Source organism: Nicotiana sylvestris, chromosome 3, assembly GCF_000393655.2.
Source record: "Nicotiana sylvestris chromosome 3, ASM39365v2, whole genome shotgun sequence".
Lineage (NCBI taxonomy): Eukaryota > Viridiplantae > Streptophyta > Magnoliopsida > Solanales > Solanaceae > Nicotiana > Nicotiana sylvestris.
This window is the reverse complement of record NC_091059.1, coordinates 136,939,378-137,227,735: the sequence shown is the minus strand read 5'-3', so window position 1 is coordinate 137,227,735 and position 288,358 is coordinate 136,939,378. Positions and strand designations below refer to the sequence as shown.

The 288,358-nt window shown below is 38.8% G+C and overlaps 5 protein-coding genes, 1 long non-coding RNA gene and 1 other non-coding gene across 7 annotated transcripts; 3 read left to right on the top strand and 4 right to left on the bottom strand.

Annotated features, from left to right (window-relative positions):
• Positions 1-108,640: 108,640 nt before the first annotated feature.
• LOC138888071 (uncharacterized) lies at positions 108,641-191,269 on the bottom strand. The gene is made up of 3 exons (XM_070169873.1): positions 190,396-191,269; positions 189,422-189,931; positions 108,641-108,861 (listed from the first exon to the last, which is right to left on the bottom strand). The coding sequence occupies exons 1-3, from the start codon at positions 191,267-191,269 to the stop codon at positions 108,641-108,643; spliced, it is 1,605 nt and encodes a 534-aa protein (XP_070025974.1).
• Positions 191,270-201,154: 9,885 nt separating this feature from the next.
• On the top strand, positions 201,155-201,971 carry LOC138888070 (uncharacterized). The gene is made up of 2 exons (XM_070169872.1): positions 201,155-201,641; positions 201,697-201,971. Exons 1-2 carry the CDS (start codon positions 201,155-201,157, stop codon positions 201,969-201,971), a joined length of 762 nt encoding a protein of 253 aa, XP_070025973.1.
• Positions 201,972-219,575: 17,604 nt separating this feature from the next.
• Positions 219,576-237,166, top strand: LOC104227223 (protein DETOXIFICATION 35-like). The gene is made up of 8 exons (XM_070169871.1): positions 219,576-219,624; positions 220,301-220,593; positions 221,113-221,738; positions 222,676-222,732; positions 222,887-223,125; positions 223,307-223,424; positions 224,650-224,737; positions 237,071-237,166. The coding sequence occupies exons 1-8, from the start codon at positions 219,576-219,578 to the stop codon at positions 237,164-237,166; spliced, it is 1,566 nt and encodes a 521-aa protein (XP_070025972.1).
• LOC138888897 (small nucleolar RNA R71) lies at positions 226,721-226,827 on the bottom strand. The gene has a single exon (XR_011406464.1). It is a non-coding gene; the product is annotated as a small nucleolar RNA R71 (small nucleolar RNA).
• Positions 237,167-238,900: 1,734 nt separating the features above from the next.
• LOC104224321 (uncharacterized) lies at positions 238,901-242,735 on the bottom strand. Its single transcript, XR_710324.2, has 4 exons — positions 242,629-242,735; positions 242,397-242,533; positions 239,690-239,755; positions 238,901-239,251 (listed from the first exon to the last, which is right to left on the bottom strand). It is a non-coding gene; the product is annotated as an uncharacterized lncRNA (long non-coding RNA).
• A 3,933-nt stretch (positions 242,736-246,668) lies between these two features.
• LOC104225277 (protein DETOXIFICATION 35-like) lies at positions 246,669-249,858 on the top strand. The gene is made up of 7 exons (XM_009777046.2): positions 246,669-247,119; positions 247,670-248,295; positions 248,505-248,561; positions 248,639-248,877; positions 248,977-249,095; positions 249,210-249,296; positions 249,640-249,858. Exons 1-7 carry the CDS (start codon positions 246,835-246,837, stop codon positions 249,748-249,750), a joined length of 1,524 nt encoding a protein of 507 aa, XP_009775348.1. The 5' UTR covers positions 246,669-246,834; the 3' UTR covers positions 249,751-249,858.
• Positions 249,859-267,900: 18,042 nt separating this feature from the next.
• LOC138888069 (uncharacterized mitochondrial protein AtMg00860-like) lies at positions 267,901-269,267 on the bottom strand. The gene is made up of 2 exons (XM_070169870.1): positions 268,983-269,267; positions 267,901-268,110 (listed from the first exon to the last, which is right to left on the bottom strand). The coding sequence occupies exons 1-2, from the start codon at positions 269,265-269,267 to the stop codon at positions 267,901-267,903; spliced, it is 495 nt and encodes a 164-aa protein (XP_070025971.1).
• Between the last annotated feature and the right edge of the window lie 19,091 nt (positions 269,268-288,358).

Genomic DNA, 288,358 nt, shown 5'->3' with positions numbered 1-288,358 from the left:
TTTTACATTTTTTCCCCAAGTTTTCATAGGGGTACCATGATACATCTGCGACATCATGGTACCAGGGGGTTGGTGGTTGGAATGGATGATAGATCAAGCTTAAAGTTTTGGCATAAATATTTCTTCATCAAAACGGAGCACTATGTATCGGACCCTATTGGATTTCCAAAGAAGTGGAATCACAACTGTAGGTGTCACTGGTGTACGCCGGTTGTTTACTTTCATTCTTTCTAATTTTTATTTACCTGTGGTTTTTTTGCGCAGTTGAAAGACTGCACCCTTTCCTGTCATCGGCATTGAGGATTGGGTAGCTCGCATGTTGTGGGGAGGTACCCTAGGTCCTAAGGGATATGTCAAGTTGGGGGATCTGTACGATTTGCTGAGAGGGGTGCGTCGTCTGCTATTGGAAGGGGTGGAGTTGTGCATGCCGAGGATGACGGTTCAGGTTCGGACGTCGATCCCGAAGATGTGCGAGCTTTCTTGGAGCGAAATACTCGTGTGGAAGTGAGGACGGAGGGTCATGACCACCACATAGTCATCCTTGTGGATTATGACTTGTTGGCAAATTCCGAGCAGGCCGCATCGGCCCTTGCCCCTTTATACGCTGCTTCCGAAAATGTAGCGCTTAAGGCGATGAGTGATGCAGAGCTATCGTGGAGTATTTTCGACATGGCTTTGCGGGTAAGTGTTTTTCCTTCTTCTTTTTGTTTTTGAATTTGTTTCTATACCTGATCTATTTAAGCTAGCTTTATTTCCTCTGCATGTTAGACCCTCATCATGGAGATCGAGCGCGATCGAAGGGATAGGCGGAAGACTGCCGTTTTTGGAAAAATGGCCTCTAAATATAAGGAGTACCGCACCAAACATCATGCATTGGCCTATCTCTTTACTCAGGACAACGATTTTCAGCTGTTCCGTGACGATCTCAAGCAGAAGGTGAAATAGTTGGCGCAAAATGTCGAAGAGCTGAAAGACCGGGACGAAGACCTAATGAAGGCCATTTCTCGATGCAGTGAACTTGAGGCGTCTCTTAAGGCCAAGGAAGATGAATTTGAGATGAACAATGGGGTGATAGCTGAGAACGCCGACCTTCAAGCGCGGATGGCCACCTTAGCTGTTAAGCTTGGCAAAAGGGCGGCGGAGGCTGTCGACCTGAGGGGCGAGCTGAGTGTTAAGGATGATGATTGGCTCGTGCTAAAAGGGATAGGGCGACTACCATCTCTAAGGTAGCAGCTTTGGAAGATGCCCTTCGTGTTTGTAGATCTGAACGGGACAATGAGATGGAGACGTCCGCGCTCAAGGTAGCAAGATTTGAGGAACGTATCCAAGATCTGGAGGCAGAGTTGTCCGTGTTGAATGAGCAAGTTATTTCTTTGAAGGCGGAGGATGTGCGACGGCAGTCGCAACCCTCTACATCTCATGCTTCGGTTGATCCTGTTGTGCCGTAGGAATTATATGAGATGTGGGTCCACAACGAGGCTCAACTGGACGTGTACAAGTCCCTTCATGCCAATGGGAAGGTTTCTGAGGTAGAAGTTTGGGATGTGCGTGTTAAAGCACGTGCAGCTTGTGAGGCTTATGGTTACGATCCCGGTACGCCTGATAGTAACGATATTGATGATGATGATGCGGACAGGCTCACCTCTGATTCTTCACATAATTAGGAGAATGCCACGGGGGATGACATGGCGTAGGATTTTGTTGTATTCATTTTTTGCTTCGCTGTTTTTGTGAGGGCATACTTGAGTCCGTTGTAAGAAAAACTTTTGTAATATATCTAGTTGTAATGTACTGATTACTTTTTGTTGTATACCTCTAAATTGTTATTTTTGTTTGTTGTGAGGGGGTCCCTTTCTTTCAGCCTCGTGTGATGTTTTGTTGTAGACAACCGTAGATCTTAGTAACAAACAAGGTCGTATAAAGTAATTTGGGCGACATCGAATGTCACGTAATTCGAATGACATCAAAGATTAAACAATTAGGGCGACGGTCCTCGGCCGTAGGGGTGTTATTTCCACTTGCTCAAAATGTTAAACCGTTGTAATTCGAGCAAGGTCGAATATTAAATGATTCGAGTGAGGTCAAATTTTTCATTTGACGATGGCCTTTGGTTGTAGGGGTGTTATTTCGAGTTGGTCGAAATGTTAACCCGTTGTAATTCAAGTGAGGTTGAATATTAAATGATTCGAGCGAGGTAGAATTCTCGTTTGGCGATGGACTTTGGCTGTAGGGGTGTTATTTTGAGTTGGTTGAAATGTTAACCCGTTGTAATTCGAGCGAGGTTGAATAATAAATGATTCGAGCAAGGTTGAATTCTCGTTTTGTAATGGCCTTTGGTTGTAGGGGTGTTATTTCGAGTTGGTTGAAATGTTAACCCGTTGTAATTCGAGCGAGGTCGAATATTAAATGATTCGAGTGAGGTCGAATTCTCATTTAGGGATGGCCTTTGGCCGTAGGGGTGTTATTTCAAGTTGGTCAAAATGTTAACCATTTGTAATTTGAGCGAGGTCGAATGTTATATTGTAAAAGAACGATAGAGAGTAAAATGTTTCTTTATTTCATTTGCTGGAGTATTTTACATTACATTATATATATATATATATTGGTGTTTCTCTGTATCCAGTCCCTTCATTATTCGGCCAAGAGAGTGCGTCGGTAGGCGGGGTGATGAATTATACTTTGAATTTCGAGGCATCCCCCTCATCGCCTTGTTAAAAACCTCCCCAAGAAAACCCGATTGGGACAAAACCCGGGTGAGGGAAAAAAAGTACGACTTGAGGGGCACTTGTGTTTTGGCTTTGAGAACATAGTCCCTGACTTCGAGTGGTTGTATTTTGGCCTTCTTGTTGTAGCACCTTTCCGTTTGTTGTTTATGGGCTACCATCCTTACATTAGCCATATCTCTTCATTCTTCTACTTCGTCGAGGTATTATTTTTTGTTCTCATCATTGTTTGTTCCATTTTCATTGGAGCATCTCGGGCTAGGTTCTCCGACCTCGACGAGTATAACGACGTCAGTCCCGTAGACTAATGAATATGGCGTTTCGCCTGTGCTTGTTTTTGGCGTGGTGTGGTAAGCCCATAATACCTCTAGTAGAAGTTCTAGCCATAGCCCTTTGGCGTCCTCAAGCTTATTCTTTAGGATATTCAATATTATTTTGTTGGAGGATTCGTCTTGACCGTTACCAACGGGATGGTATGGCGTGGAGAGTATTTGCTTGATGCACCATTTCTTGAAGAACTCGGTTGTCTTTTTTCTGGTAAACTGAGGTCCACTATCGCAACTGATTTCTTTGGGGATGTCGAAGCGGCATATGATGTTTTTCCATATGAATGCGATGACTTCCTGTTCGCATATTTGGGCGAACGCACCTGCTTCCACCCATTTAGAAAAGTAGTCAGTTAAAACTAAAAGGAAACGTGTCTTACCTCGCCTGCTAGGAGGGGCCAGACAATGTCCATTCCCTATTTGATGATTGACCATGGTGAAGTGATGGAGTGAATGAGTTCTCCCACTTGGTGTATCATGGGTGCATACTTTTGGCACTGCTCGTATCTTTTGACATAATCCGTGGCTTCCTTTTTAATGGTGGGTCAGTAGTAGCCTGCCCGAATGAGGCATCTGATAAGGGCTCAGTTGCCTGTATGGTCACTGCAGTGTACCTCATGTACTTCTTCGAGCACGCGTCTTGTTTGGTTTGGCCTAGGAACTTTGCTAAGGGGCCGCTGAACGTTCTTTTATAAAGGTCATGATTTATAAGGCTGTACCTGGCCGCCTGCATTTGGAGCCTTTTGGCTTCCTTTTTGTGTTGTGGGAGTGTTCCCTCCTACAAATATGTCATGATGCGGTTGCGCTAATCCTAAGTTAGGTTTATAGATTGTACCTCAATTTGGTCTATTGACAAGTGGAGGAGGGTGACCACGTTCTACTTGGTGATATTTTTGGTTGTTGTTGCCAGTTTGGCAAGGCCATCCGCTTCGACATATTGCGCCTGGGGTATCTGGTCGAGTCGCATTCATCGAATTTGGTAGTAGCTTATGGATTTCTTCCTGGTATTTTTGTAACCTTTGCTCCTTGATTTGGAAAGTCCTAGTAACTTGGTTAACGACGAGTTGTGAGTTGCATTTGAGGACGACTCGTAGTGCACCATATTTGAGGGCCAGTTTCAATCCTGCAATTACGACCTCATACTCGGCCTCATTATTAGTCATTTAGGGACACCGTATGGATTGGCGAATCCCTTCGCCTGTTGGGACTTCAAGTACGAGTCCCTATCCAGACCCCGACACAATAGATGTGTCGTCGGTGTAGAGAACCCAGAGGTCAGGTTGCCCAGGGGAGGTGCGAAGCGCTTCCTGCTCGACCTCGGACAATATTTCTGCATTGAAGTCGGCGACGAAGTCGGCGAACACCTGCGACTTTATCACAGTTTGTGGCTTGTTTGTTATATCATGCTCGCTCAATTCTATGGCCCATTTGGCCAATCTTTTCAATAGTTCAGGTTTATGCAGGATGCTTCTGAGGGGGAAAGTCGTCACCACTGATATGGGTTGGCATTGAAAATATGGTCTAAGCTTCCGTAAAGATATGACCAATGCTAGAGCCAATTTTTCGAGGTGGAGATACCTCGTTTCGGCGTCAACCAAGGTCTTGCTGATATAATAAATTGGAGATTGCGTACCTTTGTTTTCGCGGACCAAAACTGCACTTACCGCGACTTTTGAGACGGCTAGGTAGATTAGGAGGCGTTAGCCGGGATCTACCTTCACTACTAGTGGCGGCGAGGACAAGTATGCTTTTAGTTTTCTCAGGTCATCGATGCAATCTGAATTCCATTGGAGCCCGTTGTCTTTCTTCAGCACATTAAAAAATTTATGGCATCTGTCGGATGACCGCGAGATGAACCTCGACAGGGCGGCTATTCGGCTTGTCAGTTTTTGTACCTATTTTTTGCTAGTTAATATTTCGGGTATTCCTTCGATAGCCTTGATATGGTCTGGATTGACTTCGATGCCTCTTTGTGATACCAAGAAACCGAGGAATTTTGCCTGAGGTTACGCTGAAGGCGCATTTTTTGGGATTGAGTTTCATTTTGTATCGTCTTAATATGCCGAATGCCTTTGTAAGGTGGTCAATGTTGTCCTCTTTCCTTTTGGATTTGACCAACATGTCGTCGATATAAACCTCCATCTTTTTGCTGAGTTGGTCTTTAAGCATTTTGGTGACTAACCTTTGATACGTGGCCCCCGCATTCTTTAGCCCGAATGGCATGACTTTGTAACAATACGTTCCCTGATGGGTGATGAAAGTGATTTTCTCCTGGTCTTCCTCCTCCATGAGGATTTGGTTGTAACCCGAGTAGGCATCCAAAAAGCTCAGCAGTTCGTGCCCTGTTGTTGCGTCGATGAGTTGGTTGATGTGAGGCAGTGGGAAAGAGTCTTTTGGGCATGCCTTGTTCAGGTTTGTGAAGTCAACGCATATCCGCCATTTCCCATATTTCTTCTTTTCCATGACCACATTCGCGACCCATTGGGGATATTTTGATTCTCGGATGGAACCGTTAGCGAGCAGCTTATCAACTTCAACGCTGACGGCCTCGTTTATTGCGGCATTGAACTTTCTCCTTATTTGCCACACCGGTGGATAGAACGGGTCGACATTCAGCTTATGCATAGCGATGTCTTTCGAAATGCCTGGCATATCTGAATGGGATAAGTCAAATAGGTCGGCATTGTCAGTTAAGAATTTATGAAATATACCTAGTTCCGAGAGGTTGCGTCCGATATAGGCCTTTTTTGTGCCGTCATTGTTGTCTAATTGGACGAGATCGAGGTCTTCTATTATTGACTTAATGGCTTCCACGATGTCAGGATCCTTGATAACATCTGTCTGTGCGTCGGATTTGGTTTCCAACATTGCTAATTGCTATGCTTCTGTGTTCGTCTTCTTTAGTTATTGGGTGTGTGTGCAATCTTGAGCGATGCGATAACATTCTTGCGTAGTGCGTTATTCGCCTCAGATGCTGAATATTTCCCATGGGGTAGGGAACTTGATATGGCCCTCATGGCGTGTATCCATGACCGCCCTATGATGGTGTTGTAGCCCGTGTCATGGTCCATGATATGAAACGTTGTTTCTAAGGTAACTCATCCGGCTAGAAGGAGTAGCATTATTTCTTCAGAAGTTCGCTCGACTGCATTATTAAAACCCGTTAGTGTTATGCAACGTGGTATTATCTTATCTTCGAGCCTCATCTGTGCGAGGACCCGAGGGTGGATAATACACGCGCCGCTTCCGTCATCCACCATTATTCTTTTCACATCAGTATCTGAAATACGTAAAGTAATAACAAGAACATTGTAATAAGGGAAAGACAAACAGTCGGTATCTGACTTATCGAAGACGATACTATCTTCAAGGTCATCATACCCTTCGTAAGTGATCCACTTCTTAAGTTTGTGATAATAGGCTATATAGTTGTTATTTACACCATAATTGCCCATGCTTTGTTGTTGTTTTATAATGTAAGTTCCCAATAAAATGCTTTAATCAATGCTATTTGGTTTAGCAGGGAATATAAGATGTAAGGAAGCAACATGAAGTGTTTAGAGGCAATAACGTGAAGAAAACACCCACTCAAGAAGTACCCAAACACAAAAGAGCAAAAAGAGAAGGAACGCGGAGACAAAAAGGCCCAGCACACGCATCGCGGTCCGCGCCGCGGTTGGAGGCAGTGTTCTCCGCGGTTGACGCCGCAGCCGCGGCGACATGTTCACAGCCCAGAAATTTAAGGGGCCAAAGTGTCAATTCGGGAAAACTTTTGTAAAACCCTTATAAGATGTAGGAAACTCGCCCAAGAAAGAGGAGAGCTTATTTTGAGATTATTTTGGCAAGAAGAACAAGTGTGAGAGATCACCCAAAACATCATAGTTCTTATTCTCTTCTATTTTTCTTGCGATTTTCCATTATGAATATTTTCGTAGTTTATTCTTACGTTGTCATGAGTAGCTAAATACTTTAATCTAAGGTTTTGGTGAAACCCGTTGGGGATGACTTGGTTGTTATATTAATATAGTTTGAATTGGTTGTTAATCTCTATTTATTCATCTACGTTTTGATTGTGGTTAGTTGAAAGGGCCCTCAATTATCTGTTCCTATTTATTATGTATCTTTTTGAGAGAGAGTGCATATTTAGGTAGTTGTTTGAACAACATCACTCCCGGAGTATAGACGAGAGTCATAATCGAGGGTTTAGAGATTGGATTAGAGATAACAATACCTCGGGTGCAATCTAAAAGAACGGTAATGTGAATTTAGCTAGTGTAACTTGAGAGAGTGCGTCTAGTAAATTATCATAATTGCTTGAGAGAGATTTATGATAGCCGGAGAGTTCTTGATTGATAGAGACAACTAAGGCATTGCTATAAGAAACGTACAGCCAAGGAAATCACCAACGGGGGAAACCATTACCTTAGACCTTATTCCAACTGTTTACACATCAAGCATAGTTAATTTTCAGCTGTTAATTATTTTTAGACTTTAGTTGTTAGAAATAGAATCAATTGTGAATTACAAAGTTTGGGGAAAATTGATTCTGTGAATTTAGTAAATCAGTCAAAAGTAATTGATAGGTTAATTCTCTGTGGTTCGACTCTGGGCAGAATTACTCAGATTATATTTGCTACGTCCGTGTGTGTCTTTGTATAAGGCATAGTTTGGCGTTATCAGTTTGTGTGTAGTGGTGAATTTCACATGGTTGATTGCTGCCCCGTTGCCTCCACCGATGATCATTTGGATAGTGTGAGCGGGAGAGGGGGGCTTTGGAGGTCCCCGGGGTTGTTCGCGTCTACGAGCAAAGTTGGCTCGCCCTCGGTCGCTCATTAGTTCCCTCAGGTGTCCCTGGTTCAGCATCCTCACTACCTCCTGCCGCAGACCTATGCAGTCTTCGGTCTTGTGACACCGCTCCTGGTGAAATTCGCAAAAGGCATTCGACTTTCGAGTACTTGGATCGGATTTCATCTTTTGTGGCCATTGTACCTTTGTGCCGAGCTTTTCTAGTGCGTACACTATTTCTGAAGGGGAAACACAAAAATTGTGAGTAGATAAGAGTGGAGGCATACCTTTTTCGTTTCGCGGAGTCCCTATGTAACGTGGCAGACCATCCGTGTGTCAAGGTGGTGGTGGGATGGTTGTTCTGATGTAGGGCTGATATCTTTCACGGCCGAGGCGGACTGTCGTTACCTTGATTCTGCTTGAACTGACGTCAACCGTTAGATTGGACTGTTGAGGTCGTCCTCGTCGGCTCTTACCTCGGCGCAGTAGGCATTGTGAATTTCTTCCTAGGTGGTAGGAGGGTATTTCATGAGTCTGCTCAGTAGAATTGTTTGAACAAATAAATGCTAAACTAATTAGTAACAAATTAATGGAGTGAATCTCAGTTGAACCCAATAATCTCTAGACCAAATGGAACGATATTTTGATATAATGAGAATAATATGGGAGTGTGAAGTGGTAAGCTCAATGCGTTATGATCGGCGAAATATATAATATCCTAAAAGTGCAATAAATGTAAGAAATGATAAGAGTTATAGTATAAAGGGATTGTCACTCAATGATTGTGTGATTGTGCACCTCCTCTTTCTGATGATACGAAATGGTATGCATCAGATATGAATGTGGAATCTTCAGATTTATGGATGAAAGTTAAACAACATGTGCTTGAATAAATCCAATAAGACAATTCTTTTGTATATTCTCTCTCTTTTACAATGTATTTTCCCTCTTTTTCATATGGCAACCCTCTTTTCTTTATTAACTCTTCCTATTTATAAGGGATATTTTCCCAAAAAACCCTAAAAAATACAACACAAAGATTATCCCAAAGGCATATTCTTTGTCTCTTTCTAAGTTTAAACTATCGTTACCATCTCATTTCGGCTGACCACTGTTGGTCGTCGTCCTTCGTCACAACGACCATCAATCGTTGTGTTGTGATGACCTCGTTCCGTGTCTTGCTTATCTGCTGTCATGATTGCCAAATTTGAACCCATACAATAGGCTTGCCGGATTAACCCGAAATTGTCATATCAAACGAAGAAGTATGTAATACTTGATAACCAAATTTTTTTTGCCGTTAGGAAATGATAATGTAATCACATCGTCTTGTAAGTTGAACATCAATAAATGAATTTACTTAACCACTAATAACATTAACACAAAGAAGATTACATTTTCTTTCTTATGTACCCATAATAGCGTCGTGGTGTTGGACCACATTTAGTCATCAATCAACTTTAGATAATTACATTTAAATTGTTCTTTTAAGAAGAAGATAGAAAAGGACAAGGAATAAACGTATTTCCATGTTTTTTACTTAGAGAGAACAAATCAAACTAGACAAATTAAAAGTATTTCTTTTTTTCGTTTTGAGCGATTTTATATATATATATATATATAGACCTTTGATTCCCCACCAGTCAACACTATATACGAAAGGGGATTTCGATATATTAATGGATGGTGTGTCGTCGAGAAAGATACAGAAATCCCTTCACACGTTAGAGATGGTTTATTAGCTAGTGCAACGGAAAAAATTCATCTTAACACTCTAGATTTAGATTAAGTTAAATAAATATATTACATAGACTGTTGCTAATACCAAGAAGCTCAAATTTTCCCTCTTGGTTATAACTACTATATGTAAAATCAAATAAAGACCACTACTTTATGCCTTCGTGTGCTAGTAATGTTCACCATTGCCTTTCTTAGAACCAAAAAGGAAAGTCATTTGAAACATAACCCTCTTCTTATAGACGTGAAACCCATGTTTGATACTCCTTTTAACTTTCTTTTTGGGTAGAGTAAACAACAACCACCATATCTACATTAGAAAAATTTATCATGAATTTATTAGTTTTATATTGGCTGTCAATCTACCGCAATCCTTCTACTTTAATTGAGATAGATTTATATATATATATATATATATATATATATATATAGAACTAAAGTGTATAATATTTTGACTTTTGCAAGAACTTTTAACTTACTTTTTATTCTAATGCTTTCCAATCTCCATCAAATATTCTAAAGACCCACATCGTTCATGGTAGGCATTGGGCATATGTGCCACTTGTCCCCTGCCTAACTCCACAACAACCTTGGTCCAACATGAATTTCACACTAATTAGCTTATTTACCTAACACTTTCAATTCCTATTTTTTTAACTTATTTTTGTTACTAATAAATAACAGTTCAGTAAATAGTTCGCGGAGGAGATTTGGCTACCAAGTATATCGCCTTAGAAAAAAAATGTTGATGTAACAGAGTTTTGTTGCTTTTTTAATAAACTTGGAAATTACCCCGTAAATTAAATATCTTTAATAGTTCCATCTTTATTTTCTTTCACCACATCTGCCTACTTTTACATATATTAAAAATCCCCTGCTAATTAGTCCATTGAGTTGTTATAAAATTTGGCTATTTCCAAGATATTAGCCAAATTTAATTTCTTAATTACCTTGCCAATCAGTAATTAAGTCAGTTTCTAATGGGACGAACGAAGTGCTAATTAGAATTTGACAGTCTACGTGTAACCAAATGTGGACCCTTGTTTGTTGAAAAGGTTCTTTAAAACGTCTACGGAAAAAGAAAAAACGAAAAAAAAACCACATCAGACAGCTAAAAGGGGGTGAAAGGGTGATATTCACGCGCGATGAGAAGCGAGTGTAATACGGAACAGAACCAAAATACGATGAACGCCACAAAAAGAGCACACTTTCTGAAGTTGTCTTAATATAGTGAGAGAGTGGACAGGTAACCGAAGCCCCACCTAATTGTATTCATCGAACGGTTTATATCACGCCATCTTCAATCTAACGATAGATGCATTGAAGTCAGCTACGACAAGGCATCCTTAAAAGAAAAAGGAAAAAAAAAAGATTAATCCAGAGACCAGGAGACTATAAAACGACAAAAAAAAAAATACACTAAATAATACTCCCTCTGTTCCAATTCATGTGAACCTGTTTGACTAGGCATGAAATTTAAGAAAAAATAAAAAAAAATGGAATTTGTGGTTCTAAACAAGTCAAAAAAAAAACCCAGAGTATTTGTGTGGTTATAAAAGCTTGTCATTAAGGGTAAATTTGTAAGTTTAAGTTAAATTGTTACCAAATTTAGAAAAGGGTCATTCTTTTTTGAACGGACCAAAAAAAAATAGGTTTACATAAAATAAAACATAAAGAGTACTACTTACTCCATTAATTGATGGTAGTTAATTACTCTATTTGTATACCATGCCCTTTACAATTTTAAATTTTAAAAAATAATCTTTTTAGATCTCTTAAATTTCAGTAAAAATAGATCTGAAATAGTAGATGAATATAGTTAATCAATTACAGGCCTATTGTATTAGTAAAAATTAGACTCGCCATGTGGGTCTATTAAATGGCAACACGTGTCAGTAAAGTTTGAAGAAAAGTGAAGAATGACATGTAAAGATGATATGTGAAACACCTCCGGGACCGAACATACTCGTACCGTTCTTGTTAGCCTCGGAACTGATCATCATGAAATAGTCCGGATTAGGTGCGGGAGAATATCTCATAATTACAAATGAGGAAGGAATCAATTAATTCCGGATTATATGGGATTTACCATCAATACACCATCAGTTACAAATCAATTTATTAATAAATGCAATAAATAATTGTAACGGTCAGAACAAGGCAATCAATTATAAGATTGACTCAACAGGCACGAGATTGACCCATTAATTACGGAATCAACTCATCAATTATGGAATTAACTCATCAATTACGGAATTAACTCATAATTTACGGAATTTCAGGATTTACACAACTGTTACAAGTCTTCCAAAGTAATGGATGGATTGAGTAAATGCTCATAATTGACCCATAATTCAAGGAGAATGGTTACTTAGATTTAGCCCTATAAATAGGCATACTTTTACCACCATCAGGGGAATCTAATTTTTTTCTCTACAACTCTATACATTGTAATTCATAGCATCTTGCTCCCAAGTTAGCCATAGTTCGGCCCTTCAAGCTCTGTTCGGTTCATTATCCTATTAAGGATCATTCAATAAGAATTCTTTCTTCTCTGCTTTATTTTTATTATATTATCTGTCATTGAATTTATTTTTCACTTCTCTATCACGTTGTATTAACGAAATTTTGTATCTTTCGAATTGAATCGGTTGCTTGTGGCCCGTCATATAAAATTATTGTTTTGACCTTGAAAACTATTTTTTGGGTTAAACAATTTGGTTCCGTTACCGGGAAGCAAATTTGCTATTCATCCAAAGATAGTAATAATTTTTGTTAATATTCGCTTGTTTTCTGTTTAAACCTTCATCATGACCGAAATTTACCAATCAACATAGTTGAGGACAACCAAGTTGGAGATGGCTTTACCATGAAAAATAAAAAGGGAAGAATAGCCATGATAATGATATGTAAGCAACAAGCAGAGAAAAATAAAGAATGTACATCGATATATTGGTACCGCAACTATCAGTACCAGAACTGATTATAATGAATCTGTACGAAACAATTCCAGAACAGGAGGTTCAGATACACCAGGTAATTTTAATTTGCAAAATTTAGTTCTAACCTTACAGAAACAGATCAAGGAACAGAATGAGCGGATAGAACACCTCCGGGAATTCCTATCTATCCTGCGAGAATGATATGCATAACCGTTGCAGCACCGGAATTTAAATAGAAGAAAACACGGTAAGTTGAATTGACACTAATAAGATGTCCAAAAACAGGTTCGAAAACCAAACTGAGGTGATTTCGGATCCGATTGAAGGAGTCAGAAGAATAACACCGGACCTTCCCGGAACTGAGGAGTAAAATTTACATTTGATATAATACAAAGCTTCAAATAGAGGAAGACACATTCATTCAATTGAAAGTCAAAAACAAGTCCGGAGATCAAGCGAATGTGATTCTTGGGTGATCTGAATCTAAACATAAAAATCTAAAAATAAGTCCGAGCAAAAGAGATACGAGATTTTCTTCACGGGCTGGAAAAGTTCCGGATCTACCCGAACATGTAAGGAATTACCTTGCTAAATTGTAAAATTTCATAGGAGAAGAATGAAGATTAGGAGGAACATGGGTAAAACACCCACGAGATAACATACAAATATATCACACCTAACAACTGAAAAAGAAGAGATAGCTGCGGGACGGAATAGACTACGAGGAAGGAAGGTTCATTAATAACCTTGGACAATTATGCAAATATTTTCGGAAGCAATCATTGAATCGAAGACATCAGAAGCCATGAGGTCAAATGTTGTTGAACTAGAAATTATCATTAACTTCCCAAATAAGAAGGATTACGTTGGTCGAGACTCGACACCAAATTTAAAGGTAAGTTGATTAAACTTTTACATGCTAATAAAAATTGCTTTGCTTGCCTCCATGCTAATATAGCAGGTGTACCACCGGAGGTAAAGGTGTATATGCTCAATAATGACCCGCAGTATAATCCGGTCAAGTAAAAGAAGAAACTAGAGTCAAATAATAAAAGATAAAGTTACAGAACTTCAAAAGATCAGTTTAGTCCGAAAAGTCGAATCATTTGAACTTGCTAGCTAACAATGACGCATTATTACTTTCAAAATTCCGAGGAGAAAGATGATTGCCGATACACCATATTATCTCGGATGTCTCGGTAAATACAATTTTAATTCAAGAAGATAAAGGTACACATTCTCCTATCTATATTTTCATTACGCAATATTTTGTATAAACATGAACTGTTAGGAAGGCTAGCTAAATGAGTAGTTGAAGTAAGTGAATATGATATTATTTATCAGCCACGTACGACTATAAAATCACAAATTTAGCAAATTTCATCATTAATCTTAGCTCGAACATATTACTTGAACATGTTATTTCTGGGATAATTCTTTGGATCTGGACCTTCTTCACTTAGGTCCACAAGTACGAAACTTTCCAAGTTAGGGACAATACTTAATGCCTATCAGAGAAAGTAGTTAGATAATTCAAAAAAGTTATTTTATTACTAACAAAAAGCCGACTATGAAGCATATGTTGCATAGCTTGAATTAGCCGGGGGACTCAGAGTAAAAATATTCATTTAATGATTGATCAAATCCAAGAAAACTATGCAGCCCAAGAAAATCGAGTCGAATTTGCTAGTCTCGGATCTACTGCTGATATCACTGACTCATAAAGCAACTCCGGGCACTTATTGAGAAATATCATTTCCGGATCAAACAATATCGGGATCAAGCCATCCCTTATTTAGGCGAACCCTGATAATGAAAATGAGGTAAGCTTGACTAATTTAATTTGGAATTGGCATAATATTCATTTATTACCTGTAGAATGAGACTTTACCCAAAGACAAGCATGCTCTCGATAACTTTGAGTACGTCTCATCCTCTACTGCCTTGTTGAAGGAGAATTATATTTGAGAATATTCAAGGATCCAAAAGTTAAAATGCCACATGGGCCAAACAAATAAAATATATGATGCGAGATATTTATAAATAAAGTAGTGAAAATTACTCCGGTAATAAGGCTTTAAATCGATAACTCATCAAAGTCAGTGTGAATAGCTCAAATCAAGATATGGAACGATCCTCGACAACATTTTGGAACCTTCGTAGTTCCCTTCCAGAGTACCAAATTTTTGATAAAAAGAGCTCTAGTACCGTCCTTATGTTGGAACTAGACCATTTGAAAGTCCATCAATATCAAAACTAACTATCCTACTGGGGACTATTAAACTGCAGACTGTCAAATTTTGATTCAAGTGTTTGAGTTCTCATACCTCAAAACTCAAACTCTAGGGAGATTATTTATATTTGAAGATTAGTCAATTTGACCTGACATTATAAGAAATGATACAAACAATTGATTGCCTTGGGAGATAGAATTCCTAAGAGTATACCGACATTATTTATCTTCTCACCTCAGTTAGTTGTATTACTCATATCAAGCATAAACACTTCAAACAGTGTTGAATGAGTTCTTCAAAAATACATATACTACACGTACACAAAAAGGATCAAGAACTCCATGTCAGAGTCAAGATTCTCACGATAAAAAACGAGAGTTTTACATCTAAGTCAAGATAAATGTATGCAAATAAGCCACTAGAATAAAGTTCACTTTGAACAATCACGTAACTTATATTCGGTCCAACAACGACCATTCAAGTTAAATATATAAGCCTTTCTTAATGGCTAATTGTATTATGACTCAGATTGATTATCCCGTAAATATAAATAAAAATCTCAAATATTATTTCGGACATGTGTCCTTCTCTACTTGGAAGTATGTTCATATACTCCAATTTGGATTCAAAATCCAATCAGATTAAATGTCTCTTCAAGAAAAATCTACTAAGGCATATATATTTATTTGGGATCAATATCCCATCAAACTCAATGTCTTACCGAGATCAATACTCTCGTAAATCTTAATGGGGTCAATACTCTTGTAAATCCTACCGGGATTAATATTCTCTCAGACTAAAAGTCTACTCGGATCAATCGATCCTATTTTACGCCTGAATGAAAAGGAGATGTCCTCTTCATAGCGTTTAAAGTATATAAAAGGGCCATCTTTTATATAAAAGTTAGACACCCAAAGGTGCAACATTAAGACATCGCACATATAACGATGCATCCAAATATATATTTTAATTCTAAAAGACTAAGTATGAGCACTCAAATAATTTTTTAAAGTGCCAAAAAAATTTGTACTCGGATAAATTCCCTAAAATGCCAAATAATGATATTAGACCCAAAAGACACAAGGAACACTGTATTATTTCCGGTCTAGGTTACAACCCTTCTGATGAAATAAAAGGGTTAAGCAGTCATCATCTAAAATATATACCTTCGAGTCTCGTATGTTTTTTCTTTTCAGGAAATGGACCACATGGAAGGAATAATCAAATGCTCGAGATTTCATACTTCAAAGCTCTAACACTTGGGGGACTATATATATGAAAGGCAAAGAAGACTAGAAAAATCAGAATTCAAGTCAAGCCTAAGGTCTACCCAATAAATCGAAAGTTAAGAGCAAAGTTACGAGCCAAAAACACAAGCCTGTTTCAAAAACCTATGAAGAATACACTCATGGATGTAAACTTCAAAATCTTACGAATGTTTAGATTAAAAGCAATATTTAATCATGGGTTGCAAGATATACCCTTGAATTTTTTACAAATCTGTTGTAAAGAAAACAGTTACGAAAGACTTATAGATGATACTTAAATACATGTAAACTATTATATAAGTCGAAAGATAGAATGATACAAAAATTTCCTCAAAGTTGTTCAAAGAAACATGTGTGTTCCTATTTCTTCTTTCTTATGTTTACACCATTATGAGTTGAGAGGTCTTCTTCATTAAGTGTCATTCATAAAAGGGCCCTCTTTTATAATTCGTGCTTATTCAAAAAAGTCATGAAGCATTGAAGCATTTTTTATGCAAAGTTAAAGGGTGAAACAAAAACCCAAACATTAAAATAGGCAGAAAATAAAGCCGAAATTTATATATCAAACTTTGCAAACATAAGGCAAAGATTTGTCTTCAAACCCCGAAACAAGACAGGGGTAAACCAACAGATTATTGACGTAAGGAATATAAGCGGTGGAGTTACCATTTGAATCTCTAAGTTCTGCACTCTTTTTTCCATCGTCCGGTTTTTGTCCCTATTGGATTTTTCTGGCAAGATTTTTAATGAGGCAGAGGCAAGGATGAAAAGGATAAAATCTTCCACTTTCCGGTCACATCATAGTGAGTAACCGAAAAGTGGGGGGATTATCTGTATTAGTAAAAATTACACTCGCCATGTGGGTCCATTAAATGGCGACACGTGTCAGTAAAGTTTAAAGAAAAGTGAAGAATGACATGTAAAGATGATATGTGAAATACCCTCGGGACCGAACATACTCGTACCGTGCCTATTAGCCTCGGAACTGATCATCATGAAATAGCCCGGATCAGGTGCGGAAGAATATCTCATAATTACAAATGAGGAAGGAATCAATTAATCCCGGATTATATGGGATTTACCATCATTACACCATCAATTACAAATCAATTATTAATAAATGCAATAAATGATTGTAACGGTCAGAACAAGGCAATCAATTACGAGATTGACTCAACATGCACGAGATTGATTCAACAGGCACGAGATTGACTCATTAGTTACGGAATTAACTCATCAGTTGTGGAATTAACTCATCAATTACGGAATTAACTCATCAGTTATGGAATTCCAGCATTTACACAACTGTTACAAGTCTTCCAAAAGTAATGGATGGATTGAGTAAATACTCATAATGGACCCATAATTCAAGGAAAATGGTTACTTAGATTTAGCCCTATAAATAGACATACTTTTACCACTATCAGGGGAATCTAATTTTCTTCTCTACAATTCTATACATTGTAATTCATAGCATCTTGCTCCCAAGTTAGCCATAATTCGGCCCTTCAAGCTCTGTTCGGCTCGTTATCCTATTAAGGATCATTCAATAAGAATTCTTTCTTCTCTGTTTTATTTTTATTATATTATCTGTCATTGAATTTATTTCTCACTTCTCTATCACATTGTATTAAAAAAATTTTATATCTTTCGGATTGAATCAGTTGTTTGCGGCCCGTCACATAAAATTATTGCTTTGACCTTAAAAAACTATTTTTTGGGTTAAACACCTATAACTAGGGAATTCAAAATGTTACAGCTCCAATTAGCAGTTGCCGAGAAACAAGATAACTGTAACTTAACTATATGTTTGTAAACATGAGATTTTTACGTGTATGTTCTACATTATAAACTTATTTATTCTCTTAGAGAAATCACATAATTACATTTTCATATACAACACTAACGACCAGTAAAATCTCATAAGTGGGGTCTGAGAAGGGTAGTATACACACAGACCTTACCTCTATCAAAAAAAATTATAACATATATATATATATATATATATATATATATATATATATATATATATATATATATATACATACAATTTTTCCATTTTTTCTCTCTCTCCTTCGTTCCCCATTCTAGATTTTCAAATGTAGCAAGGTTTACATTATTTTGCTGGAAGCTTAAAATTAAATAAGGTCTAAAATTTGATATTAATGGAGTTTAAAGCAGAGCAGTTAATAGAGCGTTTTATCATATGGTCTGGTTTGGGTGACATTGAAGTAACAATTCTCGAAGTAATGAAAGACTCATGTATAATTTCAATTAAACTGAAATTTAAAACTAAAAACTAAATGAGACCGTTAAGACATGAGCTTAAACTCCACTAACAGCCATTAAAAAAGCTTCTCAACTTTGAATTCGAAATTAAATTTTATGAAATAATTATTTGTTTGGGTTGAGTGTTATTATAAATGATTGAAAAGATCCTTTGGAGTATATTTTCAATTTAATATTGTCCAAATTTTGTTAGGAAAAATCACTTATACCATTGCGTCATTTTATTCTGTTTTTTCAGTTAATTTGCCATGGTTTATTTACTCTATACATTGAGTGGTATCTAGGCCGCTAAAAGAGATGAGGGGGTTGGTTTAACTGTTCCTATTTGCCTTTCCTCACATTTTTCCTGTACTTAAAAAATTAAATGAATCATTTCCACTTAGTCGGAAAATTTTCTGAAAACATGGATATATTAGTAGAAGTCCATAAGTTTAAAAAAGAAAAAAAAAGGATATCAGAGTGAGTTACGTAAATGAAATGAATGAAGAGTTGAAAGCAAGCGTATGCTTTAGGCGGCTTTTAATATTCGTAGAAGCTTTGATCTATAAAGATATATAGTTAGGTCCAACCGAACACATCCATTATCAAAGGTTCCTTTAATTTGTGTTCGAGACCTTTGGAATATCTTTCTAGTTTTTGTATATGTACAAAAATGATTATTATATCCTTTTCTTGATAAATCGGGCTGGACGAAAAGATATTTATGTGTGCAATTTAAGCAATACACTTACTCTTCAAGAAATTGTGACTAAAATTGTGACTAAATATTTATATTTAGCGTGTAAAGTTTGATAAAGAAACATTGAAACCTTTTTGCTACTGCCAACGGTCATATTCGCCGACTTCTCAAATCTCGCCGCCGACGAGCTTCTGTCAGAAATCGGTTTGCTTCTTCTCCTAATCTTTGCTATTTATTTTAGTCTTTTTCCTTTTCTTCCATTTCTTATTTTCTCCTTCATACTGCTTCGTGAATTAAACTAACACTTACTCTAATTGTTTTAAGAAATTTGTTATTACTCATTCTTTGATTTGGTGTTTTCAAGAGTTTAGTCGTCGTTACCGGATATTGCCGAAAACCTCGCCGGAGAATAATAAGCAAAATCTCCGTGCTTCTGGCCACAACAGTTTCGTAAATTCTTTGTCGTTTATCCTATGCTTTTGTTGGGTTTCAAAATATTTAAGCTTAAGTCTCGGTAACTTGTTATACTTCCACTTAGCCAATCTATTTTGGCATTTTCCACATAAAACTATTATTCTTGGCTCTTGCTGCTGTTGACCTAATTTCCAGACACCACTCAATTGAGCTACGCCCTTGGTTTTTCATCTTCTGGGTTTAAATTTGCTGAAAAGCTTTGCTCAATTAGATCTCGTTTTCAAGTGACCTGTGGAGCTCGCTGATCTAGGTCCATCGTTTCTTTCTCATGCTTGGTCTCCACGATAAAAGCCAGATCTGACCATTATTGGTCCGAAGAATTCTAACTCATTCTCTATTAGTTACTTTCGGGGCTACACCAGTGGTAGCGGTGACGGCCCTTTTTGGTTTTTGGGTTGTGGTAATTTTCTGTATTTTTAGGGAAATTCTCGAAGTTGTTGGAGACAAGTTGGGCGCACGAGAACTAGCAAAGGAGAGCAACATGGACGAGCGTCAGCAAAGGGCGGTGGGAAGCGGTGCGTGAGCTTGCAAGTACATCGAGTAGTGCAAATCAACACAGGTTTGGTTCTCGGGAATTGGTACCTCCCGTTCTACTGTTTCCCTTTTGGTGTTAGCTAAATTGATGTTACTTTAGTTCACAATAGTTAAATCATTCAACTAGTGTACTGGTAGTCACTTGTTTCCTTCTAGTTTGATTCGTTGTCCGTTGTGCTCTAGCGAGTCTTCTTTAGATTTTTCGTAGGTGTAGTGGTTGCAGTCTGGGATGATAGATTAAAGGCATGTCCTCGGGTGGGGCAGAGTGTGGGGCAAAGGGTGGGGCCGGGGTCAGGGTGTGGGTCGGGAGGCAGGGGAGGTAAAGGGGGCATGGGAGCCTATAGGTTGAGAATAGGGTCATGGAATATAGGTTCAATAACGAGTAAGTCTATAGAGTTGGCGAAGATCCTTCAGAAGAGGAAGATTAATATAGTGTGTGTCCAGGAGACTAGGTGGGTCGGATTGAGGATGAAAAACATGGATGGGTATAAGTTGTGGTACTCTGGAGTCGTGAGGGGTAAGAATGGAGTGGGTATCCTGGTAAATAGCCATCTTAGAGAGTCGGTGGTAGAGGTCACGCGTGTGAATGATAGATTAATGACTATTAAATTGGTGGTGGGTGAGTGTACTTTAAATGTCGTTAGCGCGTACGCGCCGCAAGTAGGCTTAGATGAGGAGATTAAAAGGCTCTTTTGGGAGGGGTTTGATGACATCGTTCGTAGTATTCCGCCTTCCGAGAGGTTATTCATAGGAGGGGATTTCAATGGTCATATTGGGTCGCCTGTAGGTGGTTATACTAAGGTTCATGGCGGCTTTGGTTTCGGGGAACGGAATGGAGGGGGCACTTCGCTACTGGATTTTGCCAAGGCATTTGATCTAGTGATTGCGAACTCAAGTTTTCCGAAGCAGGAGGAGAATTTGGTTACTTACCAAAGTTCGGTGGCGAAGACTCAGATTGACTATCTCCTCCTCAGGAGATGCGACAGAAGGTTGTGCGAGGATTGCAAAGTTATCCCACGTGAGACCCTTGCAACGCAACATAGGCTTTTGGTGATGGACATTAGTATTATGATAAGGAGGAAGCAGAGGTCAGTACGAGGCCGCCCGAGGATTAGGTGGGCCGCCTTGACTAAGGATAAAGCTCAGGAGTTGGAAGGAAGGTTGTCGGCAATGGGAGCTTGGAGAAGTAGTGGGGACACAAACACTATGTGGTCGACGACGGCGGACTATATAAGGAAGGCGGCAAGAGAGGTGTTAGGGATATCTTCGGGCCGCACCGGTGGCCACAAATGAGACTGGTGGTGGAATGCAGTTGTCCAAGGTAAAGTGGAAGCGAAGAAGGTGGCTTACCTGCGGTTAGTAGGGAGTACTGGCGAGGAGGAGAAGAGAGCGAACATTGCGAGATATAAGGTAGCTAGGAAGGAGGCGAAGATGGCAGTGACTGAGGCTAAGACGTCAACTTTTGCTCATTTATATGAGGAATTAGGGAACAAAGGCAGGGAGAAGAAGTTACTCCGACTTGCTAAGGTGAGAGAGAGGACGGCTCGGGATCTGGACCAAGTAAGGTGCATAAAAGATGATGACGGCAAAGTTTTGATGGGGGATAACCAGATTAAGAGGAGATGGCAGACCTACTTTCATAAACTTCTAAATGAGGAAGGGGATCAGGATATTGTACTAGGTGAATTGAGGAATACCGACAACCCCCATGAATTAAGTGATTGTAGGTACATTGAGGTCGGTGAGGTCATGAAGGCAATGCATAAGATGAGAACGGGCAGAGCTATCGGGCCAGATGAAATTCCGGTTGAACTTTGGAGGTGTGTGGGTAGAGCATGCTTGGAATGGCTTACTAGGTTGTTTAATGTTATATTCAAGACTAATAAGATGCCTGAAGAGTGGAGGTGGAGTACAATGGTTCCGTTGTATAAGAACAAAGGCGATATCCAGAGTTGTAACAACTATAGGGGTATCAAATTACTAAGTCATACCATGAAAGTCTGGGAGAGAGTGGTAAAAATGAGAGTGCGAAGGACGGTGTCTATTTTAGACAACTAGTTCGGGTTCATGCCGGGGCGATCTACCACAAAATCTATCCACTTTATTAGGAGGATGGTGGAACAATATAGGGATAAGAAAAAGGATCTCCACATGGTGTTTATCGATCTAGAGAAAGCGTACGATAGGGTTCCTAGGGAGGTCTTATGGATATGCTTAGAGGCTAAAGGGGTCCCGGTTGCCTACATTAGGGTGATTAAGGACATGTATGATGGAGCTAAGACTCGGGTTAGGACAGCAGGAGGCGACTCCGAGCATTTTCCGGTTGTTACGGGGTTACACCAAGGGTCTGCGTTCAGCCCTTTCCTATTTTCCCTGGTGATGGATTCCATAACGCATCATATTCAAGGGAAGGTGCCATGGTGTATGCTATTTGCTGATGATATAGTCCTAATTGATGAGACACGACGCAGCGTCAGCGAGAGGCTAGAGGTTTGGATACATGCCCTTGAGTCAAAAGGTTTCAGGTTGAGCAGGACGAAGACGGAATACCTCAAGTGCAAATTTGGGGACGAGCCGACGGAAGCGGGAGTGGAAGTGAGGCTTGATTCTCAAGTCATCCCTAGGAAGGGTAGTTTCAAGTACCTTAGGTCAATTATTCAGGGGATTGGAGAGATCGACGAGGATGTCACACACCGTATAGGGGAGGGGTGGATGAAATAGAGGTTAGCGACGGGAGTCCTATGTGACAAGAAAATGCCACCGTTACTAAAAGATAAATTTTATAGAGCAGTGGTTAGGCATCCATGTTGTATGGGATCGAGTGTTGGTCGGTTAAGAACTCACACATCCAGAAGATGAAAGTTGCAGAGATGAGGATGTTGAGGTGGATATGCCGGCATACAATGAGGGATAAGATTAGGAATGAAGATATTCGAGAGAAGGTGGGTGTGGCCTCCATGGAGGACAAGATGCGGGAAGCAAGACTCAGATGGTTCGGGCACATTCAGAGGAGGAACACTGATGCACCGGTGAGGAGGTGTGAGCGACTGGCTGTGGTGGGTACGAGGAAAGGTAGAGGGAGACCTAAGAAGTATTGGAGAGAGGTGATCAGGCAGGACATGGCGCGACTTAGGGTTACTGAGGACATGGCCCTTAACAGGGAATTGTGGAGGTCGAGTATTAAGGTTGTAGGTTAGGGGGAAATTGTGAATATTTCTACTGTGCACTAGAGTGAGACTAGCCAGTTAGGAGTTAGTCTTAAGATGCTACTAATCAACTACTGATAATGGGCTTTATCTGTTGGTTATTAGTATACTTTACATCTTTCTCGTATTTCTTATATTGCTGTTATTTTGTTATTTTATGGTATTTTATGTTATGTTATGGATTTTATGTTATTTTATTATGAGTATATTGATAGTACTAATATAGCGTCTCTTGTTGCTTTCTTGAGCCAGGGGTCTCCTGGAAACAACCTCTCTGCCCCTCGGGGTAAAGGTAAGGTCTGCGTACATATTACCCTCCCCAGACCCCACTTGTGGGATTATACTGGGTTGTTGTTGTTGTTGATTGCTTCTTAAGGCATTCAACTTTGGACTAAAACGAACAAGAAAATAAAGTTCTAAAATGTCGAAAGTTCGAACAAAGATTTGTTTGAATAAATATGAAGTTCATTCTTAAATTTGACGGCCAAAGTTTTTAAGTGCTATTGAATTCTTTTATAGTTTCATTTAAGATGAACACAGAATTTTACAGGGAAAAATATGTTCATATTAAATGCTCGCATATAAAGCGACACATGGAGTCGAAGGTAGAAGGCAATCAGGTCCGAAGGCAACAATCTCGTTTGTTCCCGAAGTGAATGATGTTCATAAAGGCGAAATAAATATCTGTCACCCGGTAACATTTAATGGAGAATATTTTATAGCATTAAGTACATAATCTGTTATAGAGAATATGGCATTCACTGTCTACCGTTACACATTCTTTAATAGCCCTCATAATTGTCATTTAAGAGCGGCTTTATCCTAGGATCTTGTTACTTGGTACAACTATAAATAGTGAGCTCAACATCCATTGTAAGTGGGGAGTTTTCTCAACAAAAAAAAACTTATGCTATACATTGTTCAAAGCTTAATAATATTTTATCTACTTATTAATATCGTTAATGCTGCATCCGGAAGCTCTGCTCCTGGAAAAAAGATTCCTGCTATCTTATCTTGATTTCAACGCTAAGTTTTACATTCTTGTTTAATGTATTTATCATTTTTGGGATCAAATCGATTTACTTATCTATAAACCACGTATAAATTTAAATGTACCATTTTACGGATAAACAGTTTGACGCTCACCGTGGGGCTTAGACAGTTGTGTAATTGAGTTGATCATTGCATCTATTACTAACTTGTTTGATTCATTGTTCTTAGAAAAAATCATAGAAAATAGTAGATAACGATGTCAACATCGCACACAATGTTGAGGTCCAAGTAAATCAGCCTCGACATGAAGATTCGATCAGTGATACCCGCAACGAGTGGGATAAGGCCACACCGGTCCATCGCAGGCAATATTCGCGACATGTTCGAGAGACAACTCCTGATGATGCTAAAGACGAGTATATCGCTGAAATAGTAAGGATCCTGAGGGGGCAACAAAAAGACATTATGGGTCATCTCTCATGACAGGATCAGGTCATGGCAGAGTTGACGCATGCGTTGTCGGGTGCTTCCAACAACGCGAATGGATGAGGTCCAGTTCCTCCTGGTGCTCCCATAAACCAAACAATATAGAGGGTCGATAACAACACCCCGATGGGCGAAGTTGGCTTCGACAGGGCCAGGGGAAACAGTAGCAGATCCGGGAACAACAATGAAAATTGATCCCTTTAAAACCGAACTTATATGGTTTATGAGGGAAATAAACCACGAATGTATCAATTTCCGAGCGCACCACCAGTATTGAAAGAATCAAACTCAAAGAAATACACTCAGTTGATGTCCAAACCAAGCGCGACACCAGAATTGATCCTGAAGCGGTTCAAAGTGCTAGAAGTGTCGAAGTATGATGGGACTTCGGATCCTCAAGAATACATCACCACCTACACAACGGCGGTAAAGGGGAACGATTTAGCTCCATACGAGATTGAGTCAGTTTTACTGAAGAAATTCGGGGAGACCCTCACGAATGGGGCCTTAACATGGTATTCACTCCTATTCGAGCACTCAATAGATTTCTTCGAGATGCTCACAAATTCTTTTATCAAAGCCCATGTCGGGGCTAGAAAGGTACATGCTCTAAAGGCCGACATATTCAGGATCGCACAAGAAGAGTCTGAATTGTTGCGGGAGTTCATGACTAGATTCCAGAAAGAAATGATGTTGCTGCTGACCGTACCGGACGGATGGGCAGCTGAAGCATTTACTAAAGGGTTGAATTCGAGAAGTTCCGACGCTTCTCGGAAATTGAAAGAAAGTTTGCTTGAGTTCCATGCAAGAACGTGGGCAGACGTTCACAACCAGTACGAGTCGAAGATTAGAATTGAGGATGATCAGTTTGGTTTCCCGACATCAACCAAGGGTCGGGACCAGGAAAAGAATAGATTCGCTACCGATAGGAGAGCTGATCGCGATCGGAATAACGGATCACTGCAGGACAATGAGATATTGGGTTCCCGGGACTCCTCCTACCTTAGGCTTACCGAATACAACTTCAACTTCAGCGTGGTAGAGCTAGTATCGGCTATGAGTAACATTAAGGAAGCACGGTTCCTGAAGCAATGAGATTTGATCCCAGTCAAAGGGATCCTAATTTGTAGTGCGAATACCATAGGACCAACTACCACCGAATAGGAGACTGCCGGCAATTATGCTAGTAGGTGGAGGTATTGCTGAAAAATGACCATCTTAGAGAATTCTTAAGCGATTGGGCTTAAAACAACTACGGTTGCAATCGTGATAATGCGGAACCCTCAAAAGCAGGAGAAGAACCTCCTCGTATGACAATCAATATAATTTTTTTTGGGGGGGGGAGGGGGGACGAGATTAATAGTGTGACAATTTTAGCTACGAAAAAGACGCAGGTATTAATAACCCATAGTAAAAGACTCCGGGAAGTCATTGAGGATGATATTACTTTCACGGAGGAAGATACAGATAGACTACTATTGCCGCACAACGATGCCTTGGTAATTTCTCTAAATTTTTTAGATTTTAAAATCAAATGTTTTTTGGTGGACCCAGGAAGTTAAGCCAATATTATCCAGTAGAGAGTGCCGGAGCAAGCCATGTTGATCGGAAGTATCATTCTAGCCACAAAACTCCTCGCCGGGTTCAATTTGGCAAGTGTGACAACCCAAGCTGAGATCCTACTGCCCATAAATGTCGATGGGGTGATGAAGGAGATCCTTTTCAAGGTAGTAGACGTCGATATGGGCTACAATATTATCCTGGGGAGACCATGGTTCCACGAGGTGAAGGCTATTCTGTCAACATATTATCAATTACTGAAGTTCCTAGCGCCCGAGGGAATTAAACAAATAAGAGGATATCAACCGGTAGCAAGGGAAATGAATGCAATCTCAGTTTCCAGTAGCAAAGGGAAGGAGCAGCAACATAGCAATTACAGGAACCAGCGCCTGCTCCCGGATCGAGCAAAGTCAACCAGAGGGAGGGATCATCGGAATCCTATCAGGTACCAAGATATTTCCAGGTACCAGAAGAACCAGATGTAACAAAGTCCACAGTGGAAAAACTTGAGCAAGTCGCATTGTTCGAAAAATTCTTGAAGAGGAAGTTCCACTTGGGGACAGGACTAAACCCCAAGCTCAGGTCAGGATTTATAGAATTTCTTAAATTTAACGTTGACTATTTTGTTTGGTCACATGCGGATATGACAAATATCCCGTCGGAAGTGGCTGTGCACAAACTGAGCCTAGATCCTAACACCTCGTTGGTGAGGCAGAAAAAATGCCTTATTGCCGAGGTCAGAAACAAATTCGTCAAAGAAGAGGCAACTCATTTGCTTGATATCGGTTCAATCCAAGAGGTAAAATATCCTTACTAGCTAGATGATGTAGTAGTCATTCCAAAGAAGAAGAATAAATTTTGCATGTGCATAAACTATAAGGACCTAAATAAGGTGTGCCCCAAAGACTTATTCCCATTGCCAAACATTGATCAAATGATCGATACGATGGCAGGGCACGAGTTAATGAGTTTCCTCAATTCTTACTCTGGGTACAATCAAATCAAGATGAACCCAGAGGATCAGGAAAAAACTACATTCATAACGAACTTTGACACATATTATTATAATGTGATTCCTTTCTGGCTAAAGAACGTCGAAGTCACCTATCAACAGCTCGTAAACAAAATATTTGAGAAACAAATAGGGAAAATCATGGAAGTTTACATAGATGATATGCTGGTTAAGTCTTTGAAAGCAGGTGATCATCTCAAACACTTGCAAGAAACCTTTGACATCCTAAGAAAGCACAACATGAAGCTTAACCCCGAGAAGTGTGCATTCGGATTCAGCTCTGGTAAGTTTTTGGGAATCTTGGTGTCGCAAAGGGGGATCAGAGTTAACACCGGTAAAATGAAAGTCATCGAAGACATCCCTGACCAACTATCAAGTGTGAAAGAGGTTCAAAGGTTGACAGAACGACTGGTTGCTTTAACCAGATTCATTTCCCGGTCCTCAGAAAAATTCCATCACTTCTTTTCACTTCTCAAAAAGAAGAAACACTTTGAATGGACTCCAGAATGTCAACATGCTTTGAAGGATTTGAAAAGGTATTTATCGAGTCTTCCACTACTTTCAAAACTAAAGGAAGGCGAACAACTACTGATCTACTTAGCGGTTTCAGAGGTAGCAGTAAGTGACGTTTTGGTCAATGAGCATGAAGGTACGCAGTCTCCTATCTATTATGTTAGTAAAATTTTACCAGGAGCAGAAACTTTCTATCCACATCTGGAAAAATTGACCTTAACTCTTGTAGTCGCCACTCGAAAACTTAGGCCTTATTTCCAATGTCATCTGATAGCCATGGTGATCACAACTTTTCCCCTGCGAAATATCCTTCATAAACCTGAACTTTCAGGCAGGTTGGCTAAGTGGGCAGTCGAAATGAGTGAATTTGATATAGAATATAAATATAGGAATGCGATTAAGTCACAAGTTTTGGCTGACTTTGTGGCCGATTTTAGTCCGGGACTGTTACCTTTGGCTACCAAAGAAGAAATGATGGTGTCAGAATCGACATCAGGAGTTTGGACTTTGTTTACGGATGGGGTTTCTAAAATAAAAGGTTCCAGGCTCGGCGTATTGCTAATCACACCCTCGGGGGAAATCCTAAGGCAGGCCAAAAGAATCGTTCCTCTGACTAACAATGAAGCAGATTATGAACCTTTGATTGTAGTATTCGAGTTGGCTCGGGTACTGGACTTTGTGGTCGTAAGAATAAAATGCGACTCCTAATTGGTAGTAAATTAGGTCTATGAGATCTTTAAAGCCAAAGAGGAACGCATGTAATAATACGTAATGAAAGTCTAGGCTCTGTTCTCACGGTTCAGAGAATGGTCAATTACCCACATGCCAAGAGTAGAAAATGCACAGGCAGACACACTAGCCAATCTGGGGTCGTCCACGGAAATGAAAGGATCAGACTCCGGTACAGTTGTGCAGCTTGTGCATTTGGTATTAGACGTAGACAGATATTACTAAGTAAAAGTGACCAATTTGGTCTGGGACTTGAGAAAGGAGATCATTAACTATCTTGAGCACGAAAAACTGCTTGAAGATCTCAAGGCATCTTGGGCGCTGTGCACTAAAGCAGCTCGATACAGCTTCAAGGGAGGTAAATTGTATAGAAGATCTTTTCAAGGCCCGTTGGCCCGATGTTTGGGAGCTTCTAAAGCTAACTATGTCATGAAAGAAGTCTATGAAGGGATCTATGGAAATCACTCGAGCGCGAATTCCTTAGTGTTAAAGCTAATTAGAGCAGCTTACTACTGGCCTCGGATGGACAAGACGCCAAGGCTTATGATCAGAAATGTGATAAATGTTGGTGCCACGTGCCATTGGTACATCGACATGCAGAGCTTCTACACTCAGTTTTATCGCCCTGGCCATTCATGAAGTGGGGGATGGATATAGTCAGTCTGCTGCCGTCGGCCCCCGGTAAGGTAAGATTTCTTTTGATTTTAACTGACTACTTGGGTTGAAGCATTTCCTTACCAGAAAATCAGCGAGCGCGAAGTGGTAGATATTTTGTGGGAGAATATAATTTGTAGATTCTTGATACCAAAAGAGATAGCCTGCGACAACGGGCCATAATTTATAGGTGCAAAGGTCACAAAATTCCTTGAAGACTTGAAAATCAAAAGAATTACATCATCACCCTATCATCCGAGCACAAACGGTCAAGGAGAATTAACAAATGAGGTAATTATTCAAAATCGCAAAAAGAGATTGGAAGTATCCAAAAGAAGATAGCTCAAAGAGCTGCCAGAAGTGTTATGGGCGTATCGAACAATGACCAAATCAAGTAGGGGAGACTCCTTTCTTTCTTGTATACGGAGCATAACTTTGATCCCGATGGAAGTAGGAGAACCTACCCTAAGATACTTTCGAGTGAATGAAGAAACAAACAATGAAGCATTATTGGTCAAATTGGAGATGCTTGATGAACGCATGGACTTGGCGCATATAAGGATGGCAGCCCAAAAACAGAGAACAGAAAGATATTACAATCAAAGAGCCAACTTTCATTATTTCAAAGTAGGAGATTTGGTTTTAAGGAAAGTAATTTAGAACACCCGGGAACTCAATACAAGAAAGCTAGGTCCAACATGGGAGGGACCGTACTGGGTTTAAACTATCACCGGGATAGGGTCATATGAATTGGAAAATCAAGACAGAGTAAAGTTCTCGAGCAACTAGAATGTGTCACGCCTCAAAAGATACTATTGCTGATGAGTACTGCCTATACTGAAAGTATGTGCTGCACTCTTTTTCCTTTCACCTCATTTTTGTCCCAATCGGGTTTTTCTAGAAAGGTTTTAAACGAGACAAAAACGGAAAGCATACTACGAAGGAAGCTTCCTCAGCAGAAATAAGACCTTTAAATGAAAAGGCATGCAATTAACGAGCCACTATGAAACAGTTAGATAGTTTTTTGCTCGGTAGCAAAGTTCCTACCGGGAAGTAAAGTTTGCTATCGGGCTAAAGGTTACCCGACCACTCACGAGTGAAATATACTAGGGGATTTTTAGATGATCTTTGGCTCAATAGCAAATTTTCTAAGGGGAAGTGAAGCTTGCTATCGAACTAAAGGTTATCCAACCATTCACTAGTGGAATCTTCAAAGGAACAAGACTTCTAGTGTTCAAATTTGCATTATTCGCATTCGAACACTATGGGGAGAGAGGAATGATATGAGAATATGATAACACTGATTGACACATCGACCAGGACTATGAAATCCGGAAACAAAGTTGTATCATCGGGACCGGGGACTACGCGGTCAGTCCCGTAGAAACAAGTTATACAAGTTATCCACAAGTAATGGCAATTTCTTTTTTAACAAAACGAATGCTAATGTACTTTTGAAATTGGAAAGAATAAATTAAAGTCCTTTTATTTTTATCTTGTTTCTTGTCCAAACGATGAATTAATTTTATCATTTGAAAGTTAAATAAGTACTTCAAATGTTAGTGCCGTAATGAACTGGATATGTCTCCTTCAAGAGTATCGTAAACATAAGAGGGCTCTCTCTTATGAAAACCTCATGGTAAAGGGTTGATTTTGAAAGAACTTATATCCGAAATTCAAATGCTATCGGAAAAAATACACTCGAAGCCTCGCATAACTCGACGAAAAAAAGTAAAACTTTCACAATACTTAAACAAAAAGTACGTAAAGAGAAAAACTTGTGAAATACTTAAATGAAAAAATACTTCTATATACAACAAATGTGCCAAGCAGCATGGGTACAAAAGTATGGAAAGGAAAAGAAAAGTAAAAAAAAAGCAAAAGCTAAGCTACTGCATCCCCAGAAGCCGGAGGAAGAGAAGCATCTACACCCCTAGGAGAAGTAGGCGGATCCGCCGTCGGCTTAAGATATTGGCCTTCAACATCTTGGCCTTCACCATCATCCCCTTCAGGTTCTTCTTTAGTTCCCGAGAACTCGGAACCAGAACTAGAAGAGTTAGTAGCATCAGATTGGACCGGGAGACCCCTTCGGGCAGTTGACTCTAGTTTACGGGCCTTGGCGATTTCAGCATCAAAGTCACAGATGCTCGCTTTGGTCTTTTCCAAGGTTTTTCTTTTCATGATGTACATAGAATATGTTTTTTCAACAATGAGGAAAGTCGTTCGGCGCTGAAGTTCTTCTTTAAGACGGTCAACCTCGGTCGAAAGGTTATCCCACTGAGATCTAGCAGCCTAGAGGCTGACATCAAGGCCACGGATAATGGAGTTAAAAAATTTATTATGCTACATGACTCTATTATGCTTCTCCTCCAACAGGGCACACTTCTCTTCGACAATAATAACATCTTCAGCTTTGGAGTTCAAGGTTGCCGCTAAGTTATACAATCTTTGAATAGAGGCAACCTCGCGATCGGATACATCAAGAATGACATTCTGGACCTTGACCCACTTTGCTTTAGCTTCTTTAAACTATACCCTTAACAGTGCGGCCTCCTGGCCAAGGGTCGCTACCGCTTGCTCGCTTTGCTGCAACCGAGCCTCCAATTCAGCAACCTCAGAAGCTTGTGCTTCCAGTACCAGGAGGCGAGCACCATTTTGATCCCGCTAGTCCAATAATTATTCCGCTGGGAGGTGAGTTTTCCCTTGTCAAGGATCAACCTCGGAAAGCCCTCGAAAGTAAGGAAGTTAGCCTACAAAATAGAAGTACAAACTAAAATCCCTATCATAACAAAAATAGAAGAAATAACAAAGACAAAGATTGTACCACTATTGTGTTATGCATGGCATTGTTCAACAAACACTCTCCTAAGAGAGATTATACTTTATTTCTATACTTTTCTAAAGCAAGAGGCTTCAGATAATTAGCAAGTTCCATTGGAGGGACAATAGATAGCATCCGGTAGAAACCGAGAGGGAAACACTCATCCTCCTCTGAGGATCTTCAGAGGGGGGCAGAATAATTATGCCCCAAATTTCCATGAACTGGGGACTGGGGAAGAGGGACATCCTAATCTTGGATGACTGCAACCAGTGGAGATGATGTAACAGTTGCTGGTGGTGAAGGCAAAGTTGGCGAAGAAGGAGATAAAGTTGATGGAATTGTAGATTGAGAAGCAGTTGTGGCAAAAGAAGTGCTAGTTGTTTGTTGCTCATCAACCGAAGACATGAGAGACTCAGTACCTAGCCTCACGGTACTTGGAATAGCGATTGGTACTCGGAAGCGAGAGTTAGCATCTTCAGCTATATCATATTCCCCCAGAGCATAGGGACCTCATCCTCGGTTGGTGTAACAAGCTCAATAGATTGAGCATTCTGTTGAGCTCATGAAGGTTGTCGTCTTCTATGTAGAGAAGCCTCCTCATCACCGGCTCCTCCATCATCATCAATCACTATAGTGTCTATGGCTAGCTCGGTCACAGTGCTCATCACCACAACGTTCACGGATGGCTCAGGCATAGTGCTCTTCGCCTTTTTATTTTTGCCCTCGGCCGTGGAGGGACGTCGCCTTTTTTGTTGCTTGTTCTCCGGTCGGGGACTCTGAGAAGAAGCACTTGAACCAGAAGCAGGCTAGGTGAATCTTGTTAGGGTTAAAGCCTCCTTCAATAACATCACCGCATCAGCTGGATCAACCAAAACGTCCTCCTCGGGGACAGTAACAAAGCCTTGCGGAAGGCCTGAATTCAGAAGTTAACCAATTTTCCTGTACGAAAGGTAAAAACAAGATAAGTTCAACATATTATGATTTTTGGCCTTCTACCCATATTTAAGGGCCAATTCTTTCCATTTGTGGGTCTCGGACGTAGTGACATCCAAAATCTTCTGGACCCACTAGTCCAAACCTTCAATCTTGGTGGTGTTGAGTCCCTTTTTCTCTAGAAAGCGGGTTTTGACATGTGACAACTCTTTTAAATGGGTATTAAAAGGGTAGAGTCACCATATAATGATTTTTTAGGTGCGTTAGGGCACCTTTTTGCAAATATCTCTATTTTAACTAGTCAACATCACCCAGGATTGGGTAAGGGCTCAAATTACCTCAAAGAGAAGGTGTTAGGCACTCTTCGAGGTCCACAACTGCGATTTCCAGCCAAAGTTTAAATTATGTGGATTGGATAATTAAGCCAGGTGATTAAATAAGCAAAGAAAGATGTAGAAGTTGAAAGGTCCATTATAACATAAGAATTAACTATATGGCTAATTGATATAAGTCTTAAAAAACTCATGAGGAGTACAATTGTGTTGATCAATGACTAATGACTAAATGCGAATAATAAGCATATAAAGAAAAGGGGTCATAAGTTTTTTAGCCTAAAGGATCACCACGTGCAACATAAATAATACTTCGCAACTCCCTTGATGTAGGGGTTGCTCATATTATTCAGCGAGAAAAGACTATCATCTCCTGCTACCCAATTACTATGTTGAAGTTGTTACTTAAAGATGCTCTAATTCAATTCTAAACTGTATCCTATGTGCGCACTACCCGTCCCATGTCTATGGTCCAGGAGGCTTTGGATCCACTATTAGGTAGTTATAGACTTTACTTAAGTTTCTCAAAATGGTAAAACTAATCGCACATTCAAAACAAATAGGACATCACATAATAGCAATGAGTGGCTCATGTTAGCCTCTACACGTAACAGCAAAGGCACGCAAACAAATTTCAGGTTACGCAATAGACAATTTCAAAATTAAGACATGTCTGAGTTGTTAAATCCTATAGGCATGGTTCCTATGTGATTCTGATTTCTGGTATTATACAGGCAGTACTATAGCTTTTAGGCAGATTAAAACGTTACAAGTCCTATATGCATGATTTCTAATCGTTTGCGCAATAATGTATTAAAACGATCCCAGAATTCCCAATTACCAGTGCTGATTTTATAGAAAGTGTCCTATAGGCAGGGTTTCTAATAATCTCATAGTGAGGCAGTGAAGTTGCTTGAAAACACATTATTAGAAGCATCGATAAACGGTTTTTTATGCGAATGATAACATGTTATAAGCAGGATTTCTAGCAATTGACAATTAGACTTAATTTTAACATCCTATCCCTATAGGCATGTTATCTAAGGGAGACAGTATAAAAATAACAGAAAGCAGTTGATCAATATTAAAACCTTATAGTCATAATATCTAGGTTAGCAAAGGCATTGTATTATTGTATCATATAGGCATGCTTATCTAAAGCGTTGAGCAGTAGACATGGAAACAAATGTAGCAACATATTTTGACAAGTTGAGTGAAGTGTGTGCGTGATTCCCATAGGCATGACTTCTACTAGTGTGTAGAAATGGAGCATGTCAAACACATAACAAACAAGGCATGTAGACCATATAGGCATGTTTTCTACCCCTTTTATGCAAAAACAGAATATGCTCATTTCCCCAATTTCACTTACTCCCCAATTGTTTGTTTACAAATTATTACAGGCCCAGATAATGAGTACAAGTATAAATATTACACAAAGAAATATCTGCGAGCCTACGAACAGGCCCAACGAAAGTAACCCGGCACTGACTAGGACTTCCCACAACCAGTAGGCCCAAATCCCAAACTTAGCATAACAATAGAGTATGCCTGAATCCGTCACCCAGGTCCAACAATATGTATGACCCAATACCAGGCCCAAGATGCATGACTTACTTAACCTAAGTGATACCCGACTTAACCATACAAGTAATAACTATTCAGGGAAGTAATTAAGAAGCTCTGAAGGCCACACACTTAGTTTTTAAGGCTGTAACTAATAGCCGTTCTAAGGAATGTATATAGACAAGATCATATGGAGTTTTGGAAAGTAACAAGGCATACATAAGGTGGGCTCATGCTAGGTTTCAAAGTGACAGGATTGAACATCATAAGCTAGCAAACTACTTCAAATGGAGTTTCAAAGCAAAGCATAGTCCAGAATTAGCCCAAAAGTCCTAAGACAGTTAACATGAGAATCTAGCAAAGTCATAGATAGGAACAAGTGAATGACAGTTTTTACATGAAGGTTTTTAACATAAGAGCCTAATGAGCATGTGGTTACAAACTTTTATACACTAGTGGGCAATGTTTACAACAGTAGGCATACCTGTCACTTAGTCGAACATGAGACTTAACATATTGAGTATCAATCAGAGTTCAAAGGTTCAAAAACAATACTAGAAATCATGATAGGTGAAAATATATCAACTCCGGATTAACAGGATATGTAGACACTAGGTCTTAATCACATATAGTAGAAGGGGCTAGATATTGAATCTCGTTCTAAAGGTCTTAGGAAATATTAAAGAGCACTGGATTGAACAAATCAGGGAGCACACGTTAAGTAGAAAGAAAGCATGTTTGGCTAATCAACATGATCAAGAAATAACTCTATGTAAGCATTAAGTTATACATGAATGATTTAATAGGAATTAGAACATATTCTGGGCATAAATTGGTTTATCACAAGAATCCAGGGTAGAGTAAAAGATAAACTCAGGATAAACAACAGATGTAAGCATTTAGACACACACAAACACACCAAGCTAGACATGCTTAAGAACGTTAGAATCAGGGTTGGAATTTAGGCTAGTTCAAGTGCTAGAAAAAATATAGAACTACGAGAATAACTTCAGAGCAAATAGGGATGCAAACAGAGATGACATAGTAACATATTGATTCACAAAGGTTTCAATGACATAGATATACAGAGCTGAACATAAACGAATAAAGAATGAAATTGCAAAGGCCAAAGACATTTATCAGTTACAAATGGACAAGTAAGTAAGAAGAACAATTTTTAGCAGTACTTTAATTGTCAGTAGAAAAAGAGCAGCAGAACCCCCAAAACGCTAATGTGTCAGAGTTTTCAAGGGTTTCAAATGAACCCTAGGCAGTGCTTGCACTGAGAAAGAACACAATCGAATTCGAATGGTCTTGGCTTTCAGCAAGCCAATGTCTCGAGTTTCAGAGTATAATAAGTGAGAATGAGAGAATAACGTAGTGATTAAGGTCCGTTTAAAGGGAATTGGGGGGGGGGAGTTATATAGTGTTGAATCAGGCGGTAAACAAGGAAAGAAATCAAGCAAACAAAAACAAGAAAGAGTAAAATATCACATGCAATCAGTAGAGTAATCGGAAAGGAAAGAAATCAAATTCCAAACCCTAGTTAGGGTTCGATACTCAAAATCGGCCTAGTGGTGTGAAGAATCGGGCTTTCTTCATGTATATGGTTGAAATATTGTCCAAATCTCCAAGGTTGAGGTCGATTCCAGTCCGATAGAGAGATGGTACTTGCCAAAATTGGACAATCACCTAAGTAATAATATAAATGTGTGACCAGTGAAACACAGATATGGCAAGCAAATAATGGTGGAATCACATTATCAACGGGATTAGGATAGGAATTTAAGAGAGACAGCTGCTAGGGTTCCTTTAGAGAGAGGGGGAGAGTTGAGAGTGTTTTGGGGTGGCTGAAGTGGGGAATGGGTCTTTAGGGTTTGGATTTGGGGATATAAGGAGAGATGGAGATATATTATAGGACGTTGATCATTGAAGATCAACGCCCGGGATCGAATAAGAAATAGGCAAGTAAAATGCAACGGGTCGCGACCAAATTTTAAAAGGTGTCGTTTCGTTGGGCTGCTTAAGAGTGAAGCGGAGTTGGCCAAAGGTTTTGGGCCTGATTTTGGTCCAGAATTAGCATTGTATTGGGCTATAAATTAAATATGCAAAATTATTTTTAAAAATAATTTATAAAAGAGACTAATAAATAATAAAAATAACACTTATGCGGTAAAATGATTTAGAATACTAGCTTGACATTATAAAAATATGAAAATGCTATTTTAGTATAAATAATGCAATAAAATATAATTATGCATAGAATATAGGCTATTATTACAAAATTATGTAAATAACTCAAAAAAAATACAAATATAATTATATGAAATGAAGTAAAAATATTATGAAAATATATGTGGATGTAAATAATAAATTCGAATGATTAAGTTATCACAAAATAATTTGAAGGGGTAATTAATAAATATTCAAGTAATTTAAATGCAAGAAAATTAATTTTTAAAGCTTTAAAAAATTATGAAAAATTATAGAAAATACTTATATGACTCTTCTAAATTGGTGATGATGCAGGAATGATATTTTCAAGTATATATGACATTTATAAAAATATGAGGACAAAATTGGGTATCAACAGGTGGTGTCCACCGAGTTGCTGAGATAGTGAAAGAAGAAGGATCAATACTAGCACGAGGCAATCTTTGACTAGAAGGAAAAACAGACGATAAACTTACGTGTGCGGTTCTATGATTTAGAAAAAGATGGAGCCGAGGCCGGGATGATGTTATTGGTGGCGACTACAATGAACCGCTCCATCCACCCATGATTGTTGTCATTGTCCATGCTGGTTAGCATAGCATGGTGACCATGTTTGTTGAAATTTATCATTCCCCCATGGAAAATCTTAGGGGAATAAAGGTTCATCAGTCGAGCCAGGGATAGCTCTTCTCTTGTCTCCTGGCATTGACGTCGAAGACAAGTAACACTCTGCCACACAGAAGGGCTTACCTGTGCCAAGCTGACTTGGTAATGGAGGCAAAACTCCAAGTTAACAGAGTCAAGCCCCCAGCTCAATAAGAACGGGCTCGAAGTGAAAGGGTACGTATAAACATACGCAAAACCTATCTTGTAGAAGGTTACCCGCTCTGCCAAGTCAGGAGCGATGATGTTCAAATCTTGACAACCACAGTATTCCTTCATAGCTGGGATACTAGAAGGACAGATGGAAGAGGGATATACGCCAATAACCCATGTACGGGGGTTAGGAAAAGGGTACTTCTCTTCGAAGTCCTTAGTTGTAGTAAGCTTTCTGGGAATGATGGTGCTCACCGTGGGAGGAGCAGCATCATCAATACTTTTTTGTTCTTTGAAGCACTAGAATGTTTGGAAGAGGAGGCCATTGTTATTAGAAGAGAATAAGGGTTGTTTCTCTGAAGAAGAAGATTAGAGGAAGTGGAAAAGACATGTGAGTTGAGTAAAGAGAGTTTCAAAAATTATGAAATATAAAAGGAGAAGGTTGATGAATATAAGTAAAGGAATAGATGGCTAAAATCATGTTCATAATTACGTCGATAACCGGCAAAAGTGTTGCTAAATCATTGGATGATGCGTGTTCGGGGCATTAAATGCAGAGAGACATGCGTCTAATCAACCATCAAAAGCTTTTTAGAGGGTGTCACAGAATTTCCCGCCAAGAAAGGTATCTTTACCAACTTTTCGGTGATACAAGGATATGCCACCGAAAATCAGGGGGACCATCTGTATAGGATAAAATATGTTCATATTAAATGCTCGTATAATAAAATGACACGTAGAGCCGAAGGTAGAAGGTAATTAGGTATGAAGGCAACAATCTCGTTTGTTTCCAAAGGGAATGGTCAATGATGTTCATAAAGGAGAAATAAATGTCTATCACCCGGTAGTATTTAATGGATAATATTCTATAGCATTAAACATGTAATCCATTACAAAGAATATAACATCTACTGCCTACTGTTATACATTCTTCAATGGCCCTCATAATTGTCATTTAAGAGGGGCTTGATCCTAGGACCTTGTTCTCTAGGTACAACCATAATAGTGAGCTCAACATCCATTGTAAGGGGGGGATTTTCTGAAAGAACATGTTATACTCTATTCGAAGCTCAATAATATTTTATCTTCTTGCTTATTAATATCGTTATTGCTGCCTCCGGAAGCTCTGCTCCCGAAAACAAGATTCCTGTTGTCTCATCTTGATTTCAACACTAAGTTTTACATTCTTGTTTAATTTATTTATCATTTTTGGGATCAAATCGATTTACTTGTCTATAAACCACGTATAAATTCAACTATACCGTTTTGCGGGTAAACAGTAATAAAGTCATACAATCAGTCGCACAATATAACATAAAGGAAAGATAAGCATGAAATGTAGGAAGCGAAGCTCTACGAATATGCTTGATAACATTGGACATAGATATATATATGATGAAAAACGATCAACACAATCTTGTCATAGCATTTTCGGCCTTACTTATATTGTGAATCCGTTTCTGTTTAGGTTGCACGTTGATCTTTTTGGATCGGATCACAATTTGAACCATAAATAATCTCCATTGTATAGGCTAAAATCTACCCTAAGGACATTTAGTGTTATACAACATTAAGGGAAGAGTCTGATCGATGTCGACCAGGAAGCAGAATTACTCATGGCCGAGATGTCAACCATGATTGAGGTGGAGCGTTATGTAAAGAACAATAACGGCTAGTGTTTGAAATAGGATATTACCGCACTTGCACTATTAGGGTTTGGTAGGGATATGTCTTGCATAAAATAGAAAAAGAGATAAGGGGATGGGGGATGTAATATTCACTTGATAAAAATACTTTTCAGAACAAGATTTTCTCTCTAGCAAAGATACAAACTTTACATTTAGATCAATATTCTTACTTATATTATTCCATACTTTTCCATCAGATCCGAGAATAGTTCGAACATTTTAGGATTTGTCTGTCATTCATCATTGTCAGGAGGAACAATCATCCATCTCATTCATTATTGGGTGAATCATTCCCTCAATTTAGTTAAATGCCATTTATTGTTATTTGTTGCTAGTTACTCCTCCATTATTGTTCATACATTTTAATTTGGAGCATTAAATGCGTGTTATTTTCAATCTCCCACTGACTCTTTCTTACATCATCCGGGCTTTTAAGACCTATATCTAGAGATATTATCATTAACTAAGGTTAGCTCTTCATTACATAAAATATAATAGTTTAACCGAAAGTTTATAATATATAGGTCAAACACCCATGGTGAAAAAGTCTTGGATAGATTAATGAGTAATTTGAAAGAAATGAAACTAGGTAAAAATAAAACTTAAAGGAAAAATAGTTAATGATGAGAGAACGATTCTCAAGAGTCAAGACAATAATTGAACTCTACTTTTAAGACAGGCAATTCTGAGTACTTGAAAGTTACCATTCAAATTGTAAACTTTTGATTTTGACCAGTGGATTGTCTCTGCAAAGACAATCTTGCAAAATTTAAATAAATCATTACAAGTAATTGATACTATAAACCTTGTTGCATTATGTGCTCAATGTTTGCTCTAAATTAAGATGCTTTAAAAACTAAATATTTAAATGATGAACTCCATCGAACAGCTATAACGAAACTATTAAGGTGAGCTCACAGATTTGTGTATCAAACGTAAGAGTTTCAATAAATGTGGGGCAAAAGTATGAAGTTTATGGGTATCTTTCCACTAAGCTCATACATCGTTGTTGGTTTCTGGTATCTTCTTACTTGTTGTATTTGTAAATTATAATTTTGGAGAAAAGAAAGTTAGCATATAAACGTAAATATAATCGAAACAGTAAATTATTCGAGCCCACTGAATTCACAGTGGTTCCTTGAGGAATTTAATCCCCTCCTAGTACCCAAGGTTATGGATTATTTCCTCTCAGGATAGAACGAATTACACACTGGTGTAGCGGTACTTCAAACCCCATTGTTTCAGCGAACACAAAGTTTGACAGCAAATCACACTTACGGTTGCTTTGTTTATAGTTTAAAACAATGCACAACGAAGGAGGAGAATTCAGAAGTCGAATGGAATTTCTGAGAGGAAGGAATGCAATGTATAGCCAACGTTGAGTTCTTTCTGAAGAGGATATCAACAACTGTGTAAACTGAAGAGGAACGATTTCTTTCTGTGTCTTCAACAAGCTGCATGCACCATCTATTTATAGTGCAGTTAGCTGCTAAACACGGACCCGCTGCCATTCATTTAGTGGAGCACTTGGCCATGGTGGACGGAGCACCAGGCTACTAACTAATGGAGCAATCACTTGCTATTATGGAGCAAGCATTTGGAAATGGAGGGAGACGTATTAGCTTGCTGGAACAAATCCACGAATTGGAACATATCCGTTACAAACACAGATAATATTATGTTAATATTTACTATTAACAAATAAATTTGGTCCAAAAAATTAATCAATCAATCGATCATTTGACCAAATCCGAATCCGAAGCCGAAGCCGAAGCCGTAGCCATAGCCGAAGCCGAAACCGTAGCCGTAGCCGTAGCCGAGCGGGCGACAACGATGACGGTGTGAGGCTTGCCTTCTTCTTAACTCTTTAAGAGCTACAAGAAGAGCAATTGTATATATACCCACCAAAATCATTTTCCTCTTCCAATATGGGATAATGTTTCAAGAGAGGAAAACTTAAAATTTACTCAAAAATTTCATTTTCCCTCCATTTCCCATTCACCCTCTTTTTAAGACTTTTCCATCTTAAATTCTTCAACAATCCCCCACATGAATGGGGAATGGCTATATCACGGAAGTATGCATGAAAAACTTGTGTGATTTACAAGTAAGGATTAATTGCATCTGGATAAGTAGGTTTCCCTTTGAACTTTCCGTAGTGAACTTATGTCGGATATACTCAGTCAATCGGTAGATTTGATATCTTTGAACCGTCGAACTTTAGTGTATACCTAGACAACCATATGTCACACAATCAACCCTTAACCATCTTTTGGTTCTCATTGTTGTGTTCGTTTCAGCCATGAACACCGCCTGGTTTCGTAAGTGCGTAGAGAATTAGCCTTACAAAATTCTCATTGAAGCGGCTTCCACTTCACACTTGCATAGGTGATTCCTAAACGTGTAATCCTTTAGATTGACACTATTTTATAAATACCACATCAAACTTAGGTAATCATTAAAGAACGTGTAAAGTTCTATCCTTGTTACTGAACATTGTCTTCATCACGAGAAGGGACCAAAGATTTTACTTTGACAATGTTGAACCGGTCAATTACAACTTTGACAGTATACAAGACCGTGGTTCAACATTGTCAAAGTAAAATCTTTGGTCCCTTCTCGTGATGAAGACAATGTTCAGTAACAAGGATAGAACTTTACACGTTCTTTAATGATTACCTAAGTTTGATGTGGTATTTATAAAATAGTGTCAATCTAAAGGATTACACGTTTAGGAATCACCTATGCAAGTGTGAAGTGGAAGCCGCTTCAATGAGAATTTTGTAAGGCTAATTCTCTACGCACTTACGAAACCAGGCGGTGTTCATGGCTGAAACGAACACAACAATGAGAACCAAAAGATGGTTAAGGGTTGATTGTGTGACATATGGTTGTCTAGGTATACACTAAAGTTCGACGGTTCAAAGATATCAAATCTACCGATTGACTGAGTATATCCGACATATGTTCACTATGGAAAGTTCAAAGGGAAACCTACTTATCCAGATGCAATTAATCCTTACTTGAAAATCACAGCTTTCATCTATGATCATTCTTGTTACAACCATTCCCATTCATGTGGGGGATTGTTGGACTTTAAGCATTGGGATTCAAAGACTTTACGTATTGGGCTTTAAAGTCTAAGAGTGTGAATTGGGAAATGGTGGAAAATAAAATGGAGGGAAATGAAAATTTGAATCAAGTGAGCTTTTGCCATGAACTTTGTACCACATTGGTGAAAGACAACTACACTTGTGTATATAAATATAGGATCACTTCTTAGAGCTCTTAAAAGGAGTTGAAGAGAATGAACCCTCGCGCCGTCGTCGTCGCTAGCTCGGCTCTACTTCGGCTTTGGATTTGGATTTGTCAAATGATCGATCGATAAGATTATTTTTGGACAAAATTTACTTAATTAATTATTTAGTAATTAATTAAATGTCACAGTTCATTAACGGAATTAAGCTGCCTTTGCTGAACGTTGATTTTCCTCCTGAACAGACACATTTTCCTGAACAGACATCACACCTTTTCCGATAATTGCCTATAAATTTTGAGGCATGGCTTCTTTTTCCATACACTGAAAAATATATAAAACTTCCTTCCTTCTGAAAATCCTGCATTTTTTTCCGCAGAATCTCTTCTAAATTCGTAATTGTGATTTTGCTCCTTTCTTTGAGTTCGTTGGTATCCTGCAGTTTGTATTGCCACTGTTGCAGGAAGGTTTATTTCGTTTCATCCTGGGAGGATTTAATCCATTACCTTGGCAACGTGTGAGAGGGTTAAAATTCCTTAAGGACGCACAAGCAAATTGTGGACTCGAAATATTTTTTTATAGTTTACTGTTTTTACAGTTTTTTTTCCTAACAGTCTTTCTAATTTTGTGTTTTAACACAGTAGCGATCACAAATTACACATATTTTTATTAAATACAAAAATATAAATATACATATTATTTAGATATAAAAATTAAACTACCTATTTTAATAGAAACATTTAGGTTTAGGTTTTGACACACAAGAAGAGGACATTAACATTCTTCGTCCGGAGATTTGCACCTTTTACTTAAAATATTGACACAATTTAATTTTGATCTTTATGAAAATGGCTAAGCAGAATTAGCATTTAACTATTTAAAAATTAAATGTGCTTCAAATGCTCTGGTTTCTAGGAAAACTAATTAGGAAACGACATATCCACTCACGACAATAAGGCACAAGTAGAACCGGATCCATGATATAATTTTTTAGGTTCAATTTTAAGGTTCTTACTATACAAACTATTGTCTTTCTAAAATTTGTGTTAATATCTATTACTTTGCTATAATTTTAACACATAAATTTATGTTATGTATCGAAAGTTATGAGTTCAATTAAATTTGGTATTATAAGCTATGACCATGTTTCGTCCTATCGCCATTTGTGCCCAACTTCCATTCGTGTGAAACAACAAAGTTTTATTCATGAGTGCGGTGCGGCAGAGTGGAGCAACCGCGGCACATAGTTATCTACTCATATATCAAAAGGATTAAAGTAGAATCCACAAATTATTGAGGGATATATATTTTTTTCTTCCTTTTTTCCTATTACAAATTCGGTTACTCGTACTTTGCTTTGCTCCCCCTATAACATTTTCTTCTTATTTCTCCTTCAGTATTCAAATGCCAACATCTTTTTACATGCAATTTCAATTCACATAATTTAGATTCACATATTTATATATTGTATACTGTCAAAACCGGGCTTACCTTTTTGTATGAATAATCGAGACCGGAACATGATAGGCCAAGGTTCAACCTCGGGTTATATCGAACCATGGTGCAAGGTTAGATTGTCGAGCTCGTGACCCAGAGACTGATCAAGATCGAGATCGACCAAGATCGAGACCGAGCAAGATAGATATCAAGCGATATCGAGGGAAGCTTACCAAGCCAAATAACGGAGAGCCGAAATATCCGCAATCGGGAGAGGATCACGGCGAAAATTCCGACACGTATCAAGAAGAGGCCGATTAAGTAGCTAATCATGAGATTTCTTACCTCATATAGAATTGCATCAAGAGTAGGACTCCTATACTATATAAAGGGGTCTGATCATTTGTAAAAGACATCATATTCACGCAATACAAAGCAATATACTATCATTTTCTAGCTTTCATTATCTTGTTATTCTGTTTATAAGCCAGTTGAAACATCTTTTGGTTCAAGGGTGACTGAACTCGAGGGCCAAGGTTATTCAATTTGTGTGGTTTGCATTTACTCTTTTATTGTCAATTTCAATACTAATTTATTCTTCTTAATTTGTACCAAATTATATCACGTGTCCTTAAAAGCATGTATAAATTTAATTATTATCCGATTTTAGGGTAAACAGTTTGGCGCCCACCGTGGGGCTAAGAATAATAGTGATTACCTCGTACAAACTTTCGTGACAAACACTATTTTACACTTGTTCTTTGAAGTATCTTTGATTACACGACTAAAAAGTGTCGAACTCTCAGTCAGCACCCCAACACATTTACAATGATTTTGGCCACCACGGCGGAAATGATAACATAGCACTAGGGAACGATGTACCCCCGGTTGGCCTTGATGGAGTCCCGACTGTAGATCCAATCGACGTTAGTTCACATATAGCCATCAACAAAAATTTGGTCGTCGATCCCGAAAGCAACATCAGTGGGGATGCTCGATTAGCCGTTCAAAGAACACGTGGCGGTGAAGATGGCGGGATTAGCCTACGGGTGATCTTCAAAATTTTGCAAGCTCAGCAGGCAGCAATAGCCTAGCTCCAAAACAAGAATCACACGCCGAGTAGGATCGAGCATGAGTCATCCCAGGAAGTTATAATAGGGCCGAATCGGTTTCAATAAAATCGAGAGAGAAAGAGTCGGATCCCGCCGATCATGAAGATGCTCGAAAAAATAACAAAGCGAATTGAGTCGTGGAAAAAGAAGATCGAGGAAAATGACCAAAAGGTGAAAACTTATAACTCCAGGGTCAATCGAATCCGGGGGCACCATCAATATTGAAAGGACTGAATTCCAAAAAATCCGTACAGAAACCTTTTCCCCCGAGCACGACTCTAAAGCCAATCCCCAAGAAGTTCTGCATGCCCGAGATTTCTAAATATAATGAAATTACCGATCCAAATGAGCACATCACCTGTTACACGTGTGCTATAAAAAACCCTATCAAAGGGAGCTATGATATGGTACCATAATTTATCACCTAATTCTATTGACTCGTTTGCTATGCTTGCAGATTCTTTCATAAAGGCACATGCCGGGGCCATCAAGGTCGAAACTAGAAAGTCGGACCTTTTCAAGGTATGGCAGAAGGACAACGAAATGCTTAGGGAATATGTATCTCGATTCCAAATGGAACAGATGGACTTGCCATCAGTCGCTGATGATTGGGCTGTTCAAGCTTTCACTCAAGGGCTCAACGTTCGAAGCTCAATGGCTTCACAATAATTGAAGTAGAATTTGATAGAATACCCGGCTGTTACTTGGGACGATGTATATAATCGGTATCAATCAAAGATCAGGGTTGAGGACGATCAACTTGGGGCTCCTTCAAAGTCTGTTTATCCCATCAAACCCGTAGATAGAATCAAGAGGGATATTGACCGAGAATCAAGATCTAATAGAGATCTATATCAGCTGTATAATGGAGATCGTAGAAGCAGCGGATCTATGCAAAATTCTCCACAAAATGAAAGGAGAAATGATCGAGGTCAGAGCTCTCGAGGAGAAAGAGCTATTGGACCCAAAGAGGCACCACGATTGTCAGAGTATAACTTTAATATTGATGCGGCTGCCATCGTATCGGCTATCGGGCGCATCAAAGAAACCAAGTGGACTTGACCTTTGCAACTAATCCAACACAAAGAGATCCCAACCAAATATGCAAATATCATGGCACACATGGCCACAGGACGGAGGATTGTCGACAATTGAGGGAAAAAGTTGTCTGGTTGTTCAACAACGACCACCTTCAAGAATTTATGAGTCACCGAGCTAAGAATTACTTCAGAAACAGGGACTCCAACAAACAAAATGAACAAGAAGAACCCCAACACGTCATCCATATGATCATCGAAGCGGTCGATGTTCCTCAAGGTCCGATAATAAAACGCACCAAAGTGTCAATCACAAAGGCAAAACGGACTTGTTACCTACTAGAAGGGACTCCAACAACGAGGATGCATAAGGAATCATGCAGCCCAATAATGATGCACTAGCAATTTATGCTTATGATTAAAACTCGAGTTAAATGTGTGCTAATTGATCCAGTAGCTCGGCCAACATTATTTGATCAAGGGTCATAGAATAACTCGGCCTATAGGACCAGATCGCACCTCGACCTGAGTGCTAAACGAATTCAACATGGCTTGCAAAACTACTAAGGGAGAAATAACATCGTCGGTAAATATAGTTGGTACCACCCAGAAGACCAAGTTTTATGTAATTTATGCTTATGATTAAAACTCGAGTTAAATGTGTGCTAATTGATCCAGTAGCTCGGTCAACATTATTTGATCAAGGGTTATAGAATAACTCGGCCTATAGGACCAGATCGCACCTCGACCCGAGTGCTAAACGAATTCAACATGGCTTGCAAAACTACTAAGGGAGAAATAACATCGTCGGTAAATATAGTTGGTACCACCCAGAAGACCAAGTTTTATGTAATCGAGGTGGACATGAGATACAATGCCTTGTTCGGAAGACCATGGATCCACAACATGAGGGCCATACCTTCGACCCTTTACCAGGAACTAAAATTTCCAACACCAGAGGGGATAAAGATGGTTTACAGGGAACAACCAGCCGCAAAGGAGATGTTTGGCGTCGATGAAGTAATTCCAATATCAAAACTCTCATCAACAAAGGACTCAGGTTCGAAAGCGAAATAGGAAACCAAATAGCAATCATCGATGCTAGCCTCGACCCGATCAGACAACCAAGGGATTAACTAAGACGAAGATTACGGGGTTCCTCGATCATTTATAGCTCCCGATGATTCCGATGCTACCAAATCAATGGTCGAAGAGATGAAGCAGATCGTTTTGATTGAACATCTACTCGATCGAAAGATATATCTGGGCACGGGGTTAAATCCCGAGCTCAGGAAAAGACTCATTCAATTTCTTAAAGCTAATATGATTATTTTGCTTATCCCATCTCGATATGAGAGGGATCCCACTGGAGATCACTGCTCACAAGCTAAGCTTGGACCCGAAATTTCATCCGGTAAAGAAAAAAAGGAGACCCCAGTCCGAGATCAAGCATGCCTTTATCAAGGACGAGGTAACTAAACTCCTTAAAATAGGGTCCATCTGGGAGGTCAAATACCTGGAATGGTTAGCAAACGTAGTAGTAGTTCCTAGAAAGGGGAACAAACTGAGAATGTGTATGGATTATAAAAATTTAAATAAGGCATGCCCCAAAGATTATTTCCCTTTGCCTAATATCGATTGCATGATCGATGCCACGACTGTCCATAAGATTCTCAGTTTTCTCGATGCCTATTCCGGGTACAACCAAATAGGGATGAACCCAGGTGACCAAGAAAAAACCTCTTTCATCACTAAGTATGGCATATACTGCTATAATTTAATGCCACTTGGATTAAAAAATATCAGTGCCATTTACCAATGACTAGTAAACCGAATAATCGAAGAACAAATAGGAAAAACCATGGAAGTTTATATTGACGATATGTTAGTTAAGTCTCTGCGAGTAGAGGACCATTTAAAACATTTGCAGGAAATCTTCAGTACATTAAAGAAATACAACATGAAGCTGAATCCAAAAAAATGTGCGTTCGGGGTCGGGTCCGGTAAATTTCTCGGATTCATGGTATCTAACTGAGGGATCGAGATCAACCCCGATAAGATCAAAGCTATTGAGGATATCACGGTAGTGGATAATGTGAAGGTTGTACAAAGGCTAACGGGGTGGATTGTAGCCCTTGGGCGATTCATCTAGAGGTCGTTTGATAAAAGCTATCGATTTTTCTCGTTGCTGAAAAAGAAAAACAACTTCACATGGACCCCAGAATGCCAACGGGCCTTAGAAGACCTTAAGTGATACTTATCGAGCCCACCATTATTTCACATGCCTAGGGCAGACGCACGACTATACTTGTATTTAGTAGTATCTGAAATAGAGATAAGTGGAGTCCTAGTCTGGAAAGAACAAGATACGCAATTTCCGATTTATTATGCTAGTAGGACCTTAGGTGAGGTCGAAACTAGATATCTCACCTAGAAAATTGGCACTCGCCTTGCTAAGTGCCTCTAGAAAACTTGAACCATATTTTCAGTGCCATCCTCTATGTGGTGTGACAACCTACCATTTACGAAATATAATGCATAAAACTGAATTCTCGGGGTGATTGGCCAAATGGGCCGTGGAAATCAGTGGGTACGATATCAAATATCAACCCCGAACAACCATTAAATCCCAAATTTTGGCCGATTTCGTAGCCGACTTTATGCGGCCCTAATACCCGAAGTCGAAAGAGAGTTGTTGGTAAACTGGGGAACATCTTCAGGAATCTAGACCCTCTTTACAGACGGTGCCTCAAACGTAAAGGGGTCCGAACTTTGCATCGTTCTGAAGCCATCCACAGGAAATATAGTTAGACAATATATTATAACTATAAAATTGACTAACAACGAGGCAGATTATGAGGCCATGATTGCAGGTCTCGAACTGGCCAAAGGCTTAGGGACAGAGGTGATCGAAGCTAAGTGTGACCCTCTCCTTGTAGTAAACCAAGTTAACAGAACATTCGAAGTCAGAGAAGAATGAATGCAAAGATATCTAGACAAGTTATAGGTAGCATTACATCGGTTCCAAGAGTGGACTTTACAGCACGTGCCTCGAGATCAAAATAGTAAGACCGATGCCCTTGCGAACTTAGGATCATTGGTCGAAGACGACGAGCTCAACTCGAGGGCGGTTGTACGACTCATGATATTGGTAGTACAGGAAGTTTACGCCGAAATAAACTCCACAAGATTAACTTGGGATTGGAGAAATAAATACATAGAGTATTTGAAGACTGGGAAACTTCCCTCAAATCCAAAGGAATCGAGGGCCCTGCGTACAAAGGCAGCCCAATTTAGCTTGTCTGAGGATGGAACCTTGCTTAGGAGAATGTTCGATGGCTTGCTAGTAATATGTCTGGGATCGGGAGATACCGAGTACGTTTTGAGGGAAGTCCACGAAGGCACCTACGGGAATCACTCAGGCGCTAAATCATTGGTTTGAAAGGTAATCAAAGCTGTCTATTACTGGATCGAGATGGAAAAATATGTGAAGGAGTTCGAGCAAAAATGTGATAAGTGCCAAAGCCATGCTCCAATGATTCATCAACCCGAGGAGCTGCTTCATTCGGTTTTATTGTCGTGGCCGTTCATGAAGAAGGGCGTTGGCTGGTCAATCTTAGAGATCTTATCGGCCGGCAAACCGGAGACGGACGACCTGGTCCCGGCCTTACTAGCACTAGAGGTGTACTAATCAATGAACCCACGAAACCAACTTTCTTTTCTGACAAAATAAACCAGGCCTAAGCGGTCAATGTACATTAGGCCATGTGCAACAAACAAAGTACAAGGATAGCACTGTACCCTCAAAGTCCTCAATCTTTGGCACATCTGGATCGGGATTGGCAGAAACTCACTCGGTCTGCGCGTCTATTGGGGCACCATACTTACTTTTTTCTTTATGATATAAAGAGTGCACGGAACTTCATAAAGAGTGAATAGAATTCACTCTATACCCATATCCCTGGAACAACTGTAAAAATAAACTCCATCTTAGTCTACCCGACTTTGACTTTGACTTGAAAGATTAAGTTTTCCCCTCTGTTATTCAAAAGTCAGGACCTGTTAGGGAATCTATTCTAGACCCGACATCATCATCGGCCCTCTTCCATCGGCACCAGGTAAAGATCAATTTGTCTTATTTATGATTGGCTATTTCTCTAAGTGGGTTGAAACACAGGCATACGAGAAGGTCAGGGAGAAGGAAGTCATCAACTTCATTTGGGACCACATCATATGTCGGTCTGGGATACCATCCGAAATTGCATGTGACAATGGAAAATAGTTTATCGATAGTAAAGTGACCAAATTTCTCGAAGACCATAAGATCAAAAGGATCTTGTCAACACCTTATCACCCTAGTAGGAACGGACAAGCCGAATCGACCAACAAAACAATAATCCAAAACCTTAAGAAAAGGTTGACTGACGCCAAGGTAAAATGGAAAGAGATCCTGCCCAAAGTTCTTTGGGCATATTGCATAACTTCGAAGTCCGGTACTATGGCTACCCCGTTCTCATTGGCTTATGGCGTCGAAGCTCTAATACCAGTCGAAGTCGGGGAGCCGAGTATCATATTTCGATATGCAACAAAGGAATCGAATGACGAGGCCATGAATACAAGTCTGGTGCCATTGGATGAAGGGCGTTAAGCTGCCCTTGTTCGATTGGCCGCCCAAAAGCAACAGATCAAAAAAAGTTACAATCGAAGGGCCAACCTTCAATACTTTAATGTCGAAGACTTAGTACTAAGGAAGGTCACATTAAATACCCAGAATCCAAACGAAGGGAATATGGGTCCGAACTGGGAAGGGCCATACCAGATTCTCGAGATTAGGGCTGTTCATTTGGATCGAATATTCGAAATCCGAACCAATCCATTCAATTTCGGATTTTGGATTGGATCGGATTTCGAATTGTGTTTATTAAAATTTTGGATTTCGGATCGGATTCGGATTGGTATATTTTAATCTGATCCGATCCAAAATCCGAAATTATTAGGCATTATATAAATATTACACTTTAATTTTGGATAGTCAGTTCTTCCTTTACATCTTCCTCCAAGTTATTACCTTTACAATTGCTAGATATAGCTATATTGGCACCATAGTACTCTCATAATTGCATAAACAAGATTTTTTTAATGTATTGCCTCTTTTACAAAGAAAATATATATATATTAGTTTGCAACTTTGAGGCATAATAATACGATCCGAAATCCGATCCGATCCAAACTTTAAAATCTGATCCGATCAGATCTGATATAATTCGGATCGGATTCGGATTGCATTTTCTAGAATCTGAAATCCGAAATGTACTAAGTCCAATCCGATCCGATCCGTGCACAGCCCTACTCGAAATCACAGGGAAAGGGTCCTATAAGCTCGGAATGATAAACGGAGAACAACTGCCGAACAATTGGAATGTAACTCATCTTAAACGAGATTACTGCTAAGGTACGACCCCATTTCATTTCTTTCTATTTTTGGGATAACACGTGCAGGTGGTCGACGAGGAGCGGCACAAAATTTTTAGGTCTGAAAGCACGAGTTGCACTCTTTTTACCTTGAACCATTTTTGTCCCAATTGGGTTTTTCGACAAGGTTTTTAACGAGGCAACAGTGGATCGTGCTAACTTAAAATCAGAGTCCGATCACGTATCGGTGTCGAAGACAGCACTAACATTATTTGAGGTTCCTCTACAATCAACCTCGAATATTGGAGGACATTACCCTTGGATATCAACCTTTTGCAAGGAAATTACTTTATAATAGAAGGGTCTCAATAGGTAAGATTTACTGTAAGGGCCAAACGGTCAAACGAACCATGCCCACATAGGTTGTTGGAGCCTTGGCATAAAACATGTACGCATGTGTAACTATTTCTTCACAAGAATAAAGAGAAGTACTTTCCTTGCAATTATCTTATGACTTAGAAAAATTTCCACTTTACAATTTCGTACTTTCGACCTCTTAAGGAAACGAGTTCAGGGGCCGGTTATAACCAGAGTTCGGATGATCACTCCCACACTCGGGGACTACCGTCCGAAAAACAAACTCGAACAGATTGAACTATTAATCATCGGGGCATAAGACCTCTTAGGCAACCCCGAATTTGAAAGGCCACAATCATACCCACACGAGGACTGTTATCTTAGGCAAGCCTAGATAACTCGGGAAAGCAAGCTCACTGGGATACACTCGAATTAAAGGCTACAGCCTCATTAACATGATTTAGAGACGTCTGAGAACAGTAATAAAAATAGGCCTTCAAAATTTTCATAACCGGTTTTAAAGGCTACCCTCGGCAAACTAGGGTTTGAGTTACTTACTTTAGGAGAAGGTTCCCCGTAACCCCAAACCTCCAAGATGACCCAAAAATAAAAATAATGTAAAGGCAGGGTTGTTCGAGCTTACATAGCCTAAGCTATTTTATGCTAAGGCATTCCGACCTTTGTGAATACAATTAATCAAGCAAAGGAAAAAGAAAGCCTTGTATATATTTACACAATAGTCTTTTACAGAGGCCAAAATGTCTTAATTCCAAAAAACAATTACAATGGCCGAAACGGCCTAAAAAGATGAAAAAGAAAGGCAAAAAGTATAAAGGTCTAAGTAGCCTGATCTTCATCGGAGGCGACATCTCCGCCGTCAGGATCTTTCCCGCCTTCAGACTCGCTTAAACTCTCCGAGTCTTCCTCGGGAAAGGCCAGTTTCGAGCCCTGGCTTCTTCTACTTTGACGTTCTCGAGTTAAGCCTGCATATCGAAGCCTTGAGCATGGACTCCTTCGAGGGCTTACCTTAGATCTTGCACTTTGCATGATCCACCATGATTTTGTCCTGCGCCTGGATGGCCTCGACGTCGATCTTATATTAGGCCACTTTAGCATCAGCTTTGGTGTTGGCCACGGCCAACTCAGATTTGACCGTATCTAGCTCATTGGCCAAGTTCACCTTATCAGAATTAGCCAAGTCCAATTGGGACTGAAGCTCTTTCATTTTCTTGACCTACACTGAGGCCTTCTCTCTTGCAGCAAAGTTGGATCTCGATCGACTCCAGTTATGCTTGGGCAGCTTCCCTTTTCGAGGCTAAGATGTCCATATTTTTCTTAAACCCCTAAACCTCAGCTCAAATTGTATCTACTTGTTTCTGAAGCTCCCCGATCTGTTATTGGATCGTTAATTATTATCTCCAATTCATCTTCACTATCATGAAGCACTCGGAATACCTTCTCGGCCATCTCGGCATGCTCATCCCAAGTAGTTACTAAATCGTCCTGACGCTTCTCAGCTTATATGTGTCACTTTTCTCAGTGAGGTCCTGGACCTCGTCCTTGTGGTGAGTTAATTCCTCCCGGTATCGGAGGAAAGCCTCATGATGCAGCATCGAAGCCTACGAACATAAGGGAAGACGTTATGGTTATTTACTACTTTAATAGTTAGAATATACTAAAAGAAAAAGACCCGCAAACTTACCTGATTTAATGCTTGTTGAGCTTCATTGAAAAGGTAGGGGGTTCAACCTCGTCCATCACTCCCTGATCTTCTTTGTTCACCAAGCACCAAACGTAACTAGCGACCCCCATAGGGCAGAGAAAACCCGGGCATCCTCCGGGATAGAAAAAGCTATTGACCGTCTTCGGTCAGGATTAACACTTGGGGCTGGGAATTGATCCACCAATTTTGGGCTCAATGAAGACCCGGTGGCACCCGATGATTGCTCATTCCACGGCCAGAAGGTCACCGAGCCCGATGATGTCTTTTGAAGCAGCAAACTCAATTCCATCCAAGAAGCCATGGATATCAATCGCCTCCTGAGGCTCCTCGTAAGAATGACTTTCGAACATACTGGCCTCATAAATCATGGCATCCGAAATCTGAGGAGACCCACTGATGTCGATCGCTCCAAGTTTGTCTCTCGGGGCACTTCCTGTAGCTCGAGAACCAACGCCCCGGTCTCTCTCTCAACCCCCTAGCTTAGGGCAGAATGGGCTCAACCCTTTCTGGATCGAAAGCTTCAAGCAGAGTTTCCTCACCGGCCTCCTCATTTTAGGATGTTTCAACTTCAACGCTCGTCGGTTCAAGGACTTCTTGTACCGTGACACTAGCCCGCATACGCGACACCATTTTGGATTTGTCTTCTTCTTCTTCTTCTGCCTCGAACTCATCCCTTAGTCGATGGACTGAGTTCGAAGGTAGAGCACCGAAACTTCCCCTAGGTTTGCACGACTTCTTCTTCGGTTTCTTCTTTTTCGAGCTAGCGGAACTCAGAGCCCCTTTTCGTTTCTTCTCTTTGGCCTGCTTCGGAGCAGGTGATTGGGAAAGGACTTCTTCGCCACGAGATGGGGGCTTCATTTCAACATCAATTCCGAGGCCTATAAAGGAAAAAATATGAGTAATCTCTAGAAGAAGCCCGAACGATAACCGTTCTAAGAAAGAAACTTACCATGATTGCGAGCCTCCCATCGGCCCTTTAATAACTCCATCCAAGCACGCTGAGAGTATGGTCTCTCTGATACCAGGCCCTTGACCCATTGCGTGAGATTTGAAACTATGTCGGGCACCTGGACCATAGCTGCAACACCAAGGACACCGATAAGGAAGAAGATAAGAGGAGGAACAACAAGATTAAACATTCAAGGCAAAGTACTACTTACGATTTATGTTCCATTTCTCAGGAAATGGTATGTCTTCGGCGGGGATCAAGTCTGAAGTCTTTATTCGACCAAATGGGCCCATCCAACCTCGGTCCCAAGCCTCTTCTATGCTTGAGAACAGGGCCTTGCTGGCCCAACGAGCAAGGACTGTAAAGGCGCATAAGGTGATCGAGGGTGAAGGGACATCCCTCGATTTCGCTTACAAAAAATCGGATGAGATCACTATTCTCCAAAAGGAATGATGGATTTGGCCAAGGGTCACGTCGTACTCTTGAAGAAGGCGACAATAATAGGGTCTAAGGGATCCAACGTTAAGGGGTAGGTGTAAATACTTAGAAAACCCTCCACGTAGGTAATGATCGACTCCTCGAGCGAAGGTACCACAACATGTTTATAGACCTAGTGGCAATCCTCTTTAACATTGGGAAGGATATCATCAGTTATCGTGTATATGTACCTCGAGACCGGTTCACATCGACCCAGTACTAAGGAGGTTGTTTCAATATTAAAATCGGTGAAAGTAGGGCATCCTCCCAAAATGAAATCCTCAAGGGATATTTTGCTGTAGCTCCGTTGCCGGCAGGACGTGATGAAGAGGCGGCCCCCTTTGAGGTATAATTTTAGAAGTTTTTGCCATTATAGAGCAAAAAAAAAGGGAATTAGGATGGTATGCGGTTATCTAAAAGTTCAAGAAAATTGGGTACAAGAATTGTAAAGTAAAGAGATTTTTGAAGAGAAGCAAGAATGGGAGAAGCTTTGAACGTAAATTCTGAATAGAGGAAGGTTATAGTACTTATAGCTTGCCGGTGATGGTTCGGAACTCATGATGGCCTACTAGCAACTGACAGGCATTTAATACTTTGGTAACTGTACCGACGGGACGTTTCGAGTTGTTGCTTACGTCATCATCGGGTGTATCAGTGACGATCGTTGCTTACATCATGGCCCATCGTGACGGAGCTCGAAAATACATATCGTTTCTTGTCATCTTCTCTCCGAGAAACCAGGGGACTATTTGTATACGGTCAAAACCGAAACTTGCCCTTTTGTATGACTAATCGAGACTAGAACATGATAGACCAAAGTTCAACCTCGTGTTATATCGAACCATGGTACAAGGTTAGATTGTCGAGCTCGTGACCCAGAGACCGATCAAGATAGAGACCGAGCAAGATAGAGATCAAGCGAGATCGAGGGAAGCTTACCAAACCAAATAACGGAGAGCCAAAATATCCCCAATCGAGCGAGGATCACGGCACATATCAAGAAGAGGCCGATTAACTTGCTAATCTTGAGATTTCTTACCTCATATAGAATTGTATCAAGAGTAGGACTCTCCTACTATATAAAGGGGGTCTGATCATTTGTAAAAGACATCATTATCACGCAATACAAAGCAATATACTGTCATTTTCTAGTTTTCATTATCTTGGTTTTCTGTTCATAAGCCAGTTAGAACATCTTTTGGTTCAAGGGTGACTGAACTCGAGGGCGAGGGCTAGTCAATTTGTGTGGTTTGCATTTACTCTTTTATCGTCAATTTCAATACTAATTTATTTTTCTTAATTTGTATCAAGTTATATCACGTGTCCTTAAACCGCGTATAAATTTAATTATTATCCGATTTTTGGGTAAACATATATCATTTTTATCGTACTTTGCTTTCCATCCCTATAACATCTTTTACTTGTGAGAAGATATTTTTTATGCCATCATGTAATACAATATACAAGACTGGGCCGACGTTGTGAACGCACACTATAACCTGAACTTAACCTAGAAAAAAGGTATTGGTGATATAAATAATATTAACGAATACCAAAACCAATGGTCGACTAAAATCTGTGCACAAAGAACCAACTTGATTTTCTTCGTGATATTTTAAGGAAATTAATTAATTACATTAGGAACGTCAAACAGTTCTGTAATTAAAAAGAAAATGACAGCAGCAGTCGATCCTAACGAGATTTTCCTTCTTCTTGATTTTAGATTGACCAAGATATTAAACTAATGATCATGCTTTTTTCCAGGAAGAAACCATTTTTGCGTACAAACTAGTGAACATGCTGGTTTAAGTTATATAATATTGACAAATGACGGCCCAACTTTTCTGCAATCTGCACTATCACGTTATTATATTTACAATTAATTTCAGGTTGTTATCAGTCTGTAGTAGTAAACGTATGTTGATTATGTAAAAAATAAGATATGTAGCATGATATAACTGATTAAATTATGCTAAAATGGTAAGCAAAAACTTATAATGTTGTCACAGTATATATAATTAAACTCTGTACGTAATGGTCATGCATTTTTGGTTGTTATGATAGTTCGGTGGTGCTCGCGCTTCACTTAATCAAGCTATCATCGTGTACACATTATTTAGACTTATTAATTAAATGTTTGTAGGGCGAAAATCTGTAGTAAAGTGGGAATAAGAGAACTATCATTTGACATGGTTTACCATAGTTATGTTATTCTTGGTCTTGAAATTGACCAACCCCAGAGGTTTGTGACATATATTTACATTGAGAGAGTTGGAAAAGTGTTATGAGTAGGACCAGAATATAAGATTTTGTAATTGTGGAAGAAGGTTCTTGGATACTTCTTGAGTACAATAATATATTTTATTAGTTTCAAAGGAAAATGACCAACTTTTTCACTAAACTATGTTTTTTGTTCCGTTTCTTGCCCAAGACTGCTCTCGTTGATAGGAAAGAAGTTAAAAACTTTCCTTCCGACTATCGTTGCTTCAGCTCGTATGACAAAAATGATATATTTTTCTCTTGATTTATTCGAAATGGGATCATTTTGTTCATTTTACCTCAATTCAGGGGCAAAATTAATATTTTTTCCATTTTGCTATAAATGTCAAAATTTGAGATACACTTGACATTCATTGGCAAAGTTTCAGGGAGTTAAACGATAAATGAGATGGACAAACTGGGTGGGGTGTGGGGGGTGTGGAGGGGGGTGTACGTTATGACGATCAGAGTTTGCGCTAATGATCAGAGTTTACTTAACGAAGGTTACGACTTATAACGAAAAATAGTTTGAGTCAAAACCTAACTATTACTGTACATCACAATTCTCAAGAGGGGTTTTAACCTTTGTTTTCATAAATTCAATGAAGGTAAACCGAATTGGCATAATATTGCTTAAGGCAAGCTTTTAATATTGCTGAAGCTTTGGTCCAAAGAGTTTGGTGGCTAAAATTATTTAGTTAGGTCAAATGGATCCCTTGAACATATAATGAAAGGATCCATTATTTTGTATGTGAGTAAACACAAAAGATTTATTAGTTTATTTCTTAGTTGCTCGTTAGATATGTCAAAAAGAGCTATGATAAGGTATCACAACTTACCTCCTAATTCTATTGACTCATTTGCTATGCTTGCAGATTCTTTCATGAAAGCACACGTCAGGGTTATCAAGGTCGAGACCAGGAATCTGACATTTTCAAAGTAAAATAGAAGGATAATGAGATGCTCAGAGAGTTCATGTCCCGGTTTCAAATGAAACGGATGGAGCTGCCACCGGTCGCTGATGATTGGGTTGTTCAGGCTTTCACCCAAGGACTCAACATTCGGAGCTCGTTGGCTTCACAATAGTTGAAACAAAACCTGAAAGAATATCCGACTATTACTTGGGTTGATGTCTATAACCGATATCAATCAAAAATTAGGGTCAAAGATGATCAGCTTGGGGCCCCTTCCAGGTCCGTGTACCATGTCAGAACCATCGACAAAGTCAAGAGAGACATCGACCGCGAACCGAGATCAAACAAGGATCGGTATCAGTCGTACAATGGAGACTGAAGAAGTAGTGGGTCCGGGTGGAACTCTATGCGAAATGAAAAGAGAAGGGATCGAGGTCACAACAACTGGGGACTCATGAGCAAAAACAACTTTGACAGGCCCGTTGGTCCTAAAGAAGCTCTAAGATTATCGGAGTACAACTTCAACGTTGATGCCGTCCCTATCGTATCTGCCATCGGACACATCAAAGATACAAAATGGCCTAGACCTTTACAGTCTGATCCAGCCCAAAAGATCCCAACCTAATGTGAAAATATCATGGCACTCATGGCCACAAAACAGAAGACTGCTGACAATTAAGAAAGGAGGTGGCTCGGCTGTTCAATAACAGGCATCCCCGAGAATTCCTGCGTGATCAGGCCAAGAACCACTTCAGGAACAATGACTCTAATAAGCAGACCGAGCAGGAAGAGCCTTAGCACGTCATCAACATAATCATCGATGGAATCGATATTCCCTAGGGTCCGATGCTAAAATGCACCAAAGTATCCATCACAAGGCAAAAATGGACTCGAAATTACGTATCGGAAGGAACCTTGTCTTTCAATGATGAAGACGTTGAGGGGATCGTGCAACCATACAACGATGCACTGGTAATATCGGTACTCGTAAATAAATCTCTAATTAAGCGTGTGCTAATTGATCCAGGTGGCTCAGCTAACATCATCAGATCAAGGGTCGTGGAACAACTCGGCCTACAAGATCAAATCGTACCTACGGTCCGGGTCCTAAGAGCGTTCAACATGGCATGCGAGACCACTAAAGGGGAGATAATATTACTAGTGAACATCGTGGGAACCGTAAAAGAAGTCAAGTTCTATGTAACCAAATGGGATATGAGATAAAACCTGTTCGGGAGGACATGGATTCACATCATGAGAGCAATACCCGCGATGTTGCACCAGGTGCTGAAATTCCCAACACCCGGAGGAGTCAAAATAGTTTATGGGGAACAACCGACCGCCAAGGAAATGTTTGGGGTCAATGAAGTGATCCCGATATCTGCACTCACAACATCGGAGGATCCGAATCGGATGGTCAAAGACGGTGCCAAATAGAAATCATCGATACCAGCCTCGACAAAGTCTGGGGAACAAGGGGTAGATGAGGACAACGACTACAGAGTCCCCAGATATTTCATAGCCCTCAGTAATTCCGATGCTACAAAATCAATAGTCGAGGAACTAGAACAAGTCGTACTAACCGAACACTTACTCGATTGAAAGATAAACCTGGGCGCGGGGTTCAACCCCAAGCTCAGGAAAAAACTCATTCAATTTCTTATAGCTAAGGAAGATTGCTTTGCTTGGTCCCACCTTGATATGACAGGGATCCCATCGGAAATAACCACTCAGAAGTTAAGCCTGGACCCGAAATTCCACCCGGTCAAGCAGAAGAGGAGACCCTAGTCCGAGGTCAAACATACTTTCATCAAGGACGAGGTATGTAAACTCCTTAAAATGGGGTCCATTCAGGAGGTTAAATACCTGGATTGGTCAGCAATCGTAGTGTTAGTCCCTAAAAAAGGGAATAAATTAAGAATGTGTGTAGACTATAAGGATTTGAATAAGGCATGCCCCAAGGACTTCTTCCGTTTTCCCAACATTGATCGCATGATCGATGCCACGACCGGCCACAAGATCCTCAATTTTCTCGATGCCTACTCCGGGTACAACCAAATACGGATGAACCCAGGTGATCAGGAATAAACCTCCTTCATCACTTAGTATGATACATACTGCTATAACGTGATGCCATTCAGATTAAAAAATACCGGTGCCACTTATCAACGCCTAGTAAACTTGATGTTCAAGGAATAAATAGGAAAATCAATGGAGGTGTACATTGACGATATGATGGTTAAGTTCCTGCGAGCAGAGGACCATTTAAAACATTTGCAGGAAACTTTTAGCATATTGAAGAAGTACAATATGAAGCTGAACCCGGACAAATATGGGTTTAGGGTCGGATCAGGTAAATTCCTCGGATTCATTTTATCCAATCGGGTAATTGAGATCAACCCCGATAAAATTAAAGCCATCGAGCATATCACGGTTGTAGACAATGTGAAGGCCGTGCAAAGATTAATCGGACGCATAGCTGCCCTGGGCGATTCATCTTATGGTCCTCCGATAAGAGCCACAGATACTTCTCACTACTGAAGAATAAGAATGACTTCTCATGGACCCTGGAGTGCCAACGGGACTTGGAGGAACTCAAGCGATATCTAACGAGCCCACCGCTGCTTCAGTTTCCAAAGCTAGACGAACAACTATACTTGTACTTGGCAGTATCAGAGATAGCAGTAAGTGGAGTCCTGGTCCGAGAAGAGCAAGGTACGCAATTTCCAATTTACTATGTTAGCAAGACTCTAAGTGAGGCTGAAACTAGGTACCCTCACCTAGAAAAATTGGCGCTCGCTTTGCTAAGCGCCTCTAGAAAACTGAAACCATATTTTCAATGTCATCATATATGTGTTCTGAATACTTACCCATTGCGAAATATAATGCATAAACCCGAGCTCTTGGGACGATTGGCCAAATGGGCCATGGAGATCAGCGGGTACAATTTTAAATATCGACCGCGAATCACCATTAAATCTCAAATTTTGGCAAACTTCGTGGCCCGACTTTATGCCAGCCCTAATACCCGAGGTTGAAAGAGAGTTGTTGGTGAACTCAGGAACATTTTTGGGGATCTGGACACTCTTTACGGATGGTGCCTCAAAAGCAAAAGGGTCCGGACTTGGCATCGTATTGAAGCCACCAACATGCAATGTAGTTAGACAATCTATTAGGACTGTGAAATTGACTAACAACGAGGCCGAATATGAGGCCATGATTGCAGGTCTCGAACTAGCCAAAAGGTTGGGGGCGGAGGTGATCGAAGCTAAGTGCGACTCCTTCCTCGTGGTGAACCAAGTTAATGAGACATTCCAAGTCAGAGAAGAATGAATGCAAAGGTACCTGGATAAGTTGTAGGCAATATTATATCGGTTAAAGAAGTGGACTTTGCAACACGTACCTCGAGATCAAAATAGTGAGGCTGATGCCCTTGCTAACTTAGGATTGTCAGTCGAGGATGACGAGTTCAGCTTGGGGGCTATCGTACATCTCATGAGATCGCTAGTGAAAGATGGCCATGCCGAGATAAACTCAATGATCCTAACTTGGGACTGGAGAAACAAATATATAGAATATTTAAAGACCAAAAATTTGCCCTCGGATCCAAAAGAATCGAGGGCCCTGTGTACGAAGGTGGCCCAATTTAGTGTGTGTGAAGACGAAACCCTGTTCAGAAGAACATTCGATGGCCCGCTCACGATATGTCTAGGACCAGGAGATACCGAGTACATTCTGAGGAAAATTCACGAAGGCACCTATGGAAATCATTCAAGCACTGAATCATTGGTTGGAAAAATAGTCAGAGCTAGCTACTATTGGATTGATATGGAAAAGGACATGAAGGAGTTCGTACAAAAATGTGATAAATGTCAAAGATTACTTCTGGGAGCTGTTGCATTCGGTTTTTTCACAATGGCCATTCATGAAGTGGTGAATGAACATTGTTGGGGCCCTTCCATGAGCACCCAGTAAGGCTTAATTTATATTGTTTATGACTGGCTATTTCTCTTAAGTGCGTAGAAGCCCAGGAATACGAGAAGGTTAGGGAGAAGGAAGTCATCGATTTCATTTGGGAAAATGTCATATGACGATTCAGAATGCCAGCCGATATCATGTGCGACAACCGGAAACAATTCATCAGCAGCAAAGTAGGCAAGTTCCTTGAAGACCATAAGATCAAAATGATCCTACTAACACCCTATCACTCTAGTAGAGATAGATAAGCAAAATCGACCAACAAAACCATACTTTTCAAAACCTCAAAAAGAGGTTAACCGACACCAAAGGAAAATGGAAGAAAATCTTGCCCAAAGTCTTATGGGCATACCGTACAACATCAAGGTCCAGTACCGGGACCACCCCATTCTCCCTGGTTTACAGTGTTGAAGCTCTAATACTGGTAAACGTCGGAGAACCAAGTCTCAGGTTCCGATATGCAACTAAGTAATCAAACGACAAGGAGATGAATACGAGCATGGAGCTATTATACGAAATGCATGAAGCAGCCCTTGTCCGGTTGGCCACCCAAAAACAACGAATCGAGAGATATTATAACCGAAGGGCCAACCTTCGACACTTCAATATCGGGGACTTATTAAGGAAGGTCATACTAAGCACCCGAAACCCGAACAAAGGGAAGTTGGGGCCGAACTGGGAAGGACCATATCAAATTATCGAGATCACCGAAAAGGGATAGTACAAACTCGGAGTAATGAATGGTGAACGACTACCGAACAACTAGAATGTAAATCACTTGAAGCGACATTGCTGCTAAGGTACAACCCCATTCATTTCTTTTACTTATTTACATTTTGAACTAACACTTGCAGGCAACCGTCAAAGAATGATACAATATTTAGGCCTGAAGCACGTGTTGCACTCTTTTTCCCTTGAACCAATTTTGTCCTAAATGGGTTTTCCGGCAAGGTTTTTAATTAGGCAACAGTAAATCATGCTAACTTAGAATTGAAGCCCAGTTATAAACCGGTATCGAAGATCACGATAGCAGTATTCGAGGCCTCTCTACGATCGGCCCCAAACACTGGGGGCATTACCCTCGGATAACGACTTTAGGAAAGAAAGAAACTTTGTGATTGATTGGGTCTCGACTTGATCGATAGGTTTTACTATAAGGGCCAAACGGTCAAATGAACTGTGCCCGCATAGATTGCTCGAGCCTTGGCACAAAGCTTTTATACATGTGTAACTATTACGCACTAGAATAAAAGGAAGTCTCTATCTTGCGGATAAATATCTTGTCCCTTAAAAAAATTTCTTTTTTTTCTTAACGAATTTCCTACACCCAATACCTTAAAGGTATCAAGCCCAAGGTTCGCCTTAATCCAAGTTCAAATGATCACTCCCACTCGGGGACTGCCGTCCAAAGACAAGCTCGGACGGCTCGAGCTATCAAAGCCCGGGGGCACAAGACCTATTAGGCAACGCCCGAACCTTAAAGGCTATGGCCTTCCCCATTCGGGGACTTTTATTTTAGGCAAGCCCAGATAAGTTAGGATAACAAGCCCATTAGATAACACCTGAACTAAAAAAGCTACAACCATATTAAGATGGCTCGGAGACGTCCAAGACCCGTAACAAAAAACAAGGCCTTCAGAATTTCTTTACCGGTTCTAAAGGCTACACTCAGCAAACTATAATCTAAAAAATTATAAGTACTTTGGGGAATAGTTTGTCACGACCCAAACTAATGGGCCGTGATGGGCACCCGGTACCTTACTCAACCGAGTACCAATATAATGTATCTTTCGTATCACACTATCATAGGTAAATGAAACGGAAAGGCTGCTGTGAGATAACTAGAATGAAACATGAGGGAACACTTGAGATAGGATGACCCAACATGCAATACAAACTTATACATATGACATACGGGCCTATAAGGCCAATATGATCATTTGTAAGCTCAAAACATAGGCCTACAAGGCCATACAAGTATCCGTATACATGACATTTATCTATAAGGCTCTAAGAGTACATAAGTATCATAAAGGTTGGGACAGGACCCCGCCATACCAATCAATACATGTCCTAATCATACTGACCAAATAAGCAACTCTAGAGCAAATGGAGCACACAAACACCTTCCGCTGAGCTGATAGCCTACTTGGAGGACTCTTAACCTTTCTATCGGGACATGCGGGCATGAAACGCAATGTCCCCAGGCAAAAGGGACATCGGTACAAATAATGTACCGAGTATGTAAGAAATGAAAATCAATAAACAATAGACATGAGAGAAAAATGGAGTAAAAGACTCAACATGTAAGTTTGAATAACTCTGTAAATTATTAATATTTATAATGCCATGCATATGTGTAAAATGTCATACCATGTATAAGTACATGCGTACATAATATTATCAAGCCTCTGAGGGCTTCCCATTCAAATCATCTCGGCCACTGTGGACAAAATCATCAACGTATACCAACTGATCAGGTAGTGGTGCGTATATAACGCCATAACTTTTTTGCATATCCCATATACATAATATACATATATATGCATATATAATGCCATCTGGTCATGGGTCAATGTAAATGAATGCAATACATGAGAAGTACGTCAATAAAATCTCTCGGAATGTCATAAGACCATTATGCCTTTGATTAATATCATGAAATAAACTTTATCAACTTACGTATTTTCTGAGACCCATGAATAGATGATAGAATAGTAGGATACATGAGGAATCGAGAACATAGGCACCTCTAGTATTTCTATGAATAGAGTCATTTATGAAAGTTGTGAATTTGCTCGTTTCGTTTGTATCGTATAGATCATGCCAAAAGGAAAGAAGGGATAGCCTTAACATACCTGAGCCGATTCTCTTGAAAATCCCTCTAACACACGTCAATTGTGACAAAACACGTAATGGCGGATCGAAGTAGGAGAAAATTCGTATGTTATTGGTGAGAAAGATTGTATCGTACTCCCTTGAATTGCAAGTCACGTTGCTATTACATAATTTAAAATTGTGTTGCTGCTACATACATAGACATCACGTTAGCACAAATTCAAAAATGAAATTATATGATTTCATAGTCATTCTCTTTGTGGCTCTTCCTCCATCATGTTAATATCAATCCAAAAATGAAGGTCTTTATCCTAGTGGTGTGAGCCCCACACTTTTGATGACTTGGCAATAAAGTCCTCTAATTGTTCCTGTTGATACCCAATTTTTTCCTATATATTTTTAATATGCATAAATACTTTCAAGCGTGTGCTTGGCTACTCCAGTGTGATTTCGAGCAAAATCATGTTGTATCTGTTACGATCCTTGGGATTCTAGAGAAGTTCTTTCATCTCTTTATAGGTTTCTTCTGAAACCCTAATTTCTTCTTGTGTCTCTTAGATATGTACAGATCCAAGATGATTTGAGTTTATTTCTTTAATGTTTTACACTATCCTTGGAACTCTTTTGCAAGAATCATTGATTTCAAGTGTTTTTCACCTTCTTCTAAAAATTAGGGTTTCGGAACTTCTTTTAAAATGTTGTTTAACTGATTTTTTGTGTTTAAACTTCTATTTCTTGCATATTTTTGACTGATTCTATGATTTTACTACCTCTTCAACTCATCTATATTGAAAGCCCTAATTTTCTAGGTTTCTTCGTTTGGTTCTGTGTATTAGCATGACTGATTGTTTCTTGTTTGAGTTTCTTTGACTATCTTGCCTTGAATATGTTTCTACTGCGTTTTTAGCCTAACTTATATCACTTCTATGTGCTTGTGTCCATCTTGACTGTTCCAGACTTGCTTTTTTCTATTAGTGCTATTTAACCTTCGTGTTTGTTATGTCTGGTTGTTCTTATCTTACTCTATCTATATGCTGAACACTGAATCATGACTTTCTCTTTGATTGATTCTGGATTCCCTATTTCATGGTTTGATTGGAAGACCTTCCTTTAAACCTTCAATTCCTACTCTTTCTATTCAAATTGATTGATTTGCTTACCTTGTCCGCATTAGTATTTTATTCCTACTGATTATCTCCTTAATTAGAGTTTTCTGGACTTAGCACTAATTGTTTACCCTATACTTACTGAATTTGAAATCTTTCCTTATTGGTTATACATTGATTTCTTTCCTTATTTGTTACTTGTTCTTACCGTTTGAACTAATTCCCTTAACTTATGGGAATACTTGTACTGATTTTGCTCTAATTGGTTGTGAGTTCCATAATTACTATACTATTGTGATTCTTGCCTTATTTTACCTAGTTTCGAACTACTATATATACCTACTTTCTGATTGACACAAACACGAACACATTGGTTCAAAAACTCTCTCTTTCACACTAAAAGCTTTCTGCTCTCTTTTGTGTTACTTACTACTGTCTAAAGTCAGCTAGCTACAAGCCAAGGCTAACTACTGGTTTCTCTTTCACTTTGTGCTTACTATCCCCTTAATGGTATGTTCTAATTTTAATTCAAGTGCCAAAACAATATGCTCCTCTTATTACTTCAATTTGTCATGTTTCTAATATGCTTCTATCTATGTTTTCGTTGTTCAACCTGCAATTAACATGTATACTTCACTGTCTTCTTTGTTTCATGCTATATACCCCTTAGGATCCCCCTTCTAGTATGACCCAATGTGACTATGTTTCTCTGATCCCTAGCATGCACCTTCCTATATGAAGTAATTGGCTATCCTAAGCCTATTGATTCTGTATTAACTCTACAGTTCATGTTATACTTTAAAAGCCTTGACCCCTTTTAAGGCTCCTCTGATTCTGTACCTATGCATCTGTGCTTACTATGTGCCTTATGCTTACCCCAAATCCCCATTACCCCTAAGTAGATGTACGCACCTGTTTGACTTCATGCATTGAAGTGTTGATGAACCTCTTTCTGGTTCTGTATTTGGTTTGACTAATTGTTAGTCACCTTACCTTTTTAAACTATCTTATTTAGTAACTCCCTATGTGTTTTCTTACAAAACTATTTCAAGCAAATCTCTTTTCAACACTGTTTTCCCACTAAAATCTTTCAAACTGTGTCAAGCACTCTCACTCTACTCCTAAGTCACTAGGTTCTGACCCCTCCAGTATGTGTACTGTCTTGGGATCCTCTTTAGAACCCTCTGAACTCTAGCATACAGAGGCTGGCCCTTCCACACTGCACTTACTCATTTAGTTACAAAGTTTGGGTGTGAGAACTGCCTGGGATCCTTGAGATCCTTAGGGAACTCTGACGCACCTAGACAATGATATTGTCTATGAAATTGGCATTTGAGGCTATTTGAGGTCTTTGGAAATCACTTGGGCCTGTTTCAGGCTCCCTATAATGTAACTTCTTCTTTTCTTTCTATCTATTTATGTAATTCATTCATCTGGTTTGTAATAACTTGTAAATAAATATTGGGGTGACTAGTGAAAAAGGGGTGGGTAGTTACATATTTGTGGGGTAGTTTGGTAGAAACCATGCCCATAGGATGTTATATTTGCTATGTCTGCCTTACCATGTTAGAAATCATGCATATAGGTTTCAAGTGGTTCCAATAATAGAATCATGTTTATAAGTCTTAAAATCAACTTACAAGTAGATATTATACCTATAGGATATGGTCCAGTTCAACTTCCGTTATAACAAGTGTTTACATGTGTTTTGCATTTGTTATCATGCCTACAAGTTTCTAACATCAGCTCTTAAACAATTAGATTTCATGCTTGTAGGAAACAACATTAGAAACTCTGCCTAGATCTAAAATCAGTTTAGTTTAAATAAGTTAATCTAGTTCATGATTAGTTTACTTCAAAACTGGTCTAATCAGTGGTTTGTTTTCCCTGAAATGAATTCTTTCAAAAACTGCCCTAATCTATCACTAGACATCATGCCTATAGGAACTCAAGAGTTTGTTTTAAAATATGCCCACTGTTTTACTATATCAAACGTAGTATGATGCTCTTAGGATGCCACTATCCAGCGTTTAGGCAAGCCTATAGGGTAAGTTTAAATTCTGCAACTTAGAAACTGTTTCTGCTACTTAATGTTGTTCTGGTTTTAACAAGCTTAAAATCAGTAGGCAAACAGATAAGGCCATCACTTCTAGGTTACTAAAACAAAAACTGCATATCTCATGTGTTCTGATATTCACCTGGACATCATGTCTTAGGATACTGTTTAACAATATTGTCCTTATTTGTGTTTGAATCGTGCTGCTTACATGCATTATATGTGGAGGTAAACTTGAGCCTATAATTGCTTCTCTTCTGCCTTATGTGCTAAAGTCCTATTTGTTCTTGCCTGTCGCCTTAGAATTTTCTCCTTTTAAGCACCTTAGGGGTCATCTAGAACTGCCTAGATTTAGAGGTCCTAAAATATCTCCAGGGCCACAAGGAAGGGACGGGTAGTGCACGCATAGGCATCGTCAAGTTTACTAGCATGCTTTAGGCTATGACCACGGGGTGGGAAGGGTAAATATGGGATATGATGACTACGCGCTAATGTCACGTTTAGCCCCTCATTGAGGAGTGTTTACCGGTCATTGTGTGGGGTGATCATGCAGGCTAACCAACTTAGGACCCCTCCTTTCCCAAATCCCTTCTGTTTAAAACTTTGTTTTATATACAACTTGTTCAAAACCTTTGTCTTATTATTTGAGTTATACAATGTCCAACATGCTTTACTTGCAAATTATTTGATTCAACTATTTATTTGTTAATGGACTAATTCGTGAATATAAGTTCGGTCGGGACCCACCATTGTGGATCGAAAGGGGTGCCTAACACCTTCCCCTCAAGGTTATTTCGAGCCCTTACCCTAATCTTTGGTAATGCAAACTAGTCTAAGAGTTAATAGCTCTAGGTGCCCTAACACACCATAATCCATTAGGTGGCGACTCTTCAAATACCCAATTCCCAAAAGGAAATGGGTTATTACCCCTATGAATGTCGAAACCCGAACTTTCTCCGCAAAGGAAAAAAGGGGGTGCGACAGTGCCATCTTCCCATATGATTCAAGAGTCACATAGTTAGGCTTTAATCAAGTCCCCTTGGCTGCCACGTAAAAAGTTCCTTAGGCTTATCCAAGATTATCATTAATTATCCACTAATCTCTTGATTAACTTGTTAATCTTCCATCGACCAATAATTAACTAATTACTCACATAATTAAGAATTATCTCAAATTACTTAAAATACTACTTACTTTTAACACACTTTATACACCTTACTATCATGGTCATGTGGTACCTTGTATGGTACTAGTCCATAAATACCAGGTATTATAGCTCGGACCGTATTTTATCCCAAAATGTCAAACTTTGACGAAACTCATATTCTTCGATTTTCTTACCCTCTCACCTTCACGAATTTACTTATCACTTGTTTGGCATAGCGTAATACTTATAATCCCATAATAATCTCATTCTCGAACTTATGTCGATTAACTTACAACGAAACTTTAGCGTACGTAAATGCGGAATGTAACATCTCATTTTCGAGCTTATATCAATTTACTTATGGAGTACTTCCACGTATGAAAACAAAGGGTGTAACATCATTCCCCCCTTTGGAACATTCATCGTCGAATGTTGACGGATGCATTTATCATTTTCATAACCTATGTCTTCCGAATACTTTAGTACTCTTTTTGCCATCTAGGCAACTGTTGCTACCTTCTATCATGCAGCTTGTACGACTCTAACCTTGTAGGTGCGCCTATGTGACTCTTCTTTCCTTTTTCCTCTAGTTTTTATCCAATATCTATGTGTCGCTTTGTAAACATATACAGCGCTTGAGAAGATATCCCTATGGGCATCTCTAGGTATACTGAAGTTCTTTGCTTGGTACTTTTTTGAGCTTACAAATATTGCTATATCTTGTTTCATAGACCCAGTTATTTATCCATATGACTTTACTGCATCTAGATAGGTCATACTATACCATAACTCTTACTTCGATTTATCGTTGCTGAGGTTTGCTACCAAACTCCAGGTTACTCTCATTGCTTATCCTATATGTATAAATCTAAGTCGTTAATGCTTCTTCATTATTGTTCATCTTAAGAATGATGGCCTATTCTCATCTTATACTTTGTAACTTTTATCCATCTATTGTTGATTCACCTCAATGTTGATATATAATCTACCACTTGATAGCTTGACCTCTTATGTAACACTGCCGCTAGGGCTCACGTCTCATCGGGGAACATCTGAAATGATTAGACTGATCCACCTAGGGGCGATACTATACTCAATAAATATATTTCATAGCATCCCAATGTGATTCACGTTACGTGGGTATTTTAATCCCGTAAAATTCATAAATCCCTTATTTTTTTTCAAATCATTACTCAATCGACGGCCCAAACGTCACCCTTTATCCATTACAGTTACACCATTATTCTACTATCACGACAGCATTCCATCTTTTCTAAATGCTACTTATGATGAGTAACTCCATTGAGTTCATTCAGACTATACTGAGCTTTCTATAACTAAGAGAAACCATCAGCTCTCTTATTTTCATGGGCTTAATCCTGAGGACTTATCCATTCTCGTCACCTTCTCACTCTCCCTTTCTTATCCTTACTCCCATCTTCCTAAAACCATGTTGCTTTACATACTTTAGCTTGCGACCTACACATATCTATTTATACTACTCGCAACCTTCCTTCAACTTGCTTGCACCATAGAATTCCTTGTGTTATTTTGGAACATCAAGCGAGACATCGCATCGTCTCTAACTCTTCTTTACTCTCTTAACTAGATCGCTCGATACCTAGAAACCATAGGCTAGAAGACATGCCACTGACACCGCCGCTATCATTCCTGGATACTGAATCCTCACGCTTTTAGCTTTTTATCCGAAGTATGGACTATTCACAACCTTCTGTACTTGAGTATCTTTTACGTTTTTTCACATTTACCTTACTTACCTTAAAATTTCACATCATATCTTCTATCTCTTTCATAACCTCCCTTCCACATAGGTATGATTTATATCCACAACTTGAAGCTCTATTATGATACTTGCACCTCTGGTGCATACACAATTCGGTCTTCTTACGAGGCGGGTACTCTTCTAACTAGCTTTATCATAGAGCCGTCATAAAATATGGCTGTTGTACTATTTCTCTTGTACCTCTGATATTAAGAGTGATTCTACAATGTTCTCAATCACGATGTCTATAATTTTTTTGGTCTAATAATCAGACTCCTAATTTACTTCGTTGATGTAACTCCTTACATTCCTCATCCTTATGATCAACCTTTATGTAGGCTTAAGCTATCTTTCGATCTGTGGCTCATGTTATTAGTTATTACTTTAGCCTTCTATGGGCGCTATTGAATATCCATGATACAATCTTCTAAAAATTCAATCATTTGTCTATGACTTGGACTCAATTCTTTCCTTTTAACTTATACCGCAGTCTTCTATGGCTGTATGAATGTTAATATATTCTGCATGGATAACACTCCAAAATTTTAAGTGCGTTCATAACGTAACTAACTCTAGATCATTGATGGAATACTTCCTTTCGTTCCTTCTCAACTTTCTTTAAATGTAAGCAATTACTTTCCCTGGTCGTTCTGCCATTTGTTGCATGAATACTTGGCTTATCTTAGTGCCCACACATAGTGGAATTCCATACAACCCATATGATCTTGAATATCACCTTTTGATTTCTTTCTTCTTCTCATTCATTAGCCGCGATAGGTGTCACTTTCTTATGGAGTGCATACAATGTTGTTATGGGAATATTATTACACGACCATTTTCTCTTTAGGTCACTGTGTTTAGGTTAAAGCCTTCTTCCTTATTTCCTCAGCTAGTCTTTCATTGTAGTACTTAGGGAGGACCCTCTGACTCTTGTAAAGCTGCGAGCTTATTACATCGTATTTCCGATAGAATTTTTGATGTTCGTACTCACCTATAATTATCCTTAGTTACTTACCTCCACACTCATGTGCTCATACAGTTGCTTCTGAACTAAAGTTTTGACTGTATTCCCAATGGGATTCTCTCTTATTTCCATAACACTCATACGGTACCTTTAACTACCCAAACTCCTATCTGAATATTTCCCAAGGATTACAATATCATAACTGGGAGACTGAATTCACTATGTTGGGGTTCACTATGTTTATCTCGCACGATCTGCTGATTTTTCTGTATCCTCTTGTCTAGCCATAACTAGGCTCTTCCTGAATCAACTACTAACTAATTATTGGCCCATTCTCATATCAATATTTTGCGTAATATTTCTTGGCTTATTTCCTTTGTCTTAACTTATGTCTCACACTGGCTCCTTATCTATCAATAAAATCTCGGGCAGGAACCCATACTTCCTATCCTTGACGTCATGTTTACATAATGTTCTGGAATCGTAACATATCTGTAGGATTTAAATAAGTGCAATATCATCCCTTTCTCATTTTTATCGCATTCTTCCTTTATCATTCCATAGTTACTAGAGCCACTTAATTCTAACTTAATGCCACATCACTCCATATTCCCCCATTTAGGGGAATACTAAGATTTAGTACTACGACGATCTTCCTATAGATGTTTTATCTCTTCATCCTTGGCATCTTTTCACATTATCGATGACCTTTACTCGCCTTGCAGTAATCCTTCTGTACCAAGGATAAAAAAATTCCTTACTCACGAGGGTGACACTTAGTGTAACTGGCACATATAGTTCTTTAAGCTTAACTTTGCTCACATTGCTACTTTAGGGAAGCGTCTTCCTGAATGACCTTTAAAGGTTATTCTTCTGTCGTCAATTCTATTATTACCGGAACACAATATCTAAAATTCTCATGATGCCGATTATTATCAAATCACTCAGTCCCTAATTCATGTTTAATTTATCTTGTTCTCCAGCCTATACTGATTTCCAATACACTGGGGTCTAACTTTTCCTTCTAGTAATCACGTTAAAGTCACGAATTTATTTTTCGAAATGAGGATATGACGTTATGGCCTATACTCTTTTGTTGTCTCAAGGCCTGCCACCTCTCGTATTTTCCTTACCTTGACTATAAACTCTACAATACTGTCATTTTTTTATCTACCATTATTATCCATGTATTAGATCTTATTCACGATGCTTGATTAACTCTCATCTTATTTCTCTGCTAACATTTTTGTCTATCAGTTTATTCTGAAAATTTCAACAAGACATTCTTTTTCTTTTAGCTTCCCTTACTCCATCCACTGGCTCTTTAGGTTGCCTAACATTCTCTATCTATTAGGGACGGGAGCCACACTAAGGTAATATTTATCCCTTCTAGTCTTCTAGCGCCTATCTTTGTAATTTTTTTTGAACATTCTAGTATTCATATCTAGCTATACTATTCTAGAGTGTACCATCTGTGTGTCTCACAAGAAGATCTATTAGCACATTTGCAATATTCTTCGAAAGTGTTAACTAACTTAAACAATCTATCCATCATTTTGGGTTACTCTAACTCCAACCGGATCCTGATATCCCGTCCTTCTCTTAAACTACACCTGTTAGCCCCCATAAGGCATAACTAAAATGGGTGTGATCAATTGTACATACCTCTGTTACTATTGAAAGTAACTCAAAAGTTTATGTCTCTCTTCTTGAATGGTAAATAATGATAATCTTCACTAGCTGGGTACCTCGTACCCTTTTTCACCTTACTTCTTTTACTTGTTGAAACTTGTGTCTACCTCCTAATTCTCTCGTTGCTTTTTTACTATAAGGATGGGTAGATATTTATGCCTTAAGGCTCCTTATCAAGAAGCTTACACGTCTTAGTACACACATGATCTGCTGGAGACCTTATATTTACTCATCATAAGCATGATGCAAATCGAGTTCCTCTGACTCAATTCTTCCACAACCACATTCAATCTGTTACCAACCATCTTTCTAGATGTAGGGATCATCGTATTATGAATAAGATAAAGTTTAGGAAATTGAGTTCTTATAACTGAGTTCTACCACACGATCTAGAGTAAGAAGAAATAGTGACAGTCCTAAATGTCATGTAGTCTCCTGCCTATAAGTGTGGTGCACAACACACTCATAAACATGACTCTACTAGACACGGCTTATAGACTTCCTAGGATAGAACTGCTCCCATACCACTTTTTTCATAATCCAAACCAATGGGTCACGACGGGCACCCAGTACCTTACTCAACCGAGTACCAACATAAAGTATCTTTCGTATCACACTATCATAGGTGAATAAAACAGAAAGTTTGTAGTGAGATAACTAGAATGAAACATGATGGAACGCTCAACATAGGACGACTCAACATATAATACAAACTTATACATATGACATACGGGCCTATAAGGCCAACATGATTATTTGTAAACTCAAAACATATGCGAAATTGAGCTCGCCTACGGCATGGTAGGTCAGGCTCGGAATATGGCAATAAAGGATTAAAGATTGATTCCAAGTCCCACTGGGCTAAAACGCTGGGTCAGAACGCTTGCCTTCAAGAATATTGAGGGAACATTATTAGCATAGCCAACAGAAGACCGAGATATCCGTGACCGGTCGGATATTACGGTGGGAATCTCGGCACTTATCAATAAGGAACCAGCAATCATCAAATCAAGAGATTTTTTTACCTTTTATAGTATTGTACCTAAAGTAAGGCTCCTCTACTATATAAAAGGGGTATGATAATTCATTTAGCACATGATAACACGCATTCCAAAGTAATTCATTATTATTCTCTCTTTAAGCTCTTATTCTTCTATATCTTGATACCGATCGAATTGCATCCAGTTTGAGTGTGACTAACCTCCCAAGACTGTAATTGTTCAATTCATGTGGTTTTAATTTCCTTTATCATTGTTTATTTTAGTTGCAACTTAATTTATCGCTTTGTGTCAAGTTAATCTGCATATTCTTAAAACCACTTACAAATTTAATTGTTATCTGATTTTGAGGGTAAACAATAATGTTGTCACTGTATATATAATTTATCTATGTACGTAATAGTCATGCATTTTTTTGGTTATTATGATAGTTTGGAGGTACTCGCGCATCACTTAATCAAGCTATTGTATGGGTCAAAATTTGACCACAGTGGTCGACCAAGCTGGGACCTCGCCTAAGTGACGAAATGGCGGGAAGCACCGCGATCCAACCTCAGTCCAATCATCGACAGTGTATGTCAAGTAAGAACGGTACTCGAATAACGACGAAAAGATCGTCACGTGAGAATACGTTGGTCAAAGAATACAGTAAAGTTCCAAGAACTATATATAGAAGGAGGATTCTCGGAAAAGGGAGCAGGACTTTTCCTCTTACAATTTTCAACTGATATTTCTTTCTTCCTATAAAAGATAGGATTGTAACATCAAGAAAGAGAGAATACTCTTTTTATTCATTATTTCGCTATACATTTTTAGATCTGAAGATTGATTATGCTTGGCTAAGATTTTCCTCTTTTCATTATTAATTGGTTTAGTTAAAAGGTTCTAACACTTTTTGGTCAAATAGCTATCATCGTACACACATTAATTAGACTTATTAGTTACATGTTTGTAGGGCGAAAATCTATAGTAAAGTGGGAATAAGAGAACTATCATTTGACATGGTTTACCAGAGTTATGTTATTCTTGGTCTTGAAATTGACCAACCCCAGAGGTTTGTGACATATATTTACATCGAGAGAGTTGGAAAAGTGTTATGAGTAGGACCAGAATATAAGATTTTGTAATTGTGGAAGAAGGTTCTTGGATACTTCTTGAGTACAATAATATATTTTGTTAGTTTCAAAGGAAAATTACCAACTTTTTCTCTGAACTATTTGTCTTTTGTTCCGTTTTTTGCCCAAGAGTGCTCTCGTTGTTAGGCAAGAAGTTAAAAAAATTCCTCATACTAACGTTGCTTCAGTTCGTATGGACAAATGATATATTTTGCTCTTGATTTATTCGAACTGGGATAATTTTGGTCATTTCACCTATAGTTCACTGGCAAAACTAATATTTTTCCATTTTGCTATAAATGTCAAAATTTGAGATAAACTGGCTTACAACGAAAAATAGTTTGAGTCAAAACCTAACAATTACTGTATATCTCAATTCTCAAGAGAGGGTTTAACCTTTGTTTTCATAAATTCAATGAAGGTAGACCGCATTGGCATATGCTTGAGGCAAGCTTTAAATATTGCTGAAGCTTTGGTCTAAAGAGTTTGGTGGCTAAAATTATTTAGTTAGGTCCAATGGATCCCTTAAATATATAATGAAAGGATCTATGATTTTGCGTTTGAGTAAACACAAAATATTTATTAATTTATTTCTAAATGGCTCCTTAAATTATTTAATTTTGGACTAAGATATGTTATCTTAACAAGAAAAAGTGTACTAATATCATATCCAAATTCTGCACAACTGTTTACAGAAAAGAAAAAAAAAATGAAACTCCTTTGGAATTTTCCTAAAGATGTAAATTTCTCTTTATTAAAGAGTTTTGTGGCTGGATACTGGGTATCTTTAAATAATTTAGATAGGTCCAACCGAACCCCTTCACTATATAAAGATTCCATTAATTAATTTGTGATGGAGAGCTATGCAATTTCGTTCTAAAATTTTTGTCTAGACAGATAATCTTGATAGTATTTCTTTTCTTAATAGCTCATCGGTTTTCACTTTAATGTTGGGCTAATTTTATTAATTAACTTGAAAAAGGTTTACTATATGACATATTCAAATACTGAAGAATATTTATATAAGAAATCATTAAGATGCTGATTCATTTTCTGTAGTTGGTTGAATCTTTTCCTTGAAGATGAATAATGAATGGCTTTTTCATTTCTATTGACAAAAGCCTTCCCTATAAGTTTAACTTGTTTCTCGTTATATATAACGCCGTCAACTCTCAGAGTAAATTAAGATAAACAAAAAATTAAAAAATGGGTGGAACTCAACATAGTGCTTTAAAACCTAACGAAATTATTAAGGTGATGGATTTTGGTATCTAAGTGAAAAGTTTAAGTACCACGAGGGATCTAGTGGATGGACGTGATCTTTCGTCCTTAATCAGAGAAATTGTATTTAAGTATTTCTTTCAAACTTTTTATACCTTCCGTTTCAGTATAGATGATGTAGTTTGACTTGAGATAAAGTATAAGATTTTTTTTTTTTTTTTTGCAACATATGATCCTAAAAGCTTAAGGGCAAAAACTTTGTGGGGCTATGCATTTATCTAGCTATAAAGCTTTCTCATTAAGGATAAAGTGAGAAAAAAAAAAGGTTAAATGTGATTACCCAAAAGGTCATCACTTGTTTTAAAAATAAATTCTGTGTTCCGAGGCCTTAAAAACCTCTTTCTGCCTCACCTCGATTTGCGTGCGCAATCCGGACTTGTAGCCGGAAAGCCATTATGTGAAAATCTGTGAAAAATAATGAATTTTACCTTTAAAATGAGTTTAAGTTGACTTCAGTAAATATTTTGGGTAAACGGACCCAGACCCGTGATTTGACGGTCCCGGAGGATCCGTAGGGAAATATGAGGTTGCACAGTCGCTCGTTCCCGGAGGGTCATGACAAATCAGTCCATGAGGTTTGATGTTTCTGAGCCGAGCCGCATGTTAGCTTGCACAGTCGCTCGTTCTTCTTTATTGGAGCGTATCCGAGATCGGCAGTATGATAATCCTCATTTGTGTGTCCTTAGAGACATGGTGCAGCACGGAGGTGCCAAGCAGGTTACCTTAGGAGATGATGGAGTCCTGAGATTGCAGGATCGAGTTTGTGTGCCTAATGTGGATGGACTCTGAGAGTTGATTTTAGAGGAGGCCAATAGTTCCCGATACTCTATTCATCCGGGCACCGCGAAGATGTACCAGGATTTGCAGTAACATTATTGGTGGAGGAGGATGAAGAAGGATATCGTTGCGTATGTGGCTCGGTATTTGAATTGTCAGCAGGTTAAGTACGAGCATTAAAGACCTGGTGATTTGTTTCAGAGGATTGAGCTTCGCGAGTGGAAGTGAGAGCGGATCACTATGGATTTCGTTATTGAACTCCCACAGACTCGGAGGAAGTTCGACGTAGTGTGGGTCATTGTTGATAGGCTGACCAAGTCAGCGCATTTCATTCCTGTGGCAGTCTCCTATTCATCCGAGAGATTAGCTGAGATCTATATCCGGGAGATTGTTCGTCTTCATGGTGTGCCCGTGTCTATCATTTCGGACCGAGGTACGCAGTTTACCTCATGTTTCTAGAGGGCAGTTCAGCGAGAGTTGGGCACACAGGTTGAGTTGAGCGTAGCGTTTCATCCTTAGACGGACGGGCATTCCGAGCGGACTATTCAGATTTTGGAGGACATGCTCCGAGCTTGTGTCATTGACTTTGGAGGCTCGTGGGATCAATTTTTGCCTTTAGCAGAGTTTGCCTACAACAACACCTACCAGTCGAGTATCCATATGGCTCCTTATGAGGCTTTGTATGGTAGGCGGTGTCGGTCGCCGGTTGGATGGTTTGAGCCGGGAGAGGCTCGGTTGTTGGGTACGGATCTGGTTCAGGATGCTTTGGACAAGGTCAGGATTATTCAGGATAGGCTTTGTATAGCTCAGTCCAAGCAAAAGAGTTATGCCGACCGAAAGATTCGCGATTTGGCTTTCATGGTCGGTGAACGGGTATTGCTTCGAGTGTCACCTATGAAGAGCGTGATCGATGAGATTTGGGAATAAGGGAAAGCTTAGCCCTAGGTTCATTGGCCCGTTTGAGATTCTTGATCGAGTGGGAAATGTGGCTTATAGACTTGCGTTGCTGCCCAGCTTATCAGCCATGCATCCAGTGTTTCATGTGTCCATGCTTCAGAAATATTACGGCGATCCATCTCGCGTGTTAGATTTCAGCATTGTCCAGTTGGACAAGGACTTGTCTTACGAGGAGGAGTCGATAGTTATTCTAGACTGGCAGGTTCGTCGGTTGAGATTGAAGAGTTTTACTTCTGTTCGTGTTCAGTGGAGAGGTCAGCCTGCTGAGGCATCGACCTGGGAGTCCGAGTCCGATATGCCGAGCCGTTATCCCAATCTTTTTCCCGACTCAGGTACTTCCTTCTTATGTTCGTTTGAGGACGAACGATTATTTTAGAGGTGGAGAATGTGATAACCCAAAAGGTCATCACTTGTTTTAAAAATAAATTCTGTGTTCCGAGGCCTTAAAAACCTCTTTCTATCTCAACTCGATTTGCATGCGCAGTTCGGGCGCGTAGCCGGAAAGCCATTAAGTGAAAATCTGTGAAAAATGATGAATTTTGCCTTTAAAATAATTTTAAGTTGATTTCGGTCAATATTTTGGGTAAACGAATCCTGACCCGTGATTTGACGGTCCCGGAGGGTCCGTAGGAAAATATGAGACTTGGGCGTATGTCCGGAATTGAATTTCGAGGTCCCAAGCCCGAGAAATGAATTTTTAAAGAAAATTATTTTCTAGAATTATTTATGAGTTTTAGAAATGAAACGTGTTCAAAAATTGATGGTATCGGGCCCATATTTTAATTCCGGAGACCGGTACAGGTCTTATATGTGATTTAAGATGAGTTTGCAAAATTTGGTAAGAAAGAAAGACGTTTGAGGTGATTCGGACCCGTAGTTGTGAAAATTGATACTTTGAAAGTTTTGAGATTTTTCTTAGATTTCTATGCTAAATTCGTTGTTTAAGCGGTTATTTTGGCGATTTGATCGCACGGATAAGTTCACATGATGTTTTTGAGTTAGTATACTTGTTTGGTTTGGAACCCCGAGGGCTCGGGTGAGTTTCGGATGGGTTTCAGATGGTTTGAACTTAGGAAAAATTGCAGGTTTTTGTTGTCTCAGTGCATAGAGGTTTTGTTCTTCGCGTTCGTGTGGTTCCACTCGCGAAGGCGTAAGGCAATTTCTTCAGGTGCCAGTTTACTCTTCGCGAACGCGGAGCTTGACGCGAACGTGAGGTTTTGGGGGGAGTACCCTTTGCGAATGCATCCAGGCACTCGCAAACGCGTCCAGGTACTCGCGAACGCGTAAGGCTAATGGCCTTGGGGGAGGGGTTCACATTTGTTCTACGCGAACGCGGCCATGTGACCGCGAACGCAAAGTCTCTAGGAGTTGAAGCTCCGCGAACGCGAACGCGCAGGTCATGTAGGCCTAATCCATCGCAAATGTGACAGGCCTATTGCGAACGCGATGAAGACCTGCCCAGTGATTTTTAAATAGTAACAGAACACTCGGAATAAACCAAAATTTCATAACTCCTTCTTCCAAACTCCAAATTGGGCGATTTTTGAAAGAGAACTTCACCACAAATCCATAGGTATGTAATCTTAGATTCATTTTCTTCAATTTTCGTTAATACCCATTAGATTTCTAGGCCTAAATCATGTTCTTAAGGGTAGGAAATTAGGGATTTGGGTAGAGTTAGGGCTTTTTGTATAATTGGAATTTAGACCTCGTTTTGGGGTCGGATTTTGGAACTAATTACGTATTCGGTCTCGCGGGTGAATGGTGGTCGGATTTTGGTCCGAACCTCGTATTTTGACCATGCGAGCCCGGGGTCGACTTTTGACTTTTTGGGAAGAATGATAGGAAATTTATATTTAAGCATTGGAATTGGATTGTTTAGCGTTTATTGATGTTATTAAGTCGATTATGTCTAGTTACAATCGATTTGGAGCCAAATTCAAAAGGAAAAGCGGTGTTTGAGGTTTGAGTTGTCCGTGAGAGTTCGAGGTAAGTGTTTGGTATAACCTTAGCTTCAAAATATTTGTTTTGATATTATTGATCCCTTGTCGGGACCCTTTTTGATTGGTGTTGATAAGAGAAATGGGAGCGGGTTGCACGCCTGTAACGGTAATATGTGAAATGGGAGCGGGTTGCACGCCTGCAACAATAATATTTGAAATGGGAGCGGGTTGTACGCCTGCAACGGTAATATGTAAAATGGGAGTTGGTTGCACGCCTGCAATGGTAATATGTGAAATGGGAGCGGGTTGCACGCCGGCAACGGTAATATGTGAAATGGGAGCGTGTTGCACGCCTGCAACGGTATCATATGAAATGGTATCGGGTTGCACACCTGCAATGATATTGCATGTGTAGTTGTTATTCTTATTTCCTTATCTCTGCTGGTAATTGATTTATAGCATTCCTTACATTTCTCTACTGTTGTTATCTGTTGATCTCTGCAACATGTTTCCCCTGCCCAATTTTAATTATAATTATCTGCTTCTATTTCCGCTGTATATGAATTAACTGTACAAGTTATTTGGTAGTCTGGTCCTAGCCTCATCACTACTTCGCCGAGATTAGGCTAGGCACTTACCAGCACATGGGGTCGGTTGTGCTGATACTACACTCTGCACTGTGTGCAGATACTGATACCAGAGCATTTGGACCGTAGTGAGAGTAATGTCTTCAGTCCACACAAGCGACCCGAGGTAGTCCTGCAGACGTCAGCGGGCCTTGGCGTCTCCTCCTATCCTTTCTCTTGCTGTTTTTATCTATTCAGAGACAGACTTTGTATTTCATTCAGATCTTGTTTGTAGTATTCTTAGACAGTCTGTGAAGCTGTGACTCCAGTTCTGGGTAGTCTTGTTTAAACAGTTGTATTGGATACACTCAGTAGTTTTATTGTTTAATGTTTTACTCTGCTTATTGTAAATTCCGTTGTCTACATGTTTTTGCTTCATAAATGTCAAAGGATATAAAATGGGTAAAAAAAAAGTAATTTGTTCAAACAATCGGCTTGCCTAGCTCACATTATTAGGCGCCATCACGACTCCCGAAGGTGGAAAATCCGGATCGTGACATTAAAATTAAATATTTTTAAATATTAAAATATGTTATTTTTTTAACAAACTAATAAATATGTCATTTAAATTAAAACGGAGTGAATAATGCTCATTTCCCTAATACTCTTATTTCTTCTCCCCTTTGAAGTTTGAAGGTAGTCGGCATTAGCTGTCATCCTCTCAAGTGTCAAGGCTCATCGCCTTAGTATATTTTCGTTTTTGTTTTTTTCCTTCTGTTAAGATGTCAATTTACGACATTATCCCACCCCTTTCCCACTTTATACTTTAACGCTCTCAATAGGGTGAAAATCATTTGCAATCCTTAACTTTGGTTTAAAAATCAAACTCCTCCCTCTATTTTGAACAATTATCATTCTCCCCTTTATTTCTCAATTGAATTTTTAAAATACTTATTTTAAACTCTATATTATCAGTATTTATTTCTTATGTATTTTATTTTTTACCTTTTTAGTATCATGATATTTTTCTTTTTTCTAATATCTATGCTATGAACTTACATATGTAATGGCAAACATTTATGTTAATAATAAAAAAAAAATGATAATCAAGCATATAATTCATTGATGTTGAATAATAAAAAGGATAAGCAAAATAAAAATAAAAATAAAATAATTTTCTTTTATCAATAATTGTATACCTCGATTGAATTATTTGGGCCAACTCGTTACCAATGGGATCAGGAGTACTTCCAGCAAGAAATATATCGAAGAGTTAGTGCTGGGCTAGCAGAAAATAACAGTTTATCGGAAGCCTGGTCTAAAATTCCTGAAAAAATAGCTTTTTATGATTACATCGGCAATAGTCCGACAAAAAGGGGATCATTCAGAGCGGGCTCAATGGATAACAAAGATGGAATAGGTTCATAACAATCAAATTTCAAATAGTTGTTTACATAATCAAGAATAAAAAATGGTGAAAACCTTATAAATATACCCTCAATGCAAGTAACATAAAATTTTATAATTATTAAAAGTAAAGGCAGATTTAATAACAAACTCCTAAAGGATTATCTATTTATCACTGAGAAATTGTAACTTAAATATATACTTAATACGTATTATATTGTGAAGGATACCGAGTAATTCCTTGGGAGCTGGTATGTCTTTTCAGTTCTGGTATGGGGAAGTTAGACCGATCAAATGTGACAAATAATATAAAGGATATTCTACTTATAATTTAAAAATTTACATTATAATTTATAATAAGGTATAATATGATTTAAATTATAGGAAAATCATAAAAATAGCATGTAAGATAAAAAAATTAAAATAAAAGAGTGTTCACATAGAGGAGGAAATTGGAAAATGACAAGGGCAAAATAGACATTGTGTAGGATAAAGTGGGGTGAATGATAATTGTTCAAAGTTAAGGGGGAAATTTGATTTTTAAACCAAAATTAAGGGGTGTAAATGATTTTGACCCCTCTCAATATGTGTTAGCTTAAGCACTTAAACTATACATTAATTACATTAAGACATTGTTATTAATCTGAAGTAGCTTCCTCTCTGGTTTTCAATGTTAACAAGCAAACTTTCGCACTGTTAAACAACTTTTGTTTTTTCTGTTTCCCATTTTGACTTTTTTTTATTTATTGTCAACAAGTGTTCAACTAAGTTCAGAATTTTTAGATACTGATCAGAGTTCGTTCACTCAGTACAATTGTTTTAATTTTTGTCTTACACATTGCAACTGCCACATTTTGCTTTATTAAGACCGAAAGGAAGTAGGCATTAGACAGTAGACATATATTTCAACCATTATTACATATGTTCTGTTAGATTACACTATCAGTAGAGTAGATGTGTCCTTTGGTATCGCTAGATTCTCATGATCTTCGTCCACATGCACTGCACGTGCCCTAACTTTGCTCACTATGCTCTGACATCAATATGATGTCGTTTTCAGCTCTTCTTGAGAGTTCAGAACCAAAGTGCGGTCTTTTTAGACTCAAACGACTAAAATATATGAAGAAATAACTGACTATCATTTTATATAACGCGGTTATTCACTGCGCTATACTTTAACGGCACATTTGTCCAATGAAAGATTTAGAGGTGTATCATCATAGATGGAAATGAGTGTTGAATTTATGCCACAACCAATGAAACGATTTGAGAAATATAGGAAGCGAGCATAATAACATACATTTTTGCAGTATTGCAGCGAGCGAAATAGTTTTGAGGTTCGCACTGATCTGCATCATAATCGCGGGATTAATATACACACCGTCAATGAATCCAGAAGATGATGCTCCTGTGAAAAATGGTCAATCTACCACTTTCCATGCTCAGATTCCATGAACTATTTTCAACATACAGGTTTTGCGGCAACGAGGTACGTTGATAAAGAATATAGTGTTGCTGCATACTTAAACACCTATAGTGGACAGTTGCAGCCAGTGGGTACTGACCATTATTAGCCGCCGGTACCAATTAAAATGGTGTGCAACAAGGATTATGTGCATCAATGGCAAGTCCAAAAGAGAACGCAAATACGGAACAAAATGGATGTTGATGATATTGTGTATGCGCATAAATGTGGCATATGTTTCCAAACAGGACACGACCGCTGTAAATGTGCTTCAGCTGGGTTGGGAAGCTGTGGTAATTCAACTTCAAGTGGCAGTTCATCCAGTGTGCCCATTATCAAGGATAATTGCAGTGTTTTATTGTAGTATTTTTGTTGTACTAATTTTCTGTAAATATTCAGTTTGCAAAATTTCTGAAATAAAATTATGTTTCCAACGGGGTTAAATTTAATTGATATTTAACAATAAAGATTCAATACAACAATTTAACATACACCTCAAGAAATAAATAACATTTTTTATTCGTCATTATCATCACTGTCTAGCACTATTTCATTGTCACTATCTTCATCTTCTTCGTCAACATCTTGTATGCATCCTTCCGAACCGAGGGCATCATAATCTAGGCACTAATTGATACACATTTCTCGTATTTCATCGTTATCATCAACAAAACAACTTGCTTAATTTCTACAATAATATGGGACTCCTACGTCCAACATATGTGGTAGAAACTTAGGTAGTCCCTCCTACTCGATAACGATTGGGAAAACAGGATAATCATTATCTCTATGCAATTTTTTATTTTCTAATAAATCCCAATACTGATCCTCCATTCCTTCCAGGTAGTTAAGATCATGCAGTGCCTTTTTCATCTCTAAAATCTCCTTCATCAAATGTCGATTCACTTCTGGTTCATCTTTGTGTGTGTTTGTTTGGAAGGTTACAGACAGTGCTTGTGGTACAATAAGTCCATGCCAATGACATAGTACATCATAATCACATCGTTTTGAGTAAAGGGTAACCCATTGTAGTTTTTTGCCTCAGATTCGCATACCTTCCGACTTTGTAGAATGTGTTTTGCTCTCAATAATGTGCCCTGCAACTTTGAGATCAGTGTGTATATTGATAGGCTTATTTTCCAAGGAACATAGAACACCATACCACTTGTCATCAACCAATCAATATAGCAACCTAGCATATTTTTTTCAAGGTAGGGATCGATTGTGTTATGACGTGTCCCATGTGGATCTGTTGAACTACCTTTACCTTTTTGCCTCTTCTTAAACCACTTATTCAATGTTAGTGGCATTTCTAAAATGGATGTTGTAATGGTTCTTCAAATGGTCTTTGAATACTGATCTCTTGGTTCAACTTAAGAAGAACTAAATTGCATAAACTTGTATATTAAACGTAGCGCGTCAAACCAATATGCGTTATGTGTATTGTCATGTCGACCTGAAAAAGTTGCCGACCTGAAAAGTTGCACCCACTTGTACCCTAAAGAATCATTATCACACATAATATAGTGCGTCACCAATCTGCGTTATGTGTATTGTCGTGTCGACCTGAAAAAGTTGCCGACTTGGAAAAGTTATCAATTTGAAAAGTTGCACCCACTTGTACCCTAACATAACGCGTCACCAATATGCATTATGTAATTTAAAATCACTCTTAGTTGCCACGCCTACCACATCTACCACGTTCAGGCTTTACTGGTGGCACATGATGGTAGTCCTCGGGTGGCACATAATCAACCTCGTATCCTAAGTACCCATCTTCTCGGGCATGTCTCAATGTGTCGGCAGTAAGATCAATAACTCACGGCCAAACACGTGCAAAGCTGCCGCTCCCTCACTTGTATGATGCAGCATCTCCAGTCCCAACTGGTAGAACTGGTGTAATAAAATAGCATGCATAACATATAAGATATTAATTACGGAAGGATAATATAACGTTATAAGTAAGTATAACAAATAACATACTAGTGCCACATACCTCTCGACATATGGAATGTACTAACCACCAGCGCGATGAATAGGATTACCGACAAGAAGTCGGGTAATGCTGTGATACCAACCCATGTACTCATGCTCGCCCTCCATATGGTTAGGTGGAGGGTATGGCGGAATCAGGCCATACCTCTAGTCCCAAACCTCAATCTGGGCCTCTAGCCAGTCTAAGTATGTCCGGTCAACCTTGAAATGATCATCCCGCTGGTAATGTATCCTGTGCGAAGTGGGCGGAATAGGTAAAACCTATGGGAGACCAAACTGGCGAAGGACTCGCTCGGTGGCATGATGCTCGACTATATCGAGACATATCTATAGGACGGAAGAGCTTCACGTAGCTCGGTCGCGGGAGCAATAATCTGGCAAACCAGCTATGAGCACGTCGTTGTATGGCCTCCATACAAACTATTTATTAAACGTAAGAATCGTGAGTAAGCGTAACACATATAGCGCCAGGACAAGTAAACTTAAGTATATATATACCTGCATGCCTTCAAATAAATCCAACAAATCCCTGTAATAAGAGAGATGATGTCGAGCCTCGACCTCGCGGGCGTAGCCTCGCCTATCAACCCACATCCAAGCTAAAGGGTACAGTAGAGGTGGTTCATCTAGAGCTATCGGTGGAAGAGATGGTTGGAACTATAGGAACCACTCATAGGCCCAAACCTAATATAGATTGTGGACATAAAATTTAAGGCATATTTTACTATATACGTTACAATCATAAAAAGAATTGACTATGTTTTCATCTGAAACAGCGGTAAAAATCTGGCAACGTCTCTTTGGGTGCCCATGCATGCCCGACACATCTACCTATATAGGTAACCTAGAACAGCTGCACCTCAGCTGTAACCAGATAAATCATGTAGCCGCTCCAAATGATGTATAAATCACAAACTGACTAGGTTTCCCAAAGTGTTCGGGAATAGTATACCACCAAACACCAGCAGCAACAATAACAATCTCGTGTGCCGGTCAATATCCTATGGCGGTGAATCATTTGTAATATATGCATCCATCGCCACTAAATGCTGTCGAACGGGCGTCAGCTGCAATCGACTGGCCCCATTCAGTGCAGTCAGCTCTGCTGACTGGAAATCAGTGAGCCGCTGCAACATATGAAGATAATCCACTCCCGTATAGTCTCTAAGACCATGCAGGTAAGCTACAGATATACCATCAATAGGCAGCCTGAAAAGAACCTCCGCATCCTGAAGCGTGATGGTAGCCTCGTCGATGGGTAGATGAAATGTGTGCGTCTCCGGTCGCATCGCTCTATCATAACCGCCCAGTCAATCTGCAATTGGTCGACCTCTATGATCCTATAGAAACTTGTACCCTAAAGGCGTCTAACTATACGGGGATGAAGTGGGTGGTCCCTAATAAACTCCCACATATCATCTATATGTCTGGGGAGGAATGTATGGAACAGACACTGCCCATCCCAAATGTGTGAAGACCTATGATTGCCCTATAGCAATAGTAGCTCCCGAGATGCAGGTCCAGGATGAACAAGGGGAACCTTGTCATGACCCCAATTTTCCTCCATAGGATGTCGTGACGGTATCTAATCTCTAAGACTAGGTAAGCTTAACAAGTATGCAAAATAACTAAAACATTAAGCTAAACTCAAAACATTAATAGCTGTAATAAATAAAATCTGCAACTTAGATTATAAACAACTCACAAAACCCAGTAGATACAAGTCACAAGCTCTAAAGAGAAATACTAAATATCTCTATACATCAGAGTCTAATGAGGATAAGGAAACAACATAATAAAGATAAAGGGGGACTCCAAGGTCTGCGGATGTTGGCAGATATACCTTGAAGTCTCCACATAAGAGGGTGTTCTCTAAGGGAGCGAGGGTGTTCTCTAAGATTTATTTGAGATATGGGTATCACCAGTTGAAGATTCAGGACTCGGATATTCTTAAGACAGCATTCAGGACCCGTTATTTGAGTTCCTTGTAATTTTTGGGCTGACCAATGCCCCAACAACATTCATGTATCTGATGAAGAGTGTATTTCTGCCTTATCTCGACTAGTTTGTCATAGTATTCATTGATGATATCCTGGTATACTCATCTAGGAAGAGCATGCCGAGTATTTGAGTATTGTGTTGTAGTGGTTGAGGGAGAAGAAGCTTTATGACAAGTTCTCCAAGTGTGAGTTTTGGCTCAATTCAGTGGCATTCTTGGGGCACAAGTGTCCAGTGGGGGGATTAAGGTGGATCCAAAGAAAATAGAGGCAGTTCAGAGTTGGCCTAGACCGTCCTCAGCTACGGAGATTTGGAGCTTTCTTGGGTTGGCCAGCTATTATCATCGCTTCGTGCAGGGTTTCTCCTCTATTGCATTTCCCTTGACCAAATTGACCAAAAGGGTGCTTATTTCAGGTGGTCGGATGAGTGTGAGGAGAGCTTTCAGAAACTCAAGTTTTCCTTGACCACAGCTCTAGTTCTAGTTCTGCCTTCAGCTTCTGGTTCTTATACAGTTTATTGTGATGCTTCTCATATTAGTATCAGATGTGTATTGATGCAGGAGGGTAGAGTGATTGTTTATGCTTCACACCAGTTGAAGCCTCATGAGAAGAACTAACCTATTCATGATTTAGAGTTGGCTGCCATTGTTCATGCATTGAAGATTTGGAGGCACTATCTCTATGGTGTGTCTTGTGAGGTATTTACAGATCATCGGAGCCTCCAGCACTTGTTCAAATAGAAGGATCTAAATTTGAGGCAGCGAAGATGGTTGGAGCTGCAAAGAACTATGATATTACTATTTTGTATCATCTCGGGAAGGCCAATGTGGTGACGATGCCTTGAGTAGAAAGGCAGTAAGTATGGGTAGTCTTACATTCATTCATGTTAAAGAGATACCACTTGCAGTCGATGTTCAGTCCTTGGCCCACCAGTTTGTGAGATTAAATATTTCGGAGCCCAGTCGGGTTCTAGCTTGTGTGGTTTCTTGGTCTTTCTTATTTGATCACATTAGAGAGTGCCAGTATGATGACGATCCTCATTTGCTTGTTCTCAAGGACAAGGTTTAACACAGTGATGTCAGAGATGTTACTATTGGAGATGATGGGGTGTTAAGGATACAGGTCCGGATATGTGTGCCCAATGTAGATAGGTTACGTGAGTTGATTCTTGAAGAGGCCCATAGCTCACGTTATTCTATTCATCTGAGTGCCGCGAAGATGTACCAGGACTTGAGGCAGCACTATTGGTGGAGGAGGATGAAGAAGGATATAGTGAGGTTTGTAGCTTGGTGTCTTAACTGTCAGTAGGTAAAGTATGAGCATCAGAGACCGAGCAAATTGCTTCAGAGGATAAAGATTCCATAGTGGAAATGGGAGCGGATCACCATGGATTTCGTAGTTGGGCTCCCATAGACTTCGAGGAAGTTCGATGCTATTTGGGTAATTGTGGATCGACTGACCAAGTCTGCTACACTTCATTCCAGTTGGTACTACTTATTCTTCGAAGCAGTTGACTGAGATTTACATTCGAGAGATTATTCGCCTTCACGACGTGCCAGTCTTCATCATTTCAGATCGGGGCACGTAGTTTAAATTGCAGTTTTGGAGAGTTGTCCATTGAGAGTTGGGCACCTAGGTTGAGTTGAGTACAACATTTCATCCTCAGATGGATGGATAGTCCGAGCGCACTATTTAGATATTGGAGGACATGCTACATACTTGTGTCATCGATTTTGGGGGTTTATGGGATCCATTTTTGCTGCTCGTGGAGTTTGCCTACAACAACAATTACCAGTCGAGCATTTATATGGCTCTGTATGAGGCTTTATATGGGAGGCAGGATAGATCTCCATTGGGTTGGTTTGATTCGGGTGAGGTTAGGCTATTGGGTACTGACTTGGTTCAGGATGCTTAGGACAAGGTTAAATTAATTCAAGATCGGCTTGACACGGCGCAGTTTAGACAAGAGCTATGCCGACAGAAAGCTCCGTGATGTTGATTACATGGGTGGGGAGAAGGATATGCTGAAGGTTTCACCTATGAAGAGTGTTATGAGGTTCGAGAAGAAGGGCAAGTTGAGCCCTCGATTTATTAGGCCGTTTGAGGTACTTCAGAGGATTGGAGAGGTGGCTTACAATCTTTCCTTGCCACCAGTTTGTCAAGTGTGCATCCAGTATTTCATGTCTCTATACTCCGGAAGTATGTCGGCGATACATCTCATGTTTTGGATTTCATGACGATTCAATTAGATGGTGATATGACTTATGATGTGGAGTCGGTGGCCATTTTGGATCGGTAGGTTTGAAAGTTAAGGTCAAAGGATATAGCTTCAGTGAAGGTGCAGCGGAGAGGTCAGCCAGACGAGGAGGCTACTTTGGAGATCGAGTGGGAGATGCGGAGTAGATATCCACACCTATTTGAGACTCCAAGTATGTTTCTAGACACGTTCGAGGACGAATTTGTTTAAGAGGAGAAGGATGTAGCGACCCGGCCAATCGTTTTGCAAGTTGTAGCCGCGTTACCTTATTTACTACTCATTTTGTGCTTTACAGTTGTTATATGACTTCCCGGGTTAGTCGGTTCAGGTCCGGAAGGATTTCGGAATGAATTGAGACACTTAGTCTTATAATTGAAGGCATAGGTTGAAAAAGTTGACCAGATGTTGACTTATATGTAAATGACTCCGGAATGGTGTTTTGATGGTTTTGTTAGCTCTGCTGGGTGATTTTGGACATAGGAGCGTGTCCGGATTGTAATTTGGAAGTCCGTAGTTGAATTAGGCTTGAAATGACGAAAATTAGATTTTTGGGAAATTTGACCGGGAGTGGACTTTTTGATATCGGGGTTGGATTTTGATTTCAGAAATTAGAGTAGGTCCGTGGTGTCATTTGTGATTTGTGTACAATATTTGGGCTCAATCGGACGTGATTTGATAGGTTTCGACGTCATTTGTAGAAATTTGGAATTTTAAAGTTCATTAGGCTTGAATCTATGCACGATTCATGTATTGATGTTGTTTGAGGTGATTTGAGGGTTTGACTAAGTTCGTATGATGTTTTGGAACTTCATGGTATGTTTGGATGAGGTCCCGGGGGCCTCGGGTGAGTTCGAATTGTTGCGGATCATTTTTTGGACTTAGCATGTTGGCTGAAGACTGCTGGTGTTTGCTGTTCTGGTTTCATCTTATGCTTTCGGGAGAAAGCTCTCGCATTCGCGAAGTGCATCTGGAGGCTGAGGAAGAATTGTTCTTCACGTTCGCGAAGAGGAGGACGCGTTCGCGAAGGTTTGGGCAGAGAGTGCATTGCGAATGCGAGATGGGTAATGTGTTAGCGAAGAAGAGAAGAGGCAGCTGGGGACCCCATGCAAATCAGCTAGGGACCCCATGCAAATAGTCTACGCGTTCGTGGGGGGAGGTTGCGTTCGTGGTGTGAGGGGTCAGCGAAGCTTCGAGTTTGCGAGTGATAGAAAGTGTTCATGTAGAAGAGTTTTGGTCAGAAGCAATGTTGTGCTTCGCGAATGCGAGGATGTTTCCGCATTCGCGAAGAAGGCGTACCTGGGCAGAATATAAGTTTAAAAAATGAGGATTTTGAGTTCAAAACACAAAATTGATTTGGGATCTTGGTAAAAGGCGATTTTTGGAAGGATTTACATGTGGGTGTTTGGGGTAAGTGATTCGTATCTAGTTTTGATTGATTTCCATGATTATGCCTTTGATTCTACCATTAAATTTGTGATTTGGGGTGAAAATTGGGAAAAATGAAGAAGAGTTCTTAGGCTAGATTTTTGAGGTTTTGAATAGGATTTTGATATTAGATTTGATTAAATTTGGTATGGTTAGACTCGTGGTTAAATGGGCTTTCGGGTTTTGTGACTTTTATCGGATTTTCAGATGTGGGCCCGGTGGCCAGCTTGGAGCCGATTTCGGATTTTTGAGTTATAACTTCATTATTTCTTGTAGAATTGATTATTTAGCCCGTATTGATTGTATTGTACTATTTGTGGCTAGATTCGGGATTTGGAGGCCGATTTGCGAGGCAAAGGTGTGTTGGAGTCGAGTTTTGCACAGATTAAGGTAAGTAACACTTCTAAACTTAGCTCTGAGGGTTCGAAACCTCGAATTATGTGTTATGTGATTGATGTTGAGGTGATGCACATGCCAAGTGATAGGCATGCGGGCGTGCACCGAGAAATGTGACCTAGCCGATTCCATGGTACTGTATAGTGGATTTATCTTGTTGATATCCGTGTTTCCATTATATGATAAGATAATTAAGCTATCAATCATGCTAGAGATCATGTTTAGGTTATATGCTGGCACTGCATGGACCCATAGTTGTCGTTTCTTTCTATTGACTTATTGATTTTATTGATATTTTGTACTCCGTCATATTCATTTCATATCATATCTCAATCTCTGTTGTTATTTATTGATATATTATATCATCATGTTCGTGCTAGTTTCATGACATTGTGAGCCCGTGAGAGAGACTAGAAAGATTGATGACTGAGTGAGGCCGATGGCCTGATTATGAGTGCATTTATGGGATCGGGCTATACGCCGCAACAGTTTTACTGATTTACGATAGTGCTTGGGCTGAAGGAGCCCCTCCGGAGTTTGCACACACCTCAGTGAGCGTGGTTGATTATATTGAGAGATGGATCTTCCTTGTACATGGATCTTGTCCGAAGCATATATACCTAGGTATGGATCTTTCCCACGGCTGGATTGGCCCTACTTAGTACTGAGTGACTGATGGTCAGTTGATGTATATATATATTCCGGGATGGATCTTCCCTAGGCCGGATTGGCCATATACAGTACTGAGTGATTAAGCATTTTGAGAGTGTGAGCATATGAGACTGTCAGCACGGTGCATTAAATAAAGCATGTGCATTGGCATGTAGAAGTAGAGGAGTTATATTCTTCATATCATTCAGATTTGAAATATCTTACTGTATTGAGTTTAACTGTTGAATTTGGAAGCATGCCTACGTTTTTGCACTGTTATTTCTATATTAAACTATACCGGTTGAGTTTGTCACTACTTTCTGTCCAAAGGTTGGATTTTTTACTTATCGAGTTAGTTATACTCACGCTACACCCTGCACCCGTATGTAGATCTAGGTGCTTCCGATCACGACGACTGGTAAGTGTGGAGTCAGGATCATGGGAGACTATCGAGGTAGTTGCATGGCATTCACAGACCTTGACTCTCCTTCATTATCTTTACTTATATTTCAGCTTTACTCTTTAGACATTGTATTACACTATCTTCCGTTGTAGATGCTCATGTAGTCAGTGACACCTTGATTTTGGGAGAGATTTTATATTGAGTTGCGAATTTTATTCTGTTTTTAAAAGGTTTTACTTAAATGCTTCCGCATTTTCAAAGCTTTTATTGTGTTAAAATGTTTGAGTAATTGGCTTGCCTAGTTCCACGATAGGCGCCATCACGACGGTTTGGTTTTGGATCGTGACAATATTCAAGACATATTTATTGAGAATATTGCTTAATTGGCAAAAACCGAAAGACTAAAGCTACACAAAAAATGGAGGTACATGGGTGTGAGGGAAAAGGAGGTACGATATTTTGAGATTCATGTACAAATATATTTTTTCTTTTCACCTAATAATTGTATAAACATGGTTGACTACATAAAAAATGGATGTGATCATTGAACCAATGTACCTAAATGCTTGTCCCCTTCATCTTGGCACTAGTATTGGTATTTGGAATTTAGAAACTATATGTGTGAATGAGGAATAAAGAAAACTAGTTGCTATAGTATGACCTTTTTAACAAATTATATATCTAGACATGCTTCAATTTATAAGATTTCTTTTATGAGCTTTTCTTTGGGCTAAAAACGTTTCTACTAGTTTTGGTTGGGTTTTTACCTTGTACTCGTTCTACTTCTCAAAAATTATTTTTTTGAGTTAAATAAGACAATATGGTGACTAATTGGACAAATAACAAAGCAATTCATGAAGGGAAAAAGACACTATATAGCGCGCGCGCACACACACACATATATATATATATATAAATTATTTAAATTTTATACACTTTTTTTGCTACAAAATTTAAATAGTTTCTTGTGCGGCTAAAAGTAATAATACCCCATTCATAAAAGAAAGGCCCGAGGCTTACATAAGCGCAAATGTGCACTTGGGTCTCTTTCAACAAAATGCCCCTAATTTTAGAAGAGAGTAGAGGAACTCATGACATAGATCTATTAGTTCAGGATCTTTACATAAATAGCCGATCGAATTCATTGTTTACTTTTTCTAAAGTCTAAGAGAGAAGAAAGTCCATAATCTCTTACTTTAATTTATGTAATCCTGTTTAACTAGACACATAGTATAAGAGAAAAAAACTTTTAAAATTAGTGGTCTGAAACATATCATAATATTTTTGTGACTATAAGATTTTTAAAACTTGTAGTTTTAAACATATCCAAGAAATGGATAACGATTGAATTTGTAAGTGATTTTAAGGATATGCAGATTATCTTGACATAAAGAGATAAATTAAGTTGCAATTTAAATAAATAATGATAAAGTAAATTCAAACCACCCAGACCTCACTAGTGGAATTTTACTGGGTATGTTGCTGTTGAAAGTAAATTCAAACCACATGAATTGAACAGTTACAGTTTTGGGAGGTCAGTCACACTCGAACTGGATACACTTCGATCGGTATCAAGATACATAAGAATAGAGCTTAAAGAGAGAAATAATAATGTATTGCTTTGAATTGTGTGTTACCCTGTGCTACCATACCCTTAGAAAGTGACAACGGATGACTTCCATTACTAAATGGAAGAACTTTTCAAACTAATATTCTTGTACGAGTCCACAATGACTACACGAGACGAACCTTGGTTTGGTGAATTCAAGTTGGACTTAGGCAATAAAACCAAAGTTCCACTACAACAAAGGAAAGAGATAGATCACATCTTGGCCAAATGTCAATCCTCCTAGTTTGAAAGAGAAAAAGAGTGGAGATGTGCGAAAATAGATCACATTAGGAGGTATGCGACTTGGATGACAAAAGAGGGCTAGAGCGTGGGTCAGGGTCAGATATGGAGGGTCCTTTAGACTTTTCTAGAAATGGCCGAACACTAAAAATAGGTGGAAAACTAGCTTAAGCTGGTTGTACTTTTAAGTTCGTTCAATTCACACAGGCAGGGTGAGTGCACAGGTTCGCAACTGGACTCTTCTCTGACTAGAAGAGTTGCGCTAAGACTCTGAAGCGAAGGGAGGTGGTCCGGAGCGTTGCCTATACGGCTATATAGCGTCTGCGTTGTTTTGGTACCATAGTCACTTTGATGATGAAAGAGGTGAAAGAAGCTCTGGAAATAGAGAACCAAACCCCTTCCTGATCCATTCATTTATGCAAGCAGGGATGATCCAGAGCGTTGCCCCCTCATATTTGAGGTTTTCCCTCGTGTTTTTAAACGTGATCTATTTAACTGATTAACTGTGAACTACGTGGGACTTGATTCTTCTTATTTATTTATTTTTGAAAAGAGAAGGTATGTAGGCAGCTCTCCTAAAAAAGAGTGAAGTTCTGCCTACATTTGAATGAGTTCTGGCATCTTACTTTACTAGTTTCATTTTCGTATGATAGTCACCCCTTTCTTGGTAAAGTAGATTGATCAGCTTCTTTCTTTGGTACTGCTGCCATACCATAAAGAAGTCCAATAGCTGCGCTTACTTCTTCCTTCAACCCTGAAAAGCATTTTAGAACTACTATTTTTATTTTTGAAACTACATACTTTCTTGGAATAAGAAAGCCTGAATGTGACTTAACTACTTTTTGTTCATTTTTTCTAGTATGTAATTATCAGACCCCCTTTATATAGTAGAGGAGTTCTACTTTAGGAATAATTCTATAAAAGGTAAAGAAACCTCTTTATTTGCTGATTGCTAGTTCCATATTGATAAGTGTCGAGATTTCCGCTGTGATATCCGACGGGTCACAAATATTTTGGTCTTCTGTTGGCTATGCTAACAATGTTGCTTCGAGCTCATTCTAAGCTAGGATCAATTTTGGGATCATGGTCTAGATATTCTCGAAGGAAGACATGCTTACCCCAGGTTCTAGCTCAGTTGGACTTGGGGTCGACCTTCAGTCCTTTATTGCCATGTTCTGAGCCTGACCTACCACGCCTTAAGCGATCTCGATTCAATAGTATACAGATAGTTCCCTCATTATTTGGAGAGTAGATGAAAAGAAATGATATGAGCTTCCGATTCTTACTTCGATACCCCGCGACAGAAACGACAAAATAAAGGAAACGTCTCGTCAGCCAAGTCTTAATGACATTAAATGCTTGTTAGTTGCCGATCGACCACTCTAGATGTGAACCGTCGTTGAAAAACTATAAATATCCCCTCTTTTGTTCATTCAAACTTTACGTCCAAACCTTCTGTCCTCGTACCTTAGAGATCTTAATAATCTCTAGCACTTATATCCCGGTTATTTGAGATCTTTTACAAGAACTTTTATTCGTCTTCATCCCAAACCATCAAGCGTACTCCTTTAAAGACCATTTCGCGTACTGCTGTCGAGGAACCAGTATCGGAACCCCCATTGAAAATGTTCGTCCCTGAAGGATGCTCAGTATCTGCCGATTTCAAGGTTGAAAAACCTTCCTACGTAGAAGGCCGTTGTAAGGAGGTCTCGAGATACATATGCTCGATCACTAAAGAGGTTATCCCTATGGTCAAAAAAGATTGCAATTGGGTTGACAAGCACATGGTGGTTCCCGGACTCGATGAAGATATCACCACCCAGATTGAGGGATAGTTAAATGTTTACATTTATCCCTTTACATTTGGCCCATTGGATCCGGTCATCATCGACTTCTGCAAAAGATACGAGGTATCCTCGGTCAATTTCACCCTTTATTCTAGAGGATCATGATCCTTCTTTGGTTCTTTGTGAGAAAGATCGATGGATGCTCGTTTACCGTCGACCACCTCATGCACCTATATAGTCCTAGAATCTTTCAGAGGGACTAATCAAGCTCACACGTTAGGCTAGTAAATCCCTGTTCTCGAGTATTGATAAAGATCGAGATCGAGGCTGGCTGGGCCATTTTGTCCGAGTGAGGACCTCGGACTTGATCCCAACTGAGCGCATGTCGTTCCCCGAGAAGTGGAATATATCACGTAAGTAAAATTTCATTTTCAAAATTTCATTTTACGCTTTTTTCCTTCCTTCTTAACGGTGTTTTGTAGTGGTGCAACTATCGCTCGGTCCGGAATGCAGCCCCTCGACTCAAGGAATTGGTTGAGGGCATCGTGTTACAAAGGCTATATTCTGAGCTCTTATGGCGCGAACTTTCAAAGGGTCGGTGGAAGGCTGGTTCTATGGTGAGATTCCTTTCCCGAGTAAGTAATATTTGGTTTCCTCTTGTATCGGTAAGTTCTCACTTGTTTCATTTCCTTTTGCAGGTTTATCTAAGGACGTTGTCGCGCCCCCTTTTTCTCGTGAAATCGGATTTCGACATTTTGAAAACTCCTTTTGAGAGAGTAGGGAAAAGGAATTGGTTGTTAAAGTCACCAACTAACGGATTAAGGTGTGTTAGGGCACCTATAGCAAATAACTCAGATTATACTAGTTTGCATCACCAGAGATCGGGTTAGGGCTCGAATTACCCTGAGGGGAAGGTGTTAGGCACCCCTCGAGGTCCACAATGGTGGGTCCCAGCAGAACTTAAATTATGCGAATTAGTTTGAGGAAGCAAATAAACTATTTAATAAGGATGGGGGTCCTAAATATTTTAACCTATAGGATCACCCCGTGCAACATAAATAATATTTCGTAACTCCCTCAAGACGGGGGTGTTACTCATATTATTCAGCGGGCACAGACTATCATCTCCTGCTACCTGATTACTATCTTTGAGTTTTTACCTAAAGCGCTCTAGTTGATTCTAACTCATATCCTATACGTGCACTACCCGTCCCTTACCTAAGGTCCTGGAAGCATTGGGACCTCTATTTAGGAAAGCTCTAGACTAGGCCTAAGGTTCTCAAAATTGTAAAATACTAGGGGACAAGCAAAACAATTAGGACTTTTTAAATAAAGATAGATATGGGCTCACGTTAACCTCCGCATGTAGACAACAAATGCACGTAACTGATTTAGCAGGATTTATTAATCTTGAAGTCCTATGAGCATAATATCTATGTGATGAACATGCGAGCAGTAGTATGCAGAGACAATTCTTAATGCGAGTGTTAGAGCTTATGTATATTTGCCTACTGATTTTAATTTAGTATAACATCTAGGCATTTCAACAATAAATCACAATCATAAGTACAGAATTATTGTTAAACCCTATAGGCATGTTATCTAAGTGGTAGACAGTGATAATCGAATTCCGAATAAGTTAATAGAATGTTATAGGCATGACTTCTACGAATGTGCTGATTGTTACCATATAGGCATGATTTCTAGGTTTGAACTAGTTTTAATCCTATAGACATAATTTCTATCATTAAGCTGACTTTTATCCTATAGGTATGATTTCTTGCATTGAACTGATTTTATTCTTATAGGCATGATTTCTAGCATTGAGCTAATTTTAATCCTACAGGCACGATTTCTAGAATTGAGCAATATATGAGTAGGAATTTATACACATTGAGCCAGAAAATAATTAAGCCAAATATTGATCCTATAGGCATGATTGCTAACATATATTTATTGGACAGATTGATATGCCTAAAGACAGGATTCTCAGCAAATCATAACGTCAATCCTATAGGCAGGATCTCTAGTATGTAAACATAACATAGCATGATATGAAACATCACAAATGAGATCCTATAGGCAGGATTTCTACCCGATTTAGCAATTATTTAATATTATAAAATATAAAAAGTTACTTTTTGCATAAATATAGTGATTATAAGTATATACGGGCTATTATTGCAAAATATATAATTTTAGCCTAAAGATGCAAATATAATTATAATAAATGCATAAAAAGTATTTAAGGCTTGATATGGATATAAATAATGAAGTTAGATGATAAAATCATCATAACAATTATTTGTGATGCAATTAATGATTATTTATACAATAAAATATGGGAATAAATTGATTAAAAATCTTTAAAAATTATGAAACAATTAGAAAAAATACTTGATGATGCTCATGCACTATTTTGAAAGTATATATGCATATTTGAAATATATGAGGGAAAAATTAGGTATCAACAAACATCACATTGAAGCCTCCATCTGGTGGCGAGAACTGCCCCGCCGAGTCCCCTACTCTGAGATCGGGTGATGAGAAGAAAAGGAAAAAGGCTCCAGATTCTTCGAACTCGGAAAAGAAGAAACCAAGGAGAAGGTTGGTGCGCAAATCCAAAAAATCACTAGCGCCCGAGCGCCATCTTCGAACTCATTCTACCGGATGAGGGACGAGTCCAAAGAAGAAGGAGAAGCATCTGATCTGGTGGCATGCGAGCCGTCGCAGCTCGAGGAGCAAGGGGCTTCCAACCTAGAGAGGCGAGGCTGATTTACCTCAAGCTAGGGAGGCCGACGAGGAGGCTATGGCCGAGGCTTCCCGGGATGTGGGCAATGCCCCAAAGGATGCACTCGGTGTGATAGACATCACTGAGTCACCTTCGTTTACTGAGTACATGTATAACGAGGCTCAGACGGTGAAAGAACGTCCCAACGAGGGGGCCCAAGGAGCAGATGACCTATTCCGCAGCTTTTTGATAGCGTGGATTCTACCGCCATGGAGGACGTCACCGGATTGGGTGACTTTAAGGTGCCGAGGAAGAGTTCATCTTTGGAAACAAGCGGGCCTTCGTCAAGCCTGTAACTAATCAATTGGTTCCCAGCTCCGAGTGTGGATCCTGACCGAAAGCGATCGATCATCATCTCCATTCCGGAGGATGCCTGGGTCCTCTCTTCCCCCGTAGGGGTGGGTAGTTACCTTCGGTGTCTGGTGACCAAGGAAGACCAAGCCAAGATGAACAAGGTTGACGTGCTCTGCCTATTCAACAAAGCACAACATGCGCTAAACTGTGTAACTTCAAATACCTCTTCATGACTTTTAATTTGTATTTAGACTAATTTATAGATAATCAAAACATTTTTATTTGTGTCTGTAGGCCTAGGTGCTTCATCATGAGACTTTTTTCCGATATCAGGATGAACTAAACCATCTTGAGGCCAAGGTTCGAGGGCTTACTGAGAAGAGGGATACTTACAAATTTCTCAGCGAGCAACTCGAAGGGGAGACTAAGAGCCTCCTAGTTGAGCTAGAGGTGGCTCGAAAGGAGCATGCCGACCGGGTCGAGCAGGTAAAAATATTTGAGGTTAGTGATGATGAGCTAGACTCAGTGACTAATGGCCATAATTTGCAGGTCCAATAGAAGATCGATCGGATCGACCAGCTCTGAGTTGAGATGGATGTTGTCAAGGCCGAGACAGACGAATGGAGAGGCATGATGGAGCGCCTGGCCTCAGAAAGGAGACTGCTTGGGCGCATCTGACTTCGGCTGAGGTCCATCTTCGAGCAACAAATAAAAGGCCGAGGTGCAGGCCAAAAAGGTTGAGGATCTCTAGTCTCTAAGTTTGGCTGTCTCTGATCGAGAAACTCTGGCCAATGAGCTTGAAATGGCCAAGTAGGTGGCCGTAGTGGTTAAAGCCGATGTCGACGAGATTGTGGCCCAATATAAGGCCGATTCCAAGGCGTCTTGGGATTGAACGAAGGATATGGTCAAGCACGCGAAGCGGCAATCCTGAAGGGAGGACCTCAAGGAAATGCATGCTCGGGGCTTCGACTTTTCGGCCGAAATTGAGAGTGATAAGGGGCTTGAAGCCGAGGCCAAGAAGTTGGATTATCCGGAGGATGGAGAAGACTCCAAGGGTTCGAGCGGATCAGAGGGTGGAGAAGACTCCAAAGACCCAGGCGACGAGGCGGGCTCCGGTGAAGACCAGGCCGTTTAAGTGCCTTGTACATTTTTTTTGTTTTTTGTATTTTTGTTACACATGTGTACAAGCTTTGTTCCAAGGCTTGAGCAGTCTATGCTGGCATGGTTAATTTGACTGTTTTTCTCTTACAGTAAATCCTATTGATCGAGCCAAGACCATTCAATCACAAAGTTTCTTTCCTTGCTAAAGTCATTATACGAGGGTAATGCCCTTAGTGTTCGGGGCCGATCGTAGAGAGGCCTCGAATACTGTTGTTGTGATCTTCGATACTGGTTCTTAATCATCCTTCAATTTTAAGTTAGAACGATTTACTGTTGTCTCATTAAAAACCTTGCTGGAAAACCCATTTGGGACAAAACCGGTTCAAGGGAAAAAGAGTGCAACGCATGCTTTCAGGCCTAAAAATTGTATCGTTCCTTGAGTTATTTCGAAATGCAAATAGGTAAAAAGAATGAATGGGGTCATACCTTATAGTAGTATCGCTTCAAGTGCTTTACATTCCAGTTGTTTGGTGGTCGTTCACCGTTCATTGCTCCGAGTTTGTACAATCTCTTTTCGATGATCTCAATAATTTGATATGGTCCTTCTTAGTTCGGCCCTAGATTCCCTTTGTTCGGGTTCCGAGTGCTTAGTGTGACCTTCCTTAATACTAAGTCCCTGACATTGAAGTGTCGAAGGTTGGCCCTTCGGTTATAATGTCTCTCGATCCACTATTTTTGGGCGACCAATTAGACGAGGGCGGCTTCATGACTTTCATATAATAGCTCCAGGTTCGTATTCATGGCCTCGTCATTTGATTCCTTAGTTGCATATTGGAACCTGAGAATTGGTTCTCCCACTTCGACCGATACTAGAGCTTCAGCACTGTAAACTAGTGAGAATAGGGTGGACCCGGTACTGGACTTTGAGGTCGTACGGTATGCCCATAAGACTTAGGGTAGGATTTCCTTCCAGTTTCCTTTGGTGTCGGTTAACCTCTTTTTGAGGTTTTGGAGTATGGTTTTGTTAGTCGATTCTGCTTGTCCATTCCTACTAGGGTGATAGGGTGTTGATAGGATCCTTTTGATCTTATGGTTTTCGAGAGACTTCCTTAATTTCTTGCCGATAAATTGTTTCTCGTTGTCACACACAATCTCGACCGGCATTCCGAACCGGCATATGATGTGATCCCAAATGAAATCGATGACTTCCTTTTCCCTGACCTTATCATATGCCTGGGATTCCACCCACTTAGAAAAATAGTCAGTCATAAACAATAAAAATTGAGCCTTACTGGGTGCCCATGGAAGGGTCCAACGATGTGCATTCCTAACTTCATGAATGGCCATGATGACAAAATCTTATGCAGCAGCTCCCCGAGTTAATGAATAATTGGAGCATGTCTTTGACATTCATCATATTTCTGTACGAACTCCTTCACGTCCTTTTCCAAATCGATCCAGTAGTAGCTGGCTCTAATTATTTTCTGAACCAATGATTTGGCGCCTGATTGATTTCCACAGGTTCCCCTCATATGTACTCGGTATCTCTTGGTCCTATACATATCGCGAGTGGGCCATAAAATGTTCTTTTGAACTGGGTTCCGTCTTCGGACAAACTAAATCGGGTTGCCTTTGTACGCAGGGCCCTCGATTCTTTTAGATCCAAGGGCAATTTTCTGGTCTCTAGTCCCAAGTTAGGCTCGTTGAGTATATCTTGGCGTGGACTTCTTCCACTACCAATCTCATGAGTTGTACGACTGCCCCCGAGTTGAACTCGTCGTCCTCGACCAACGATCCTAAGTTAGCAAGGGCATCGACTTCACTATTTTGATCTCGAGGTAGGTGTTGTAAAGTTCACTCCTTAAACCGATGTAATGTTACCTGCAACTTATCCAGGTACCTTTGCATTCGTTCTTCTCTGATCTCGAACGTCCTATTAACTTGGTTCACCATGAGGAGGGAGTCGCACTTAGCTTTGATCACCTCCGCCCTTAAGCTTTTGGCTAGTTCGATACCTGCAATCATGGCCTCATATTCGGCCTTGTTGTTAGTCAATTTCACAGTCCTAATTGATTGCCTAACCGTATTACCTGTTGGCGGATTCAATATGATGTCAAGTCCGGACCTTTTTGCATTTGAGGCACCGTCCGTAAAGAGTGTCTAGATCCCCGAAGGCGTCCTCGAGTTCACCAACAACTCTCTTTTGACCTCGGGTATTAGGGCTGACATAAAGTCAGCCATGAAGTCTGCTAAAATTTGAGATTTAATGGCAGTCCGGGGTCGATATTCAATATCGTACCCACTAATATCCACGACCTATTTTGGCCAATCATCCCGAGAGCTTGGGTTTATGCATTATAATTCGCAATGGGCAAGTAGCCATACCACATATAGGATGACATTGAAAATATGGTTTCATCTTTCTAGAGGCGCTTAACAAAGCGAGCGCCAATTTTTCCAGGTGAGGGTACCTAGTTTCGGCCTCACCTAGAGTCCTACTAACATAGTAAATTGGAAATTGTGTACCTTGATCTTCCCGGACCAGGACTCCACTTACCGCTATCTTTGATACTACAAAGTACATGTATAGTTGTTCATCTATCTTAGGCGTGTGAAGCAGCGGTAGCCTCGATAGATATCGCTTGAGCTCCTCCGAGGCCTGCTGGCACTCCGGGTTCCATGAGAAGTTATTCTTCTTCTTCAGTAGTGAGAAGAATCGGTGGTTCTTATCGGAGGGCCTCGAAATGAATTGCCCAGGGCGGCTATGTGTCCAGGTAATCTTTGCATGACCATCATGTTGTCCACAACTATGATATCTTTGATGGCTTTGATCTTGTCGGGGTTGATCTCAATTCCCTGGTTGGATACCTTAAATTCGAGGAATCTACCTTATCCGCCTTCAAATGTACATTTCTTTGGGTTCGGTTTTCATATTGTACTTCTTCAATATGTTGAAAGTTTCCTACAAATGTTTTAAATAATCCTCTACTTGCAGGGACTTAACCAACACATCATCAATGTAAACCGCCATTGATTTCCCTATTTGTTCCTCAAAAATCTGGTTTACTAGGCATTGATAAGTGGCACCGACATTTTTTAATCCGAATGGCATCACGTTATAGCAGTATGTGCCATACTTAGTGATGAAGGAGGTATTTTCCTGATCACTCGGGTTCATCCGTATTGGTTGTACCCGGAGTCGGTGTCGAGAAAATTGAGGATGTCATGGTTGGTCATGGCATCGATCATGCGATCGATGTTGGGCAAAGGGAAGGAGTCCTTGGGAGATGCCTTATTCAAATCCTTATAGTCTACACACATTCTTAATTTATTCCTTTTTTAGGGACTACCACTACGTCTTCTAACAAATTCGGGCATTTAACCTTCCGAATGGACCCTATTTTAAGGAGTTTAGATACATTATCCTTGGTAAAAGCATGTTTGACCTCGGACTAGGGTATCCTCTTCTACTTGACTGGGTGGAACTTCAGGTCCAGGCTTAGCTTGTGAGTGGTTACTTCTGGCAGGATCTCTGTCATATCAAGGTGGGACCAATCGAAGCAATCTTTATTAGATATAAGGAGTTGAATAAGTTTTTCCTGAGCACAGGGCTTAACCCCGTGCCCAGGTATACCTTTCGATCGGGCAAGTGTTTGGTTAGTACGAAATGTTCCAGTTCCCTGACCGTTGATTTTGTAGCGTTGGAATCGTCAGGGGCTATGAAATATCTGGGGACTCTGTAGTCGGCATCTTTGTCTACCCCTCGTTCCTCCGACCCTGTCGAGACTGGTATCGGTGATTGCTATTTGGCCTCGCCTTTGACCATCTGATTCAGATCCTTCGATGTTGAGATTATGGATGCGGGATCCACTTCATAGACTGCGAACATCTCCTTGGCGGCTGGTTATTCCACATAAATTGTTTTGACTCCTCCGGGTGTTGGGAATTTCAGCACTTGATGCAGCGTCAAGGATATTGCTCTCATGTTTTGAATCCATGGCCTCTAGAGTAGAGAGTTGTATCTCATATCCCCTTCGATTACATAGAACTTGTCTTCCTGTACGGTTCTGTCGACATTCACCAATAATGTTATCTCCCTTTAAATGTCTTGCATTCCATGTTGAACCCGTTCAAGACTCGGACTGTAGGCACAATCTGATCTTGTAGGCCGAATTGTTCCACGACCCTTGATCTGATGATGTTGGCTAAGCTACCTGGATCAATTAACACACGCTTAATTCGAGATTTATTTATGAGTACCGATATTACCACTGCATCGTTTTGGGGTTGCACGATCCCCTCAACATCTTCGTCGTTGAGAAGACAAGGTTACTTCCGGTACGTAATCCTGGGTCCATTTTCCCTTGTAATGGATACTTTCGCGTGTTTCAGCATCGGACCCTGGGAATGTCGATTCAACCGATGATCATGTTGATGACGTGATGAGGCTCTTCCTTCTTGGTCTGTTAACTAGATTCCCTGTTCCTGAAGTGTTTCTTGGCCCGATCACTCAAGAATTCTTGTAGATGTCCGCAGTTGAACAATCAGGCCACTTCTTCGCTTAATTGTTAGTAGTCTTCTGTTCTATGGCCATGAGTATCGTGATATTTGCACATTAGGTTAGGATCCCTTTGGGCTAGATCGGACTGTAAAGGTCTAGGCCATTTGGTATCTTTGATGTGTTCAATGGCAGATACGATAGCGGCAGCAGTGACGTTGAAGTTGTACTCCGATAATCTTGAACATTCTTTAGGCCCGACGGACCTGCCGAAGCTGTTTTTGCTCATGAGTCCCCCTAGTTTCTCTGACCTCAATCACTTCTCCTTTCATTTTGCATAGAGTTCCACCCGGACCCACTTCTTCTTCGGTCTCCATTGTACGATTGATACTGATCCCTGTTTGATCTCGGTTCACGATCGATATCTTTTTTGACTCTGTCGCTAGTTCTGACGGGTTACACGAACCTGGAAGGGGCCCCAAGATGATCATCTCCTACCCTGATTTTTGATTGATATTAGTTATGGACATCGGCTAAGATGGCAGCCACGGAGGCTAAGACTACGACTTTTGCTCGTCTATATGAGGAACTGGAGAACAAAGGTGAGGAGAAGAAGTTATTCCAGCTGGCTAAGATGAGAGAGAGTAGGGCTCGGGATCTGGACCAAGTGAGGTGCATAAAAGATGATGACGGCAAAGTTTTGATGGGGGATGACCAGATTAAGAGGAGGTGCCAAACCTACTTTCACAAACTTTTAAATGAAAAAGGGGATCAGGATATTGTACAAAGTGAATTGAGGAATGCCGATATCCCCCATGAATTAAGTTATTTTAGGGACATTGAGGTCGAGGAAGTCATGGAGGTGATGCGTAAGATGAGAAGGGGCAGAGCTACCGGGCCAGACGAAATTCTGGTTGAACTTTGGAGGTGTGTGGGTAGAGCTGGCTTGGAATGGCTTACTGGGTTATTTAATGTTATATTCAAGACAAATAGGATTCCTGAAGAGTGGAGGTGGAGTACAATGGTTCCGTTGTATAAGAACAAAGGCGATATCCAGAGCTGTACCAACTATAGGGGTATCAAATTACTGAGTCATACCATGAAAGTTTGGGAGATAGTGGTAGAAATGAGAGTATGAATGACGATTTCTATTTCAGACAACCAGTTTGGGTTCATGCCGGGGCGTTCTACCACAAAAGCTATCCACCTTATTAGAAGGATGGTGGAATAGTACAGGGATAGGAAGAAGGATCTCCACATGGTGTTTATTAATCTGAAGAAAACGTACAACAAGTGTTCCTAGGGAGGTCCTATGGAACAACTTGGAGGCTAAAGGGGTTCCGGTTGCCTACACTAGGGTGATTAAAGACATATATGATGGAGCTAAGACTCGGGTTAGGAGGAAACTCCGAGCATTTTTCGGTTGTTACAGGGTTACACCAAGGGTCTGCGTTCAGCCCATTCCTATTATCCTTGGTGATGGATGCACTAATTCATCATATTCAAGGGGAGGTTCCATGGTGTATGCTATTTGCTGATGACATAGTTTTGACTGATGAGACACGAGGCGGCGTCAATAAAAGGCTGGAGGTTTGGAGGCATGCCCTTGAATCTAAAGGTTTAAAGTTGAGCAGGACGAAGACGGAATACCTTGAGTGCAAATTTGGGGTCGAGCCGACGAAAGCGGGAGTGGGCGTGAGGCTTGACTCCCACGTCATTCCTAAGAGGGGTAGTTTCAAGTACCTTGGGTTGGTTATTTAGGGGATCGGGGAGATCGACGAGGATGTCACACACCGTATAGGGGTGGGGTGGATGAAGTGGAGGTTAGCGTCTGGAGTCTTGTATAACAAGAAAGTGCCACCATTACTAAAAGGTAAGTTTTATAGAGTAGTGGTTAGGCATGCCATGTTGTATGGGACTGAATGTTGGCCGGTTATAAACTCACACATCTAGAAGATGAAAGTAGCAGAGATGAGGATGTTGAGGTGGATGTGCGGGCATACAAGGATGGATAAGATTAGGAATGAAGATATTCGAGAGAAGGTGGGTGTGGCCCCAATGGAGGACAAGATGCGGGAAGCAAGACTCAGATAGTTCGGGCACATTCAGAGGAGAAGCATTGATGCACCGGTGAGGAGATGTGAGCAACTGGCTGTGGTGGGAACCAAGAGAGGTAGAGGGCAACCCAAGAAGTATTGGGGATAGGTGATCAGGCAGGACATGGTGCAACTTAGGATTACTGAAGACATGGCTCTTGACAGGGAATTGTGGAGGTCGAGCATTAAAGTTGTAGGTTATAAAGAAGTTGTGAATATTTCTATGGCGCACTAGAGTGAGACTAGCCAGTTAGGATTTAGTTTTAAGATGCTTGTGGTTATCTACTAATGTAGGGCTTTATCTGCTGATTATTATTGTACTTTCCATATATTTCGTATTTTTTATATTGCTGTTATTTTATTTTGATTCCATTGATGGTACTAATATATCGTCTCTTGTCGCCTTCTTGAGCCGAGGGTCTCGTGGAAATAGTCTCTTTGCCCCTCGGGGTAGGGGTAAGGTCTGCATACATATTACCCTCCCCAGACCCCCCTTGTGGGATTACACTGGGCCGTTGTTGTTGTTATTGTATTAGTTATGGACATCGACCGAAGTGATGGTTGGATATTCTACCAGGTTTTATTTCAACTGCTGTGAGGCCAACGAGCTACGAATGTTGAGTCCTTGGGTGAAAGCCTGAACGACCCAATCATCAGCGACCTTTGGTAGTTCCATCCGTTCCATTTGAAACCAGGACACGAACTCTCTGAGAATCTCATTATCCTTATATTTTACTTTGAAAAGGTCTGACTTCCTGGTCTCAACCTTGATAGCCCCGGCGTGTTCTTTCACGAAAGAATCTGCAAGCATAGCAAATGAGTCAATAGAATTAGGAGGTAAGTTGTGATACCATATCATAGCTCATTTTGACATGGACTCTCCGAACTTCTTCAATAGGACAGACTCGATCTCATCATCCTCCAAGTCGTTCCCTTTGATGGCACATGTATAGGAGGTAACATGCTCGTTTGGGCCGGCCGTTCCGTTGTAATTAGGAATCTCGGGCATGCGAACCTCATAGGGATCAGCTTTGGAGTCCCGCTTGGAGAAAAAGGTTTTTGCATGAACTTCTTGGAATCCAGGCCTTTCAGTATCGGTGGTGCTCCCAGGATTCGACCCTGGAATTGTAGGTTTCTATTTTTTTGTCATTAGCTTCAATTTTCTTCTCCCCTTATTCTACCCGTTTTGTCAGTTCCTCGAGTATCTTTATAATCTCGAGGTTAGTCCTCGATTCATTTTCATTCGACCTCTCTGTGACTGGTTCATCCCTGCAGGTGACTTCCAGGACGAATCGGGTTCAATTCTGCTTGGTGAGCAGCTTTGGTTGTGTAATTGAGCTATCACCGCTTATTGAGCCTGTAATATTTTGAACATTATCTGTAAATTGATCCCGTATCCTACAATGTTTTGTGTATTTTAAGCTGTCGATCGGGCTCTACTACGGATGCTATTCTCGGGGTTGGTAGGTAGATTTGTGTCGATAGCCACATACAAGTTAGAGTCAATTGCGTCCGCAACCAGAATTTCAATGGGATCGACCGGTGATACCCCGTCACTAAGAACTATATTGTTATTTTCATCGTGATGGCCAGACTCGTTGTCAACATGTAGTGGTGTTGACTGTGAGTTTGACATTTTGAACTTAAACCTGAGATTAGAGGAACTTCAAATAACAAGTGTAAAGTAGTGTGTGTTATGGAAATTTTTGTCAAATAACCACTATTATCCTTATCCCCACGGTGGGCACCAAACTGCTTACCCTCAAAATTGGATAACGATTGAATTTGTAAATGATTTTAAGGATATTTGGATTAACTTGATACAAAGTGATAAATTAAGTTGTAATTGAAATAAACAATGATAAAGTAAATTCAAACTACACGAATTGAACAGTTACAGTCTTGGGAGGTCAGTCACACTCAAACTGGATGCACTTCGATCGATATCAAGATATAGAAGAATAAGAGCTTAAAGAGAGAAATAATAGTGTATTGCTTTAGAATGCGTGTTACCCTATGCTAAATGCATTATTAGACCACTTTATATAGTAGAGGAGTCCTACTTTATCTACAATTCTATAAAAAGTAAAAAATCTCTTGATTTGCTTATTGTCGGTTCCTTATTGATAAATGCCGAGATTCCCACCGTGATATCCGACCGGTCATGGATATTTCGATATTCTATTGGCTATGCTAACAATGTTGCTTCGATCTCGTTCGGGGCTAGGATCGATTTCGGGATCACGACCTCGATATTCTCGAAGGCACTTTTCTGACCTCAGGTTCTAACCCGGTAAGACTTGGGGTCGATCTTCATTCCTTTATTGCCATGTTCCGAGCCTTACCTAGCATGTCGTAGGCAAGCTCGATGCCGACCGTATACAGTGACGAGTCAGATCTGGGCCTTACTGGAATTAGTAAGAAACAAAGTAAAAGATATAAATGGTATAATGAAATGGCAGAGAAGTGTAATAATAGGATTTCACAGAAGGTAACAACACAGAATCAAAGAAGACAATCACAACATTTATGGAAGCAAGAATCTTACAAGTTAAGAAAACAACAACGATATAACAACAATACAGCAAATAGAGGAAATCAACAGGGGCACTCCTGAGGTACCGCCTCGTAGTTCCAAAAGTAAATATCTCACAACGGCACAGAAGAAACCTCGTGCAAACAATAACAACCGCACGGCAGAAACCTCGTGCCACTATAAAAATCCATATGGTAGAAACCTCGTGCCACAATAACAATCGCACGACAGAAACCTCGTGCCATAATAACAATCGGCACGACAGAAACCTCGTGCCACAATAATAATCCATATGGCAAAAACTTCGTGCCACAACCAAACAGTTATCCTAACAAAAATCGCAAAAACAACACATAACAAATGAAACAATGAGATTTAAAGAAAAAAATCCTATAGTTAAAGAATGAATACGAACTAAAGAAAATAGGTAGTTCAACTAAGCATGTTGTACAACTTGCAAATAAGAGATAAGGCACATAGACATGTGCAATTAGGCTAAATGTGATGACTACACATGCTAGAGTTACTCGTCACCTCGCGTACCCGGCCTTCGCATATTGCAAATTACCAAAACAGTTCCAAATTCTAAGAAAACTTCCCCCATACAAGGTTAGACAAGTTACTTACCTCAAACCCTGCTAAATCAATCAATAAGAAGGCTTTTTCCTCGATTTTTCAACTCCGATCGGCTAGAATCTAGCCAAAAAAATTCATACTATAAATATAACTATACGAAACTAATTTAAATAATGAAATTATGACTTTAGCAAAGAACTGAAAAATCGCTCAAAAAAGTCAACTCGGACCCACATCTCGGAACCCGTCCAAAATTATAAAATTCGAACACCCATTTGATATTGAGTCCAACCATACAAGAATTATTCACATCCGACTTCAAATCGCCTTTCAAATCCCCAAATTTTAACCTAAGAAGTTTTTCCCAATATCCAACCAAAACACTAATTAAATGACAGAAACAACAATAAATTCTTGTAATTTAACCAAAACCGAGTTAGAATATCTTACCCCAATGATCTTCTTGCAAAACGCTCAAAAAATTGCCACAAACTGAGTTCTCTAGGTCCAAAAATGGATAAAGAAACCAAACCCTCAAACTTAGGCCTTTTCTGCCCAGCGATTTCGCACATACGGGCTCTCAGTCGCAACTGCGATGCCGCACCTGCGGAAAATCCATCGGAGGTGCGGATTCCATTTAAGACCAGGAGATCCGCTTCTGCGGAGAACCTTCCACTTTTGCGACCATAGCCCAGGCCAGCCTCGTCCGCATCTCCGATCGTACCTTCGCATCTACAGACGCACAGATGTGGTCATCACCTCGCATCTGCGATCCCAGCTGGGCCAAAGCCAGCTTCGCTCCTGTGGACAAATGCTCGCTTTTGCGAGTCTACACCCGTGGCCAACCCACCGCAGGTGCGACACTGGAAGTTGGGAGCTTCAACACTTGCACAAGTCCAAAATTTGTTTCGGATTCAATCCGAATCACACCTGGGGCCCCCCAGGACCCCATCCGAATACACCAACAAGCCCTAGAACATCATACAAACTTAGTTGAGGCCTTCAAATCACATCAAACAATGTTAGAAATACGAATTGCGCATCGATTCAAGCCTAATGAACTTTAGAACTTTTAACTTCCACATCTGATGCCAGAACCTATCAAATCAAGTTCGATTGACCTCACACAAGTCATAATTGATATTATGTACCTACTCCAACTTTTGAAATTGAAATCCGACACCGATATCAAAAAGTCCACTACCACTCAAATCTTTCAACTTTTCAACTTACCAACTTTCGCCAATTAATGTCGAAATGACCTACGGACCCCCAAATCAACATCCTGACACGCTCCTAAGATTAAAATCACCCGACGGAGTTATTGGGACCATCAAAACTCTATTTCGGAGTCGTCTTCACACAAATCCAACTACGGTTGACTCTTATAACTTAAACATCCAATTTAGGGACTATATGTCCCATTTGTCTTCAAAACCAAAAAAACCAAACCTCCCGACAAGTCACGCAACCAAAGTATAATACAAAGAAGGCAATAATTAGGGGATCAGAGCTAATACGCTCAAAACAACCGGTCGGGTTGTTACAAACCTCCATGACGATGTTTGTAAATTGAACAGTATTAATTAAAGTATTTTTCTGTTTAATTGTTTAACATCATTGAATATATCGTAATATCTTTTATATTAATATTTAATCGATATTTTTTCTATATTGTTAATTAAGTTGATACATTTTTTATATTTTTATTTTATATGTTAGTTTATTATTTTTGGGTATAATAGAATTAAATAATTAATTTTCATAACTATACACCATATAATTAATAAGTATTCATATAAAAATATTTAGTTTGACAAAATTTCTATATTATTAATTTTTATGTTATTTTCTTACATTTGTTAACTAAAATTCGAGAGGGCTTGTGTTTGAACTATCATCTTTTTTTTCATATATTTTTGGGGTTAACAGAGAATTAAAGGATTAATTTCTATAACTAAAAAGATAATTAATTAATTATTCATATGCCAAATACTTAGGATGATAAATTTTCTATATTAATATTTCATATGTTACTTGGTTTTGTTTGAATTATCATACTTTTTAATTTAGTTTTGAATTATAACAGAATTATATATTAAAATTTCATAACTAATCAAGATATATTAAATAATTAATTATATAAAAAAATACTACAAATTTAATAGTAAATAATATTGAAATTATTTCATTCGTAACGATTTATTTGTTAACTGTCATATTTTGCCCAAATTTCTCAGCAACTGATTATTTTATGATCCCTATCTAATATTTGATAATTATCTACTGACACATTAAATCCATAATTTAGTCCTCTATCTGAATTTGTTAAGGAGAGCACATAGTTTTTATTTAACACAATGGAAACTTAAAGAGCACTAAAGTAACACTATTCTAAATGGTCATAAACAAGGTCAACTACCATAAGCTAAAATTTATTACCAGTTTTACTACACTAAAAGACACTACATAACAATCACAGGCACAATATAATACTAAAGGGCACTAAACAACAATAAAGTTACATATTAATATATGCACAACAATAAAATCACATATAATAATAATTATTCATAAAATAATAATATATCTTTTTTACTACTTTTTTTGCACATAAATAACTAATCCGGATAAAACAAAAAATTAATTTAATCACAAAACGATCATAAAAAAACATAGACCACAGTAAAAAATAACTAATAAACATTTTATATACATGAGTTTTACCAAAAAAATAAGTAGGAATACCTCGATTTAAAGTTTTTTAAAATGTGAAATTTTGATGATTTGGAAGCCGAAACGAGCAATAGACAAGATCCACTACACGACAACACCTTCGATCCGATGTTAGCTTGCTAATATACGGAGAAGATACAATTTTAGGTGGACAGGTGGGCTCCAATGGAGTTTTTTTGGTTAAAAAATGGGGGGGGGGGGGGGGTTGTGTCGCTGCTTCTGTCTAGTCTGGGAAGGAGAAGAGCCCTTTTTTTTATATATATATAGGTATAGCGTGTATGCAGGAGGAACTATATAGCGCCTTCTGCATATGCGCTATACCTCCCGCCAATTTGAAGTTCAAATATAGTGCGGTTTTTCACCGCGCTATACCTTAACGGATAAACGTATCGTTAAGGTATAACGTGGTGAATAACCGCATTATATATAAAATGGTAATTTATTTTTTCACCTATTTTTGTCGTTTGAGTCTAAAAAGATCACATTTTGATTTCGGGCTCTCTTCTTGATACTCCCTTGCTCCCATTTTATGTGGAATTATTTGATTGGCTAGGGATTGAAATTTATGTGTAAGAAAAATTAAGGCATAGTTTTGAAAATTTTGATCTAAAACACATTTTCAATATTTGTAAAGTTATGAATCATCTCATTAAATGTAAAATAAAATTTTATAATTAAATTATTTTTAAATATAAAGAGGTGTTATTTTTTTTTAAACAGACTAAAAGAAAAATGTGTCGTATAATTGGAAAAGAGAAAATATTATACAAACACACGTGCAGGTTAAGTGATCAATTTTTTAAGCACCAGGGTGTATATTAACAATTAAGTTATTTATCAGATTTAACCATTTAAATTTAAATTGTACTAAGAAGTAGTATAAAAGATGATATGCGTTTATAAAATAAGTTAGCTATTTGCTTTTAGCAAATTTTACGTTGGTGTAATTAAGCTTTGACATTCAATTCAGATCGAGAAATTAATTATACAAACAATTAAACGTAATATGAGTTGTATTCAAGACATATTTATTGAGAATATTGCTTGTAATTGGCAAAAACTAGACTAAAGCTACATAAAAAATGGAGGTACATGAGTGTGAGGGACAAGGAGGTACGATATTTTGAGATTCATGTACAAACATGTTTTTTCTTTTCACCTAATAATGTACAAACATGGTTGACTACATAAAAAATGGATGTGATCATTGAACTAATGTACCTAAATGCTGGTCCCCTTAGTATTGGTATTTGGAATTTAGAAACTATATGTGTGAATGGGGAATAAAGAAAATTAGTTGCTTTAGTATGACCTTTTAGCAAATTATATATCTAGACATGCTTCAATATATAAGATTTCTTTTACGAGCTTTTCTTTGCGCCAAAAAAATTACTCCTATTTAAGATTTTGGTTGGGTTTTTACCTTGTACTCGTTCCAATTCTCAAAAAATTCTTTTGAGTTAAATAAGACAATATGGTGACAACTGACAAATAACAGATCAATTCATGAAAAACAGGCCGAGGCTTAGATAAGCCCAATTGCACATGGGTCTCCTTCAACACAATGCCCCTAAATTTCAAAACTGAGCAGAGGAACTCATGACATAGGGGATGTTTACAAAAATAGCCGATCAGATTCACCGTTTATTTTTCCTAGAGTCTAAGAGAAGAAATTCCATAATCTCTCGCTTTAATTTATGTAATCCTGTTTAACTAAACACGTAGTTTAAGAGAAAAATATACTTTTAAAACTAATGGTTTGAAACATATTATAATATTTTTATGACTATTGTTTACTCTTAAAAATGGATAACAATTGAATTATACGCGCTTTCAAGGATAGGTGAGTTAATCCAATACAAAAAATTTATTACGTTAGATAAGCAAATAAAAGACATAGTAAATAACCAAACAAATGATGATATTGAATCCGAGCTCGGTTAAAGGCTTAACAAGAAGCTCGCCTTCGGTTCCGAACCAAAGTTTATGACTAACTTTGAACAACCTTTAGAAATAGAGAAAAATAGATGTATATTGCATTGATATGCTTGTTACAACGTGTCTAATGAATAATCAACTTCTCCTTAATATAATAGAGGAGTTTTACCCTAAGTACAACTCTAAAAAAGGTAAAAATCTTCATCTTCACAAATCACTAATCTACCGCTTATACGGGCTGAGATTCACGCTGTGACATCCGGTTAAACACGGATATCACAGCCCTTTATTAATTGTGCATGGTCATTCGGTAATGCTCTCCGAGGTCTCGGAACTTGAACCAGATCTGGGGGCGTGGTCTTGATGGCTCCGAGGGCAGGTGATATGCTCGGGCCTTGATGCGAGAGGCTCCTAGCTTAGATTCCGATTCCCTCCAATCATGTCCTTGCTTCATTTGCCTCATCGAGAAATAGGGGTACTCATTACCCCTGGTTTTACTCGTATACAGATAGTCCCCAAGTTTCTCGGAGAGTAGGTTGCCGAAACGATGGGAAACGATGGTTCCTTCCTCTATATGTTACGACGAAGGAGCCAAAATGTCTCATTAGTCATGTCGTTCTGACTTCGGATACGTGTCAATCATCGGCTAGTTACCCCCAAATGCGAAGCGTCGCCTACTTCCCTATAAAAGTTTCCACCCTTTGTTCTTTTTCTACTTTTCGACCAAGCTTTTACCTTCGAGCTTCACACATACATCAAACTTCTTTCAAATCTTCATACCTTTATCTTTTGATCTTTAAATATTCATAGTGATTTCTATGTTTCTACCTAGAATTCCTTCAAATCTTCATACTCTGTTCTTCATCCTTCAAACTCGTTATTTCAAACTTTTGTATTCTTTCTTTAAATCTTTAAACTTCTCTAGATAACAATGGCTAAAACATCTAAATTTGTTCCTCAACAAGTTGCCTCTTCATCTTCCCACCAGACTGTAGTTTCCCTTGAAATGACTTCTCCCGAGGTGGCTGCCGATGAACTGGCCCCCGAGCCTCCCTTGAAAATATTTATTCCTGAGGCTGCTCAATTGCAGACGACTTTAAGGTCAAAAAGCCCTCACGCAAACAGGACTGGGTGAAGGAGCATCAAGGTACATATGCTCCGTGACCGAAGACGTCCTCCCCATGGTCCGAAAAGACTGCAATTGGGAACGCAAGGATATAGTAGTCCTCGGGTCTGAGGACGACATTCCTATCCACGTTGAGGGGTACATAAGTGCTTACATTTATCCCTTCACATTGGGCCCGGTGGACCCGATTATTCTGAATTTTTGCAAGAGGTACAAGGTGTGCCTCGGAAAAATCCATCTCTATGGAGAATCGTGATCCTCCTTCGTTACTTTATGAAGAAGACAGAGTCTCGTCGGTTCAGCATTGATCATCTACTCCCTTTATACAGTCCCCAAATTTTCCGATGGGGACTGATCAAGCTTACTTGTCGGGCCAGCAAAGCCCCCTTTTCGAGCATTGATGAAGACCGAGATCGGGCTGGCAGTGATACTTCGTTTGAGTGAAGATCGAAGACCTGATTCCCCCCGAGTTTATGCCTCCCTGAGAAGTGGCGCATCTCGTAAATGCAATCTCTCCTTCAGCGTCAATTTTTTCTTTGGTTTCTCTCTTCTCATTCATACTTATAGTTGTACACCTGTCGTCCGAGTTCCAATTGTAGTCCCACGGCTAAAGGAATGGATCGAGGGCATCTGTACACAGATGATGTTCTCCGAGCGAGCATATAACGACTCAGTCGTTTGTTTTGAGAGTTATAGCCATGTTCCCCCATTTCCTTCTTCTTTGAATTCTATAACTATATTATCATATGCCGGGTTAGTTGGTTTGGGTCTGGAGTGGTTTCGAAGTGAATTGAGACACATAGTCTCTTATTTGAAAACTTAAGTTGGAAAAGTTTACCGGAAGTTGACTTATGTTTAAATGACCTCGAAGTTAAATTTTAATGGTTCGGTTAGCTCTGTTAGGTAATTTTGGACTTAGGAGTGCGTCCGGAATGATATTTGGAGGTTCGTGGTAGAATTAGGCTTGAATTGGTGAAAGTAAGAATTTTGGTGATTTTGGCCTGCAATTGAAATTTTGATATCAGGGTCGGATTGAATTTTTGGATGTTGGAGTATGTTCCTGGTGTGATTTGTGACTTGTGTGCAAAATTTGAGGTCATTTGGACATGGTTTGATAGGTTTCAACATCGTTTTGTGGAATTCGGAAGTTTGGAAGTTCTTAGGCTTGAATGGGTAATTTGGTATTTTGATGTTGCTTTGAGTGATTCGAAGGTTCCACTAAGTTCGTATCGGGTTATAGGACCTGTTGGTATGTTTGATTGTGGTCCTCAGGGAATCAGGGTGATTTTGGATAGTTATTGAATTGTTTTGAGTTCAAGAAGTGCAATTGAAGCTGCTGCTTCTAGTGTTTCTGCACCTGCGGTAGGGAGCCCGTAGGTGCGAGCCCACAGAAGCAAAGGAGGAGCCGCAGAAGTGGGCGAGGATGAGCTGGGAAGGATCCAAAAGTACGGAGATGTTCCCGCACCTGCAAGGATCGCGGATGGGGACTGATGGGCGCAGGTGCGAGTTGGAGCCGCATGTGAGATGGATTTCCGCACCCGCGAAGGATGCAGATGCGGTCTTGAGGCCACAGGATGGAGGTCAGGATTTAACGTGAAATCCGCACCAGCGATGGAAATTTTGCAGGTGAGGCATCGCAGAAGCGATCAATGGACCGCAAGCGCGGTATTGTTGGGAAGAAAAGCACCAGCTCAAGATTTTGTCTTTCATTTTAAATTTTGTACTTGAGGAACTCGGGAGAGAGGTGATTTTTTGAAGGTTTCCAAGGAGAAAATTTGGGGTAAGTGATTCTAACCCATAATGGTATAAATTTCGTGAATACATAGCTTTATTCATCACCTAATTAGGGTTTTGAATTGGAAACTTGGGGATTTAGGGCTTGAGAATGAGAGCGTGGAATTTTGGGGATTTGAGTGACAAAATGAGGACGGATTTTGATAAATTTAGTATGTTTAGACTCGTGAGTGAATGGGCTTTTGGGTTTTGTAACTTTTGTCGGATTTCGAGAGGTGGGCCCTAGGGACAGGTTTGAGTCGATTTTGGATTTTTACTCTATTTGTGGTAGTTTTCTTGTAGAATTGGTCCCTTTAGCCTATATTGATTGTATTGTATTACTTGTGGCTATATTCGGGACGTTCGGAGGCCGACTCATGAGGCAAGGGCATTTTGGAGTAGAGATTCGCTCGGATTGATGTAAGTAACGGTTATAAATCTGGTCCTGAGGGTATGAAACCCTGGATTTTGTGTCGTGTATGCTAGGTGACGGGCGTGTGGGCGTGCATCAAAAGGGATTATGACTTGGTCCGTCTCGTGAGACTGTTGAATTTAGTAGTTTACACTTTGCTACATGTCCCTCTGTTTCATGGAAATTGACTGTACTTCGCGTTAGAAATCATGTTTTAATTGTAAGGCCCCGGAAAATTTTACTAAGTAATTTAAGATTTCGTGGTGCCAGGTAGGCTAATTATAATATTTTATGTGCTATAGAATGATGTATATCAATTGGATATGGTAAATAAATGTATAAGTCATATAATAAGTTATTTGGGGTCCAAAGAAAGGCCAAAGTCTAAGTCAAATTGGAAAATTACATAATAGGCTAAAATTCCAAATGAGTTCGCACAAGTCCACACTTTGAACGAATATATATATATATATATATATATATATATATATATATATATTAGGTGATGAAAAACCTATCAAATGAAAGGTCTTCGAGTCTAGTTTCTAATGCTTCATGTTGTTCATCATTTGGACATTCCTACACAAAGTTATGATCAAATTACCAAAGGCTAGATTTGCGATCAATTTCACGATCGCAAAACGACTCCATGAACCGCATACGTGTCGCATAGTGAAGCAGAATCGGGCAAAATATTATGCTGCTGCATAATTGATTATGTTGTCGATTATGTTATCGCATAATGATTATGATGCAAGTCTACTGCCCACATATCGATTATGCTATAGCATAATTGCACTACATAATTGACTTCGGGGGTCATTTTTGGAAATTTTTATATCCGAACCCACTTTGATAAATAAGCTTTGGGGCTTCATTTGGGGCTATTTTATACTAAATCTAGAGAGAGCTGAGAGCATTTTAGAGAGATAAAGAGGGAACCTAGCTTTCCAATCACCAAATCTTACTCAAGTCTTCAAGAATCAAGGAAGATAGTCACTAGATTGTCCTCCATCCGGGTAAGTCCTATTTCTAGAACTTGCATGCAAGAGGTTAGGGGTTCAAATATGTTGTGGGGATTAGAAATAGACCATGCATGTGGGGCTAAGATATAGTATGTGATATTAATGAACTAATTTGGATAGTTCCTATTAAAATTGGTTGAGGGAAGAAGGAACTTCCATTTTCGGACCTTGTAGTCTATTTCACACGTTAGGTATTTGATGCAATTCCTAAGAGAGTTACACTATGGGTAATCTTTCTAGTTGTTAATCGATTTTCGATTTCTCCTTATATATTATTATTGCGAGAGGTGCTGGTGCGTTGTAGTAACTTAAGGAAAGCTCAACTAGGTATGTGGGCTAAACTTTATCTCTCAGAATTGAATTCCATAATATTTCCGTAAGTTTAAGTATGACCGGCTCAAAGTCCCTAATTTCTATGTTCCGAGTTATCCCCTATAAACTCATATACTTAATCATTCCGAACGAGCCTTATATTGAACAATATATGTTTAAAGTATGGGTTGCTTATTAAAATATTATGGCTTTGGGTTGAGGATTAAATGAAAAGTGATGTACCGATTAGGTAAGGAAAAGTTGATATGCTTAATACTCCTAACCTCTCGTATGCATAATAAATGTCTTGATTGAGTGTGTCTAGTGGTTGATAAACTATGAAGAGGTTTGAAAATGAATTAAATGAACTGGGGAAATAAAGTGTGGACAACGTTTATAATTGTGCCTAGTGATGCCTATGAAATGAGGAAATATATGAATCAGATTACGAAGTGAGCCTTAACTCAACTGTCTTAAAATGACTTCTAAAAGTAAAGTTTGCTTAAAACCTCTATTGAGGTATGCATGGCTAACTCTCTTCTTCTTAGAATCGAACTCTTGGTGTCTGAATAATTGGTGTAAGTTTTGACTTGATCATGCTAAAATTGATTGCCTTAATGTGTTCAGTTGAAAGATTTATGTTCCGTAATTGTTCTAAATGTATACCATGTAATCATGCTATTTGAGAACGTGATTATGATTTCCAAGCTCTTTTCCTTATGTGTGCAATGCCATATGTGATAGAACTTATTGACTTGAATGATACTGTTATTCAAACAAATAAAAAGGGAAAGACATAATTATAAAATGTGTCCAGGTTCCAAGAACTACTTAATAAATGGGGTTGTTTGTGCCATGTAATGGAAGATGGAAAGAAATGTGAATTAAATGAATAATTGAAAGAGGTTAGATCCCTAGTGAGATGGCTTAGCCGGTCGGACACGGTGGCATTATGGATGAAATTGTGAATATGGTTACGTCTCACTTGAGACAACTTAGCTGATCGGGCCGAGATCGGATGCCATGTTGTACACATGGTGGCATTTATGTTGGATTTTTTATTATCATTGTGAATTTGGATATGTATCACTTGGGATGGCTTAACCGGTCAGGCCGAGACCGGACTCCATGTAAAAACACGGTGGCATTATGGGTTGTGGCACTTGGAACTAAATATTATTAACCTAAAGCGATGGAAAGATTGAATTGTAGCTATATGATCCTTAATCGGTGTTTCCTTGTAATTCTGTGAAGTACTTATTGTTTATTATAACTGCCTTCTATTTGTTTCACTGTTCATACTACTAATATTTGAGATTGCCTTACATACTAGTACTATTCGAAAGTACTAACGTCCATTTTGCCGGGAGCTTTACATCTTTAAATGGATGTAGGTAGTTCCATAGCAGAAAGTGTTGGTCGCATCTAGTGGCCTATCCTCTTTTAAGCAGACCTGGTGAGCCCCACTTCATTTCGGGTTCCTTTATCATTGGTTATCATGTACTTTGTATTTTGAGGTGTAGCCGGAGCCTTGTTATCGGCATTTTCATATTACTCTTCAGTTGTATTTAGAGGCTCTATAGATAGGTTGTGGGCCGTATTTGGTATTTGAAATTAAATTAGAAATATTGGTATTTGAAAAATATGTTTTTCTTCATTTCTATAAAAATTGTAATATTTTGGATATTGTGGTTGAAACTGCTAATGGAAACAAAATGAAAGTTGTTAATGAAATATTTACAAAGTATGATAGATGGAGTTTATCTCCTCTTTCTTCATGAATTAATTTGGGTAAAATGAAACCTAACAGGCTTGCTCAGCCAGGTTTACTCGGTTGAGCGCCAGTCACGCTCCTCGATTTTGGGGCGTGACAAACTTGATATCAGAGCCTAAGGTTTTAAAATGTCCTAGGATGTCTCGGAGTCGTATCTAGTAGTGTCCTTCTTATCGGCGTATTTTTGACCACATCTATAAGTTGGAGGCTATTCGGATATTTAGGAATTCCACCCTTCTTTGATACTCCAGATCGTGCGGTAGAGCTCAAGATAGGGAGCTAATTTCCTTGCTATGTCTTATTCTCCAGATGAGTAATCTTGATACCATAATCCACGAGTTTGAAGCAGTAAGGAGGGAATGACCCCACCATTGAATCTGAGGGAGATTGCCCAAGAGTTTGTTAGGAGAATGTAACGAGCCATGGAGAGATTGGTAGAACCTGTTGCTAAGGGGAGTACCCTTGTTCCTATTAATGTCACTGCATTTCTAGATAATGTAGTATATCAGTATGTTACCAACATACGTTAGGGATGTGGAGTCGAGGGGCATCGAATAAGTTATTGCCCTATCAACCTAAAGTCACCAAATAAGTCAAAATAAAATTTCTACTCGTTATATATGTACATCCATATTGAAGAGTTCTCATAAACATGGTCATTATAAGATGTTGAGTCACAAAACATTGCATGTACCTACTCCTTAGACAAGACGTATTATTCGTGAATCCACTCTATCACAAATTCTCTAATTTACATCCTCTTGTGAAATTGAGTTCTATAATTATGTCCTTGAATTGAGTTATAACTCTAGGATTAATACTTCCCACTTGCTTTCCTGAATTTTTAACAAGGAACTATACTTGATGAATTCATTACAAAATCTTTTTATTTAAATGAACAACATCTGCCCACTTGTACCTATGCATGCACCGTCATAAAGTTTACCTATGTGGTGTCAAGTTCTATGTAAAGCATCCCAGTGCTGCGATCCTTCTTGAGTCACTCTTTTTCTCACTAGTGTATATGGATTCTATGGTTTGAATAGTCACTCTACTCTCTTGTGAATATCATCATGAAACCTTCTCGTTGTCTAGTAACATAAGATCATACCTTAACACCTATCATATGAGTGCATGTCAATCGAAATAGCCATCGTGTGCATAAAGTCTCTCTGAAAAATTTAGATCCTCACATCTCCGTCATAGGAAGATGTTGTGTCACCATCTTAGTATAACTTTCATGTCCACTTGGGACATCCCGTAGCAAGTATCTTACTTTGTTCCTAGTATTGTGGTCGCCCATGACGTGGTCTTGTATTGCAGTTGGGAGTTAATATAGCAGAAGCATGTCCAACTCATAACAAATGTTTATTTTCTCTTTACACCTCTACAACATGTTGTGTTCCTTAGTTAGTAAATTCATGGAACTATTTTCGCAACACTTGTTCAATAACTATGAGAGAACGTGTCCTACTAAGAGTCACCATAACACTTCCTTTCTCATAAGGACCCTAAATAGGCTTAGGCTCTCCGTCAAGACCAAATGCACCTTTGGGGATTATCATAGCACAACACCTACTTCTTATGTTTTCCTGTCTCTCATTAGTATCTGGGTACTTCTCAAGTTCAAATCCATGAAGAATTCATTATGGACATCTGCAAACCTTCAAAGATTACTTTATACTGTCTCATTGGGTTCCGTTGTCTTTACCAACCCAACTTCTAGAATCATTGATTACGTCATTGTCATGTGTGGGGAGTTTTACTACTCTTGGCATTCCACCTCCTTAGGTGGATGAGAGTTCTATTTGTCCTTCCCCCTGGAGAATCATGCTAACCATTAAAACCCTCTAACCAATACATGATTTCATCCCTATATTAAGGTGTCCTAGCCATATGATTTCACTCGTAAAGGGTTGAGATTAGATGCTTCTAGGTTTTTGCACATACCGTAAGCTTACTGATTGAGAAGACAAGTTGTCGTATCTTTAGTTACCTCATATCGGGTCAATCGTTAGGAAGGGTTAAGCTATTTGGATTATGATAATCTCATAGGTATTTGACTTCTTTTTTACCCCCATGCAACTGTGGCATAAATTCTTTGTGTCAATTAATGTTAAGAGTGTAATTAAACTTCATGTATTTATTTTGAAATCTCTATCACATCCATATTGCAAGAATCTTACCATTCGGAACTAAACTGACCATCCTTACACTCAAGGAGGCAACCAGTGTAATATACTTGAACATTTCTCCTTAGAGATTACTATTGTCGGGCAAAGCATATATGGAAAGGAACAATTGTTACAATCCCTTGCATAACTCGTTGCCTCCCAAGAATAACTGATGCTAGCGTCTTCATCCTCCCGATCATGCCTCCCATGTATCTCATGTCTAGAAAGACCCACTTCTTTTAGATCTCAGGATCACGTACATGGTTCCTAACTTATCAATGCGTGCTAGTTACCTCTACGCTCCATATCTAATAATTGATGTCGTTGCAATGATTAACCATGACAGCATTGTTAGTAGTAATCTTCGTGTCTTTTACCACATAACCTCATGAAATACTATGCCCAGCACATTAAAGGATTCCTAAATAATTCCATCCCAATCACGAATTGCGTTGTTCCTCAATTAAATCTATTGTCTAGTGAAGGTTCAAACATGTCAAAGAGGAAGCATCACCGTGTGATCACATATATTCGATTGGTAATTTTATGGTCAGTTTATGATAGCACGTCTTAGAGTAATTGTTGAAGGTCATCAAAGGATTAGTGTGGGTGTTCGAGTAGAGATTTAGAGTTCAAGAGGGAGAACGGGTTATTCTCAATATTTCCTCCCTAAAAATGTTATGTGAATTGATAATGAAGGTGAAATAAGTGTAGTTCACATTAGGCCGCACTATGAGTACGAAGTCTTCCCATCGTTGTTCCCTATGTACCCTGTATTTTCATGTGCCTATGTCTAGGAAGGTAGTTGGACATACTTTGTGTATAACTCCCGTGGAAACTACTGAAGGTGAAGTTAATGGATGGTTGGCCTATGAGGGGTATCTATTTGTCATCCTTGTTAGGTAAGTTTAGGAGCTGAGATTGTTTCTGTGAATCTGTTATGGTAAAGTCTGTAAGTCTAAGAGGCCACCTTCAAGGCCGAAAGTATCATGGAAAGAAAATATTTTCTCTTGATTGTACAACAATTGGTTTTGATTTGAAAAGTACCTTCTAGGTGTTATGATTTAAAAATGTGCAGTCCATGTGTAGGTATCATTATGATAATGTAGTGCTTGTAATGGTGAGATTAGTGTTATGGATATATACGTTGTGGTGCTTTGTCGAGTTGTGGATGTGTTGTTAGGATGGTTTTGGTGGTTCTCTGGCAGGTGGATAGGCCTAGTTACAAAGGAGATGCTGCCGAAATTTCTGATAATTTTGGGAGTTAGTAAAAATTTAGGAACTTGAGGTAGGTTAGAAAAGAGATATGTTATGTTGGGTGTTTGGGGCGGACTCTACCTTTCATTCGAGGATGAATGATCCTAAGCTGGGGAGAATATAATGCCCCGGAAAATTTTATAAAGTAATTTAAGATTTTGTGGTGTCGGGTAGGCTAATTATAATATTTTATGTGCTATAAAAATGATGTATATCAATTATATATGGTAAATGAATGTATAAGTCATATAATAAGTAATTTGGGGTCCAAAGAAAGGCCTAAGTCTAAGTCAAATCGGAAAATTACATAATATGCTAAAATTCCAAATGAGTTCGCACAAGTCCACACTTTGAACGAGCATATATAAATATATATAAGGTTTATATGATGAACAACCTATCAAATGAAAGGACTTTGAGTCTAGTTTCTAATGCTTCAATTCGTTCGTCAATTGAACATTCCTACACAAAGTTTTGATCAAATTACTGAAGGCTAGATTTGCGAACAATTTCGCGATCGCAAAATGACTCCGCAGACCGCATACACGTCGCATATTGAAGCAGAATCGGGCAAAATATTATGTTGTCGCATATTGATTATGCTGTTGATTATGCTGTCGTATAATGATTATGTTGCAAGTCTGCTGCCCACATATTGATTATGCTATAGCATAATTGCACCACATAATTGACTTCGGGGGTCTTTTTTGTAAATTTTTATATCCGAACCCACTTTGATAAATAAGTTTCGGGGCTTCATTTGGGGCTATTTTATACTAAATCTAGAGAGAGGTGAGAGCATTTTAGAGAGGGAAAGAGGGAACCTAGCTTTCCAATCACCAAATCTTGCTCAAGTCTTCAAGAATCAAGGAAGATAGCCACTAGATTGTCCTTCATCCGGGTAAGTCCGTTTTCCAGAACTTGCATGCAAGAGGTTAAGGGTTCAAATTTGTTGTGGGGATTAGAAATAATCCATGCATGTAGGACTAAGTTTTAGTATGTGATATTAATGAACTAATTTGGATAGTTCCTATTAAAATTGGTTTGAGAGTAGAAGGAATTTCCATTTTCGGACCTTGTAGGCTATTTCACACGTTAGGTGTTTGATGCAATTCCTAAGAGAGTTACACCATGGGGTAATCTTTCTAGTTGTTAATCGATTTTTGATTCTCCTTATAGATTATTATTGCTAGAGGTGCTGGTACATTGTAGTAACTTAAGGAAAGCTCAACCAGGTATGTGGGCTAAACTTTATCTCTCAGAATTGAATTCCATAATATTTTCCTAAGCTTAAGTATGACCGGCTCAAAGTCCCTAATTTCTATGTTCCGGGTTATCCCCTATAAACTCATAAACTTAATCATTCTGAACGAGCCTTATATTGAACAATAGATGTTTAAAGTATGGGTTGCTTATTAAAATATTATGGCTTTGGGTTGAGGATTAAATGAAAAGTGGTGTACCGATTAGGTAAGGAAAAGTTGATATGCTTAATACTCCTAACCTCTCATATGCATAATAAATGTCTTGATTGAGTGTGTCTAGTGGTTGATAAACTATGAAGAGGTTTGAAAATGAATTAAATGAACTGGGGAAATAGAGTGTGGACAACGTTTATAATTGTGCCAAGTGATGCCTATGAAATGAGGAAATATATGAATCAGGTTACGAAGTGAGCCTCGACTCAATTGTCTTAAAATGACTCCTAAAAGTAAAATTTGCTTAAAAGCTCTATTGAGGTACGTATGGATAACTCTCTTCTTCTTAGAATCGAACCGGATAGTGCAAATGTGGTAATAGATCTCCTTGTGAGACACTTAGATGGTGAACTTTAAAATAGTACAATCAGATATGAATACTGGAATATTCAAAAATTTCAGAAGATAGGCAGTGGGATCCTAGAAGGGACAAATATTTACCTTAGTATGACTCCTTCCCCGAGTAAAAAAAGGAGAATATTAGGCATTCCGAAGAGCCAGTGAGATGAAGCAAGGGGAGCTCAAAGGGAAAGAACATTTTGTCAGAGTTTTCAGAATAAAGAGATAGATAAGAGTTTTATTATCCAGAGAATAAAAAGAGAGTAAATGAAGCATCCTGAGTAAGATGTAATACATGGGTGATAACATTAAATCAAAATATGACACGATGAAAGAGTCTATAATTAAGTGAAGGAAAATACAAGAGGTGACAGGCCTTGAGGCAATAAAAGAGAATAAGCCATAAAGTCATATCCTTATTTCGAGAAATGAGTTGGTGACTTCAACGTGATTACCAGGAGGAAAGGTTAGACTCCAGAGTAGTAGAAATCAGTATGGACTGGTGAACAAGATAAACTGAATATGAATTAGGGACTGAAGGATTTTATAATGGTTGATATCATGAGAATTTCAGAGATAACATTCCGACAATAATAGAATGGACAAAAAAATAATAACCTTTAAGGTTCATTCAGGAAGATGCTTCCCTAAAACAAGCATGTGGAGCAGAGTTAAGCTTAAGGGAGTAAGTGTGCCAGTTACACTAAGTGTAATCCTTGTGCTTAATAAATTCAATTATCCCCGGTATAGAGAGGTTAACGCAATGCAAGTAAGATGTTAGTGAAGATGTGAAAAAATGGCAAGATGAAGAGGTAACTATGGAATAGTAAAAGAGGAATGCGGTAAAAGGGTGAAAGGAATGAGATAGCATCTATTCAGATCCTATAGATATGATATGACTCCAAAACATTATGCAAGCATGACGCCGGAGAGAAGCGGTAAGGGTTGCGCACCCGATGATATTGATAAATAAGTGCAAATGAATACTTGATACATAAGAAGCCAATACGAGAGGTAACTTAAGACAAAGTTATTAACTTGGTGTCCAAATTATTCATGTAAGTTTTGACTTGATCATGCATGAATTGATTGCCTTAATGTATTGGGTTGAAAGATTCATGTTCCGTAATTGTTCTAAATGTTTACCATGTAATCATGCTATTTGAGAACGTGTTTATGATTTCAAAGCTCTTTTCCTTATGTGTGTAATGCCTTATGTGATAGAACTTATTGACTTGAATAATATTGTTATTCAAACAAATAAAAAGGGAAAAACATAATTATAAAATGTTTCCAAGTGCCAAGAACTACTTAATAAATGGGGTTGTTTATGCAATGTAATGGAAGATGGAAAGAAATGTGAATTAAATGAATAATTGAAAAGGTTATGTCCCAAGTGAGATGGCTTAGCCGGTCGAGCCGAGACCGGACTTCGTGTAAGAACACGGTGGCATTATGGATGAAATTGTGAATATGGTTATGTCATACTTGAGACGGCTTAGCCGATCGCACCGAGATCGGACGTCATGCTATACACATGGTGGCATTTATGTTGGATTTTTTATTATCATTGTGAATTTGGATATGTCTCACTTGGGATGGCTTAGCCGGTCGGGCCAAGATCGGACTCCGTGAAAAAACACGGTGACATTATGGGTTGTGGCACTTGGAACTAAAGATTATTAACTTAAAGAGATGGAAAGATTGAATTGTAACTATGTGATCTTTAATCGGTGTTTCCTTGTAATTTTGTGAACTACTTATTGTTTATTATAACTTCCTTCTATTTTTCCACTGTTCATCCTACTAAGATTTGAGTTCGCCTTACATACCAGTACTATTCGAAAGTACTAACGTCCCTTTTACAGGGGGCTCTACATCTTTAAATGGATGTAGGTGGTTCCACAGCAGACAATGTTGGTCGCAACTAGTGGCGCATCCTCTTTTCAGCCGACTTGGTGAGCCCCACTTCATTTCAGGGTCCTGTATCATTGTTTATCATGTACTTTGTATTTTGAGGTATAACCGGAGCCTTGTTGCCGGCATTTTCATATTACTCTTCAGTTGTATTTAGAGGCTCCGTAGACAAGTTGTGAGTGGTGTTTGGTATTGGAAATTAAATTAGAAATATTGGTATTTGACAAATATGTTTTTCTTCATTTTTATAAAAATTGTAATATTTTGGATATTATGGTTGAAACTACTAATGGAAACAAAATGGAAGTTGTTAATGAAATATTTACAAAGAATGATAGATGGAGTTCATCTCCTCTTTATTCATGAATTAGTTTGTGTATAATGAAACCTAACAGGCTTGCTCAGCCAGGTTTACTCGGTTGAGCGCCAGTCGCGCTCCTCAATTTTGGGGCGTGACAAACTTTATATCAGAGCCTAAGGTCTTAAAGTGTCCTAGGATGTCTCGGAGCCGTGTCTAGTAGAGTCCTTCTTATCGGTGTGTTGTCGACCACATCTCTAAGTTAGAGGCTATTTGGACATTTAGGAATTTCACCCTTCTTTGATACTCCAGATCGTGCGGTAGAGCTCAAGATAGGGAGCTTATTTCCTTGCTATGTCTTATTCTCCAAATGAGTATTCTTGATACCATAATCTACGAGTTTGAAGTAGTAAGGAGGGAATGACCCCACCATTGAATCTGAGGGAGATTTCCCAAGAGTTTGTTAGGAGAATATAATGAGCCATGGAGAGATTGGTAGAACCTCTTGCTAAGGGGAGCACCCTTATTCCTATTAATGTCACTGCACCTCCAGATCATGTAGTATATCAGTATGTTACCAACGTACGTTAGGGATGTGGAGCCGAGGGGCATCGAATAAGTTATTGCCCTATCAACTTAAAGTCACCAAGTAAGTTAAATTAAAATTTCTACTTGTTGTACATGTACATCCATATTGAAGATTTCTCAAAAACATGGTCTTAATAAGATGTTGAGTCACAAAACATTTCGTGTACCTACTCCTTGGACGAGACGTATTATTTGTGAATCCACTCTATCACAAATTCTCTAATTTACATCCTCTTGTGGAATTAAATTCTATAATTATGTCCTTGAATTGAGTTATAACTCTAGAATTAATACTTCCCACTTGCTTTCCTAAATTCTCAACAAGGGGCTATACTTGATGAATTCATTACAAAATCATTTTATTTAAATGAACAACATCTGCCCACTTGTGCCTATGCATGCAACATCGTAAAGTTTACCTATGTGGTGTTAGGTTCCATGTAAAGTATCCCAGTGTTACGATCCTTCTCGAGTCAATCTTTTTCTCACTAGTGTATATGGCTTCTATGGTTTGAATAGTCACTCTACTCTCTTGTGAATATCATCATGAAACCTTCTCGCTATCTAGTAACATAAGAGCATACCTTAACACCTATCATATGAGTGTATGTCAATCAAAATAGCCACCGTGTGCATAAAGTATCTTTGAAAAATTTAGATCCTCACATCTCCGTCATAGGAAGATGTTGTGCTGCCATCTTAGTATAACTTTCGTGTCCACTTGGGACATCCCGTAGCAAGTATCTTACTTTGTTCCTAGTATTGTGGTCACCCATGACGTGGTCTTGTATTGCAGTTGGGAGTTAATATAGCAGAAGCATGTCCAGCTCATAACAAATGTTTATTTTCTCTTTACACCTCCACAACATGTGTTAATTGTGTTCCTTAGTTAGTGAATTCATGGCACTAGTTTCGCAGCACTTGTTCAATAACTATGAGAGAACGTGTCCTACTATGACTCACCATAACACTTCCTTTCTCATAAGGACCCTAAAGAGGCTTAGGGTCTCCGTCAAGACCAAATGCACCTTTGGGGATTATCATAGCACAACGCCTACTTCTCATGTTTTGCTGTCTCTCATTAGTATCTGGGTACTTATCAAGTTCAAATCCATGAAGAACTCATTATGGACATCTGCAAACCTTCAAAGATTACTTTATACTGTCTCATTGGGTTTCGTTGTCTTTACAACCCGACTTCTAGAATCATTGATTATGTCATTGTCATTTGCGAGGAGTTTTGCTACCCTTGGCATTTCACCTCCTTAGGTGGATGAGAGTTCTATTTGTCTTTACTCTGGAGCATTATGTTAACCATTAAAACCCTCTAACCAATACACGTTTCATCCCCATATTAAGATGTCCTAGCCATATCATTTCACTCGTAAAGGGTTAAAATCGGATGCTTCCAAGTTTCTGCACATACCATAAGCATACTGATTGAGAAGACAAGTTGTCGTATCTTTAGTTACGTCATATCGGGTCAATCGTCGAGAAGGATTAAGCTGTTTGGATTATGATAATCTCATAGGTGTTTGACTTCTTTTTGACCCTCATGCGCCTGTGGAATAAAATCTTTGTGTCAGTTAATGTTAGGAGTGTAATTCAACTTCATGTATTTCTTTTAAAATCTCTATCACATCCATATTGCAAGAATCTTACCATTTGGAATTAAACTGACCTTCCTTACACTCAAGGAGGAAACTGGTGTAATACTTCTCCTTAGAGCTTACTATTGTCAGGCAAGGCATATATGGAAAGGAACAATTGTTACTATCCCTTGCATAACTCGTCGCCTCCCAAGAATAAATGATGCTAGCATGTTCATCCTCCTGATCATGCCTCCCATGTATCTCATGTCTAGAAAGACCCACTTTTTTTAGATCTCAGGATCTCGTACATGGTTCCCAACTTATCAATGCGTGCTAGTTACCTTTGCGCTCCATTTATCTAATAATTGATGCTATTACAATGATTAACCATGACAACATTGTTAGTAGTAATCTTCGTATCTCTTAGCACATAACCTCATGAAATACTCTGCTCAACACATTAAAGGATTCCTGAATAATTCTAGCCTAATCACGAATTGTGTTGTTCCTTAATTAAATCTATTGGGTAGTGAAGGTTCAAACATGTCAAAGAGTAAGCATCATCGTGTGGTCACATATATTCGATAGGTAATTTTATGGTCAATTTATGATAGCATCTCTTAGAGTAATTGTTGAAGGTCATCAAAGGTTTAGCGTGGGCGTTCGCGTAGAGATTTAGAGTTCAGGAGGGAGAACGAGTTATTCTCAATATTTCCTCCCTAAAAATGTTATGCGAATTGATAATGAAGGTGAAATAAGTGTAGTTTACATTAGGCCGCACTATGAGTACGAAGTCTCCCCACCGTTGTTCCCTATGTACCCTATATTTTCATGTTCCTATGTTTAGGAAGGTAGTTGGACATACTTTGTGTATAACTCCCGTGGAAACTACTGAAGGTGATGTTAATGGATGGTTGGCATATGAGGGGTATCTATTTGTTTTGGGAGTTGAGATTGCTTCCGTGAATGTGTTATGGTAAAGTCTCTAAGTCAAAGAGGCCACATTCAAGGCCGAAAGTTTCATGGAAAGAAAATATTTTCTCTTGATTGTACAATAATTGATTTTGATTTGAAAGGTACCTTCTAGGTGTTATGATTTAAAAATGTGCAATCCGTGTTTAGGTATCATTATGATATTGTAGTTCTTGTAATGCTGAGATTAGTGTTATTGATATATACATTGTGGTGCTTTGTCAAGTTCTGGATGTGTTGTTAGGATGGTTTTGGTGGTTCTCTGGTAGGTTGATAGGCCTAGTTACAGAGGAGATGCTACCGAAATTTCTGATAATTTTGGGAGTTAGTCAAAATTTAGGGACTTGAGGTAGGTTAGGAAAGAGATATGTTATGTTGGGTGTTTCGGGCGGACTCTACCTCTCATTTGAGGACGAATGATCCTAAGTGGGGGAGAATGAAAGGCCCCGAAAAATTTTACTAAGTAATTTAAGATATTGTGGTGCCAGGTAGGCTAATTATAATATTTTATGTGCTATAAATAAATAGATACCCCTCATAGGCCAACCATCCATTAACTTCACCTTCAGTAGTTTCCACGGGAGTTATACACAAAGTATGTCCAACTACCTTCCTAGACATAGGAACATGAAAATACAGGGTACATAGGGAACAACGGTGGGAAGACTTTGTACTCATAGTGCGGCCTAATGTAAACTATACTTATTTCACCTTCATTATCAATTCGCATAAATAAATATATATATATATATATATATATATATATAAGCTTTTATGTGATGAACATCCTATCAAATGAAAGGTCTTCGAGTCTAGTTTTTGATGCTTCAAGTCGTTCGTCATTTGGACATTCCTACACAAAGTTATGATCAAATTACCAAAGGCTAGATTTGCGATCAATTTCGCGATCGCTAAACGACTCTGCAGACCGCATACGCGTCGCATAGTGAAGCAGAATCAGGCAAAATATTATGATGTCGCATAATTGATTATGCCATCGATTATGCTATCGCATAATAATTATGCTATCGTATAATGATTATGCTGCAAGTATGCTGCCCACATATTGATTATGCTATAGTATAATTGCACCACATAATTGACTTCGGGGGTCATTTTTGAAAAATTTCATATCCGAACCCACTTTGATAAATAAGCTTTGGGGCTTCATTTGGTGCTATTTTATACTAAATCTAGAGAGAGGTGAGAGAATTTTAGAGAGAGAAAGAGGGAACCTAGCCTCCCAATCACCAAATCTTGCTCAAGTCTTCAAGAATCAAGGAAGATAGCCACTAGATTGTCCTCCATCCGGGTAAGTCCTATTTCCAAAACTTGCATGCAATAGGTTAAGGGTTCAAATATGTTTTGGGGATTAGAAATAGTCCATGCATGTGGGACTAAGTTGTAGTATGTGATATTAATGAACTAATTTGGATAGTTCCTGTTAAAATTGGTTGAGGGAAGAAGGAATTTTCATTTTCGGACCTTGTAGTCTATTTCACACGTTAGGTGTTTGCTGCAATTCCTAAGAGAGTTACTCCATGGGTAATCATTCTAGTTGTTAATCGTATTTTCGATTTCTCCTTATAGATTATTATTGCTAGAGGTGTTGGTACGTTGTAGTAACTTAAGGAAAGCTCAACCAGGTATGTTGGCTAAACTTTATCTCTCGAAATTGAATTCCATAATATTTTCGTAAGTTTAAGTATGACCGGCTCAAAGTTCCTAATTTCTACGTTCCGGGTTATCCCCTATAAACTCATAAACTTGATCATTTCGAATGAGTCTTATATTGAACAATAGATGTATAAAGTATGGGTTTCTTATTAAAATGGTATGGCTTTGAGTTGTGGATTAAATGAAAAGTGGTGTACCGATTAGGTAAGGAAAACTCGATATGCTTAATACTCTTAACCGCTCGTATGCATACTAAATGTCTTGATTGAGTGTGTCTAGTGGTTGATAAACTATGAAGAGGTTTGAAAATGAATTAAATGAACTGGAGAAATAGAGTGTGGACAACGTTTATAATTGTGCCTAGTGATGCCTATGAAATGAGTAGATATATGAATCAGATTACGAAGTGAGCCTTGACTCAACTGTCTTAAAATGGCAATGTAAAATTTGCTTAAAATCTCTATTGAGGTACGTATGGCTAACTCTCTTCTTCTTAGAATCGAACTCTTGGTATCCAAATAATTGGTGTAAGTTTTGACTTGATCATGATAGAATTGATTGCCTTAATGTGTTCGGTTGAAAGATTTATGTTCCGTAATTGTTCTAAATGTTTACCATGTAATCATGCTATTTGAGAACGTGATTATAATTTCCAAGCTATTCTCCTTATGTGTGCAATGCCTTATGTGATAGAACTTATTGACTTGAATGATATTGTTATTCAAAAAAAAGGGAAAGACATGAATTATAAAATGTGTCCAAGTGCCAAGAACTACTTAATAAATAGGGATGTTTGTGCCATGTAATGGAAGATGGAAAGAAATGTGAATTAAATGAATAATTGAAAGAGGTTATGTCCCAAGTGATATGGCTTAGCCGGTCGGGGCCAAGACCGGACTCCGTATAAGAACACGGTGGCATTGTGGATGAAATTGTGAATATGGTTACGTCTCACTTGAGATGGCTTAGCTGATCGGGCCGAGATCCGACGCCATGTTGCACACATGGTGGTATTTATTTTGGATTTTTGACTATCATTGTGAATTTGGATATATCTCACTTGGGATGGCTTAGCCGGTCGGGCTGAGACCGGACTCCGTGTAAAAATACGGTGGCATTATGGGTTGTGGCACTTGCAACTAAAGATTATTAACCTAAAGAGATGGAAAGATTGAATTGGAACTATTTGATCCTTAATCGGTGTTTCCTTGTAATTCTGTAAAGTACTTATTATTTATTACAACTGCCCTCTATTTGTTTCGTTGTTCATCCTACTAAGATTTGAGTTCGCCTTACATACTACTACTATTCGACAGTACTAATGTCCCTTTTTCCAAGGGCGCTACATCTTTAAATGGATGTAGGTGGTTCCATAATAGACAGTGTTAGTCGCAGCTAGTGGTGCATCCTCTTTTCAGCTGACTTGGTGAGCCCCACTTCATTTCGGGTCCTGTATCATTGTTTATCATGTACTTTGTATTTTGAGGTATAGCCAGAGCTTTTTCATATTACTCTTCAGTTGTATTTAGAGGCTCCATAAACAGGTTGTGGGTGGTGTTTGGTATTAGAAATTAAATTTAAAATATTGTTATTTGACAAATATGTTTTTCTTCATTTCTATAAAAATTGTAATATTTTGGATATTATGGTTGAAACTGCTAATGGAAACAAAATGAAAGTTGTTAATGAAATATTTACAAAGTATGATAGATGGAGTTCATCTCCTCTTTATACATGAATTAGATTGGGTAGAATGAAACCTAACAGGCTTGCTCAGCCGGGTTAACTCGGTTGAGCACCGGTCACGCTCCTCGATTTTGGGGCATGACAATGATATCGCTATTGGGAACCGTAGAGGTCGTGTACTTGCGCAATTAGCTGCTAATTGTTGTTTTGGACTCAGTCATAGCTTTTCTTGCTTATTATGCCTCCGTCTCTTACTGTTCATTATTGATGCATGTTATTATCTTTGTTCTGGCTATTTTATATGATTTTTGAGAGCCCGAGGGACTAGGGAGGTTTATGACTGAGTGAGGCCTAGGGCCAAGTGGTGAGATATTGATATTATGGCACATGAGTTGAACTTGTGGGTCTTGTTTTGATACTATAGCACGTGAGTTGTCCGTGTAGTACGTGAGTTATCCATGTGGATTATAGTGCTGGGGCTGAAGGAGCCCCCCCAGATTCTGCACACCCCAGTGAGCGTATATACCAATTAAGTGTGAGTATTGAGAGCTGAGAGCCGAGTGATTGAGCTGTCGAGATGAGCCGAGTGACTATTATCTTGAGAGACTGTACTTGCTTTCAATTATTGCTGCACTTAGTCGTTATCTATCCTTGTTGTGCAACTTTCTGGAAGACTTGATATCTGGTTTACTTGAGCACGAACTGATTTGACTTAAACTGCTAGATTTGAAAGCACGCCTATTCTTTATTGAAATTTACTGAAATAAACTGTATTTGCATAGCTCGTCACTGCTTCTCAATTCCTTATTTGTTTCTGTTACTTACTAAGTTGGAAGTACTCATGTTACTCCCTGCACCTTGTGTGCAGATTCAGGTGAGACCGGTCGCGGAGGTTATTGAGTTCGTGTATGGTCGTCTATTAGAGACATACGAGGTAGCTGACGGTGTCCGCAGTACTTGTCTCTCCATCCTTTGTTATCTTTGTTTCTATTTTTGTCACTTGGCAGACTATTGTAAACTTTGAATTCTAGACTAGTTGTAGATGCTCATGACTTAGTGACACTCTGATGTCGGGCTATCATTTTCGCATTCTATTTTGAGTTTAACTCTTTTATGAAATATTTGTTATGAAAAATCTTTGACTTATCTTTTAATGAAATACCAAAGTGTTTTGAAAGGTGTCCCCCTACCTAGTACCACGATAGGCGCCATCACGACATGATAGAGTTTTGGGTCGTGAAAAGTTGGTATCAGAGCCTAGGTTACATAGGTCTCACGAGTCATGAGCAGGTTTAGTAGAGTCTTGTGGATCGGTATGAAGACGTTTGTACTTATCTTCAAGAGGCTGCAGAACCCTTAGGAAACTTCACATTCTTGAATTCTTATAGTGTGAACCCGTTGATTTTGGTAACTAAATTTTTGTTATTCTATTCTCTCATAGATGGTGAGGACACGCGATTCTGGTCAGGATGGATAACCACCAGTACCACCAGTTGTGGCCACAAGAGGACTAGGTCGCGGTAGAGGCTGTGGCAAGGGCAGAGGTGCAGCTCGCACAGTAGCTAGGGCGGCACCTGCAGACCCACCAATCGGCCTAGTTTAGGATTAGGTCCCGATCATGTGTACTGACTATTAGGGGATTAGAGACTAGAGTTGATCTGTTGCTTCTTAGTATAGTTGACTTTGATATGATAGTGGGCATGGATTTATTGTCTTCGTGTCACGTTATTCTGGACTGTCATGATAAGATGGTGACTTGGCTATGCCAGGGTTGCCACGGATTGAGTGGCAAGTTTCATTGGATTATGTCCCCAATAGAGTGATTTCATTCTTGAAAGCACAGTGGATGGTGGGGAAGGGTTGTCTTTCTTATTTGGACTTTGCGAGGGATGTCAGTGCAGAGACTCCTACTATTGATTCAGTTCCGGTGGTGCGAGATTTTTCGGATGTGTTTCCTGTAGACCTACCAGGCATGCCGCTGGACAGGGATTGACTTCGGTATTAATTTGGTGCTGGGCACTCAGCCCATTTCTATTCCACCGTATCATATGGTCGGCAGAGTTAAAGGAATTGAAGGAGCAGCTTCAGGAACTCCTTAATAAAGGGTTTATTCGGCCTAGTGTGTCACATTGGGGTGCACCAATTCTATTTGTGAAGAAGGATGGCACTATGAGAATGTGCATTGATTACAGGCAGTTTAACAAGTCACAATCAAGAAAAAGTATCCTTTGCCACGTATTGATGATTTATTTGACCAGTTTCAGGGAGCGAGGGTGTTCTCCAAGATTGATTTGAGGTAAGGGTATCACCAGCTGAAGATTAGGGACTCGAACATTCTTAAGACAGCTTTCAGGACCTGTTATGGCTATTATGAGTTCCTCATGATGTCTTTTGGGCTGACCAACACCCTAACAACATTTATGCTTCTGATGAACAACGTGCTTCGACTTTATCTCGACTGGTTCATTATTTTATTCATTGATGATATCCTGGTGTACTCTTGTAGCTAGGAGGCGCATGCCGAGAATTTGAAGGTTGTACTACAGCGGCTGAGGGAGGAGAAGCTTTATGCCAAGTTCTCTAAGTGTGAGTTTTGTCTAGGTTTGGTAGCGTTCTTGGGACACGTGGTGTCCAGCGAGGGTATTCAGGTTGATCCGAAGAAGATAGAGGCGGTTCAGAGTTGGTCCAGACCATCCTCAGCCATAGAGATTCAGAGTTTTCTTGGTTTGGCTGGCTACTACCGTCAGTTCGTTCAGGATTTATCGTCTATTGCATCGCCCTTAACAAATTGACCCAAAAGGGTGCTCCTTTCAGGTGGTCGGATGAGTGTGAGGCGAGCTTTCAGAAGCTCAAGACTGCCTTGACCACAACTCCAGTGTTTGTTCTGCTATCAGCTTTTGGTTCTTATACCGTATATTGTGATGCTTCTCGAGTCGGCATTGGGTATGTTTTGATGTAGGAGGATTGAGTGATTGCTTATGCTTCGCGTTAGTTGAAGCACAATAAGAAGAACTACCATGTTCATGATTTGGAGTTGGTTGCCTCTGTTCACGCGTTGAAGATTTGGAGGCACTATCTCTATGGTATGTCTTGTGAGGTGTTTACTAATCATCGTAGCCTCCAGCACTTTTTCAAGCAGAATGATCTCAATTTGAGGCAGCAGAGATGGTTGGAAATACTAAAGGACTATGATATTATCATTTTGTACCATCTGGGAAAGGCCAATGTGATGGCTGATGCCTTGAGTAGAAAGGCAGTAAGTATGGGTAGTCTTTCATTCCTTCCTGTGGGTGAGAGACACCTTGTAGTTGATGTTTAGGCCTTGGCCAATCGGTTCGTGAGATTGAATATTTCAGAGCCTAGTCGAGTCCTAGCTTGTGTGGTTTCTCGGTCTTCCTTATTCGATCGCATCAGAGAGCACCAGTATGATGATCATCATTTGCTTATCCTCAAGGATAGAGTTTAGCACGATGATGCTAGAGATGTGACTATTGGTGATGATGGGGTATTGAGGATTCAGGACCGGATATGTGTTCCCATTGTGGATGGGCTACGGGATTTGATTCTAGAGAAGGCCCACAGTTCGCGGTATTCCATACATCTCGGTGCTGCGAAGATGCATCAAGATTTGAGACAACACTGTTGGTGGAGGAGAATGAAGAAGATATAGTATGGTTTGTAGCTCGGTGTCTCAACTGTCACCAGGTGAAATATGAGCATCAGAGACCGGGTGGCTTGCTTTAGAAGAAAGAGATTCCAGAGTAGAAGTGGGAGTGGATCACCATGGATTTCGGAGTTGAGCTCCCACAGACTTCGAGGAAGTTCGATATTATTTGGGTGATTGTGGATCGGCTGACCAAGTCCGCGTACTTCAATCCTATGAGTACTACCTATTCTTCAGAGCGGTTGGTTGAGATTTACATCAGAGAGATTGTTTGCCTTCATGGGGTGCCAGTTTCTATCATTTCAGACAGAGGCACACAGTTTACATCGCAGTTTTGGAAGGTCGTGCAGTGAGAGTTGGGCACTCAGGTTGAGTTGAGCACATCATTTCACCCTCAAACGAACGGACAGTCCGAGCGCACTATTCAGATATAGGAGGACATGCTATGTGCTTGTGTCATTGATTTTGGGGGTTCATGGGACCATTTCTTGCCATTCGCGGGGTTTTCTTACAACAAAGTTATTAGTCGAGTACTAAGATGGCCCCGTATGAGGCTTTATATGGGAGGCGGTGTAGATCTCCAGTGGGTTAGTTTGAGCCGGGTGAGGCTAGGCTTTTGGGTACAGACTTGGTTCATGATGCATTGGACAAGGTAAAATTGATTCAGGAGCGGCTTTGCACGGCATAGTCGAGACAAAAGAGTTACGCTGACAGAAAGGTCTGTGATGTGTCTTACATGGTTAGGGAGAAGGTCTTGCTGAAGGTTTTACCCATGAAGGGTATTATGAGATTTGGGAAGTGTTGATACCCAATTTTTCCCTATGTATTTCTTTTACATGCAAATACTTTCAAATATCATATACATACATATATAAGTATGCCCAAGTGTTTTAGTATTTTTTCAATTTTTTAAAAAGATTTTTAAATTAATTTATTGCTCAATAATTATTCCCAAAATTATCACTTTGGTGAATAACTTATTTTATTCTCATATTTATACCAAAATATAGGTAGGTTACTTTTCATATATTTTTACAAATTAATTTGGTATTTTAAAAGCTAAATTGCATATAATTGCAATTTTAGCCTGCTTTAAGATTTAATAGCATTTTATAATTATGAAACTGGTTCCAATATTTTTTAATTAATATTTATATACTATTAACGGATCCAGTGCTTTTAATTTGCTTTCAAAATAATTTTTTACTATTTTTATAAAATAAAAAGGGAAAACTGGCTATTTAAATTTTGGCCTCAGCTCGTTTCAATTGTAGCCCCATTACATTTTGATTTTAGCCTAAAATTGACCCAATTTCAAACTCAAATTCGGACCGGCCCAGTTACACTCTAACTCGACCCAGCTCATAACCCCTTTTAATCCCAACCGTTGATCATTTAGATCAACGGCCACCGTTGCTTCTTACCTTTTTTAATCCAAACGACCCTAAACCCTACCTCATTCTTTCAGAGACGCCGCCTTTGAATCCCTTCTTTCTCTCAACTCTCTCTCAACTCACCTCAAACCCTAGCCGTAGCCTCTCACTGAACCCTAATCCATGGCTTCCTAGGCTCATCAGAGGCTTATACCAACCTCTCATGGCTTCTACGTGCTCGTTTCTGAGGTCCTATGACCAGATCTTGAAAGGTTTCGACCAAGCTTTTGCTTGATGACTGTTCTCCGGTCGTCTTCAACCTTTGTCCGGCCAGCCATGGCTATCCGAGTTCGACCTTCGACTCTCCTGCTTAGATCGATGGTTTTCAAAGCCTTCCTCATCACCTGGGTTTCTTACGAAACCCTAATCTCTAAGGTTCCTCCGATTTTATTTCAGATCTGCTCCGGATCTATGTGTGTTTTGAACTTGCTAAGCATTTTTTCTCGAAGTTTCTTTAATTTTGCTTTCAAAACTCATTATTCTTCAACTAAGGTTTCATGTTAAGTTATTTTGAATCTTTTCTCTGATTCTCGACATGTTTTGCTGTGTTTTGCTTGTGTTGTTTTTCTATTTGAGTTAGCATGTTGAAAACCCTAATTTTTGGGGTTTATTTGAGATTCTGAATTCGCTTGTTTGTTTCACTTGTTTATCGCCTCTAAACTCGACTAATTTTCGAAAACCCTAGTTCTTTGGGGCCTATTCGAGTCCCTTGAGTTTATTCGTGCAATTCGTCTGTCCTGAAGTTGCTCAGCCTGATTCTTTTTGTTTCAGCATCTCTCTTCCTTATGTGATTCCTTTTTGTTCTGAGTTCCGACTATCTGTCAAACTCGACTGTGTTTTCAGAAAGGTTTTTACTTGATTCTTCGCATGCTTCTGATCTTTTCCTCTACTACTAAATCACTGAAACCTAACCTACGTGACTATCATGTTATGAATGTTTGCTCTATGCTATTACTGTATGTTGTTCCTTCTCGCCATAGCTTGGCCTCACATGCTTATTACTTGTGCACTTCATTTATATACTGAGTAACTTCTGTGATTGATTTTCAAACTCGTGATTGATTTTCAAAACTTTTCCTTATGAAATTCTGTTTTTTACTCGCCTGTTAAGGGTTAATTGATTTTGTCTATTTGTTTGGCCTTACCAGATCCTTTCCAAAATAAGTATATTCCTGTATTTAGACTTAATCTCTTACTATATGGTTTTACTGCTCCTTTTATGGTAACAATCATTCTACTTACAAATTGATCTTATTTCCTTATATTAATCCTGTTAGTGTCTGTTTAAGCAGTAATCCCTTGATTAAAGGGGAATACCTATGTTAATTGATTCTAACTGTGTTTATTTCCATGTTTGTGCTGAAACCTTATTTGTTACCTTATTCTCTACTCGCTTTCAAAACTATAAATACATGTACCTCTTCTCTTTCAAAAAACAAGTTCGAACACACAGCATAAGTCACCACTTCTTCTCTCAAATAAACTTAGGTTTTCTAAAAAAAAAAAGCATTCGAGTTTTCTCTGAACTCATAAGCTCTCTTCTCTGATTGTGTTTTGGCTGCAAGTATCCTGCTTTTCTTTGTGCTTACTTTTCTGCAACTGGTATGTCTCTTCTTGTTTAAATTATGCCCCCTCTCTTATGTGTTTATGCTTCAGTCCTTTCTTTGTTTATTTTACTGCTTTCTGCAAGCTTGTTATTCCTGCTCCTATATGAATCCCCATCCCTGAACCCTTTATCTGCTGAGTTATGGTTCAGAAAACATGACAACCCTTGACATTGTTGTTCATGTATATGGACTGAACTCCCTAAGTCCTAAACTCTTTCAATTCCCATTCCTTTTCCCCTTTATATGTATTCTGAGCTTGAGACCTTGGTCTGGCAGTATCCTAATCACTGCCCAGACCATAATCTGACCTTCAATAGGTCTTTGCTCTTATTTGTTGGCTGAACAGGCTTGGTCAGGGGTGTGCTAGCCTACCTTGTGGCTAGGCATGACCACCATCTTGCCATGGCATTCCCCAACCCCCTCTCTTGCACTTACACTCATTCTTAGAACCTAAGTTCTGCCCCTCTCTTATGAGCCTTGCTTTGGGATCCATGAGCTCCCTCCGAACTTGGACACCTGAGGGCTGGCTCTTCCACACTGCACTGTAACTCTTTCTAATTAACATCTTGGGTGTAAGCACTGCCTGGAGTTCCTGAAACTTCTTGGATCTCTGAGACACCCTAGATAAGAGAAGGCTTTGGAAATCTAGATCTCAGAAGTGGTTCAATCTCATATTGTTAAATACTAAGTCTGAATTAGGCTGCTCGGATGTAGCTATAATTTTTGATGTATTTTTAATTTCTGTCTTATTTTTTACTGGTCTGTAATAATTTGTATAAACTCATGGGATTTTAGTGAAAGGGGAGGGGGGTTACTTTTCATGCACAAAAGGGTAGAAATCATGTCTATAGGTTTAATTTCTACACTGCGCAATTTCACACGTAGAGACCATGCCTATAGGATTTAACTTCTAAACTTTCTGCAACTATGCATATAGATATCGTTCTCATAGAGGTTTACCTTTCTGCACATAATGATACCATTAGGCAAACTGTAGGCTTAATTATAAAGTTGCATATAGATACCATATTTGTAAGACTCCTGTTAAAAAAGTGCTAAAATCAGTTAACGTATAGAAAGCATGCCTATAGGAACTTCGAGTCGGAACTGTCTCATTTGTTCAAAACAGCACCAACCATTTAAATTAATATATACTTTGGTAAAACTGGCAGTCTTCTGTGATTTTCTGAACCTCGTAAGTTAACAAACATTTTCTAAACCAAACTGGCATTTTCTGAAACTCATTTTTTTCTGATAAGGTTCGTGAAACTCTTTTTTTTTCAACTAGTCTGCATGTCTTCTGAAGCTCCTTTCTTTTCTTTTAAATCTTTTTTAAAACAGTACATTCTTTTTCTGAAACTCATTTCACTCTGATAAAAAACTGGTAACTCTTCATAACCAGTTCGCTTTTCGAAATCGTTAGTTCTATCCAACACATAGCTGAAAGTAGACTAGTCCTTAAGAACTGCATTCGAGCGAGCCTAATGCGAACTTCCTGTCTAAAAGTATGTGTTGAACCAGTACACTTATCACTTTAATTTTAAAGACCAAACCAGTACATGCAAGACATGCTAAACTCTATGGCTTATCTGACTTAAGGAGGTTTACTTGAGCCTTACTTGCTTATCTGCTTCCCCTTTTACTTACATTATGTGTTTTGATTGACGCCTAGTGTTTTGTCCTTTGAAAGCTCTCAAAAGGCCCCAAATCCCTTTCCCTTTAGGATTAGTAGTCCTAAATGCCTCTGGGACTGATAGGATTGGGACAGGTACTAGCATGCAATAAGTAACGAAACTTTCCGCGCTTTAATACCTTAACGGGGTGGGATGGGTAGAATATGGATATGATGACTGGTGCGCTAATATCACGTGCGACCCCTCTTCTGAGGAGTGATTGCTGGATATTGCATTGATGTGATCCATATTATTTGTAAACCTAGGACCCCTCTCCCTTTACTTGTTAATTTTTAAGTTTTCTTTTAAATTAATTTTCCATACTCTTTACTCCTTCAACTCTTAAACTTGTTTGCAAAACTATGTGAAAAATCCTTTTCTTTTCTACTTGTCTACTTAAAGTCACAATTGCAACATGGTCGGGACCACACTAGTGGATCTTGAGGGGTGCCTAACACCTTCCCCTCGAGATAATTTCTAGCCCTTACCCAACCTCTGGTTTTCCAACTCAAACCTTTCTTAAAAGTGTCCTAATGCACTATAACCATTAGGTGGCGACTCTTCAACTTCTAAGACCCAATTCTCGAAAGGGAATAGAGTTGTCCTCCCAATATCGTATACCCGATTTCGACTCTTAGAAAAAAGGGGCATCGACAGGAAGAAGGGCAAATTGAGCCCTTGGTTTGTTAGGCCGTTTGAGGTGCTTCAGAGGATTGGGGAGATGGCATATAAGCTTGTTTTGCCACCTAGCTTATTGAGTGTGAATCCAGTATTTCATATTTCTATGCTTCGGAAGTATATCGGCGATCCATATCATGATTTAGATTTCAGCATTGTTCAGTTGGATGGTAATTTAACTTATAATGTGGAGTCGGTGGTTATTTTGGGGCGTCAAGTTCGAAAGTTGAGGTCAAAGGATATAACTTCAGTGAAGTTGCAGTGGAGAGGTCAGCCCGTGGAGGAGGCTACTTGGGAGACCAAGCGGGAGATGCGGGGCAGATACCCACACCTATTTGAGGCTCCAAGTATGTTTCTAGACCCGTTCGAGGACAAACATTTGTTTAAGAGAGGGAGGATGTAATGACCCGGCTGGTCGTTTCGAGAGTAATAGCCATGTTCTCTCATTTCTTGCTTCTTTTGTGTTATAACAGCTATATTATGATAGTCTGGGTTAGTTGGTTTGGTTCCGGAGTAGTTTCGGAGTGAATTGAGACACATAGTCTCTTATTTGGAAACTTAAGTTGAAAAAGTTGATTGGAAGTTGACTTATGTGTAAACGACCTCGAATTTGAATTTTGATGGTCCGTTAGCTCCGTTAGGTGATTATGGACTTAGAATCACATCCGGAATGTGACTTGGTGGTCCGTGGTAGAATTAGACTTGAATTGGCGAAAGTTAGAATTTTAGCGATTTTGGCCGATAGTGGAAATTTTGATATCGGGGTCGGATTGGATTTCCAGAAGTTGGAGTAGGTTTGTGGTGTCATTTCTAACTTGTGTGCAAAATTTGAGGTCATTCGAATGTGGTTTGATAGGTTTCAGCATCGTTTATAGAATTCGGAAGTTTAGAAGTTCTTAGGCTTGAATTCGGGGGTAATTTGGTGTTTTGATGTTGTTTTGAGTGATTCAAAGGTTCGACTAAGTTTGTATTGGGTTATTGGACCAGTTGGTATGTTTGATTATGGTCCCGAGCTCCTCGGGGTGATTTTGGATAGTTATCGGATTGTTTTGAGTTGAATAAGTGCAGCTGAAGCTGCTGGTTCTGGTGTTTCCACACCTATAGTAGGAGCCCGTAAGTGCGAGCCCGTAGAAGCGAACGAGGAGCCGTACAAGTGGCCAAGACGAGCTGGGTAGGAGCCCCAGATGCGAAGATGTTCTTGCACCTGCGAGGATTGCAGATGCGGGTAGCTGGGCGTAGGTGTGAGTCGAAGCCGTAGGTGCGATGCATTTCCGCACCTGTGAAAGACGCAAATGCGGTCTTGAGGCTGCAGGAGCGAGGTCAGGATTTTAAGTGAAATCCTCACCTGCAATGGAAATTCCACAGGTACGGCGTCGCAGCAGCGATCAATGGACCGCATGTACGGTATTGCTAGGCAGAAAAGCACCAGCTCGAGGTTTTGTCTTTCATTTTTAATTTTGGACTTGAGGAACTCGGGAGAGAGGCAATTTTTCGAAGGTTTTCAAGGAACATCGTTGGGATAAGTGGTTCTAACCCATAATGGTATAAATTTCGTGAATCCATGGCTTTATTCATCACCTAATTAGGGATTTGAATTGGAAATTTGGGGATTTAGGGCTTGAGAATTGGAGAGTGGATTTTGGGGATTTGAGTGACCAAATCAGGTTAGATTTTAATAAATTTTGTATGGTTAGACTCGTGAGTAAATGGGCTTTCGAGTTTTGTGACTTTTGTCGGATTTCGAGACCTGGGCCCGGGGGTCGAGTTTGAGTCGATTTCGGATTTTTGACTCTATTTTTGGTAGTTTTCTTGTAGAATTGCTCCCTTTAGCCTATATTGATTGTATTATATTACTTTTGTCTAGATTCGGGACGTTCGGAGGCTAACTCACGAGGCAAGGGCATTTTTTAGTAGAGATTAGCTCGAATTGAGGTAAGTAACGGTTATAAATATGGTCCTGAGGATATGAAACCTCGAATTTTATGTCATGTGACTATTTTTGGGGTAACACATATGCTAGGTGGCGGGCGTGTGGGCGTGCACTGAAAGAGATTGTGACCTGGTCCATCCTGTGAGACTGTTGAATCGAATAGTTTACAGTTTGCTACATGTCCCCTCTATTTCATGGAAATTGACTGTACTTCATGTTAGAAATCATGTTTTAGGCCCTATGATATCACTGTTGGGACCCGTAGAGGTCGTGTACTTGCTGAATTAGCTGCTAATTGCTATTTTGTTCGTGTCCTTATCCATTGATCACTCCGTTACGGGACAGCCCGAGGTTGTCGTGGAGGAAAAGAAGAAAAAGAAGAGAAAACCTTCGGGCTCCCTAGGCCCTGAGGCGAAACCTTTGGAGCGAAGCCGACATCCTTTGGCGGGCCGAGTTCGAGCCCAAAATTGATTAATTAGTTCCCTACTCCGAGTGTGTACCCCAGTTGCAAGAGATCGATTACTATCCTGGAGGATGCTCGGGTTCTGTATGCTCTCGTAGGGATAGCCAGCTACCAATGATGCCTGGTGACCGAGGAGGATCAGGCAAAATGAATGAGGTGAACGCGTCGTGCCTTTTTATTGAGGCGCAGCAGGCGCTGAACCAGGTAAGGCATCAATACGTCCCTTTGAACTTAGGTTTTGATATTTCTCACGTTTTTCATCTTTTTGAAGGCTTCGGTACTTCATAATAATAGCTTCATTCGGTATCGGGTCGAGGTCAATTAGCTCGAGCTCGATATCAAGGAACTACCGCTAAAAAGGGATATGTACAAGCTCCTCAGCAAGCAACAAGAAGGGGGATTAAAAACCTTCGGTCCAAGCTAGATAGGGCTCAGAAATAAGCATCGGTCCTAAAGCAGGAGAACACCGGCTTGGTTAAAAAAGTAAAGGTTTTTGAAGTTAAAAACAAGGACCTGGTCGTAGTGGCTAACGACAATACCTCGCAAGTTCAGCAGAAGATCCACCAAATTGACCAACTCCGAAAGGAGATAGACCAGATCCAAGTCATGGTCGATGGGTAGAAGAGCAAGATGGATCTGCTGGTCTTGGAGAAGGAAACTGCCCAAGATAAGCTATCTTCGGTAGAGGTTTAACTTTGGGTGGCGAAGGAGAAAGCTGATAAATTCTGCTCAACTAAATGAGGATCTCCGAGCACAGCTGGGCTCGCCCATCGAAGAATAGGACGCCCTTGGTAAAGAGCTCAAAGAAACAAGGTCCAAGTTAGAGACAACCTCGGTTGATGGTGAAAAGATGGTAGCCCAATACAAGGTCAATGTCGAAGCAATCAAGGCCCACCTGAAGACCAATGCCGAATACGTAAGGCGGTTGTCTCGAAGGGAGACCTTCGAAGAGATCCATACCCGATGCTTCAACCTTTCTGCCGATATCGAGGAGGCAAAAAGACTTAAGGTCGAGACAAAGAAACTAGCCGAACCCGAAGGTGAAGATGGCTCTGAAGGCTCCGAAGAATCTGAAGAATCTGAAGGCCTCGATGGTTCTAGTGATGAATCGCACTGGTGAAGATCAGGTGTGAATGCCTTAGGATTTTTTAGTTTTTGTGTAGTGTACATACTTTTTGTTCATTTTGAGGTTGTTATTGTTGGGCATTTGTAAAGATATTCCGAAATATATAAAATTTCTCCTTTTGGAAATTTCAACTTTTTTTAGCATCTTTCACAATTTCCATTCTTGCATATATTTCTGATGCCTTAACATAGAATCAAATGTAGTAATAGGTCGTCTGTTTTTCGGAGGTCCAAACAAAACCTGACCTCGAAGCAAGCTTTTATTTGCTTGAGGCTTTGAAAACTCGGAGTGACCGAAAATATTCCAGAAATACTTAAGTGTTCTTAGATGATGCTTTTGCTGAGGGTAACCTTTTGGCAGGTTTTGAATATTCATTGAAGGCCTTATGTTTTGATTACAGGCTTTGGACGTCTCCGAGCCATTTTATAGGGCGGCTATAGCCTTTTAGGTTCAGGCACTACCTAATAGGTTTTGTGCCTCCGAGTTATGATAACTCGAGTTTCTCGAACTTACTTTGGACAAAAGCCCCCGAGTGTAGGTAGCCCTTGGGCTCAGATAGGGTAGATCTTGGGCTTGATAGTCCCCGGGTAGAGATAGCCCTTAAGCTCGATGCTTTAAGAGGCAAAAATATGTAATATCAAGCTCAAAATGTTCTTTCATTTTTATGTGTAAAGTATAAGATTGAAAGCGTGTAAAAGCTTCTATTATGGCTAAGGTGACCTACTCGAGCACGGTTCACTTGACCATTTGACCCTTACATTAAATCCTAACCACTGAGCATAGGTTGTTCAAGCATAAAATTCCATCTTTCCTTGCTAAGAAGCTTGACCCGAGGGTGATGGCCCCCAGTATTCGAGGTCGTCTTGAAAGGGCTCAGATACTGTTAATGAGACCACTAACTCTAATTTAAAACCGGTCTTCGATTCTAAGTTAGCACAATTTATTGTTGCCTCATTAAAACCTTGCAGAAAGCCCATTTAGGACAAAACCAATTCAAGGGAAAAAGAGTGCAACGCGTGCTTTCAGACCTAATAGTCACATTCTCCTTTGGTCGTTGCCTGCAAGTGTTAGTCTGATTCACAATATTATAAAAAGTTGAATGAGATCATACCTTAGAAGTAGTACCGCTTTAAAAGCGTCACATTCCAGTTGTTCGGTAGCTGTACACCGTTTCTTGCTTTGAGTTTATACGATCCTTTACTGGTAATCCCGATGACTCGATATGGTCCTTCCCAATTAATACCTTGCTTCCCTTCGTTCAGGTTTTGGGTGTGCGGTGTTACTTTCATTAACACCAAGTCCCTGATTTTGAAGCGCCGGAGGTCTTCCGATTGTAATACCTTTCTATCTGTTATTTCTGGGTGGCCAACCGGACAAGGGGGGCTTGTGCCTTTCATGCAATAGCTCCAAGCTCGTGCTCATAGCCTCACCATTTGATTCTTTGGTCGCATATCGGAATCTGAGGCTCGGTTCTCCCACTTCTACTGGTATTAGTGCTTCAGTACCGTAGACCAATAAAAATAGAGTGGCCTCGATACTTGACTTTGAGGCTATACGGTATACCCACAAGACTTCGAGTAGAATTTCTTTCCATTTTCCTTTGGCATCAGTCAATCTCTTCTTTAGGTTTTGAAGTATGGTCTTTTTTATTGGTTGTGCATATCCGTTCCCACTAGGGTGATAGGGTGTTGACAAGATCTTTTTGATCTTGTGATCTTCAAAAACCTTGTTTACTTTTCTGCCGATGAACTGCTTCCCGTTATCACACACGGTCTCAGTAGGTATCCTGAACCGGCATATTATGTGGTCCTAAATGAATTCAACGACTTCTTTTTCCTGGAACTTCTCGAACGCTTGAGCTTCGACCCACTTAGAAAAATAATTTGTCATAAATAGTATGAATTGAGCCTTACCAGGTGCCCATGGCAGGGGACTGACAATGTCCATTGCCCACTTCATGAATGGCCAAGGTGACAAGACCGAATGTAGTAGCTCTCCGGGTTGATGGATCATCGGTGCATTCCTCTGACAGTTGTCGCATCTTCATACAAAGTCCTTTGCATCTTTCTCTATGTCGATCTAGTAATAGTCAGCCCTGATTATCTTACGAACCAAAGATTCTGCCTCCGAATATTTTTCGTAGGGGCTTTCGTGAACTTCCTTCAAAACATATTTGGTATCTCCTGGCCTAAAGAAGATGGCGAGCAGGCCATCGAATGTTCTTCTGAATATAGTACCTTCGGACATGCTGAACCTGGCCGGCCTTTGTGCATAGAGCCCTCGATTCTTTAGGATTCCAGGGAAACATCCCAGTCTTCTAGTCTATATACTTATTTCTCCTATCCCAAGTTAAACTTGTTGAGTTTATTTCGGCATGGCCTTCTTCCATTACCGATTTCATTATCTGTACGATTATTCTTGAGCTAAATTCATCATCATCGACCGATGACCCCAAGTTAGCCAGAGCATCAACCTCACTATTTTAATCTCGGGGCACGTGTTGTGAGGTCTATTCCTTGAATTGATGCAGAGTTACCTGTTGTCAAAATACCTTCACGTTAGTTCCTCTTTTACTTTGAACGTCCCATTGACTTGATTTACCACAAGGGGGGAATCGTACTTAGCTTCGACTACCTCGGGCCCCAGGCTTTTATCCAATTCGAGACCTGCAATCATGGCCTCATACTCGGCCTCATTGTTAGTCAATTTCATAGTTCTAATAGATTGCCTAACTACGTTACCCGTAGGCGGCTTCAATACGATGCTGAGTCCAGACCCCTTTACATTCGAGGCATCGTCCGTAAAGTGGGTCCAGATTCCAAAGGAAGTCCTTGAGGTTAACAACAATTCCTTATTGACTTCGGGTACCAAGGCCGGCATAAAGTCGCCCACAAAGTTTGCTAAAATTTGTGATTTGATGGCAGTTCAGGGTCAATATTCGAAACCGTACCCGCTAACTTCGACGGCCTATTTGGCCAACTGGCCCGAGAGCTCAGGTTTGTCCATTATGTTCCTTAGTGGGTAAGAAGTTACGACACATATGGGGTGGCATTGAAAATATTGCTTTAACTTTCTGGAAGCGCTTAGCAGAGTAAGCGATAATTTTTCCAGTAGAGGATACCTTGTTTTAGCCTCGCCTAGAGTTCTATTAACATAATAGATAAGAAATTGTGTACCTTTCTCTTCCCGGACTAGGACTCCACTTACTGCTACCTCATATACTGCCAAGAACAAGTACAACTGCTCATCCACCTTCAGAGTATGGAGCAAAGGTGGACTCGAAAGGTACCGTTTGAGTTCTTCCCAAGCTTATTTGCATTCCAGGGTTTAAGAAAAGTTACTCTTCTTCTTCAATAGTGAGAAAAATCGATAGATCTTATCGAAAGACCTCGATATGAACCGACTCGGGGAAGCTATGCGCCCAGTTAGCCTCTGAATGGCCTTAATACTGTCACCACGGTGATGTCTTCTATAACTTTGATCTTATCGGATTGATCTCAATCCCTCGGTAGGACACCATGAATCCAAGGAACTTATCGGATCCAACCCGAATGTGTATTTCTCCGGGTTTAGCTTCGTGATGTATCTCGTCAATATGTTAAAGGTTTCCTGCAAATGTTTCAAATGGCCCTCTTCTCGCAGGGACTTAACTAACATGCCGTCAATATAAACTTCCATTGACTTTCCTATTTGTTCTTTGAACATCTAGAACTAGGAGTTGATATGTGGAACCTGAATTCTTTAGCCCGAACGACATTATATTATAAAATAGGTGCTGAATTTAATGATAAAGGAAGTCTTTTCTTGATCACCCGGGTCCATCCGAATTCGGTTGTACCCAAAATAGGCGTCGAGAAAGCTTGAGTATCTCGTGCCCGGCCATCGCATCGATCATGCGATCGATGTTAGGCAAGGGAAAAGAGTTCTTAGGGCATGCCTTGCTCAAGTCTTTGTAATCTACGAACATTCTTAACTTATTCCCCTTTTTTAGGCACTACCACTACATAAGCTAACCAATAAGGGCACTTAACTTTTCGAATGGAACCTATTTTAAGGAGTTTGGATATCTTGTCTTTGATGAATGCTTGCTAGACTTCGGACTGAGGCCTCCTCTTCTGATTACTGGGTGGAACTTTGGATGCAAGCTCAGCTTATAAGTTGTTATTTATGGCGAGATCTCTGTCATATCAAGATGGGACCAAGCGAAACAATCTATGCTAGCTATAAGAAATTCAATGAGTTGTTTTCCTAAGCTCGGGAGTTAACCTCATGCCCAGGTATACCTTCCGATCGGGCAACTGTTTGATCAATATGACTTGCTCCAGCTCATCGATCGCTGATTTTATGGTGTCGAAATGATCACGGCAATGAACAGCCTAGGGATTTTGTAATCATCATCCTGCCGATATCGGATCACCTCATCGACCGTGAACATTTCTTTCGTGGCCGACTGCTCTCCGTAAACCATCTTGATCCCTCCCGATGTGGGGAACTTCAGTGTCTGGTGTAGTGTCGAAAGCACTGCCCTCATGCTGTGAATTCATGGCCTCCCGAATAGAGCATTATATCGCATATCCCTTTCAATCACATAGAACTTCATTTCCTGAATGATCCCGGCGGTGTCCACCGGCAGGGTCATCTCCCCTTTAGTAGTTTCACATGCCATGTTGAATTTTTTTAAAACCCTTTCAACGCCCCCTTTTTCCTCTAACCGTGGGGTCAGAGATCGGGTATACGACATTGGGAGGACAACTCTATTCCCTTTCGAGAATTGGGTTTGGAAGTTGAAGAGTCGCCACCTAATGATTATAGTGCATTAGGACACTTTAAGAAAGGTTTGAGATGAAGAGACTAGAGATTAGGGTAAGGGCTAGAAATTATCTCGAGGAGAAGGTGTTAGGCACCCCTCAAGATCCACTAGTGTGGTTCCCGACCATGCTACAATTGTGACTTTAAGAAGACAAGTAATAAAACAAGCAAAGGGATTCACATAGCTTAGCAAACAAGCTTAAGAGTTGAAGAAATAGAGTGTTTAGAAAATTAGTCTTAAAAGAAAAACTAAAAAAAAAATTAACAAGTAAAGGGAAAGGGGGTCCTAGGTTTATTGATAATATGGATCACATCAATGCAATATCCAGCAATCACTCCTCAAAAGAGGGGTCGCACGTGATATTAGCGCACCGGTCATCATATCCATATTCTACCCTTCCCACCCCGTCAAGGTACTAAATGCGATTAGTCTCGTTTACTTATTGCATGCTAATACCCGTCCTGACCTATCAGTCCTGGGGTATTAGGACTTCTAATCGTAAGAGGGAAGAAAGGGATGGGGCCTTTATGGAGTTTAAAGGATAAAATTCTAGTTTCGACATTCAAAACAAATATCAAATAAAGGGATGAGTAAACAAGCAAACAAGGCTCAAATAAACCCCTAAAATCAGACAACACTTAGTTTAGCATGTCTTAGCATATACTGATTTGGTCTTAAGTTAAAAATTAAGCGGCGAGCGGACTAGTTCAACACATACATTTAGACAGAAAGTCTACATTAGGGAACTCGGATACAATTGTAAGAGATTAAGACATTCTAAACAAGCTATTCAAAAAGTACTAATTTCAGAAAAGAATGGCCTAATGCAGAAGAGTTAAAGAAGAAAAGAATACATCAAGTTCAGAAACGAATATGAAATTAGAGGACTGTTTTGAGTAAAACACAGGAGAGTTGTGAAAGAGTTTCAAAGCGAGAATACTTTAGAAAGAAGAACGAGTTGCAGGACTGTTTTTGAAAGATAGTTTCAGGGAATGAGTAAACACATTTAGGCAGAAGATTTAAAAGAACTGTTTTAGAAGAAAGGTGCAGATTTGAAAAAAAAAAGTTTAAAAGCGTACAGATTTATAAGAGTTCATTGAAAACATGACATTAAAACGTTGAAGACCAGTTGTCATATCATCGCTACTAAAAAAAACAAATCAGGCGAGTTTTGAGAAGAACCCTTATAGGCATGATATCTATATTTGTTTTTTTAGACCTGTTATTGAACTGATAAAGAGTGATTGTTTGATTACCCTATGGTTTGCCTAACGCAAATGCACTTCCTATAGGCATGGTTTCTATATGCGACTGATTACATAACATTAAGTCCTATAGGCAGAATTTCTAAGGATTTGCAAGATGATTAAGCGTTAAGCCTATAGACATGGTATCTAGGTGGCTGAATTGAACGTTAAACCTATAGGCATGGTATCTAGTGAGAAAAATTAAAGTCCTAAGGCATGATTTTTTTTACCCTTTTTGATGCAAGAAAGTAAAACCCCTCCCACACCTTTTTACTAGATTCCCCGAGTTTGTACAAGTTATTACAGACCAAAAGAAAAGATAAAAATACATCAAAGACCAACAGCTGCATCCGAGGAACCTAATTCAATCTTAATGTCTAATAATATGTGATTAACCAATTCCGAATCCAGATTTCCAAAGCCTTCTCTTATCCAAATTGTTTCAGAGTTCCAAGGAATCTCAAAGATTCTCGGCATTGCTTACACCCAGGATACCATTAAAAGAATAGTGCAGTGTGGAAGAGCCAGCCCTCAGGCATCCAAGTTCAGTGGGAACTCAAGGGTCCCAAAGCATGGCTTGCAAGAGGGGGCAGAACTTAATTGCTAAGAATGAGTGTAAGTGTGAAAAGGAGTTGGGGAAGTCATAACAGATTGGTGGTCATACCCAGCCATAAGGTTGGCTGGAACACCCCCTGACCAACCTGTTTAGCCAAACAAATAAGAGCAAGACCTATTGAAGGTCAGACCAAGGTCTGGACAGTGATTAGGACACTGTCAGACCAAGGTTTTAGGCTCAAAGCACACATAAGGGGAAAGGGGAAGTGGGAATTGGTTTGAGTTAAGGGGTTCAAAGAACCCAGTTCAAAGTCATGGGAAGCAATAACAGAGTATTGTAATGGCTAGAACCATACTCTCATACAAAGAGGAAAAAGGAGAGGAAATTCACATAAGAAAAGTAGCCACAAAGTTGCAGAAACATAGTAAAGAAGAACATAACAGACTAAGAAGTAAACACATAGTGGGGGAGCATTATTTAAATTAAGAGTGACATACCAGTTGCAAAGTAAATAAACAGCAGAATAACAGAGTAAGAAGACAGCCAGAAATCAGCAGGAGCAGACTTAAGTCTTCAGAAAAAACACTTGAGAGTTCAGAAGGAACTCAAGAATGTTTCAGGCAGTAAAAGAGAAGAAGAGCAAAGTGCTCAGTATTAGAAGTAGAGAAAACAGTAGTAGAGAAAGTATTGAACTTGTGTAGTGTTCAATTGAAGTCTGAAGTGTGTGTCTCTTGTGAAAGTTGTGTGTAGTGTCTTGTTTTTATAGTGCAAAAAATGAGTAAGCAAAAGGCAAGAAAATAGTTTGCAATCAATCATAGAAGGTCTCCCTAAGGTTAAGGGATTTGATTTCAAACGGGCATGAGACAATTAAGAAAAGAAGAATAATTAAAAACCTTTCCAAAGTAACATAACACAGGTAAATACATAGGGATTATTTAAGGCAAAAATCCCATGGTACATGATTTGTGAAAAATAAGGCAAGTAGATCAATCAAACAGCCAGCAATTTATTCGAATGAACTTAGTCAGAAAAAGGGTGAGGAAAAGTTCAATTGGAAGATCAGTAACAAATCAATCGAGCCTTGTTAAAAAAAGATTGGAATCAATTACACGTTGGCAAAAGACCTTTTGAAAGGAGAGTTTATCATATATAAAGCACACAGACATGTGAAAAGAGAGAGACTAGTATAGGAAAATTCAGAGTCATAACAAAGAGGGTCAAGCAAAGGTCCAGTAAAGGCAAACAAGAGGCTTAGTAAGAAAATAGCGAAGGAACACATAGGATAGACATGTAAAAGTATGCTGTAGGAACTAGTGGAAGAGATAACAGAGCACAAGTAGAAGAACATGCATAATAACGGCAAAATCATAAGAACATAAGAGAAGACATGCGAGGAAAGGATACAAAACATAAGCGAGAACTCATGAAACATGGCATAAACAAATAGATTCACACAAAGACAGAATAAAAAATAAGAAACGGAAATCGTTTTTAAGATTTTGAAAAACCCTAAATTGAACAGATTAATTTTGAAAAGAGAAATTTGGGGAAAAGCTTTGAAACTTCGAGTATAACATTAGATCTATCACAGACCTAAGAAAACAAAAGAAAGAAAGAACCTCGAACAGCTTTTAGGGTTTCTCAGAAACCCTAGAAACGAGAAGGCTTGGAAAGGATCTGGCCTGGAGTAGATCTGAGCCTTATCTAGGCTCTTGAGGCTCGAACACGTCGGAACGGAGCCGGAGAAGCCACATAAACATAATCGGCGGAGGATCTGAATAGGCACCATTGAGGTCGAACCTCGAAATCTCGAACAACCATGATTTGGGGGTGAAGGGAGGTGAGCATAGGTCGTCCATGGCCTGAGAAGCCATGGACTCCGGCGAGAATTGGTCGGAGAAGACGAGGGAGGCGATTAGGGTTTCGAGTGTTAGAGGGTGTTTGAGAGAAAGGGAGTGCTTGAGGGCGGCGGTTGAAGAGAAAATGAGAGCTAGGGTTAGGTCGTTTGAAAATAAAAAAGGAAAGGAGGGATGTGGGCCGTTGATCAAAATGATCAACGGCCAGGATCTGAAGATACAAACGGGCGGGTCGGACAAGACGGGTAAAAAAATCGAATTGGGTCGCCGATTTGGGGCCTGGGGCCTGATTTGAGGTCAATTGGGGGGGTCAAGATAGGCTATAATTGAAAGAAATTGAGGCCATGATTGCAATAACCAGTTTTCCCTTTTGATTTTATAAAAATAGTAAAAGATGTTTTAAAACCAAATTGAAGGTAGTGAGTCAACTAATAATATATAAATATTAATTCAAAAATATTGGGATCAATTTTGTAATTATAAAATGCTATTAAATCTTAAAGAGGCTAGTATTGCAATTATATGCAATTTAGTTTTAAAAATACCAAACGAATTTGTAAAAATATGCAAAAATCATGCCGACTATATTTTGATGTAAATATGAGAATGAAATAAATTATTCTCCAAAATGGCAAGCTTTGGGAATAATTATGGGATTTTATGATGTAAAAATAGGCCATAAATTGGTTTTAAAATCGTTAAAAATGCCAAAACCCTTTGGGGTGCTTATATATGCACATTTATGTCATTTTGAAAATATGTAGGGAAATATTGGGTATCAACAAACCCGAACTGCATGTACTATTTTGTCTTGTAGTCCCAACTGCTTTACGACCCTGGATTTGATGATATTTGTCGAGCTACCTGGATTAATTAACACATTCTTAACTCGAGATTTATTCACGAGTACAGATATTACCAGTGCATCATTATACGGTTGTACAATGCCTTCAGTGCCATCATCGTTGAAAGAGATGGCCCCTCCAGTATATAATCTCGGGTCCGTTATTCCCTTATGATGGACACCTTAGTGCACTTTAGCATTGGTCCTTGGGGGACATCTACTCCACCAATGATTATGTTAATGACGTGCTGAGGTTCCTCTTGTTCGGTCTATTTGTTGGAGTCCCTATTCCTGAAGTGGTTTTTGGCTCGATCACTCAGAAATTCCTGGAGATGCCAGTTATTGAATAACCGGGCCACTTCTTCCCTTAACTATTTGTAGTCCTCGGTTCTGTGGCCATGAGTGTCGCGATACTTACACATTAAGTTAGGGTCTCTCTGGGTAGGGTCGGACGGAAATGGTCGAGACCACTTGGTGTCTTTGATGCGCCCGATAGCAGATACGATGCTGGCATCATCGACATTGAAGTTGTATTCTGATAACCTTGATACCCCTAGCCCCGAGTGGCCTGTCAAAACCGTTTTTGCTCATGATTCCCCGGCTACTGTGGCATCGATCGTTCCATTTTTCATTTCTCACGGGGTTATGCCCAGATCCGCTATTCCTTCGAACTCTATTATATGGTTGATATCGGTCTCTGTTCGGTCTTGGTTCATGATTGATGAGTCTCTTAGACCTATCATTAGTTCTGACGGGATAAACGAACCCAAGGGGAGCCCCGAGCTTATTGTCTTTTGATTTTTGATTGGTACCTGTTATGGACATCGGCCCAAGTTATCGCCGGGTATTTTATTGTATTTTGTTTCAACTGTTGTGAAGCCAAGGAGCTTCGGAGGTTAAGTCCTTGGGTGAATGCTTGAACGGACCAATCGTATGCAGCCTGAGGCAGATCCATTCGTTCCATTTGAAACCTCGACACGAATTCCCTAAGCATTTCGTTAACTCTTTGTTTTACTTTGAAAAGGTCCGATTTTCTGGTCTGGACCTTGATAACCCCGGCGTGCGCTTTTACAAAGGCATCTGCAAGTACAATAAATGAATCAATATAATTAGGGGTAAGTTGTGATACCATATTATTGCTCCCTTTCACAGGGTTTCTCCGAACCTTTTCAGCAAAACCAACTCGATTGCGTCATCTTCTAAGTCGTTTCCCTTGATGGTGTGAGCACGTAATTTTTGCCCTATATGAATTGCTCCTATAAAATCCAAGGAAATAGACTTTTTTTTTCAATTATTTGCCATTTTATAGTATTTTTGTAGGATTTTATTAATTCTTAGCATTTTAATGCACGTTTAATTTTTATTTAAATCATGAAACGATACCAAAAAAATCATGCATTGCATCTAGGATTTGTTTTTACATTTTTAGAATTCACCAATAATTATTTGTTTCATAGAAATTCGAAAATCACAAAAAATAGCTCATTTTTACATTTTTTGGTCCTTTAATTTTTAGATTATTGATTTTTCTCTTTTAATTTAGAATTAAGTGTTGTTTATAATTTTTATAATTAGCTAATTAGTTTAATTTCACACTTTTGGATAATTTAGAATTTTTAATTTATAGGATTTTAATTAAAAGAAAAAAAAAATTAGAAAATAAAAGAAAGAATTGGAAAGGGGTTTTGACACAGCTACCCACAAAAACAAAACTATTTATCCTTATCTACCCATTTATTTTTCTACCCATAAACTAATTATATTTCCTAACCATAGTAGTTTTGTGGAGAATTGTTTCTTTATTCTCTATTTCTTTTTTATTTCTATGCTTCTTTTCTTCTTTTTTTCTTCTTTTTTTCTTTTCTGCTTTTCTTTTTTCTCGTTTTTTTTTCTTTTTTCCTTTTTTAATTTCATTTAACTTCTTGTTTTTTTTATATTCTTTTTCTCTTCATAATCTAATTTCATTTACCTTTTCATTATTTTTTATTATTCTTTTTTTATACAATAAAAAAAATAATTGATATAGTAAATATTTGTTCACCTTTTTTAATATAACTAGTACAATATACCTTTTTTTTCTTTCTCATTTTTCAAATTCAATTATTAAACTGAAATATTATCAGTTGTCACTTGATCTAATACACTGAATACTGTTTTTGAGCACCATAAATTACATAATCAGATTCTAAGAATCAACACGTGATTGCCATGCAAACCTTGATCTCCTTCCCTATAAATATCAATACACATTCTACCATTAGCAGTAATACAACCAGTTATAGAGCAAGAAAACATAATCTACAGCAACCAAATCTCCATATATACTAGTTAGAATAAAAATGATAATAAAATATTAAAAAATACAACAAAAGTATAAGTAGCGAAAAAAACTTCTAGTACCATGTGATACCAATATGGTATATATGTATACCAACAGAGCATATGAATTCTCTAGAATATTGCTACAACTATCTGCGACTATACTACTCTACCAAAACATTAAAGGACACAATAAAAGTATGAGAAAATTACATGCTCGTATTGCAAGCTAAATATTCGCAAAACAACTTGCTCATTTCGGATACTAAGAGGGCATATAATTGTATGGGGTTGTTCCAACGATTGCTTATAACTATAAAAACTATTAATACACATAATTTATGTCCATCAGCACTTAAAAATTCCAGCATTATTGCAACTCATGTTGATATAAATAATTTCATAATAGAATTCACTTAAAATTCAGCTAAAACAACCAAAACAATGTTCAAACTACCATATGATACCAATATGGCATATAACTATACGAACATGGTATACAGTTTACTAGTTAATTCCCGACAACTATATGACTATGCTACTATTACATAACACACATGCATAAAGAGAAAAATAAAATACTAGTGTACCACATATTAATATAATAAGGTATTTCAAGATATTGTACTATATTACTATTATTAAAAAAATCAAATATTGTACCAATTAAATGCAGCTAATACAACCAAAAAATAATTCAACTAGCATATGATACCAATATACTATATAGCTCTACTAATAGGGTATATAGTTGGAATGAATTGTATACTAAAATGATATATTTGTATACTATTTGGGTATACAATATAAATTCGTCTTCTTCTCTGGTTCAACTATATTTCAACCCAAATTTCTAAAATTTACTACAAAATCTCCACCAAATTAACTAAAACTTTGAGCTACAACCTCCAATCAACTTTCCAAACTAACCCATATGGATCGGATCAAAACAATTAAAAACTCAAACAAATCAAGTTATGAGTTTCAAGCTTCAAGGTCCGTCAATGGTGGATTTAAATTTTTGTACAATAAATCTCCAAAAATATGTAAAATCTCTTAAGAAAGCTATAGAAAAAAGATGCTAAAGAAGTTCAACGTCCTCGATTTTAACCTTGTGAACACACATAATGCCTATTTATACGAATGCCTCAAGTTTGGCTGCATGCCAATTTTCTCTTTATAAATATATAAATTTTACTTTGTCAGGAACAAATTAACTAATTGAAAAAAAGAACCAAAAGGGAGAACAAAAAATAGAAGAACCTAACTCGTCTTTTAAACTAAGTTTTGCGTGAAAAAGGAATCTTTAAAATTGGAGACTCGTTATTATTTGAAACAGCGAATTTCATTGTTGAAGTTGGATTGGAGTCTGTTTTAGCAATAAGCTTTACTCCTGATTCAGCTCACAGTTACAATTATTAAACCATCTGGGCGGGTAAATAGTATTGATTGCATAGGTAGAAAAAGTAAATAGTTTAGGTATGGGTATTTAAGGGTAAATAGTTTGAATTTAGTGGGTATAAAGTGAGATTAGGTTTGTCTTGTGAAATTAGGCCAATTCTCACCCAGCCCAAATCTTATCCAGAATTTCCCTTGACCCAAGCCCAAAACACCCATGACCCGACCCGCCTAGCCCATAACCGGATCCCTTCTGGTGTTAATCAACTATAAGTTGTATTTTTCAGAATGAGTGATTTTTACATTGTCTATGGTTGAATATTTGTATGTGGGTCGAATCTTCATTTGGATTGTAGCATATTGGCATATTTCTCACTCTTGTTCGTGAATGTTTGAACTTAAATGATATTAGCTATGTGTTAGCACTCTCTTATTTTAATTAGTTCCATGTATATAATAGTTAGGCGTGAAATTTTGTTTTTGTCCCATTATTGTTTAATTCATGGATACTAAGATTTTTATCGGATAAAATAAGCATGTGCTTATACCATTGAAGTAACTGATACATGAACGCATTTTTAATTTGATAATTTAGTTCATTGGTTGGATGGTTTCTACATTAAGCAGCAAATTCATTTGGATTCGAACTTTGGATTCTTTGAAGTAATGACGTGAAACGGGTCTACTTTAGCCTTGAAAACCAATTTGTTATGACATATAGATAAAACAGGGATTTGGCTCATTAGTATAATAAGACCCTTTGAAATAATTTGAGGCGTGCTGTGTCAAATAAAATCCAAAATTCATAGCCCTCATTTAATTAATTTTAATCCTTAGAAATCGAGGCGTGCTATTTAGTTAAATTTTTCATGGCCCTCGCAAATTTAAAAATGTGTAATTGCTTTAGGCGCGTAATTTAAATTAACTTCCCTAAACTTGGGTGTACATTTCATGTGACCCAAATCCAAATCTCAACAACGTTAAATAAAATGTGTCGTGGTTCAAGACGTGTTTTAGATGACGTTGAATCTTTTCCTAAAAAATAATTAAATAAAAGCGTTTATAAAGTTAAAATTGAACTATAGGTTAAAACATGTAATAAAATCAGTAAATAGGCCAACTATAACAGTTGAGCGACCGTGCTAGAACCACAGAGCTCGGGAATGCCTAACACCTTCTCCCGGGTTAACAGAATCCCTTACCCAAATTTTTGTGTTCGCTGACTGTAATATAGAGTCAATCTTTTCCTCGATTCGGGATTTGAACCAGTGACTTGGGACACCATAAAATTATCTCAAGTGGCGACTGTGAGCACGTAATTTTTGCCTTACGAAAAACTACTCCAAAATAAATCAAAAAATAAAATAAATTTCTTTTACTGTGTAATTTCTGAATTTTGCGTGGTGTTAAATATTTGTTTATGTCCGTAAAATGTTTGTTTTGTTATAATTAAACAAAATAAAAATAAAAGTACATGTCTCATGTATATCTAGGATTTAAGTACGCATTTAATTAAGTTAATTTAAATAAAATCACAAAAATATGCATTAATTCTATTTCAAATGTTTCATTGTTTGATTGATGTTTTGTCTATGTGTTAAATAATTATTGTAGATTGATTAATATATTTTTGAGAAGTTAAAATTATATTATAGTTAATATTATTGTAATTTTGATTTTTTTTATTAGTAGGTTTTTTTTTTTTAATAAAATCAGAAAATAAAACAATTGCATACAACTTATAAGATTTGGACCTGGATTAAAATCCAGGCCCAAATCAATTGAATCCCTTTCACAGCCCAATCCAAAACAGCCCTGTCCGGTCCAATTCAAAGCCAGAACCAAACGACGTCGTTTGGTCATCTCTCATCAAGGGCCGTTGGATTAAATCCAACCAACGGCCAAGATCTCATCACCCGAACCCAAGACCCTTACCCGATCCATTGACCCGGTTCAACCCGTCCCCCAACTTAAACCAAACGACATCGTTTGGTTAAGTGAATAGATCCTAGCCCTCCATTCTAATTGATCCAACGGACGATACTAATCCACCCTACCCCTATATAAATCGCAAACCTTACCCAGCCCCTAACTGAACACCCCCCCTCTCCGCTCCTGTTCATCATCGTTCCAAACAGACCCCTAACCCTAGCCGCCCCTATTCCCCTTCGCCTGAAACCTGGCGGCATCAACGCCGCCGGTCACCAACTTAACACCCTAGGACCTCCTGAACCTCCCTTACACAAATCCAACCTTAGTTTCCTTCGAATCAGGCCACAACTCTTCGAATCTTAAATCGAAGGTTGGCCTGAAAACTTGATCTAAACCAATCAGCCCCAAATTAACACCATGGCTTCCCCTAGTCATCCTGAGTATGGATCTGTTGGTTGTTAGGTTCGAATCCGTTCGGAACTTCTCGAATCTTCTTTTGAAGATTCGGACCAAACAAAAAAATTTACCCAGATCTGTTTCAAACTCACACCAGTTACCCTCCTGGCCTCCCTCGTGCCTAGAATATCTTTGGTTCTTCTCGAATCTGACCAGAAATGGTTAAATTCCAAATCGTGTTTTTAAGAACCCTAAAAAAAAAACCAAACTTCCGGATTCTATGCCTATTAAATGAAGATTGAGGTTTAATCGACCTTAGTCGAAGTATTTTCAGTGGAAAATACTTCGACTAAGGTCAGTTTGATTTCAAACAAAAAAGGTCCAAGTCCAAGTTGAGTTCGAGTCAGAATTTAATTAAAGTTCAGAGGTATTTTTCTATTTATTTTTGTGTATTCTACGTGTATTGTTGTCCGTATTAATAGCTTGTTAATTTTTCATCAATTCTGTCATTTCTGTCTATTTGATCCGAATGTAAATTGTTTCTGTTGGTTGCGGTTATTTACAATATGTGTAATCGACTCGATTAAGTTCGTCGATTAGTTATATTACGAATTTTTTCATTTCTGAAAATGTTGACTAAAACAGTCTGCTTCTATTTTAGACTAGTTATTGACAAATGTTGTAAATAGTCAATTGATTAATGCTCGTCAATTAAATCATGATTGTCTGTGAATCAGTGAATTCAAATGTATGTTGTATATGTTATTGTCTGAACATTAAAAGTTTCAGGGCATTGTCAGCATTGACAATGATCCTGTGTGTGTTTGATTTTGGTTTAATGTTAAGTCCAGTCTGAATGATTTTGATAATTTCAGAAATATGCTGTTATGATGTTAGTTCTGAATTCAGTGTTGTAATGTCCAGTTTGAATTCCAGTTTACAAAAGTTGGTCAAATACAATTGTGTTTAGGAGGTTAATAGGATTGATTTAGCTGTAAATCAGAAAGATAACTGAGTCTGTACAGATTTTAGAATATGTTTTGCTGAAGGTTCTGATTTTTCAGTAATAACATTAGGATTTCAGGGGCACTTATGGGAATGAAACAGTAAAAACAGGGTGTTAGTACTAGTATATTATAATGTAATGTTAGTTGCTATTAGTTAATAATACTAATGGGGAACAAGGGATAATGGGCTGCTGAAAATCAGGGAAAAGGTTTTACATAATGGGATTTTCTGTTTTTAAAAAGAAGAAGGGGGTCCAAGAAGCACTTAAATTGCCTAGGACCAGCCCTGTATAAATACAGGAGCTGGACAGACAGTTGAGGGGGCAGAGAATTTTTTGAGTGAGAAAAAAGAGAGAATTTTTGAGTGAGAAAGAGAGAATTTTAAAAGAGGAAAAAGAAACAGAAAAGGAACAAAAGAGCATTCACACACACACACAGATATACAACAACAGAAAAACAGAAATCAGAAACAAACTGAATTTGAAACTGAAAAAAAAACTGAAATCTGAAATGTTGTTCTTTTGTTGAATTTGTTCAACTTTATGTGATTCCACTGTTCAGTTAAAATCTGAAGTGTCTTTCAAAGTATCTTACTGTGAATCTGGGCTCTTCGAATCCTATTCTTGATCAGATTTACTGTGTTATCAGTATATTCTACTGAATTTGTTACTGCTGTAACTGCTGAAACTTACTTCTTCTACCTCCATTTTCAGGTATATGTCTTTTAAATTTTAAGTCGGAAAGAGATTTCAGCATGACCCGTCAATGAAGCTTGAATTGAAATGTTATTTTCCAATTGTCCAAGTTCATTAGTTCTAATTTTCATTTTTATGTTAGTTAACTAATAGTGAATTCAATTTGATAGCTATGAGTTAAATTGTCTTATTTTGAAATTCATATAAAGTTTTGTAATAATGTTAGCTATTCCGAAATCTCATTGGTATAGATATACGTGAATTGTCAAAACAGGGAGTGAGGCATAAAAATGGGCCATTGATTACATCCCATAATACCATTAGTTGAATGTAATGATTAAGAAGTTACATTAGTAGAATATTTTGTAACAAATATGATTTTTTGTTTAGGTTGGTATAAGTTATTATATGGTATGATGACAGGTATAATCATATGAGTAAAGTAAGTTGGTATAGCTCATCATGATGTTAAAACGTTATGAATATTTACGCCAAATAGTTAGGTTATATGTAAGGTAACTTTGTTGAATTAACTTGCATAATAACGCCTTTTCTATAAATTTGATGCTTATCTACTTTCCTAAAATAAAGTGACCAAATAATTAGGTCTATTAAGATTAAAACGAGCATGTGAGAATAAGTTGATTTGTATATACACAAATGGCAACTTCTTAAATCAATGGTAATAAAAAATAGAATTTGCATTAAATAATCATGAAAATTCCCGGAAAATATTTCCTTCCTTTATGAATCATTTATTTTTCGGTTTCAAATGCAATTTATTCTTTGGCATATATATATGTCACATTTGTTTTAAAGTTAGTATTAATCATATTTTTATTCTGTCCTTTGACTTTGAATAATTGGAATGAATATGATTTATATTCGGAAATTATAGTCAATGGTCAATATTTAATAAATTGTGGTTTACTTTCCAAAGTTTAAAGAATATCTTAAAACAAGATTTTTCGTGATATAACAAACATTTTTTTAAAAAATTTCCTTAATATCATTGCAAATATTTTTGCGCAATTAGGGATACGTTCGCGTACCCTGATTATATTTTAGAAGCAAAAATTCGGATTATGCGTACGCGTCATTTCGAACAAATATTTAGTAAAAGGATTTTTCTAAAAGCATTAAATCAATTTCATAAAAACCCAATATGTATGGTTCACCATTTAAGAAAAAAATAAATATTCTTGATTCAACACAATTTCGAAAAAATGTGCTTAATAAATATATTATCAAAAAATTATTGTGTACACGTACGCGTGACACAATTCCGCATTTTTAAATTTGTAACACGAATATACGTACGCGTAATTCGATTCGAAGAAGGGTCCTTAATCACGATAAGTATAAGCGGTAGCAAAATCAGATAACATCAATATATTTAATAAAATCAAGATGATTAAGCCAATAATAAAAACAGTTAAGCGACCGTGCTAGAACCACGGAATTCGGAAATGCCTAACACCTTCTTCCGGATTAACAGAATTCCTTACTCAGGATTTTTGGTTCGCAGAAAAATAAACAGAGTCATATTCTCCTCGATTCAGGGATTATAATTGGTGACTTGGGACGCCTCAAAATTCCCAGGTGGCGACTCTGAAACAAATAAACAAATCCCGTTTCGACTGTCCTTTAATTGGAGAAAACTCCCCACGCGCCCCGCGGGCGTGGGAAAAAGGAGGTGCGACAGCTCTGGCGACTCTGCTGGGGATGACTTTGTTATCTTAACCCAGAACCATTGGTTCAGGATTTAAAGAATTCGAGCTTAAAATATCTGTTTTTATTGGCTTTACTTACTATATAATTTTCAACTGTTTATATGCTAATATGCTAAATGTTTTTTTTACCGCTTTAATATTATTTGAATTGTGAATATATACAACTGCTACGAAACCCCCTTCTTTCTGAGTCTTCTGAATTTATGGTGTACACGTGCGCGTGACCCACCTTTCTGTTAAAGTCATACCAAATAAGACGGAGTTGGGACAAGTAACTAGGCCGGGCAGACTTTCGTGCTCCCTGTACGTTACCCCCACTTCGGCTCAAACTGTCCGTTTGGGTAAGCCAGGTTTAGAACAATCAACCTAAGGTTTTACACTTAGAATAACTCAGCCATGTACCGGATCCCTAGTAGGAACGAATATTTGCATCATATGCATTTGCCCTTGGAGACTCAACACAGGGGTTGGGTCTGTCTAGGACAGGTGAACCAAAAAATTAAAAGACCATCATGATGCATCCTACTTGCTACTTGTGCATTCATTTGCCTCGAACATGCTTGTTGACCAGTTTAAATAAAATCATGGTAAGAAGCAAGGAATAAAATGGGTTGCCTTAAAATTTTCGAAAAAATATAGTTTTAATTTTTTTTTTTAAAAAAAATAAAAGAAAAAATTTCGAAAATGATTTTAGTATAAATTTTGACTTTATTAAAATTAAATTTCAGATACAAAATGAGCACTACACAAAGCCCCTCATCCACAAGTACGGAGGAATTTTTATGTCAGCTTCAAATGTGGTGGTATGATTTGGGCGAAGACGGTCAAAAATGGGTCGTCAAGCATTTGGGAAATCTCATGGACATTATGAAAGTTGAGCCTCGGGATGATCTGATTACGGCATTAGTAACTTTCTGGGACCCTGTTCACAATGTGTTCCGTTTCTCTGACTTCGAGCTTACTCCTACATTAGAGGAGGTAGCTGGCTATGTTGGTTTTGACGGAAGTTTAAGAAATCAAAGCTTGATATTCACAAAAGCTCCTTCAATACATCGATTCTTCGGTCTTCTGAACATCAGCAGTCAAATTAGGAAAAGCAATGTCATCAATGGATGTTGTTCCTTCAACTTTTTGTATTCCAGATTTGGAAAGTCAGATGGGTTCGAAATTCATGAGAAAGGCCTTACTAATAAGCAAAACAAAGACACTTGGCAGATACACCGACGATTTGCTTTCATGGTGGCTTTTCTAGGAGTCATGGTCTTCCCAAATAAAGAGCGAACAATTGATATTCGCACCGCAAAAATTGTGCAAATCCTCACCACTAAAGAAAATCACACCCTTGTCCCCATCATTCTGTCAGATATTTATCGGGCTTTGACTTTATGCAAATCAGGGGCGAAGGTTTTCGAAGGATGCAAAATTTTGTTGCAAATGTGGGTGATTGAACATCTCCAACAACAACCCAAGATCATACAGTATGGGTCGAACAGAGCTAATTGCATCGAGAGCTATGAGGAAAGAACAAAAAATTACCAAGCTCCAGAAGGGATAGAAGCATGGGTATCTCATCTAAAGGCTTTAACGGCAAATCAAATTGAATGGACTCTGGGATGGCTCCCGATGAGAGAAGTAATACATATGTCAACCTCAAATAGTTATCTACTACTATTGGGATTGAGAAGCATTCAGCCATATGCACCACTAAGAGTCCTAAGGCAACTAGGGAGATATCAAATAGTTCCTGATGAGGAAGATTTGAGTATGCAAGTAATCGAATTACACCCAGAAGCCACTATTCCCGAAGCTCTACTTCAGCAGATGTGGAATGGGTGCCGATACTTGAAAAGTGATACTCAAGTCCTAGACGCTACCAAGGGTGAGATAAATCCTGGATATGCAAGGTGGTTCGAAAAGCGGTCCCGCGTGGATGATGCACCGGAACCTGAGCTAAAAAGGCCAACAAAAAGACCCCATGTTCAAAATTTCAATGATAAAATCCAAGAGCGGTTAATCTGGGGAGAAAAAGAAAAAGGGTACAAAGCCACTATCCATGCCCTAAAAGAAAATCTAAGAAGCCTCAGTTTGGAGAAAGATTTGCAAGAACAAGAAGCCAAAGGCGAGAAAAAGAGTCTAGCTTGTGAGAATGAAAATCTTCATGCTCGATTCCAAAAAATGAAAAGAGTCTCTGAAACGCCAAAGAGAAGCTGGAAAGATCAAAAAACCATCGCCAATCTCTTCGAAAAAATGCAAGATTTTGACTCCATTCTTGCAGAAAACGAAAGGGCATTGAGCAAAGCAAAAGAAAGGATCCAACAATTAAATGAAGAAGCCAGATCTAACAAGGAACGCCAGGATAGGCAATCCGAAAAAGACAAGGCTCAATTCAAGAAGGAAAAAGACTATTGGATGCGATCAGAAGACCAGCTTCGTGCACAACTAGAAGAGGCAAGAAGATGCAACAGAGAATACCAACAAGCAGACCTCGACAGGGAAAGATCACAAGCAAGATTAGAGCAGGCCAGACTCCGAGCTCTATTAGAATCAGCTTTAGATCGTGAAAACCGTGTCAGAGACATAGCCACCACTCGTCAGCAGCAATTGCAAGACCAAGACCAACGTCTCCAAGGTTTCAGGGCACAAGTCCACGACTTGGCAGTCTTCACATCTCAAAGTTATGTAAACTGCCAAGGAATGGATTATGAAAGGTTTACAGAGCATGCGCCCACTTTTGCTCGTCATCTAGCAATAGAGTTGGAAAGGATGTATCGTACGCTGGGAGGCCATCCAGGTCAAGCCCCACATTGAGCAGATAATCCAATATTAGAGAACAAAAGTGGAAAGTGGGGCATTTTGTGAGATGTTATGAATTGTATCTTTTATTCTGATTTAAGTGTGTGTGTTTCAAGCTATTTTCTTAAAGTTTTCGAATGTAATTCCATCTTTGTGTAATAAATAAACATGATTGACTTTGGTCCGAACTACGCAAGGTCTGATTCATGTTTGACATAATACATAGGCAATCTCTAAGAGTCGATCACCACGATAAAGATATCTGTAATAAATAAAAGTGAATAACAATAAAAAAAATTCAAAAGCTGGGACGATACAAGCAACCGAGCGAATGCATAATAGAAAGGGATTATTTGTCTAGGAGCATTGCATCTCAACGTGTGATTATATATGTGTTAAACTCTCGAAACTAACAAGTTTGTCCATTTTCAGAATTCAACCAGTTAGTTTCTCTAAAGAGTATACTGGCATATTATCACTATCACACAAGATCAAAAGGACCAATACCCGAAAGTATGTCTATCCCAGATGTTGACACAAGTATGGAGATAGAAGAGATGGATGTCGGGAAAATGAAAGAAGAAATGCTTAAGCTCAAGCAGCAAATGGCAGAAATGTATCAAGCTTGGTCTACAGGACAGTTGCCCCCATCTTACCCAAATAACCCTGCTCCATCAATAATCCAAACTCAGGATAATATCACCACTGAATTATCCCCAAGTTTCCCCATTTATCAGCACTACCGAGGCACCACCTCTCAGACACCACAGTCTCCACCTCCAAAACCAGTTCCGTACCTTCCTCCACCTATGACTCCTGTTTTTGTAGCACCTCCCCCTGCTACATTTCACAAATCTCCTAGTGAGCCTACATTTCAGGCCCAAGACAACCAATATTACCCCCCGGAGCCCACCTTCAAAGCCTCCGAAATCAATTCACCTGCTCCTCAGTTTGATCTCCCAACCGAAATTAACAAGCCAGCCAAAAATGCTGAACAAGAAGAGATGTTCAGGAAGGTCAAAAGTCTAGAACAGTCGTTCCGAGACATGCGAGGATTAGGTGGGCAAGTCAGTGTAGCCTACAAAGATTTATGCTTATTCCCTAATGTACAATTGCCATTTGGCTTCAAGATGCCCAAATTTGACCTATACAGCGGGCACGGCGACCCAGTAGCCCACCTAAGGGGTTTCTGTAGCAAGATGCGAGGAGCTGGGGGAAAGGATGAATTATTGATGGCTTACTTCAGTCAAAGTCTAAGCGGATCAGCTTTGGAGTGGTATACACGCCAAGACCATGGAAGATGGTACACCTGGGATGACCTGGCACAGGCATTCGCATACCATTTCCAATACAATCTGGAAATCATCCCAGATCGATTATCTTTGACCAAATTTGAGAAGAAACACAATGAAAGTTTCAGAGAGTATGGTTTTCGGTGGAGAGAACAGGCGGCAAGAGTGGATCCTCCTATGAAGGAGAGCGAAATGGTAGACTACTTCCTCCAAGCCTTGGAACCAACTTACTACGCCCACTTGGTTTCAGCGGTTGGAAAATCATTCAACGAGGTAGTGAAGATGGGAGGTATGGTAGAAGAAGGCCTCAAGACAAACAAAATCATGAGCTATTCAGCAATTAAAGCAACTACTCAAGCTATTCAAGGCGGGGTAGGAGGAATCGGAAGAAAGAAGAGGGAGGAAGCAACCGTAGTTGATTCAGGAATTTGGCCAGGACCCAGGGGTTCACCGCTTTACTATAATCAGCAACGACCTCGCCAATCAGCTTACCACCATGATTCATCCCAACATTACTATCACCCTTCAGAGCCTCATTTCGCCATTAACCACGCTCAAGCATACAATCAGCCACCTGTTCACACCAATTGGCGTGCTCCTGTCACACCAAATACCTACCCCCGAGCTTATCCCGGACCAGGTTTCAGGCCTAGACCAGCATTCAGGGGAGAAAGGGAACAGAAAAAGAAAACTTACACTCCATTGGGAGAGTCTTACACTAGTCTGTTCCACAGGCTAAGACAGTTAGACATGTTGAGACCAATACAATCCAAGCTACCCAATCCTCCACCAAAGAATCTGGATTACACAATTAGCTGTGAATATTGCTCCGGTACACCAGGCCATGATACAGAGAAATGTTGGCATTTGAAAAATGCGATACAAGAGCTGATTGATACTAATAAAATCGAGGTTCAAACCCCCGAAGCTCCAAATATCAATAGAAATCCAATGCCAGCCCATCAAGAGGCTAATATGATAGAAATCATACAAGCTGATGGGGAGACAAAGAAGCCGTCACAAACTGTCATGATGATCAAGTCTCATGAAACCAAGCCAGATAAGCAGTTAATGGAGGAGAAGCCGGTGTCTAAGCATAACAAGAATGGTGGTGAACCGTCTATGATAGTCGATGAGGGATCATCGAACAAAGTTGCCGCAAAACAAGAGAGGACAAAGGTGATAGTACCAGGGGTTGCTAACAAACCCGTCGTAATTGTGGAAGGAGCACGTACAGATCGGGTTATTATTGCACCTGTAATTCAGCTGCCAATCATCAACAACAAAGCCATCCCATGGAATTATGAACGGGTGACCGTAATGTACAAAGGCAAAGAAATCAAGGAAGAAGTGTGTGAGGTACAAGGTTTGACTCGATCGGGAAGATGTTTTACTCCTGAAGAGTTGAGAAAAACTAAAAACAATCCAATGCCCACGAAGAAAGCTGTGACGGAAGAAGAGGCGGAGGAGTTTTTAAGAAAAATGAAGCTCCATGATTATTCTGTTGTGGATCAATTAAAGAAGACCCCCGCTCAAATTTCATTGTTATCATTACTGATCCATTCAGAGGAACACCGTCTGGCATTGATGAAAATCCTGAATGAAGCTCATGTTCCTGAAAAGATCTCTGTAAATCATTTGGGCAAAATAGCCAACAGAATCTTTGAGACGAACAGGATTACATTTGCTGATGATGAATTACCTGTGGAAGGTACCGAGCACAACAGAGCTCTTTACCTCACCGTGAAATGTGAAAACTCCGTAGTAACCCGAGTATTGGTCGACAATGGGTCCAGTGCAAACATATGCCCTCTCTCCACTTTAAACAAATTAAAAATTAAAGAGGAGAGGATTCAAAAGAACAGTATCTGCGTACGAGGATTTGACGGTGGAAGTAGAGATTCATTTGGCGACATAGTGTTGGAACTAACTATAGGGCCAGTTGAATTCACAATGGAATTCCAAGTTTTGGACATGACTGTTTCTTACAACTTGTTGTTGGGTCGACCATGGATCCATGCTGCTAAAGCAGTCCCGTCAACATTACATCAGGTTGTCAAGTTTGAATGGGACCATCAAGAAATAGTCGTGCATGGAGAAGAAAATTTAAATGCTCACAACAGCACCATTGTACCAGTCGAGGGAGCAGAAATTGACCAAGGACCATGGGTATACCAAGTGTCAGACACAGTGTCGGTAGAGAAAATTCCAGAAGGAAAATACCTTGCGAATCCAAAGGTATCCTCTACATCAGTCATGGTAGCTTATGAAATGCTGAAGAATGGCTTTATACCCGGCAAAGGTCTGGGCTTATCTTTGCAAGGAATTGTACAACCAGTATCTCTCCCCGAGAACTGGGGAACATTCGGTTTAGGATTCACACCAACCGCCAATGACGTGATGAGAGCCAGGAAGTTGAAACACCAAGCATGGGTTCTTCCAAAACCAGTACCACAGCTGTTGAAGTCTTTTGTCAAGACCGGTGCTAAAAATCGCCCGATAACAACAATTCCTAAATCCCAGGTCAATCCTGAGGAGGAATTAATTGAAAGGTTCGAGAAATTGTTTAGTGATGTAAATATGCTGGAAGACGGAGAAGGGTGTAGCAACGCAGAAGTTCAATTCGTTGGACCAAAAACAAAGCTCAATAATTGGAAAGCCACTCCTCTCCCAATTCGAAAGGAGTCTTGGTAGTTTATTTTGATTTTTTTTTCAGTTTGTTTGGGATATTTCAAGGTTGTAATCCCAAAATTTATCTTACAGTTGGTTTGAAGCGTGCAAAACCTTGTTATTTTTCATTATCCAATAAAAAGCAGTTTCCTTTTTATTATCATTCCTAATAGCTTTCTTTTCTTTTTCTTCTTTTTTGTACAGTTCTTTTTATGCTGGCTCTAGTGATATGGCATGCATGAGGAATCTTCAGCCCAGTCTTAAAAATCAATCTGATTCCGAAATATTAATTCAAGAAACATATTGTGATTATGAATCAGAATATGATGAAGATGAGGTTTTTGAAGAGATTAGTAAAGAGTTAATTCACTTTGAGGAAAAAATCAAACCTAACTTGAATGATACCGAGGATGTCAATATAGGGGACACGAGTAATGTCCGAGAAACTAAAATAAGTGTCCATCTCGAGCCAAAAATCCGAGAGGAGTTAATTAAAGCACTCATAGAATTCAAAGATATTTTTGCATGGTCGTATGACGACATGCCGGGCTTGAGCACTGATTTAGTGGTCCACAAATTGCCCACCGATCCAACAGTGCCTCCTGTCAAGCAGAGGTTGAGAAAATTCAAGCCTGATATGAGTGTGAGAATTAAAGAAGAAATCACCAAACAATTGGAAGCAAAGGTCATTCGAGTCACTCGATATCCTGTTTGGTTAGCTAATATCGTTCCTGTGCCAAAGAAAGACGGCAAAATTAGAGTATGCGTCGACTATCGCAATCTCAACAAAGCAAGTCCAAAGGATAATTTCCCATTACCCAATATCCATATCTTGATCGACAATTGTGCCAAGCATGATATAGGATCTTTCGTGGACTGTTATGCCGGATATCATCAAATTCTAATGGATGAAGAAGATGCAGAAAAGACGGCATTCATCACACCATGGGGAACTTATTGCTACAGGGTAATGCCATTCGGTTTGAAGAACGCCGGAGCAACCTATATGAGAGCAATGACCACAGTGTTTCATGATATGATACACAAGGAAATTGAGGTATACGTGGATGATGTAATCATAAAATCAAAGCATCAGACCAACCACGTTGGGGATTTGAGGAAGTTCTTCTTAAGACTTCGCAGGTACAACCTCAAGCTTAACCCTGCCAAGTGCGCATTCGGAGTTCCATCTGGAAAATTGCTGGGATTCATAGTCAGTCGACGAGGCATCGAGCTAGACCCATCAAAGATCAAAGCCATCCAAGAACTGCCACCCCCAAGAAACAAAACTGAAGTAATGAGTTTGTTGGGAAGGTTAAATTATATCAGTAGGTTTATTGCTCAGCTCACAACAACCTGCGAGCCAATTTTCAAATTGTTAAAAAAGGATGCTGCAATCAAATGGACCGATGAGTGTCAGGAAGCGTTCGATAAAATAAAAGGGTACTTATCAAACCCACCCGTGTTGGTCCCGCCAGAGCCAGGAAGACCTTTGATTCTTTACTTGACGGTTTTGGAAAATTCATTTGGTTGTGTATTGGGGCAGCATGACCTCACTGGCAGAAAAGAACAGGCCATCTACTACCTTAGCAAGAAGTTCACAGCTTATGAGGTTAAGTATACTCATCTGGAAAAGACATGTTGCGCCCTAACATGGGTAGCTCAAAAATTAAAACACTATTTGTCATCCTACACTACTTACCTCATTTCTAGGTTGGATCCATTGAAATACATTTTTCAAAAAGCCTATGCCAACAGGAAGACTTGCAAAGTGGCAGATATTGCTCACAGAATTCGACATCGTCTATGTGACTCGGACTGCAATGAAGGCTCAAGCACTGGCCGATCATTTAGCCGAAAACCCGGTCGATGAGGAATATGAGCCGCTGAAGACTTATTTTCCTGATGAGGAAACAATGCATATCGACGAGGTGGAGCAAATTGAAAAACCTGGCTGGAAACTTTTCTTTGATGGAGCTGCTAACATGAAAGGAGTCGGAATAGGAGCTGTAATCATTTCTGAAACAGGGCATCACTATCCTGTTACGGCTCAACTACGATTTTATTGCACCAATAATATGGCTGAATATGAAGCTTGCATTTTGGGGTTAAGGCTAGCTGCAGACATGGGTATCCGAGAAATCTTAGTCATGGGAGATTCGGATCTTTTGGTACATCAAATTCAAGGAGAATGGGAAACCCGAGATTTGAAGCTCATACCATACCGACAATGTCTACATGATCTTTGTCAGCGGTTTCAATCAGTGGAATTCCAACATATTCCAAGAATCCATAATGAAGTTGCTGATGCATTGGCTACTCTAGCATCAATGTTGCACCATCCAGACAAAGCTTATGTGGATCCAATACATATTCAAATCCACAATCAGCACGCTTATTGCAATATGGTTGAAGAAGAATTTGATGGAGAACCATGGTTCCACGACATCAAGGAATATATCAGGATGAGCATATATCCCGCACAAGCCACAGGAGATCAAAAGAGGACCATCAGGCGATTAGCAAATGGATTCTTCTTAAGCGGAGGAGTTTTGTATAAAAGAACACCAGATCTTGGATTATTAAGATGCATAGATGCCAGACAAGCTACAACTGTCATGACTGAAGTACATTCAGGAATTTGCGGACCCCACATGAGTGGATATGTGTTGGCAAAGAAAATCCTCCGAGCTGGTTACTATTGGCTTACCATGGAGAGAGATTGTATCAATTTTGTGCGCAAATGTCATCAATGCCAAATACACGGAGATTTGATTCATTCTCCACCATCCGAGTTGCACACAATGTCGGCACCATGGCCTTTCGTCGCTTGGGGCATGGATGTGATTGGACCAATTGAACCGGCAGCATCCAATGGTCACAGATTCATTCTGGTAGCTATTGATTATTTTACCAAATGGGTTGAGGCCAAGACATTCAAATCAGTGACCAAGAAAGCTGTGGTCGATTTTGTCCACTCAAATATCATATGTCGATTCGGAATCCCGAAGGTGATCATCACAGATAACGGTGCTAATCTTAACAGCAACTTAATGAAAGAAGTATGTCAACAGTTTAAGATTACACATCGTAACTCTACCCCATATCGGCCCAAGGCGAATGGAGCAGTAGAAGCAGCCAACAAAAACATAAAGAAGATACTGCGGAAAATGGTAGAAGGTTCAAAACAATGGCATGAAAAATTACCCTTTGCATTATTGGGATACCGCACTACTGTTCGCACTTCAGTAGGAGCAACTCCTTATTTGTTGGTATACGGCACCGAAGCAGTAATTCCTGCAGAAATTGAGATTCCTTCCCTTCGGATCATTGCCGAAGCAAAGATTGATGATGATGAATGGGTCAAAACCCGTCTAGAACAGTTAAATTTGATTGATGAAAAACGATTGACCGCAGTATGCCATGGTCAATTATATCAAAGAAGAATAGAAAGAGCATACAACAAAAAGGTGCGTCCCCGGAAGTTCGAAGTAGGTCAGCATGTGCTGAAACGCATTCTTCCACATCAGGTTGAAGCAAAAGGCAAATTTGCTCCGAATTGGCAAGGACCATTCATTGTGACCAGAGTATTATCGAATGGTGCACTATGTTTAACAGATATTGAAGGCAAATGCATAGATATGGCAATCAATTCTGACGCGGTAAAGAGATATTATGCATAACTTTTGAATGTTTGTATTTAGCACTATTTCAAAGATTGAAATGACAAAGGCAATTTATTCTGCTGTCCAAACACTATACCATTTGCTTCCCCTTTGAGCCATGCTTGTTTCTTTCCTAACCTCTCTTGGAATCAATAATAATAATCAATAAAAAAAAAAGATCAAAATCTTCACTATTATGTAGTGAACTACGTTTGACCTGATTCCTCAAAGAAGGATACGTAGGCGCCTCACGGCTCGGTCATAGGGTGCACAACATGCACAATGTGCACGGAAAAGAAATATCAAGAGACCCCAATCAAGAAACTGGGGCAGGAATTGTATTGGAAATAAGAAAAGATTCCAAGAGTTGTAATTTTAAACCCATACCACAGCTATTTAGCTTTTAATACCTTTTCCATTCCTAACCTTATACCAAAAAGACCTTTCGATCAATCTTAGAAAAATGCTGATGCAAGCAAATGAAGTGGTACAAACAAGGAAAGAAAGTAAAAATGAGAGAGTCTTATAGGTGAAAACCCGCACGGGCACCATAAGGCGACGGAAGTTGAGAGAAAAGTAAAATGAGAGAGTCTTATTGGTGAAAACCTTCGCAGGCACCATAAGGCGAAAGGGAAGTGGAGAAGTGAAAAATGAGGAAAATTGATCAATGAAAACTCCTTGAGACAATTGAAAGGAGATTGATTAAAAGACTGGGTTGATTAATCCGAAATGCATACCCTGATCATTGGTGCCAGTAATTCCAATCAGATAAGTCTTTTATTCCTTTTCCAACAGTCATCCAAAAATTGGATTTTTCTTTTCATTCTATAATTGTCGAAATCAGCGTATTTCGCTACTAATAATCTTACTTTCTCCAAGCTTTGAGATAAATTTTATTCTAAACAAATAAGAAAGAATGTCAAGGTATACTACCAAGATCCAAGGCTACAAAATACGGCCACGAAAGGTGGGAGATAAAATATGGGTGTAAGAAAGAGGAAATCAAAAGTGGATCAGCAAAGTCAGAAGAGGCATTTGATTACAGTTAAAAGGTTTTAAAGGAAAACATACAGAAGGAAATCCTATAGTCAAGGATCAATTACAAAGACAAAATAGTCTTTTCAATCATTCCAAGGCAATAAAGAAAGACGAAGAGAAACATCACCATCGGCAAGAATACCACAACCAGCCACCCTGCTTTAAACTAACGAAGTTTTCTTTGATTTTAAAACAGGGGCAAATACAATATTTGTGTCTGGAAATAACTGGTAAAGAAGAAGAAGTCAGGCGTCCACCTGGAAAAAGAGGATGAGAAAAGAAGAAGTCAGGCGTCCACCTGGAGAATGAGGACAAAGAATTGAAGAATTCAGGCGTCCACCTGGAGAATGAGGATGAGAATTGAAAAAATCAGGCGTCCACCTGGAGAATGAGGACAAAGAATTGAAGAAATCAGGCGTCCACCTGGAGAATAAGGATGAGAATTGAAGAAATCAGGCGTCCACCTGGAGAATGAGGATAAGAATTGAAAAAATCAGGCGTCCACCTAGAGAATGAGGACAAAGAATTGAAGAAGTCAGGCGTCCACCTGGAGAATGAGGACAAAGAATTGAAGAATTCAGGCGTCCACCTGGAGAATGAGGACAAAGAATTGAAGAAATCAGGCGTCCACCTGGAGAATGAGGATGGAGAATTGAAGAAATCAGGCGTCCACCTGGAGAATGAGGATAAGAATTGAAAAAATCAGGCGTCCACCTGGAGAATGAGGACAAAGAATTGAAGAAATCAGGCGTCCACCTGGAGAATGAGGATGAGAATTGAAGAAATCAGGCGTCCACCTGGAGAATGAGGATGGAGAATTGAAGAAATCAGGCGTCCACCTGGAGAATGAGGATAAGAATTGAAAAAATCAGGCGTCCACTTGGAGAATGAGGACAAAGAATTGAAGAAGTCAGGCGTCCACCTGGAAAATGAGGATGAGAAAAGAAAAAATCAGGCGTCCACCTGGAGAATGAGGACAAAGAATTGAAGAAGTCAGGCGTCCACCTGGAGAATGAGGACAAAGAATTGAAGAAATCAGGCGTCCACCTGAAGAATGAGGATGAGAATTAAAGAAATCAGGCGTCCACCTGGAGAATGAGGACAAAGAATTGAAGAAATCAGGCATCCACCTGGAGAATAAGGATGAGAATTAAAGAAATCAGGCGTCCACCTGGAGAATGAGGATAAAGAAAAAGAAGAAGTCAGGCGTCCACCTGGAGAATGAGGATAAAGAAAAAGAATAAATCAGGCGTCCACCTGGAGAATGAGGATAAAGAAAAAGAAGAAGTCAGGCGTCCACCTGGAGAATGAGGGCAAAGAATTAAAGCAGTCAAGACACCCACCTGAAGAACGAGGGAATACAATTGAAGTGTTGAAATCAAAAGCCCGCTCATATGATAAAGGAGCACACCTAGAATCAATAAAGCAGAGAAGTCCAACAGAATCCCCAACAAGAAACAACAAGAGTTCCAAAAGGAATACGGAATAAGCCAAATGCCCAAGAGTCACCAAGATATCAAGACAACAAGAAACGCAAGGGCATGATCTAGATAAGATTTTTATAATTCATGTACCATAGTCTAATTTAGCTTTTTGTATTTCCTTTAAAGTAAGGTGTAATAAGGAGGTCAGCAAGCAGTAAAAACAGCACAAAGCAGCAGTAACATCACAGTCCCATGGTAGTCCCAGCTACCAAAAATTCCCGAACTACATTGACCTGATTCCTTTATAGCCAAGGATATGTAGGAAACCTTTGAAGCAGAGGTTCGGTCAAATCTTTCAAAAAATGCTTCCCACGGAGTATTCGAACGGGCAAAAATCGCTCGTGTCCGCTCACTTTATCTTTGTACGAAAACTCTTCAAGTTTCCGCACAAAGAGGGGCAGCTGTGAGCACGTAATTTTTGCCTTACGAAAAACTACTCCAAAATAAATCAAAAAATAAAATAAATTTCTTTTACTGTGTAATTTCTGAATTTTGCGTGGTGTTAAATATTTGTTTATGTCCGTAAAATGTTTGTTTTGTTATAATTAAACAAAATAAAAATAAAAGTACATGTCTCATGTATATCTAGGATTTAAGTACGCATTTAATTAAGTTAATTTAAATAAAATCACAAAAATATGCATTAATTCTATTTCAAATGTTTCATTGTTTGATTGATGTTTTGTCTATGTGTTAAATAATTATTGTAGATTGATTAATATATTTTTGAGAAGTTAAAATTATATTATAGTTAATATTATTGTAATTTTGATTTTTTTTATTAGGATTTTTTTTTTTTTAATAAAATCAGAAAATAAAAAAATTGCATACAAGTTATAAGATTTGGACCTGGATTAAAATCCAGGCCCAAATCAATTGAATCCCTTTCACGGCCCAATCCAAAACAGCCCTGTCCGGTCCAATTCAAAGCCAGAACCAAACGACGTCGTTTGGTCATCTCTCATCAAGGGCCGTTGGATTAAATCCAACCAACGGCCAAGATCTCATCACCCGAACCCAAGACCCTTACCCGATCCATTGACCCGGTTCAACCCGTCCCCCAACTTAAACCAAACGACATCGTTTGGTTAAGTGAATAGATCCTAGCCCTCCATTCTAATTGATCCAACGGACGATACTAATCCACCCTACCCCTATATAAATCCCAAACCTTACCCAGCCCCTAACTGAACACCCCCCCCCTCTCCGCTCCTGTTCATCATCGTTCCAAACAGACCCCTAACCCTAGCCGCCCCTATTCCCCTTCGCCTGAAACCCGGCGGCATCAACGCCGTCGGTCACCAACTTAACACCATAGGACCTCCTGAACCTCCCTTACACAAATCCAACCTTAGTTTCCTTCGAATCAGGCCACAACTCTTCGAATCTTAAATCGAAGGTTGGCCTGAAAACTTGATCTAAACCAATCAGCCCCAAATTAACACCATGGCTTCCCCTAGTCATCCTGAGTATGGATCTGTTGGTTGTTAGGTTCGAATCCGTTCGGAACTTCTCGAATCTTCTTTTGAAGATTCGGACCAAACAAAAAAATTTACCCAGATCTGTTTCAAACTCACACCAGTTACCCTCCTGGCCTCCCTCGTGCCTAGAATATCTTTGGTTCTTCTCGAATCTGACCAGAAATGGTTAAATTCCAAATCGTGTTTTTAAGAACCCTAAAAAAAAACCAAACTTCCGGATTCTGTGCCTATTAAATGAAGATTGAGGTTTAACCGACCTTAGTCGAAGTATTTTCAGTGGAAAATACTTCGACTAAGGTCAGTTTGATTTCAAACAAAAAAGGTCCAAGTCCAAGTTGAGTTCGAGTCAGAATTTAATTAAAGTTCAGAGGTATTTTTCTATTTATTTTTGTGTATTCTACGTGTATTGTTGTCCGTATTAATAGCTTGTTAATTTTTCATCAATTCTGTCATTTCTGTCTATTTGATCCGAATGTAAATTGTTTCTGTTGGTTGCGGTTATTTACAATATGTGTAATCGACTCGATTAAGTTCGTCGATTAGTTATATTACGAATTTTTTCATTTCTGAAAATGTTGACTAAAACAGTCTGCTTCTATTTTAGACTAGTTATTGACAAATGTTGTAAATAGTCAATTGATTAATGCTCGTCAATTAAATCATGATTGTCTGTGAATCAGTGAATTCAAATGTATGTTGTATATGTTATTGTCTGAACATTAAAAGTTTCAGGGCATTGTCAGCATTGACAATGATCCTGTGTGTGTTTGATTTTGGTTTAATGTTAAGTCCAGTCTGAATGATTTTGATAATTTCAGAAATATGCTGTTATGATGTTAGTTCTGAATTCAGTGTTGTAATGTCCAGTTTGAATTCCAGTTTACAAAAGTTGGTCAAATACAATTGTGTTTAGGAGGTTAATAGGATTGATTTAGCTGTAAATCAGAAAGATAACTGAGTCTGTACAGATTTTAGAATATGTTTTGCTGAAGGTTCTGATTTTTCAGTAATAACATTAGGATTTCAGGGGCACTTATGGGAATGAAACAGTAAAAACAGGGTGTTAGTACTAGTATATTATAATGTAATGTTAGTTGCTATTAGTTAATAATACTAATGGGGAACAAGGGATAATGGGCTGCTGAAAATCAGGGAAAAGGTTTTACATAATGGGATTTTCTGTTTTTAAAAAGAAGAAGGGGGTCCAAGAAGCACTTAAATTGCCTAGGACCAGCCCTGTATAAATACAGGAGCTGGACAGACAGTTAAAGGACAGAAAATTTTTTGAGTGAGAAAAAAGAGAGAATTTTTGAGTGAGAAAGAGAGAATTTTAAAAGAGGAAAAAGAAACAGAAAAGGAACAAAAGAGCATTCACACACACACACAGATATACAACAACAGAAAAACAGAAATCAGAAACAAACTGAATTTGAAACTGAAAAAAAAAATTGAAATCTGAAATGTTGTTCTTTTGTTGAATTTGTTCAACTTTATGTGATTCCACTGTTCAGTTAAAATCTGAAGTGTCTTTCAAAGTATCTTACTGTGAATCTGGGCTCTTCGAATCCTATTCTTGATCAGATTTACTGTGTTATCAGTATATTCTACTGAATTTGTTACTGCTGTAACTGCTGAAACTTACTTCTTCTACCTCCATTTTCAGGTATATGTCTTTTAAATTTTAAGTCGGAAAGAGATTTCAGCATGACCCGTCAATGAAGCTTGAATTGAAATGTTATTTTCCAATTGTCCAAGTTCATTAGTTCTAATTTTCATTTTTATGTTAGTTAACTAATAGTGAATTCAATTTGATAGCTATGAGTTAAATTGTCTTATTTTGAAATTCATATAAAGTTTTGTAATAATGTTAGCTATTCCGAAATCTCATTGGTATAGATATACGTGAATTGTCAAAACAGGGAGTGAGGCATAAAAATGGGCCATTGATTACATCCCATAATACCATTAGTTGAATGTAATGATTAAGAAGTTACATTAGTAGAATATTTTGTAACAAATATGATTTTTTGTTTAGGTTGGTATAAGTTATTATATGGTATGATGACAGGTATAATCATATGAGTAAAGTAAGTTGGTATAGCTCATCATGATGTTAAAACGTTATGAATATTTACGCCAAATAGTTAGGTTATATGTAAGGTAACTTTGTTGAATTAACTTGCATAATAACGCCTTTTCTATAAATTTGATGCTTATCTACTTTCCTAAAATAAAGTGACCAAATAATTAGGTCTATTAAGATTAAAACGAGCATGTGAGAATAAGTTGATTTGTATATACACAAATGGCAACTTCTTAAATCAATGGTAATAAAAAATAGAATTTGCATTAAATAATCATGAAAATTCCCGGAAAATATTTCCTTCCTTTATGAATCATTTATGTTTGGTTTCAAATGCAATTTATTCTTTGGCATATATATATGTCACATTTGTTTTAAAGTTAGTATTAATCATATTTTTATTCTGTCCTTTGACTTTGAATAATTGGAATGAATTTGATTTATATTCGGAAATTATAGTCAATGGTCAGTATTTAATAAATTGTGGTTTACTTTCCAAAGTTTAAAGAATATCTTAAAACAATATTTTTCGTGATATAACAAACATTTTTTTAAAAAAATTTCCTTAATATCATTGCAAATATTTTTGCGCAATTAGGGATACGTTCGCGTACCCTGATTATATTTTAGAAGCAAAAATTCGGATTATGCGTACGCGCCATTTCGAACAAATATTTAGTAAAAGGATTTTTCTAAAAGCATTAAATCAATTTCATAAAAACCCAATATGTATGGTTCACCATTTAAGAAAAAAAATAAATATTCTTGATTCAACACAATTTCGAAAAAATGTGCTTAATAAATATATTATCAAAAAATTATTGTGTACACGTACGCGTGACACAATTCCGCATTTTTAAATTTGTAACACGAATATACGTACGCGTAATTCGATTCGAAGAAGGGTCCTTAATCACGATAAGTATAAGCGGTAGCAAAATCAGATAACATCAATATATTTAATAAAATCAAGATGATTAAGCCAATAATAAAAACAGTTAAGCGACCGTGCTAGAACCACGGAATTCGGAAATGCCTAACACCTTCTTCCGGATTAACAGAATTCCTTACTCAGGATTTTTGGTTCGCAGAAAAATAAACAGAGTCATATTCTCCTCGATTCAGGGATTATAATTGGTGACTTGGGACGCCTCAAAATTCCCAGGTGGCGACTCTGAAACAAATAAACAAATCCCGTTTCGACTGTCCTTTAATTGGAGAAAACTCCCCACGCGCCCCGCGGGCGCGGGAAAAAGGAGGTGCGACAGCGACTCTGAATTTTTAATAAAATGATCCCGTTTCAATTATCACTTTAAATTGGAAAAAAACTCCCTTATACCCTTCCAGGGGTGTAGGTAAAAAGGGAGGTGTGACAGATGGCACACGTGTAAGAGGTCACATGTTCATTTGGATCCGTGGTTCCATTATACTTCGATATTTCGGGCATACGGAACTTCTTCGGGATTGACTTCGGTGCTCCACTCAGGGTGAAAGTCTTTTGGATAAATTTGTTGAAGTCCAGGCCTTTCAATATCGGGGGCGCTGCTAGGATTTAATCAACTCTGAAATTATAAGTCTCCACTTTTTGTAATTGGACTCAATTTTCTTTTCCCCTGATTCCACCCGCTTTGTTAGTTCCTCAAGCATCTTAATGATTTCAGGGTTGGTCCCGGGCTCAGCTTTACCCGGCCTCTCCGTGACTTGCTCATTCCTTCGGGTGTTTTCTCGGGATTGTTCGGGCTGAACTTTGCTGGGGTGCAGCTTTGGTTCTGCAGTTATGTTATCGGCACCTGTTGAGCTTGTAACATTTCGAAGATCACCCGCAAATTAATCTCGTCGCCTTCACCTTCGGGCGTACCTCGAGTCGTTGGTCGGGCTCCTCCACGAGCGTTATTCTCAGTGTTGGTTGACAGGTTGGCGTCGATGGACACATACGAGTTGGCATCAATTGGGTCTGCGAATGGGGCTCCGTTGGGATCAGCAAGAGGCACCTCGTTGCTAGGTGTTATATTGTTGTTTTCACCATGATCGCCAGACTCAATATCAACATTGAAGTGAGCAAACTGAGAGTTCGACATCCTTAGGCAGATCTAAAATTAAAATCTTAAAGAACAAGCGTAAAATATAGTGTGTTATGGAAATTTGTATCAAACTACCACTATTATCCTTAGCCCCACGGGGGGAGCCAAACTGTTTACCCTTAAAAATGGATAAAAAATTAATTTATATGTGGTTTTAAGGATACGTGGGCTAATTCAATACAAATGATTTATGACGTTAAATAAGCAAATAAAAGATGGAGTAAATAATCAAACCAATGATGATATTGAATCCGAGCTCGGTTAAAGGCTTAACAAGAAGCTCGCCTTCGATTCCGAACTAAAGTTTATGAAGAACTTATGAACCAAAACAAGAACTTTGAACAACCTTTAGAAACAGAGAAAAATAGATGTATATTGCTTTGGTATGCATGTTACAATGTGTCTAATGAATAATCAGCTTCTCCTTTATATAGCAGGAGAGTTTTACCCTAAGTACAGCTGTAAAAAAAATAAAAATCTTCCTCTTTGCTAATCACTGATCTACCGCTGATACGGGCCGAGATTCACGTCGTGACATCCAGTTGGACACAGATATCACGGCCCTTTGTTAATCGTGCGTAGTCGTTAGGCAATGTTCTCCGGTGTCTCGGAACTCGAACCATACCTGGGGGGTATGGTCTCGGTGGCTCCGAAGGCAAGTGTTTTACTCGGGCCTGGCCTTGATGCAAGAGGCTCCTGGCTTCGATTTTTATTCCGTGTAGTCATGTCCTTGCTTCGTTTGCTCAATAGAAAATTGGGGTGCTCACTACCCCCGGTTTTACTCGTATATAACTATAACACTTTTGAAACTTGTAGTTTAATAATGTCTGAAAAAACCCTCTAGCATAATTCGAATGGAGGCTTACTGCTGAGCCCACTCCGGTCTCGTGGAACGGGCCCCAATAGTTGCAAGAATAATGACTATAAAAACTTATTATTAAAGATAAAATAAAATATTCAAATAAATTTGTTTCTATACTTAAAAAGAAAGCAGTTTTTAGAATATACTAAAAAGAAAATAAGCAAATGAATCGGAGAAAGCAATAACGTAGTTGCCGTATTTGCGGGCTAACGACTTTCATCCGCAAGGGCAACTCCGCTACAGAGTTGGCAACTTAAAAATGTAATATACTTCTCTTTTTCTAATACTAGTCTTATGGAACGCGCTTTACGGGTGTACCTAAGTCAGTGAGTATACGACTTTTTAGAAAATCGTAAGTACTATTCCTATATATATATATATATATATATATATATATAATATCTAGTTAAGAGGCTTATTTATAAAACCTTCCATGTTAATTTTTCTATTTTTTTATTTTCATTCACCGCCAATACTATTCTTATGAAAACCAATCTAGGCATCTTAAGAGTTTTGTCAACTTGAAAAATAATTTTAGTTATATGATAAATTTGATAAATAATTGAATTGGAATTTTAGACTTAATTTGGTTTTAACATTAACAATTTTTTTTTGGTTGATTCCAAGTTTTAAATATTTAATTATAACTTAAAAGAGATTATAATTATGTTACATCGTTCAAATAAGAAAATAATTATATAAGGAAATTAAAATTTAATTTATTGATAGTTCTGAATAAATATTTCTAATAGTTCAAATATAAAATAATCTTCGTTAATTTTCAGATCCTAAATATTAAAATAATTTATATGAAATGTATTATAATTATGTTAAATAATTCTAATATGAAAGGATTAAAAAGCTATTAGCTAAGATAGAACACCTAAATATTTGTCAGCAATTCCCATATAATTACTACGTTTTGACCCAAAAATATATAATGATACGACATTTTATTATAGCATCAATAAGATTTTGTTAATTGAATTCTTCCTTTGGTATCTAACATTCCATAAAGTTCTCGCTAATAAGCATTAAAGTAGTTACCGTAACAATGGTTGCATATGTATAATTTTTTACAACACCTGTAGAATAAGATTGTACTTGTTCCAACGCGTAATGCTTTTTCTCTTTGTCATCCTAGCTTTCGTTAGTAGTCTATATAAGTAAACTTTGATTTGAGTTTAAATTTTTAACTATTAAAATTTTTACATAATTTCAATAAGGAAGGATTTTGCTTACAAAATTTTAGCTAACTTTAAAGTCCAAAATATTAGGAAAATAAATTAAATTATTATTTTGTCTAGAGTAAAATCTATTTTTAAAGGGTAAAAAAGATGAACGACATTTTGCTAAGGGCATTCGTGCTTTTAATTTAACTAGTTTATCTGCACGTGCGTTGCTCGTATATTTCAAGTCATTTAGTATACTTTTTAGTAAAATAATATTAATATTTTTAAAATAAAACTTTAAGCAAATAATTATACTTAGATAAAAAAAATAAAGTATGTGTTTTCATAAATTATTAATGTGGATAATTGTATGATGACTTATTTATCGAGGTCAAGATGATTGAATATCGTGTGAATCTACTCAAATAAAAAAAACATATGATTTTTTTTACTTTCTTTGTTTTTAAAAGGTACAAACATGTAATGAAACATATCTTACCTAATACTTTCTTATAGATGATATTCCTGGTATATATGTCACGACCCAGATTTTCCACCCTCGTGAGTCGTGATGGCGCCTACTCGTGAAAGCTAGGCAAGCCGAGTATTATAGATTCACTAACTCTTTTATCTAGCCCTTTTTAATAGTTTAAAACAACATACGTTCAACAGTGATATATTAACAATAATTAAAGACATGCGGAAGACGTAATCTGATAACTTAGCCAAAAACAAGTACGGCAATACCAAGTACATCTCTACCCGGAACTGGTGTCACAATATCACGGATCATCTACGAATACTACAAACAATTGCCTGGAAAGAAAGATACAATCTGTCTCCGAAGTAAATGAAAACAGAATATAAAGATGGAAGAGAACGACGGGGCCTGCGAACGCCTGCAGGACTACCTCGGAATCTCCGACTGGACTGAAGGCAGCCACCCAAAGTTATGGTTCGCATGGTATGTATCCATGGTCGTCCTATGATGGCGTTGTAGGTCGTTTCCTGGTTCATGACATGGAATGTTGTTTCCAGGGTGACCCCTTCTGCAAGGACAGGTAGCACTATTTCTCCAGATGTCCACTCTACTGCATTATTAAAACCCGTTAGTGTTATGAAATGTGGTATTATTTTATCCTCGAGCCTCATTTGCATGAGAACTCTCGAGTGAACAATACACGCACCGCTTCCGTCATCCACCATGATTCTTTTTACATCGGTATCAGTGATGCGTAAAGTTATAACCAAATCATCATAGTGAGGGAAAGACAAACCGTCGGTATCTGACGTATCGAAGATGATACTATCTTCAAGGTCATCATATCGTTCGTGGGCGACTGTCCGTTTGAGTTTGTGCATGGTGGTGAACTTCACATAGTTGATTACCATGTCATCGCCGCCACTAATGATCATTTGTATGGTACGGGCTGGTGATGGTGTATTTGGAGGCCCTTGAGATGGGTTGCGCGCTCGAGCGAAGTTGGCCCTTCCTTTATCGCTTAGCAGTTCTTTCAGGTACCCCTGGTTCAACATCCTAACTACTTCTTGCTGCAGACCTATGCAATCTTCGGTCTTGTGTCCTCTTTCTTGGTGGAATTCACAGAGGACGTTCGACCTCCTGGTGCTTGGATCCGATTTCATCTTTTGCAGCCACTGCACCTTCGTGCCCAACTTCTCCAGTGCGTACACTATCTCTGAAGGGGAAACACAAAAATTATGAGCAGATAGTAGTGGAGGCATACCTCTTTCGTTGCGGAGGGGTGCAGCGTGTCGTGGCGCGATGTCCGCATGACGTAGATGGGGCGGGTTGGATGTTCGGATATAGGGCTGATGTCTTTCGCGATTGAAACATGGTGGTTGATCTCTTCGCCCGTCGTTACGTCGATCTCTCCTTGTCTCGGCCTGGACTGATGTTAATCGTTGAAGCAGGCCGTTTAGGTCGTCCTTGTCTGCCCTCACCTCGGCGCAGTAGGTGTTGTGGATCTCTTCCCATGTGGTAGGGGGTACTTCATGAGTCTACTGAGCAGGTTTTTGGTTACCTTTGACCCGTTCCTGTTTAACCCATTTTGAAAGGTTGCTACTGCCATCCCTTCTGACACGTTTGGTAAACTCATCCTTACTCTGTTGAATCGGGCCAGGAAATCCCGGAGTCCCTCGCCTGTCGTCTGCCTGACGGCGAAGATATCATTGACCCTAGCCTCAGCCTTCTTCGCTTCTGCATGAGCGGTGGCGAATTTATCCACCATCTCTTCGAACGTCGATATCGATCGTACTGGTAGCTGGGAGTACCATGTCAATGCTCCTCCTGTCAAGATCTCACCGAACTTCTTTAGCAGCACAGACGATACATGTTTTTTTGATAGATCATTGCCCTTTACTCCGATAACATAATGGATTAAGTGATCCTCCGGGTCCGTGGTACCGTCATATATTTTCAAGTATGGCGGCATTTTGAAGGTCTTTGGAATAGAGTGTGGAGCAGCCCCTTCGCTGTAAGGTTGTTCGACGAATCGTCCCACTTCGTATTTTGGTAATAACTTCGGAGCACCTGGTATTTTGTCGACCCTCTCCTGATGTTCCTTCATCTGGTGGCGTAGTGTTTTGTTCTCGTTTTTCATCTCTTCCATTTTCTTTAGGATGGCCATAAGTACATCGTCACCTACATTAGTAACAGTATGTGTGTCACCTGCTCGTGTAGCGCTTGGCTCATCGACGGTAGCTGCGATTTCTGTAGTTGGTACGTCTTCGACATCTCCTTGAGTGGGTTTCTCGAGCATGTTGCTCAAAGCACTTGTTAACCATCCTTCTAGCAGCTTTTTGACTGCTGGTGGTGCTTCCCCCACCATGGATGTTGAAGCTCCCCTTTCGCGCAAGATCGTTAGATCCCAGTGGGGAAGAGATGAGATCTCCCCCTCCAGTGTAGCTCTTGGTGTTGTATTCTCATTGTCTTTTCTACCGACTTCGTTGAGGGAGTTCAGGAGATTATTCGAGTCATCTGCTACCGCCTTCAGCCTCGCTTCCTTTCCCGCCATTGTTGGTTTTTATGAGGTTTGAAGAAAAGTAATTATCACTTTCAGGAATCTAGATGAGAACTATGATTTCAGCTATAGAAATCCCCACAAATGGCGCCAAATTGTTTGACTCAAAAGATGTTAAGACCTTTTTGAACAAATCAATCGAAGATGAAGGGGTAAATTATAGCTGAAGATAATAATCTCTAGAATAATAATAGGTAAAAGGAAGAGAGTTGCAAAGTTTCTTTTTATTCAAGATTGGTAAGTTTCCCAGAATTCCCCCCTTACAAGGTCTTTTTTCCCCCTTATATACTAGAGAAAAATCCTTCGGAATTGTAAGCAACCAAATACAGGGAATATTCGGCGGAATATTCTTAATGGCCCCTAATGGGATTACACTACCACAGGGGTCGTGCAGTTTCTTCTTTCGCCCTAAGATCGTCTCCCTTGGGACGCCGATTCAAAGGTACTTGGTCGTTTGTCGTGCTCGTCATAGGTCGAGGTCGGTCAAATTTGGACCCATACAAGTATAGTCATCAAGAGAGTTCCTATTAGGTGCAGCATGATGTCTGAAAGATTTAGAATCCGCTATTACTTATTTGCAGTAGTTTTTTTTTTAAAGGTTCGCCATAGAATCCACAATGATCTTATTATCAAATAGCATCATTCCATTACTTCTTTCGTAGTTGATCAATTAGTTCGGAATAGACCAAGCTTTGGTAAAACCTAAATTACCCAGTTAGTGTTAGATTTGTCTTCTCTTTTTTTTTTTAAATCAAAAACTTTGTCAAAGAAATCAAAATCAAAATTGTTTACAACAACAACAACAACCCAGTGTAATCCCACAAGTGGGGTCTGGGGAGGGTAATATGTACGCAGACCTTACCAAAATTGTTTGATTTTAAAAAATCAAAAATAAACAAGGAATGCTAAGAGATTCAAGAAGTAGCACGATCATCAATTGAATTAGACAGAAATAAAGATATACTGAATAATCATATTAGAGTTCACAATGTACCATGGGAGTTGTCGCGTCAGTGTTTGAACATTATTTAAGCACTTTGTAAATAAATCAAAATCAAAACTGTCTGGTTAAAATAAGAACCTAAAAACAAAATAACTACCAAGAAATCATTCAAAAAGGTAACATAATTATTAATTGAAAAAGATAAAAATTCACATAGATTAAAGAATTAGTCATATTAGAACTCACCATGTATTATAGTAGGAGTTTACCTGACATAGGAAAAATATATAGCCGTTGGTAATACTCTAACTGATGAAATGTGTTGCATTTGCATGTCGAAGTTATAGGTAAACCGGTCCCGATCACTCCTAGGGTCGTTATATGCTGATTGCATTATCACACAAATCATAAGCCAATATTCAAGGGAAATAAAAGGGTTGAAAAAGTCCATAGAAATTTATCTGTTAAGAAGGCACTGTAGTCCAAATACATATGAACAAGAACCATGATTTTTTTTCTTTTTTAATTTGAGTTGCCTTTCTAAAATTTAGGATTTATGTTTATATTCTTATTTTATAATTTCAATTGATATGCCCGCCAAAAATGTCTGCCTTTAGATTTAATAATTGTGAAAAGTCACCACTAGCACTAATGTGAAGCATCACATCCCTTCAAATAAATTTGATGTTTATTTAAAAAAATTGGTAAAAATAAGGTATTTAAAAGAACGGCATTTAGGTAATTCAACTTTTTAGTTAAGGGCTTCCCACTTTTATAATAATATAAATATAGATATAGATAGATAGATATAGTATAAATAAGATCCACCAAAAGATATGAAACTCTAATGGGCTAATTTTTTGTTACTTTGAGAAAAGTGTAATTCTATCGTTTAATTTACCTAAATTTTCCAATTGTATATACAATATTTTTTTCTTCCTATTATTCACTTTTACTGTTCTATACTACTTTTTTCTACGTATTTTCCTGATAAACAGTAAACAATTCAAATTTCACCTCTTATTACTAATGAAGTTATCAATTTCTTTTTCGGCAAAGGGCTAAATATACTTCTTTACTTTCAAATATTGTTTACTTGTACCTCTCGTTATACTATCGGGTTATCTATACCCCTACCGTCATACTATTGGGTTATTTATACCTTTACTGTCATACTTTGAAACAAAAATACTCCTATTTTGGATGGAGTGACACGTGGCAACACCAGATTAAAATGACCCATTTCTTTTTTTTACCTGACCCGTTTTAAAAACGGCAAAGGGCTAAATATACCCCTCTACTTTCAAATATTGTTTACTTGTACCCCTCGTTATACTATTGGGCTATCTATACCCCTATCGTCATACTATTGGGTTATCTATACCCCTACTGTCATACTTTGAAATAAAAATACCCCTATTTTGGATGGAGTGACACGTGGCAACACCAGATTAAAACGACCCATTTCTTTTATTACTCGACCCGTTTTTAAAAAAAAACACACAACCCGACCCCTATTATCATTTTTTCCAGTTTTTTTTCAAAATTTCAGTTTTTAAAAAACAAAATTATTTTGATAAAAACAAAAAAAAATTCTGTTTTTACAAATTTGTTTTCCAGTTTTTACAAAACAAAATTCTTTTAAAAACTGAAAAAATAAAAAAAAATATTTTTCAAAAACGAAAATAATTTTTTCAGTTTTTAAAAAACGAAAATATTTTGTTAAAAAACGATTTTTTTTTTGTTTTTACAAAAAAAAAATTCAGTTTATACAAATTTGTTTTTTCAGTTTTTACAAATAGGAAATCTTTAGAAAATTTAAAAAAAATATTTTTCAAAAACGAAAATATTTTGTTGGAAATATTTTTTTCAGTTTTTAAAAAATGAAAATATTTTGTTAAAAACTAAAATAAAATTCCAATTTTTGCAATGTTTTTCAGTTTTTACAAATATGTTTTTACAAAAAAAAAAATATTTTGTTAAAAAATCGATTTTTTCAGTTTTTATAATTTGTTTTGCAAAATCTTTTCAATATCTACTCAATTTAAAAAAGCGAAAATATTTTGCATTTTTTTTTAGTTTTACAAAAAGAAAATTCTTTAAAAAAACTGAAAAATGAAAATATGGTTCGGGTTGTGGGTTTTTTGTAAAATGGATTGGGTAAAAAAAATGGGTCATTTTAATCTGGTGCTGCCACGTGACACTCCATCCAAAATAGGGGTATTTTTGTTCCAAAGTATAACGGTAGGGGTATGGATAACCCAATAGTATAACGAAGGATATAGGTAAACAATATTTGAAAGTAGAGGGTTATATTTGGCCCTTTGCCGTTTTAAAAAAACCCACAACCCGACCCCTATTTTCATTTTTTTCCAACTTTTTTTTAAAAAAAAAATTCAGTTTTTAAAAAACGAAAATATTTTGTTAAAAAACAAAAAAATATTTTTTTTTTCTGTTTTTACAAATTTGTTTTTCCAGTTTTACAAAACAAAATTCTTTTGAAAACTGAAAAAATGAAAGAAAATATTTTGTTGAAAATAATTTTTTCAGTTTTTAAAAAACGAAAATATTTTTTTTTCTGTTTTTACAAAAAAAATTCAGTTTATACAAATATTTTTTTTCAGTTTTTAAAAAACGAAAATATTTTGTTAAAAAATGAAAAAAAATTCCCATTTTTACAATTTTTTTTCAGTTTTTACCAAAAAAAAATATTTTGTTAAAAAATCAATTTTTTCAGTTTTTACAATTTTTTTTGCAAAATCTTTTCAGTATCTACTCAGTTTAAAAAAATGAAAATATTTTGCAATGTTTTTTAAGTTTTACAAAAAGAAAATTCTTTAAAAAACTGAAAAATGAAAATATGGTTCGGGTTGTGGGTTTTTTGTAAAATGGGTTGGGTAAAAAAAAGAAATAGATCATTTTAATCTGGTGCTGCCACGTGGCACTCTATTCAAAATAGGGGTAGTTTTATTCCAAAGTATGACGGTAGGGGTATGGATAACCCAATAGTATAACGAAGGGTATATGTAAACAATATTTGAAAGTAGAGGGTTATATTTGGCCCTTTGCCGTTTTAAAAAAACCCACAACCCGACCCTTATTTTCATTTTTTTCCAGTTTTTTTTTCAAAATTTCAGTTTTTTAAAAAAAGAAAATATTTTGTTAAAAAACAAAAAATGTTTTTTTTTCTGTTTTTACAAATTTGTTTTTCCAGTTTTTACAAAACAAAATTCTTTTAAAAAACTGAAAAACAATATTTTTTTAAAAACGAAAATATTTTGTTGAAAATAATTTTTTCAGTTTTTAAAAACTGAAAATATTTTTTCTGTTTTTTACAAAAAAAATTCAGTTTATACAAATTTGTTTTTTCAGTTTTTACAAAAAGGAAATCTTTAAAAAACAAAGAAAAAACATTTTTCAAAAACGAAAATATTTTTTTGGAAATATTTTTTTCAGTTTTTAAAAAACGAAAATATTTTGTTAAAAACTGAAAAAGAAATTCCAGTTTTTACAATTTTTTCAGTTTTTACAAATTTGTTTTTACAGTTTTTACAAAAAAAAATATATTTTGTTAAAAAAATGATTTTTTCAGTTTTTAAATTTTTTTTTGCAAAATCTTTTCAGTATCTACTCAGTTTAAAAAACGAAAATATTTTGCAATTTTTTTTAAGTTTTACAAAAAAAAAATTCTTTAAAAAAACTAAAAAATAAAAATAAGGTTCGGGTTCTGGATTTTTTGTAAAATGGGTTGGGTAAAAAAAAATGGGTCATTTTAATCTGGTGTTGCTACGTGGCACTCCATCCAAAATGGGGTTATTTTTGTTCCAAAGTATGACGATATGAGTATAGATAACCCAATAGTATAACGAAGGGTTCAGGTAAACAATATTTGAAAGTAGAGGGTATATTTGGCCCTTTGCCGTTTCTTTTTATATATGCTTCAATTTGTTGCCTATGATGTTTCAATCATACTTTATTTAACTTCTTCCATAAAAAGTATATATTTGAAAAAGCTGAATAATTTACATTTAAGTAGTTGTTCTGTTTTGGCAATTGGCGACGTGATTCTCTCTAATCCTTTGCTTGTACTTACCAGACAGCTCTTGTGGGTGTTCGTTGGTTGTACAATTTTCATGGTTGGTCACTCCCCATTCTTTACAATCTGCAATTATATTCCCTTTTTACTTAATTTATTATCAAATTAATATGCTTACACACACTTAAATATACGCAGATGAAAACGAAATACCTCTGTTCATACTTTAATAAGGGTATTTATGGCATGTTTTAAGAATACTAAGATTCTTTTCTTTTTCTTTTTTTTTAATTTTGTAATTATAACTGCAGGGTCCCAATTATCCAATTTCCCAGAATAAAGTGAAGGGTAGTTGTGTAGATTTGTGGAATGGTGAGTCGCACGCACCAAAATAAACCATGTACTATTGGGGGTTGGTCGACTCGTGGTTTTTGCCGCAATAACGACTTCGTACGATTTTCATTTCGTCTTCTATTCATTATTGTATTGATCAACTAATTTCTCCGTTATTAACAAGTTAAGTTTTATTTTTGTCTTAATATCTAATGTTCCTTTCAGTATTGATTCTTTACTATTTTTCAAAGTAAATTTTAAATAATTAGAAGTTAAATTAAAGTTATTGACGCTAACTTGCTTGAGATTGAAGTACATTTATTTTTGTTTTAGAAATTAATTAAAGGTACACGAATTTGTAATTATGTTACATAGAAAAATGCTTGAATAAAATCATATACAAAGTTTCGTATTTGTAATAATAATAATAATAATAATAATAATAATAATAAGGCAGAATAGCCTAAATGACACTTATACTTGTCTCATTTTGTCATGTCCGTCCTCCTACTTCACTTGCTTTCATCCAGACACTTTAACTTGATCAAAGTCTATTATTTAAACCCCTCTGACCGTTGACCAAGCACATGTGATAACATAATGGTTGAGCTGGACAAAGTGAGTGCAATTCACACGAATAATGAGCGTGAATATAAACATTTTGAACCAGAAATAATTAAAATAAGAAGGAAAAATTAATTAAATAAGAATGAAAATAAAATAAGTAAATAAAAAGGAAGAAAAAAGCAAAAAAGGTATGTCTCTTTCTGTTCTTCCCGTACCCACCCCCTCCCTTTTTGTTCCCTCTGTACCTTCTTCTTCTTCCAAGTAAATATTTACAATCTCAGCTTGATTACATCCTAATCAGCTGTTCTCAAATAAAATTGATCTCAAACACAAATAAAAATTTTATCTAGGCTGCAAAAATATGATATTGTGATGATAATTTTTTCTTCTGTCTCCAATTCCTTGCCTTGTCTTCAATATTATAGATCTGAGCCACCATTGATTTTCCTCCATTTTTAATCTCTGAAATTTGGAGGTGAAAACCAACATCCCTTATTCTGCCATTGATTTCCTCCATTTAAAAAAAAAATACCAACAACCCTTGTTTATGAATGAGGGTAGTTTTTGTTCTACTGGGACCTCAAGAATGCGAGAACAAATGGCATCAGCGATGCCTTGACCGTGTTCTCTCTGTTCGCCGACAATTATGGTGAGGTCAGTAATGACATGCTTAGAATTGAAAGTTAAATTGGACAAAAAGAGCTCGTAAAGCCTAACAATCTCGTCCATGGTTAGGGGTAACACGATAACATCATCATCGTCAAGCAGACAGGATTTAAGTGCGCTTTGGACATAAAAATCCTAGCAAGGATGACGGAAAAGAGGGGAGAGACATTAGTGGTTCATACTTTCTAAACCTTAACTAAGGGGGTAAGCGTAAACTGAAGGGAGAATTTGGATTTGGGAGAGATAATAATAATTTCCCCTTTTATTTTCTTATGTGGCATAATAATTGACTTGGAGCCTACGTGGTTTAATTTTCTTGACGTGGCGTCCCACGTGTAGGAGATTGTATTACACGCACTGGTGGCCTCATGTCATAAGCGTTTATTATACACAATTTGAAGGAGTGTAAGTGTTCAATTGACAAATTATTAAGTTTGGGGAGTGACATGACAAAGTGGGACAAGTATAGATGTTATTTAGGTCATTCTGCCTACTACTACTACTAACTACTACTACTACTATCACCCCAAATATTGGGATCAAACTGGGTTTGTTTGTTGCTGTTAATAAATGTCTAGATTTCGTTAAATATCTATTGTTAGGGAAGTGGGAAAAATAACGAGATGGGACCCAATACTGATCCTAGGTGGCAGTGATGGGGCCCAATCAACCTAATAGCTTTCGTTGCTTATTAATAAGGGAAGTGGGAAAATCATTTAAGTGTTAAGTGTAACTTGAAGTACAGTAGTCTTTACTTTACAACAGCATATGCTATAATGGAGACGCCGTTGCTCAATGGCTACTCTGTTTAACCAAAAAATAGAATTTTAGTCAAAGCTAGAATTTAGAAGAACGCAGGTTACTGATAATCAAAAGAATATGTAGAAGAGAATAATTTGGAGTAACCAAAATATAATCAGAAGAAAAACAAGTGAATTAGAGTATATTTCAATTGTGTCTGTCCTTACAAGTGACTAGATACCTCCCTTTTATAGGTGTCTTGAAGGTATGTGTTTCCTTCAAATCATAATGAGGCTATTATGAATAATTAAAGACATTAAATGCTACATTACACAATCATTGTAATCAATACAAATTCTCTAACGTATTCGGTATTTAATGCCTATCGAATTCCGTATCTGCGCTCTTTATTATGGTCAGATCTGTTTCTTTTGATAAATGATCTAAATAGATACGGGCGCTGAATCCTTCAAATGTCCTCCCGTGCCTCTTCCTTTGCCTTTGCTCGTTTCTATTGCTGCCCGTGACTCTTAACTAATTATAATTCTTTGACTATTTGATCAGTCCACGTGTCTCAACATATATAAATTCAATTTTTCCCAATACAGATAGTCCCCCACTTTCCATTTATTCATCAATTGAATATTTGAGAAGTGGATTTCATTAAAACGAGAATTTTTGTCACCACTAATGCTATGACAAAACTGACGCTTCAATTGTCACTTCCATTTAATACTTCATGCACGTGTCGATTTTCCATTGGCTCTGCAGTTTTTGCAGTCTTTTTTCAAGGTTTTTACGGTGCCACTATTAATAAAGTGCCAGTTATCATAATTATGGTATTTTCACCTCTGCACTTTTACCTTTGGCGGTTGCTTATCGGTATAAATATAATTGTTTCCTTTGTCTTTATCACGTAAAGCTTATTGAACACTTATTTCTCCAAATCTTTGTTGACTTCTTCCTTAGACCATTCCTTTTCGATATGTCTTCTCCAAATCTTAACCCTGAGAGAGTTTCCATTACTGACTCCTTCCCTAATGCCCCTGTTAGGCATAGAAGGGGAGGTAGACTTCGTAGTTTAGGATCTACTCGAGGAGGTGGTTCGTCTATGCCTTCTTCTAGTTCTGGTCCTTCCTCTAGAACCAGAGGTTCCCTTTCTAAAAAATCTTCTTCTAGGGGTAAAGACCATTCTGAACCTTTACGCGAACCGTTAGTAGATGAGATAGTTCCTTCAGAATTGTCTTTTTACCATGACAGGGAATCTCTTAGAAACCAAGTTTCCGCATTAGATAGTGTTGATACTTACCCTACTCAAATTACAGAGGTTTTGACTCCTGTGGTTCGTAAGGACTGCCATTGGAGTAATGATTTTCTCATTATTATCCCTAATCCGAATCAAAGAATTACTTCCTATTTAACGGGGTTCTCTTTTATTTACACTTACCCTTTTACTTTAGGGTTTAGACCAGCAATTGACCCAGTCATTCTCGAATTTTGCCGTTTCTTCAATGTCTGCTTGGGTCAAATTGGCCCAATCATATGGAGGGCAGTTGCCTGTTTAAGGCATTTAGCCACTAGAGCTGAAGCTCCTTTTACATTCCCTCACTTAATTCATATTTACTCACCTAGGCTTTTTCGTAATGGTGTTTTTACACTAGTGGCCAGGAGTAAGAGGGTTTTGGTGAGCCCTGAAGATGACAAGGATCGTGGCTGGTATGACCGATTTGTTGTTGCCCCCACTGTTGGTTTAGTGGGTGAAGATAATGTCCTCTTTCCTGAGAAGTGGAATTTTGCACGAGGTCTTTTATCCCTCTCGTACCTTCTTCTTTCAAATTTATCAACTTTACTAATTTTACCCCCCCCCCCCCATAGTTCATCATACTGAAACGGGCTCTTCAAGTAAGAGTGCCGCTATGAGGTGGGTAACTATTGAAATTCCTGCTGAGAATAGCCTTTTGAGAAAATTAGGTCAGGCGGATATATGGCTAGAGCCTCTTATTGGACCAATTGAAAAAGCAAAGCTGGAAAGCCATAGTTCCCCGACTTTAATGAATGACATCGTGCATGCCACTCTGAAGGTATTTTCCTTCTCTCCCACTTTGCAAAAATTTTCATCTTTGAGATTCTTATTTCTTCTCTTTTCTTTTTTAGGCTAATCTATAAGCACAGAGTTGATGAAAAGATCTGCTCCTTTGGAGAAGACAACACGTGACTCTCAATTGGAAGCAACCAATTGGAAGGGGCAATTTGAGAGTGCTCAGCTTGACATAGAGAGCTTGCAAGAGAACAAGAATACCTTAGAGTTGATGAAAAGAAGTAAGAGTGCCGCTATGAGGTGTGTAACTATTGAAATTCCTGCTGAGAATAGCCTTTTGAGAAAATCAGGTCAGGCGGATATATGGCTAGAGCCGCTTATTGGACCAATTGAAAAAGCAAAGCTGGAAAGCCATAGTTCTCCGACTTTAATGAATGACATCGTGCATTCCACTCTGAAGGTATTTTCCTTCTCTCCCACTTTGCAAAATTTTTCATCTTTGAGATTCTTATTTCTTCTCTTTTCTTTTTAGGCTAATCTATCGGCACAGAGTTGATGAAAAGAATTGCTCCTTTGGAGAAGACAGCACGTGACTCTCAATTGGAAGCAACCAATTGGAAGGGGCAATTTGAGAGTGCGCGGCTTAACATAGAGAGCTTGCAAGAGAGCAAGAATACCTTAGAGCAGCGAGTACGGACCTTAACCTCAGAATTGGCGGTTACAAAAGCTTCTTCACACCAAGCAGAGAAAGACAAAGAGCGTCTCGAGTCCTCCTTTTCAGAGCAGCTGTCTAAAACTAGTGAAGAGATCAGAGAGTTAAAGGCTCTTTTAAATCAAAAGGAAGTTTACTCTGGGGAGCTTGTGCAGAATTTGACTCAAGCACAAGAAGACCTCAGAATATCTGATGATAAGGTGCGTGCTTTAGAATGCTCCCACGCCTCTCTTCAAGCTTCCCACAGCTCTGCCTTGGCTGAAAATGAAGAGCTAAAAAATGAGATCACTGCTTGGGAAAAGGATTATGAGATCCTTGAAGAAAAAATCTGTCGTTGAAGCAAGTTGTGCTTTTTTGAATTCCCGTCGTGATACCCTACTTGAAGCTAGCCAAGAAAACTTCAACCTGGAGTTAGAGTTAGCTAAAATCAACAAAACTATTGAAAAGGCTCAACAGACTGAGGACTTCCCTTCTCTTGTGGATGAAGTTCCCGTGGCTGAAGCTTTTATGAATGTTGAAGCTGATACGGGTGTCATGACTATTTCAAACCCGATCGAGCCCGTTGCTGCAAGTCAAGTTGAAGTCGCGCCTGCTGATGCACCTGCCCAAATTGAGCCTGCTGCTATCGATGTTCCTCCCTCAATACCACAAACTTCTTAGTGACCAGTTTTAATCATTCAAATGATTTTATTTTTGCTTTGACTTTGGAAGATAGTAATCAAACCCTTAACTTCATTTGAGGGTTGATTTTAGGAACATTAGTCCCCAAGTCTTTTAATGGGGTAATCTAAACAATTTCGTAGTTTGATGACTAAGTTGGAACTTAGTCTTAGATGTTTTTTTGGTACATATTAAGAAGTTTTTTATCTTAAACTTCTGCTTGCTTTATTCTCGCCTTTATTTTTAAGGACTTACATAATAATTTGCATTTTTGTTTTCTGAAAAATGCTTCTATTAACCTCATGATTAATTTAAACATGAGTTTTATAAAAGAGGGCCCTTTTATATTCCAATACTTAATGAAGAAGACGTCTCAACTTCATAATGGTATTATCATACGATAAAAGAAACAGGAATACACATGTTTTTCTGAAATAACTTGGACAAGTTTTTATTTTTGAACCTTGTCTAGTTCCGAATAAAACTTTACATGTATTTGAATTACATCCATAACTTTTTTGTAACTATTTTTCTTGTAACAGATTTAAAAAACAATAAATAATAGACACGGGTTTTTTCCTTATAACCCGTTTTAGTACAAAGCCTTTATCCCTAGTGAGGTTTTTCTTTGGTCTTAGCTCGTGGCTTTATGACTTTTACTCTACACTTGACTGGCTTTAGCTCGTGGCTTTATGACTTTTACTGTGCACTTGACTTGACTCTTTCAGGCTTGATTTTTCCTTAATCTTCTTTGCTTTCTTTATACATATGTTCGTGTATATTATGTAGTCCCCTAAGTGTTTGAGTGTTGAAGTATGAAGCCTCGAGCACTTGATAGTTTCTCACATTTGGTCCTTTCCCTGAAAAAGGAAAAACATACGAGACTCAGAGGGACGATTATAGATGAAGACTGCATAACCCATTTTTATTTCTATCAGAATAATTGTAACCCTAGGCCAGGAATTTTAGGTTACTCCATGTGCCTTGCAGGTCGTGACTCATCATTTAGTATGAGTTAGCGTTTTGCCTATCATCTAAAATCATTAGTAAAATCTTAACAATTCAAAAATGATATTTAAAATGGTTATACCTGACCGTGGATTTTCTTTAGAAATAGTATCTCTTTAAATGAAAAGCAATTCCAATGCGAAGGTAGTATCTTGCCATCCATTGTCTCCAGTTCATATGCTCCTTTACCTACAACATCACGCACTCTGTAGGGTCCTTCCCATGTTGGACTTAATTTCCCTGTGTTAGCTACCTTTGTAGACTGAAAAACCTTTTTAAGCACGAAGTCCCCAATTTTGAAGAACCTGAGACGTGCTTTTCTATTGTAGTATCGTTCTATGAGTTGCTTCTGTGCTGACATTCTTATTAAAGCAGCTTCTCTCCGCCCCTCGAGTAAATCTAGATTGACCCGCATCTCCTCGTCATTAGACTCTTGTGTCGCCTGTGTGAACCATGTACTTGGTTCCCCTATCTCAACTGGAATTAAAGCCTCAGCTCCATAAACCAATGAAAATGGTGTTTCACCTGTACTTGTTTTTGCAGTTGTGTTATAAGCCCATAAAACTCCAGGTAATACTTCAGGCCAGTTTCCTTTTGATTCCTCTAGCCGTTTCTTTAAGTTGTTGATAATGACTTTGTTCGTTGATTCTGCCTGCCCATTACCCACCGGATGGTAGGGTGTTGACATAGTCCTTTTAATTTGCCAACTTTGAAAAAATTTCGTGATCTGAGCTCCAATAAACTGAGGACCATTATCACATACGATCTCCTTTGGTACGCCGAATCGACATATGATATTCCGCCAAATAAAGTCTCTGACTTTCTTTTCTCGCACCTGTTTGAATGTACCTGCCTCTACCCATTTAGTAAAATAATCAGTGAGAACAAGCAAAAATTTTACCTGTCCTTTTGCTTGCGGTAATGGTCCTACGATATCCATTCCTCATTTCATAAATGGCCACGGCGAAATGACTGGATGTAATAATTCTGCAGGTCTATGCATATTGTTACCATACCTCTGGCATTTATCACATTTGGCTACGAAAATTTCTGCCTCCTCTTCCATTTTAGGCCAGTAATAACCTGCCCTAATAAAGGTTATTACTAGTGATCTTCCACTCGCGTGATTCCCGCAATGACCCTCGTGTATTTATCTCATTACATACTCTGTTTGCGAAGGTCCAAGGCATCTTTCTAAGGGTCTACCAAACATTTTATGATATAGATTGCCTTGTTTTAAGCAGTATCGAGCGGCCTGCCTTCGAAGCGCATATGCCTTTTTCTTGTCATCAGGGACGGTTCCATACTGCAAAAAAGCAACAATTTCGTTCCTCCAAAGGTTAAGTTATTAAAATTTACCTCATTCGCATCAGGATCAAGAACTGAATGAAATAAATGTATCACTGAGGCATTTGCATCGTTTGCCAGGTCAGCCGCAGATGCGAGATTAGCTAGGGCGTCTGCTTCAAAATTTTGTCCCTGGGTATTTGTCTAATCTTGAAATTGTTTTACCAATTCTCGTACCTTTTCTAAATACTGTTGCATCCTTGCTTCTCTGGCTGTATAAGTCCCCAATGTTTGATTAACTACGAGTTGTGAATCACTTTTGATTATAATCTGATTTATGCTAAGTTCCTGTGTCAGTTCTAACCTGCAATCATAGCCTCATATTCTGCCTCATTGTTAGTTATAGAATGACATTTAATAGCTTGCCGAATGGTTTCACCCGTAGGTGGTACCAATACTATCCCCAAACCTCCTCCTCTCACATTAGATGAGCCATCAGTGAATAAAGTCCAAGTTCCTGAGTTGGCTCCATTGAACACCTGTAATTCTTTTTCTGCTTCTAACTATATTCCCTGACTAAAATCAGCCACGAAATCAGCTAATACTTGCGATTTTATAGCAGTTCTAAGTTGGTATGCAATTTCGTATTCACTTAACCCTATTGCCACTTAGCTAACCTACCTGATAACTCATGCTTATGTAGTATGTTACGTAAAGGGTAGGTAGTTACCACAACGATAGGATGACATTGAAAGTAAGGTCTTAACTTCCTAGATGCCATGATTAATGCAAGTGCAAGTTTTCTAACTGAGGATACCTTGTTTATGCATCTAACAAAGATTTACTTACGTAATAGATAGGTGATTGTTTACCTTGCTCTTCTCGGACCAGAACAGCACTTACTGCCACCTCCGAAATAGCAAGGTATAAGAGTAGCTTTTCCCCAGCCTTTGGTTTTGCCAACAGAGGCGGATTTGATAAGTATGTTTTCAAATTCCTAAGTGCTTGTTGACATTCCTCATTCCATTCAAAATGATCCTGCTTTTTAAGAGCTGAGAAGAATTTAAAACACTTCTCTGATGATTTAGAGATGAATCTTCCCAAGGCCGCAATTCTCCTTGTTAATCTTTGAACTTCTTTCTTGTTTGAAAGTATGTCAGAGATTTCTTCAATGGCTTTAATCTGTGCAGGATTTACTTCAATTCCACGGTTAGAAACAAGAAAACCCAAAAACTTGCCTGATGCAACGGCAAATACACATTTTTCGGGATTTAACTTCATATTATATTTACGCAGAATTGAAAATGTGTCAGACAAGTGTGATATGTGATTTTTGAGTGCTGAGTTTTAACAAGCATATCATCTATATATACCTCCATTGTCTTTCCTAAATATTCCTGAAACATTTTGGTAACTAACCGCTGGTATGTTGCACCTGCATTCTTTAGACCAAAGGGCATTACTTTATAACAATAAGTCCCCCTATCTGTTATAATGAAGTTTTTTCTTCATTTGCCAGATCCATTTTAATCTGATTATATCCTGAATATGCATCTAAAAAATTTAACAATTCATGACCTGCAGTTGCATCAATCAATTGATCTATGTGTGGAAGTGAAAAAAAATCTTTAGGGCATGCTTGTTAAGATCTGTATAATCTACACAAACCCTCCACTTACCATTTTTCTTTGGAACCACAACAGTATTAGCTAACCAGTTAGGATACTTTACCTCTCGAATGGAACCAATTTTTAGCAATTTTTGGACTTCTTCTTGAATCACCTGATTCTTGAAAGTTCCCTACTTTCTTTTCTTTTACTTCACAGGAGGATATGGCGGATCTTCATTTAGTTTATGAGTCATCACCTCCGGTGGTATTCCTGTCATGTTGGAGTAAGACCAAGCGAAGCAGTCCATGTTAGTTTTCAAAAATTCGATTAACTTACCTTTCATTCCTTGGTCAAGATTAGCCCCGACATAGACTTTTTTATCAGGCCACTGAGCAAACAACACGACAGGTTCTAATTCCTCTATCGTTGTTTTGATATCTTCATTCTCTTATGGTTCTTGAATGGTATCAGGCCTTGAGTCTACATCTGTTTGCACTTGTTTAGTTGAGGTCTGTGTTGTGATGTCCTCAACTGCCTTCTGTGATTGCTATTTGCCTTCACTTCTCGTGCTTGTATCTACAATGGATTTAATAGCCCTGGATATATGTTGATCTCTGCAAATTTGACAAATTCCCCATGGGGATGGGAATTTGATAACTTGATGCAAGGTTGAAGGAACAACATCCATTTCATGGATCCATGGTCTCCCAGAATCATGTTGTAAGCCATCTTCATGTCTACTACCTGGAACTTTGTATCTTTGACGACCCCTTCAGCAAAAGTGGTGAGTGTTACTTCTCCTTTTGTGAGGACACTGGAATTATCGAATCCAGATAAAGTATGCGCCTTTGGTATTACTCCATCTTAAGCTTGCATCTCACGTAGCACTCTTAGCAAAATAATGTTCACGGAACTACCTGGATCAATCAAAACTCGTTTCACATTAGTATCATGCACAATTAAAGATATTACAAGTGCATCGTTATGAGGGATTAATACGCCATCTGTATCTGCATCATTGAATGTAATATTGCCTTCTTCTAGAACATGCCGCACCCATTTACCTTGGGTAATAGTTATTTTGGAAGTTTTGTTAGCTGCAGTATATGACACACCATTAATGTCTTCACCCCCACTTATAACGTTAACAGTTCTTTTGGGAGAAGGTGGCCTTGGAGGCTCCTGCATGTTCTTCATGTAAGCTTGCTTGCCTTTCTCGCTGAACAACTCTGTAAGATATCTTTGTTTTAATAAATGATCAACTTCACTTTGTAAAAATCTACAATCTGTTGTTTTATGCCCGTGATCATTATGGAACTCACACCAATGGTCATGGTTGCGCCTGTTTGGGTTCGATCTCATTTCCTTTGGCCATCGAACCTTATCTCCCATGCTTTTCAAAACAGCTACGATCTCGGAGGTGCTGACGTTGAAGTTGTAACCTCCGAACCTCGCTTTTAAATTTCTGTCAGCATCCCGTGACTCATAGTTGTTTCGCTCGTTCCTAAATCTTGATGAAGAACCTGATTCTCTATTTCTTGATTTGTGATCGTGCCTTTGATTATCCTATTTTGACCGTGAGTCTTTCCCCGCAGGTCCCATATAAGGCTCGTACCTATTTTACCGGATCTTTTTTCGTTCTCTGCACGTCTTGAACTTATACTTTCTTCTTTTTGAGATCGGGGAACAATATCTTCCTCAATCCTCAACTTCGTGCTATACCTGCTATAAACATCGTTCCATGTTGTAGCTGGGAATTCTCGAAGGCTTTCCTTTAGTCTCCTCGTAGCTTCCGAGCTTTTTTCATTCAAATTGCTTGTGAAAGCTATAGCTGCACAGTTATCAGGTACATGCGGCAATGTCATTCTTTCGCGTTGAAATCTGTCCACGAATTCTCTAAGCAATTCTGAATCTCCTTGCTTAATTTTGAAAATATCCTCCATTCGTTTTTCCAATTTTTGGGCTCCCGAGTGCGCTTTGATGAAAGAATCTGCAAGCTCAACAAAAAAATTTATAGAATTTTTAGGTAAAAGGGAATACCACGTTAGTGCTCCTTTGGTGAGTGTTTCATCAAATTTATTGACTAATATCGACTCGATCTCCTGCTTAGTCAAATCATTGCCTTTTACGCCCATTGTGAATGCAGTCACGTGGTCCCGTGGGTCTGTCGTTCCATCATACTTTGGAATATCAGACATTTTGAACTTTTTTGGAATTGGGAGTGGGGCAACACTCGACTTCCAGGGTTGTTGCGAATATCTGTTCATGTCTACCCCTTTGACTATGGGCGGCACCCCGGGTATCTGCTCTATGCGTTCACTTTGCTCCTTGGGCTGTTTCTGCAAGGTTAGTACTAAATTTTTTAAATCAGAATTAATTACATTACCTGGTTCTCTCTCCTGCGATTTACTGGGAGTTCCACCACTGCTTGAGTTAACAAGCCCGAAACGAGGGTTTTCTATAGTGTTATTACTTGGAGAAGGTGTGGGTGTTGCAATAGGTAACTGGTTAACAAGCTCTTCAACAGATTTGTTGACCTGAGCAGTAATTAACTTCTACAGAGCTTCATCAACAGCTTCAACATTTTCAAATTGAGCATACTCGTTTATTTGAGATCCATCGGGAGTACCCTCACGAGATTGTCGTAGAGAGTCCTGCGGAGTAGGAACCTAAATGTTAATGTTCTGTGGGCCCCCTGACTTTGTTGGTTCTCTTGGTTTCCTGGGGTGTTGTCATTGTTATTCGACATGATTGATGTAACAAGGAAGGTCAAGTGAAAAGAAAATAGATTATCAGATTCCCGACAACGGAAACAATTTGTTTAATCAAAAAATAGAATTTTAGTCAAAGCTAGACTTTAGAAGAACGCAGGTTACTGATAATTAAAAGAATATGTAGAAGAGAATAATTTGGAGTAACCAGAATGTAATCAGGAGAAAAATAAGTGAATCAGAGTATATTTCAATTGTGTCTGTCCTTACAAGTGACTAGATACCTCCCTTTTATAGGTGTCTTGAAGGTATGTGTTTCCTTCAAATCATAATGAGGATATTATGAATAATTAAAGACATTAAATGCTACGTTACACAATCATTGTAATCAATACAAATTCTCTAACGTATCCGGTATTTAATGCCTATCGAATTCTGTATCTGCGCTCTTTATTATGGTCAGATCCCCCAGACCTGCTCCTTTTATATTAGATGAACCATCAGTGAATAAAACCCAAGTCCCCGGGTTTACACCATTAAAAACTTGTAATTCTTTTTATGCTTCTAAATGCATCCCCTGACTAAAATCAGCCACGAAATCAGCTAGTACTTGAGATTTTATAGCGGTCCTGGGTTGATAAATGATTTTGTATTTACTTAGTTCTATAGCCCATTTTGCTAATCTTCCTGACAGTTCATGTTTATGCAAAATGTTTTGAAGCGGAAAAGCAGTAACTACAATAATGGGATGACATTGAAAATAAGGTCTTAATTTTCTAGATGTCATGATCAAAGATAATGCTAACTTTTCTAGCTGTGGGTATCGTGTCTCAGCATCTAATAAGGACTTACTTACATAATAAATAGGAGATTATTTACCTTGGTCCTCCCGGACTAAAACAACACTTACCGCAACTTCAGACACAACCAGATAGATGAGAAGCTTTTCTCCCACCTTTGGTTTTGCCAATAACGGTGGTTTTGACAAATAAGCTTTCAAATTTCTAAGGGCTTGTTGACAATCTTCATTCCATTCAAAATGATCTTGCTTTTTGAGTGCAGAGAAAAACTTAAAACACTTTTCTGAGGATTTGGAAATAAATCTCCCCAAAGCTGCAATTCTTCCCGTTAATCTTTGAACTTCCTTTTTATTAGTAAGGATATCAGGGATTTCTTCTATTGCTTTGATCTGAGAAGGATTTACCTCAATACCACGGTTAGAAACAAGAAAACCCAAAAACTTACCTGATGCAACTCCAAATGCACATTTTTCTGGGTTGAGTTTCATATTAAATTTTCGCAAAATTTCAAATGTAACAGATAGATGAGAAATATGATCATGAGACTGCTGGGTTTTGACGAGCATATCGTCTATATATACCTCCATTGTTTTTCCTAAATATTCTTGGAACATTTTGGTAACCAACCTTTGATAGGTTGCCCCAGCATTTTTGAGACCAAAAGGCATTACTTTATAACAGTAAGCCCCCCTGTCTGTAATGAAATAAGTTTTTTCTTCATCACTAGGGTCCATTTTAATTTGGTTGTACCCTGAATATGCATCAAAAAAACTTAGAAGTTCATGTCCTGCAGTTGCATCAATTAATTGATCTATATGTGGTAAAGGAAAAGAATCTTTTGGACAAGCTTTATTAAGATCTGTATAATCTACACAGACTCGCCACTTACCATTTTTCTTAGGTACAACAACTGTGTTGGCTAACCAATTAGGGTACTTTACCTCGCGGATTGACCCAATTTTTAATAGCTTTTGGACCTCATCTTGAATCACCTGGTTTTTGAAAGCCCCTTGCTTTCTTTTCTTTTGCTTTATTGGTGTAAAGGATGGGTCTTCGTTTAATTTGTGAGTCATCACATCCGGTGGTATCCCTGTCATGTCAGCATGGGACCAAGCAAAACAGTCCACGTTAGATTTTAGAAATTCAATTAACATACCTCGCATGTTTGAGTTTAAATTAGCTCTAACATAAACTTTCTGTTCAGGCCATTGCTCAAATAATATCACAGCCTCGAGTTCTTCGATGGTTGTTTTGATATTTTCATTCTCCTCAGGTTCTTGAATTGTATCAGGTCTCGAGTCTAAATCCGTTTTCTCTCGCTCAGTTGAGGTTTGATTGCTGACACCTTCAACTGTTTCCTATAATTGCTATTTTTCTTTATTTACGGTGCTCGTATCTGTTACATTATTGATACTCCTCGCTGTTTGCTGATCCCCTCGAATTTGACAAATACCCTACGGTGATGAAAATTTAATAACTTGATGTAGAGTTGACGGAACAACATCCATATCATGGATCCAAGGCCTTCCCATGATCATATTGTAGGCCATTTCCATATCAACTACCTGAAATTTAGTTTCTTTAACAACACCTGCAGCAAAAGTTGTTAGAATTACCTCTCCTTTTGTTACCACACTTAAATTGTCGAAGCCTGACAAGGTATGCGCCTTGGGTATCATTTTGTCTTCAGCTTGCATTTCACGTAATACCCTTAGTAGTATAATATTTACGAAACTCCCTGGATCAATCAAAACTCGTTTAACATTAGTATCATGTACAAGTAAAGATATTACCAGTGCGTCATTATGTGGGGTTATCACTCCTTCGGTATCTGCATCATCGAATGAAATACTTTCATTTTCTAAAACCTGTCGTACCCGTTTCCCATGTGTAATTGTTACTTTAGAAACCTTGTTGGAAGCTATGTAGGTTGTGCCGTGAATATCTTCTCCCCCACTTATCACATTCACTGTTCTCTTGGGTGAAGGAGGCTTTGGTGGCTCTTGCCTATTTTTCATATAGGCTTGTTTACCTTTTTCACTAAATAACTCAGTGAGGTACCCTTGCTTCAATAGATGATCCACTTCACTCTGCAAGAATCTACATTCTGAAGTTTTGTGCCCGTGATCATTGTGGAATTCGCACCAATGATCTGGATTGCGTCTATTTGGATTTGACCGCATCTCTTTTGGCCATCGTACCTTATCTCCCATTCTTCTTAAAACAGCCATGAGCTCGGAGGTAGTGACATTAAAGTTATATCCGCCGAACCTTGCCTTTAAACTTCTGTCATCATCTCGTGACTCTTGTCTGTTCTGATCATTTCTGAATCTTGATGAAGAACCAGATTCCCTGTTCCTCGATTTTTGATCATATTGCTGGCTATCTTGTTTTGACCGTGAGTCTTTTCCTGCGGGTCCCATATATGGATCGTACCTGTTTTTACCTGATCTTTTTTCGGTTTCTGATCTTCTGGAACCGCCCCATTCTTCATGATGAAACTTAGGTACGGTATCTTCTTCAATTCGCAACTTCGTACTGTACCTGTTGTAAACATCATTCCACGTGGTTGCAGGGAATTCTCGAAGGCTTTCTTTGAGTCTTCTCGTGGCTTCAGAACTTTTGTCATTTAAATTACTTGCAAAAGCTATTGCAGCCCAGTTGTCAGGCACACGGGGTAGAGTCATTCTTTCATGCTAGAATCTATCAACAAAGTCTCTGAGCAACTCTGAATCTCCTTGTTTGATTTTGAAAATATCTTCCATTCTTTTCTCAACCTTTTGTGCTCCCGAATGTGCTTTAATAAAAGAATCTGCAAGCTCAGCAAAAGAATTTATAGAATTTTCAGATAAAAGAGAATACCAGGTTAATGCACCCTTGGTGAGTGTTTCTCCAAATTTCTTGACCAGTACTGATTCAATTTCTTGTTTGGTCAAGTCGTTGCCTTTTACGCATGTTGTAAATGCAGTCACGTGGTCACGTGGGTCTGTAGTACCATCATATTTCAGGATGTCAGGCATTTTGAACTTTTTCGGAATTGGAAGGGGAGCAGCACTTGGCTTCCAAGGTTGTTGTGAGTATTTGTCCATGTCAACTCCTTTTATTACAGGCGGAACTCCAGGGATTTGCTCAATACGTTCATTTTGTTCCTTAATCTGTTTCTGCAAGGTTAGTACTAAATTTTGCAAATAGAAATTATTTGAATTACCTGGTTCCCCTTCCTGTGGTTCACTGGTGGTTCCTCCATTTCCAGAATTAACAAGACCAGAACGGGGATTCTCCAATGTATTATTATTAGGAGTTGGTGTGGGTGGTACGGCAGGCAATCGACTAACTAGAGCCTGAAGAGCTTTGCCGACTTGTGCATCAATTAGCTTTTATAAAACTTCATTTGTACCACCTTCAAAGTGTTCAGATTGTTCTTGTTGATCAGCACGAGATTCAGGAGTGCCTTCACGAGATTGACGTGGTGAATTTTGAGGGGAGGGAACCACTTCAATGTTATGTAAATCTCCTTGATTTTGATGGATTTGATTTTCAGGGTTTCCCAAAATGTTTTCATTGTTATTATTGGTGTTGTTGTTTGATATGGTGATAACAATGGACAAGATGTAGCTTAAAAGAAAAGATTATCAGATTCCCGGTAACAGAACCAATTTGTTTAACCAAAAATCTGAGTCTTTGGTCAAAGCTAGAAAGAAATTCGGGTTACTGATAATCAGGAGACGAAAATAAAATATTTTTGAGAATAATGGTAAAGCAGTAAATAGTTTTGTATTTCAGTAAGATCTCAATCGTATTTCGTGTCCTTACATATGTTGAGTCTTACCCCTTTATAGTTGATTCTAGGAGAATATATAATGTCTTTGTCTTAATGAGGCAATTATGAGCAATAAATGATATTTAAAAGAAACGTTACACAATCATTTCTATTTAATTCAGATTCTCTAACGTATTTGACATTTAATGTTGTATTTAAACTCTTTTACGTCATCAGATTCGTATCTTCAACTTCTTCTGATCTTTGATCTTTAAACGACTCGAATAGGTACGAGACTCGTACCTACTTTAGTAACGGTCCACACCTATGTTGCTTTCTTTTCCCCTTATCTGTTGTCGCTCGTGCCTCTTGGCTATTTATTGCGTTTTGACCTTTTGACCAGTCCACGTGTCATGACACATCATCTTCAATATTCAGACTCAGTTTTTTCCCAATACAGTATGTATTGGAAAAAATTGAATTTATATATGTTGAGACACGTGGACTGGTCAAATAGTCAAAGAATTATAATTAGTCAAGAGTCATGGGCAGCAATAGAAACGAGCAAAGGCAAAGGAAGAGGCACGAGAGGACATTTGAAGGATTCAGCGCCCGTATCTATTTAGATCATTTATCAAAAGTTCTCATACCACCTACGGGTGAAATTATTAGGCAAGCTATAAAATATCATTCTATAACTAACAATGAAGCAGAGTACGAAGCTGTAATTGCAGGTTTGGAATTGGCAAGAGAACTCGGCATAACACAAATTATAATCAAGAGTGATTCTCAAATCGTGGTCAATCAAATGCTGGGGACTTATACAGCCAGGGAAACTCGAATGCAAGAATATCTCGAAAAGGTACGAGAACTAATTAAGCAATTCCAAACTTGGAAGGTAATGCAGATCCCAAGAGATGAGAATGTGGTGGCAGATGCTTTAGCTAATCTCGCATCTGCAGCTGACGTAGCAAACGACGCAAATGCTTCAGTCATACATTTATTTCATTCTGTTCTCGAACCTGATAAGAATGAGGTAAATTTTAATCATCTAACATGGGATTAGAGAAACGAAATTATTGCTTTTTTACAGCACGGAACCGTGCCTATTGACAAAGGGAAGGCTCACGCGCTTCGCAAAAAAACCGCTCGATATTGTTTGTATCAAGGAAATCTTTATCGAAAGATGTTCGGTGGACCACTAGCACAGTGTCTCGGACCCTCTCAAACAGAATATGTGATGAGGGAAGTGCACGAAGGACATTGTGGAAATCACGCAGGGGGAAGGTCGCTGGTAAGAACATTGATTCGAGCAGGATATTATTGGCCTAAGATGGAAGACGAGGCAAATAGTTTTGTGTCCAAATGTGATAAATGTCAAAGATACGGCAATAATATGCACAGACCAGCTGAGTTACTACACCCAGTTATAGCCTCGTGGCCCTTTATGAAATGGGGAATGGATATCGTAAGTCCACTTCCACAAGCAAAAGGTCAGGTAAAGTTTCTAATTGTACTCACAGATTATTTCATTAAATGGGTAGAAGCAGGAGCATTTAAACAGGTACGAGAGAAGGAAGTTAAAGACTTCATATGGCGAAATATAATATGCCGTTTTGGAGCACCAAAGGAGATTGTGTGTGACAATGGACCACAATTCATAGGAGCTCAAATCACAGAATTTCTTCAAAGTTGGCAGATTAAAAGGATAATGTCTACGCCATACCATCCAGTGGGTAATGGACAAGCGGAATCCATTAACAAAGTCATTATCAACAACTTGAAGAAGAGGTTACAGGATTCAAAAGGTAATTGGTCTGAGGTATTACCTGGAGTATTATGGGCTTATCGTACAACGACAAAAACAAGCACTGGAGAAACACCATTTTCAATGGTTTATGGTGCGGAAGCCTTAATTCCAGTTGAAATAGGTGAACCAAGCACACGGTACGTTCGGGCAACGGAGGAATCTAATGATGAAGAGATGCGGGTCAACCTTGATTTGCTTGAAGGAAGAAGAGAAACTGCATTGATAAGAATGGCAGCACAAAAGCAAGTAATTGAATGATATTACAATAGGAAAGCACGCCTCAGATTTTTCAAAATTAGGGACTTCGTGCTTAAAAAGGTATTCCAATATGCAAAGGCTGCTAATTCAGGAAAGCTAAGTCCAACGTGGGAAGGACCATACAGAGTTCGTGACATTGCGGGAAAAGGAGCATACGAGTTGGAGACAATGGACGGCAAAGTTTTACTCTCACATTGGAATGCCGTCCATTTAAAGAGATATTACTTCTGAGAAAGTACCCACTGTCAGGTATTGCCATGTTAAAATTTTTCTTTTGAATTATTAAAGTTTTACTAACGATTTTAGATGCTAGGCAAAAACCCTAACTCGTGCCAAATGATGAGTCACGACCTGCAAGGTAAAATGGAGTATTCTAAAATTCCCAGCCTAGGGTTACAATTAATCTGATGAAAATACACACGAGTTAGGCAGTCTTCATCTATAATCGCACCTCCGAGTCCCGTATATTTTTCTGTTTCAGGAAAAGGACCAAATTGAAAGAAATAAACAAGTGCTCGAGGCTTCATATTTCACCGCTCAAACACTTGGGGGACTACATATTATACATAGATATGTGTAGAAAAACAGATACGAATATCGAACAAAAGTCGGCCACAAAGAGGCAAGTGTTGAGAAAAAGTTACGAAGTCTTCAGCATTCATCATCGTGTTCAACAAACACAAGACATTCATCATAATGTTTTTCCTATGAGAACAACAGAGTCATCTCTCAAACTCATAAACGAAGTCACCTCTCAAACTCTTCATATAAAGATAGGGTCATGACTATGTACTGAAACAGGTTATGAAGAAAAACCTTGTTTATTTTATATTATGTAAAAATCTGTTACAAGAAAAACAGTTACGAGGAAGTTATAGATGTATTTTAATACATGTAATAGTCAAAAAACTTGTTAAAGTTCATGAATAAAAACTTGTCAAAGTTGTTTCATACAAAGCATGTGTATTCCTATTTCTTTCATCGTATTATAACACCATTGTGAAGTTGAGACGTCTTCTTCATTAAGTGTCGATAAAATAAAAGGGCCCTCTTTTATAAACCTCATGTTAATAAGTCATGAGAAGAATCATAAAGCATTTTCAAAGGATAAAAATGCTAAACTATTCTATAAGTCCTAAATAAGTAAGGAAAAGGCAAGAATAGAACACATTGAAGTACTAACAAAACTTCTTAATATAATTAAAAAGACTAAGTAGAAACTTAGTCAATAAAAGTTTATACAAGTGCCCCATTATGATAACTGGGGACTTTCACCAAAAAATCCTTTAAAAACTAAGGGATAAAACCATCATCCAATTGAAGGGGTTAGCACATCAGAAGTTGCAATATTAATTTCACTTTCAGCCACAGGCACGGTGGCAACTTCTGAAGAAGCAGCAACAGGAACGGTTTCAGCTGAGCTTGAAATGTTAGGATCAACGAGGGAAGCAAGAGTCACGGAAGCTTCAACTTCCACAGACTGAGTCATAGAAGTTTCACCCTCTGAAGCTGGAATTGCAACATTTTCAACTTCAACTGCCATAGCAACGGCTTCTTCATTTAAAGGTTCTTCAGCCACGGGAGCTTCAATTGACGGAGAGGGAAAGTCAAGTGGTTGTTGGGTTCTCTCAATGGTCTCTAAAACTTTGGCCAACTCTGAGTTTAAATCAAAGTTTTCTTGACTGGCCTCTATTAAAGCATCACGACGAGAGTTTAGAAAAGCCCAACTCACCTCTATGTTAAAATTCTCCTCAAGAAGTTCATACTCCCTTTCCCACATAGCAAAATCATTCTTTAACACTTGATTTTCAGCTAAAGAGGATTCAAAGGATGCTTCAAGGGAGGCGTGAGAACTCTCTAAGGTACGTACCTTATCAGAAGAGATTTTTAAATCAGCTTGAGCTTGAGTCAAGCTTTGCACTAACTCTCCTGCATACTCTTCTTTCTTGGCCAAGAGTACCTTAAGTTCTCTGATCTCTTCACTACAATTTGATAGTTGTTCTGAAAATGAACACTCAAGGTGCTCTTTATCTTTCTCAAATTGGCTTGAAGAAGCCTTGGCAACTGCTAGCTCAGAAGTCAGACCTCGCTTTTGTTGCTCCAGGAGATTTCTACTCTCTAGCAATTCTTCTATAGTTCCCTGAGCATTCTCAAACTACTCTTTCCAATTTGCTGCTTCTAGTGTGCTCCCCTGGCTATTTACTCAGCCTCGTGGATAGACTTTTCAGACTCACGGGCTTTATTTTCTAGAAGGGAAATTCTTCCCATCAATTCTGTACCAATGAGGTTAGCCTGCAGTGACAATTCATAGAAATAATAATTTTTTTTTAAAAAAACTTGTTAGTAAGTGAAGGAAGAATACCTTCAAAGTAGAATGAACAATGTCATTCATCAAAGTTAAGCAGCTATGATTGTCCATCTTCTTCTTCTCAATATCTCCAATCAAAGGCCTAAGCCGGTCATCTGCTCCACCAGACTTCCTTAAAAGGTTGTTGTTAGCAGGAACTTCAAGCGTAACGCTCCTCATAGCCAAGCTTCTACTACTAGAACCCTCCTCTGCATATTGAACAGAGGAAGGGGGAGCTATAGAAGGAAGAGTGGTAGAAGAAGTGAAAATAACAGGAGTCATAGGACTCGAAGCAGGTAAGGGAGCAGAAGTAGGTAAGGAAGCAGAAGAAGAAGGAATGGGAACAGAAGAAGAAAGAGGAACTTCATCTAAAACTGGACCTAGTTCTCCACTTTCAAAACCACCAACGAAGAGACGATGAATAGATTCGTTGGTGTCCCTCGGAGTGGTTTCATCTTCAGAGGGAATGTGAACAGGTTCAGTAAGAGAGGCACAAATAGGGGTAACTTCAACTTCATTCTCGGAAACTATGCGTCTCCTGGCTCTTGGTCTAGCTATCAAAGAGGTGTCTTCGTCTTCATCGTCCTCAGAATCTTCTTCTACAACTTTCCTCTTTGACAGCCTAGTTTGAGTTCTCTCCACAGAAAGAGAAGTACCAGAAGAGGCTCGAAGGGCAGTAGCCACTTCGGTTGTCATTCCTCGAATAACAAATCCTGACAAAAAGAAGGATTTAAAAAAAAGTTAGAAAAAATAAAGGACTTGTCATACGAAAAATGATAAAGAGATGCATACCGTGAGTTTTCACTTTCCAACCATGTAAATTGGAAATGGATTTCCACGTTCTCGCCTCCATAGGCACAGCTTTCATGATTAAATTTACCCAACCACAGGAATTAGGAAGGGGTTCCACATCTCCCATGGTTGCTATAGAAAAGCAAAAAAGGATGAAATTAGAAAAGAAGTTGAAATTCTTAAGAGGTAAGAACGGTAAGTAAAAAAAACTTACGTGCAAAGTTCCACTTCTCAGGGAAGGGGATATTTGTTTTACCTACCAAATCAACTGTGCGTACCGCAACATAACGAGTGTACCACCCGCAGTCCTTGTCATCTTCAGGGCTTACTAAGACCCTTTTACTTCTTGTAGTTAGAGTAAAAACTCCATTGCGAAATAACTTGGGGTGGTAAAGATGAATAAGGTGGGGAAAGGAAAAATCAACACCGGCTTTAACAGATAAATACCTCAAACAAGCCACTGTTCTCCATACAAGGGGACCAATTTGTCCCAAACAAATTTTGAAAAAATGACAGAAATCAAGTATGACTGGGTCAATAGCAGGAATAAATCCCAAAGTGAAGGGGTAAGTATAAACAAAAGAAAATCCAATCCTAAAAGAAGATATTCTTTGATTTGGATTAGGGATTACTATACGAAAATCACTTCTCCAGTTGCAATCTTTTCGAACAATAGAAACCAAAGGTTCAGTGATTAAAGAAGGAAAAGTGTCAGCTTTCTCTAAATTGACAACTTGCTCACGAAGAGATTTCCTATCATTCTCAAAAGATAGGTCGTTGGGTACTATTTCCTCAACTAAAGGCTCTTGAAGAGGCTCAGGAAGTTCTTTACCTTTAGAGGAAGATTTCTTAGTGATAGAACCTCTGGAAATAGTACCGGAGCTAGAAGAAGGCTTGATAGAACCAGAGGCACCACCACGAACGGATCCTAGGCTACGAAGCCTGCCACCTCTTCCTCTTCTATGTCTTACAGGGGCATTGGGGAAGCTATCAAGAATTGGGATTCTTTTAGGGTTAGGATTCGGAGATGCCATTGCAGAGAAAAGGATGAACTCAAGGAGAAAGGAGTAGAAATAAAGAGTAAAGGATCTGTTAAGGGTTTATGAAGAAAAGGACAAAGGGAAAAAGGATATATATGTATATAATAGCAACCGTCAAGCAAAGAAGTGTAATGATGGAAAGCCTATAATAAAGGCAACTATCGATTCGTAAATATAAGGGATGAATAAACCTTGGAACAAGGCTGCAGAATTACAAAACCAATCGGAAGGTGACACGTGTGCAGAGCATTAAATAGAAAAGACAACTGGGGTGTCAGTACTGTCATAGCATTGATTACAACAAAAAATTCCCTTTTTGTGAAGGTCCACTTCCCAAATATTTAATGGATAAATAAATGGAAAGTGGGGGGACTATCTGTATTGGGAAAAAACTGAGTCTGAATATTGAAGATGACGTGTCATGACACGTGGACTGGTCAAAAGGTCAAAACGCAATAAATAGCCAAGAGGCACGGGCGACAACAGATAGGGGGAAAAGAAAGCAACATAGGTGTGGACCGTTACTAAAGTAGGTACGAGTCTCGTACCTATTCGAGTCGTTTAAAGATCAAAGATTAGAAGAAGTTGAAGATACGAATCTGATGACGTAAAAGAGTTTAAATACAACATTAAATGTCAAATATGTTAGAGAATCTGAATTAAATAGAAATGATTGTGTAACGTTTCTTTTAAATATCATTTATTGCTCATAATTGCCTCATTAAGACAAAGGCATTATATCTTCTCCTAGAATCAACTATAAAAGGGGAAAGACTCAACATCTGTAAGGACACGAAATACGATTGAGATCTTACTGAAATACAAAATTATTTACTTTTTTACCATCATTCTCAAAAATATTTTATTTTCGTCTCCTGATTATCAGTAACCTGGATTTCTTTCTAGCTTTGACCAAAGACTCAGATTTTTGGTTAAACACATACTCCGGCGACCACAACCATCTAGTCGGCGCCGACGGAGACTACCGGCCGGCAAAAAGTTTTAAAGATTGGTGGGCAATTTTCTGCATTGAGACAGTCAAGCTGTGGAGGATAGGAGGTCCAATAGCCTTCAAAATAATATGCCAATATGGAGTCAATTCCCTTACCAATATTTTTGTAGGACATCTTGGAAATATTGAGCTCTCTGCTATTTCTATTGCTGAGACTGTCATCAGTACCTTCTCTTTTGGCTTCATGGTTTGCTCTCTGTTTCCCTTCTTATCTAACTTAAACTTACTACATTTTGATAAAACATTAGAAGATAAAAAGATTGTCGATAAAGTGATAGTGCTGTAGTAGCATATACATTAGTGCAAATCTTGGAAAGTAACTTATTGTCAATCTCAATCCTTGAGCCCATCTCAAAAATCAGTATAAAATTTTAAATTCGGTGCCATAGTAGTTGGAGCTTATAGGATAGTTTTGCCATGTCTAATGTAGACTTACGTCTTAATTGTTGTCCAGTCAAAGGTGAAGGCAGGATTTGAATTTTATAAGTTAGCGTTCGGGATTCTACGACAATTCATTTCATTTAGTTGGACTAGTATGTAGAGATAAATGTATTAAAAGGCCTAGTTGTACAGCAACTTTTATTTACCTTATAAGACAAATTATTTGGATTATATTATTAAGATGAATTCGACAGAAGGAACATGGAGGATTTATATAGTCATATACTTTATCGATTGAATAATATCGTTTCCATATATTTTTCAGATGGGAATGGGAAGTGCCCTGGAGACACTATGTGGACAGGCGTATGGAGCAGGGCAAGTACACATGCTAGGTGTTTACATGCAACGCTCCATCATAATTCTACTAGCAACTTGTGTCATTCTCTTGCCCATTTACTTATTCGCAACTCCAGTTCTCGAATTGCTGGGCCAAGAAATTGCAATTGCGAAGCTCGCTGGAAGATACACTATGTTAATCATCCTACAAGTGTTTTCACTTGCCATCAATTTCCCGACCTCTAAATTTCTTCCAGCTCAGAGCAAAGTGGATGTGCTTGCTGGGATTGGGTTCGCGGCTTTGCTGGTTCACGCACTATTTCTTTGGCTCTTTATTTATACATTTGGATGGGGAACCACTGGTGCTGCTATAGCATTTGATCTTACCAGTTGGCTTACTGCTATAGCTCAGCTTGGTTATGTTGTTGGTTGGTGTAAGGATGGGTGGAAGGGATTATCGTGGGCGGCGTTTAATGAGATTTGGGCATTTGTTAGACTTTCCATTGCTTCAGCTGTTATGTTATGCCTTGAGGTCTGGTATATGATGAGTATTATCCTCCTTGTTGGCCATCTTAATAACGCCGTCATAGCAGTTGGCTCCATTTCAATTTGGTGAGTAATGTTACACTCTACTAACGTGCTGTTCCATCACATTAATCATCCTACTACGCACGACTCTCAAATTTGGCCCAAGCCCAAATGATCCCCAAAGGTTGGACCCGCCCATTTACTAAAGTCATCTCATCTTGACCCAACTCACCTTAACTCATTTAAAGTTGGACTGATTTTTAGTTCAAATTGATTCATGAATAACTTTGCCAAAATAGAAAGTTTTTTTGTTTGATATGTTATATATATATGACCAAATAAAAGAAAAAAGTCTTATTTAGTAATTAAACAATTCATAAGAAAACAACACATATTAATTAAAACTTGGTAAAAATTGGCCGGGTTAGGCTATATGACCCAAATTTTAGTCCATCTTGACACAGTCCATCTCAGTTAGTGACGGCTTAACAAAGTTGGTGGCCTAAAGCAAAAGTTTATTAAGAGGCCTTTAAGTTTTTTTTAAAAAAGAAATTCATATATATTTTTATTTAAAGTTTATTTTTTAAACTTTTTGAAATGCAAAATTGTGAATAGTATTTTATAATCAATTTCTTCTAATATTTTGTTTATAAGTTACAATAGAGCTAATCAATCGCATGGCTAAATAATTTATTTTTATTTTCATACAAATCTTGTAATCTTACCTTAAAATTGAATATTGTTGATTTTTTTAAATATAAAACCTACTATTAATAAATAAAAAATGGGGCACACAAAAAGTTGGGGGCCTAAAGCCTTTACTTGTGTTGCTTTCGCCTTGAGCCGGGGCTGATCTAAGACCAAGTAACTTTTGGATGGGTCAATGACCAGCCCATTTATTGACTTAGTACAATTTGACCCGCCCGAAGTAGGCTCAACCCGCCTATTTGACGTATCTACTATTATGTAGTTGATATTCTCAAGTACATCTATGACCGTTGTTAAATGTTGTGTTTTACAGCATGAACATCAATGGATGGGAGAACATGCTCTTCATTGGAATTAATGCTGCCATGAGGTAATAAGTCTTAATGGTTAACAGGCCTGCACTTAATTTCTGAGTTTGTCATATAATGTGGAGTTGACAACAATATATAAATATCATACTGCAAGCATGTACAGAAAGATGCACATACTCTTGTGTTTCTTTTTACTTATTTATCTACCAACAGCCTGCGAGTCTCAAATGAACTAGGGCAAGGACATCCAAGAGCTACGAAATACTCGGTCTATATAGCAGTGTTGCAGTGCTTCCTAATTGGGATACTTTGCATGGTAATTGTACTGCTAGCTAGAAATCATCTGGCCATTATCTTTTCAAGCAGCAAAGATATGCAAGAAGCTGTTGGTGGTCTTGCTTTCCTTTTAGGAATCACTATGGTTCTTAATAGTGTTCAGCCGGTAATATCAGGTACTCCTCCCGTTCCACTTTATGTTAACTTATTACTCCTACTATTTTGAGAGTTGCACAAAATTTTCTTTCACCATGTTTTTTTCAAATACTCTTTAAATATTTTTAAATGGTAACTATTTATTGTCTTGTTAGTATATTGCTTTAGAACTCCAAGATTAGCGATATTATTTGTTTGCAGGGGTTGCTATTGGAGGTGGATGGCAAGCTTTAGTGGCTTATATCAATCTTGGTTGTTATTACCTTTTTGGACTCCCTCTTGGATATGTTCTTGGTTATGTAGCAAAAATGGGAACCAAGGTAGAGGTATACATAGTTCGGGTTGGTTCGAATTTTGCAATTACCAAATCAAATCAATTGTGTTGGGTTATTAAATCTAAAGACCAAACCAAACCAATAAAACTCGGGTTTTTCAATTTCGATTTTTCTCGGGTTTTCGGGTTATTTGGGTTTTTTCGGGTTTTTTCCGGCAAAATCTTCGTAGCACAAAATATATAACTTGTACTCAAAATATTTCTTTAATTCTAGTAAGATATAACTATATAAGGTATTTTTCAAGAAAATAATACAAAATATAAGATGTGTCATGGCATTATCCTAAAATATTCAACGATAAAGACAATAAAATTATGTAATATAAATATTGTTAATTAAAAAGCCATAATAAAAATAAACATAATCTAAAAGTTCTAAGTCATGCTATAATAAGTAGACTAATAAGGGAGTATTAATTACAGGAGTAAACGTTAAAGAAAAAATAAATAGGCTATGTTTTTTTTATCTAAATCATTACAAAACAAAAAATAGATACTCAATACATTGTCGTTCCTAATATTGAATTGAATGTCTTTTGTTAGCATTAGTATTGATATGATTTTAGTTTGGGCTTTGTTAGCATTATTTATGTTACTAATATCAATAGCTATAAAACTTATTGGAACAAAAGTTTTAAGTCCAACCTTGAAATAATAATACTTTAAAAGATAAAATTATAAAAAAGTTTAAAAAATATTTATAAATTACATCACAATAAGTATATTTATATATGAAATATATCTAAAATTTCTATATATGTAATGTCGGGTTGATTTGGTTTCGGTTTGACTTTCTTTAGTTAAAACCAAACCAAACCAATTATGGTCGGGTTTTTTTTCCAACACCAAACCAAATCAAACCAAACCATAGTTGGATTTTTTTTCTCAATTTGATTCGAATTATTGGGTTGGTGCAGTTTGCCGGTTTCCTTTGTACATCCCTAAACAAAGGTAACTAAATTTTTTAATTTTCTTAGGCAAGATCATCGAAATAAGAAACTTTGGCATATAAAAGCAGCCTTTATGTTGGAGGAAATGAATCAAATGAAAACCAATGTGATGAAGCAAAGCTTGATTGTCGACATAATTTTTGGACTAGTTTTTAATACCTCTTGCTGAGAAGAAGATGAAGTATCTGTTCTTGTCAATTTAATGTTCACATTGCTTCATTAACCCTGAATTTTAAAATAAATTTAGTTACGCATTTTCGGGGACTTTGGTTGGGGATGATAGCAGGGGCAGCTTTGCAGACCCTTGTGCTCTTGATTATACTGTATAAGACTAATTGGAGTACGGAGGTAGGTGATAATAGGTGAATTGGACTATAATTAGGCCCTAAAGAACCATCTTCTTGTATAGTTTTTATGGTAAAAAGTGATAACAAAATGCTCTGATTAGTGCTTTTCATGCTTTGCAGGCTATATACAATAAAAGAAGTCTATGAAGTACTTTTGGGATCAATTACGGAGAAAAAGAGGTCAATCTTACAATATCTGCTAAGTGCACCACGCTAAGGCAGCAAAAACCAGAACTGGAGATGGACTGCTGCGGTCCCGGCGTAACCGCGGTCGGACCGCGGCAGAAGGCTGTTGCGGATTCTGAGAGGCTAGTTGGCCGCGGTCCTGGCATAACCGCGGTAGGACCGCGATAGGAAGCGAAAAATTGAGGGACTGAAGTGCAAAACACGGGATGTTTAGCCCAACACCCTATATTAAACAATAGAATTCGTCCAAGGGAGGCATGTAATGTTTTAGAAAGTACTTTGGCAAGAGAAACAAGTGTGAGAGATCACCCAAAACATCATATTTACTTCTTTTCTTTATTTTTCTTGCAATTTTGATCATGAATATTTTCATAGTTTATTTACCCATTGTCATGAGTAGCTAAATCCTTTGTCTAGGGTTTTGATGGAATCTATTGAAGGATGTACTTCTTGATTATGTTAATATAGTTTGCCAGTTTAATCTCTATTTGTTCAACTAAGTATTTGTTGTAGTTAATTGACAGGATCCTCAATTAGATGTGCCTAATTAGTGTGCATAACTCGGGAGAGAGTGCATATTTAGATGATTGTTGAACAACATCACTCCTAATGTATAAGAGGGATCTATAACTGCGAGTTTAAAGGCGGGATTAGGGATAACGAAGTCTTGAGTGCAATCTAAAGTGAACTATAATAAACAAAGCCAGCTAGCGTATCTCGGGAGAGTGCGTCTAGTAAATTGTCGTGATTACTCGGGAGAGATTCACGGTAAAAAGAGTGTTCATGGTTGATAGAGATGTGTTGGTAAATCTATATGAAACATAAACAGAAGGGATTTCATCAATAGGGGAAATCACTAACTTAGAACCTTCTCATTATTGTTCACAACTTAAGCTTATTTAGTTTACAACTGTTTATTGACTTTCAATCTTAGTTATTAAATATACCATCAACTGTTATTCACAACTTTGGGGAAGTTGATTCTAAATAATTTAGTAAGTCCAACGAAAGTAATTGATAGGTTAATTCTTTGTGGATTCGACTCTAGGCATAAATACTCAGGTTATATTTGTAACGTCCGCATTGTCCTTTTATAAGGCATAGTTGGGCGTGATCAAATTTTGGCGCCGTTGCCGGGGAATAAACGGTGTTATCAATTACAATTGAAAGAAGTACAAAAATTCTTATTGTAGTCATTTTTCTCTATACCCAATTTTTACATTGAAATTTTAACGTTTGTTGACTTGGTTGCACATGTGCATGCCTAGAAACTCATCGAGATCTGGTGAAGTATTTGAAGCATTATCAGATCCCGAGAAAGTTTTCAAGGCCTTGAATCGGGCTAATCAAAAAAACAAACAACAACCAACAACTGCACAAGTCGAAACAGTCATGGGGGATCACGAGGAAAACCCAGCGGTACCAATAGTGCCAGAGGATGCTCTCTATGACTGGGCACAACCCACAGCTGAAAATCTGTCCACAACCATTGTAGTTCCGCAGATACAGGCTGAGTCATTCCAAATTACGAATAACATGTTGCACTTGTTGCAGAACAAGGGACTATTTTCGGGGTCGCAAGTCGAAGATCCTCAGCAGCACTTGAAGAACTTCCTCTCTATCTGTAAAACCCAAAGGCAGCCCAACGTAACTCCTGAAGCAATTGTTATTGTTTCCATTCTCAGTGACAGGAGCTGACCAGACTTGGCTAAACTCACTTCCCATAAATTCTATAACAACTTGGGATGAGTTAGTCAGGCAATTCCATAACAAGTTCCACCCACCCAATAAGACTACTCAACAAATTGATGAAATTTTGAGTTTTAAACAGAAACCAATGGAGACACTGCATGAAACATGGGAGCGCTTTAAAGGGATGCTGGTTATATGCCCGCACCATGGTATTCCAGATCTGATGTTGGGGCGACGGTTTTACATGGGATAGTCAGATAGCGTGAAGAACATTGTTGATGCTTCAGCTGGTGGAGCATTTTTGAGCAAAACATGGAGAGAAGGCCAGAGTCTGCTTGACAAGATGGCACAAAATTCGGGATGGACAACCAGGAATGCACCTATCACTCCAGTGGTTCACTCAGTGCCCTTAGATCCATCCAACTCTATGGCTGAAAATATGTCCATCTTATTGACACAGATGAGTATACTCACCAAAAAGGTGGAAGAGTCAGGGCAGAAGCAGCAGGTACACATCGTAGATACTACCAATAGGGGCTTGTGCGCATCTTGCATTAGTCAGCCAATCGGTAACCAATGAAATGTAGAACATGATCATCACCACTACCCTGAAGACATGAATTATGTGTCTAATTATAGAGGACAGAGACAGGGTGGTCAGAATTGGGGCCAGCAAAATCAGCAATACAGGCCAGTCCATCCACAGTTCAACAATGGAAACATGGGAGGTATGAGACCCCCTAACAATATGGCACCTTACCCAAGGCCACATGGATATAATAATCAGAATCAGCAGCAGGGGTATCACCCTCCTCAGCAGCAGCATGGTGGAAGGCAGGAAGATGGGTTTGCTAGACTTGAGGCAATGATGCAGCAGGTTATTAGGTCTAATGCAAAGATTAATGAGAGAGTGGATGCACATGATGCAACAATCAAGAATATTGAAGTGCAGGTGGGCCAAATTTCTATGTCTCTGAACAATCGTCCTCATGGGACACTACCTGCAGACACCCAGATAAATCCAAAAGATCAAGGCCCAAAGCAGCTGATGGTTGTAAGTCTACGTAATGGCAGAGATCTAGATGTAGATCAAGAGAGGGCTCGAGAAATTAGACAAGCTGAGACACTTATACCAGTACCCATTGAGCTGGATGAGTCAACGAAACTGACGGAGATGTCAGTCCAGCCTGCCCAGGAAGATAATAGCATTCAGAATGCGACCGAGAAAGAAGCTGAGACAGTCCAGGAACCAGTAGTTGATGTAGCAGCTGATAAGGATCAATCCCAGTTGATTGGGAAGAAGAGACCTCATGCACCTTTCCCTCAGAGGCTGGCTAAGTATCAAAAGGAGGAACAATACAAGAAGTTCTTCGAAATACTGAAACAAATCCAGGTAAACATACCATTGATTGAATCTTTGAAGGAGATGCCTGGGTATGCAATAATGATGAAGGACTTGATGTCCCGAAAGTTTGATTTCCAAGACTTGGCCACAGTTACTCTTACTCACACATGTAGTGCAGTGGTGACTAGACCAATTGCAGAAAAGCTGTCTGACCCAGGGAGCTTTACAATTCCATGCACTATTGGTAATTTTGCTTATGTTAAAGCACTGTGTGATCTAGGGGCCAGTATCAATCTTATGCCCCTGGCAATTTATAAGAGGTTGGGCATTGGAAGAGCTAGACCCACCTCTATGTTGTTGCAGCTGGCTGACAGGACAGTGAAACGACCCTCTGGTATACTGGATGATGTGCTACTTCAGGTAGGAAAATTTGTGTTCCCTGCAGATTTTGTGATCTTAGACTGCAGAGTGGATGCAGAGATTCCCATAATTTTGGGAAGACTATTCTTGGCCACAGGGAGAGCTCTCATTGATTGTGAAACTGGGGAGCTCAAGATGAGATTGAACGATAAGGAGATAACATTCAGTGTGCAAAAATCTATGAGGCGTCCAAGTGAATTTGCCAATTGTTCTCTTATTGATGTTGTGGATGTAATCGTGGAGACTGATGATGAGGTGCTAACCATTGAGGACCCCCTTGCTGCATGTTTAATGAATTTGGATGAGGTGAATGGAGAGGAACTGGCAGAATGGGTGTTGGCATTAGAGGGTAGAGGGTTATGGGATAGAACTCTAGAATTTGAGCCCTTACACTTGGAAAATAGAGAGACTCCTCCAGCCAAGCCATCTATCGAAGAACTACCAAAGCTGGAGTTAAAGCCATTGCCCAACCATCTCAGGTATGAATTCCTTGGACCTAACTCCACATTACCTGTTATTATCTCATCTAGTTTGTTAGATGTGTAGGCGCAACAACTCTTGCAGATACTTAAGGAGTGCAAGACTGTTATTGGGTGGACCATGGCAGGCATAAATGGGATTAGCCCCGCCTACTGTATGCACAAAATTTTACTGGAAGAGGGACACAAACCTTCCAGGGAACACCAAAGAAGGCTGAACCCTAACATAAAGGAAGTGGTGAAGAAGAAATAATAAAGTGGTTAGACGCGGGAATTATCTTCCCAATCTCTGACAGCAGCTGGGTTAGCCCAGTTCAATATGTACCTAAAAAGGGTGGCATGACGGTAGTTAAGAATGATAACAATGAATTGATCTCTACAAGAACAGTCACGGGCTAGAGAATTTGCATGGATTATAGAAAGCTAAATCTATCCACCCAGAAAGACCACTTCCCACTTTCCTTCATTCAGATGTTAGACAGACTGGCAGGGAGGTCACACTTCTGTTTTCTGGACGGGTACTCAGGATACAACCAGATTTCCATTGCACCGAAGGACAGAGAGAAGACCTCTTTAACTTGTCCTTATGGCATTTATGCCTTTCGGAGGATGTCCTTTGGCCTATGCAACACACCCGCCACATTCCGACGGTGCATGATGGCCATATTCACTGACATGGTAGAGGACATAATGGAGGTGTTCATGGATGACTTCTCAGTGGTGGGGAATTCATTTGATGAGTGCCTGATAAATCTGACGCGTGTGCTGAAACGGTGTATCGAGACTAACTTGGTTCTGAACTGGGAGAAGTGCCACTTCATGGTACAAGAAGGCATAGTCTTGGGGTACCGGGTGTCAAGCAAAGGATTGAGGTGGATCGTGCTAAAGTGGATGTAATAGCAAAGCTACCTCCTCCAACTTCAGTCAAAGCAATCAGAAGCTTCCTTAGGCATGCCGGTTTCTACCGGAGATTCATAAAAGACTTCTCAAAAATTGCCAACCCTCTCTGTAAGTTATTAGAAAAAGATCACCATTTCTTGTTTTCTGATGATTGCAGGGTAGCATTCGAGGAGCTGAAAAAGAGATTGGTCACAGCACCTATCATTGTTGCCCCCAACTGGGAGCAGCCATTCGAACTCATGTGTGATGCCAGTGACTACGCAGTGGGGGCGGTGCTGGGACAACGGAAGGACAAGCTGATGCATCCAATCTACAATGCTAGTAGAATGCTGAGTGGAGCCCAGCTGAACTATACTGTGACTGAGAAGGAGATGTTGGCTGTGGTGTTTGCTTTCGACAAGTTCAGATTATATCTGATTGGTTCTAAGGTAATTGTATACACTGATCATGCAGCTCTCAGGTACTTGATTGAGAAGAAGGAGTCTAAGTCGCGCTTGATTCGTTGGGTGTTGCTGCTGCAAGAATTCGACCTTGAAATTCGTGACCGTAAGGGCACAGAGAACCAAGTCGCTGATCATCTATCATGACTTAAGGGAGCTGAAAATGCAGTTGAGGTTGAAGATATTCTGGAAACCTTTCTAGACGAGCAGCTGCTCGCTACTAATCTTGAGAAAGCGCCATGGTATGCAGATTTTGCAAATTACCTGGTCTGCGGTATAGTTCCCTATGACCTTTCATCTGTACAAAAGAAAAAGTTTTATCGTGACTGCCGCATGTATTATTGGGATGAGCCTTACCTGTTTAGAATTTGTGTTGACAATATGATCCGGAGGTGTGCCCCTGAGATAGAACAATCTTCTGTTTTGCAGGCTTGTCATGCATCGGCTTATGGAGGACATTTTGGAGGGGTCAGGACAGCTGCGAAAGTGCTTGAGGCCAGATTCTTTTGGCCAACAGTGTTTAAATATGCGCACCAATGGGTGAAGGACTGCAATGAATGTCAGCGGATCGGGAATATTTCCTGTCGCCATGAGATGCCCATGAACCCAATTCAAGAGGTGGAAGTGTTTGATGTCTGGGGGATTGACTTTATGGGTCCCTTCGTCAGCTCCTATGGCAATAAGTACATACTTGTTGTTGTGGATTACGTGTCCAAATGGGTAGAAGCTGCAGCGTTTCCCACTAATGATGCAAGAGTGGTGGTGGGGTTTTTGAAGAAGAACATATTCACCAGATTTGGGACACCAAGAGCGATTATCAGTGACAGAGGCACTCACTTCTGTAATAGAGCTTTCGAGAAGTTGCTTGCAAAGTATGATGTACGCCACAGGTGGCTACCCCTTATCACCCGCAAACTAGTAGGCAGGTTGAAGTGTCCAATAGAGAGATAAAGAGTGTGCTAACCAAGACTATGAATGCCACAAGAACTGATTGGGCGAAAAAGTTATATGATGCACTCTGGGCCTATAGAACTGCTTTTAAAATACCGATTGGTATGTCACCATATAAGTTGGTATTCAAGAAGGCCTGCCATTTGCCAGTGGAACTTGAACATAGAGCGTGGTGGGCACTGAAACAATTGAATCTAGACATCGAGGCTGCGGGCATAACGAGGATCACGGAATTGCATGAGCTTGACGAGTTCAGACATCTTGCTTTTGAGAGCACAAGGTTGTAAAAGGAAAGAATGAAGAGGTTGCACGACAAGAACATTGTGGAGCGAAATTTCAATCCTGGAGATATGGTGTTGCTTTATAACTCACGATTAAGGCTATTTCCGGGTAAACTCAGGTCACGATGGTCTGGACCATTTAGAGTGGTCGAAGTTTTCCCTTCAGGTGCTATCGAGATTGCCACAGAGAAAGACTCTCGTACATTTAGAGTCAATGGGCAGAGATTGAAACTATATGTGGGCATGATCAAACCAAAGGAAGTGTTTGAGCTACACCTGACTGAACCACAGAGGTCGAGCGAGACTTAAATGCGCTCATCTGCGTCTTGCCGCGATGTTAAATCAGGCACTGCGTGGGAGGCAACCCATGAATGTGTTGTAAGTGTAATGCATAACTTCAAAGGAAAAAAAGAGTAGCAGGAACATGCCCAGACCGCGGTCAAGGACCTCCTCTAAAAGAAGTCTACCACGTTCCCAGCGTAACCATGGTAGGACCGCGGTCAAATACACCCTCTGAAAGGGGTCTACCGCGGTCCCAGTGTAACCGCGGTCAAATACACCCTCTGAAAGGGGTCTACCACGGTCCCAGCGTAACCGCGGTAAGACCGCGGCAGACCAGCGCGAGCTAGGTAAGTGCAGATTTTTTTTTCCTTTTTTTATTTTCTCCCCCCCCCCCCCCTTTTTTTTAATAACCCTAACTCCCCCCCACTATTCCCCCAAACCCTTCTTTTCTTCAAACCACCCACATTCCCCATTCTATTCTCCTTCTCTTCTCTCTTTCACACCATCTCCCATCCCTCAAACCCCCATTGTTGCCCCTCCTTTCTTATCCATCTCTCTCTCTCCACAACCTATCTCTTCTATTCCTTCTCAAGGTAAGCTTCTCTATTATTTTCTCTTTCTTTTACATAACTTAGTGTAGTATTTTAGAGTAATTTTTTTTTCTTTCTTTTCTTTCCTTTTATCCATTATTTGCTTCTTTTGGCCATGATTGATGTTTAAATGGTTGGATTTTCATTGTGCTTAACTTGGGGGCGATTTTTAGAAGTTTTGGAGGACTAAGCAAATTTTTTAGGGTGAAGCTTGGTAGAGGGGTCTAAATGGCCGAAAATTGGGGGTGTGTTGTAAAATTTTGGAGCACTTTGTGCCCTTCTTAGTTTGTGGTGGTGGTAGCATTTGACATGATTCACTTGTGAGAGATTGTGTGGGGTATTATATGGCGGAATTGTAGAATTAATAGTGGTGTGAGGGCAATAGTGGAGGTTGTCAACTTTGGGCACCTTACTAATTGGGTAGACTGGCATTGTTTAACAAAAGGAAACTGTGTGGTGCCATCGGGTGGCGAAGTCTGAGTACCCATCCGACTGACACATGTTAGGATGCATCTGATTGTTACCCTGAATTGTCTGCAGGTAATATGGCCCGAAAACAGCGAAAGAGCTCGGCCAGCTCTTCCCAAATTCCAATATATGATGCCACCAGGTTCCAGTCACAGGAGGCAGAGGATGCGTTTCATGCTAAGGCCACCAAAAGCTTTATCCCTGAGATTCCTGTTGACAGGGCTGCCCTCTGTATGGAAAAAGCAGACATGTATGAGGAAATCAGACGGAGAGAGATGGAATTCTTGTTTGATGAACCTAAGACGGCAAACCCGATGATAGTCCGGGAGTTCTACGCGAACTGCTCGGAAAATTTGTGTCGGTCTATGATTGTGCGGGGCAGGGTGGTAGATGCCTCAATTCTAAAGATTCGCCAGGTCTTGCAGCTTCCCCAGTTCACTGGTGACATTGATCATTACCACGACGCCCAAGGGGTCACTTGGGACACTATGATTGAGACAATCTGCAGAGGGGGTCGACCAATCTGGATACAGGAAAACATTACCCTTCACTCCAAGTCGTTCACACATGAGGCTAAGTGCTGGTTCACCATTATTTGCAGCCGGTTATTGCCCACGGGCAACACGACAGATGTGAACCACCTACGGGCTCTATTGGTGTGGTTCTTCCTCACCAAGAAAGATTTTGATGTGGTAAGAATTATTGGAGATGAAATGATCCTTCGATCACCTCTGTTATCTAAGGGGTTTTACTTCCCCTCACTTGTGACGAGGTTGTGTCTGCTGGATGGTGTCCCCACCAATCCTACAGATGGAGCTTTGCCCGCAAAAGCGGCATTCAGAGCTTCAAAGATCACAGTAGGCAGAGATGCACCCACAACCATTGAGCTTGATGATGAGGATGACGCCCCAGCACCCATGGCACCATCTAGGAGATCCTATGATGGAGTCGGATCCTCTCGGCAACCCCATACTGGGGCAGGGTTCTCCAGATCACAGTCCAGCCGACCCATGTTGCATTCTTTGGAGGAATAGGTGGCAGATCTTCGCTCCTCGGTGGATGTCCTGCATGTGCATATGGATGGCATGTCTCAGCGGCATGCCAGGTCTGAGAGCCGGATGCTAGCTTGGTTCCGTGCTTTGGGGAGGGCTTGTCATGTGGATCCCAGCATCGTCTCCGACTCCGAGTGACACTCAGGGAAGTCTTCTTACCCTTTTACACTTTATTTGTGTTATGACATGGGGACATGCCATATTCTTTTTGTGTGGGGTGGGGGACTTGCTTTAGTGGTGTATTGTTAGTGTACATATACATTGGTTGTAAAATAAATAAATGTAGGAGACTCTTCCTGAGGACGGACCACTTGGACAGTACTCTTGAGGGAAGTAGTCCATTTAGATTTTTTTTATATTTTATTTTTCTTTTTAGGTAGTGTAGTAATTCCTCCTTGGTTTTTCTTTTGACCACGGTTCTTTTCCAAGGGCTTTTCTTGAACCGGGTTAGGTAGATTTTTCTTTAATATTTTTAGGACCCTTAGGACTCTATTGGACTAAGATGGGTGAAGGCAAGAATGCAAACCGTAATGTACACACCTGCAAATAACTAAAACGAACTTGAGGGTGCGACGTCTAGGCTCGTTTGTACACTCGTAATTTTATGCCTTAATTCTGCACACCTTGTCTTTCTTGAACGCTCACGTGAGTGTGTTGACGAACTAATTCGGAATGAGTTACATGCCAAGTGTGTGTGAGATAATACTTGTATTCTGTGCTTGCATGCAATACCTAGAACTTGCCCTATGTGTTTGCAAAGCGAAATAGAAGTTGTTTGGCCTTAGAGATGATTGAGGCATTTCCTTGTGTAGCCTGTATAATTGTGAATCCACCTATACATATTGCCATAGTTAACCCCTTCGAGCCTGAAACCTGTTCTTTGATAACCTTACAACAACCTACATCCCTGTGTTTGAATAGTTTGACTGTTTGAACCTGTACCTCCTAGAAGCACTTGAATCGTTAAAGAGCATATAAAAGTCAAAGTGTGGGGTAGTAATGAAGTGGGAAAAAGAAAATCAGGAAAATACTTGAATGGTGCAATGGCTGTTAAAAAAAAAGGCCAGTTGCACCTAAAGAAAAGTGGGAGGTAGCCTATGAAACAAGTGTGGAAGAATGATGGGGTTGAACATGAAAATTGGAATAAAGGGAACGATTGTATTAAAAGTGCTTAGGGAGGTTAGTCACTATATCCAAATATATCCTACCCGTCCCTTAGCCTACATTATAACCAAATAAAGACCTCTTGATCTTGGACTGAACAACTTGATTAGTAGAGTACTACACTAAGGGCAAGCTTATGGTGTATCTGTGTAGCATGTGAATGTTCTTTGCTGAGAGTGAGTGGATTCGTTCTATCTATAGTTCCTTGTTGCTTGATTTTATGTGTGTGGAACTTCTCTCAGAAATGTTATGTGAGGGCATGTGACTCAGGAAGAAAAAGCAAGTTTTCACCTCTGTTTAGAGTAACTAGAGTAAGCACGAGTGTGGCATGGCATTAGAGTCTTCATCTGAGATGTGGTTGTTGCACTGCTTAGGTTGTTCTTTCATAATGGCGGGTGTGACATAAACTGGGTAATGCATCGAATGATTAGGTCTAGAAGTGTGGTTCAACTTGCTCGAGGATGAGCAAAGATTTAAGTGTGGAGTGTTGATAATAGGTGAATTGGACTATAATTAGGCCCTAAAGAACCACCTTCTTGTATAGTTTTTATGGTAAAAAGTGATAACAAAATGCTCTGATTAGTGCTTTTCATGCTTTGCAGGCTATATACAATAAAAGAAGTCTATGAAGTACTTTTGCGATCAATTACGGAGAAAAAGAGGCCAATCTTACAATATCTGCTAAGTGCACCACGCTAAGGCAGCAAAAACCAGAACTGGAGATGGACTGCTGCGGTCCCGGCGTAACCGCGGTCGGACCGCGGCAGAAGGCTGTTGCGGATTCTGAGAGGCTAGTTGGCCGCGGTCCTGGCATAACCGCGGTAGGACCGCGATAGGAAGCGAAAAATTGAGGGACTGAAGTGCAAAACACGGGATGTTTAGCCCAACACTCTATATTAAACAATAGAATTCGTCCAAGGGAGGCATGTAATGTTTTAGAAAGTACTTTGGCAAGAGAAACAAGTGTGAGAGATCACCCAAAATATCATATTTACTTCTTCTCTTTATTTTTCTTGCAATTTTGATCATGAATATTTTCATAGTTTATTTACCCATTGTCATGAATAGCTAAATCCTTTGTCTAGGGTTTTGATGGAACCTATTGAAGGATGAACTTCTTGATTATGTTAATATAGTTTGCCAGTTTAATCTCTATTTGTTCAACTAAGTATTTGTTGTAGTTAATTGACAGGATCCTCAATTAGCTGTGCCTAATTAGTGTGCATAACTCGGGAGAGAGTGCATATTTTGGTGATTGTTGAACAACATCACTCCCAAAGTATAAGAGGGATTTATAACTGGGGGTTTAAAGGCGGGATTAGGGATAACGAAGTCTTGGGTGCAATCTAAAGTGAACTATAATAAACAAAGCCAGCTAGCGTATCTCGGGAGAGCGCGTCTAGTAAATTGTCGTGATTACTCGGGAGAGATTCACGGTAAAAAGAGTGTTCATGGTTGATAGAGATGTGTTGGTAAATCTATATGAAACATAAACAGAAGGGATTCCATTAATAGGGGAAATCACTAACTTAGAACCTTCTCATTATTGTTCACAACTTAAGCTTATTTAGTTTACAACTGTTTATTGACTTTCAATCTTAGTTATTAAATATACCATCAACTGTTATTCACAATTTTGGGGAAGTTGATTCTAAAGAATTTAGTAAGTCCAACGAATAATTAGTGTGCATAACTTAAGTAGGTTATATGTAATTTGCAACAATGTGTTATCTCAAGCGTTTGCATTATCCTATTAATAATTTTCTTTTGTTAAGAATAATTGAATAAGCGTATTGAAAAACCTATTTAACAAACGCACTACAAATCGTTAAACCCCATATCCCGTAGTGTGGGATAATAGTATGTTGTTGTACAACAGATTGCTAAAAAAAAGTCAGTACTACTGTGTTTGCAAGCTGTTAATTATAAAATGTTATACTCCAGTCAAGTTGCAAGTTAATTTAAACCTTTTGGCTAAGTTCCAAGTTTTGTATTATTAGTAGTAAAAGTATGTATTAAATATGTAAATTTTACGATGGAGTCAATCAACTTATATAGATAACCAATTACAACTTGAATTTCAGGTGGAAGATACGACAGAGCGTATGCGTAAATGGGGAGGACAAGATTTTGAAACAGAAAAATCTACCGAGGGCCATTTACCTATTGGTGTAGCTTAAGTTTATGATGGATGAAAATCTGGATTTTCGTGTTGAGTTTGAATGTATATGTTTCTATTACAATTTAAATTTCAGAAGAAGTGCAGAATTCTAGCCTATGGTCGTTGGCAATTTTGAGACACTCAGAATTGTAGATTCAAGCTAGCATCCTATTGCTATGTCCAAAGCTTGTGCTAACTTCTTATTGGTGTTGACTGTGCTTCTGGCAGTTTGTCAAATTCAAAGCACTTACTTTCCTGTATTTCTTATGGTTTTTAGCGGTCTAATTATTTAAGCACCATACTTTCTTCCACGTTTGAGTTGAGCAGTTGCAAGTCTTTTAAACTATGTTTCTTTGAGTAGTTCCCTGTTTCTTTATCCTATTTTTAAATATTTTTTTTTGTGCTAAAGACTCAGGAAAAGCTAAGAGGTGAATAAGTAAGCTTGTTAGTGTCCAATGTTAAAATGACAATAGTAACCAATTGGTGTACAATATAATGCTCCACTAAGAACTAGATTAATTTAGATATATCACAATCGGTAAAAGTTTTCCGTTTCTACTCTATTTGTAAACTAGATGAGGTTTTCCGTGCATAGCACACGGGCCCAACATTTTTTTTTTTTGAGTAATAAAAGCATATTATATTGTATACTAAGTAATAGTTACCATATTACAACCCATATTGTCAGCAGGGGACATCAGTATCTCCGTTTCTACTGGAGTGTCACCACTAGCAACACTTTGATTTCCTAGAGATTTTAGCAAATTACAAGTAGTAATCGATAGTTGCTTAACAAAATACTTTTCCATACACAAGTCCTTATCATAAAGATGTTTCACAAAAGTAGGTGCATCAGCAAAAAGTTTAGTTTTTCCTGGCTTGTAGCATTTGTTTTCTTTGTTTTTTGCATCTTTGGCTAGAGCATCTGCTACTGCATTCCCTTGTCTGAAGGTATGCCTGAGCAGGAGGCTCTTCTTCTGGCGCATTAACAATCTGCAACATTGAATAAGATTAGTTATGGTTGCATGGCCATTGTTGATTGAATGCATTACCTCTGTTGAGTCCGTATCTATTTCTATAGGAAATATATCAAACTTTACTGCCAGTAGGAGTCCTTCATGGAGTGCCTGCAGTTCCAGGTGTAATGGGAACAAGCCTTTGCAGTATTTGTTGAAACCTAGAATCCATTTGCCAGTACTATCTCTGAAAACCCCACCTATGCCACTATGTTTGGTTGTGTATGCCCCATCGATGTTTAGTTTTAACCAGCTTTACTGGGGTGCATGCCAACTAATCTTAATAGGAATTGTATCTTTTGAAAGTTGGTTTGCGCTGGTCATGAAGTGAAATTCATTGGAGTGATTAAGGATCTTTTGCAGAGATGGTTTTTGAGTAGTGTTATTGCTGTTCCTATTTAGCCAGATCCCCATAGTACAAAGGCCAGAAAGTCATCCCATTCCATATGATTACGAGTTAAGTTTATACTAGGAGTGAGGTCTTTTATTTGCATCAGCCAGTTAGAGTTGGTGGTATTTAGATTGCCAAACCCTAGATTCTGCTAGAGAGTTTGTGTTATAGGGCAAGAAATGAATATATGTCTAGAGGATTCATCATCCCGTCGACACACAATGCACGGGCCCAACATTTAGAATGCTGATATAGTCTGAGGATTGTTTATAATCTTTAGATAATCTATTATTTAAACCTTAAATATGAACACATACATTAGAACAACCATGATTTCACAAACACATAAGCAAAAGTTCCATCCTTAGTAAATAGTAACAAACATAAAAGATTACCTACTACTTGAAGCATATATATTCAGATGTGCATTCAGGAACAATGAATATCATTGAAATTACATCTACGAAGATAACCATACAAAGTGACAGTCAAAAGGCACTACTTGTTTATGACTTGGTTGCTGAAACATCTTCTGCTAGTAGTAGCTATTATAACTGCATGACTAACATACCATAGATAAGAATATATAAATAAGTGATTCAACTCCCTCATACATCTTTGTCCAAATTCTATGCTTTGATTGTTACTTGGTCTTTATAAATGCCATGCTTGAACTGGTTGAGCTGGGTAAGGAAAACTGACAAAGAAGTAGCATAATCATCCGTCAGGGAAATGATATGATAAAGACAAAATTTAGCCCCTAAATAAATTAAATTTCTAATAATCAAGATACTGAACATGCACAAATGTAATCAATAAAAAACACATCATTACAACATAACACATCAAGGTTTTGATTGGAATAAAATTAATTTGAAACAAACAATTAAATAAATAGCTTGGAAAAAAAGAAAAATAAAGACAACATACATTATAAAAGAACTCTTTCTACTGGCATGTTAGAATCAATTGAAGCATGTGGATAACCACAACTTAAATTTAAAGAAATATATAAAACTAAACACAATATAGATACACTCAACACTGGCTATTTCAAGAAAGACAAACATAAATATATAGGGAACGGTCTGTTGAGGGATCGAACGAATTAAAAGAGGTAGTTCATAGCCATTACCGATTTAAGTGATGGAAGAGGAGCTTAGTCTTCTGCAACCATGGCAAGTAAATTTTGCTCTTAGTTCTGCTTGGTAGTTTCAATCCGCAAAAAAAAAAAAAAAAAAAAAAAAAAAACAAAAGTAGTCATCACACCAGTACGTTCATAGTACATTATATATGTTAAGAGATAGCATATATGTGAATGCAATTGACATTCCATTTATAAATACACATGAATCCTATCATCCTCATGCATTTCATGTATTGAACTAAAAGTAGAACAAACCAAACTATCAAGCACTAACCAAGTGGCCAAGTGAATTAGTCCCTACCAAATATGCGAAGATGGTAAATCAATCCACCATTTCCACTTTCAGATAAAACATGTACATGAAATACAAACTTAAAGTATATTTCGAGAAAATTATATGAAAAATTGTTAGGTGAAGAGCAATAACAAAGAACAGGAAAAGATAGCTGATTCAATATCTAGCTACATGGAACTCTATTTCACGGTATGAATACATAGGTAATAATACCAACATTGATGTTCCTAAATGGACCTCCATGCCAATCATATGTTCAAACGATAATAATAGTATAATACAAGAACAACCATATTTTTAATGTATAACATATGAGCTATAAACCAGATTAACATTTGACACAATTTTTTATTTTTTAACAAATTGGATTAAATTGATAACAAAATAAAGGTGACCAATCTAATCAAAGACAAAGAGCCTGGCCTGAATTATGTTATAACCTTCATCACTTGAATGAAAGTGAATGCTCCATTCACACTCTGTGAAGTGAAGAGTTGTGAACATGGTTCATAGAACTATTCCAAACTAAGCAATGGATATCTAAAGAGCTTTAAAATTGCCATTGATAGACGAATATCTAAAGAGCTTTAAAACTGGCCAAAAAGGTTTTAGATCAATCAAATACAACAATATAATACACTTGACTGATTATTAGTACAAAAAAGAAAAGGAGATCATTGTCAAAAAGACCATTGGCATCTTTCTAATTTTCTTCTTTTGGCGGGTGGGAGGAGAGATCACAATAAAAGTGAAGCTTGACCTGCTCGCTTTTGCTTCGAAGAATCAAAGAATAGTATCAATAAATAAAAAATGGTGACAAATGTTCCTTTCCCACAATGAACACTTCTCGCATGAACTTGTGAGTTCATAAAAAAAATTTAATTATTGAAATTTTACATAGTAGAAGTTCTATAATGTCTATTATGGAGATTTGTTGTTAATTTTAAGAGGAAATTTGTGTCGGTGCTCCTTTCTTTTTCCTCAAATGAATACTCAAGCATCTTTAAAGTTTCTACAAAATGAGAAATAGAAAAGAATACGAAATGAGAAAAATATCAAATGATTGTTTTTGTACTTGTCTTTAATTAAAATAAGGCAGTTGAATAATGATGATCAGAGATGATGAGTTTTTAAGTTCAACACAAAGTTAACACAATTCAAATTCTTTTTTCTGTTAAATTCAAATTCTTTTTTCTGTTTTCAGTAGTCATTAGTCTTGTAAACACAGAATAGGGCAAAATAGTAGAACTATTAATTTTCAAAGGAAGTGAATTTTCAACCAAATAGAACTTTATAATCTAATAGGCATTATATGAGCAGTAAAAGGAAAAGTTTTTAATTCAAAATTACTCATTTTTATACAAAGATTTTTACGTTCAGCTAAGTTTGTTCGCTATCAACATGATCTTGCTGAAAAAATATGGAGAAGCAACTCCCTGACGTGAGCATATTTCTCTCAAGGGATAAATCACATCATTCGGCTAGCAAAGCTATGTTAAATTTAACATATTTATAAGAAATCAATTTAAAAAGTGAGTCATTCAAAATTTGAATTCACAATTAAAAAAAATACTCTATATACTATAGCTTATATGCTTCCACCACCAAGAGAAATAAAACACAAAGCAAATCAACATAGGATTATATAGATTGCAAAAAGTCTTTCAAAACTCCACATAATTAGTCAAGTGGACCTTCCTAGAATGTAGAATATTGTCTTATGCATAACTAAAGATATATTAGTTAATTCAACACCTGTTCTATTGCTGGAAACCAAAAAGGGAACCAGAAGATCTCGTTTGGTTTAGTAGTTGTCTATAAATTGAAAAGCACATATTCATTAATTGAAAACCATTAGATCAATGAAATTCTCCGGTGGATCAGCGATCGATAATCTAATTATATTAATAAAGTGTGTTATTCTAAAAGAATGAGTTTAGAACAATATTAAGAAAGCAACGACATGATCTTCAATACAAAGCTAATCCATCGGAATTCGGTAAAAAGAAAATTGGAATCAAAATTCAATAAGTTTTTGATTGTTTTTTATCCCTAGGTTTCTTGAAGAACAAATAGAAAACGGGAGCAGGGCAAACGCATCCCCTAAATAAGCAGAAGCGTGAAAAAAAATATACAAAGGAAAAAAAGATAATATCCCTGACCATGAGATCTCATCTCTGCACAAAATCAACAGGTATAATTTTATCCCTAAGAATTGAGCGAAAATATAGGATCAACACTGTTTTAACTTTCTCAAATTTGTGCATTGTGCGACATATATGATCGTACTGAGAAAATTAGATCAAAACAACCCCAATTATCTCCCATAAAGCGCTCATGACAAAGACAGTGAAGAAGCAGGTGAACTAAAAATGAAAAATACTCTAAAAAGAATATTACCTCTCTATATTCAATCATAATGCTTGTTCCCAGAGATTCAACCTTTAAAAACAGCAAATATATGGTAAAAGACCACCATTATCGCCGGCAAAAAACTCCAAGTTCTGCCCTAAACTCTTATACCTCACACCAACTCTCTAATTACAAAAAAAATCGGATAGAAAAATAAAGCCCTTATAGAAATTAATGGAAAAAGAATCAGATTTGGGAAAAATTTGAGAAAGGAACAGACCTGAAAGTTGCAACACCCAACTGAGAAGATGAAGAGAAATGGAAAAAAAATATTACTCTGAGGACATATTGAGAACCAGAGAAATATCCATGTGTTATAAAATAAAGACCGTAAAGTAAAGACAAGTATATAATGAACTGAAATATCTTCTATTTATAAGAGAAAGGAAGCTGTGTAAGTTGCTACTATAAGATATTGTGTAAGCTCTACTATAAGCTGTTGTGTAAGCTGCTACAAGCTGCTGTGTAAGCTGCTGCTGTACCAGATATGAATAATCTTTTACTGAGAGTAATATTTATCCATAACGGAGTACTGAATGGATAAGCTTATTATACCCGGTATGGATAATCTTCTACCGGGATAATATTTATTCATAACTGGGTACTGAAAAGATAAGCCTATTATACCCGGTATGGATAAACTTCTACTGGGGGTAATGTTTATCCATAACCGGGTACCGAAGTGATAAGCTTCTTCAGGAAGCTTATTTCCAATATAGTACTAAATAGATAAACATATTTACGGTGGAGTCCCATATGGATAAGCTTCTTCAGGAAGCTTATTTACAACGGAGTACTAAATGAACATCCATAATATAATATATTTATAACACTCCCCCTTGGATGTTCATTAAAAGATAATGTGCCTCATTAAAACCTTACTAGGAAAAACCACGTGGGAAAAAATCCTAGTGAAAGGAAAAAGAGTACACATATTTAGTAATACGCATTGTTAGGTTCCTTATTAAAAACCTTATAAGGAAAACCCCATGGGAAAAAACCTTAGTAAGGGAAAAAGAGTGCATCGCGTATTTTACTCCCCCTGATGAAAACCTTGTTTCAAATATTTGAGTCTCCGCATTCCAATCTTGTATACCATCTTCTCAAAAGTTGAAGTTGGCAAAGATTTAGTGAATAAATCTGCTGGATTATCACTTGAACGGATTTGTTGCACATCAATGTCACCATTTTTCTGAAGATCGTGTGTGTAGAATAATTTTGGTGAAATGTGCTTCGTTCTATCTCCTTTTATAAATCCTCCCTTCAATTGGGCTATGCATGCAGCATTGTCTTCGTATAAAATTGTGGGTCTTTTCTCACATTCCAAACCACATTTTTCTCGAATAAAATGAATTATTGATCTCAACCATACGCATTCCCTACTTGCTTCATGAATAGCTATTATCTCAGCGTGATTTGAAGAAGTAGCAACAATAGATTGCTTTGTGGAGCGCCATGATATGATAGTACCTCCATATGTAAATACGTAGCCGGTTTGAGATCGAGCTTTATGAGGATCAGATAAATAACCTGCATCTGCATAACCAACAAGGTCTGCACTATCTTTGTTAGCATAAAATAAACTCATATCAAGAGTTCCCTTTAAATATCGCAATATATGCTTAATCCCGTTCCAATGTCTTCGTGTAGGAGAAGAACTATATCTTGCTAGTAAATTAACAGAAAATGCTATGTCAGGCCTTGTAGCATTAGCAAGATACATTAGTGCACCAATTGCACTGAGATAGGGTACTTCGGGACCAAGGAGTTCCTCGTCCTCTTCTGGAGGTCGGAACAAATCCTTATTCACTTCAAGTGATCGAACAACCATTGGTGTACTCAATGGGTGCGCTTTGTCCATGTAAAAGCGTTTTAAGACCCTTTCTGTATAGGCAGATTGATGGATAAAGATCCCGTCTGCTAAATGTTCAATTTGCAGACCAAGACAAAGTTTTGTCTTTCCAAGATCTTTCATCTCAAATTCTTTCTTAAGATATTCAATTGCCTTTTGGAGCTCTTCTGGAGTTCCAACAAGATTTATGTCATCAACATAAACAGCAAGTATAACAAATTCTGATGCCATTTTCTTTATAAAAATACATGGACAAATAACATCATTTATGTAACCTTCTTTCAGCAAATATTCACTAAGGCGATTATACCACATGCGCCCAGATTGCTTTAAACCGTACAAAGATCTTTGTAATCTGATTGAATACATTTCCTGAGATTTTGCTTCAGGCATTTTAAATCCTTCAGGAATTTTCATATAAATTTCATTATCAAGTGAACCGTACAGATAAGCTGTAACTACATCCATTAGATGTATTTCAAGCTTTTCATGTAGTGCTAAACTGATGAGATATCGAAATGTTATGGCATCCATAACAGGTGAATATGTTTCATCAAAATCGACTCCAGGTCGTTGTGAGAATCCTTGTGCAACAAGGCGAGCTTTGTATCTTTCAACTTCATTTTTATCATTCTTTTTTCGCACAAAAACCCATTTATGACCAACTGGTTTTATACCAGCAGGTGTTTGGACTACTGGTCCAAAGACCTCTCTTTTAGCAAGTGACTTCAATTCCGATTGAATTGCCTCTTGCCATTTTGGCCAATCAGATCTTTGTCGACATTCTTCGACAGATCGAGGTTCAAGATCCTCACTATCTTGCATAATATTAAGTGCAACATTATATGCAAAAATATTATCCACCACTATTTCAAATCGATTTAAATTAATCCCATCACCGTTCGAACTTATTAAAAGTTCCTCACTCACATGAGCTTCGGGTTCATTGATTTCTTCAGGAATCTCAGAACTAATCAGATCTTGGGTCTCTTCAGGAAATCCCTTCATAGTATCGTTTTGATCATTTGTCGATTTTCTTTTTCGAGGATTTCGATCCTTAGAACCCAAAGGCCTACCACGCTTCAGGCGTGCTTTAGGTTCACTAGCTCTCATGCTAGTAGATGGTCCCATTGGGACATCAATTCGGATAGGCACATTCTCTGCTGGGATATGTGACTTAGTTATCCTTTTCAAATCAGTAAATGCGTCTGGCATTTGATTTGCTATATTCTGTAAATGGATGATCTTCTGGACCTCCTGATTACATATAGGGGTACGGGGATCAAAGTGAGATAATGATGAAACTTTCCACACAATTTCTCTTTTGATTTCCTTTTTCTCTCCCCCTAATTGTGGGAAATTTGTTTCATCAAACCGACAATCTGCAAATCGAGCAGTAAATAAATCTCCTGTCAATGGTTCAAGATAGCGAATAATAGAGGGTAAGCTGCAGTGTAAGCTACTATAAGCTGCTACTACAAGCTGCTGTGTAAGCTGCTGCTGTACCAGATATGGATAATCTTCTACTGAGAGCAATATTTATCCATAACGGAGTACTGAATGGATAAGCTTATTATACCCGGTATGGATAATCTTCTACCGGGGGTAATGTTTATCCATAACTGGGTACTGAAAAGATAAGCCTATTATACCCGGTATGGATAAACTTCTACTGGGGGTAATGTTTATCCATAACCGGGTACCGAAGTGATAAGCTTCTTCAGGAAGCTTATTTCCAATATAATACTAAATAGATAAACATATTTACGGTGGAGTCCCATATGGATAAGCTTCTTCAGGGGAAGCTTATTTACAACGGAGTACTAAATGAACATCCATAATATAATATAACACGATATTTCTTGTTGTGACTTGAAATAATCATTGCGTTTAGAATTGTCTTGAGTTATTAATCGAAATAATAATTTTACCCTTGAACTAAAATTACAATTATGCCATGATTTTTCTATATAATAATATATATATAGATAGAAATAATAGGAAAAAAAAGAAATATCTTAGTATAAGTTAAACAATTCAATAATGAGAGTAAGGGCTAATTTTGGAAGCACAAGTTCATTTTAGGGTAGGTGGACGTTATCAAGACCCAACAACAGTTCGTTTCTAGTTCTACTCGCCAAACACGTACGATATATGGAGGCATAGCATCTTCTTTTATACTACTTCCTCCATAAATGACTGAATATAGAGTTTTAAAAAAGAAATTCCTTTTGGTCCGCCATGAGATTTTATAGCTATATACGTTATTAATGTTAAAATATAAAATTTAAAATTAAATTACTTTTACATATTAAAAGATGTTATTCTATTGAACTAATAAAATAATTGTGTGGATATCTAGTTTCTACACGCCAAACACGTGCTATAATAAATCCAAAATGAAGTTATGCTCTCCAAATTTGCTGGCTTTAGTACTTCTCGTATTGTACAACTTTGCGTCAAGTTGACATTTCTTTATTGCTCAATAACTAAAATAATAATACTTACTACAATAACAAGAAAGTCAGAGCAAAACGCGGAGAAGTGTGTAATTTTTCAAAGTAGTAGGAGTAAATGGAATCACCATTGCTCGATGACTATTCCGGCGACCACCACTTCCAGCTCATCGGCCCCGACGGTGACTACCGGCGGATTAGAGGGCTGAAGGAATGGTGGGCTGTATTTTGGATCGAGAGTGCGAAGCTATGGGAGATCGGTGGCCCAATAGCTTTCAACATCATTTGCCAGTACGGACTTTACGCAATTACTGTTGCTTTCTGTGGTCATCTTGGAGCTACAGAGCTTTCTGCTGTTTCTGTTGCTCAAACTGTCATTGGTATTTTCGCTTTCGGCTTTATGGTTCGTCCCCTCTTTCCTTTTCCTTATTAATGCGCGGATCAATTTGTGCTGTTAGTTTCTCACATATATCATATGCCCAAAAAATGTGTTATTCTCATGTGGGTACAGGTCCACAACTATTAATACTCTTTGTTGCACTGCATAAATCATTTACTTACTTTAAAATGGAATGTTTTCCTATGAATATTAATGTAAAAGGGAGTTAGACAGAGAATAATGACACAAGATTGTTAATTAATTATGCAGTTGTTGTCTATTAGATAACTATGTCTAAGTATTGTTATTAAATGTAATCTTATTCCACATCGGTTATTCCAGTATTAGCAATGCATAGTTTAATACCTCAAACTAAAACTTGCATTGGTTATATTGTGATTTTGTAATCAAAAGCAGATCTTGTATCAGTTAGGTATTAAATTAGTAACATGGAGCCTTAAGTTGCAAATGGAACGATGTATTATTTATGCGGAACTTTATACTGGGATTATTTATTCTCATCTTTCTTATGACCCCTTAGTTTCTTATTTGGGTAAATGTAATCTATCTGTAGATAGGCATGGGGAGTGCTCTGGAGACGCTCTGTGGGCAGGCATTTGGTGCTGGGCAAGTTCACATGCTTGGAGTATATACACAACGCTCAATGATAATTCTACTGCTGAGTACCTTCCTTCTCTTACCTATCTATATCTTCGCGACTCCAATACTTAAGCTCCTAGGACAAGATCATGAGATTGCTGTTGTTGCCGGGAGGTTTGCCATGTTAACCATACCTGAATTGTATTCCCTGTCTATCAATATTCCCACTTCAAAATTTCTTCAAGCCCAGAGTAAAGTTGGTGTGCTAGCCTGGATTGGTTTTGTGGCTCTCGTGGTCCATGCTCTTCTCCTATGGCTCTTTATTTTTGTGTTTAATTGGGGTTTAGCTGGGGCAGCTATATCCTTTAATCTCGTAGGTTGGGCCAACGCAATAGCTCAATTTGTTTACGTAGTTGTTTGGTGCAAGGATGGGTGGAAGGGATGGTCTTGGTCAGCATTCAGTGACATCTGGGCTTTTGTTAGACTGTCAATTGAGTCGGCTGTTATGCTATGCCTTGAAACCTGGTACATGATGAGTATTATTATTCTCACTGGCCATCTCAAAGATGCAGTCATTGCAGTTGGATCCCTCTCTATTTGGTTAGTCTCTTGTCTTGGTTCTGCTTAAGCTTGGTAAAATGAAGCTAGACATTCTCTAGCAATGGTACTGTTTTTTGATCTTAAACTGTGAGTTTGACTTGAGTAACTCAATTGAGCAGTGCAGAGTTCTTTGTTACTTGTAAGCGTCAATGAGATGAAATGTTGTGAGCTCCATTATTAGATTCATGTCAATATTTTCTGTCTTTCAGCATAAATGTTGATGGATTTGAAGCAATGTTTTTCATAGGAGTAAATGCTGCTATAAGGTAATGAAGTTCTAAAGCTTGCAGAAATGTGCACTTAATTTGTTTGTAACTCTGCTAATATCCTGTTGCTTTTCCAGTGTTCGTGTCTCAAATGAGCTTGGGCTAGGACGTGCCAGGGCAACCAAGTATAGTGTCTATGTCACAGTGTTTCAGTCGCTTCTCATTGGGATAGTCTGCATGATTGTAGTATTGGCAGTACGAAATCATCTGGCCATTCTTTTCACAAACAGCAAGGTTCTACAACGGGCCGTAGCTGACCTTGCTTGGCTTCTTGGAATAACAATGCTTCTTAACAGCGTTCAGCCTGTGATATCAGGTGTTGCATTAATTCAGTTTTACTGTTGTCAATACATAAAGCGTCTTACTCCTTCATAGTCCTTATTGTGATCTTGTTGGGGCTATATTTCATTTGCAGGTGTTGCTATTGGAGGTGGATGGCAAGGTCTAGTGGCTTATATCAATTTAGGTTCTTACTACGTTTTTGGTATTCCTCTGGGATACGTTCTTGGTTATGTCGCTAACTTGGGAGTCATGGTAAATTAACTCTCTTTCTGAACGTTACACATCTAAGCACATCGAAATTTAAATCTCAATTTGCATTCCTTTGCATCTTTTTGTATCTCTTGCTCTCAACCAAATTTCTTTTAGGGACTATGGGGAGGAATGATAGCTGGACTTGCTTTGCAAACACTGCTACTCTCAGTAGTACTGTATAGAATTGATTGGAATAAAGAGGTATGTGAAACTAATGGTCATTTTTATCCAATTAAACCCCATAACCCTTCATGTTCGACATTTTAGTTTGATTCTTGGTTAGAATCATCTGCTGATCTCTGTAGAAGTTACTCTATATAGACAGCAGTAGATTTTGTCTTTACCTTGAAATTTTGTATCAAGATCACTTTGACAAGGCCAGCAGTTCAAGTAGTCAAAATTTTCTAGTCCTTCTACCTTATCTTTGGAAACTTAAAACTGAAGCAAGACTAAGTTAAACATTTCATGTCATTTATGTTTGTGGAACCATTGGATTCAGTATGAATTAGTCTTTAGTAGTAATAATAAGAAAATGGAAATGCAGGTTGAGCAGACGACAGAGCGCATGCGGAAATGGGGAGGTCAACACATTGAAACGGAGAAAACTGCTGGTCCTCAATCTCCAAAGGGCTTAAGAGCTAAGATTTACGCGTGATACAACTGAATGAAAAAGTATCTTCTTGTTAGTCTTTGCTTATTAGTGTATGATTTAGGACGGAGCCTACACTTTAAATATGAGTCATTGGCAATTTTGTATCTTCTATTTTCTATTCTACTTTACTGCCTAAAATGCATTGATAGTCCATTATTCTGGTTAAAATAGCACGGTATAGCCAGTTTTCGGATTGGTCATTCAAAAATAGCCAGCGTTTACGAGGTCAATGAAAAATAATCACCATTTTGCTGCAACAGAGACCGGTCCAGTATAATATACTGGAGTTCGGTGCACCTGTGTATGAACTCCAGCATATTATGCTGGACCGATATACTTTGCTGACTCCAGTATAATATACTGGAGACTGGACACCGGTGCTCCAAACTCCGGTATATTATACTGGACAATTATACTTACTGGAACTCCAGTATATTATGCTGGAGTTCTAGTGTACTTATGCTGGAACTCCATCATATTATGCTGGAGTTCCAACATACTTATCCTGGAACTCCAGTATAATATGCTGGAGTTCAAGCATACTTATGATGGAACTCCAGTATAATATACTGGCGTATTTTTCGGGTTTTGAACAGTGTTTTCGCTCAGATTTATCTTTACATGAAAAGTGGCTAAATTTCAAATACTTTTGAAACTGAACTATTTTTAAACGACCAGTTGTAAATCTGGCTATTTTTGAATTTCTCCCATTATTCTAGGTTCTTGGGGAGTATCGATTACTTCCTCAGCCCCTCTTTATATGTCGCTTTATCTTAAAAAAATTATCTCAAAATATAATTGTCACTTTAGGAATTGAAGATTAAATTTATTGATTGTTTTCAACTATACCCCTAATATTAAAGAAGTAATAGTTCTTTTTAATACTACCACTCAATTCTCAAAAAGAAATTAATCGGGATAACTGAGTAAACTACTGTAATGACCCGATCGGTCGTTTTGTGTAATTGCGCCCCGTTACCTTTTTTATTGCTTCACACTTGTGTGTTTATGCCTTTATGACTTGTTGGGTTGATTAGTTTCGTTTCGGGAAGCTTTCGGGTTGATTTGGACCCTCGATTCTTGACTTAGGAGTTTAAATTTGAAATACTAACTAAACTTTGACTTTTGTGAAAACGACTCTATAACTGTATTTTTATGACTCCGATAGCTTCATATCATGATTTCGGAGTTGGGTGTATGCCCGGAGTTGATTTTAGAAGTCCATAAGTTGATTTGTGTTGATTTGCCGAAATTTGGCAATTTTAAGTTGAAAAGGTTGATCGTAGGTTGACTTTTAGCTATTGAGCTCGAAATTTGATTTTGGGACTTTGAATAGATCTGTAATGGCGTTTAGAACTTGTCTGCAAAATTTGGTGTCGTTTGGAGTTGATTTGATAGGATTCGGACGCTTAGTTGTAATTGTTGAAGTTCTTGAAAATTCTTTGAATTTCATGCATTTTTTAGTTCACTTCGTAGTTTTAGATGTTATTTTTGTATTTTGATCGCGCGAGCGAGTTCGTATGATATTTTTAGACTTGTGTGTATGCTTGGTTTGGAGCCCCGAGGGCTCAGATGAGTTTCGGACACGTTCCAGAGTGGATTGGGTTGAAAATAGGAAAATCTGGTGTCTAATATCGCAAATGCGAACACCAGGCTCGTGGTTGCGAGGATGACAGGGGAGGGTTGAATGTCGCAAATGCGACCCTATCTTCGCATTTGCAAAACCAACAGTATTTGATCATGTTCGCATTTGCGATCTTTACTAGTTCGCAATTGCGAAGACTATATCGCAATTGCGATGTAAGCTAGGTCTGTCAGGGTTCGCATTTTGCGAACCTTGTGTCGCAAATGCGAACCCTGCAACTGATTAAAGGTTTGAGAGACGGGATTTTTGAACTTTTCTCTCATTTTTTATCCTTAGACTCGCTAGGAGGCAATTTGGAGAAGGGAGTTTCACCAACAAACATTGGGTAAGTGATTCTAGTGTCTAATCATATTCCATCAACATATCTTAGATTATAACATCAAAATCATGTGAATCAAAGTAGAAATTGATGAAACTTTGTCAAATTTTTGAAAAATAAGAAATTGAGTTTTGAGAGTCGATTTTGACTCTTTTGAAACTAATCATATATATAAACTCGAGGGGTCATGGGTAGACGGAATCTACCATTGGACCCGGGTTTTGATCGGGCGGGCCCCAGGTTGACTTTTTGAAAAAAGTATAAATATCTTAACTTTATATATTGTAATTGAATTCCTTAGCATTGTTTGATGTTATTGAGTCGATTTTAGTTAGATTTGGGCCGTGTGGAGGCGGATTGTAAGGGAAAAGCTGTGTTTGATTTTTGAGTTGGCCTAATTGAGGTAAGTGTCTTACCTAACTTCATATGGGGGAACTAACCCTTAGGACTAATATTGTTGGATTCAATTGTGCTAAGTGAAATTCGTGTACGCAAGGTAATGAGTGGGTACACGGGTTGTTCGTAGTATTTGATCGGTTTAGGCTATTTGACTATTTTCATGCTTTAATCCTAATGTCATATTATGTTCTAAATTCTCATAGTCAAATTATCCTTAATTGTGTTAGACTATCCTTAAATATCTTAGTTGACTTGTTTAGTATTTGTTCTACATCTTTACTTGCTAAATTGCTCTTATGCTTTAGTTGAACTTGTTGTCTCTTTTATTGTTACATGTTATCTCTTCGCTGTTAATTATCATTGTTGAAGTTATTATTCATGTTACTTTTTTCCATATTGATTTTTGTTACTTAAAATAATTGTTCATGTTATCCCTTTACTTGTTGATTTCCATTATTTGAGACTATTGTTGAATATTATCTCTTTTATTGTGAAGTTAGTCTTATCCATTATTGTGGTTATATATTATTTCTCTCATTATTGAGTTATTTGGTGTTGAAGTTGTGGGAGTCATTAATGCATTGAGGCGATATTGGTTATTGTTGAAGCATCTACCTTATTGAGCATTTTTCATCCATTGTTGTTGTCGATATTCTCATGTACGTTGTGGTGGAGCCATGGGCTATTATTGTGAAAATATTGATATTGTTATTGTTGGCAAATTGTGATATATGTGCACTTGTGGTGCGAATTATTATTGTGATATGACATTGATGTGCATGTGGCGGTATAAGGTAGGACTTATGCGCGTGTTGTTGTAACGACCCGACTGGTCATTTTGAGCAATTGCGCCTAGTTCGGCAGTTTGAGGTCTTGAGCAGCTTCATAATATGTGTATCGACTTGCGTGCATGGTTGAATTCAGTTAACGGATGATTCAGAGTCAAATTGGAAGAAGGAAACCAGTTTTGGAAGTTTAAACGGTGATAATTTGACCGGAATTGGACTTTTGAGTAAACGGCCTCGGAATAGGTCATGGGTGATCTCAACAGATTCGTATGGTGATTTTGGACTTAGGCGTGCGTCCGGATTTGGATTTGAAGGTCCGTAGGGTAATTTGAGGTGTTTCGGCGAAAGTTGAAAAGGTTGAAGTTTGGAAAATGGAGAGGTTTGACTCATAGTTGACTTTGGTGATATCGGGGTCGAAATACAATTTCGAGAGTTGGAATAGCTCCGTTATGTCATTTTGGACTTGTCTGCAAAGTTTGGTGCCATTTGGAGTTGATTTGATAAGGTTCGGATGCTCGGTTGTGATTCTAGAAGTTCTTGAAGTTTAAGTTTGATTTTCATGCGTTTTGGCGTCCGATTCATAGTTTTAGAAGTTATTTTGATGAATTGAGCGTGCAAGCGAGTTCGTGTTGTGTTTTTATACTTGTGTGTATATTTGGTTCGGAGCCCCGAGGGCTCGGGTGAGTTTCGATTGGTACGGAATTATTTTTTCATAGCTTTAGATTGTTGGTTTCTGGTGTCTGTCGCCCTCTTTCGCGATCGCGTAGCTCCAGTCGCGATTGCGTAGAGTTCTGTTGGTCTGCCCCATTTTCCTTCATCGCGTTCGCATAGAACCTTTCACAATCGTGAAGGTCTGCTTTCCTCTTCTTCGCGTTTGCATCTGTTCCCTCGCGTTCGCGTAGCAGAAATTAGGAGTTGGGGGCAGTTGGCTATTTCCTCTTTGCGTTCGCATCAATTGCCCCACGTTCGCGTAAGCTCCTGCCCATTGTCCATCGTGTTCGCGTCCCTTTTCTCGTGATCGCAAAGGGTATTTCTTGACAGCTTTGATTTTCTTCTCCGCGATCACGACCCAATCTCCGCGATCGCGATGCATAAATCCCTGGGCAGACAGAATATATCCCAAAATCGAGGGTTACACCATTTTCACCATAACTTGACTAGTGGAGCTCGGTTTTGAGCGATTCTTTGAAGGCTTTTCACACAAATCGATTGGGTAAGTGTTCTTCACCTAGAATCAAACATATTCCATGATTATATTTTCTTTTTCATCATTTAATTTGTGTTTTGGGTTGGGAGAAAAGTTAGTTTTTGAAGGAAATTCCTAAAATGAAAAATTACGATTTGAGGAGCCAAATGGTATCGGAATTTAATAAATTTTATATGGTTGAACTCATATTGGAATGAGTATTCGATTTTTGTATAATTTGTCAGGTTTCGAGGTGCAGGCCCGGGGGTCGACTTTTGGACCGATTTTTAGATTTTGTTAAAGATTGAGACTTTATGATCCGGAATAGTTTCTTATGTGTTTTATTTGTGCTTTGAAGTTAATTTGGTTAGATTCGAGCCATGTGGAGGTCGTTTCACCTGACAAGTTAATTTTAGAGTATCGTTTTATCGTCTTTGAGGTAAGCATCTTGCATAACCTGGTGTGGGGGACTTCCCCTTAGGATTTGAGTCTTCTATGCTAATTGTAGTTCGTGCATGCGAGGTGACGAGTGTATGCTCGGACTTATTTGTGGGAAATATGCCTCTAGGGTTCTTAGGTTCTTATGTTCATTATGTGCAAAGTGTTCTGTTATGATTGAGTTTCCTAATTGCTTAAATTACCTCTATATGCTCCATATGATGTTGCTAGCTTTCCTCTAATTCCTACGTGTTACTTGACCCCTAATTGCTTTAATTGAAGTGATTGCCTTCCTTATTATTTTGATACTTCTTAATTGTGAGTTCCTCTATGACTTCGTGCAAATGTGTTACATGTCTAATTATTGTGGTTACCGGTGTAGTTATCGCGTGCGTATTATGTCTTGTTGTTTTGTTAAGGTTAGTGTGCTTCTTCGTTTTTCCGTGATCCCTATTACATACTATTCATGCTTGATTTGATGAGTATTCATGTTGGCCAGGCTTATGGTATTTCCTTGGTATTTGACCGTTATTGAGTATTGACTCGAGTTGGGATTTATCTTGTGAAGTTAATGATTGGAACAAGATTGGTTATTGTTGATTTCCTTGCCGGAGTGTATTTGTTTCTACTGTTGATTCCCTTTCCGGGATGTACTTCTTTCTATTACTGATTCCCTTGTTAGAATGTCGTTGTTTCTACTATTTGGATGAGTAAAGAGTGATAAAGCACGAAGGGTGATGCCGTGTACATTTACATTTATATTGATGCATATGGTGAGGATGAGAGGTAAAGCACGAAGGGTGATACCGTGCACATTTATACTATTCATACGGTGAGGAAGAGTGATAAAACACGAAGGGTGATGCCGTGCACTTTCTATTGCTGTGTTTGTTTGTTGTTATCAATTCAAGTGTTTTAATTGTTTAAATTCCTTTACTGATGTGATTTTTTGTGTTGGAACCTACAGTGTTTTAAATACCTCGCCATAATTATATATATATATATATATATATATATATATATATATATATATATATATATATATACACACATACATACATTTCAATACTTCAGACTTCAATAATTGTTACATCTTTAGTTCAATTAGTTTCTCAATTATATTCCCTTAAACCGACAGAGGTTGTATTTTACTTAAAAAGGAATTTCTGGTAAGTTTTAAGTTATTAACTCCCATGTTAAAGGTAATAATTCATTCGATGTTGTATTGTAATTGAAAAGGGTACTTTCTTTACTCAAATGATTTCTAAAAATAACTTCACCTTTCCTCGCTGATTTTTTCTAATTAGTTTAGAAATTGTAATTTACTTTATATTATGTAAATGAGACTTCTTGAACATCTTGAGTGCATTTGTACGGACATTATGTATTGTATAGCATGTAGATTTTGTTGTTAAAAGTGAGATGGAAAATATGTGGGCACAAAGTGCCATGTGTGCTGAAGGTTCAGAAGTTAAGATTATGATATGAGAAACTGAGGATTGAGATGTTCGAGATTGTGTATTAGACATGATGTGATTGATTGAGTTGGCATTGCCTTCTTTATTTGAATACATTTTTACTTGTCTCTATCAATATTATGTCAATGTTGATTTACTTGGTTAACGTCCGTTACTACCCGTGTTCTCCCTTTATTGTCCCTACTGTTTGTATTTTGATTTATCTTTGTTTTTGATATTACCTAGTTATCTTTATTTTGATATTTTATTATCATATCCTGTTTATTTCATTTGACCAGTAGGTGTCTTGACTGTTCCTCGTCACTACCCCACCGAGGTTGGTCTTGATACTTACTGGGCACCGCCATGATGTGCTCATACTATATTTCTGTACATTTTTGTGTACAGATCCAGTTATTGATCGATAGTAGTTGTGCGGGTCGTCGCGGTTGAGACTCACGGTAACCTGTTGTTGCGTTCGCAGGCCTTGGAGTCACCTTCGTTTGTATTTATGTTCCATTGATTCCTTCTCGTTCTGAAATAGTGTTGTATTTATTTTGTATAACTACTCTTAGAAAGACTTATGACTTTTACCACCGGTTTTGTGAATTGTGATTTATTCAGAGGTATTTAATTTGAAGTTAGTAAATGTCAATGTTATTTCAGTTGATGTTAGGCTTACCTAGTTTAGAGACTAGGTGCCATCACGACTCCTACGGAGGGATTTTGGGTCGTGACAAGTTGGTATCAGAGCTCTAGGTTCATAGGTGTTATGGGCCATAAGCAGGTTTAGTAGAGTCTTGCAGATCGGTATGGAGACGTCTGTACTTATCTTCGAGAGGCTAAAAAACTGTTAGGAAATTCCACTTCTTTCATTCCTTATCGTGCGATATTGATTCAGCTCGAAGTATATGACTTATGTCCCTTTGCATCCACTCGTGTATAATATTACGATCTCAGTGTTCGCTATGCGCCAGTGGTTCGTGATGCTACAGACGGGCTATGGAGGAGTCGGGGATGCTCAAGCATTGTCTCAACGTGCTGTCCAGATTGAAGATACATAGGTATTGATAGACTATTCAGTTGTTCGTATGGAGGCGCAGCGGTTTTTGACATCTGGTTGATGAGTGCGAGCTTGGAAAGGTTTAATTGGTTGACTAGTCGTCGCGATTGCAGCAAGGTCATGAGGTGGGTGTTGATTGGGAATAGTTGGTGGTGTTGGAGTACCTTGTGATTTGTGTTGTGCAAGCCAAGAAAGTTAGTTTGCGGATCACCAGATGTTGTTTTCTATGGCTTTGCGCCAAGTAGAGGAGTCTAATAGTGACATTCAGATTGCAGAGTCAGATTTATATCAGTTTTAGCCTGAGGTATGTTTATATGTGGTATTGGTAGGTTTCCAGATTTGGGGTATGACCAGGGTCTGAGATCTTGCACGAGATGATGTTGGGGCTTACAGTATTTCTACATCAATAATGGATCTACATGTCAGCATCAAGGGGAGTCGGAGGAACAACTTCAAATTCACAGGAGGTCTATTCAGCGTAGGTATCGTGGTTGCGGCAGAACGGGGTGCTTCAGAGGAAATGCAGTGATTTATGAGCTTCTTTCTATGTGGTTCGTGTTAGGATCATCTGTATTTGGGACTTTGATTAGGATTATTTCATGTCGACTATCCGAAGAAATGGGTCAGCTCAGTAGTGTTGGGTCAGCATAGCAATGGAAGTAATTGGTCCTTTGAATGAGAATTCTCTACTAGCATTTGTGGCAGGACTCTGGTATTGGAAGGTTTGAGTGACTCGGTTGAGTTGGGGAGATACAGTCCTAGTGGCTTAGTTACGTGCGGGTGGATCTCGGGGAGTTCTCGATGGTTTGGGCAACAACTTGATTCGGCTGGCTGCTATGGGTATAAGGAATATATTGTGCATTATGGATTTCTTCTAAATAGGTATCAGAAATTAATAGGGTGTTGGCATTGTTGACTGTTATATGTGAAGAGTGTGCATTTTTAGAAAGGACCTTGTGTTTTGGTTTGCGGGAGAATGACTAGTAGCATGGTGATTACTAGGTTTTGAGGCTTTCGAGGTTCATGTTTTGTTATGCGGCCAGAAACTCTATATGAGTGCTTCAGCAGAATGATAGGGTGCAAGTGATATATCAGCCATTTGATTTGCGTAATTGAGTATGAGTATGGAGATTTTGGTATCCCTAAGGTTTTGGGACTAAATGCCCTCGTATGTGGATCATTTCCTGCTTGCGGATTGTGAACGAACATTGAGGATAAGGTAATTAATAGCATGCATGATTGATAGGTCGCTGTGGATTTTTTTTTGGGAAGGATAATTACTTATATGGAAATAATCAGGATTTGGGTTGGAGGCTATTTGAAAGCTAAATGAGAATATGTATCTTGTATCAGGTCCAGTTTGTGTGCTTCTGTGAGATCGTCATTATGGTTATGTTATCATGCAGAATGGATATTATTTGTGCCCCTAGCCTATGATATGTGCTACTCTTTTATGTTGTGTTAGGCGGTGAGGCTGTATGATTATTCCCCACGCATGTTGTAATTCTGTTTAGGCCTTATGGCAATACAGGCGAGATAGCCCTCGTGATGTTGATTTGCTCATTGCACCTTAGTTGTGCTTGCTTCTTTCATGCTTTATCACTTTCATTCACTTTCCTACAGTTTTATTTGTGCACTCTGTTGTACTTGATATCAGTATTCATATGTTCAGTGAGCCCGAGCATTTTGGCTTGATGAGTATTTGGGAGTGGACTGCACGCCGCAACGGATGTTATGTAGGATACCATTTCCTTGTGTTTATTTGGTGTTGTGTTTTCCCTCTGTGGGACAATTTGGTGAAAAATTATACTTTTGTTGTGACACATGTTGTACTTGTTAGATAATTCTTATACTTTGCTTTCCTTTATTTGTGCTGCATTGTTGAGTCATTACTGGTTTGGCGTACGAGCTGTGTGGTACGAGAATTCGTGTGGTTCCATGATGAGTTGTTAGTTGGGGTGCTTGTATTGGCTGAGATGAGGTTCTTAGACCTGAGATTGGTACTATGGTATTAGGGGTGAGAAGTGTTTGGAAGTATGAGGATGTTTCTGCTAAGATTTGGGTAATGGCCCTTGGCGGGCGAGAGAGCTTCTTGACTTGTTGTCTTCATGAGCAGCTATGAATATCCGCATGTTTCCTTATCATGGGCAGTGTTTAGAAATCCGGAACAAGGTTATATTCAATGTGAGGTGTATGGCCGACATCCAGGATGTTATTTGAGTAGCTATAATGGTCAGAGGTTATTGCTTCGGGCATTTGAGTTGTGTGGAACAACATGTGATAATGTTCTGGATTGGAATTTTGGCTCGATTCAGCTTGTTCAGGTTCATACAGTGTAATGACGCGGAATTCGGATCCTATGATGAATTTCATATGTTGAGGTTTGGGTTCAGTTCTAAGGATATGGACTAAGGAGGAGATGATACCTTCAGTCAAGTTGCATTGTCAGTTCGGTTTAGATTGGGTGATAGGGAATCACCCCCGGGTGTATGTATGGTGAGCTTATGCAGTGGTTCAATGGCTTTGGAACGACTCTGGGCACGTTCGAGGATGAACGTATGATTAAGTGGAGGAGGATGTAACGACCCGACTGGTCGTTTTGAGCAATTGTGTCCGGTTCGGCAGTTTGAGGTATCGAGTAGCTTCATCATGTGTATCGACTTGCGTGGATGGTTTAATTTAGTTAACGAATGATTCAGATTCAAATTGGAAGAAGGAAACTAGTTTTGAAAGTTTAAACGGTGAGAATGTGACTAGAATTGGACTTTTGAGTAAACGGCCCCGGAATGGGTCGTGGGTGATCTCAATAGCTTTGTATGGAGATTTTGGACTTAGGCGCGCGTCCGGATTCGACTTTGGAGGTCCGTAGGGTTATTTAAGGTGTTTCAGCGAAAGTTAAAAAAGTTAAAGTTTGGAAAATGGAGAGGTTTGACTCATAGTTGACTTTGGTGATATCGGGATTGGAATGCAATTCCGAGAGTTGGAATAGCTCCGTTATGTCATTTTGGACTTGTCCGCAAAGTTTGGCGCCATTCGGAGTTGATTTGATAGGGTTCGGATGCTCAGTCGTGATTCTAGAAGTTCTTGAAGTTTAAGTTTGATTTTCATGCGGTTTGGCATCTGATTCATAGTTTTAGAAGTTATTTTGACGAATTGAGCATGCGAGCGAGTCCGTGTTGTGTTTTTATACTTGTGTGCATATTTGGTTTGGAGCCCCGAGGGCTCGGGTGAGTTTCGGATTGGTTCGGAATGATTTTTTCATAGTTTCAGATTGCTCGTTTCTGGTGTCTGTCGCCCTCTTTCGCGATCGCGTAGCTCCAGTCGTGATCGCGTAGAGTTTTGTTTGTCTGTCCCTTTTTCCTTCATCGTGTTCGCATAGAACCTCTCGCAATCGCGAAAGTCTGCTTTCCTCTTCTTTGCGTTTGCATCTGTTCCCTCGCGTTCGCGTAGTAGAATTTAGGAGTTGGGAGGCGGTTGGCTATTTCCTCTTCGCGTTCGCATCAATTGCCCCACGTTCGCATAAGCTCCTGCCCATTTTTCATCGCGTTCGCATCCAATTATTCGCGATCGCCAAGGGTATTTCTTGATAGCCTTGATTCTCTTCTCCGCGATCGCGATCCAATCTCCACGATCGTGATGCATAAATCCCTGGGTAGACAGAACATATCCCAAAGTCGAGGGTTACACCATTTTCACTATAACTTGACTTGTGGAGCTCGGTTTTGAGCGATTCTTTGAGGGTTTTTCACACAAATCGATTGGGTAAGTGTTCTTCACCTAGAATCAAACATATTCCATGATTTTATCTTCTTTTTCATCATTTAATTTGTGTTTTGGTTTGGGAGAAAAGTTAGTTTTTGAAGGAAATTCCTAAAATGAAAAATCACGATTTGAGGGGCCAAATGGTATCGGAATTTAATAAATTTTTTGTGGTTTAACTCATATTGGAATGGGTATTTGGTTTTTGTAAAATTTGTCGGGTTTCGAGGTGCGGGCCCAGGGGTCGACTTTTGGACCAATTTTTGGATTTTGTTAAAGATTGAGACTCTATGATCCGGAATAGTTTCTTATGTGTTTTATTTGTGCTTTGAAGTTAATTTGGTTAGATTCGAGCCATGTGGAGGTCGTTTCACCTGAGAAGTGCATTTTAGAGTATCGGTTTGTCGTCTTTGAGGTAAGTATCTTGCCTAACCTGGTGTGGGGGACGTCCCCTTAGGATTTGAGTCTTCTATGCTAATTGTAGTCCGTGCATGCGAGGTAACGAATGTGTTCTCGGACTTATTTGTGGGAAATTTGCCTCTAAGGTTCTTAGGTCCTTATGTTCATTATGTGAAAAGTGTTATGTTATGATTGAGTTTCCTAATTGCTTAAATTACCTCTATATGCTCCATATGATATTGATAGCTTTCCTCTAATTCCTACGTGTTACTTGACCCCTAATTTCCTTAATTGAAGTGATTGCCTTCCTTATTATTTTGATACTTCTTAATTGTGAGTTCCTCTATGACTTTGTGCAAATATGTTACATGTCCAATTGTTGTGGTTACCGGTGTAGTTATCACGTGCGTATTATGTATTGTTGTTTTGTTAAGGTTAGTGTGCTTCTTGGTTTTTTCGTGATCCCTATTACGTACTATTCATGCTTGATTTAATGAGTATTCATGTTGACCAGGCTTTTGGTATTTTACCGTTATTGAGTATTGACTCAAGTTGGGATTTATCTTGTGAAGTTAATTATTGGAACAAGATTGGTTATTGTTGATTCCCTTGCCGGGATGTATTTGTTTCTATTGTTGATTCCCTTGCCGGGATGTATTTCTTTCTATTATTGATTCCCTTGTCGGGATGTTGTTATTTCTTCTGTTTGGGTGAGTAAAGAGTGATAAAGCACGAAGGGTGATGTCGTGCACATTTACATTTATATTGATGCATATGGTGAAGAAGAGACGTAACGCACGACTGGTGATGTCGTGCACATATATACTATCATATGGTGAGAAGGAGTGATAAAGCACGAAGGGTGATTCCGTGCATATTTACATGATTCATATTGTGAGGAAAAGTGATAAAGCACAATGGGTGATGTCGTACACATTTTTATTATTGATTGCATGGTGAGGATTGAAAGTTAAAGTACGAAAGGTGATGCCGTGCACTTTCTGTTGCTGTGTTTATTTGTGTTATCAATTCAAGTGTTTCAACTATTTAAATTCCTTTATTGTTGTGATTCTTTGTGTCGGAAACTATAGTGTTTTCAATACCTCGCCGTAATATTATATATATATATATATATATATATATATATATATATATACATACATATACATTTCAATACTTCATACTTCATTAATTGTAACATCTTTAATTCAATTAGTTACTCAATTATATTCCCTTAAACCATCTGAAGTTGTATTTTACTTAAAAAGGAATTTCTACTAAATTTTAAGTTATTAACTCCCATGTTAAAGGTAATAATTCATTCGATGTTGTATTGTAATTTAAAAGGGTACTTTCTTTACTCAAATGATTTCTAAAAACAACTTCACTTTTCCTCGCTGATTTTTCCTAACTAGTTTAGAAATTGTAATTTACTTTATATTATGTAAATGAGACTTCTCGAACATCTTGAGTGCATTTGTACTGGCATTATGTATTGTATAGCATGTGAATTTTGTTGTTAAAAGTGAGATGAAAAATATGTGGGCACAAAGTGTCATGTGTGCTAAAGGTTCGGAAGTTGAGATTATGATATGAGAAACCGAGGATTGAGATGGTCGAGATTGTTTATTAGACATGATGTAATTGATTGAGTTGGCATTGCCTTCTTTATTGAATACATTTTTACTTGTCTCTGTCCCTATTATGTCAGTGTTGATTTACTTGGTTATCGTCTATTACTACTCGTGTTCTCCTTTATTGTCCCTACTGTTTGTATTTTGATTTCTCTCTGCTGTTGATATTACCTCGTTATCTTTATCTTGATATTTTATTATCATATCCTGTTCATTTCATTTGACCAGTAAGTGTCTTGACTGTTTCTCGTCACTACCCCACCGAGGTTAGTCTTGATACTTACTGGGCACCGCCGTGGTGCGCTTATACTACACTTCTGTACATTTTTGTGTACAAATTCAGGTATTGATCGATAGTAGCTGTGCGGGTCGTCGCGGTGGAGACTCGCGGTAACCTGTTGATGCGTTCTCAGGCCTCAGAGTCACCTTCATTTGTATTTACGTTCCATTAATTCCTTCTCGTTCTGGAATAGTGTTGTATTTATTTTGTATAACTACTCTTAGAAAGGCTTATGACTTGTACCACCGATTTTGGGAATTATGATTTATTCAGAGTTATTTAATTTGAAGTTAGTAAATGTCAATATTAATTCAGTTGATGTTAGCCTTACCTAGTTTAGAGACTATGTGTCATCACGACTCTTACGGAGGGATTTTGGGTCGTGACAGTTGCTTGTAGGGAAACTACGTGAAGTCACGCGGCGTCATAAGGTGGGATAAAGTGCGTGTAGCTATTTCGAAAAAATTATTTTCCAAAACCTATTTTCAAATGTAAGACTCACGATGCGGTATAAGAAAAGATTGTGATTGAAATTGAGAAATGTGAATACGAGGCGATACCTCGGCTATGATTCTTGCTGTTGATTTCATGTTGCAAGGAGTTTTTGGTGGAAATATTTCTTGTTGCTTTGTTCTTATTTATTCTAGCAGCAGTTGTCCATACAGGATTACTTGAGTTTTCTTCCATTGTTCCTTTTATGTGTTCCCATGTTAAATTTCGGCGTCCGTTCAAGTTACTATCTTATTTCGTATCAGCTATTTCATGCCTTCCCTTATTTTTCCTTATTGATTTTATAATGTTTATTTATATCCTAGTAAGTGTCTAGACCCGGCCTCATCACTACTGTACTGAGGTTAGGCTCAACACTTACTGGGTACCGTTGTGGTATATTCATACCACGTTTCTGCATATTTTTGTGCAGATCCAGGTACGTCTGCTCGTGCCGGTAGTTAAAGATTCTTGATAGTTGTTTTATCGGAGACTTTAAGGTACGACGTCCCTAGGCCTCGGAGTAAACTTCCCTTATCGTAGTTACCCTTGTTATACTTTGTAGAGCTTATGACTCAGTTCCACTGGTTTTGGGGTGTGTATTGTGAGATTTTATTTTTGTGAGTTTTTTATCCATTATTCAGTTGTTTTAAGTGACTTGTTAATTTATATATGTTCAGTTATTATTATTTATTAGGCTTACCTAGTCGTAGATACTAGGTGCCATCAAGACATTCAGAGGAAAACTATCACGACTCAGTTTCCATTGCAGGTCGAAATGGCGCCCAACACCGTTGTTAGGCAAGTCAACACTAATCAAACTATTGGTTTCTCGTTTAAATAAATTACTTAGTGAATATTACTTTCTCATTTATTAAAAAAATTTAGAAATTTGCAAATGGAACACAATTAAACAGAAGCAAATGAGTGCAAATCGGAATCATATAAACAAATCCAAAATCATAAGTCTTCTAGTGTGTGTGGCAAGAACTAGTATCACAAGTATGTGGGCATCTAATAGAATATACAAAGCAATACTAGTCTACTGCCTGAAGGGAAATAGATAGAAAAATATAACATAAAGAAGACTCCAACTGTTGCAGAACGGCTCAGAAGGCAGCTCACCGTGAAGTCTCAAAATTGGGATCAAAGTTGTGCGCCGTACTGATGACCAGATGCACCTGCCTATACAATTAAGTACAGAAGTGTAGCGTGAGTACATAAAAATATGTACCCAGTAAGTATCTAGTCTAACCTCGAAGAAGAAGTGACGAGGAGTCCACTCCGTCACTTACTAAGGGTTAGCAATATAATAATATGAAACTCTGATTAAGCTTGATATATAGAGATAACAATAAAACTCGAAAAAAGAAATAACTGAACAATTCTTTCAACATATTTAAGAACCCAAAACACTTCCTTCATTTTAAACAAATGATCTCTCAAACAATAGATTTATACAAATTATAAAAAGTACTTCCAGTTCTGTTATCACACACAAATTCCACCGAGGACGTTCAGTCCGATCAAACATAAATATAAATTATTCACTGCCAAGGGTCAAACAGCCCGAACCATAGATGCATCTAATTACCCCGCTTGCGAATCATACATACGATGCGGTCAAATATAAATTTACCAATAAATTATAATCCTTTCTTGGTTCTTTTCAAAATAAAAACAATTCAACTTGAAGCTTTTAAATACTTGGAAATTCTCAACTTACTTCCATTTGTTACAATTAACAAATATAGTCAAATAACGGTATCCACAAAGCATGGTATAAACTTAAACCTACCTAGACATAATAGAAATAGTAGCTACGTATGGACTCTCGTCACTTCGTGCGTACGTAGACCCTCTCCCCCTTACAAGGTTAGAATAGAGACTTACCTCGTGTCAAAGCCTACTTCCAAATTCAAGAATGCGCTCAAACCCTCAATTCGGAGCCGAACAATCCAAAACTATTCAAATAGTGTAAAAACTAATCAATATGTGTTCAAAAGTCTATTTTTTAACTATTTAAGTGATTGCCCAACCCTAAATGTAAGGTTTCTAAAATTCACAATCGGGCCCACGTGCCCGAATTCAAAAATAATTCAAGAAAGTCGTTATCCATAACTTTAGGAACATAAATATATGATTTTCTCTAGGTTTCATAATCTTTTTCGTGGTAAAATCTTATTTTTATCAAAACCTAGCTTTTCACCTAAACACATGATTGTTACTAATTTTCATGTTATAATCTACCCATAAACTATGTATTTAACTCACATTGTGTAGGAATTACTTACCTCAAAGTGTTAGGTGAAATCCCCTCTCTAAGAGCTCCAAGAATCACCCCAAAATGAAATAAATGAGCTCAAAATTCCTAAGTCACGTATTAAATAAAGTCCACTGCCTCCAGCGATTCCCGCACCTACGATCGTAGGGCCGTATCTGTGCCCTCGCTTCTATGGACGAAAGTTCGCTTCTGCGGAACTCCCCTGGGTTGGCTGGCGTCGCATCTGGGGAAGGGTTTCCGCTTTTGCGGAGGACGGGCCGCACCTGCGGAAACTGGGATGCCTTCCTTGGCCGCACCTGCGAGCTCGCACCTGCTGCTGGCCAAGCACAAGTGCGATTATGACAGATCTGGGGAGCTTCAGCTCTCGCTCCAAGTTTCCAACTTGGTCTGAGCCTCGTCCGATTGACACTCGGGGACCCAGGGCCTCGTCTAATCATACCAACAAGTTTGGAACCATAAAACGGACTCGCTCGAACTCTCGGAACGCCCGAAACAACATTAAAACTAAGAATCGCACCACAAAATAAATTGAATCAAACTTAAGAATTTCAAGTTCTTCAACTTACTTCCAATGCGCCGAAACGTACTTAGACTACTCGGAATGACACTAAATTTTGCGTGCAAGTCTTAAATGATATTATGGAACTATTCCTAGTCTCAAAATTCTGTTTTGACCTTGATATCACCAAAACCCACTCCAAACCAAATTTAAAGAACTTCTAAAACCTTCAAGAACAAACTTTCACTATTAGGCGCCAAAACGCTCACGAGTCATACAAAATCTGATCCGAATATACACCCGAGTCCAAAATCATCATACAAACCTATTGGAACCGTCAAATCCTGATTTAAACTAAAAATGTTAACCAAAGTCAAACTTGGCCTTTTAAGCTAACCTTAAGGAACCAAGTGTTCCGATTTCAACCCGAACTCTTCCAAATCCCGAACTAACCATCCTTGCAAATCATAAATCAGTAAAAGCAAGTACAGGAAGTCTTATTTACGGGAACGGGATTCTAGAAAGCAAAATGACTGGTAGGGTCGTTACATTTTCTACCTCTTAAACAAACGTTCGTCCTCAAACGGGTTTAGATTCATACCTGAAGTGCTGAATAAGTGTGGATATCTGCTCCGTATGTCCTCCTCGGACTCCCAAGTCGCCTCTTGAACTGGTTGGCCCCTCTATTGGACCTTTACAGTGGAAATCCTCTTGGATCTCAACTGGCGATCCTGTCTAGCAACACTGGTAACTAGATCCTCCTCATAACTCAAGCTCTCATCTAGCTGAATAGTGATGAAGTCTAACACATGTGACAAGTCGGCATGATACCTCCGGAGCATAGACACGTGAAAAATCGAATGAACCCCTGATAGGCTGGGTGGTAAAGTAAACTCATAAGCAACCTCACCGACTCTCCTCAACACCTCAAATGGGCCTATAAACCTTGGGCTCAACTTGCCCTTCTTTCCAAATCCCATAATCCCCTTCATCGGCGATACTTTCAAGAGAACATTCTCGCCTACCATAAATGTCACACCACGTGCCTTCTGATCTACGTAACTCTTCTATCTGGATTGTGTTGTGCGTAGTCATTCCTGAATCAACTTTACCTTTTCCAAGGCATCATTTACCTAATCATTACCATATAACTTAGCCTCGCCGAGCTCAAACCACCCGATGGGAGAACGACATCGCCGACCATATAAAGCCTCAAATAAAGCCATCTCGATGCTGGACTAATAACTGTTGTTGTAAGCAAACTCGGCCAAAGGAAAGACCTGATCCCACTATTCCCCAAAGTCAACCACACTCGCTCTGAGCATGTTTTCCAAGATCTGAATCGTCTGATCTGACTACCCATTGGTCTATGGGTGAAACACAGTGCTGAGCTCTACACAGGTCCCCAACTCACTTTGTGCGGCTCTCCAGAAATTCAAAGTGAACTGAGGGCCTCTATTTGATATGATAGAAACAGGAACCCCGTGCAACCAAACTATCTTCTGAATATAAATCTAGGCCAACCTCTCTGAAGTATAAGTAGTCACATTCGGAATGAAGTGTGCCGACTTGGTCAATCTGTCGACAATGACCCAAACTGCATCAAACTTCTGCAAGGTCCGCGGCAACCTAACTATGAAGTCCATGGTAATGTGTTCCCATTTCCACTCTGGTATAGTCATCTGTTGGAGTAGGCCATCTGGCCTCTGGTGCTCATACTTAACCTATTGGCAATTTAGGCACCTAGCTACATACACAACTATGTCTCTCTTCCTGTCGCTACTAATAATGTTGTCTCAGGTCATGATACATCTTCTTAGCACCTGGATGAATGGAATACCAAGAACTGTGTGCCTCATCTAGAATCTTTCCTCTCAAGCCATCGACATTAGGAACACATAGACGACCTTGGAGTCGTAGAACACCATCCTCGCTGATGGAAACCTCCTTGGCACCACCCTATAGTACCGTATCTCTAAGAACTGCCAAGTGCAGATCATCAAACTATCGAGCCTTGATCTGCTCCAATAGTGAAGACTGAGCAACAACATATGCGAGAACCCGGCCGGGCTCTGAAATATCCAACCTCACAAGTCTGTTAGCAAAGGACTGAATTTCCAAGGCTAGTGGCCTCTCCTATGGTGAAATGAATGCCAAGCTACCCATGCTCTCTGCCTTTCTACTCAAGGCATCCGCGACTACATCCGCCTTGCTCGGATGTTAGAAAATAGTAATATCATAATCCTTCAGTTTCTCGAGCCATCTACGCTGCCTCATATTGAGATCCATTTTGCCTAAAAAATTGTTGTAAGCTGTGATGATCGATGTAAACCTCACATAACACACCATAAAGATAATGTCTCCAGGTTTTAAGAGCATGAACAATCGCAGATAACTCTAGATCGTGCACAGGGTAATTCTTCTCATGAATCTTCACCTGACGCGAAGCATATGCAATAACTCGCCCCCCTTGCATCAATACACAACCCAAGCCAACGCGTGAAGCGTCGCAATACACCGTATACATCCCTGAGCCAAAAGGCAACACTAGAACCGATGTTGTAGTCAGAGCTATCTTGAGCTTCTAAAATCTCACCTCATAATCATCAGACCAACGGAACATAGCACCCTTTTGAGTCAATCTAGTCAGAGGTGCTTCAATTGATGAAAAACCCTGCACAAACCGGCGATAATAACCTGCTAACCCTAGGAAACTCCTGATCTTAGTCACCAAAGTGGGACGAGGCCAACTCTGAACTACCTCAATCTTCTTGGGAACCACCTTAATACGTTCGCCTAATACGACATGCCCCAAGAATGCCACAGACTCTAGCCAAAACTCACACTTGGAGAGCTTAGCATACAACTTATATTCTCGCATTGTCTGAAGCACCACTCTCAAATGCTACTCGTGCTCCCCTAGGCTACGTGAGTAGATCAAAATGTCATCAGTGAAGACAATGACAAATGAATCAATACAAGGCCTGAACACTCTATTCATCAAATCCATAAATGTTACTGGGGCATTAGTCAAGCTGAAGAACATCACCAGAAACTCATAATGGCCATATCTAGTACGGGAAGCAGTCTTCGGAACATCTGAGTCCCGAATCTTTAGCTGATGGTACCCTAAGCTCAAGTCAATCTTAGAGAACACCCTAGCACCCTGCAACTGGTTAAACAAATCATCAATACGCGGTAGTGGGTACTTGTTCTTGATGGTAACCTTGTTCAACTGGAAGTAATCAATGCACATCCGCATAGTCCCATCTTTCTTCTTCACAAATAATACTGGTGCACCCTAAGGTGATACACTTGGTCTCACAAACCCCTTTGCTAACAACTCCTCAAGATGCTCCTTCAACTCCTTCAACTCTTTCGGAGTCGTACGGTACAGTGGGATAGATATAGGTTGGGTACTTGGAGCCAAATCAATACAAAAATCAATATCACGATCTGGTGGCATGCCTGGAAGGTCAGAAGGAAACACATCGGCAAACTCACGAACTACTTGTACTGAATCAATCGTCAGAGACTCTACGACGGTGTCCCGAACATAGGCTAGATAAGCCAAACAACCCTTCTTGACCATATGTCGAGCCTTCAAAAAAGAGATAACTCGACTAGATTTACTAATAGAGGAACCTTTCCACTCCAATCTCGGTAACTCTAGCATCGCTAAAGTAACAGTCTTGGCATGAGAATCAAGGATGTCGTAATATGGGGAAAACTAGTCCATGCCTAGGATGACCTCAAAGACAGTCATATCAAGTAACAGAAGGTCACCTCTCATCTCATAACCACAGAATGTGACCACACAGGACAGATAGATCTGATCTACAACCACAGAATCACCTATAGGAGTGGACGCATAAACAAGAGTACCCAAGGACTCATGAGGAATATCTAGAAAATGAGCAAACAGAGACGACACATATGAATAGGTAGATCCTAGATCAAATAACACTGAAGCATCCCTACCGCAGACAGAAATAATACCTATGATCACGACATCTGAGGCCACTGCATATCGTCTAGCTAGAAAAGTATAGAATCTAGCTGGAGCGCCGGATGGCTGGCCTCCACCTGGCTGAACTATAACTGGCTGACATCCCCCTGCCTGGCCTCCACCTCTAGGACGGCCCCTACTAGCTTATCCCCCACCTCTGGGTGGTCAGAAGGGTGGTGCTGCAATCATGGGCTGATAACCTTGATGTACTGCCTTGCCTCGAAGTCTAGGACTAGTTCTCTTCATGAGACCCGTATCTCCACACTCGTAACAACCTCTCGATTCCATAGACTGTTGCCCCGAAGTCTGACTCTGATGGCTTGAATACCCACTAGAAGAACCTTGAATGGCTAGTGGGCAGTATAAACTCTCTGTCATGGCACTGAAATAGGGTCGTGTTGGAGCACCCCGAAGAGGAGGTGAGGCTGCATATGTGGGCTTGCTAGGCTGACCCCTCCCAAACTGGCCTCTGCCCCTAGCCGGGGCACCTCTAAACTCTCCAGAGAATCGGGCCCTCTTATCCTGTTGCATCTGTTCTCTACCCCTCTGGCGGTAGCCCTCAATCCTCCAAGCAATCTCCACTACTAGCCGATGATCAGTACCCATCTCAACCTCCCAGGCCATACTAGCCCGAATACTGGGTGCAACCCTGCAATAAACCTTCGCACTCTCTCTTTCGTATCTATAATTTAGTTTGGTTTCTTGGAGTCTCTTACTTTGTTCTTTATATTGTGGTATCAGAGCCAGCCATCCTTTTGGAGGGAAGAACAATTTACTAAATATGTCCGAGTCATTTTCATCATCCTCTTCCCTAGAAAAAATGAATATGTCTCCTACTCTATATAAAACCTTGTCCAAAAATATGATTACCTCTATGAAGTAGATATCCTACCCGATGAACAAAAAGTATCCTCCACTGAACTACCCCTCATAAACCCCTACTTAGATTTTGCCAAAAAATCATTTGCACCTTGGACCCAAATTCATTTATTAGTCCAACATAGACCAAAAGGAGTTAAATAATATGTTGTTGCCTCAAAACTTGACAAGCATCCTATTCTTGCCACTCGAGAGGAACAATTTATCACCCTTCAAATCCCAGATGATTTTCTCAGGCAATGGAGAGATCATGGTTTTACCCATATCCATTTTGGTGCTATCCGAATTGCTTTAACATATCACGAAAGAAAAAGTCAACCTGTTGTAGCTCGACTTTCTCTTCTAGATACAATATACTTGGAGTACCAACATGCAAATTTGGGTACTGCAGAAGTTACCCTGAATGATGGGACTGTCTTCATAACTATCTTTCCAAATTTCAACATGTCCCTTTATGATCCATACTTAACCGAAGCACTAAAAATTCAAGTCCAAATCCAAGGAGCCCCTCAAGCCAAAGATTCCATCCAAGCCACTCTTCATCACCAAATGGCATGGCGAGTCCAAAATCATGCCATGGATTTTTGCCTTCCCGGAGGAGAAAATGCTTTACTCTTAAATATTGATGCTACCAAAGGAAACACCATGTGCACCCAAATACCCAAACAAATTTCCAGAGATGAACTTGTCAAAATTCTTCCTGATTCCTGGATCACAAATTATGAAAAGTTAAGAGAACCGGAGGAATCTCTGCAATCTGGTGAACCAACTTTTTCCAAAAGAAATGACAAAACCATCTGCATAAGCTTTGACCATTCCCATCTCAAAAAACCCAATAAAACCATCTTTTCTTGCCAAATGATTCAACCTAAAGATACAACAGATACATATCCTGAACCTGATGGAGAGTTCTTTTGGAACATACAAAGCATCATGGAAGAACATGACTGGTGTCAAATTTTGACAGAGAAGGAAAAAGGGCTTGGTGGTTCAAATGCCCCTTTACAAGACACTGCCCTTGGGATCTTGATTGCGACTGCCAAGACTGTTTGGAAGATCCAATTGGAGAATATGATGAACACTACCAGCGTCATTGGGAAAGATTCGGCCTCAACAAAACCAAACCAAAATCCAAGAAAAAGGGGAAGACCACTGGGAAAAAAATTCGAGCCAAATATGAAAATAAAGATCCTTCAATTGGCTCATTAAGCCGTCCAGGTAAATATGAATTTCTTGTCAATTACAAACCCTAGGAATGGCCAAAATTACCAGAAAAATTCACTCCAAGCTGGGAGGATAGTGAAACCACACCCAAACCCAAATCACCATCAGCTTATACCCCAGAATCCAAAAAGCCACCTGAACCTGAAACTTCACCAACTCAAAAAACCACAAATCCCACACAACCACAGATATTCATGCTAAGTCCTTCGAGCTCCAGTCATACCCTAGATTTTCCTTCACTCCAACCTTTTGAAAATGAGGGTATAAGCCATGCTCCAAAAAATCCCAAGAAAAACATAGTGCTACCTACTGGAGAAAAACCCCCCAACAAGTGACATCGAAGCAACAATGAACTGGAAATCAGAAAACTCCATCTGCCAAAACAAGGTATTGAATAACATTGGCAACACCATAAAGAACGTGGCCCATACACAAAACAAAATGATGAGCAAAGTGGAAACAATTGAGAAAAAGATGGAACAAACATCGTCTTACCATGTTGGGCTAATCAAAGCCTTGGAACTGAGGTTGGCAAATTTACAATACGAGATTTGTCCTCCATGAACTTCACTTTTCTAGTTTTTTCAACAATAACAAAAGGAGACGATTTCCATCAAAGAACAGATTCAACTTTTGAGAAATGACCACTTTGAGCCATAAAAGACCCCAATTTCCCCCTCAAAACCTATCTTCTTTCCTATGTCTCCACAAGCATATTCCCCACCTAAATTAGACTACACCTTTTCTACTTTTTTGTCTACCTCATAAAATCATATCACTTTCACCCAACCCTTAAAAGAAGAACATGATTTTGATATTGCAAAACTGGTTTGGGAAAGGAAGGACGCTCTTGCGGCGCAAAAACAAACAAAGAAAAGGCGAGACCAAGGAGAAAGTTCAAAAGGATCGAACCCCGAAAATCTGATGATTTCTGACCAGAAGGCTCCAGACCTCTATGTCTCCCAGCCAAGATACATATCAGAAGAAGATACTCCATGGTCGGAATCTCTGAATTCATCAGATGATGAAATAATGGAAGATAGCTCTCAATCAAGCAATGAATCCACAACAAACTCTTCTGAAGATGACAATCCCCCAATATTTGTAAATCAGCCAAGAGACCCAGAAGTATCTGAAGTAGATGAGGAACAATAAGGCATGACAGATGAACCAATCCCAGAAAGAAGATATGAGCCCATGGCGTCAAAACTAGTTGGAACTGTCTTCCACACTTTCACCTTAGATAATGTCAAGGTTTCAAGATGGCCTCAAAGGATCCAAGACTTCTATACTTGGATGGTGACCAAAAATTTGGTGGAACGAGAAAAGTATATCATCCTGTTAGAACTCACTTCACGGTTCTCAGGAATTCTCAGAGATTGGTGGAACTCACTTGGAATTCAAGACAAAAATACTTTTCTTACTTCCCAAGATTTTGCCTTCAACATCAGAATCCTACATGAAGTTTTCTACGGAGATACTGGCCAAATACAGGAGAAAATGTGAAGACAACTCTTCGACAAAAATGACATTGACAGGCATTTTTGAAAAATGGTGAAGATATACTTCGAGATCGGTGGAGACATCAATCTAAAGCAAGCCTTTGTCTCTTCCCTTCCAAAGTTGTTGGCAAGCCGAACCATGAGCATCATTGAAGAAAAGTTTTAGTCTATAACAATCCCTCAAATTGGTTATATCAGGAAAGCTATTTTCATCGCATTAGATGACATTTGTACGAAGCACTCTGCCCTAAAACAAATTATCCAACACAATCCAGCGCTTGACAAAGCATGCCGTAAATCTGACATAATCACCGGTCAGGATGTTCCTGCCACACATCTAGGTGATGGATAGAATTTAGGAGGTTCAAATGGCCAAGAATTCTAGACGGGAAATCATGATCCAAGAGACACACAAAATATTTCAGACGTAGAAGGCCAGGAAATTTTCACAAGAAAAACATATGTTTTATTTGCCACAAGATTGGACATTTCGCTAAAAACTGTCCCCAATCGAGAAGATCTGTCAAACTCTTTGAAGAGATTGAAGATTACACTGGAATACATCTTGGAAAAGAGGAGGACCTTGAATCCATATTCTCAGTGGATGATGAACCTAATGAAGAAACTTTATTCTCTCTTGATGTCTATGAAGATAAAGGCAATGATCACTACCAAATTTCAGAATCAGTGATCGAATCCCGAGAGGAGATAAACGCTCTTGTAGTCATTCCTCAAGTAGAACACAAGGTCTATTTATCCAAATGGGATAAACCAACTCGAGTTATTGCTTTTATCGACACCGGAGCTGCTTCCTCACTCATATATCCTTATGTTCTCCCTGAAGATCAATGGGTTCCGCACTTTAAGGATTTTAACTCTGCATCAAATGGAATCCTGACTACCACCGTCATCACAAAGCATCCAGCCACAATTGAGTTCTTTCCAGGATTGAAGTACAGAACCAAGCTGATAGGGTCTGATGTACCAGGAAAAGATCTTATTGTTGGATTCGACATTTACAAACAATTTAGGGATCAACTCCAGATCAAAGCTAACGGGATAGCTTTTAAAAAGCAGTTCAAACTTTATTCTGAGATTCCAAGGCTATTCCAAATCACCAATGATGAACAAATCAAAGAGATTGAGCAAAATCTCATTGAACATTCATGTGCTGAATCCCACAAGGATTTCATAAAGAAAGGGAAAAGCCCGTTATGGAAAAACCAAGAGTTTTTTATCAAGCTCCTTTTCAAGAAAAATGAAAACATCAATCTGACAAAGGCCAGTCATTCAGGCATTATCCAGATCATATTTAGCTTGCAAATAAAGAATGCGAAGAACTTTTGGAATTTGATCTTATAGAGCCGTTGGATTCACAATGGGCATGCGAAGCATTTTATGTCAACAAAAGAGCTGAGCAGACAAGAGAAAAACTCAGGTTAGTTATTAATTACCAGCCATTTAATCATTTCCTCCAAGATGATAAATTCCCCATCCCAAATAAACTCACTCTCTTCTCCACTTGGCTAAGGCCAAATATTTTTCCAAGTTTGATTTAAAATTTGGATTTTGGCAATTGGGAATCCACCCTGAAGAACGACCCAAAACGGGATTTTGCATCCCCGATCATCACTTCCAATGGAAAGTCATGCCCTTCGGGTTGAAAACTACACCCTCCTTGTTCCAAAAATCCATGATAAAAATCTTCCAACCCATCCCCCATACCTCATTAGTTTACATTGATGACATCCTGTTATTTAGTGATACATTGGAAGAACATGTCAATTTGCTTCGTCAATTTGAGGTATTGGTAACACAATACGGGATCATGCTTTCAACAAAAAAGATGGTTTTGCTCCAAGGTGAATACAGTCCAGGACCACATATATGTTAGGAATTACTCAAATTTCCAGAGCAAATCCAATAGTTCGTGGGTGTAATAAATTATGTAAGAGATTTCATCCCAAATATCTCTACATACATTTCACTACTCACAGAAATGCTCAAGAAAAATGCTCCATCATGGGGAGAGAAACAGGATGAAGCAGTCACAAAAATAAAGGAGATATCTGAAAATGTCAAGTCCATCTACATCCTTTCAGATGGAAAGAAGATACTGCAAACTAATGCCACCAATGAATATTGGAGTGTTGTTCTATTTGAAGAAAAAGATGGCCAGAGGAAAATATGTGGATACGCCAGTGGAAAGTTCAAAGATGCCGAGCAATATTATCACTCCACTTTCAAGGAAATTCTTGCAGTAAAGAATGGAATCAAGAAATTCAATTTCTTTCTTATTCATAAAGAATTTCTAAGAGAGATGGATATGAAGGTCTTCCCAAAGATGATCCAGATAAATGCAAAATTTATTCCCAATCCTCAGCTTCTTAGATGGGCTCAATGGTTCTCTCCATACAAATTTCAAGTCAAGCACCTGAAAGGAAAGGATAATATTCTCGCGGATTTTGTCTCGACCGGAAGAATATTCAAAAAGATTTTCCCCAGCAAAACTGAAGTCAAAGCAAAAGCTAATTAGCCACATCTTCATGCTTTCAAATATACCAGGAACAAGTTCATTAAAGCCAATAGATCATCCACCAGAGTTGTTCAACCTCATGGATCCCTTTGATCCGTCAATTATTATGGAAAGAAGAACTTATTATGAGCTCCAAGTTTTCTGGCAACATGGAGGATCCATTCTCAAGCCATATGTGGTCAATCCAGAATATCCGTTCTGCCATATATTCATAGCTCAAGTCAAGGATTTTCCACAAGACCTATTATGGTTTTTCTGGTACCTATGCCATCAGTATCATATTTTCGTGAAATTCAAATGCAACGTCTTCAAGGATTTTGATAACATTGCAATAGCCCTTAAAGTATTTTTGCTATGGTTCAAACCTAGAAGATATTGGATAAAATGTTTCAACGATTCCTACACAGCAAAGGTATTCATGTTCCACAGGCCAGTGAAGATTATTAATGGAAAAGTCCAGGCGCAAGCAGAGGCATCATTCTGGTGGAAATTTCCCGTGTTCATTTTATCAATGGAGGAAGAATATAGCGAGACACAAAGAATCCTTTTTCCAGCAAAATAGGTACATCCCGAGAGAGATATGGCCAAAAGATTGGGCAAGCTGGAATTATACCAACACTCATCCTCACTGGGAAAGAGTCCGAGAAGCAACAAAAAAGTATCAAACCCCATACGAAGTCATCCGAGAAAAAATCACTCACGACATTTCCATATTAAAGTTGCGGATTACATCTCCCAATCCAAAGGAGAAAGAACACAGCGAAGAAGGACCGTCACATTACTACACAAGGTCTTTGAAAAGATGCCTAGAAGACAACCCTAGAATCAATGAAGGATAATTATCTAAATCCCTACTAATACCACCATAATCCTACATTACCCACCAAAAAACCCTTCAAAATCATCTACCCATGCCAAGGCAAATTTTCACATCTTTCCATACTTTCTGGGCCCCACTTCCACTTGTTTTCACATGCTTCGTCACATGAAACACCCTACTTTCACATGTAGTCACATGCTCCCTCATACTTTCACATGCTACACCATGTATATTTCGCCTCTTTCACATGTTTTCAGGAGCTTTTTAGTTGTTTTGCCTAAAGTCCTTCACATGCCAAGAAGGACCCACATGTAGATAAGTTTGCCATGTAAGATATGTTTATTTTATTATGTAAGTTTGTCTTGTAACAACCTCCTAGTCCTATATAAAGGAGGTCTTGTAGTAGTTGGAAGAACATCATGTAACCTTTGTAAATTTTTTGTGATATATTATATATGAGTGCTTTTTAAATCTCCCTCTTGTTCTTTCTTTCGAATGAATGGAAAAGCCGGTCCATGTATGAAAATAGAGTAAGAATACTCTTTGAAAGTTAGCTTATTGTAGTACGAAAGATTTCTGAGTTATAAACAACTAACGTTGGTTATAGTAAAAAAGTTTTCTGAGTTGTGTAGCTTGGCAAACCGTCCCTTATGAGTTTTTGAAGCCATCCCCTTTGTAGGAAAACTTTTGAGACTATAAATAAATTAACTGTTTGTGTAGCTTGGCAAGCTGTCCCTTATGGGTTGTTGAAGCCAGCCCCTTTGTAGGGAAACTTTCGTATCTATAATTTAGTTTGCTTTCTTGGAGTCTCTTACTTTGTTCTTTATATTGTTGGCGAGACAACTCTGAAAATCTCGCCTCATAATCGGTCACGGACATCTGACGTTGTTCGAGCTGCTCAAACTGACACCGCAACTCTTTCCTCTAGAGGGTGGAATATACCTATCCAAGAAAAGCCGCGTAAACTGGTCCCAAGTCATGGGAGGAGAACCCACGCCTGCCAAAAAGGTAAGACTGCAACCATCTACAAGCTCTGCCCTCCAATTGGAAAGTAGTGAAATCTACCTCATGCGACTCTAATATCCTCATGTTATGCAGCCTGGGTCATAGAATCCATGATTCGCAGCATACGACCCATGAACTCCTGAAAGCACAGTGCCGACATGAAATCTACTAGGGCTAGCTCTGCTACTGGAACCTCGCACTACTCCTCAATAATGGGATCCTCTACTGGATCTGTTGGTGGTGCAACTGGGGAAACTCTAGGACGTCTTCGTCCCCTACCTCGGGTTGGTGCCTTTCCCCGGCTTCTGCATCGGCCTCTAGCAACGGGGGGAGCAGCTCCTCCCAGGTTCGAAATGTCTGTTGCACGCATTCTCACCATCTGTGAGAGAATAAGAGAAAGAACTTAGTATAATGTCATCTGCACAATAGGAGATGAATAAAGAGTAGTTTCCTATCACCTTATAGCCTCTCGAAGATAAGTACAGATATCTCAGCACCGATCCGCAAGATTCTATTAGGTTTGCCCATAACTTGTGAGACCTATGTGAACCTAGTGCTCTGATACCATGTTGTCACGACCCAGTTTCCATTGCAGGCTGTGATAGCGCCCAACATCGTTGTTAAGCAAGCCAACACTGATAAAACTAGTGGTTTCCCGTTTAAATAAAATACTTAGTGAATATTACTTTCTCATTTATTAAAAAGATTTAGAAATTTACAAATGGAACACAATTAAACGAAAGCAAATGAGTGCAAATTGGAATCATATAAACAAATCCAAAATCATAAGTCTGCTATAATGTGTGCCAAGACCTGGTGTCACAAGTATGTGGGCATCTAGTAGAATATACAAAAGATTACTAGTCCACTATCTGAAGGGAAATAGACAGAAAAATATAACATAAAGAAAACTCCAGCTGCTACAGAACGGCTTAGAAGGCAGCTCATCGTGAAGTCTCAAATTGGGGATCAAAGCTGCGTGCCGGACTGGTGACCAGATGCACCTTCCTATACAATTAAGTACAGAAGTGCAGCGTGAGTACATAAAACTATGCACCCAGTAAATATCTAGTCTCACCTCGAAGAAGTAGTGACGAGGGGTCGACTCCAACACTTACTAAGGGTCAGTAATATAATAATATGAAACTCTAATTAAGCATGATATATAGAGATAACAATAAAACTCAGAACAAGAAATAACTAAACAATTCTTTCATCATATTTAAGAATCCAAAACACTTCCTTCATTTTAAACAAGTGAACTCTCAAACAATAGATTTATGCAAGTTATAAAAAGGACTTCCAGTTCTATTAACACACACAAATTCCACCGAGGACATTCAGCCCGATCCAACATAAATATAAATTGTGCACTTTCGAGGGTCGAACGGCCTTAACCATAGATGCATCTAATTACCCCGCTCGTGAATCATACACGTGACATGGTCAAATATAAATTTACCAATAAATCATAATCCTTTCTAGATTCTTTTCAAAATAAAGACAATTCAACTTGAAGCTTTTAAATCTTTGGAAATTCTCAACTTACTTCCATTTGTTACAATTAACAAATATAATCAAATAACGGTGTCCACATGTAAACTTAAAACTACTCGGACATAACAAGAATAGTAGCTACGTACGGACTCTCATCACTTCGTGCGTACGTAGCCCCCCTCCCCCTCCCCCACCCCCTAAAATTAATAACACATTTTAATTAAGTTCACTTACAGGGTATATTCCCTCTTGCAAGGTTAGAATAGAGACTTACATCATCTCAAAGCCTACTTTTAAATTCAAGAATGCGCTCAAACCCTCAAATCGGAGCCGAACAATCCAAAACTATTCAAATAGTGTAAAAACTAATCAATATATGTTCAAAAGTCTATATTCTAACTATTTAAGTGATTACTCAACCCTAAATGTAAGGTTTTTAAAATTCACCCCGGGGCCCACTTGCTCAGATTCTGGAAATTTTTCAAGAAAGTCGTTATCCATAACCTTAGGAACATAAATATATGATTTTTTCTAGGTTTTATAATCATTTTCGTGATAAAATCTCATTTTTATCAAAACCCTAGGTTTTCACCTAAACTCATGATTTTCACTAATTTACATATTATTATCTACCCAAAACTATGTATTTAACTCATATTGTGTAGGAATTACTTACCTCAAAGTGTTAGGTGAAATCTCCTCTCTAAGAGCTCCAAGAATCGCCCCAAAATGAAACAAATGAGCTCAAAATGCCTAAGTCCCGTATTACATGAAGTCCACTACCTCCAGCGATTCCCGCACTTCCGATCATAGGGCCGCATCTGCGCCCTTGCTTCTGCGGATGAAAGTCCGCTTCTGCGAAACTCCCCTGGGTTGGCTGCCATCGCATCTGCGAAAGGGTTTCCACTTCTGCGATCCCGTTTCTACGGAGGACGGGTCGCACCTGCGGAAACTAGGCTACCCTTCCTTGGCTGCTTCAGCGAGGCTTGGATTGCACCTGCGAGCTCGCACCTGCGGCTAGCCAAGTGCAAGTGGGATTAGACAGATCTGGGAGCTTCAGCTCTTGCTCCAAGTTTTCAACTTGGTCCGAGCCTCATCCGATTAACACTCAGGGCCCCACCCAAATATACCAACAAGTTTGGAATCATAAAACGGACTCGCTCTAACTCTCGGAATGCCTGAAACAACATTGAAACTAAGAATCGCACCCCAAAACCAATTGAATCAAACTTAAGAACTTTAAATTCTTCAATTTACTTCCAATGCGCCGAAACATTCTTAAACTAGTCAAAATGACACTAAATTGTGCGTGCAAATCTTAAATGACATTACAGAACTATTCCCAACCTCGGAATTCTATTTTGACCTCGATATCACCAAAAGTCACTCCAAACCAAATTTAAAGAACTTCTAAAGCCTTCAAGAACCAACTTTCACTATTAGGTGCCAAAACGTTCTCGGGTCATCCAAAACCTGATATGAACATATGCCCAAGTCCGAAATCGTCATACAAACCTATTGGAATCGTCAAATCCTGATTTTGAGGTCGTTTACTAAATATATTGACCTAAGTCAAACTTGTCCTTTTAAGCCAACCTAAGGAACCAAGTGTTCCGATTTCAACCCGAACTCTTCCAAATCCTAAATTAACCATCTCCACAAGTCATAAATCAGTAAAAGCAAGTACGGGAAGTATTTTATTTAGGGGAACGAGATTCTACAAAGCAGAACAACCAGTCGGGTTGTTACAGAAACTGGGGTCGTGACAAGTTGGTATCAGAGCTCTAGGTTCATAGTTGTTACGAGTCATAAGCATATTTAGTAGAGTCTTGCAGTTCAGTATGGAGACATATGTACTTATCTTTAAGAGGCTACATAACTATTAGTAAAATTCACTTCTTTGATTCCTTATCGTACGAATGGTTGATTTCAAAAACTAAATCTTTGACTTTCAATTCTCTCATATATGGTGAGGATACGCACTACATGATCCAACGATCAGACACTCGTGCCCCTGATAGAGTCACGAGAGGCCAAATTTGGGGTAGAGGACGGGCACGTGGTGTACCATAGCATCTTCCTGGACTACGATAGAGGAGCCGCTAGTAGCTCTAGTCAAGGGACACACACCTGAGGCGCCTATTGCCGCCCCAGCACTTCAGGAGACCCTCACATAGTTCCTGAGCATGTTCAGCACCTTAGCTCAAGCGGGGTTGATCCCAGATGTACCAGCCACATTTAGGTTGGGGGAGCACAGACTCCTGCGGCTCGTACTCCAGAGCAGTGGGTCCAGGTTGATCAAGTCTTAGGGGTTATATCAATTAAGCATTTGCTCCGATTCAGCCCGTGGTTAGGGCAACAACATCTAAGGTGGAGCAATTAAGGCTCGAGAGGTTCAAAAAGTACCATCCTCCTACTTTCAATTGTTTGGCTTCAGAGGATGCACATGGTTTTCTTGAGGAGTGTTACCGCTTTCTCCGCAATATGGGCATTGTGGAAATGAGTGGGGTTGTTTTTACTACATTTTGGCTAAAATAAGCAACATATCAGTAGTGGAGGGCATACGAGGTGGATAGCCCAGCTGAGGCAGCTTTGGTATGGCTAGGGAGTTGGAGTCAGATACTCCGTATCAGCAGATGGTTGAGATTGCACGGAGATTGAAGGGTATGCGAGACTGTGATAGAGATGATAGAGAGGCCAAAAGGTCTTATGGCACGGGAGGATTTAGTGGTGGTTAAACTGCAGCTTCAACCCATCATGGTAGGGGCTACATGAGTCATCCAGTTCACTTAGCACTTCCAGCTTCTAGTGGTACTCTAGTTGTTCCAATATCTCAGGTTGCACACTTTGTTCAGCCGCTTTCTAGTGCACCTCCTACACGGGGTGCCTTCAGCAGGTAAGTCCAACCAACCAGGCTCGAGCCAGTCCCAGCCATCATACCCATCAAGAGCTTGTTTTAAGTGTGTTGATACCCCCTATATGGTCAGAGACCGCCCCAGACTCAGTAAGGGTGCACCTTCCCAGACTACTCAGGCTCCATTGATCCAGTCAGGTCTATAGACTTCTCAGGCCATGGTTGCTGCCCCAGTTACCACTCCACCCGCACATCTAGCTAGGGGTGGGGGACGGGCAGGTAGAGTTCGCCCTAAAAGGGGAGCCCATACTAGATTATATGCTCTTCTGAGTTGGACATAGGCAGTTGCTTCAGGCTCAGTCATTACAGGTTTCGATTTTCATTCAGTTATATCTGGGATCCACTTATTCATATGTGTCATCTTACTTTGCTCCGTATTTGGATGTATCTCGTGATTCATTGAGTTCTCCTGTTTATGTGTCCATGCCTATGAGAGATTCTATTATTGTGGATCATGTGTATTGATTGTGGTTAGTTGTTATTGGTAGTTTTGAGACCAGAGTTGATCTGTTGTTACTTAGTATGGTAGACTTTAATGTTAACTTGGGCATGGACTGGTTGTCGCCCTATCATGACATTCTTTATTGTCATGCCAAGACTGTAACACTAGCTATATAAGGTTTACCACGATTAGAGTGGAGGGGTGCATTAGATTATGTTCCTAGCAGGGTTATCTTATTTCTAAAGGCTCAGCAGATGGTTGAGAAGGGATGTAAGGCTTATCTAGCCTTTGTGAGAGATGTCAGTGCTGATACTCTTACCGTTGAGTTAGTTCCGGTAGTGAGAGACTTTCCAGATATGTTCCCAATGGATCTTCCGGGCTTGTCGCCCGATAGGGATATCAATTTTGGTATTAACTTGATGCCAGGCACTCAACCTATTTATATTCTGCCCTATCGTATGGCCCCAGCGGAGGTGAATGAGTTAAAGAAGCAGTTGCAAGAGTTGATCGACAAGGGATTCATTCAGCCTAGTGTGTCGATGTGGGGTGTTCCGACCTTGTTTGTAAAGAAGAGGATGGTTCTATGTGCATGTGTATTGATTATCGTCAGTTGAACAAATTTATAGTAAAGAATCCACTGCCACACATTGAGGACCTATTTGACCAGCTACAGGGTGCTAGAGTGTTCTCCAAGATTGATTTGCGGTCAGGTTATCATCAGCTAAATGTCGCACCCCTTTTTTTTCCTCCACAGAGAAAGGTTCGGGTTTCGAGATTCATGGAGGGTAATAACTCATTTCCTTTTGAGAATTGGGTATTTGAAGAGTCGTCACCTAACGGGGTATGGTACGTTAGAGCACCTAGAGTGATTAACTCTTGGATTGGTTTGCATTACCAGAGATTAGGGTAAGGGCTCGAAATAACCTTGAGGGGAAGGTGTTAGGCAACCCTCTCGGTCCACAACTCTGGGTCTCGGCCGAACTTATACTTACGAATTAGTCCATTAACAAATAGATAGTTGAATCAAATATTTTGTAAGTAAAGCACGTTGGATGTTGTATAACTCAAATAACAAGGCAAAGATTTTGAACAAGTTGTATAAAAACAAATATTTAAATAAAAGGACTTTTTGGGAAAGAAGGAATCCTAGGTTGGTTAGGCTACAGGATCACCCCATACAATGTCCAGTAAACACTCCTCAATGAAGGGCTACACGTGACATTAGTGCATAGTCATCATATCCTATATCTACCTTTCCCACCCCCTTAGTGGTCATTAAAGCGAGTGTTGTTCAGCGATATCTATTGTGTGTTGTTACCCGTCCCTTCTTAATGGTCCTGGAGGAAATTTAGGACCTCTAGCTATATGTAGTTCTAGACAGACCCCCAAGGTTTAAAGGAGAAAATACTAAGGCGACAGGAAAGAACAATTAGGACCTTAGCGCATAAGATAGGAAAGGAGCAATTAGAGGCTCAAGTTCACCTCCTCAAACAACACACATAAGCAACACAACTCAAACACAAATAAGGGCCTTATTGTTAATCAGTATACTAAGACATGATGTCTAGGTGAGTATCAGAACAAAGTAGATATGCAAGTTCATTTTATAACTCAGAAGCAGGGGCCCTAATCAGTTTGCCTACTGATTTTAAGCCTGTTAATCATTAAGCAGTACACACAAAGGGGCAGTTTCCAATTTTATAAGAAATTGGGATTACCTAAGGCTTGCCTAGGCGTAGGATAATGCACAATTGTTACCAGAACCATTAGAACAATGAAGGAGTTATTTTACCTAAAAGCATATTGTTCTAGGTGTTATAAAATGCAGGGACTATTACCAGTTTATTTTAAACAGGATAATCAAATGTGAAGTTATTTTTACCTCTTCCATATTCAGTGGTTTACACTAAGTGTGACTGAGCAAGTACGAATGAGATCCTAAAGCATGGTATCTAAGATGCATGTATAAAGTTCATGACGGTTTATATGCAGAATTCCTAAAGAAGGATTTCTAAATGCACGCCAGGATTGCAGAATTTCCTAAAGCATGATTTCTAAATGCAGAAAAAAGGTTACAGCATTATAGAGCATGCTGTCAAGTGTGCAAGAGTAGTAATCTTTATTTTAATGCCCTTTATCCTATAATAGGATTTCTGAGTGATAAGAACGTCAAAAATGAGATGTTGAACAGTACACATGAGACCTAAGAGCATGGTTTCTATTGCACATACAGGAAATATAGACCTAAAGCATGGTTTCTACCCTTTTGATATCTATAACATGCGTAGCTATGCTCTCATTTTCACTATCCAAACCCCAATGTTCGTTTACAAATTATTACAGGTCAATATCGACTGAATTACATAAGTAGATAAGAAAAAATAAGAAGTTACTCTATAGGGAGCCTACCAATAGGCCCAGATTTCCAAAATTTCCAATGCCAGATTGCCTCACAGCCTTTCACATAATCCGGGTGTGTCAGAGTTCCCTAAGGACCTCAAGGGATCCCGGGCAGTGCTCACACCTAGATTTCATAGTCATAGTTGAGTAAGTGCAGTGTGGAAGGGCCAGCTCTATTGTATCAAAGTTCAGAGGGATCTCATAAGGATCCCTAAGCAGTCACACATTAGAGGGCAAAACTTAAATCCTAAGAGTAAATGAGAGAGTGCTTGAAAAGATTTAAGCAGGGACACAATTTGAAAAAGGGACTTGTTTGAAATAGTTTTTGTAAAAGACATCAGACACAGTTTTGAAAAGAGAGTGGAGTAGTAAACAAAAGTCAAACACAGCACCCCCAAAATAGGTTCATACACAGCCAGAGATCATAGAACCAAAGCAGGTTCAGCAGCCATAATGTCACAACCCAAACCCCAAACCCGGTCGTGATGGCGCCTCTCGTAAAGACAAGGCCAGCCAGTCCAACACAATTCCTCTTTTTAAGCAATTAAATAACATAAAGATAGTTTAAACATAATTTAATAGCAATATTTAGCGGAACTAGAGATAACAAAGTGGAAATCCATCCCGACACAACCCTAACCGGGGTGTCACAAGTCACGAGCATCTATGATACTAAATCCTCAAATGTAACTACAGAGTTTCAAATACTGAACTAGAAATATAGAGGAAATAAATAGAGAGGAGCTCCAGGTTGCGAACGCGAGCAGCTACCTAAAGATTCCTCGAAGATCCACCTGAAGCTAGAATGAATCAGCACTCGGGAGCGGGACCTGCTACGCCTAGATTTGCACATACGATGCAGGGAGTAATGGGAGTACTCCGACCCAGTGAGTAATTAATATAAATAATGACTGGAGATAAGAAAACACGTAAGGCACAAGACATTCTATAATGAACCAGCAAAGGAATCACTTAAGCATTTAGACAAGGAAGAGACAAGTAAAGTTAAACAAGTAAAGCAAGTAATTGACAGGTAAGTAAACAGATAGAAGTTTGCCCCTCGGGCAGAATAACCACAATCCGCCCCTTGGGCAAAATTCTCACATCACACTGGGTACCCTTGCTCACTGGGGGTGTACAGACTCCGGGAGGAGCCCCTTACGGCTCAAGCGCAATATCAAGCCATCTCAAGGCATCAAATCTAGACCCTCAGCCTCATATCTATCAAGCCACCTCTTGGCGTATATATGTATCTCTGGCCCTCGGCCTCATATCAGTATCAGTGTATCCTCACATCTGGCCCTCGGCCATACTCAGTCTAAAAATCTTCACAAGCCCCTCGGGCATTAGTAAAACAGTATTTCTCAGCCCAAAACATCATTTAAATTATTATTTAAGTCTCAAAATTGAGTAAAAATGGCTGAGTAGTAAATCAGTGGATAATAGCATGACTGAGTTCAAGTAATAAGTCAAAACAGTGAGGAAATAGTGATAAAAATCCCCGAAGGGTTCAAATAGTTGGCACGAAGCCCAAATATGGCATTTAGCCCAAATTATGATGATAACACATAAGTTTCAGTCAAATACGCGGTAAAATCATCAATCGAGATGGACCAAGTCACAATCCCCAATAGTGCACGACCCCATGCTCGTCATCAAGCGTGTGTCTCACCTCAATATAGCACTACGATGTGCAATCCGGGGTTTCAAACCCTCAGAACATCATTTACAATCATTACTCACCTCGAACGGCTAAACCTCTAGTTCGCGATGCCTTTGCCTCTCGAATTGGCCTCCACACACGTTAAATCTATCCAAAATCAGAACGAATACGTCACAATATGTTAAGTGAATAAAACCCAAGCGAAAACAATCGAAAAATACCAAAAATACCGAAATTAGCAAAATCCGAGCCCCGGGCCCACTTCTCAAAACTCATAAAATTTCACACCATTAGATTCCTCATCTCCCCACGAGTTCATACATATCAAAAACACAAGAATCGGAGTTCAATTGACACCTCAAAACCTCAATTTAAGCCTTCTAAACTCAAGCCCTAAACCTCCATTTAGTCCTTTAATTCCTTAAATTTCAGTCCCAATCCATGAAATATTATCATAGAAGTGTGTTTTAGGTCCAACGTCCTTACCTTATCGAAGTTCTCTTGAAATCTCCCTTCAAAATCGCCCAAAAGCTCTCAATCTGAAGTTAAAAATGGTTAAACCCTTCAAAAATCGCGAAGAAAGAATATATATACATCTGCCCAGCGGTTTTCGCATCTGCGACCCCACCACCGCTTCTGCGGTACCGCATTTGCAGTTACAAGTCTACTTCTATGGAACTCACTTAAAAGACCCAAACCGTATCTGCGGTCAAGCTTCCGCACCTGCGGCCTCGCAGATGCGGCCCTTCAACCACATATGCGGCTCCTGATGAATCCTACTAAAACCGCTTCTGCGGCTATTTTCCCGCACGTGCGGCACCATACCTGTGGTCCCCAAACCGCAGGTGTGAAAACACCAGAAGTAGCAATTTCGCTGCTACAACCAAGCTCTGAATTGTCCGATAACCACCCGAAATGATCCTGAGGCCCCTCGGGACTTCAACCAAAAGCACAAACATGACCCAATGCTTTATCCAATCTTGTTCCAATCATCAAATCACCTCAAACAACATAAAATCACTCAAAACATATCGGATTCAAGCTTAAGTTTCTAAGATCTTCTGAAATACGCTTTCGATCA

Excerpts from the sequence above, each read along its gene's own strand:
- LOC138888071 (XM_070169873.1), bottom strand. The coding sequence starts at position 191,269 with ATGGCGGGAAAGGAAGCGAGGCTGAAGGCGGTAGCAGATGACTCGAAT. Across the intron at positions 189,932-190,395 it reads CGCCGTCAGGCAGACGACAG|AGATAGTGTACGCACTGGAG; the intron begins GCGAGGGACTCC and ends TTTCCCCTTCAG. Across the intron at positions 108,862-189,421 it reads CATGGTGGATGACGGAAGCG|ATTCTTTCGTGAAAGAACAC; the intron begins GTGCGTGTATTG and ends CTATGCTTGCAG.
- LOC138888070 (XM_070169872.1), top strand. The coding sequence starts at position 201,155 with ATGAAAAGAATTGCTCCTTTGGAGAAGACAGCACGTGACTCTCAATTG. Across the intron at positions 201,642-201,696 it reads GATCCTTGAAGAAAAAATCT|CTAGCCAAGAAAACTTCAAC; the intron begins GTCGTTGAAGCA and ends CCCTACTTGAAG.
- LOC104227223 (XM_070169871.1), top strand. The coding sequence starts at position 219,576 with ATGAATAAACCTTGGAACAAGGCTGCAGAATTACAAAACCAATCGGAA. Across the intron at positions 221,739-222,675 it reads GTTGGCTCCATTTCAATTTG|CATGAACATCAATGGATGGG; the intron begins GTGAGTAATGTT and ends TGTGTTTTACAG. Across the intron at positions 223,425-224,649 it reads GTAGCAAAAATGGGAACCAA|GGGACTTTGGTTGGGGATGA; the intron begins GGTAGAGGTATA and ends TACGCATTTTCG.
- LOC104225277 (XM_009777046.2), top strand. The coding sequence starts at position 246,835 with ATGGAATCACCATTGCTCGATGACTATTCCGGCGACCACCACTTCCAG. Across the intron at positions 248,562-248,638 it reads GGAGTAAATGCTGCTATAAG|TGTTCGTGTCTCAAATGAGC; the intron begins GTAATGAAGTTC and ends TTGCTTTTCCAG. Across the intron at positions 249,096-249,209 it reads TCGCTAACTTGGGAGTCATG|GGACTATGGGGAGGAATGAT; the intron begins GTAAATTAACTC and ends AATTTCTTTTAG.
- LOC138888069 (XM_070169870.1), bottom strand. The coding sequence starts at position 269,267 with ATGCGAGAATATAAGTTGTATGCTAAGCTCTCCAAGTGTGAGTTTTGG. Across the intron at positions 268,111-268,982 it reads GTTGGTCTGATGATTATGAG|GTTAAGTATGAGCACCAGAG; the intron begins GTGAGATTTTAG and ends AATTGCCAATAG.